The sequence below is a fragment of the Varanus komodoensis genome, unplaced genomic scaffold (assembly GCF_004798865.1).
Source record: "Varanus komodoensis strain SLA01 unplaced genomic scaffold, ASM479886v1 scaffold6_2, whole genome shotgun sequence".
Lineage (NCBI taxonomy): Eukaryota > Metazoa > Chordata > Lepidosauria > Squamata > Varanidae > Varanus > Varanus komodoensis.
In genome coordinates, this window is record NW_025336346.1 from 23,075 (window position 1) to 305,406 (window position 282,332).

A 282,332-nucleotide genomic window follows, 5' to 3' on the forward strand; every position below is an offset into this window, starting at 1 on the left:
GTTATTTCAGTTGCATTCAGACAACATGATACTTTACATTTCTTCTACAACCCAGGTCATATTCAGAGCCTGAGTACGAGTTATTGTGTTGTCTGAACCCAGTTTTTGTGAGATCAGCAGCCCTGATAAAGCAGAGATCGTGGTTGCTGAGTTCCTGCTTGTATTCAATTGTATTGAGTCCCTGCAGTGAGGACCAGCCCTTGGATGCCCAAATCTGGGAGGCCAAAATGACCTCCCAGAGACTGGCAGCTGATGCGCACCGCAGAAGCAAATTCTACTTTACTCCAGCAACCGTGATGCTGTTATGCTCAAGGGCCACTGCACATGCTGAGAGTCTTTTTATTATATCAGGACTGGCAAACACTTTGTTGTTATTGTTTTAACATAGTAGAAATGTAAAGAACAGAATGCTGGTAAGAGAGCACAGAGCAATGTTAATTTGTGTGCTTTGCAGCAGAATTTATCCACAAGACCATGGAAAGAGCCCCCCTTTTAAATGTCCATGTATATTACTCAGAGGTAATACTAGGCTGCTCACCTCTGAGCTGCATCACTGCTTGTGTTCAAGCAAACTCACCATGTGGAGCCTCACGACAGCAGCACACAAGTAACTGGATCTTCTCTCGGCATTTTTGAAGAAGACCCTTGTGTTGCTGGACCTTTTGCCTTCTTCCATTCTGATAACAGAGGATGGTCCAAAAGGTGTATATGAATGTTGAATGATATGCATAATTCAGGTTCAGAGACATAACAGTTAATAACTGCATCAAATAAAAGGATTCGTACAGCAAACCTCCAGGGAGGCTTAGCTCTCAATGAGTGGCAGGTACATTAACTGGAGATGATTGGACTGTATCCAGTCAGTTTATAAATGGAGCAGTCAGTACTAGAAGCACATTGCAAGAATGTAAGCACAAGATTTATCACAGGCACATTTAATTAGAGTGGAGAGGTAATGGAAGATACACGGTGTCGCTCTTCCGTTTCAGGGAGCGCTGCACAGGGCTGGACAAGTAACTGCAAGGGAGGAACAACTCGTGCTTGTCAAGTGCACTGTTAACATGCAGTGGGCAGACTGCACATCATGCCAAATCACCCTGCAAATAAGCAATGGCAGGTTGGTTGCTCACTGAACAACCTCCTGTGTACCCAGCAGACAATCAGGTTTACCTTGGATTGTTCTGTCTTTGCTTTCCCCTCAGTCCTCAAGCTGGCACTGACATACATCCCAGTGTCCTTTGCAACAGAAGTCATCTTAAAAACCAGGCTAAACTGAGGGGCCCAGGCTAAAAAAACCCCAGCCACCACCACCACCAAAACAAATCTTGCATAGATTAATGAAAGGACTGAGTGATCAATAAGATCTTTGCCTGCTGCAAAAAGACCATAGAGATGAAGCCAGGTGAGCTTGTCCAGGTGGGGCCTGTTCCATAACTAGGGTGCCAGCACCAAAGAAGGAGCAAGGCTTACCACCCAGAGCAGGGTTTCTAAAGAAGATCTTAAAGTTCAGGTTGATTCATAGATACAAAAATGCTATTTCAGGTAAGTGGTCCTAAGCCATTTAGGGTTTTAAAGATTAAGGTTAAAAAAAAATAAAACTGGAAAGACCAGGAAGCAGAGCAGCTGACAAAACACATTTAATCTTCTTGTATCCTTAAGTCAACCAGGTGGATAAATTCCCAATGAATGCTACCAGTGTCTTGTCTGATCAGAGTCTTCATTTGTTTGCTGTTATTCAGTCCATTACCGCACCCAAGCACTGATCCTGTACACAGGTACTGAAGACCCAAGTAGATAAGTGCATTTATTTACTGTATCTTATTCTCAATGTAAACCACGTCCAGGACTGCCAAACAAAAACTCAGGGTATAAATGAAGGAAGGCTGCAGCCTTTCTTGTAGGCCTTTTTTCTGACTAAGGCATAAAGACTGTGCCTTAAAAGAGGCATTTTCAGCAGGTTGAGGTTTTCTCATGAGCCACGTTTGTCAAAATTCCCATTTCAGCACAATTAAATATAAGAGCTGCAGGGCAGTCCTTAGCGTCTTGTCTCCACTCCAGTATCTGTCAGTTGAGACTGCATAGCACAATATGGCATAATTAGTCCTTGAACTATGACAAAGAAAGTATTCACAAAATGAGCTCAGTGGTTTTGCTGACTGGTGGGAGATTCGGGAAAGATAAAAAGAAGCACTTCCTCACACCATGCACAGTTCAACTGCATTCCCTTCCTCAAGATGCAGGGATGGCCAACGGTACTGAGAGTTTTGAAGGGAGACTGGTCCTGGTCCTACGGGGCGACTCCCTGGAAGAGAAGGCGACTGGTCCAGTGGCAAAATGCCACCTCCAGTGGCAGAGGCAGGAGGCCAGTGGCTAGAGAGCATGAGCAGGAAACCTGTCCTGCTCGTGGGACCTGTGGGCAGCCAGTCGGCCACAGTGCAGACAGAGTGTGGGAGCGCATGGACTTCTGGAGTCACGCTTCTAACGTCCTTAGAGCACGTGGGCAGGGGGGCTCCAGAGCAACCGCTGAGTGTTCCAATGAAAGGGTCTCAGAAATGGCACACATTTTGGCCATGCAGGTGCATGTGTCTGGGGGGCTTTGGAACCGATACCTTTAGCTTGGTGAAACAGCAAGACGGCAGTCAGGCATCAGATAATTCACACATAAGGCTTAATTTAAATCACTCAGCGTGGTGATCCTATGCATATTTAGAGAATAAAAGGCAGCCCTGCAACTTCTAGCCTGGCTGGTTGGGGAATCCTGGGAATTAAGGGACTTTTTTCTGTCTAAGCATACATAAAAATTCACATTTGCTGATTGCTTCATTTTTACTGGAAGAGAAAATGCAAAAATGACCCCCACTTACAGCAGTTTTAATAAAGTTAGTGGAAAGGGATGGTGTGATTTGTGTGACCAGCACTCTTCCAGATGCAATTGAAGGTACAGGACAAATTTAGCATGTGATTAGATATTTGTGTTGTTAAGAGTACAATCCTAATCATGTTTAGACACAAAAAAGGCTCAAAACTTTCAGGATTCTACAGACATCCTCATGCTGGGAATGGGGCATATGGGCAGTATTAGGCCTTTTTTCTATCTAAATTCACATAAGATTGTGCCTAAAATGAATCTCATGACCTTGCAACCTTTCAGTTACAGGTTAATTCAGCCATTCTACAATTTTTTTGTGAGGTATTTCAGGAAGTGTTGATAGTTTTGAACAGGTGTAATTTGCAAATGGACAAATACATAGACATCTGGACTGCCTTTCTTTGTATAATTATCTTTTAAAGTTAGTAGTATATTTTACTATACCCAAAATGTGTAGGAGCACATTGTATATGTGCACTGTCCCAAAACCTCAGTAGTGGATGGGATATAAAAGTTATAAATAAATAAATGTTTGTATTTATTGCAGATTCACTCAAATGTCATCTAAAAAAATTGTAATACTTAATTTTATTTCAATTCTTTTTATTTCTTGGTGTTTTGATTTAGTTTTAGGTTTCATTTTGATTTTTGAAACTCACAGTACACTTGTAGGTTTGGCCAATAGGATGAGCTAACTCCAGCAGTTAAATAACATTACACACCTGTCTGCTACAAAATCATAATTGTGCTCTGCCTTAGGGCCAAAATATTCATTCTGTGCACATCTTTTTGTAGTCAAACTTCCTGAAATGGTTAACCAATTAATTAATTGATAGCATTTGCCAAGATGGTACAGTTCTGAATGGAGTATCCATAGAAGGGAAGGGAACACGCAAGTCTTTTCCTACTTGCTATTTTCCCACTCAAAAACAATCCTTCCTGTTTTTCCACCCAACAGGGAGAATATAATGTTATACATGTTAAAGTGCCAAAGCATTTATGCATCTACTTGGTAGAGCAACTGCCAGCTGGAGTAATAGGCAGCTTAATTGCCAATGGCCTTACTCAGTATGGCCAGGATTGCAGGCTCACTTACTTATAACTGCAATGAGGTGAATCCTCTGTAGATACTGCGACTGGGGAAGGCAGCAGTGCCGGCTTTGGGAGAAGGGGCAACGCTCCAGTGAGGTTCATGGCCACACGCCTGGCAGATGTTCAGTTGCATCTGTGTCTTGGGAGAAGCTTCCTTTTGTGGGTGAATGATCTGGAGTGACCCAAAATGTATTTTTCCTTATCAGAAACTCATGTGGAGTCATCATGCATTAATGAACATTGCACAGGAGAGGTTTAATTGGAAATAATTATTAGGAAGGTAGGAACAGGCTTTAGACTGAGTCAGACCCTCAGTCCATCTAGCCAGGTATCATTGACACTGAATGGCAGAGGCTCTCCAGGTTTTCAAGCAGTTGTTTTTCCCCAGTCCTACCTTAGGTTGCCAGAGATCATATCTAGATCATTTCTGTTACCTTCTGCATGCAAGGCAGGCTTACATTCCAGAGCCAAGGCCTTGATCCTATAACGAATAGTCCCTCAGACATGAGATGTGATGTAGCAGTAGTCCAAAGCTTATTCTGGGGTGCAGGCCCTTATCAGATGTTGTTCCCTATTAACTTTACTGGCTGGGCTCTCTTTCAAATCCACATAAGGATTTGGGACCAGTAACCAAGCTCAGCATCAGCTTAACATCCAATTGTTAATACAATTATCAGAAAAATCTGGTAGCCTTTGCCCTGAGCAAGTACATAATATGGTCAGGGTCAACATAACAAAATGCAAAAAGGAACAGAGTCCTATACATGCGGTTTTGCTCACTCCTACATGACAAAGTACACCTGCTAGAAGTCCATCTTCTACATATTTTTTCAAGGTACCAGGCCCTTACCCTTTGAACCTGGGCAAAGTAAATCAAGTAACTTGGATAAATAGATATTTACAATAGGGAGACTATAATTTGAACACAAACCTACTCAGTGTTTGGTTTTCCAGGCCCATGGCAAATGCATTTGGAGTAGCTGCTCTTTCTCTTGCGATTTCCAAGGGTGTAAGTTTAGAGGCACGAACAATGCAGCCAGGGGTTAATCGAGCAATATCTTCTCACACGCTCTGCAATAAATCCCCTCTGTGTGCTAAGTAAATGCCAGCTTATTTCAGGACTATGCTGTAATGTGTTCGCTATGCAATTATCTTTTTCTGCAGAAATAATACTGCATAGACAGGCACAGAGTCGCTATGCTGGGCACTACCCACACCAGGAAAAAACTTTCCCCCACCTGTTCACAAACCTGAGTTTTTCTACCAAATGGTGTTCAAAGACTAGGGCTGATGGGAGTTGGGGGCTGAAACACCTGGAGGGCCAAAAGCAGCCCACCCCAGAGATGGGGAAATTCACTGCAAGTTACATGTATCAATCATCTGATAAAGGTATCTCCTTTTTCAGGTTGCTGTATTTCAAATCCTGAGAGTTTTGTAGATGAAGCTGTTAATTCTCTCTATCTACTATTGATTTCATCACAGGAATGAGGTCAGAGATGTTTCCTTTCTTGCTTTTCTGCCACATAACTTCTACGTAGCACTGTAGTACTGCAGAGCAGCAAAACTAGATACATGAACAAATATTATCTGCTGCTTTTTCAAGTAAATGCCCAATTTCTCTGCTCAAAAACATTTCCCCCAAAAGTGTTCTTTAAACAGAGCAGCAAAACGAAACACTCACAACATCACCTAAAGAACTCATGAACAATCATGAGAAGGGAATAATGAGTGCATGGTAAATGTCTCATGTAGAAAACCCCCAAGACTAGGCAATGTGTGACCCCTCTAGACTAATGTTCCCATCATCCCCAGCCAGCAAAATCACTGATGAGGAATCATGTAGCCCAAAACTTCTGGAAGGTTACAGTTTGCCCACCTCTGTCAAGAGCGAAAAAGAAATAATTCTGCCAGTGGTGCTTTCCCCACATCCTAGTGTGAGAAAAATCATACCCGATAGAACTTTTTTTTCTCGGCACAGAAAGCACAGCAGTCCTTTAAAGATTTGGACCTTCAAAATTCTTTTGTCCTGTTCTGTTAAGCTAGCCGCCTCCCAGCCCATTTTGTATTGGCCTGCACATGGTGACCTGCCAGGCACATATGGCTCCTCCTCCTGGTTTTGATGTCTGCCTTAGAATGCAAAAGAAAGACCCCCATCCAGCCCCTGGCAAGCCACAATATGTAAGCAGATGGGCTTATGTTTGACTCAAGAGGCTGGTCAGAAATGCAACAGGCTCTTTAGCTTGTCTTACTGCACAAGAACAGGTGAGAGTTCCCTAAACAAATCCCAGAAAAAGCCATGGGCAGGTAGACTGCAATATGGGAGATCCTGCTTCTATCTCCCACTCAGGTGACTTTGGATCAGTCACTAGCTCTTAGCCTAACGTGCCTCACAGAGTTATTGTGAGCATGAAGCAAAGGAGAGGAAGATCATGCAAGCTACTTTGGGTTGCTTGCAGGAAAAAATGGGCTATGAATGTAATCAAGAAACAAATCCAAAATGGCTTTTCTTGTTTTTTTTCTGCTCTCATTATTGGGCTTTCTTTTTATCTTCTGATGTTTCTTTGGAAGTGTCTGTCCTTTTACTTTCCTTTATCAGGACCTTAATAAGAAGTTGTCTCTTGCATCTTGTAAAGAAAGAATGAAAGAAAGAGAAAAAGGGAGAGAAAGAAAAAGGGAAAGGGAAAGAATAAGAAACACAAGGGTTTAGCAAAAGCAAGTTCTGCTGCTGCCTTTGATCCTTCGGAACGAGGCATCGTGCAGGCCCTGTGGCTTCTGCAGAGCTTCAGGCATGTCTGTCAGAATCACTTAGCAGGCCAGGCTTATGAAGTCCAGGTCCCATCAAGGCTGCTGAGTGGAGTGGGGGATGCAGACACTGTTCAAATTGGTAGCTTTATTTAGCAGTATTCTGCATGCAAAGCTAGTCCCACCTGTTGAAGATGCTTGGGATTTTAGACCTACACTAATGGTTCATTCAAGAAATGAATTGCCCCATTCCTCACTGTCTAAGCAGAACTGTGAAGTGAAGCAGACTTATCTCATCGATTCTCCCTCTCCCCCTCTCTCTTTCTCTCTCTCTTTCTCTTTCTATATATATATTTCTCCCTGTCATTGTTTTCCAAGTTACTAAGTTAATTTCCTTTTCTGAACTTCTGTGACTGCACATCACCTCCAAGTCTACTCAGAAAACAGAGGCCTGAATGAAGCAGTTCAAGAAGTCCCATGCTGTGTTCCCTCAGATCTTGTTCTGTGGGTAGGTTAGAGATGCAAACTGAAGGTAGACATCTTGGTCCATGCAAGACAAAAATAGAAGCTCCAGTTAGCAATACCTGGACCAACACAAATGCCACAAAAGATCATACAAGCTTTGACATTCTTCAGAACTCATTGTCACAGTCCAGAGTGTGCAAAAATGGGATAGCAGAAGAATAGAGAAGCACCAAATTAGGTTGGATGTTGTAGCCATGAGGTCTGCGGTAGTCCCAAAAAAAGAGCTTGCAGACTGAATGAATAGCTCACTGGTAGGTGTTGTGGGCCTCAGATTACAGCTAGCATTCTGTGACAGAGAAGGAAGGACTGGTCTCCATTTCTGAAAACAGAAAGGCTGGCTGTCACCTAGGTCTGTGCCTTGTCCTGGAGAACTCAAAAGTCTGTACAGCCTTTTGTGGCAGTTTACTTGGTTCTAATAAAGTGTGGAGGTTAGGAATGGACAACTGTGAACCTTGTTCCAGCATCATCCCCCCCAACCGCATGGCTTCTTTCCTCACACATTCCCCTTCAAGAGCAAAGGACCTGCTTGCAGAGCAAATCTGCCAGCAGCAACTCACTGCCTTCTTCAGAATTGCCCCTAAGACACACCTTTACCACAGTGCCTACTGGAATTGCTAAATGTTCATGGCCAGGAAGAGGGATGATATATTCTGTCAAAGTGTCTCATTTACTTAATTGGTTAGACAAAGCTAAAATGTCTCAAAACCACAAAGCCATGCCCCTTGCAAATCTGTGCTGATCTGTGGTCTCACAGTGGTATGATAGAGTGCTTTCATCACTGTTATTTTCATCTTTGCACTCCTTTGGTTATTGTATCTCTAATTTAAAATAGCAAATTACTGGTGTGGGCCCATGGAATAAGTGCTACTGTGTATAGCATATATTAAAGAACACCATTGAGCCAGTTAATTTTGTACAGTATGACTGTTCTCCAATTTTTAAGTTCTGGCAGGGTGAGGAACGTTTCAAGAGCCACAATTCTCTCTGTCAGGCTATAGGTAAAGGCACTGGGGCTGCTGGACAGGCCTTTGAGACCGGCGTCAAGGACACCGCCCAGGAGTCTAAGTAGGAGGGTCCCCGACTGCAGCAGGACTGGCTTGCTGCAGTTTGAAGAAAGCGAAGCAATACCCATTGCCTTCTAAAGGAAGGGGCCTCTGAAATATTACGCTGAAAGTGTTGGCAACCCCAGGTTGGCCATCGGTCATGGCAAAACAGAGCCAATGAATGAGTATTTCATACAGTTCACAGTAGCCCCATTGTATCCCCTTATATCTTATTTGTCTATAAACCGTAGGCACCAACTTCCTTATCAGCAAAAATACAAGATTGCCAACATTTGACTCAGAGCCTGGAATTTTTCTCCTGTGTAATATTGGTGGTACAAACTTTTTGGATGATACAAAGAGAAAATGGGTGTGCAGCAAACTAATTTCATTTAAACTGTGCTAACCCATAATGTCACAAAGCAGTTGCTGCTAGATCTGCTGAAACATTTCTATCTATCGAGTAGCTGTCACCAAAAACCAGTTCCCAGAGTACAGCCACACGTGAAATTTTTAGCGCCACATACTCAGTCTCTTCCAGCCACCCTTCAGATGCACGGAGCCTCTCTGGCCTCCTGCAACACTAGCATAGGATTAGTTACTTCAGGGTGCAGGGCAGAAAGCAAACTTAGCTAAGCCTCTGCAAGGCACTCCTATGCTGGATAAACATGATGGAAAGCATTTTAGAGAAAGCTTTGTGTTATAGCACAATTTGTACGGCCTCATGTAATATTGCAATGTCCGATATCGGCCAGTCATAGATGTTATTGATTTGGCATTTTCTGCTTATTGACTTGCGATCTGAAGCAGGTTCTACAGTCTGATTTGTGTTCTTATCAGAACATAAATTCAGGATAAAAGGTTAGCAGTCAGACTTGATTTCTGGTGGCTTATCTGTTCAGAAGAGATCTAGGTCTGGGAAGAGGGGTTGATCGTGATTTTAGCAGGAAAGGTGGAAGAACTGGCCACCACGAGGGGTTTTGGGTGCCTCCCCTCTTTTGCCAAGCACACCTGTCAGACCACGAAAGGTGATGCAATGCAGCGGGGCTCTCTTAATATGCATCAGAAAGGAATGATATAGCTTTCCAGACTCTGGGTTGTCCATCATATATGGAAGCGATTCTGCTTACAGCTGACGTCTTGTGTAGCATTGATAATTCTAGAAAGAGTCCAATTAAAGTATGTCAAGAAGACATCCCAGTGCATCTCTATATTGATTGCCTTGCTAATGTATATTGAGTTTTAGCTAAATACGGCCCCGGGTGCTGTACTGGAAAGCGCAGGAGCTTGCCGTCCAAAGCTCTTAATCTTTTCTGTATTGATTTGGCCACTAACGATATAACCTTCTCCTCTAATTAACTGACATCTGCATTAGGCAGAAGAGCTCCGCTCTTTACCAGAGTTTTCCCACCTGTTTCCCACCTCAAGTTTTAATGCTGAGAAATGTTTTCTTTCCCTTCTGATGGCGATTCTGCCCAAACCTTATACCCCCATGATGACAGTCACATTACAAACATGGTTCTTCCTCATTTTTCCCTTCCTAATTTTGCTGCTGATGCCTCTCCTGCTCAGGAGAGATTCAGCTTTGAAGGCTACTACAAGTTTGCACATCATGCTTTCCGGGGTGTTTGGGTGTTAAGAGGGTAATTGGTGCTATTTCAGATTGTATCACAGAATCAAGACAAGTCCTGGCAGCTTAGAATCAAAGAATCATAGAATCGTAGAGTGGGAAGGGGCCAGAGGGCCATCAGGTCAAACCCCTGCTCAGTGCAGGACTCCAAGGCAAGCCATCCCTCTGAGATGACTGTCCAGGTACATCTTGAGTGCCTCCAGCATGGAGAGCCCACGGCCTGCCTAGGCAATTTTTCTAACAGTCAAGAAGTTCTTCCTTATTTTCACCTGGTACCTGGTACCTGGGTTCCTGTAACTTGAGCCTGTCCTGTATTCTGGGATGAGTGAGAAGAGATCCTGTCCTTTCACTTCGTGACAACTTTAAAGTACTTGAAGAGCGCTATCCTGTCTTCCCTTAGTCTTTCCTTCTCAAGGCTAATCATGCCCAATTTTAATCTCTCTTCATAGGGCTTTGTTTCCAGTCCCTTGATTGTCCTTGTTGCCCTCCTCTGGACCCTTTCCAGTTTGTCTGCGTCTTTCTTAAACTGTGATGCTCAGAACTGGTCACAGTACTTCAGATGAGGCCAAGCCAGGGCTGAGCAGAGGGAACTAATATTTTGCTTAATTTGGAAGTGCAGCCCAAAATGGCATTTGCCTTTTTTTCAGCTACATCGCATTGCTGACTCATGTTCAGTTTGTGATCGACAATGATTCCAAGATCCTTCTCATTTGTACTATTGTTGAGCTAAGGATCCTCCATCTGGTAACAATGCATTAGGTTTCTTTTTCCTAGTACAGAACTTGGCATCTGTCCCTATTGAATTTCATTCTGTTGTTTTCAGCCCAGAGTTCCAACTTATCAAGATCACCTTGAATCTTGTTTCTATTTTCCAGGAAATTAGCTCCTCCACCTCATTTTGGGTAAATCTGATAAGTGTTCCCTGCACTTCCTCATCCAAATCATTAACAAAAAGGTTGAAGAGCAGGACCAAGCCCTGTGGTGCCCCACTTATTCCTTCTCCTCAGTTTGAGAAGGGACCACTGATGAGCATTCTTTCAGTGCAACTCTTGTTGTGAGCTGTGGACTGTGGAGGACACATTTGGCATAATCACCACCCAGGCATAGCTTGTCATGTTGAGCAACCCTCAAATAACCCATGGGCTGTTGTAGGGTTACTTAAGGATTCTTGAAGGGTTGTCATGCTGCCTGTCTGATTGGCTCAGGAAACTGCACCCTAGTGGTGATTCTGCAAATTGCACCTGCATGTGCCATGACTCATGACAAGCCACCCTGCCTTATTCTGATTATGTGAACTGGCCCTATGTGGTGTATCCAGGATATCCAGGCTGGATATCTTGGATACTCCTAAGGGTTTGCAGGACAGAGTTGGCAGGGGTACTCTTGCACATTTTGGCCTCCATTTTTGAGGCCACGTGGAGAGCAGGGAAGGTTCCAGAGGACTGGAGGGTAGCATCAGTGGTCCCAATTTTCAAAAAGGGTAGTAGAGGGGATATGGGAATTACAGGCTGGTTAGCCTTACTTCCATTCTAGGAAAGATAATGGAAAGGCTCGTAATAGCAAGAGATCTGGTAACCCTAGATAGGGAAGGGAGGCTGGTGGCCATGCAGCATGACTTCCGCAGAAACAGGTCCTTCCAGATGAACCTTGCGGAATTCTATGACAAGGTTTCAAGATGGCTAGATGGAGGGGATGTGGTGGATATGGTTTACCTTCAGCAAAGCCTTTGACAAAGTGCCCCATGCTATCCTGGTTGAGAAATTGACGAGTTTTGAGATAGACTGATGCACTGTCAAATCGTTTAGAGCATGGTTGATGGAACAGAAGCAGAGGGTAACTATTAGTGGGAAAACATTGGGATGGTGGCCAGTGATGAGTGGGGCCCCCAGAGCTCTGTCCTGGGACTGATCCTGTTCAATCTTTTCATCAATGACCTGGAAGAGGAGATGACCAGTCTGCTGATCAAATTCGCAGATGATACTAAAATGGGGGCAGTGACCACAACTGAGATGCTGGTACTCCAGATCCAGAAGGATCTGGACAGACTGTGGAGGCAGGCAGGGGACAACAGGATGGCGTTCAATGTGGATCAGTGCAAGGTCTTGCACTTGGGGCATACGAATGGGTGTCATAAGTACAGGTTGGGGGACAAGTGGCTGAAGAGCAGCACTTGTGAAAGGGACCTCGGGGTACTGGTTGACTGCAGGATAACATGAGTCAGCAGTGTGATGCGGTGGTCAAGAGGGCAAACGCCACCCTTGGTTGCATAGCCAGAAGTGTGGCTTTTATATCAAGAGAGGTATTACTACCACTCTGCACAACTCTGATGCGCCTGCCACTGGAGTATTGTGTTCAGTTCTGGGCTCTACATTACAGGAAGGATATAGCCAGGTTGGAAGTGATGCAGCATAGGGCCACAAGAATGGTGGCCGGATTGCAGGGAAAGCTGTATACAGAGAGACTGATGGAGCTGGGTCTTTTCAGCCTGGAGAAGAGGAAACTCTGAGGGGATCTGTTGGTGACATTTAGGTACATGAGGAGGTGTCACACGGAGGTGAGTAGAGACCTGATCTCCCCTGCAGAGGAGGGGACATGTTCCAATGGAGCAAAGCTCAGGGAGCCAAGGTTCAATTTGGATGCCAGGAAGCACTTCCTGATGGTTAGGACCCCAAGAGTATGGAATGGGCTTCCACAGGAGATGGTTGAAGCTCCATTGTTAAGGGTGTTCGAGGATATGCTGGACATGCACATGGTTGGCATGTCGTGAGCGGAGCCACCTGGAGCCGGGGGTCGGACTAGATGGCCCAGGAGACCCCTTTTGACTTGCTCTTTTTCTGAGTTTCTATGTTATAAACACAATAGGTTGTCAAGTCATCCCAAAACGGATAACTGTTCTCATCGTTGGTATGAGACCAACTAGCAAGAGCCATGGAACAGCAGCAACCACCCAGCTTTTCCCTCTTCCCTGGGGGGATACTGGACAAGCTCCAGTGCCACCCACCTGAAACGTGCTCAAAGAACACTTGGGAGCAGCTGACACTCATTCCCCCCTTCCCTGCCACTACAATGAGCTGTTTCAGGTTCTTTACAGCTTTTCCCATTTTCTTCTGGAAGATCACAAGTTGGCCTGTGTAATCTCCATTTTGACAGCTACAGGCAGTCCCTTCCAAGTGCTCTAGTGGTTGCCAAGCAGTTTTTAATGTGCAAAACAGCATGCAATTTTATTTATTTATTTATCTAGTCACTACAGTTCCGCTCCTGTGACATTTCACGTTCTGCTGTTCTGGGAATTTAGAGCTTAGTCAAGGCAAAGTCCAGGTGGGTACCTACTGCCAAGGGGACTTTGCCCAGAGGAGACTCCAACTACATTTCTCTCTTCAGTTTTTCTTGACCGTTGTTAGAAGGGGAAGCTTTTACTGTGCAATCACATGCTTGGGATTCTACAAGAAGGCTAGCTGTTGTCATATTCCATTGGTAGGCCTTCTGTGCTTGCCCACCACTTCTTCCAGCTTTTTTCTTACTGGAATAAACTGTCAAGGGGGAAAAAGGTGGAACAGATGAATGACACCCCACAAGCGGTAGCACTAAGAGCTCTCCTGGAAGTTCCCTCAGAGTTCAACATATGCCAAGCTTATTTCTCCAGTGACAACAAACTATAAACCCTCTGAGGATGAGCTAGGAATGTAGGAGGATTCTGTTTTGCTTAATTTTGAACTTGAATTTGCCCTGTTCACAACCCTGAATGTAAATCAGATTGAGAATACAGTTTCAGGGGAGAGTTTGCCCAGTCTGAAGCTTGTGGTTGCCGTCACAAAATGCAATGTTGAGAAAAATGTGCATTTTTAAAATGTACATTTTCAAGGAAAAGTACAAAATACACTTGAGTCTGTAGGCGAGTGTGAATGTTTTTGTGTGCATGCCAACATGCATGCCTTTATCATTCAAACAAAAAGGGGAAAAAACAGGTCTCAAAAGAAAAGAGGCGCTTCAAAGTGGAGACCACAGCATCTTGTGGAGCTCAAGGATGGCTGATTGTTCCATCTTGAGAACAGATAAGGGTGCGTACCTATGCATGTTTAGACAGAAAAAGTCCTACAATTCCCAGCAATCCCCAACCAGCATAGTGGTCAAACTCTTATTGCATCAGGTTAATTGCTGAAGGAAAAAAAAATGTATCACAAGTACCTTTCATTGACAACTATTTCAGAAAAGAAAGACTCATCCAAGATGGCCATCACCCACAATTTCGATAAATACTGGATGATGCATTGAAAAGGATGGTTCAATTTTTGTCGTTTCCTGTTGTACACACCCTTTCAAGGGATGGCACAAATGTTCAAGCAAACTTTCCACTGAAGGAAGGGAGCAATTATTATTTGCAAGTATACAGCTGGATGTGCTCGCCTCTGTTCCGAAGTGGTTTTTCAGGTGTGCAGGATGAATGCCGTGGGTTCATGGCTGGGCCTGAGCAGCAGAAAGTGGCCATGCAGCTAATGGAACTGCTCCAGTCCTGAGCCTGCAGGGTCACTGTGGGACACAGATCCTGCATCCATCAAGCTTATATGTAGTTGTTCTCCATGAGACCGGTAATGCAGTGTGTTTATCTTCAGTTTCATCATAGCACTGAAATCCAAGCTTTGCACAGAGCTTTTCCTTTTCTGCTTTTCCACTGCATAACCTCTAGGGCACTGTAGCAGAAGTATGCAAGCATGAAAATACATTTTCTTTCACTTGCACAAATAATACTTCATTTTCCCCAGTCTAAAAATAAAATCTTTAAAAAACAGATATGAAACTGAAGGGCCACTAAATCTTTTAAAGAATCCATGAGCAATAGGGAGTAAGGAATGACAAACACACAATAAATGCTTGCACAGAAAAGTTCACAGGCAGGAAACTTTACCATGCAATTTTCCCACCAACTGCAATAATAATATGGGCTAAACAAATTGTATTTTTGTTCTGTTCTAAATAAGCACTAAAGTCATAGGAGTTTTATTATGCCGTGCATATCTGTATATTATGTGAGAAAAACAAGTACAGGTTTCATGGATACATAATACATTTTCCAGGGTGAAATTGGTGTGAAGTTGCTCGAGCACGTGTATGCCAATGGAGCACTGATGGCTACGTGTATCCTTTTAAGATGCCGCGCTTACCTAGACACAGGTTTGGAACCTGCCAGAGATGACTGATCACTGTTTAGGGCATGCTTCTGATTTGCAATGTGCTTAATAGCTTTTTGCATTTATGACAGCATCATGGGAAAAAGCACCATGACTAAAGGCATCTCGATGAAATCATTCCTCTCATTCATCAAGGGCTGCTTTGATGATAGGCAGAAGGAGAAGCCCAACTTCTTGTGGCGTTTGCCCTTTTCATCGAGCACAGAGGGCAATCGTCAGAGATCACCATATATCCTCTGCATGCCGCTGTGTGCTGTGCTGTGTGTCTCCGTCCTGCACGACTTGCCTCTATTTGCCAATTGCTCCCTAATTACATGAGCAGCCAAAAATTAAAAAACCCACAATTTTCCCTTGGTCCTGATAAAGGTTGCAGCCAACCATGGGTCTGGCAAAAATAAAAGTGTCTGTAGAACTACATTAATAGGAAAGTCAGACATACACATGCATGGAGCATTTATAAAATGATGGCACAGAGCCAGTACAAAAACGGAAAGTGCATTTGCCACTGTTCTTCCTGTGTAACCTTGAGGGGACTTGCATAGGTCTGTAGGAATGCCAAAGGAGAGAACTCTTCCCCAAATAATGTGCAGATATCAAAGCAGTACAACCTTGATAGTGATGGTTTGTGTGTGTGTTATACTGTATATAAGCTTGTATTCCTCTAAAATGGAACAATACTTTGTGAATTGACCCTTCATTTCCTTAATTCCAAAGTAAGGTACCTCCTGACTAGTGTTAACCTTCAAAAAGCTCCATAATAAGTCCCTGCTGAACGACATCTAGTGAACTAGATTCCAAATAAGTAGCTTCCAACTTTCTGCTCTCTAGACAACAAAACCATAACCTATTTATAGGAGAAAAACTCTAAACACCATTTGGCAGGAAAAACCCCAGATATGCATGACTGCATTATAGAAATAATAATAGCACAGTAACCTCTTTAAGTGGCCATGCGTTTATTTCCTCCAACTCAACATGTGAAGTTTCGGTCATTTCCCCACTCCCACTGTTCCCTTTGAACAATTGCTAGGTGACTAATAGCATCTGTAATAAAAGAGAACACAGAAAAGAAGTGCCAAAATGCTTATTGAAAAGAAAGAACATTTGTCAACCTTCCAGTGAGGCAAAAATAGGCGCGTAATTGTGCAATTCTTACAAGAACTGCTTTTCAGAAGGATAGGATGTAGGAGTGTGAGGATGAGCCAACCGACACACATGCTCTCCCTCGGCAGTTCAGGGTCCCCAGAAGAACCAAAGCACAGACACAATGGATGTGCTTCAGCTGGAATAAGAGTTCCTGGTCACATATATTCTGAAAGCAAAGAGCAGTCATTGACTTGGAAACAAGGTAGCTTGGCAGGCAGGCATGTGCCAGAATCTGACACTGTTGCGTGTCCTCCTGCACTTAATATCAGCAAAGATGCACATGATTCCACTCAAGCGGTTTAATTCAGACGAATCAACTCGGCAGCTAATATATAGCACGTTGTGTTCCCAGAGGCTGACATGGCTGTGTTGCACGTGCCCTGGGCTTCTGGCCAGCACCTCAGTCTGAGAAGGACGATTGCTGGTATAGAATTGGGTACATTCCCTCTTTTAAGATGACATGCCAAGGTTTTCCAGTGTGGTATTTATTTTTGTAAGTCTGTGGGTGAATATGCTGCTAGACTATTTTGTCCATTACTTTAGAGGGAAGAAATATCATTTAGGGTGCAAGAAATATTGTTTCTCCTCTGCCCTGGATGCACAGATGTCCATGAACTAGGAGGCTTGTGGACCCAATGGCAGGAGCAACATGCCTCTCCTCAAGCATCCTAGCCAGACGGGTTTTCTCGGCCATTAAGATGAAGGGCCAGGGAGGGAGAGGGAAGAAGCTGAGGATACAGAGAGGAGCTGGCATCCGGAGACAGCCCCAGCATCCTCACCTCTCCACCCGCTGGGATGCTCACTTTCCCCTCTCTGGGAGGGGCTGCAGTGTGCTTTTTCCACATCAGCTGCAAGGGGCCAGGGCAGGGGCTCAGCCATTGGAGTCTGAGCACTGGGTCAGGAGCCCTTGGTCCTGGGACACCAAAGAATGCTCTGGCTTCCAGTTATGCTGGCAGGCTGGGGGACGGTGCCCATCGCTGATTGTCTGAAAATGACAACTCCCCTTCCTTATGCAGCCACTAAGAAAATAAAACCACTCAAAACCAGCTAACAAACAAACGTTCCTCATCTTCTGTGTGCACTGTGCTGCCTGCACTCTGGTGTGGCCGAGAGGTGAGTGAGGCTCTGATGATGGGCAGGGGTAGCAGATTCCCCTCTGACGCCTGCTGCCAGCTCTCTTCTCTAGCCTTTCTGCACTGGCAGGGTGAGCTGTCTCGGGAAGGTGCTTTGTCCCCGTGTGCCTCCCTTCCCCCAGCCACACCACTGGCCAAAGGAGCTCTTGACAGTGAAGCCAGCAGCAGCAGCATGCTGGGCAGGTGAACAAGGACCGTGGGTTTCCTCCTGGTCCCACATCTCTGCCTTTTATGAGACCTTTTCCTTCTCAATCAGTGTCAGCACATCTGGCGGTGCAGAAGCTCAGCTATGTGCCATCTCCCATTTCCTGGGGCTTCACCGTCACCACAGCCCATCATGGCTTATGAAAGAAAGCTGGAGAGAGCCATGGAGAGTTGTTGTGTGTGGTCTGTTATTTGAGGGTTGTTTCCCTCTGCAAGAAGACCCGCTATCCATGTTCAGGTGACACGGCAAACCTTGGCAACCCACTTTTGGGTTTGGAAAGACCCTTTCGAAACGGAATCAGAAGAAAGTGCTAGGAGATGTATTTTTCATCATTGAGGAAAGAACTTCAGCCATGTGGCCCTAAATCATATCAATACTTGCTAGCAGAGCTTGATCCTGCCCTGCAGGCTAATTGGAAGGTCTCCTGCCCTAAGCATTCCTTCTCTTTCCCTTTTTGCTTAATTTCGTCTCATTATTTCCCTAGTTATACTCCTTGGAACACACCAACTAGCAGCACTTGAAGCAAAGCGACTAGGGTTGATTTAATTTCTGATCCATCACTCCCTCCTCTTTGAAGAGCTGCATGTGCATAATGAGCCCTGTCACTCTGAGTTAATAGTGACCCAGAGTCTAGCTGCATGCCTCAGTGGCAGTAATGACACACTCCATTAGGCCATGGCATGATGCTCCCAGAAGCTGGTTTCTTTCCAGGCCTCAGGCCCAATAAACAGAAAGTGACCAGGGGGAGGGGAGATCCCATAGAGAAGAGCCCAGTGGTCAGTGATTCAGAACCATGGAAGCAGGTGAAAGCCAATGTGGGGGAATGTAAGAAATACGAATAAAATTGGTGGTGGAGGGGGATTACAGAGTTTCATGGAAAGAACTCAGTAAAAAAAACTCCAATATTAGCCATAGGTATGAGAGCACAACCACATCTGCACAAGGTGTCATTAAACAGAATGGAGAAATAAGAGAAAAGTCAAAGGAAGTCGTCAAACTATGACCTACCAGAAGTGAAATATACTTAACATAAGGCCCCCTGTCCTCAGTGCACACAGCCATCTCAGCTTCATTAACAGATGGTATTTGATTGCTCCTATTTTTTCTGCACAGGTCACAAGGGTGCTTGCATAGTCTTCCTCTCCATTAAATCCGCACAGCAACCCTGTGAAGTAGGCTAGGCTGATAGTGAGTGACTGGCCCAAAGTCACCCAGAGAGTTCCATGGCTGAGTGGGGGACTTGAACCAGCATCTCCTGCGTCCCAGGCCAGTCCTCTCACCACTGGGCTGCACTGGCTGTGCACACCCTGTGTCCCAAAGCAGGTACAGCCACAGTGACAACTGCAGCTCACACCATGATTTTGGTCTAGAGAGCGGTTCCAGGTATATCAGTGAAGTATGAGGGAGGGGAGGGGAAGACACTGGAGTTCTGGCAGGAAGCCTCAGCCCAGCCTCTGCCTTTCTCCCCTCCAGATCACGTTGGCTCCCTAAGAGGCCAGCTGCAAGCAGAGTGGGGCCAGTCTTTTGAGTCCTGCCTCCAAGGGCCCCTGTGCCCCACTGAGAACTCCAGGAGGCCATGGGATTATGCCCATAAGTACAACCAGGAATTATTTCAGAGGGATTATATAAAACCGTAATATCAGCAAGAAAGTGCCTGAAAAGCAATCAATTATAGTTCTAGCGATTTCCTAGCCTGCCCTGGAAAACGTCAACATTTACTAGTCTTTGATGGAAACAAGAGTGAATGGGAACCTTTTATTGAAGACAGCAATGTAACAATGAATGTCTGAAATGATTGTGTTATGACTTAAGGTTTCTTTGTTTTTTCTGTATTTTAAACCTTGGCCATGGTAAATGTAATCCCTGAATGGTAAAACAAATGAAGATGACATTTAGTCATTTCCCAAAGGCATTCACTCGGTCTTGAGGTTAACTGTAAATGTCAGGATAATTTCTGGCTTTTATCGTAACAACCGTGCCTGCAGATTTCCATTGGTTGCTGGACGCTTTTCTATGAGTTGCTGTCCTCCACATTTGTTTCTGTCCCAGGCCCAGACGGCATGACACAACAACCCATTGTGGGCAGCTTAGCATAGTTTGTTGCTGTTTTGTTAGCACTCAGACCACTTCTTGCAGGGCGGTTTATTTTTCAGCGGCGAGCCACCTGACGACCCATTGGGTGATCCATGTTGGGTCATCATGTCATCTGAGCCAAGCTCAGCAGTGTCAGTGGGGAAGCCAGTAGCCGCCCACTCGGTCAGTGGCCTCTTTGCAGCCCTGCCCTTGCCGTTTGCAGAGACAGCCTGTAATGATCCCAAGTGTTAAGGGACTGTGTTCCTTTAAATGTTGGCAAGCTTCAGAAGGGCAAGGGGGGTAAAGGAGGGGGATGAGTGAGGGAGTGAGTGTGGTGATTGGTTGTGACTGAGAGTGTGTGGAGGGAGCTTGGAAGTAGATGAGGAAAGAGAAATAGATAAGTCAACTGACTGCAGAATCTGAAGAGGCAGCTGCCTCCTTAGAATCCCATAGAGTGCTGTGAAAGGCACTTAAGCAGGCATTCCCAACTTGGGGTGCCTGTACCCCCAGGGGGTGTGAGATGGCATTTCAGGGGGTGTGTCAAAGAGGAGGACTGTGTTGTGCTTTGCCAAAATTGACTATTTGCAATGTTTTTCACAAAAATTATCCCAATAATAAAATTATTTATTATTATTTAGTTTGCATTTGGACTCAGTTCTCTTTTGTCAATCAAGACAAAATCTCCGAATCACCTGAATCCACAGGCAGACTTACAGATCACAATCAGCAAGAAAGATGCATGTTTGACAAAAGCATGAATGAGCGGCAGGAACAAACAAGTAATTGAATTCTATGTTCTCAGTTGGGATTGATTTTACTATTTACAATTGTTACTAATTGCTCAATTTATATCTGCATTTTATGCACTGACTTCAAAGCTTTTTTTTAGTTCAATTTGTTCACCCACTGTACTGTATGTGGTTGAATTTGTGGGTCAAAAATTATAAATTTGACTTCATCTTCAAATGAGATATTAGTTTTGTAGGAAGTTCAAACCTAAATAAAACATTTTCTAGGGGTGGAGGGCATAGAAACAGTTGGAAACCACTGCAGTTGGAGGATGAAAGGAAAGAGAAGGAAGTAGAAGACTTGGAGGACATACTAGTAACTAGGGAGAGTCAAAACCTAAAATTGCCAAGTTTTATGAGGGTGTGATAGAAGCAGAGGATGTGAGACCTGAGAGCAGAAGGGAAAGATTAAATTGAGATAAATAAAATAAGGACTGGTCAAAGTACATTCAGAAGAAAAAGGAGGATCTGTGAGTGAGGAGTGTTTGTGAAGGCAAAGAGTGAAATAACCTCAGTAAGAAGTTATTATACACTGTTTTATTCCTAGGGAAATAAGCTACTGAGGATCTTGAAACCAATCCGCTTATTGTACAAATAAAGTTTTAGTTTGCTTATTGTTGATTCAGAGTCATAGGCTGTTTGAATACCTCATCCCACATAGTCCAACAAAGGAGCCTTATAGCTTTGGGCACAATATTGAAGGAGAGGTTAAGGAGGGGATATGTTGGTGACATACAGGTATGTGAGGGGATGTCACACGGAGATGGGTAGAGACCTGTTCTCCCCTGCAGAGGAAGGCAGGACGCGCTCCAACGGAGCAAAGCTCAGGGAGCCAAGCTTCCGGTTGGATGCCAGGAAGCACTTCCTGACAGTCAGGACCCCGAGGGTGTGGAAGGGGCTTCCACGAGAGGTCGTTGAGGCCCCATCGGTGTGGGTGTTCAAGAATAGGCTGGACGTCCACATGGTGGGCATGTCGTGAGTGAAGCCAGGGGTCAGACTAGATGGCCTGGGAGGCCCCTTCTGAGTCGCTCTGTTTCTATGTTTGTATATTAATTAATAAGATTGGAGTTAAATTCCTGGTGGCAGCATTATATACTGAGAGAAAGAGAGGGAAATATCAAGAAAATTAAGGACACCATATCTGCAGAAATTACAAGAGAGTACTCATGGCAGAGCACTTCCATCTGTGCCCAGGAAGCACTTTGGAGCAACCTTCACTGGTTCATGGACCTGTTTTTTTTTTTTTTTCCAGCTCTTGCGAATTGTGCAATTGTACCAGTGGTACTATTAGGAGAATTATTATTCGACTTTCACAAGTGCACCTCTGCACTCTTATAGTTACCTGATATGTGTAGTTTTTCCTGGTCAATTTCTTCATCTGTTTCAGCTGTCAAAAGCAGCAGCAAAGAGGAGCAGGTAACACTTTGGCAAGATAACACTATATAGAGGTAATTTTGCACACAGTTGTCTAGCTGTCAATTGAAAAGTGATGATAAAGGGGAAAAGGTGGGAGGACATTATTACCCCCTCACATACATTAAGGGATGGAAAGTAAATGGAGAGAAAATTCATACATGTACAGCAATTGAGCAGTTAGTGCAGGTGTGCAAATTTCCCCTTTATTTATTTCCCACATATTTACATTTCTGTATATTTCTGCACATTTTTAGGACTGTCAATGAATCACAGTAACCAGAACAAAAAGTGTTTCAAAATGGAGTCACAGAAGGGCAGGGGAGTTAATTTTCCCTTTCTGGAGCAGCTGGAGACTCGGGAAAGTGTTGAAAAAGTGGAGGGCATCCAGAAGCTTGAACAGCCAAACCTACAGGAATTACACTGTTAATTGCAGGATAGGTTCCCCTTCCCTTTCAGTGCATCTACTTTTGCCACTTTCCCCCTTTACTGATGGTTTCAACTGACATGAGGCAATTTGCAACTCTACCTCACCTTGTCAGTTTCCGTGTGTGCCCCTACTCCACCTTGCTGCTTCATTTGACAGCTAAAACAGGTAAGAAAATTGACCAGGAAAGACTGCCCATGTTGGACAAGTACATTCCTGTGCACTTGTGAAAGACCTGTAAATAACAATAATGAACAGAATTACACACTTTTCTGGACTCAAAGTTCACCTGCCCCCAAATTGTGGTTTCTTTCTCAAAAGGTAAACAAGTCAAAACAAAACCCAATTAAAGCATGCTCAGGCCCACAGGATGTTACATTACAAAGGCGCCAGGCCCTGACAGGTTACACCCGAGAGTACTTAGAGAGTTGGCAGGGGTTCTCTCACGCCCGCTGGCCTCCATTTGTGAGACCTCGTGGAGAATAGGTGAAGTTCCAGAGGACTGGAGGGTGGCATCAGTGGTCCCAATTTTCAAAAAGGGTAGTACAAAGGACATGGGAAATTATAGACCGGTTAGCCTTATGTCCATTGTAGGAAAAACAATGGAAAGGCTCATAATAGTGAGAGATCTAGTGATGCTAGATAGGGAAAGGAGGCTGACAGCCACACAACACAGCTTCCGCAAAAACAGGTCCTGCCAGACAAACCTTGTGGAATTCTTTGACAAGGTTTTGAGATGGCTGGATGGAGGGGATGCAGTGGATGTGGTACACCTGGATTTCATCAAGGCCTTTGACAAAGTGCCCCATGATATCCTGGTGGAGAAACTGAGGAGTTTTGGGATACACCAAAGCACTGTCCAGTGGATTTGGATATGGTTGACTGACCGAAAGCAGAAGGTAACCATTAGCGGGGAATCATCGGGATGGCGGCCAGTGACAAGCGGGGTCCCCCAGGGCTCTGTCCTGGGGCCGATCCTGTTTAATCTTTTCATTAATGACATGAAAGAAGGGGTGAACAGTCTGCTGATCAAATTTGCAGACGACACTAAAACTGGAGCAGTGGCCATAACTGAGGAGCAGGTACTCCAGATCCAAAAGGATCTGGACAGACTATGGAAGTGGGCAGGAGACAACAGGATAGCGTTAAATGTGGATCAGTGCAAGGTCTTGCACTTGGGGCATAGGAATAGCTGTCATATGTACAGGTTAGGGGACAAGTGGCTGGAGAGCAGCACTTGTGAAAGGGTCCTTGGGGTACTGGTTGACTGCAGGCTAAACATGAGTCAGCAGTGTGATGTGGTGGTCAAGAGGGCGAACACCACCCTTGGTTGCATAGCCATAAGTGTGGCTTCTAGATCAAGAGAGGTATTACTACCACTCTACATGACTCTGGTGCGCCTGCAACTGGAGTATTGTGTTCAGTTTTGGGCCCCTCATTACAGAAAGGATATAGCCAGGTTGGAGTCAGTGCAGTGTAGGGCCAGAAGGTTGGTGGCCGGTTTGCAGGGGATTGGGTACGAGGCCAGACTGAGGGAACTGGGTCTCTTCAACCTGGAGAAGAGGAGACTCAGAGGGGATATGTTGGCGACATACAGGTATGTGAGGGGATGTCACATGGAGATGGGTAGAGACCTGTTCTCCCCTGCAGAGGAAGGCAGGACACGCTCCAATGGAGCAAAGCTGAGGGAGCCAAGCTTTCGTTTGGATGCCAGGAAGCACTGCCTGATTGTTAGGACCCCGAGGGTGTGGAATGGGCTTCCATGAGAGGTCGTTGAGGCCCCATCGGTGCGGGTGTTCAAGGATAGGCTGGACGTCCACATGGTGGGCATGTTGTGAGCGGAGCCGTCTGGTGCCAGAGGTCAGACTAGATGGCCTGGGAGGCCCCTTCTGACTTGCTCTGTTTCTATGTTTCTATGTGTCCTGCTGCAAAGGACTCTGGGATATCAGCTGGATGACTGACCAGAAAGAAGGGGGCAAGTAGGCCGTGGTGGAGGAACATGGCACCCCCGGAACCTTTGTTGGGGGTGCCATGGATAGTTTTAGAACAAACCACAGTGACTGAGTTTGCACAACATGTTATACCTTCAGGGGAGTGGCTCGGCAGCTCATCTGAAGTTCCTCTGCTTTCTGGGAGGTGATTGATAACTCACCTCAGGTGGTTTATACAACACCCCAACTAGGAAGCCCCCTGCGACTTAGCATGTCCTCTAAACCCACATGACATGCTAAGCCATGGTCAAGCCAAACGACTAGCGTGTCTCTTGCACAGAGCAGTAAAAAGAGTTGCCGCTCTGGCCAAAGGGCTCTAGATGAGGACAGTTAGCCAAGTGCCCAAGCGGCACTTTGCATGGCTGTCATCAGTTTCCTAGCTCTGCCGATGTGGGGAGGCAGGGCAGAATTGCCAAAGAGCAGTTGCATTCTTCCTGTGCCCTCAGCAGGTGTGTGGGGGAAGCAGCCAGAGTCTGCCGCATGGTGCCCACTCCCAAGCCCTTTTCAGGCCTGGAGACGCTCAGATCCCTCCCACCACCGTAGCAGTGGCAGCCAGTGGCAATGTTTCACGAGGAGAAGGGATGAGCAGGAGAGAGGCCCTTCCTCCTGTCAGCACTGTGGTGGCCCAGAGAAGCACCCCCTCCACTTAGTGAGGAAGCTGCCAAGCGAGAGGGCTTTCCCACTCTTCAGCTGAGTGGCACTGCGGCCAAGCAGCAGCCGGGGCTGGCTCAGGACAAGGAGTCTTGTGGCCCCTCACTCTGGGCTGCCCGCGTTCCCACAGAGGCTGGCAGGAACACAGGGCCAGGAGGTGGATGAGAGGTGCCAAAAAGCACCCCCTTTTGGCAGATGGAACCCCTAGTCTCCATGCTGTTCCCTAGGATGTTAGTCAGGCACAACGAAAGCTCGTCTGTGAATGAGGCAGGGCAGTGACACAACAAAAGCGCCTCTGGAAATGACACGGAGGTGACAAAGCATGTAATTTCTGTGAGGTAAGTGGAATGACTCTTAGCAAAGGGCAGTCATGGTGGCAAGGAGAAGCAGGGGCAGGAATTGCTGGCGAGCAGGGAAGGAGGCATGAAGAGCAGTGGAGGGAGCCCAGGAAAAATGGCAGACAGGTGGCCCAGAAGGCCAAGTGGCAGAAGGCATGTTAGCCAAGTCACGGCAAACCGAGTAACACTTCTGGAGTGGATGTGCAGAGGTGGTGATGAAGGCAGACAAGTGAGTGGAGCTGGGGAGAAGAAGGGCCCTAGGAGAAGGGAGGCTGAGGGCAGCACACCAGCATGTGCTTGTGTGTGGGAAGGGCCAGCTATTCAATAGGTTAAGGACTGGGAAAGCTAGAAGGGTTTGCCTGCAGAGCTAAGGGGCCAAGATGGGGGTTTGCATATTGGTCTGAAAGAGCTAACCAAGGTGTCTTGACTTCCATCCCACTGTCAGGCAAACCTACTTTGGAAACTGTCTTGGGCAGTGCTTGGTAAGGAACCAGCAAAGTGCTGGATCTGACAGTGCTTTCTGGGTTGTCTGGTCGATGGTTTGCTTTGCAAGGCTAAAGCAAGCAAGCTTTGTGGAAGCCAGCCAGGAGGCAAGTGTTGCCAGCTGGGAAGGTTGCCCACCAATCAAGAGGAAGGCTGGCGGGGGAAATCGTTTCAGGGTAACATAGGACTGAGGAGGAATGATCCAGGGTAGGGGGTGCTGGTAGAAGGAGGGCAAATGGAGCTAGGGTGAAGGCCAAGGCAAACAGCATGAAGGTCAGGCCAAAAAGGAGGAGCAATTAACATCCACTTGGACAGTAGTCTGGAAGAAGTGCCATCATGGTGCCTAAGGAACAAAATGTCACAGGTAATTACATGTGAGAATCACACTGGTTCTAAACTAAGATGTGAGTGCTTGAGGCAAAGAGGTCAAGTCAACCTCCGCAGCTACTGGACCCTGAGTTTGGAGATGAAAGTATTCAGTGCTCTTATTTGGAATAAAATCTATCTCCAAAGATGTAAAGATCTGATCCGGAAGAGCTATAGTTTGGAGAGAGGGGGAGAGAGAGAGAATGGGGGAGTAGCATCTATAATTCCCCATTTCTGAAAAAGGAAAGGAAAGAAAACCCTCAAGCAATTCTTTCTTTATTGCCTTGAATACATAATGGATCCCTTGGGATTTCTGACAGAACCAGTTTCTCAGAGTCACTAGCACTTAACAAAATTGACTTCAGTTAATCAAAAGATTATTTCAAAATCCCCTGGTCTCAGGCTTTTGCTGGCTGCTAGTCTGGGAGGCTGCAAAATAAACTGTTATCTCAGCCATTTCAAATTCAAGGAAACTCTGCCCCCCAGTCTACATCTTTTTAGCCTGCACTGGAATGCTTAGGGGGTGTCAGAGGAGAAGCAAAGGTAAGAGGGGCTATATTGCAGCTGGCGTTTGGTTCCATACTTCACAGGTGAGCACTCTTCCCAGAGTTAAGAAGGCACTCCTCTGCTTCTCATCACTGGGGAGGCACAGGCAACTGAACCTGTGCAGCATCCTGCAAGAGAACTCAGGGTACAGGAAAGCCCTCTGTATTAGGGTCGCCACTGAGGAAATATCAAAGCAGAGGACAAAAGAAGGCACACATTTAAATGCAACTTTCACAAGTTAAGCTGTATGTATAGAGGCAACTTTAGAAATAATTATTATACTGTAAATAGAAATGCAGTCGGTTTCAAGTCTGCAAGCAGGCTTGCCGGCCTAGTCAAGCTGCTAAATAGGTGCTAACTGTTCAAAGGCAACTTCTCTTCTGGTTCTTTATCTTTAAACCAAAACTGGATTGCACAAATCTTCAAATCCTATACATCCGATAAATGAGCACCTTTTTTCCCCAGAAAATGGTTCTTTTTAGTCTTACTAGTACAGAGGAGGCAACCTGGTTTCCTTCATTTGGTTTGTCCTAATCCCATCAGCCCCAGCCAGTATGGGTAAAGGTCAGGGGTTATTGGAGTTGTAGGCCAAAACATCTGGCGTGCACCAGGTTGCCCACTAGTGTTTTCATACACTAGTGAAGAGAATCAAGAAGTGCCATTTAGTGCTGAGCCTTACAGTGGTGCCACCTTGAAGACGTCCAATGTAATTTTATGAAAAAGCCTTTCCAGTGCTTTCTAAGAAAACAGCTGTCACTTGGAGCAAAGTCCAGGTGCTGACATAATGCATTATCAGGTTTCCCATAGTAGACATGGTCTGTTGCCTTCACTCAGGTCTGCATCTCAAAACTACAGTGAAACCATGACTTTGCTTACTAAGTCTTATCATCAGAGGATGTCCACAGGGAGAATCAGTGAGACTGTGTTGTCACAAGCAGAAGGAAAGGGAAACTGCCATCACATTGTTTGATTTGTGCAGATATATAGCCTGCCCTGGTTTACACAAACCATGTTTTGCAAACCCACTTTTAAATCAAAGGGTTTACATCTTGGTTTGTGAGCATATGACCATGGTCAGTATTTGAATGGTGTACCGATAATGCAATCCTTCACATCTCTACACAGAAGTAAGTCCCACTGGTGACCAGGAACTTGCTCCCAGATAACACTGTTTAGGATGCTTTTCTTTGTGGCTCTGAGGATATTATCACTACAGAATCAGTCTCTTTTTTGCAGTAGGTTGCTTCTGGGTAGCAAAAATGTTTTTCTGTGTTGTTGCTCCGAGGAGACCATTATCAACATCATGTTCTGTGATCGTGGATGCCCTTTTCTATCAATGTTCCTTGTTTTGTGCTCATACCATAAAGGACAGTTGCTTCTCTGTGCAATGGGAGTTGTTTGTGGAACACAAGAATGTGTGTCCAAACAACTCTGCATGTTTCTAACCATGTAAACAGTGAGAATTTGAAAGTGGGTCTCGAGTTGCAGGCTGAAATTTGAGATGGATCTTTCTGGGTCTTGGTGGATTGAAAACCACTGGTTTGAATGATACATATACTATGTTCCAACCAAATGTTGGAAACCACAGTGCAGTGAAACAGAAAGATGTGTACGTGTTAAAGGAAGAAACTAAAAGCAGAAGACATCACATCCCAAGGAATGGCTCCCCCATGAAACCATTTTGTGCAATTCAGCAACTAATAGTGCTGGCACTGGGTGGTCTGTGAGTGCCAACATTGTACGGCACTTGGGACATCCAAATAAAGACGTCTCCGGATGCAACCCAGGTTGAGTTAGAAGTGCTTCAGTCCCCCAAAGCCGCGAGTACAAACGAAGGCTGAGACTCCGCCTACACACAACAGAATGAGTGGCTCAAGTTCAGAGGTGGCAGAATGGGCCACATCTCTTCAGACTATGGGTGAATGCTCCACTCCATACAAAACTAAAGAAAGCTAGCAAAGCTGGCAGCAGAGCAGGCCAGACTTTTTGGTCCTAGAGCCTGGAGGAATCACTAAAAAAGTGGCATCTGTCCACTGAGGTCCAAAAGAGCCAACCCATTCTATTGCATCGTTCAGCTTGGTGTAATGGTTAGCGTGTTGGAGCCGGAGTTTGGGAGGCCTTTGGTCTGGTCTCACTCAGCCAGGAAGGTCACTGAGTGGTTTGGGGTGAGGGAATGGCTCTCACTTTAACTTACCTCACGGAGTGGGTGTGACAATACAATCGATAGGGGGAGGACTGTATAAACCCCTTTGAGTTCTTTACAAGAAAACAACAACATATCTAAACCCTGCCACATGTACAGGCGGACTTTAAGTGGCCACTGGGTATTTCACCAGTGCTATGATCCTGTCTTTGCAACTTACCATGTGCATGCACACTCACACACACACACACATATATATATATCACCAAGACAGGTGCTGGATCAGCTGTTTGTCTTGTCCTTAAAATGCAATTGTTTTAAGGGTTACAGGCATGCTTGTTAATTTATACTGCCATTATTCACCTTCTTTTTAAACTTTGGAAATAGTCGAAACAGCATGAATCCTTCTGGCACTGCTCTCGGGTGAGAAAAACTTGATTACAAGTCCAACAGAAGAGTGGTTATGCAAGATCTGTAGCCATGCTGATGACTAGTCCCATTATAAATGTTTCCTTGTTTCTGGGAAATGACAAATCAAGCTGGAGTTCCATTGTCCAATTTTACTGAATACTAGATGATCATTAGACAAAAAATGTTGGATAAGAAGTTTTGTCCACGGTGAATTATGTGTGTGGGAAAGTTTTGTTGGATAATGTTCCAATAATATATTTTAAACAAAATGTGAATAAAATAATGGTGAAAGGTATAATTAGCATTAGGATAATTCGTCACCAAAATAAAAAAGTAGTGAGCTTTTCAGGGTACAAAATGTTTACAAGTCTTCTTTCCTATACATCCTGGCAACAACAGAGTAGCTGCAGCCAAGATAGCTACTTGCTCAAGGACCACCCAGTGAGCTTCAAAACAAGGAAGAAGGGAGTTGGCTTTGGATGAATGTAAGAAAGAATATGGTCAGTACGGCAACAAAAGCAAATTATTGCAAACCACAGTTCTGGTGATAGCTCAACCCATTAAAACTAAAACAGATGTACAGCTTGGACTTCAATTGCTGTCAGAAACATTGAGAGCTTAGAAAAGATACCTTTCATATTGTCTGGGCAATCTCCATTTATCATAATTTACTGGAAATAATTTCAAAAGAGAAGATCCGGATATGAAATCTCATATTCAGAATATGTGCTCCTGAGCTATGTGAAAGGCATGATGTTTATGGTGGATTTGGAACTAACAGCAGTAATTAACAGGTCTTACAGGCTGCAGCAGCTTTTCTAGCCATGGTCTCTCTTACAGTGCTGTAAAAATCTACTGGTGAATGTTCTGCTTATGCAACTGGCTTACTAGAAAAGAGATGGTAAATCATTAGGCCAATGTGTGAAATGATGGGATTTAGTTTTAAATAATTGGCAGGCACATTTTCAGGGTGATACACAGCCCTGTGTGAATGTATTTGTGCATGTTTCTCTAAAAGAAGAAGAGGAGGAGGAAGGGCAAGATCTCTTCTTGCTGATGCCAGAGTGTAGGACATGGAATAATCAGTTCAAGTTGCAACAACCCAGATTCAGGCTGGACATCAGGAAAAGCTTCCTCACTGTCAGAGCAATACAACAGAGGAACCAGCTGCCTAGAGAGATGGTGGGCTCTCCCACACTAGAGACACTAAAAAAGAAACTGGACAGCCATCTGGGTGAGATGGTGTAACGTGATGTCCTGCAACAGCAGGAGGTTAGACCTGTTGGCCTTCATGGCCCCTTCCAACTCTACTATTCTATGATTCTACGCAGCAGCAGCAGCAACAGCAGCAGCAACGGGATAACAGGAAAATTGACCTTGGATCTTTGCATACCTACCAGGCATCTCCTTGATTGCTTGGTAATGTGGTATTAAGAAAAGAATTTCCCACTGGTTATGTCAGCAAACAATGATGACAGTTACAGTCAAACACATCTGGAGGCTTCTGCAGTCCCCCCAGTTTCTGCCAATTACTCTAGAATAGGACCTGTGTGCTTCTAGAGCTGCTGGCTGAAGGCAATGGGAATGTGCTGGCACCAACCCTAACTGCCCCAGAAAAACCGGAGCTCTCTGCAGGAACAGCTGTCTCTATTTCTCCCTGCTAGGCTGCTGCAAAAGATACAGGAGCCAGGCAACTGCAGAAAAGTTGGTGGGGGGGGTGGGACGATTTTAGGAAAGGATTACAAAGGGACTAAATAGGTGGGTAGTGTGAAGATCCCAGTTCCCGCTGCACTCAAGGCCTGGGTTCTTCGGCCAGGTGTGTGCTTGGATCTACTGGCTTGCCTAGATGCTGCCTTTGGATGGTCCCTTAGTCTTAACCTGAGGTTGTGCTTTTTGGGGCACAATGTTTCTGCTCTCTGCAAGGCCAAAGAGACCGGTGTTTCTTCGCACTCATCGCCTCTTTTCGGAGCATCACTCCCTGCCATCCAGTAGGTACAGCTATATCTAGATCCACATTTGCCTTTAATACACCACCTTTACCAGTGCGCATTCAAAACCTGTTGGAAGAAGGCTACAGTCTCAGATTCTCCTGCATGGACACCAGGGGGGGTTTCAGCTTGCGCCAGTTCTTCTGCCCTCAGGTAAGGGCCTAGTTATCTTTCTCATTGATCAGGTACATCATTTTAGTACAATTGTTTAAAAGTAGGACAGAGGCCCTTCTCTGCCTTAATTAGACAATAACTCATTGTCTCCAAGTGAGGCTTCATCTTCTAATTATTTAGTACACAATTTAATGTCATTAAACATCTTTTGAGTGGATGGAATTGCTCTAAAAGCCTTCACTCCAGAGCTCTAATATTAGGCTCTTGGCAACCATCCCTGTGTGCAAAAAGCAGCCAGTTTGTTTACCAGGAATTCAGACTCACATTACAGGGCAAATTAGCAGCCAGCTATTAGTCTGATTCAAGCACTTAACAATTACTGATCATCTCCTCTTGGTCTGTGGATAATGGCAGAGATCAGCTGCAAATGGAAAGGACTGCCAGGCTGTTTGCTCATGGGCACTGGGGAGAGGGCCCAGTGAAGAGGAACCTCTCTTGACCCCAGGGCTGGCTCACACATGCATGTGTGTGTGCACATTCACATCCACCCCTCAAAAGGGAGGGGATTGTGAAGGAGGCGCATCTCCCTTGGGGATTAGACCAAGCCCTCCCTCAACCGACTCTTCTTTACCAGAGCAAAAGTTAAGCTTCCGCATTCCTGGGGCAGCGGCCCCTTCCATGGACCTATTTCCCTGGACAGAGTTATAGGGAAAGAGTGACCACATGTTGCCTTGGTTGACCTCCTGAAGCCCAGCTACACACTGGTTGGGTTCAGACAACTTGATGACCTGTACTCAGGGGTTGAACATGGGGCTGTGTGCAGGCTGTTGTTGAATTGTGGATTGTTGCTGAACCTTGGGTTGTCCTATTCTCTGAGTCAGCTTGTTAATTATGGACTCATGAAGGTTTGTTGTTGGCTGTGAACTGTGGGTTGTTAGCTCGTTACAAATGTCAGTTTAACAACAACCCCTCCTCAATCCTTCAGTGTGTGTTATCATACTATCTGAACCCAGGACCCTATTGAATAATTCTGTAAGATCCACTTCACACAGCCAGAATTTCCTGTAATGCATGTGTGCTTTATAAAACGATGCAAAAGAAATTATCAATATGAAGGCAACTGCCACTTCAGTATCAGCTGATCAAGATCAATATCTGAAAAGCTGTCGTTGTTACTCTAACATCTGCTTCAGACCCCAGGTGGGACACCCACCTGTGGGAAGCAAGAGGAGAACTCAGACTAAGCCTGGCAACTCTCCATTGTCAGTTATGGAGAACTTCCTTACATCCACTTAGGCCAACCTTCTCTGGCTGGAATCCTTCAGGTATGAGATGTGGGGGACTACAATTCCCATAATTCTCCAGCCAGCATGGAAGGTTCAGAGCATATAGGAGTGGTAGTCTGGCACATCTGGAGGGTGCCAGCTTGGGATATGCAGATTTAGACAAATTATTTCAAAATACCTAATTTAAAAATGGGTTCATATGCATAAAATACTAGCTCTATTCCCTTAAGTTTGCAATTTGGACTTACTTCTGAGTAGAGATTTATAGGTTTGCATTGTAAGAAAACTGCTGCAGAGTAGGTGGGTTTAAATTATTGAGGGCTTTCACATTTCATAATAAAACTGCTTTGGGAAGTCAGCAAGTCACTCTATAATTGCTTATAGATTAAGAGGTCACCTACTCAGTCCAAAGTCTCATCTCTGGCTGTTATTGATAAAGCATACTTTTAAAAGGAGCATTAAGAAAACAAAGTGGGATAATATATTTGTTTAAAGCTTCCGGAAGAGGTTTAGACCCTATGACCTGCTTGTCACTGACAGACTTCTCTTTTGTGAATCAAGGTACTCGAAGATAAAGTTTTTGCTTCTGACCTTCAAAGTATTCCCGGACATGGATGGTGAAGTTACACATTGCTCACCAGCAAGCCATCGTGTGCCTAAAGTGGCTCGTGGGTGAGTGATCTTGCATTAGGAAACCTGTATTCGCAAATAGGTTTGTATTAGGTTTTGTAAATATGCTCATGCACATATTAATATCCCAACTTTTGAGTAAAACCTTCGGCAGCCATTCTTAATCAATTATTTAATAGTGATAAATTATTATTTAATAGTAATAAATTACCATCAAGGAAGCAGTCAAATACTTGTTTTGGAGTGTTTTTGAAATACGAGTGTTTAAAATACACCTGTAAAGCATCTTGTTTGCATAGAGTAATATGTGAAGTGCAACAGACAATGGCTTTTCCAACTTGGCAGCCAGACCGTTTTGTCACTGACCTCTACTGCACACATTCATTTTGGGTGTACCATCTCCACTTTCTGCCAAACTGGTTTTACAGACTTTTGCTAGGCTTCCGGTTGTCCTCTGGGAAAGCTAAAATACGCCCTCAGCAATTTGACCAGCAATGTTGCAAGTTGAGTGTTTGGTTTTGGTATGAATTAAGTGGGTGTCTATAAGGAGAAACTTCCATGCTTGCATTCCGTCTGCATGGAAAAAGTTTTGAAATAGGAATAAGTACCAATGTATTTTCGTCAGCTTTTAAGGTATGCTTAGGCAACATAGTGTTCATGGGCACCAATGTGCCCCCAGACACACGTGTCGGTGCTCACCAAGGTGCCCTGCTCCCCCACTGCAACCCATCCCTGTTTTCTAACCCTTGACTGGGATTGTTGAGAAAAAGGTTTCTGCTGGTGTGGAAAACTGTGGCTTCAGAGTAAATGTTTACAGTTTGATGTTGTGGAGTTCAGACCCCACCTTCATGTTGGATTGAGTCTTTTGCCAAGTCACTTGTCCTTTACCATGACTCTCAGAACAGCCATTTTGTGTTGGTGCTCCAGTTAGTTTCTCAAATGTCCTGATGTACCCAAAGCCCTAAACAGTTGCTTTGATCTATCCTAACATAATGAGTATGTATGTTTAAGAATAAAAACAAAGACACTGAAAGCTATGTATAATTCATTCTGGTTAGCTTAACAGCTCCACTGACTCATACAGAAGTAAGGGAAATAAATTAGGCATTGTGGAAAAAAAAGTTTGGGCTTGTAGTTCCCTCTCCTTTAGTAACCCCCCTCTTCTTTATTCCCTCTCTCACATTTGATAACTGAGTTGGTGCTTGGTAAACCCTTAACCTCAGACAAAAGTAAAAGCAGAGACTCTAGTATTGTCCTTAAAGAACATGCAAGTTTATAAGAAAGAAGATGGCCTTCCAGAGCTCTTGGTCCATGGCTGTTTAGGGCTTTGTAAGATAAAACTAACTCATCCAGTTGCATCTCCAAAGAAACTGGAAATGAACATCTTTTACCATCAGTAAAATAGGCTGAGTCCAGTGGGTTTCAGTAAGCAATCTCATTATTGGATTCTGACCAATTGCATTTCCCAAATACTTTTCAGATGTAGCTTCATGTGCAGCTGATAAAGATCGGGCCATGAGATGCAGTGGTAGTGGAGACCACCTTGTTCAGGGCATAGAATGCACATAAGCCAGTGTGGTGTAGAGGTTAGAGCATTAGATCGGGACTTGGGAGCGCTGGATTCTAGTTCCCACTCATCCATGAGGTTTGTGTATTCAGGAAGGGTATTTGGAAATAGTAGTGACAAATGATGAAATTCTCAACTTCACTAACTAAAAGTTAACAGATCACTGGGCCCAGATAGTATCTCTCACAGAATTCTTTAAAAACTCAAATATGAAATTGAATATGAAATGTTATTACCACAATATCTAATATGTCCTTCAGAACAGACTGGAGAATGGCCAATCTAACACCAATTTTTAAAATGGGATCCAGGGTGGATCTGGGAAGTTACAGGTCCATTAGCTTAACGTCTGTTCTGGATAAGTTAGTTGAAAGTCCATAGTAATGCAGAGAGTGACAAACCCTGCTGGAAAAGGATCCTCACGGCTTTTGCAAAGGTAAATCTTGTCTCACTCACCTATGATTTCTATGAACACATCAATAAGAATATGGACGGGGCAATCTAGTAGGCACCATTTACTTGGATTTACAAAAGGCTTTTGACAAAGTCCCCCACTAAAGGCTCCTGAGCCAGCATAGCAGTCACAGAATGTGTGTGTGCGCATCCTCTTAAAGATCAGCAAATGCTTAAAGAACAGAAGAGAGTGGGAATAAATATGCCAATTTCCCCTAATGAAGGGATGTTGCCAGTGGTGTCCTACAGGGCACTGGTACTAGAGCCACAGTTTTTCAATCTATTCAGAAATGATCTGGAATTAGAAGTGAGCAGTGAACTGGCTAAGTTTGCTGATGACACCAAAATATTTGGAACTGTTAAAACCAGAAGGGACTGTGAGGAGCTTCCAAAGGGAATTCTCCAAGATGGGAGAATGAGCACCAAATGCAGATGCAGTTCAGTGTAAAGTAACGCGTGTTGGGGCAAAAAGATCCCAATTTCAAGTATAGGTTGATGGGTCCTGAGCTAACAGTGATTGGTCAAGAAAAGGATCCTGCGGATGCAATGGCCGGCTCAATGAAAATCTCAACCTAGCATGCAGCTGCTGTGAAAAAGGCAAATGCCATTAGGCATAATTAGGAATGGAATAGAAAATAAAACTGCTGAGATCATACTCCCCTTGTACAAATCTTTGGGGTGACTGCACTTAGAATATTGTATACAGTTCAGGTTGCTGCACCCGAAAAAGGACATTGCTGAGTTTGGAAATTGCAGACAATGGCACTGAAATGATGAAAGGGTTGGAGCAACTCCTCAGTGGGGAATAATTACATCAGCTGGGATTTTTTTTAGCTTAGAAAAAGGGTAAGGGGAGGCCTGATAGAAGTATTTGAAATTATGCAAGGTATTGAGAAAGTTGAGACGGGTGTTTTTCTCCCTCTTCCATAACAACAGTACTTGAGGTCATCCCATGAAGCTGATTGGTGGAAGTACTTCTTCACATGGCACATGAACCATGGAATTCACTGCGGAGAATCTGAATTATTGCACAAGTCCTTTTAAAACTTCTGTTGCTGCGCACCATCAAAGTCTGCATGCTATCATCAGTTAAGAAAAAAAACTACTACTTTTCTTGCAACTGCAGTTGTGACGCTTGTCTGCATTGTAAACACAGCAGATACTGTACTATGTGCCTTCAAGGCAATGATTCTATTTTGCAGAAATATTGGCGTAACAAAGCCTAGAATATGTAGTTCCACTTTAGCCTAATGCTAATTCTTGCATTGCAAGAACAGCATTCCATTTACTACATGGACTACGGCAAGTTACTGTCTGATCCCTCAGCAGTGCAGTCACAGCAATCAGCGCAGGTGAAGGACTGTTCAAGCACAACTGAATTCTAGTAAAGTAGGCTGCCAGGAGAGAGCAAGACCAATCTTTCTCCCTTTGTTCCATTCTCACATTGTCATAATCACTGGGTGGAATTTGAAAGTCAGTGCACCTCTTGCTGAATGCAAAGAAAAGAGACTCCCAGAGTTATAACATAAACTTTATTTTGGATATTATGGGCTGAATCACATTGGTAAGATACTGGAATTTACATTACAGCCGCTCGGAATGTTCCCACTTCCTCTGTTTGCTAAGAGACTTAGATTGTGCATCGAAGACACTTGATAACATTTTAAGGATTTCTATTTGGTTTGCACTTTCCCTTTTGAATAGAGGTGTGGGAGTTGCTGACGTACTCAATATAGATGAAATACAACAGTAATAACCATGTAAGTACTATAAAATAGTGCCACAAACACTGAAACATCAACAGAGACTCAACACTTCAGGTACAGAAGATCCCAGCTATCAGAAAGGCAACCCCCAGTGGAATAGGCTAGGAACAGAGACAGTTTGGGACTAGCTCCAGCCTGCTGCACATGCAAGGAAAACCGTTTTTCCCTACCTGCGTAGGTAAACATGCAATGCAAGAGGCCACTGGAGTAACGTGTGCATGTCTCTCTAGCTGCATCCAATGTCCCCTCTCCAGCTTTGTGCAAGGAACCTGTGCTACAGCAACACAAGTCATTTGTATTGAGGTGAGACAGATAGGCATAGATGCGGGTGCAGAAGTGTGCGTGGATTTAAGGAGACTCCTATCTAGCCGAACTGGGGAAGGGCAGAGGGAACAAACTATAAGGCCTCCCCTTCCATACATGGGTGCTGCCCCTGCCATGAAACCGAGGATGCCCTTGAAATCTTAGTAACTGTCTATGTGCATTCATTACAACTGTTGAATTTTAATTTTGTAATCTGATTTAGTTGCTGTGTTGTTTTATATATCTGCTGTGAATCTACTTTGAGTGCAGTGGTTGCATAAAAAGGGTATATAAAAGGCCTGATTTGAAAACTGAGCCATGATGAAAATCAAGAGTGAAGAAAGTAAGCAAAAAATGTTTTGACAATCTACATAGTGACAGAATTTAAGTTTAGGACTTTTCATAGTTTTTCCATTCTGGACTTGCCTACCCTACTGGGGGTAACATTTCTCGTTAAGAAAAGTATTTACGCTACTAGATTTTAGGCCTCTTCAAAAAAGTCTGGATTCCCACAACACTTTAAATGCCAGGAGCTAATACATAACCTGTGCTGGTATTGTATTGCCAAGTTCAACTGTAAAAAATTCCTTTAATATTTGAAATGCTTTTAATATTCCTTGTCTTCTGTTTTTTAAGAAGCCATGCTTCCACACTTACTCATATAGTCACAACAACTACAGACATTTAAAGGTTGGAAGTAAATTACTTTATAATTGCCTTCATTAAGGAGGTGGAATAATAATAAACAGAATGGATTGGCAGGTCTCCACAAACTGTATCTTCCTGGCTGATACCAAGGCTACAGTAAACCCACATAGAAATGAGACCAGTGTGCCAGTTGGTGGTATGAAGCTCCCCTTCACTGAGCAGGAGTAAAAGGACACCTATTCCTAGATGAAAAAAATGCAAAGCATGCTAGATTTCATAAAGGGATTACTGTCACTACTGAATGTGATAGAGCCCTGGATCATGAATACATGACAGTCAACTCTGGCAACCACCGCACTGCATCTCTGAGGGAGAATGGGGAAGAAACAGGGTGTTTGGTGGCTCTTTCACAGGAAAGTTATTGGGATTAGTGTTCTATCCCTTCCAAAGCCAGCCAACAAGGTAGGTGTGACATGTAGCGGGTTTGAATTGCTCTTCCATACCTAGAGATGTAAATGTGTCTGTGTGGGTGGGTGGGTGGGTGGAGGAAGGGAGGGAACCCACAGACCAAAGGGGAGAGATGAACCAGAAAAATTCAGGAAAAACATTTCCCGAAGGATTTTTGGAGAATTTGGAAACATTTTTCCCCTTCAGAATTTCCCCCGCAAGCCTTAATTTCCCCCTAGGTCTTCACATCTCTGCCTGTACCTCAGTTACCACACAAACCTTTACATCCAGAGTTATTAGCTCATCGACACCACAGAATGTACAGAGACATGTGAAAGGACACTAGATTATTCCATACAGAGGTCGTTGTGCTGTGACTTGGGGCATACAAGGTCAGTGGCCCAGGCATTTGTAGTGCCCAGCAAGCCTGCAGGCTGATTCTTCTGAAGGCCTAGAAGGGTCATACAATACTGAACAAGGAAGATTTATGTCACAGAAGCATCTAGCTCAAGTGCTTTACATTTCTGAGGAGCAGTAACAGATGCAGAAATGTGGGACAGAAAGAGACCAAGCACAGAGGCTACAGTTCAGTTACCATGGTCCTTAACTTCAGTTTTGTTTTGTGTGTTAAAGAACTGGACAAATATACAGCAGGGACCACTGGAAAGTATATCATCCAGATTTTGTGGCAACCCGAAGCCAAAAAAGCATTTCACTTGCTAGATCAGAGATGCATCAGACTCCTCTACCTGATTGCTTTGATTTCAGTTTTTTAAAACAGTTCCCTAAAATCTCACATCTGCCTGCTTTTTCCCCTTTGGGGGCACTGGAAAGAGAACCAGTCCCCAGGGCTACATTGCATAGAAAAGTGTGTGAAACAGTCAAGAGTTCTTGGCAGAAGGGTGCAGGTTGTGAAGAGGCTTGCAGTGATCGGTGTGTCCTCTTTAGCATGAAAAAATCCAGTTTCCTTTCTCCTGGAAATGCATGACAGTCACATGCATGAGCAATGCCAGTCACATTAGGCTACGGTGGACTGAGTAATAGAAGGAGCAGCGTCAAGGTCAAAAGCGAGGAAAGCTGAGCTCCAGTATATACAGAATTTGAGAACGATTTTTGATTATGTACAGGAACTTCTGGCTGTATCTTCTCTTCAGGTTCCTAGACACACACACAGAGGGGGGGGAGGTTACTTAATTATCAGATAAACCTAATTTTAATACCTACCCCAGCTCAGCCCCTCCTCCTCAAAGGAGGGGGTTCAAAGGTGACAGACTCCTTGCCCAACCTTTTCTCACAATACTAGAGACTTAGCTGACAACCTTGTTATGCAAACCATATTTTAAACGACAACCTCCTTCTGCCTAGGCCCTGAACTGGCAGGGCTGTTCATACCCAATACACTTTTGCAGTGAGAACTGTGCTGGTGCCATCTCCTTGGATGTTCACAGAAGAAGAGTACCGCAGTTGCTCCCGACCCTCTGTAGGCATCTGCTGTAGGCTCATCTGTGACTGGATTGCACTTTCTGCAATGCAGAGAAGAGACTGTGTCAGGATTTGAGCCTGCACAAGCAGGCATGGGCCATGGAGAGAGTGCTCTGGGCTGCAACTGTGCTTGACTAGATAAATAAATTTAAGCCATTCCAGCACCAGTCCTTGACAATGCTCTGACAAGAGACCAGCAAACCTTTTCCGCCCTGCTATGGCTGTGCAAACATCTACAGTGTGTTTGATCTTTGTGAAGTGCTCTGTTGCTGGAACATATTGGCAATTAATTCACTGGAGAGAAACAAGGTAGTAGCATCCTATTTCAGTTCATGTTTTGGACGTCAGGATTTACTCAAGCAGGATTTTTTCCCATGCAGTGGCAGAATGTGCAACAGAGGCTGGCAAAAAGTGTGCAAGGCCAAGGAAAGCCGCAAGGGAAGAGACTGTTTGGTTACCTAATCTCAGACTATACACTCTCCTTTCCAAAGAGAAGAAGCATGTTTAGTCATAGCAGTAATTAAATCTTAACTGCAGAGGCATGAAAAACTTCTCCATAAATAAAACTGAGGAAATGAAAAGGTGAAATACTGAACATTTAAATCAGGAAGTTTGGTTCTTGATTTGATGTCACCTAGAAACAGTAGAGAAGCTCTACTGTGTTGGACCAGTTAGAACAATTAAAGCTATGAATGCTGAAGACATAAATTAATAACATAAAAACATAATGAACAACCCAATGTTGCCTAATAAAAGGTCCACCTAGTACAGCATTATGTTTCTTAAAGAGGCCAGCTACATGTCTCTGGAACACATAAAAGCAGGGCAAGAAGGCAACGGCTAAATGCTTCTTTTGTTTGTTCCTCTAACGTTTGGTAAACAGACTTGTAAACCTGTAGATTCCATGACAGATTTGCCCTCTACAAGTTTCTCTGTTACTCTGAAAAACCCATAATCAGAAGCTGTGCTGACCTTCCTGGAGAAAAGATGTAGCACATAAAGTTTAGTAGATGCAGTTAGTGAAGCAAAAAACCAAAAAAAGGTCCAGCAATGTATTTTATAAGATAGTTACACATGGTGCAGAGAAAGTCTTCCTGCTGTCTGTGTTGACAGTAACACCAATCAGTTTCACGAAACAACAAAGTTCTAGCGTTATGGCCGAGGGAGAAGAAAGGGCTAGATCTGCTTTCGCCAACCCTCTAAAGGCTTTGAACTGCAATTCCCATCAGCCCAGGCACAATGACAGATGGACCGAGGGGGCCCTCTGCACTCACTGAGGCATCTGTTGCTGGCAAAGGCGCTGAGGATTCGTTCACAGTCCTCTTCCCGGTTGCCGCTGTTCTTGCAGGTGCACCACAGCGTGACCTCAGCACTGGAATTACTGACGTAATTGGGCGTCATGGGGGTACCTGTGTCGAGTTCCAAGAAGGCAAAGTCAGGAATGTGTGTACACAGAGTTCTGACAAATCCATGCTGACTAGAGACAGAACAATGCCTGAATCCGCGAGATGGCATCCTGGCAATCTCAATCTTCTTTTAAAACTTAGCAAAGTGTATGCTTCTATTTCTCATGTTTAATCAAGAACACCATGAAAAGCCTTCCTTGAATTCTTTTTCAGTGAATCACATGTTAAAATATTCATAATGATTTGAAAACCTGAGTACCAGAAGCAGTATAAGTTGCATACACATGCTTAATTTTAAATAAATATAATTAGTTATTTATTTGTTCACAAGTAGTTTTGCACAGAATGAATGTGCAGAATCTAAGTATAACTGCATTCATCACATTGTGCTATCAGTCCAAACTCCATCCCTATGCCTCTGCAAAGTCTTTTGTCAGGCCTCAAGAATGCAGCTCATTCTATGCATAAGCAGACAGTGTGCAACTAAATGCTTTGCTCTGAAAGCTTCTTGAATATTCCTGGGAAGAAAAGTGCCTAAGCTTATCAGTATGTTCAGACAATTCCACTTATGAATTCTCCTCAGACATAATGTAGGTCCAGGCACAACTTAGGTTTGTAATACCAACTGGTAAGGAAGCAAAATTCTACACATTCAAAATTAAGGCTACAATCCTATTCACAGTAGTTTGGGGTAAGCCTATGAAAATAGGTGAACTTACTTTGAAACAAACACCAGCAATTTTGTGCTTTTCCTTTAGCTGTCTTTAGTAACCTTTTCCTCAGATAAATTTCAGTCCAGATAGTGTGATGGTGGTAGTATAGCCAATAGTAACCCCTGCATGGGGAATCCTGTATCTAGGCAGTTGTTGTTGCTGTTAGTCGCGAAGTCGTGTCCGACCCATTGCGACCCCATGAACAACATTCCTCCAGGCCCTCCTGTCCTCCACCATCCCCCAGAGTCCACCCAAGCCCACACCAACTGCTTCAGTGGCGCCATCCAGCCACCTCATCCTCTGCCGTCCCCTTCTTCTTTTGCCATCTATTGTTCCCAGCATTATCTAGGCAGTAGGGAAAACTAATTCATGTACCTAAAAGTTGCCTTTAGCCAGCATCCTCTCACTAGACCTAGCCAGATGCTCATAATCCAGTGATGGCAGTGATCCTGCTTTGGTCCCTGGCACCTGATAATCAAAGATACACTGCCTCGAGACATGCAGGTAATCATGGTGAATAATTATCCAAAACAGGGAACTAATGCTAACACTGCTATTGCAACACCAGAACAAAAGCAACAATATTAATCTGCTACACACTTGGACACAGATCGGGGTAAACACCATGTTGCCTATGGCACATGTGCAGTCCCCTGGGCTTTTTTGTGACCCCTTTCCACCTCCACTGAATTCCTCACTGAAATCAGAGATGGGACAGCCAAGAAGGGCCCATTTTTCCTTGAGGCAGCATGCTTGTCTCCTGCACTGCCAAATTCTGGAGGCAGAAGTGCGGCACCTGGTGAGTTCCAGATTTTTTTTTGGGGGGGGGGGGGACTGGCCTCCAGGCATCACCTACCCCTGAAGTAAATGGACCAAGTCTTTAGAAGGGGACTTGGTCCGTAAGAAGTTTCTTACAATATGTCTGAAGGTTGCAATCAGAGTAGCTCACACCCCCTTATCTTTCTTTATTCCATACAGCTTATTTAAAAGGACTAACAGCTTTTCCTCTACCCACCATAGACAGGGCTAATGGTATACCCACATCAAACCTCCCAGGGTGTTCCTTCGGGTCCAACACATACCAACCATCCCCATGTAAGCCTCCAGGCATGCAGCATGATTGTGCTGGGAGCAGCCATCTGTGGACGCTCCTGAAGGCTTGCACTGTTCTTGGAAGTCAGCCAGCTGGGATCTGGTGGAAGACAACTGCTATCAGAATGTGGGCCTCCTTTTCTCATTCCAGAATATGTTTTACTCATTTGCCTGTATTTACTAGGCTAAGCCAAAGCCACTCTTTACACAGAGCCAAAGAAAAGATCATAGAATTGTATTCATGTTGGGAATGGGCAACTGTGGCCCTTGTGATCCTACCAAAACCACACATGCAAATATACATGCTGAGTGCATGCACTCCGTCACTGCAAAGCCCTTCTTGCTGGGCAGTGCCCAACTTCATTATGGAGCTGACCATCCCCGCTCACAGAAAACCGGAGGATAAAGTAGCTCCCAAGCAGGCGGGAGTTGACAACGTCTGATTTAGGTGACGTGTAGCCCAGCACACATACATGGTTAGTCACTCCTCCACACAGCGTTATGCTTTATTTACGCCTTCCCTCACTTCATCAAGTACATAAAAGGCTCCAGCTGCCCAGGGGCCATGAAATTCACGGTACCAGTCATCCCCAGGCCCTCGGTGCCAGACCTACTTGCAGATATTGTCCTTCAGGCACGCGTCCAACAGGACGAGGCAGTTTGGTTTGCTGCCGCTCTGGAAAGAGCACTCTGGGACAATGGTGTTCCAGCGCCGCTCGCCACAAACCTCATCTTGACAAGGGCAGAAAAGAAGCCTCTTGGTGAAATCCAAATCGACCCTCTCAAAAAAGAGCCTCAGTCCTTGGTGACACTTGCGCTGATCGCAGGGGTGGCCTGCGCTGCAGATCTTGGCATAGCGTGAGCGCAGGCGCAGGCACCTGTGGTCCAAGTGGCAAATGTTTGTGGCCTGCAGGCAGGGATTTGCGCTGTCTCCAGCCATATGCGCGCCTACAAAGCCACAGAAACACAAGGAGAACATAGATAGTTCCAGAGACGGTTTTCCAAGGGAGGATCATACTATTATTATTATTATTAGAACATTTTTATGCTCAGATCAAGCCATCTCTAGCATCACTTCACAACTCAGAGATTCATCCTCCCTCACATTTCCTTTCCCTTCCTTTGTCCTTTATTTTGTATCCAACTTTAGATGGACAGAGCTCTTTGTGACAGAGGCTTCTCCTTGTACTCTGTAAAACACTAAGCGCACTGATAGTGCTAGCTAATAAATAACAAAAGCAAGAAAAACAGAATAGTAGGGAATATTTGAAATAATTTCCCCCCAAACTGGCTTTTTTTTCGGGGGGGGGGGAGAGTATTTGGAAAAAGCAAGTTTGGCAAGGTATTTCTTAATTCTTAGCAGCACTGACAATAAGCTAAGTGCTGACAGTAAGCATGAAATAATGGGTACAATCTCTACATTGCCTCACAACGCACTTTTGTAACTACTATCTTGCTTTAATTTTAGTGCTAAAGTAAGAACATATATTGGATCCTAGTAACTAAAAGCTGCCAGATTTTCACTAAAAATGGGTTAGCTTTGTGCTAGATAGTAGCCTACTACTCCATTTGATCTATCATTTTCACATTACTTGGTGGTCTGCTAAAGTCCTGGTCATTACTGGGAACAAGGAGCTACCAATAGGATTGTTCCCAGACATCCCTGATCTAGTCACAGAATTGCATCAGTTCCTTGGCATTCCAGAGAGCTGAAGGCAATGACATGGTTGTGCCAACGATTAGAGCACAAATGGCGGAAAGCGTGAAACAAATACAAATGAACACAAGTAACAATCCATTTGCAATCTTAGGAGGTGGTGATGGCAGCAAAGAAGTCTTAGGTCTATGCTGCCACTGAGCCTTCTGTTGGCCCCTTCGATTCAGTAATCTGGTCCCTTCACCTTCTGCATGAGCAGTGGAGATCACTGCATTGTTCTGCCCCCTCTCATGCTGACACAGACATTCCTTCTGGGATACCACACATTTGTTTCTCACCTTCTAGCATTAGTGTGGTTTAGGCTACTCAGACATTTAATTACAATAAACATATTCTCACCACTAAAATTCCTCCTAAAAGGCAAGTCCTAAAGAAAAGGGAAGACACCAAATATACAGTAACTTGGTATCACCAGGGATGGGAAACATGTGGCCCTCCAAATGTTAGACTGTATCTCCCATAATCCCTTACCATTGAGAATGCTGGGTAAATCTGTTGAGAGCTGTACTCTAACATCTAAGGGCCACACATTCCTCACCCCCGGCATTAACTCTACCTGAGATTTGGGTTGCCAGCTTGTCATACTTTGCTGTTAAAGACTCTTCATTTTCTACATCTTCATAGGGAGACATCTCCAAAGAAAACTCATCTGTGCAAGATAAAATAATATATTATTGTCTGCTGTGTGTATCTAAGTGTTCTGAAGAGCTCAAGTCAGAGGTCAACTTTAAGACCTTAACTGCTTTCTTTCATTCCAGTAAAGTATCTCATTCAGTGCTGTACAGCTGATGGTGAGAGGATTTCTCTGACATTGGCTCCCTTCTCCTCAAATCTCTTCCTACACTTGCTAACTCTACTTCTTGAAAGAAGGCAGACTGGGGTTTAGGGACAGCTTCTTTCTTCTTGTAGCTGATCCCTCCTCAGATGAACATTAACTGAGCTTTCCTTAACTATGGTATGCTCAAAGGTAGGTTTCCAGAAGTGGGGCTCTGCAGCTCATACTGGGAGGAATGATATGACATGTTACCCACTCTGGGAATTTTACTTGAGTACTGAAGTGCTCAGTACAGGCACAGTTCTCTCCCTCACCCCCTTTGTTCTCCTGCAGTATCCTGGGGAGAGGGAGTAGGATGCAAATGGCTGACAGTTCACATTTGGGAAGACTTGGATCTGGAAGGGTGGCGTGGGCAGGCACCCGTGTTGCTTGTCCTGCACACCTCCACCTTGGAAAGGAGAAGACACACGGGGCAGGAAACAGGAAGGGATGTTGAGGGAGAGCAGGATTGTTTTCAAGTGATCCTGCTCTCACTTCTGTATCAGCAGAGGCCCAAAGCAAATGGATGATGACCACACTTTGTCAGCTGTCATCACTCAAAGCTCCTTGGCCAGGGCAGCCATGCAACTCTTTTCCATTTTGGCTTGACCATAGCATAGCATGTTGCCTGGATTCAGACTACATGTTAAGCTACAATGAGTTATTTAAACCCTACAAGCTATGGGTAACTGGCGTGGTTTAAGAAGCCACCCCAGGGTTGCTTACAAAGTACCCTGAGGGGCAGTGCCTGGTTTTGATGACACATTAAACCACCAAGGTTTAGCATGGTTGCATTATTGTGTCATCCAAACCCAGTCATTGAAGTGTTTGCAAGAATGCACACTTCTATGGCAAACTTTACTACAGCTTAGCTGGTTTGCAAAGCAATCAGGAAACTTTGGCAAAGTGGAGTAATATAGCTGTCCACTTTGAAAAGACTTTCTTAAGCTTCTTAGCGTCTTCTTCAATCTTAGGGAGGGGGTGCTGGAAGCTACAAAGGAGATGCTTAGATAATAATTTACAAAGACCACATGTTGTTGTTGTTAGTCGCGAAGTCGTGTCCGACCCATCGCGACCTCATGGACAACATTCCTTCCTGTCCTCCACCATCCCCCGGAGTCCACTTAAGCTCACACCAACTGCTTCAGTGACTCCATCTAGCCACCTCATCCTCTGCCATCCCCTTCTTCTTTTGCCATCTATTGTTCCCAGCATTAGGCTCTTCTCCAGGGAGTCCTTCCTTCTGATTAGGTGGCCAAAGTATTTGAGTTTCATCTTCAGGATCTGGCCTTCTAAAAAGCAGTCAGGGTTGATCTCCTCCAGGACTGACCAGTTTGATCGCTTTGCGGTCCAAGGGGACTCGCAGGAGTCTCCTCCAGCACCACAATTCAAAGGCCTCAATCCTTTGGCGCTCAGCCTTCCTTGTGGTCCAGCTTTCACAGCCATACAGTGCAAATGAGAAAACCATAGCCTTGACTGTATGCACTTTTGTTGACAGGGTGATGTCTCTGCTTTTTAGTATGCTGTTCAGATTTGCCATAGCTTTCCTCCCCAGGAGCAAGCGTCTTTTAATTTCTTGGCTGCAGTCCCCGTCTGCGGTGATCTTGGAGCCCAGGAAAATAAAATCTGTCACTACCTCCATTCTTCCCCATCTATTTGCCAGGAAGTGAGAGGACCGGATGCCATGATCTTAGTTTTCTTAATGTTGAGTTTCAAGCCAACTTTTGCACTCTTCTCCTCCACCCGCATCAAGAGGTTCTTCACTTTCTGCCATTAGAGTGGTATCATCTGCATATCTGAGGTTGTTATTTCTCCCAGCAATCTTAATTCCAACTTGCAATTCATCTAGCCCCGCCTTTCTCATGACGTGCTCTGCATGTAAGTTAAATAGGCAGGGCGACAGTATACAGCCTTGCCGAACTCCTTTCTCAATTTTGAACCAATCAGTGTTTCCGTGTCCAGTTCTCACTGTTGCTTCTTGACCCGCATATAGGTTTTTCAAAAGACAAATAGGATGGTCTGGTACTCCCATCTCTTTAAGAACTTGCCACAATTTGTTGTGATCCACACAATCAAAGGCTTTAGCATAGTCAATGAAGCAGAAGTAGATGTTTTTCTGGAACTCCCTGGCTTTCTCTATGATCCAGCGTATGTTGGCAATTTGATCTCTAGTTCCTCTCCCTCTACAAAATCCTGCCTGTACTTCTGGTAGTTCTCGGTCCACATACTGCTGGAGCCCAGCTTGTGGGATTTTGAGCATCACTTTGCTAGCATGTGAAGTGAGTGCAATGGTGCGGTAGTTTGAACATTCTTTGGCATTACCCTTCTTTGGGATTGGAATGTAAACTGACCTTTTCCAATCCTGTGGCCACTGTTGAGTTTTCCAAATTTGCTGGCATATTGGATGTAGCACTTTTACTGCATTGGTTTTTAAGATTTTGAATAGTTCAGCTGGAATACTGTCACCTCCACTAGCTTTGTTGTTGCTCAGTCTTCCTAAGGTCCATTTGACTTCACATTCCAGGATGCCTGGCTCGAAGTCAGTGACCACCCCATCATGGTTATCAGGAACGTTAAGCTCTTTCTTGTATAGTTCTTCTGTGTAATCTTGCTAACTCTTCTTAACCTATTCTGCCTCTGTTAGGTCCCTGCCATTTTGGTCCTTTATCATGCCCATCTTTGCATGAAACTTTCCCTTCATATCTCCAATTTCCTTGAAGAGATCTCTGGTCCTCCCTATTCTATTGTTTGCTTCTATTTCTTTGCACTGTTCATTTAAGAAGGCATTCTTATCTCTTCTAGCTATTCTCTGGAATTCTGCATTCAGTTGGGTGTATCTTTCTCTTTCTCCCTTGCCTTTCACTTCCCTTCTTTCCTCAGCTATTTGTAAAGCTTCCTCAGACAGCCATTTTGCTTTCTTGCATTTCTTTTTCTTTGGGATGGCTTTAGTTGCTACCTCTTGTACAATGTTGCGAACCTCCGTCCATAGTTCTTCAGGCACTGTCTATCAGATCTAATTCCTTAAATCTATTTGTCACACAAAGAACACATAATTGTTCTTAAATCTACTGTTCTAACATCAAACTATGTGCAGCATCTTGGTTATTATCTGTCATAAGCACACAATCTGAAATAATATCAGTCTACATATGTAAATATAGATCTCGGTTTTCCATACTTTTCTGCAGCTATGGATCAGTGCAGTAAACGCAGAATATGAGGGTGTGATGTTTAGGCGAGAGGCCTGCACCTCCATTTCCTGACATTTCAAAACCTGCTAAAAATCTTCATGACTCCATCTGGGCAGGTCTGTTTAGCATTCTTTTTGGCTGCATGCTTGTGGCATTGCATAGAATTTGGCATGGGCTCTGGAATCTTAAGGATTTCAGATTTTTCTTTTTTGAAAAACAACTGCACATTTCTTACTGTCATGGTTGTAGAGACATTTTTGTACACAAGTTGGGACAAGTAAAACATTGGGATTATGGATGCCAGGTGGCAACCATGTGAAAGTGCCTGTGTCTTTCAAAGCTCCTCATCTCAATGCAAGTTTGCATAGAAACCCTCACACAGCTCTATCCAGCAGCCTGCACAGATGCAAATGCCATTTCTTGGAGCCTGCCTGAGTTACTGAAACATGTCTGTGCATAGGTGCAAGACACAGACAGGAAAAACGGTAGCCTGCTTCTTCTCCCTCTTGATTGCTACTTAAGCAGAGGAAGAAATACAATAAATACTCCACAGAGACAACAAATTGGATTTCAAAGTTAAGGGACCTTCTCCAGCTACCAGTTGACCAAGCCTCACCATGATGGAAAACAACCAGGGTGGGAGGACAGACATCTTTCCTCTCTTCCACCAGTGTCCCTTGAGAAGAATGACTGGAGAGGCAAGAGGAAGCGGTCCTGTGCCTGCCGCCCCCCATCCTCAGATGGTGTGGCCTCCACTGGTGCCTCACCCCTCAGGACCTGGGCATGGAGCTGGTGTCTACTGCAGGGCAGCGGCCAACCCAATGCCTGCTGCATGTCTCCTCCCACCACCCAACTGGGGCAGGCACCAGCACCACTCGCCCTGCATAGCGACTCCTTGGAAATGGAGTGGACAAGAGGAGGGGAAGCCTCTCACCCCATTTCCCCACTGGGAAGAAGAGGCACAGGTGAGTTGAAGTACACTGCTGGCCTTCCCCTTAAGGTAGGACGGTGTCTCCACCTTACTCACTACTGTTCCAGCATGTACCTGTTGCCAAGTCCTGACTAGGGCATGGGAAGGCAGCACAGGCAGGCAGTGGCGTTGCTGCAGCTTGCCCTACATAGCTTCTCTTTGAAAGGAAGAGGGGAGTGAGGCAGGCAATGGGAAGAGACACCTCCTGCCCTGTTTCCTTCCTTCCCTGCTGGTTCTTTCACATCCACCACAAGGGTTGCTCAGCACAAAGCTGAGCAACTACCCATACCAATCTTGGGTGGGGGTTGTCAAGTTGCCTGAACCTAGTCAGTGTTTCTTCAGAGCAGGGGCAGCTACCATACTGCCCAGAGGCTCCATGCAGCCCCTGCTGCCCCCCCCCACCAGATTTGGTGGCATCAAGAGTGACAAATCTCACCTTGTGCTAAAGTGGAATGAACAGTCCAGTAGATATGTAGGCATCGCTTCTGCTTTCGGCTGCGTCGGTGGCACTTGCATTCTCCAAAATAACTGTTTCTAATCATTGTTTCTGCCTCTTGGCATCTGTTTCTGGCCTCATGGTGCAGAAGGAAGGAATTGCTCTTAGCAAGGGATGGAGAACAGTTTTGCAGGGTCTGATAAGCGGCATTGCAGGCAGGGTCAGCCACACAAAGATTTTCAGCTGTTATGCAGTTGTTTGGCTGTTCAAGGGACGAAACAAGGAAGCCTCCTGTTCAAGTAAAGGAAGTGTGTTAGCATTTCACACTTTTGTACTGCAAGCACTGCCTCTTCTCACAATGCAGACTTCCAAAGAAGCACTCACAAACTCATACTCTCAGGGCGTTTCTAGACAGAGGGCTCCCATTGCTGCTAAGGAAAAAAAGCATTGCACAGCTATTCCAGCTGTTTATCCTTAATGCAATTTCTGTAGTAAGAGGGAAGACAGAAGCAGTAGGAAAACATGGGAGGGTTATGAGTGTTAAGATGAAGGCATCTAGAACACACTCCTCACAAAATTTTGTAAACTGGATGGGGCAATGACGCAGTAAAAGACTCATCTAGAAAGAGCCATATAAATTAATCTGGAATACTGACAGTGCCTTGATATTGGGCCAGTTCACACAACAGGTGAGGCTATGGTGTATGAAGCCACCATTTTGCATATCTTATCTCTGGGTGTTGTCACTCTGTGCAAATGCAATGAGTGTGGGTTAGGACAGACCATGGGTTCTGCGAAGGCTGCTCAGCCCACACTTGTCAGTTTGCATGACATGGAAACTCCTGAATGGAGGTTGGATATGCAACAGCTCATCATGGTTGAAAGAACCCATAACTTGTCCTGTACAAACCAGGTCATTGCCACTCAACTAACATGAATTAGAAGCATCATTCACCAGTTCAAAAGCATTCTGAAAACTATTTAATATGAATTGGTTTACAGACACACTATATGTATCCTTTTGTTCATATGTTCAGAGTGATAAAATTGAATTTCATTTTAGTATCACAATGTTTATAGGAGAGTTTTATAACTCTACATTTATCTAATTCTTGCAGTCATAATTGCTAGCAAGTCAGATCACCATTCACCGCTCCTTGCATTAAATGCTTTTTGGAACAGAGGAAAATGCTTGCACTTTTAACTACTTTGCTGTCATAAGTGAGTGTCTGAAGCATTTTTTTTAAAGCAGTAGCTTCTAATTGAGGGAGATTGATTGCTGTTGTATTCAGGTGGAATCAACTTCTTGTTAAAAAATCTAGCCCTTGACAGAAGTGTGGTGTGGAATAGGAGACTTCAATCCATTTGTGTGTTGTCAGTCTGTTCCAAAGTCATGTCCTTCTGCTGTGCCTGAGATGAGGACAGCAGACAGAATTTCTGCTATCATATTGGGAACGTGACAATAGACACCAAAGCGTGAACTTATATTAGGTAAAGCCTGAAGTTACTATAGCAGTCTCTGTATTTAAATGTGAGGCAAAGTGAGGAGGGGAACAAATTGAACCATCTTTGAAGGGCAATCATTCTTAACTTGTTCTTGGGAAATGGCCATTGCAGAGATAAAACTCATGAATTTCTATCACATACAACCTTGGCCCCATTCTTGGGTGTACATATTCCTGCCTATCATCTTCTTTCACTGTGCTCTTGATTTACATTTAGAGCTTTCCTTTGCATATTGATTCTCAGCCTTTATTGTGTCTTAGTTAAAAACCATCAAATCCAAAACATACCTAACCTTAAACCTGAAAGAGCTGCTCCAACATTTAGACATCCTAAGGGGGCAACCTTATTCTTTACACTTGGTTGCAATGCTGCAAAATACGGCAGATGCTCTCCTGAGGAACACAAAATCCACTACCTCCACAAAAGATACAGAGACAGAACTTGTTGGCTGCATGGGGGCAGCACATTTGAAATAACCTTTCCACCAGCGGCATGATCTCCCATCAGCTGTTGTGAATTGCCCAGGGAGCTTTGGCTGTTGGGCGATATCGGAAATAAATAAGTATCTGAAACAGAGCAGAGATTGGGAGGGGTAACACCTATGCTCCTTCTGACCTCGACTGTGACACCCATGGAGCTGGTTCAAGGAAATTCTCTCCAACAGAATTCAACTGGGAACAATAGATGGCAAAAGAAGAAAGGGACGGCAGAGGATGAGGTGGCTGGATGGAGTCACTGAGGCAGTTGGTGTGAGCTTAGGTGGACTCCAGGGGATGGTGGAAGACAGGAAGGCCTGGAGGAATGTTGTCCATGGGGTCGGGATGGGTCGGACACGACTTTGCGACTAACAACAACAGAATTCAACAAAGGGAGGAAGACAAACCACAAATCACTGACTCTGTACTGCCAGCTGCCCCGCTCACATCACAACCGAGTATCAGCTATGGTGAAATCCAGTGCCCAAACAAGCACTTGTATCTAAACCCCAGACATGGAACTCATAACTCAGATCAAAAGGCACACCGCATGGGCTACACACCTCTAGTCTTATGCTCTGCACACCTAAAGTGCTCCACCATTGCTGCTCTCGCCCTTCCAGGGACAAGCAGCACCCACCGCCATTCTTGCTCCCCACCCCCCGAAAGCCAAAAATCCTGGATTGTCCAAGTAAAGTCACAAGCAAAGCACAGGCTGAATAAAGAAAATACAGGCATGGAATATGGTTGAACACTCGTCAATCACATATTAAAGAGGAAATAAAAAGCTAGGGAGTGGCTGATAGATGACAGGGCGGACAGGGGAAACGGAAATATCAAATATAATGTTGTAACATTTCCCTTCTAGCAACCCTCTTATGGAAACCATGAGACCTGAGTTCATACAGCAGTGGTTGAGGGAAAAAGATGTTGACCCCAAACTAGTGTGTAGTGCCTCCAGTCCACCAGCCCATCTGTTCCCTGAAAGGGGACAGGGAGAAAAACAGTGTGCAAGTTAGATATGAAAAGCAAGTTCTATGATTTCTTTAACCAGGAAAGCAGGAAAGAGGGAGGAAGCAAAACAAACATTCAGATGAATAAATGATGCAAAGTAAGCCTTGAAACCATAAAATGGAGTCCAATAGAAAAAGGGTCCACAAATATAGGGTTTTTTTTAAGGCTGGCCTGAAGCAACGCAGCCTAAGATTGCAGCAGCTGTACTGGGCTTCTGCTACCAGCAGCAGGTTGTTGGGCTGTTGCTGACAGATAACTGATTGAAAGGCAGAAGACTGCTCTTTCCCGTTTTCCCCCTCAGCCTCCTCAGGACTGTTCTTCCTTCCTCTGCATCTGCCCCTTCAGTTTCATCGGAACCTTTCTTTGCAATCTCTCTCCTCAGAGTCTCCCCAGGATCTCTCCTCACAATCTTTATCTCCTTTTATACTGTCCTCTTGGAATCTCTGTGCAGTGGCCCGACAGGACTGAAGTGGGAAGGGGGTGGGTAAGGTGAATGTGACCAGCGCACCCACACACTCTCTGTAATGGGAGGCCAACATGGATCAGCCCTCTATTGTTGCCCAGCTGTGGCTATGTTATGAGGATGAGAGCCTGGATAGAAGGCCAGGTCCATCCATACTACCCTTTCATTGGGAAGACCACCAGCCCAATGGGCAGTATCAGAATGGCTAAGAGATGTGTGAGGTCTTTGAAGGGGGCCACCTTCCTGTCAGTGGCCAGGACCTTCCCACATTTGGCAAACATCGCATCCTTTCTTTCCAAGGCCAACTTGCAGAAAACTTCCAGCCCTTACTCTTCTGAGAGAAGCAAAGGGAAGTTGCTGTTCTCCCTGCGTTGCTTTAGGTAATAGTGGGAACAAGTTGCTTGCACCTTCCCTCATAGCCTGGAATGAGGGTAAACAGCCTTGCATGCCCCTGGATCCAGAGAAAGGAGGAGCAAGTGATAACACGAGTGATGGGCTGGGCAAGTTAGCTAAGCCAGAACATGCTGAGCCCAGGAAGGGGAGCAATTCTGCCTGTCCAGCCTAAGGGGGAGGAATTGAGGGAAATGAGGTACGGGTGCACTTGCGGGGAGAAGCAATAGAAGCCTACTGGAAATAAACACAGCATTCCCTGGAAGGGCCACAGAGGGACAGTGGAGTTCAGGATTCTGCATGTTGAGGAAGCAATCGGGGAACAGAAAGTCTCTTTTTGGAGACTTCATAAGGGACAGTGGAATTAGCTGCATGTTGCATTTGGAGCTGTCAGCACTCCAATGTAAAGACTTGCAGGACAATCCAAGGGTCTTATGATAATGCCAGGCACCTCCACTGAAACCCCTCCAACAGAAGCCTAACATGGTGCCTTTGCAAATCTCATGCTGCCCAGGGAAGAGGGACTAACTTAACTGTCAGCACCCTCATCTCATTCCAGGAGGGGTATCACTGCCACTGTTCGTGTGGCTGGCGTGGCGGTTGTGAGGTGGGCTGCTGCTCCAGCCACTGCTTTGCCTCCTGCCCACTCCTGTTTTGGATGTTCCCAGCGAAAACGCAGTCCGAGGGTGGACAGGGATGATGATGTGCAGCACCTAGCAAGGCTTCCAGCTGCTTGAGCCATGCACAGCCTTGCTTCTTTTGAGGGGCTGCTGTGATAGCCTTTCCAGCCATCTGTGTGGGAAAGGAACGGGAAGAGGAGGAAAGAGATGCCCGAGGTGTTTCTCTGTGCCTGTGTGAATGCTATTCCGGCTGTGCCGCAAGACTCTGTTGGCTGGGGCTCTGTGTCGAACATCATCTTCCACCTGCATTCGGGGCATGTGCCTCTGCATCAGCCTGCACAGATTTGGTTCTTCTATGTCTGAACAGCATGGAGGTGTTGTTGCCATTCCAGTCTTTGCTTGCCAGCACTGCTGTTTTTGCCATAATGGATACTGAGCAGGAATCTGCCAATTTGCCTCAGGTGTGCATATTTTAGAGTTGTGCTCCCCCTTCTGGGTTGGGCAGGTATAGGATTTGGTAAACGTTGCACCAGCATAGCCAAGGAATGGAGTAACTCCTGGTGTACAGCACTGCACAGTTAAAGCGTATTTAAACACAGTTCAGAAAATGGACTGCAATTTCTTTCTACAGGGGTATTTTAATTTTGGATTAACTGTGTGGGAGGCTCTCAGCATAAACTATCACCCATAGCTTCCCCAAATATGCCTGACAGAATTCACTCAGTTTGAGCTTAACGTTTTATGGCTTAAAACTGCTAATCTGTTGCCTCTGTATGTCTCATGTCACAGACATTTTTTACCTTGACCAGTTATGGCCACAAGCTATTCCACTGAGCTATATATTTATTTACAACCTACCACATGGCATAACAGCCCCAGGGTGGCTGTGTTTAATGGTTTTTAAACACAGGCCGTTTGAACCATGGACTACAACCATGAAAAACAGCATGGGAATACTTTAGGGATTCTCTGAAGATAATAGCACTCTCCCTCTGTAAGTACAACACATGGAAATTAAAATGTTACATGCCACCCTGTTGCTCCTTACTTGTAAGAAGCAGAACAGAGGAGGAAGGGATAACAGGGTCAGGCCAGTGACTTACTGCATAATACCAATGTGGGCATGAAAGGTCTTTACATCCAATGCTATTTAATACTGTTGGGGAACCTGCCCCCCAAATCATGAACAATGCCTCCACCCAATTTTCAGGGAGTCTACCCCTTACTTCCCAGCACCACAGCCTGCCCCTCCCAGCAGCAATCCCCCGTCCATGGTGCAGCATTTTCAGGGGACTGGAGGGGCTGCAGTGGTGAGGAGGAGGAGGCAGGGAAGTCTGCTTCCACGTGTTCTGTGGGGCACAGTGCCAAGAAAGTATGCATAGGGTTGCAACCTTACCTTTGCATTTTTCCTTTCCTCAAATTTGAGGCTCAATATACCCTCCAAAGAAATCCATATTATACTTCCCCGCTGCCCACTCCATATATAGTGGAAGTTCTTATAGCTTTAGTCTGGAATGAGTCACTTCCGAATGTTAATGCACAATAGGAAACAGGATGGTGTTTTTATACTTGCTGAAGTACTTTGACCTTTTATACCATCTGTGCATGTGTCAATGTTGGTAATGCAAAAATAATAATAAATAAACAAAAATAAAAGTCAGCTGAAAATAGTTATTCTCGCCAATCTATGTTTTATATTTGTGATACACATAGAGAAAACTCAAAAATCACCTTTATTATATTTTCATCCATAATTCATAATAGAATTTTATAACATTTTATGATAGCATTTTGTTAGTATATAATCTTATTATATTATATTAATAATGCAATAATAGCAATTAATATTGTGTATTATTTTAATATTAATGCATTGTTATAAGATTTCATAATAATATTCATAATAGAATCTTTGCTATTTCCTTGGTTTATAAAAGCCATATTAGATACAATGTGCATATAATTTTAAAATGGTCCTCTTGCACTTCCTGATTTGCATGAGCAATTTAAGTACCACCTATGTTAGATCACACCAAGGGGCCGCTTGATATCCATCACATTTCCCTAGAGAAGTTCACAAACAGAACAAGATAGAGATAGCTACCTCTCTGATGCTTGCACTGCATTCATGTGTGAAATCACAGGAAAGAAGCAATTTTAAATCAAATACACAGTTTGTCAATGGTGGACAGATTACAAGCAGATGTAAAACAAACAAATGAAAACATAGAAGCCGCATGTGAAGAATATTTGACACTAAAATTTAATTTAGCATCTCTTGTGAAGTATTTTACTAATGAAACAAGCAAATTGCCTGTTGCAGCTACATCTACAACATACAAGTGACTAATTCTTTGACTGGAGTGTGGATCAGTGTCTTTTGCTTGCCTGGAAATCACTCAGCAAGCACCTGCTGAAAGTTTAGCTGTTGGAAGATCACTGCCTGCCACTTGGAACCGAAATCTGCTAATACCAGTTCTTTAGACCTAAACCTCGGTACCAAAAATGAGATGGGCAGAACCCATAAGGGAAGCCACAGCCTTGAACTTGGAAGACCAGAATGGAACTGTCATGAACAGTCCATTTTAGAGGAGTTTTTTTCATAGGGTCGCCACAGATGGAGACGACACGTAACAACAGCCCTCGAGTTGCAACCACTTTCCACTTCCGTTAACAAGCCACCGGGGGGGGGGGGGTGCACTGTCCGCTCGCGTATTTCTCTGTGCGTCCCGTATTTCCCTTTCCCTTCCTCTACAGCGCCCATCAAAAAAGCCACCAGGCCGGAACACACCCAAAGTGACTAGCAAAAGAGAAAAAGATCAGACAGTCTTTCGCGTCGCCGCCTGCAGATCTGAGACACCAAGCGCACTCTGGAAAATTGATAGGGACGACTCCTACAATCACCGCCCCACAGATAGGGGAAGACTTGGCAGCCCGATCCTAAGCATGCTCCCAGTGAAAGTCATCCCCTTGCAAGATGCGAAGAAGCTTGCAGCCAAAAAGTCCCTCTTGCCTTGGGGAAAGGCAAACAAGGACGGCTGTGGACTGGACTACAGACTCTTTCCACGCTCCAGTCGGGAAAAGCAAAGGCCCGCAAAAAATAAGAATAAAAAAAAATCCCTAAGTTCACAGGACATTTTGCCTAGTTCAGCTAGGGGAGCGCGCAGCTCGCAAAGCCAAAAGCCGCGGCCGGACACACAACATGTTCCCGGGAGCCGCACCAAGCGGCAGTTACAGGGCGGCACTTGGGGCGGGCACCAAGGGCGCCAAATTCACTCCGTTCACAGCGGAGAGCCGCCCGCAATACCGTTGCAAAACCGTTAGCGCCGTCGTGTAAGCAAAGCCCGTCCAGGAAAGAGGGGTCAGCCAGGCAGCCATGCACACCGGAGCCCCCTCCCCATTACCGGCTCGGGAGAGCAGCAGCCCCAGCAGCAGAGGCAGTCCCATGGTGGAGGGAGACCGAGTCGGCGTCGCTCGGGTCGCTCCGTTGCAAGGTGGTCTCCGAACTCGGCAGGCTCACTCCGTCCAGCCAGCCTCGCTTGCCCACCTGCTCGCAACCACCGTCCTTCGTCCCGCCTTGGCAGGGACTCGCCTCCCGAGCACAGGCTGGGCATATGCGCGCACGCAGAGCGAGCAGGAGGCGGGAACTCGCGCCCAGCACGCGAGGGCGGGAGCGGAGCGGAGCGGAGCGAAGGGAGGGACGGGCGGCGGCGCCCCTGCTGAGCGCGGCCGCAATTGCCGCCCGCGGGAGGCTTGTGCGCAGCCGAGCGCGCTGTTTTCTTGTGCATGCGGCAGCGGCGCTGCCCGCGACGATGTCGGCCTGGGCTGGCCTCGTGGTGGGCGTGGGGCCTCTTTTGCGCCCGGACGCGTCGCCGTAGCGGCGTCTCTCTCCTCTTGCCTTTAGAGAGGGAGCTGTCGAGCTTAAGGAACTGGGCGGTCTTCGCCAGGACGAGGCTCGGTAGCAGCGCCTGGGCTGAAGAAACGGGCGGGCTGGCGTGGGCTCTGTCGGGGCTCGGGCGGCGTTTCTTACATCTCCAGGGGACACACGCGCCGCGTTGTGCACACGTTTCCTTTTTGAGACCATGCAGGATGCAGACAAAGGGATTTAATATCGAAACCGGACTTTCCAAATATTGCTTCTAGGGAGAGTCCTGTGCATTTTAAGAGCAAACAGGAATGACAGCTTCTTTCATTCACCTCTGTGCTCCCCAGTAGCTGAAGCTCTCTTAGCTGTTAACAGCAACTCATAAAAAACAAGGATCGTAAAAACAATAAAAGCATTTTTCCAAAATCCAAAATTTGAAACAACAGCTTAAATCAATTTTAGTACAAATTAAATCTGTTAAAATAGCTAACATAAATGCCCCATTCATTAATCATATTTATATCACCTTTTTTCCTTCCAAGGAACTCGGCGTATTTCTCCTCCTCTTGTCAATCTTACCCTCACAACAGCCCTGTGAGGTAGGTTGGACTGAGTGTCTGGGGCTGGCCCAGAATCACCCAGTGAGTTCCATGGCTGAGTGGGGACTAGAACCCAGATCTCCTGAGTCCCTCTCCCACACTCTCAACAACTACACCACACTGGCTCCTAGTGAAATGTCATGAAAAGCCTGGGAAAAGAGCACGGTCATTTTACCTGGCACCAAAAAGTTGATAGTTGGCAGCAAACAGGCCTCAGTGGGGATATGATTCCATGATCCGGGAAACTGCTGGAAAGGCCCTCTTCTTTGTTGCTACCCTCTTCAAAGGAAACTTCGAGGAAAGTCTCAGATGCAGATTCTATTGATTCATGCTAGACATTTCATCAGGTGCCAAAACCAACACTTTGAATTGAGCTTGGGAGCATAAAGCAACCAGTGCAAGTGGGCCACAACTTCAGAACTTCTAGCCCAAGTTATTACTCTGGCTGCTGCATTTTGCACAAGCTGCAGCTTATGAACAGGGGCAGATCCACCTAGAATACATTGCAGTGATCTAACTTGAATGAGAAGGAAGGACTCCCTGGAGAAGAGCCTAATGCTGGGAATAATAGATGGCAAAAGAAGAGGGGGATGGCAGAGAATGAGGTGGCTGGATGGAGTCACTGAAGCAGTTGGTGTGAGCTTAGGTGGACTCCGGGGGATGGTGGAGGACAGGAAGGCCTGGAGGAATGCTGTCCATGGGGTCACAATGGGTCGGACACGACTTTGCAACTAACAACAACAACAACTTGGATGTTGCCAGCACATAGATTATTGAAACCAGGATTTTCTTGGCCAGACAGAGGGATAGCTGGGCCAATGCTGGTAGAAGGCACTCCCTGCCATTAAGACCAGCTGAGGTTCAGACAACAAACATGGATTAAGGAGGACCCCTGAACAATGAACCGTCTTTCAAAGGGAGGGCAACCTCATCCAGAATGGCATGAGCACCCTACATTTGATCAGAATAACCACCCCCTAACAGCATTTCAGTCTCATCTGGACTCAGTACCAGGCTATTAGCCCTCATCCGGTGCATTCTTGGAGCAAGCAATGATTTGCACATCCACATCTTTATCTAATGGAGATGAAAAGGAGAAATAGAACTGTGTGTCATCAGCATATTGATGGCAATGCACTCCAAAATTCCAGATGAACCCATTGAGCAATTTAATGTAAATGCTGAATAGCTTGGAGGACAAAACTGCCACCCTGGGATCCCCATGCTAGAAAATCCTAGGCAACAGTCTCCCAAGCATCACCTTCTGGAGTTGGTCATCCAATCCAGTAGAACCACTGCAGTGCAGTTCAGACAATTGTCCCAGAAGGATCTCATGGTTGATGGCATCAAAAGCCATGGAGAGGCTATGAACAGAACACACTGCTCATCTATCTCTCTTGACATAGGCCATCGTACAGGGTTCAAAGCTGTTTCCATATAGAAACCTGGCATAAACTCCAGCTGAAATGGAGCCACATAATTCTGATCAAAGAGTTCCTGGAGATGGGCGGGCACCACTCACTCAAGGAACTTGCCACAAAAAGGAATATTGCCACTGGCCTAAATTGGTTAATATTTTCTGGGCCCAGAGAGGATTTCTTCTTGAGTGCTTTTATTGCTGCTGCTTTCAAACAGCAAGGAGGAACACTCCCTCTTACAAAGAGGCATTAATCACTTTCCTGGCTGAGCCAGTTCTCTCTACTGCTACTTTCTATAAACCAAGAGGGGCAAGGATTCAGTACCAAAGGGGGTGTACCAACTTGTCCATCACTTTGCCTGTGTCCTCAAGCTATATCAACCAAAACTCTTGTGCAAAGTGAATAAAGTTGTTCTTTGAAAGCACCACCTGTTTCACCTGTTGTAACACTGGAGTCTAAGTCTCTCAGAAATCTAGTCATCCTCTTTCAGTTCACTGTCCCAAATTTAAATCTGAAAGGATTGATTAGTACTCTGTGCCAAAAGTGGGCCCCTTCGCATCATCCCCTCCCATTTAATGTGCTGTAGCCCAGTATCATCTTGAAATCTCAAGCAAGGAAAGTCTGGGCCTGCTGACAGGAAGTGGCTGTCTGAAGTTTAGACAGGGTTCTCAGCCAGCTCTGCCTGGGACCTTTTGCATGCCAAGCATGTGTTCTGCTACCACAGAGTTACTGTCCTCCTCTACCAAAGCCTGAGAGCTGCCACCTTCTGTCAGTCATTGGCAGAGGAAGGTGGTAATTCCTGTCAGTTTGGCTCCTTATTTTGAGCTTTACATGAAGTTGCATGGTCTTCCATGCTGATGAACCTAGTTTGGAAATGGTCTTCAGAACTATGGATAGCATTTATACAGCTCCAAGTAAGTGCTGCAGTGGACAAGGAGCCCCACTAATATAAGTTATTGGCCTCCATGTCATTGGTCTCACTTTGTGCTGATGAAGAAGAAGGCCTAAGACATTTGGCAACAAAGTGAATTATCAGCAAATTATTGGGTCATACTCTGTTCTGAACATATTTTTGTTGCTACAATGTGGACAAACTTGGTGGACACCCTATCTTTTACTGAAATTTTCAGAACATATGGGCAGTCTTTCTCAAAAAGGCTCTTTGGGTTTATAATTGTTTAAGAAATGGCTGTGTGAGAAGCAAACACTTTTCCCTAGGGAGAAAAATAAGTAGTAAAATTCTCCAACTCTTTGTATCTGGCAGATGTCACTTGTATCGGTATGCAACAAAGCCCAATATAGGATATGAAATCTCAAGTAAACTAAAGAGAATCAGCAAAAGGGTAGCTCAGAATTGCCTCTCTGAGCAGATGAAGTCACAGGAAATCCTGAAAACAGGTCTGCTACATATTCATACTGCATTATAATAAGCTTAATTTTTAGCAGTCACAAATCTATTATAGTCACACCTTTGTAATTCCAAACTTTGTATTACCAACTATATTGTGAATATTTTAGGTGACCAAAACTCCTCAGAAGTGACCTTCTCTATCTAAAGAATTTGTCCTACTCCTTTGTTGGGATCTAGCCTTCGATTTTTATTTCCAGCATCATGCAGGTGGTATGTCAAAAAGTGTCTTCTTGGAAATGTTATGGGTTAAAATTTGTCATAAATGATCTTGCTCCATTATGATGTACAGTGCCTTGGGGATTTATTTTTTCCAAGTCTTTAACAAGTTTAGTTCATTTTGACTAATCCAAACAATGTAAGAAATGTTGGGTACTCTCAAATACCTGAACTGTCATGCTGGTGAAAGCTTAAAAAACTATAAGAGATCAGATTCCCAGAACCTGCTTCTGGTGTCAAGGGCCAAACTCTGCCTTAGAACACAGACAGCTTGGCTTTGTTTAAATTCTGCCATCTTCTTCCCTGAAATAGCTAAGAGAGAGAGACTTAAGATTGTAATCCTTCATACCTTCTTTGGGAGCAAGTCACATTTAATTTAATGGAACGCTCTTCTGAATAAACATCTTTCAATTGCTCTTTATGCCCAAAGCTTGAGTATCCCATGTCACTGGTTGTCATAGCAAGGGCTGAGATTACCTAAAAAAACTGTCCATAGCTGAAGACACAGCACATGCTTCGATGCCTTTTTTATATCCTAATTGCCCTAAGCCTGGGGCAAACAAGTAATAGCAGAGATCCCCCACACAGTGCCCATGCGCATCTGCAGTGGTGCTGGCAAAGGGGTCCCCTACTTGGGGCCCATGAACCGCTTCTGTTTAAAAAACACCTCATCTCTGTTTTGTCCATTTTATTATATGTAAATTTATGTATAAGAAATATATATAATTCTCTGGCAATTAGGCTTCAACAAAAGTAGATAAAATATCCAAATAAGCATCCATTTGAGGGTGGTGACAGTATGCCACCAGTTCAAATACCAGAAACATTGTAAGGTCTGCGGTCCTTTATGTCATAAGAGTTGAGTGTTTATCCCTCCAATATTGCAATATCAGTCTTTCAGTGGTCAAAAAGGCACATAGAATCCATTTTGCTGACCATTTCTTAATTTTTCAGAAGTAGGCAAATAATTTTAAAAGTGTATACATCAGTGAATATTAAAGATGGTTGCAATGCAAATTTTATCTCTGCAATAACTTCCCCCCAGTTACTGGACATACAACAACTAGTGGACATTGTCAAAACATGTCTAAAGGAAAGTATCTTTTCAAAGTATCCTTGTCAAATTCAACAATTCCTTATTCAGGAGGTATTGTGGTGTCTAACAGATACAAAACCAAAGTTTCTGCTAAATAAGACACTGCATAATATCCAGAGATAGGGCAGGGAGAGGTCACAGTGACAGCCACTAATTAGGCATTTTCTGGTGGTTCCCATGTTCTCAAATGTGTCCATGGATCCAAAAAGGTTGGGGACGCCTGAGTAGTAGGAACCTGTTTTTCACAATTAAATAAAATAATTGCTTTGTTAAATAATTGCTATGTTAATTATTTACATATGTTTTACAGTTTTGTACAATAAGTTATATAGGACAATTTAATGTGGTTCATATTTTATAATGGATTTTATGTGCTGTTGTAAACCACCCGAAGAGCTTCAGTTATCGGGCAGTATAAAACTCAAATGAATAAATAAATGCAGTTTTGTATTCTGGCACTCAAATTTATTTATTTATTTATTTATTAAAATATTTTAATGCTATTTTTATGCAAATTGTGTTAAAAAGGTTTAACATGCAGTGCAGGAATGGGGGGACCTGTGGTGCTCCCCATATTGTTGTCTGCTCCCATCACCTCTGACCATTGGCTGGGGCTGACAGACATTCGAGTCCAACAATATCTGGAGGGCCACGGGTTCCCTATTCCTACTGCAGAGCAAATTTTTAGCTTAACAAGAGCTAATTTGGTAATCTGTTCTCCACCAACTGTGGTGTGACCCAGGCAGGTTACACACACACTTGCAAAATAGTTGAATGGATCTGCCCTCCTCCGTCATTTGCACACTTGCCCTGAATTGTTCATGAATAACCTGCCTTTGGTTCCTTCCTGGAACAAAATTATCTGCATGTAGGATAGTCCCGGCCCTATTTTTCCTATTCTGACTATTTCCTATTCCTATTCCTATTTCCTATACATTTTAATGTATCAGCAATGCTAAATACTAGTAATAGCAAAACATTGCCAGTCAGGTTAATAAACTCTTTTTTTCAGAGGTCAACTTGAAATACACTAAATTGGTGCTATTGCTTCTGGGATATGAAGAGTGACTTTGAACACAATTATCTGTGAGGAAAGCATATATAAATAAATCAACATTGAATTTTATCTGTACAAATGCCAATTAGTAAATGGTCCCTGCTTAAATAAGAAACTGCTTCTTTAAAAAAAAATGTGCCAAAACCTCAGCTGATGGACAGTCAGAACAAATGAACTGTTAACTAAAGTTAAATTACAATCTGTAGGCCATATGCAGTAGTGCTGTTGTCTTACTTGAGGAAGAAGAACCATATCATCTGGTGAATCAATTATCCTCTGATGTTTGCTTTTCTGGCTTTCCTTTTACAAGAACCCTCCTCCCTCCCCTGTTCATAATGAGCATCTATTCAGCTTCAAAATTCACAAGCAAGGTGAATTGCTAGCATGCTCCATATGTAACTCTTACTACGTTGAAGCAAGCCATTCCTTCATAATAGGGCAGCATGCACTTTCCGTTTACTTGGAATGAAAATAAAAATGATTGCTCAGTCACGGCTGTGGAAGGTTGCTTTGCATTACTAAGCATCACAAGTTCATAATCATGAGCAAAGTCACCAGTTTATAGAACCTATACCCACCCAATTCCTTTGCCCTCCCAAGCAATGTGTAACCATACAAAAGAAAGAAAGAAAGAAAGAAGGAAAGAAGGAAAGAAAGAAAGAAGGAAAGTTCTCCCCCACTTCTCTTACTAAGTGCTTGAATTTACCTCCCAAGTTAAGGCTCGAACATGTCTGTTTCCTACAGAAGACACTAACACCCCCTCACACTACCCCAAGGATCATGAAAGACTAAGCCCCATAAGCTCAACATTTCTTCCAAACATGGGTTTCTTGTCAGTTAAAACAAAGAACAACTGCAACTCCTAGGTAATAATGATTAAAGCTATTTATCAGTTTGTTCAATGTCCAAGGTATGACTGGAGTTTTCAGGTTCCCAGTTTTTATTGTCAACTCTCTTCTAAGCTATTCCCCATTAGTAGTGTGTTAGTTTTGTAGGGAGAAGTGCTGCTTTAGGCTGCAGTCCCATACCCAGTCACCGTAAGTCCCCTTGAAAGTAATGGGACTTCTTCTGAGTAGACATATATAGGATTGCAGTTAGTCTTCTTTCTTTTCTGTTTGTATTTTTCCATTGGCCATAGCAAACAAGACATTGCTGTTATAATGCACCATTAACTTGAATGGGAAATTCCATTAATACTTTCCATCTGCTACACAGAGAGTTGGTATCCATCAATACAAGTGTCTGTTTCCATTGCTATGCCTTGATAAAATTGAATGTTATTGCCCTGAAATTCCATCAAGTGCTGCTCTTATCAGTGAGAGAACCTTTTCCATTAATCTTAATGCAAGAATGGAATAACCTGCACTCAAATGCAGTACACATCTATTCAGATGCAAGTCCTATTGAATTCACAGCATAGATCACAGCCTACATTTCTAGGCCTGTCTGCTGGACTTGGAAGTCTCTCCAATGCTGTATGTATTGTCTATAACTAATTTATCTATTTTTAGATCACTCCATGTCTACATTAGCCAGTTAACAAAGCCTCAACTCACTCTCTTAATAGATTCTGGGAACCCACAAAACCAGAAGTATGATCAACAGGGTCTAATTCTCAGGTCCTTAATTTAATTCTGGAGGGTGGGATTCTTTTGGCTCAAGTGTTTCACTCTTTTGTATAGGCTGATGCCTATCATACACCTCTCCACTTTGCAATGGTATTCAAGCTGATAGTCCTTTCAGTTCTGTCTGCAACTCCTCTGTAAGTTCAGGTTGAAGTGAATTTATCTGATCCATACTTTCTGAAAGTTAGTCATAGTACAGGTTTGTCCATGGTTGCAACCCTCCACCCTGCTCATGGTCAGCTCATGAGATTCCATTTTTTTCTGGTGACAAAATTTAGTTTTCCACATCGCTATCTGTATTTACCTCAATCAGAAGATTCAATAAGATTTTCTAACCAGAGGGAGTTGAATCTTCATACTGTTTATTGTTACTTCCCTCCTGTCTTTTAAAAATCAGTGTAAGAGGGCAGGCTGCAATTCATCTTGTGGAAAAGCAACAGAGTTTTGTGGCTTATTAAAGACTAAAAATTGCTGTGTGAAATTACTGCATTAACTGGAATCCACATATATATGTTAGTCTGCAGAGGACACAAAAGACATTCATGTTTTTGCTGCACCTTAGATTTAATGCAGGTGCTCCACAGGTGCTCTTTTTGCAATAGTGAGGCAAAGGCTAGCAGACACCCTTCTTTGTCAATACTTTGCACATTGTAGGACCCAGCCCATGACTGATAATGGATCCTGGGACTGGGCTCTGGTACAAGTTACACTCTGGAAGAAAGTGTCGCAAAGAAAAGCAAGCGCTCTTTAGTGCCTATACAAGCAACATTGCAGCTCCACTAGTCTTATGAAGTGACCTAAAAGCTGTTGAAGGAGACTTGGAACTCTGTTGAGCTACTCCCAGCCCCCCCCCCCCAATGCACAGTCTGTTGTCTCAATTATTAATGAATCTGGATATTTATATTTTGGTGACTCAAATAATAAGGCAATAGTTTGAGAAAGAACTTACTTTCAGCTAGGCACGTGCAGTTTACTAATTCTGTTTTGCAAGTTGCTTTGCCTAAAGGGACCATACGGAACAGAATATTCTCATCCTTTCTACTCACTGTTTGGCCAACAGCTTGTGGAAAAGCTGATCCACCATCTGGCACAAATTCTTTCTTGGATCAGCTGAAGAAACTTCCAGAGCAGAATCTGAGCAACTCCCCACGCTGCATGTACTCCACATTATCTTTAAGGAGGCAAGGAGAAAACAGAATATCTTGGTGAGAGTAGACTTGGAGAGACTAACGGCCTGGTTGGCTGATAAGGCTTGTGAGGACACACTTTGAGAATCCTTCAGACATTTTGCAAGAGGTCTTGCAAAAGACCTTGCCATCATACTGCAGGTTTGGTTGCTTCTTCCAAGCTTGCTGAACAGGAGTGCAGTCAAATAATTGCATGCAGTACATAATAATAATAATATTGGATGAGATACACTGGGAGAATATAGAATTCCCAGGATCATCTGCTAGTAAACATGAGCTCAGCTGCATATGGACTCTGATTCTAGGACAAGCTAAAACTGGCATCAGCAGCATGGCAGCCGTGGGTGCAAGTGTGTCCCCAGACTCCTTTCATGGTGCCCACTGATCTGTTCCATCCATCTCACTGTAGGAAAAATACTAATGGCTGGGATCATTTCAAGGCAAAGTGAAGGCCTCCAGCTGCTGCCATCTTAATCTCCCTTTAATGCCTCTGGACCATGCATAGAGCTCGCTGTGGGAAACAGAGCGAGAAAGGACTTAGGGGGATTTTGAGTGAAACCTAAGAGGAGTGAATGTGGAGTTCTGTATGTTTGCAGTGAGGCAGAGAAGGGAAGGATATGCTTGTGCATGAGGGATGAATACATGGTGTGTGTGAAAAGAAGTGAGCAAGAAGGAGGGAGCGAGGGTGATTGGGTGGTGATCCTGAGACAGAAAGAAAAAGAGATTGGCTGGCAGTGGTGTGGAAAGAGAAAAATTTGGCTTCTATGAAATACGTTTTGGTTCGCACTGGAAACTGGGTTCAAAGGATTGCTTTAGTGCTTTCTGCCTCAGGCCCCACTGCTATCTTTTGGCCATTTCTGTACCTCAAATGGCAACATTTTGGTGGTGGTTCCCAGGGCAGTTTCTCAAATTTTTAGACGTTCCTATGGGCCCCTGAGTTGGAATATATGAAATTTTATTAGGTTTTTATACTAGGACTGTCCATTGACTACAGGAGCTTTTAGATGGTAAGTTAGTAAACTTCGGGAGAGGGGAGTTCTTTAGACAGTTCTTACATCTTAATTTTACATCTTAATTTTTTTACAACACACACACCATTTCCATTAATAGTTACCGAATTCTAAAGGCTCCACAACTAATACTGGGAGAGATAATGTTCAGGGCTGATGCTGAAGACAAATCGAGATCCCACACTGGTAGATATAACTACCCACATGGCATTCCCTAAACTTTATGCGCTACTTTATGGAGCCTCTGAGCTCCATCCCATTTTGCATAAGTTGTTGGTGTTTGGAGACCACATGGTGAAAAATACAGAAGGAGGGAACTCTGTGACTGTGGAGCTTGGCCCACTTAGGACAAAAACACCAAAGTCCAGGCTGCAAGAAGCTATGCAAACATATCTTGGCTTAGGTTAATATTTAGACCACACAGTACTTTCATTACAGGGGCAGTGGCAATGCAGCTAGAGCATATATTTTATTTTTGTATTTTATTGTATTTTATTCTGTGCTGTGAGCCGCCCCGAGGCTTCGGCAAGGGGCGGCATAGAAATGTTTTAATAAATAAATAAATAAATAAATAAATAAATAAATAAATAAATAAAATATATTAGCACCTGTGCCATACGGAATTATTAATCACCATCAAATAGCCCAGCAAAAGCAAATGTCAACATTCGAAGGGCACCAATACAAGCAGTGTTGTTTTTTAACATCTGTTCATTATATGCCTCATAAAGCGCACTGTAGAATTTGATGCAACATGTTGAGAGCGACTGTCTGCACATGTGCCTTAAAATCCTTTTGCTTTTGTTCCCAGATGGAAAACTGGAAGGATATTCTCCAAGGATATTCCATCCCAGAGGCACTGTATTTCCGGGACTGACATAGAGAGCTTTTGACTGTGATGTTTAACAGTCAATTTGGTCCTTTCTCCAAAAAATGGTCACTCTCATATATGTTAATAAGACTGAGAGAGAGGCAGCTGCATGTAGAAAATGAATATTTCGGTGCTGCTACTGTGTATCCTGACAACCATTTTTTTAAACTGCATAGAGACAAAAACAATGGAGAGTTATCATCTTCTGGCCAGGTTAAGGGTTAATCACTGTTTTTTCTGTAGACCAAGGGAACTCTGGAGAAACTGTTCAGCTTATTGCTACTCTGGACAAGCCTTTCCTAACCTGATGCTCTCCTGGCTGTGGATTTCAAGCCCAGCCAGCTTGGACAATGGTCTTGGGAAGTGTAGTTCAAAACATTTGGGGAGTATCAAGTTAGAACATAACAGAAGAAAAGCCATGCTGGAGCAGAATAATGGTCCATCCAGTCCAGCACTCCATACACTCAAGCGGGATGGGTGCAAAGCCTCCACCTGCCAAGCTGCTCAGCACCTGGTTTATTTATTTATTTATTTTAAACATTTCTATGCCACCCCATTTGCCAAAGCCTTGGGGCGGTTCACAACATAAATTAAAATATAATACATTAAAAATATATAACAAATTAACAATATAAAATAAGTCGCCCTGGCCAGATAAAATAAGCAAATAATATTAACAATTAAAATGACATTTAAATAAAAAGGTCTTCACCTGGCACTGAAAAACAAATAACGACGGCGCCAGGCAGACCTCTCTGGGGAGCGCATTCCATAGATTGGGCGCCACCGCAGTGAAAGCCCTCCTCCGAGTACCTACCCTCCTAATTTCTTTCATGGAGGGTTCCCGGAGAAGGGCCTCTCCCGCAGATCTCAAGGGGCGGGCGGGCGTATATGGATGTAAGTGCTCCTTCAGGTAACCAGGACCCAAGCCGTTTAGGGCTTTTTAGGTCATCACCAACACCTTGAATTGGGCCCGGACTTCAATGGGAAGCCAGTGAAGCTGATGGAGGACTGGAGTCATGTGAACATAACGCCCAGTCCCCGTCAGCAGCCTGGCAGCTCTATTTTGAACCAATTGAAGTATCTGGACCGTCTTCAAGGGCAGCCCCACGTAGAGCGCGTTACAGAAGTCAAGGCGGGAAGTCACCAGCACATGTGTCACTGTCGCCAGGCAGTCATACTCCAGGTAGGGGCGCAGCTGATGGATGGATCCGAAGCTGGAGGAAAGCGCTCCTCGCCACTGCTGTCACCTGAGCTTCCAGTGAAAGCTCTGGGTCGAGGAGCACTCCCAGGCTGCAGACCTTGTCCCTAAGAGGGAGTGCAACCCCATTCAGGACTAAGTTCAATTCACCCTCTCCGAAGCCCGATCCGCCAATCAACAGGACCTCCGTCTTGTCTGGATTGAGCTTCAGTTTATGCAGGCAATGCCTCCTCTGGTAAGGGAGGTAGCACACAGCCAAGGCTAGTAGCCACTGACAGCCTCCCCCTCATGAATCTGTCCAGTCCCTTTTTAAAGCCATCCAAATGGGTGGCCATCACCACTTCCCATGGCAGCAAATTCTGCAGTTTAACTATATGCTGTGTGAAGAAGTACATCCTTTTATCTGTCCTAAAACTCCCACCAATCAGCTTCATGGGATAACCTCAGGTTTGAGTGATTTAGGAGAGGAATCAAAATGTCTTCCTCTCTACTTTCTCCGCATCATGCATTATTTTAAACACCACTATCATGTATCTCTTTACTAGCTTTTTTCCCCTAAACTGAACAGTCTCAGTTGTAACCACCCCTCACAGGGAGCTGCTTGTGTGCCCTGATCATTTTTGTTTCCTTGAGGAAATTGAGGAAGGCTGCTATGGATAATCCATATTCTGTCTTTTCTTTTAGACACTGGCACTGCAAGCCTTAAGCCTGGCCTTCCTTTAAATGATGAACCAAGCAACAAGATGTCTTCCTAAGAGGGTAGATGCAGCAGCCTCTTAGGATCCAAAGTCCATACACACTCAAAAAGCTGCTTCTTTTAAAATAAAAAATAAGCATCATTACAGCATGCATGTATTGCATATGTGAAACACACAGACACCGCCTCCCTTGCCCCAGCCTCTGCCATATGTCCAGCCTGGGAAATAGCAGGCAAGACTTCTGAAATAGCAGGTGACCCAATTTGGTCGCTAGGAACCCGCCCAGCCACTCTGAGTTATGTAATAGGATACAGGCCCATATTTGAATAATCAAAGGAAATGTTAGAATAATTATTAATTTGAATTTCCCTGAAGCAAAACAACTGTTAATGTCAGGGTCAAGAGGCATCAGTAATTAATTCCTGGATAACCTGGAGATAGCCAGATTGTAGATAGTGAGAGCAAACAGGCAGGACAAACAATCTGCACTGAAAAGAAACACTACTCTGTTTGAGTCAAAGAGCCAATCTTTGGGTCTGCACCTGAAGGTTCAGGTGTTTGTCCCCATGAAATGCGAGGAAACACTGTAAAAAGTGGCAGAGTTTCTTTCTGTTTTGTCAACAGAAGACCTTTTATATAAGACCACACAGCTAGCCCAGTCTTCACAGAGAACTGCCCTGCCCCCTTATTGAGCTATGAGAGCTAAACACCAGGACCGACAGTAGCAATTAATAATGGCAAATGGAATAATCAATTACATTTTTGTGTACATATTGCAATTGCAGAACTGCATTGCAAAATTCGGGTAAGTGTGAATACTGAAGGGTAACTGCATTTTGATTTGCATATTGCTTTGAGAAATGCATATTAGATAGGTTTGTGTTAGAATGCAAACCTACCTCATTTCTTCTCCAAGCCTAACAGAGGCATCCTTTCATATTGCAGCATTAGAGGGCAGTGATTAGAACAACAAGAATGCCCTTCCCATACCAGGGTCATATTGTTTCCCCTGTCATTATCTCCCCTCACTTTACTTTTACCCTCCTTATCTCTCTGATTGCAGATGTGCTGTAGCTTTAGTGGCTCTCTTCGCTCAGAGCAATCCCGAATGAGTGTGCAGAGCTAGAGAGATGGGCTAGTGCCTGGAGGTTGCAGCTGCTCAGAGGACTTGCCTATCGATGATAATGAACAGAAAGCTTAGAACAGAAAGCATGTTTTCAGAGCCAATGACATTTTCTAAGTATTATAGAACAGAGTGCCAAAATGTCTTCTCTAGCTCTATTTAGACGTAATCTGGCATCTGTTAGCAAATAGGATCACTGTTGCATGCAAACACAGGGAGAAATGAGAGGAGCAAACTGACCTTCTGCTATACTCATAGATGTATACGTGCACACATATACACACTTGATGACTTTGGTCCTGCTTTTGGTTGGCCATAGGAGGAGCCCATCCTTGCCTACCCATTTTACTTGAATCTGCATGAGCTCCTAGGTAGGCAGCAGCTCGGGGCGGGTGTGTGCCGGCTTCTTTATCAAACCAATTGGGTGCTGTGGTGCCTTTGCCAGTAGAGGAGAGGGCCACAGGCCTTCCTGTGCAGCAGAACTTCAAACCCCAACAGAGAAACTACTGGGCAGACAAGGTTGTCATTACCCTGGACCTGAGCACTCCCATCCTTCACCAACAGTAGCCACAGCCGGGAGCTTCTGTTTTGTTCCTTTAATAAAGCACTGGACATTTGCCCAGGAGGATGCTATATTCCAAAGACAGTTGAGTACCAGACAACTGTGCCAAAACAGTGGGGCAGCACAGCTACCACTTGCAAATAATTCGGAGACAGATACAAGTAGAAACCTTGGGAGGTTAGTGTAAGAAGTGTCCCTTCACTTTGTGGCTTGGGCTAAGAGAATTGAAGAGAAGAGCTGGTTATTTCTTAGTGCCAGAGGAGAGTGTGTGCCACGATTAAAACTCGTCTTGGGAAATGGGCAGAACGGAAAATGAGGAAAGCTGCAGAAGGACAGCTGGTGAGCCTGCAAGAAACAACACTTGCGAGGCACAGCCCTGAGGAAAAAGGAGCAGGCAACATGCTGTTCTTCAGGAGTTGGACATGCAAGTTGAAGCTGATGGGATCTGTAGTCCAAAACATCTGGAGGGCACCCAGCTGTCCATTTCTGTAAGATGAGAAATAATGGGGGTAGGGGTTGTAAGGCCAGTCCTTCCTAAATGGTTTTTAAGAGGTGTCTACTGGTAATATTGCAAAATATACACAGCAGCAATGACCTTTGCTCTTCTTGTGTGGCCACAACACAGTGATATCCCCAGTGGAAGCCCAAGCCATTTTGCTGTTTTAAGGGGAGCCTGCGTTTCCCCAGCCCAACTGTGGCCAACAATTCAGAAGTCTTGCTGCACCAGGCTAACAGATTTCTGCCTTCATCTCCTCACCCTGGGGTTGTGCAGAGCAAATTGCTTCACGGTACTCCATTATGAATGGACAAACTGCTGCCTCATCAGATGGTTTGCATCAAGAGACACCTCTTAGAACTCTCTTTGGAAACAGTTTGCAAGAAATTCTTTAGCATTTTAACACGTGTGCAGGTAAAGGCAAATAAGGATGACTGCAAGTAAAAACACTTTAGGCAACTGCCAAAAAACAAATGTCTGCCTTTTAATGTTTACCTCTTCCTTTGCTCATTTGGCACTGTCTTCCACTCTCCCCCACTTCACCCCAATCCACAGGCCTTCCAAGGGTTGTGCAAGCAGGTTCAGCAGCTGCAATGCACAGATGGATTCCAGCTGCTGACAATGTGCTGGACATGCTATTTGATATTAATATTATTATATTGGGAGAATGGACAGTTTCTGGGCTCAGAGCTCTTTGTATTCTCTTCCTCCCTTTCCAAAATACTCTGCCTCTGTGTATGAGGGCAGGAAAAAGAACATTAGTGCACATGCTACAAAGGATGAGCCCTGATGGACCAACCTGAAGGTCTGTCTGGCTCAGGAACTCATTTCCCATAGTGATCATAAGCAGGGTACAAAGGCAATCACCCACCATCCATCACTGTCTCCATACCCAGCAATGGGTATTCAGGCTCATGCTGCTTCTGAATATGAAGTCTCCAGGCAGTTATCATGCCTTAGCCATGGGTAGACACCCTTCCCTTCCTCCTCCTGTCTATCCTCCCTTTCCAGCTTGTAGCTGTAACATCTTCTGGCAGTAAATTGTTTGCATTAATTCTGTGTTGTGTGAAAAATCCCTCTTATCTCTCCTTGATTGAACTGTTAAATTGTTTAATTAGATAATCCCAAGTTAGAGTATTATGAGGAGAAAAATTCCAATAGTGTGGCAAAAATTTCTATATAACTATAACATCCTTGAAAAATCCTGAAGTATCTGTTTAGGGTTTTTCTGCACTATCATTTCGAAGAGCCCTTGGGGACTTGTTTTTTATTTGAATACATGCAAGTTGCTCTCAGGTGATGGAGGAGATATTTTGCCCCATAATAATTTGGCAGTGATTATGTGAACTGATGAGCTTCTGTTTGAATAGCTTATCCATATGTTCTTTAACCTCATATGAGAAAAAGTAGGACAGCTAATGGAAGATAATTAGTATCTGTGGCACCATCTGATTATGATTTCAGTTTTGTGTTTGGTATTCCTTTAGTGTCACACTTACACATTAAAGATCCTATCGCTGTACAAATGTCTGGCCAAAATGACTGAGGAAAGGCAAAATACATCTTTCTGCTCCAAGAAGAAAGAGTCTTGTGGCACCATAAAAACCAACAAATGTATTGTAGCACAACTTTCATAAACTAGAGTCCATGTCATCAGATGCTGATGAGGTAGGCTCTAGCCCACAAAAATATTTATGTTAATAGTCTGTTAAGGTGATAGGAGACTCTTTGGTTGGGTTTGCTGCTACAGACCAACGCTGGTCCTCTTCTGTAAGTGCCTTCTGTTTCAGACTGAGAGATCGTGGACTTGTCCAAGAAGGTGCCTGTAACCACAATGCATGGCCAAAAGAGAAAGACGTCCTCATCCAGCAGAATTCCCTTGGATGGTTCAGACTTGTCTACATTCTCCTTTCATTGTTTTCAGCTAAGAACACTGACCTGAAATTAACACACACAATGGCACTGGAAAAGCCACTATTTCCTCTACAGAGCTGCACTGTTACCTGGACGGTGTATTTTGGCAGTCCTCTGAGCTGACAGAAAGCAAAAGGGTTCCCTCAGTATACTTGGGCTTGAGTGTTGCAGTTGTGCCATCTCGTGGCAAACTGCTTGTCTAGCAGATAATTTTTATTTTGCACCAGCAGCTTTACAGTGCCTACAGCCTCCCACAAGAAGTCTGTAATGAAGATCTCACTGCTTATTTCAGTTGTTTATTTCCCCACCACCTTGGACGCCTCTAGTTAAGAACTTTCTTCTTTGAACTCACTATGTTTTCCCTTTCAACAAAAATGCCTCTATCTTAAATCCAATCTTCCATCTACAAGGTTTCTGTGGAAATATATCAGCTGTGGGAGAGGTGTGCCTCAAAACGTAGTATTTGCTGGATCCAAGCCTCCCTCCACATTGCTCTCAAACACGGATGCCCCTGCTGTTACCACATGATACCAAGAGCACTCCAGTGCAGTGTCAACAGATACAAAGCTGGACTTTTGACTGTGGGCCAGTCTTAGTTCTCACTGAGCTGTTGTGAGGCTAAATATATCCAATACATATTTCTGCTTCCTATTCAGGAAAACAGCTAGGGAGGCAGTTGAAACCATGGATGATAATGGTACTAAAGAAGGATGAGTTTGCAGAGAAGCTGAATGAATTCTTTTAACTGTCTTTGCTGTTGAACATATAGGACAGATACCTCTGCCTGATGTTTTTAGGGATTCTGTGGATCTGACATAAACAGTAGTGACTAAAGATGAAGTTCTCAATCTTATTGACAAAGTTAAATCACATGTATCCACCCTAGAGTTTTTAAAGAACTCAGATATGAAATTGCTAACTTCCTAACAAAAATATACAATAGGTACCCAAGGTCAGCCTCTGTAGCAGAGAACTGGCGAATGGCCAATGCAACACCAATATTTAAAATGGGATCTGGGGGGATCTTGGGAAATTACAGGCCAGTTAGCTCAACAACTGTTCTGGGTAAAACATTTGAAACCATTATTAAAGATAAAATTAATAGGGCAAGCTATTGCCTCAGAAGGGGAAGCTGCTGAGAAAACCAACATGACTTCCACAAGGTAAGTACCACCTCATTAAACTTTTATGGTTCTTTGAGAGTGAAGGTAAACATGTGGACAGGGTGACCCAGAAGACTACTGTTTACTTGGGCTTATAAAAGACTTTTGCCAAAATCCATCAGCAAAGACTACTGAGCAAATTTAACAGTCATGAGGTAATAGAGAGATCCTTCAATCCATAACTAATTAAAAACAGAAAGCAGAGTGTCGGAATAAATTGTGAATTCTTCCCATGAAGGGATGCAAACAGCTGGGTTTCAGGGGGATCTGACTGGGACCAAAGTTTTTCAACTTATTCATAAATAAATTCATAAATGGAATGAGGTAAAGTAGCCAGGTTTTCTGATGACACCAACTTGTTTAGAATGATTAAAACAAAAAGGGATCAGAAAGAATTTTGAAAGGAACCCTTTAAATGAGTGTAAAGTGATATACACTGAGGCAAAAAACAAAACAAAACAAAAAACCCATATTCAAATATAAGCTGATGAGATCTGAGCTACTGGTAACTAACCAAAAAGGGGATCATAGAGTTGTGGTGCTCAACTTGATGAAAATGTCAACAGCTGCTGTGAAAAAGATATTTGGGATAATGTTGGGCATAACTGGGATAATAATTGGGAAAGGAATAAAAAATGAAACTACCAATTGCATATTGCCCTTTTAGAAATCTGTGGTGTGACCACCCTTGGAATACTGTATATTTGGGGCCGAATTCAAGGTGCTGACAATAACATATAAAGCCCTAAACCGCTTGGGGCCAGGGTTTCCAAGGGAATGCCGATCCCCATACATGCAAACCCGATTGCTGAGGTCATCATCAGATGCCTTTCTCCGTATTCCTCCCTTCAGTGAAGCAAGGGGGGAATCTGGTGAGGAGGACGGCCTTCTCCGTAATAGCACCGTTTGTGGAGAACAGTCCCATCCGAGATTTGGCTGGCACCAACTTTGTATTTTTTTTAGGTGCCAGTTAAAAACATCTTTTTTTATTATTTTGGTGAGTGAACGGTTTTGTTTTGCTTTGTTTAATGGGTTTAAGATTTTAATGGGTTATGCTGTTGCTGCTGCCACTTGATTTTAATGCCAAATTTCTAGTATGTACATTTTTACCTTGTTTGGCTATTTTTACACACACACACACACACACACACACTTTACTTATTGACTGAGTTTACACTGAAGTTATTTTAATGAATTGTATTGTTTTTAATTGCTGTTAAATGTTGTTTATTATGTTGTGGGCTGCCCAGAGAGCCCATGACTAATGCGCACCATACAAATAAATAAATAAATATTCTTCTGGTCACAAGACCAAAAAAAAAAAGTAGTGCTGGAAAGTTCAGAAAAGGGCAACTAAAGAAAAAAAATCAAAGTTTGAAACAACTATCCTATGAGGTTGCAACAGCTGAGATTGTTTAGCTTAGAAAATAGGCAAGCAAGAGGAAGATTGTATAGAATTGTGCAAAGTGTGCAAAAACTGGACAGGGAAAGATTTTTTCCTCCCTTGCTCATAACAAATGGCCATTTCCATGAAAGTGATTGGTGGGAGATTCAGGACCGATAGAAGGAAGGACTTATTTACATGATGCACAGCAAAACTATAGTGTTCACTCCCACAAGATATAGCAACGACTTTAAAATGAGATTGCAGATTCATGGAGGATAAGGCTAACAATGGCTGCTAGTCCTGATGGCTAGAAGCTACCTCCCATATAAAAGGCAGCATGCCAGCGTACACCAGTTGCTGGGGAACATGGGCAAAAGGCGCTGCGGATTTTGTGTGGGTATCAGGTTGGCCACTGTGTGAATGGACCCCTGGCCTGATCCAGCATGGTGCTAATGTTCTCACAGGGAAGGCAGAGAACTCCACATGCCATCCTGAATTTACTGAAAGAAGATTGGGATAAAAAGTGCGCCAAATTAAAAATTAGACGGGGTCCAGAAGGCAACAAAAATGATCCGGGGCTTTGAAGCACTACTGTATGAGGAGAGACCAGGAGAACTATGTATGTTCAGCCTTGAGAAGAAAAGGCTGAGGGCAGACATAACAACACTTTTTAAGTACCTCAAAGGCTGTCACGAAGAGGAAGGTCAAGATCTCTTCTCGCTGATACCAGAATGTAGGACATGGAATAATCAGCTCAAGTTTCGACAACCCAGATTCAGGCTAGATATCAGGAAAAGTTTCCTCAGAGTCAGAGCAATACAACAGTGGAACCAGTTGCCTAGAGAAGTCGTGGGCTTTCCCATACTAGAGGCATTCAAAAAGAAACTGGATTGTCATCTGAGTGGGATGGTCCAACAGCTGGATCAGATGGCCTTCTTGGTTCCCTCCCACTCTACTATTCTATGATTTTATGAAATAAAATACTGGGATAGCAATTGCTAGAGGATGTTTGGCAGTTTAACTTTTCTGAGGGTGCATGGAGAGAAGCACTCTGCCTAGCTTAATTCCACTTTTGCTGAAGGTTATGTTCCTCATACATATACTTTAATAATTACTGAGCATGTGCAACTGCACATGTGCCCTGTTGTTTAAAAAGGCAGACTGTTTCAATAATCTAAACAGAAGCGGTTCATTAGCAGTGAGATTACAGTGGCTTGTTTTGGGACTTACTGTGGCAAAGCATATCCCAATGTCCCAGTGTTTCTATTTCCTCCACATCTGAGCACCAAAAGATTTTGTCTTCTATGATTATGTATTCCATTTCTATATCACCCCACAGCCAAAGCTCTCTGGGAGTGACACATTTTGATCCGGGTTATATTGGTATATTAGGGGACTCACATATGAGGTCAATTTTGGGTCGTTTCTCTGGTGTTTGTCACATGTTGGACATATTAGACAACCTTCAATTTTTGCTTTGCTATTTTTGGTTTCAAGTGTCATCTTGCACACTGATATACACAGTAATAAGGTGTGGAACAAGCAACCAGGAAGTATTTTTCAGAAAGATACTGTATATATGCATATAAGGGGACTCATGTATAAGGCAAGGTCAATATTTTGAGCTGTTTTTCTGGTGTCAGGTATAAAAGATGACCCCCAATTTTTGCTTTGTTATTTTAGGTTGCAAGGCTCATCTTACAGGCTGATATACAAAGTAACAGTACTTTCCTAAAACTAATATACTGGGTGCTACATTGCATAAAAACAAATGTGTATACAAAAGAACGAGTCATTATTTTCCATAACATTTATTCTTCCTTTAAAATTGAACACTTTAAATGCAAAAACTTTGAGTAATATTATTAAGTAATAAAGTCTCCTACAGGTGACTAATTTAGGATTTGAAGTGCAAAACCACTCAGCCTGCTGCCTTTAAACACACAGGAGGCAGTAAGTGTGCCAACCCGTGCTCCTGAGCAAGGCCCTGTTTTTCACTGGTAGGACCACCAGCTCCCTTCTACTGTGAAACTTTGCACTTGAACATAACTTCCCCCACCTGAAGCTTACAAGAGCAAGGGGCTTAACATTTCTGAGCTCCCCGCCCTGTAACAATGGGCAGGTCCACTTGGTCCTGGGCATGCTCAATATTCCTAGCTTGTGTGCAGCAGCATCTACTACAGAGGCTTTCCCCTTGGCCAGAGAAGAGTCCTCTTCATGCAGAATTCCTCTTGGCACATGCCTCTAGACCTCATAGCTTCATAGGATGAGCAATTTGATCCCTCCGCCTCCGTCCCCCTGCCCATGCCTTGCTTTTGACACGGAACTTGAGCATCTCTGCCTTGAAGTCCTGGTGATGCATGGGGCAGTAGCTTTGAGGCTCACACAGCTCCTGAAGGAAGATGAAGCAGAATAGATAGGCTGGTTTGTTTGTTTTTTAGCACAGAGTCTAGTGAACGCATCACAAAATTATTGAAATGCAACTTTTTGAAAAGCATGTTTCTGGACCATTTCTGTTTAAGGCTCAGAAAACAGTGGACTGTGGGTGGGATTTGAAGAATTCTGCATCCTGAACATCAGGGATGGGGACTGTGTGGCCCCCCCAGGCATTGTTGGATGATCTCCATACTGACTATGGCTGATGCTTTTCTGCAGTGGCACTCTGACCGTGGAATATCCACCTGCCAACAAATGGTTTGGCTGGTGCCTCTGTGAATGAATTTTAGGTGCCCAACTAATTTGCCCAAGCTTCTGCATTATCAGTAATTGATTCTTGATAGCTTTATGGGGCTTTGATACATTTTCTAACAATGTTTTATTATTTGTTTTTAGTAATTATTGTAAAATCCTTGTAAAGTTTTTGAGACAAGGCAAAACTACTCTGCACTCAAAACATGTTCAGTACCATCTTTTTATGAGCTAGTAGCACCCACATCTTAGGATTATTTGACATCTTCCAATGTGGTAATATTCCCTGCCCTTAAGTCAGAGGCAGCAACTTCTGGGTCAAAACATCTGTAGGACCACAACTCCCAACAGCCCTAGCCAACATAGCCAATGTGAGGGATGATGAAGACTGTAGTCCAAACGATCTGGAGAGCTACAAGACACCCAAGCCAACACCACCACCATGCTATTACCTTGTATGTCAGGAAGAAGTGCTTGTAGCCACCCCGAAGGACATACAGTTCTGGGTAGTGCAGTGCCGGATACTCGTTCATGGCTCGGTCTTCCTTCCTCAGATAGCGACACCTTCGAACACCAGCAACAAGTAAGCAAAGCAAGCAAAAAGAGGGCATTCAATATGGCAAGGAGCCTCCAAAAACAGCCTGGCTGCTGTCCCCAAAAGTCATTTCACCCCCACCCCCTGCCTCTCCTGACCCACACTCACATCTTGGGGGCTCTTTCAGAGGAATATTCACAGTGGAATACAAGGATGAGGCGCTTCTGTGGTGCTGACAGGAGAAGGGGCTTCCTCAGAAAGAATTCAAAGAGATCCTCCTGCCTGTGGATATTCAAAGCCCCCTTGTGGGAAACAAAGAGAAGCAATGGGGAACATGTACAGCCCAGAGCCTCATGCAAACAGGGTCACACAGCGGCATGAATCACTCACCTTGATGTGTCCTCCATGATACTCATAGGGGTAGCGACAGTCAATGATGCAGAATTTTTCTATGAGGTTCTGGAATTGATCATGAAGCAGGGAAGCCATCTAGAACAGCACGAGACAACTCAAGCTCAAGGTGGCACCACTTTCAGCTTTACCTACCTTACAGGGTTATTGTGAGCATAGGGAAATGCAATGTTGCCTCCTGCTGAGCCAGACCCCTGGTCCAACGAGCCCAGCATTGTCCACACTGTCTGGCAGAGGCTCTCCAGCAGGAGCCTTTCTAGCCCTCCTGGGGATGCCAGGGACCAGGCCCAGGACGTCCTGTGTGCAAAGCAAGTGCCCTGCCATGGAGCTATGGTCACTCTGAGATCTGGAGAAAATGTGCACATAGCTGGGCGGAGAGTAGGAGAACCATGGCCGTCCCCCTGAGCCCCTCATGGAGGAGGGATGGTGAAATGAAAATGGGACAGGTGGAACCACAGACAAACAGAAGGTGCCTCCCTTCTCCATCAGTTAGGCCGACTGAAGCAGAGGGCAGATCTCGCTGATACCCTTAAAAAGGTGGACTGTGATACAACTGGGATAATTTAGATGGTGCACAAAAGCATGTGAAAGACAGATAGCTGGGCCTCCAGAGTAGGCCCAGAGACTTTACAGAATCAATGGTGAGTAATGGAAAGGGCATGTGCAGAACCAGAGTTCAGCTAATGTGAAAAGGGTAGGGCAAATATATATGGATAAGGATGGACATGGATGCACGCCCAGCAGGGGTCATTGCTTACAGTCTCCGAAGTGATGTATCTCAGCTCCTGCTGCCGTCCTGCTACTGTTGGCAGAGAATACACCTGAAGAGACACAACCACATTCCATTGCTGCCCCAGCTCGATGCATTCTAAACCCAAGACTGTCTCCTTGGGTATGTGCCCCACTGATCTTAGCGGGGCATATTTCTGAGTAACCATGCACAAGTTTGGACTGCAGGTGGCAATACTGACTTTATTAGTTGATTCTCTGTTCAAAAACACGTTTCTGTGCTTTGAAAAACACCAACAACCTATCAGGATGTTAGCTTGGATTTAGTTTATGCAAGATTAAAAGACAAAGTGTGGAATGTTAGAGAATCCTCTAATTTGAGAACTCATAAGAGTTCTGTAAATTGGGGAAGGACACGTATACCTCATTTTATTGATCTTCACAGTCATTGCACTTCCTGGAGATGGTGAGCACGTGCATCTATCAGCACCATTTTTCTGACAGGGGTCACCCACTTTCTCACTCACATTTTGCTAATGTAATCCTCTCAATTCCGTACTGTATTTTCAAACTTTTTCATTATTGTACTGTATGTGTGTTATGATTATCTGTGATCTTTGATGTTACCATGACCTTTGCCATTATCTGGGGGAGTTTTGACCGTTCCTCTTCCTCCATGTCTCTCCCTTTCCTCTGGCCTCCCTATTCCTTGAGACACAACAATTCATATGCAGATTGGGCCAATTACTGCAATAACTCTACAGTGGCCCCTAGAGTTCAAGTGAGGGGAAGCTAGAAATGATTAAGCATAGTGAGGAAGGCATGTCAATACAGAGATAGGCCAGACAGACAGTCAACACTATAACCAGGGCTTTTTTTGTCATAGAACGCACCCGAACGGTGTTCCAGCACCTTTTTTTGACGGATTTTTCCAAGTGATTGTGAATCGCCCTGTTGGGCGTAACAGATCAGCAGCAAAAATCATTAACATAGCGCCTGCGGGCTGCTTGTCTGTCGTGAAGGCGCTGCTCGGCTTGGGACACTGCTCAGCTTGGGATCGGTCGTGTGGTCGCGCACTGAGTGCTTACTGCCGGCAGCGACCATTGTATAAAAGTGTGACCCCAAGACATGAGTTCCGGCACTTTTTTTTTTTTTTTTTTACAAAAAAAGCACTGACTATAACTATATGTGACCAGAGTTATTGCTATACTTGATTTATTGTAGGGGTCTGGAACCAAATTCTCAATATTTCTTAAGTATGCCTGTACATAATTTATTAAAACAGTCAGTAGCAGATTAACACAGAAGAGGAGGCAAACTACAAAACTGTAATAAAATGGAGGGGTGAGGAGACAGCATGGAACACAATGGCTCTACTCACATGGAAAGTGAGACCTGATGAGAACATTCACGGTGGCTGAAGGAATATTATCAGTGGTCTTCTTGCTTCTCAGTTTGTAATGAGTATAATTACCTGGCATTTTATACAGCTCCTAACTCTGAAAGTTTAAGTCTAGCACATTGCTCTTTAACCTTGAGTATTAGAACAGTTGCTCTGCTTAAATCCAAAGTGAGAAATGCTTTGGTTAAAGAAATAGTACATGGCACCCCCTACTGGTTTTGGTTGCTTCCCTCTGTAAATCAAATTCACATTAAGATATCTGGATGATATAGTAGAAGGGGAATAAGGTAACATATTTTGGGATTAAGAGACACTTCCTACATATTTAAACTTTTCTGCCAAAACAAGAATTTCTGAGAAGCAAATGCTTGATTTTGGATTCTGTGAAAAAAATTTTTTAGTACTACTACAGGTGAAACATGGCTTTGTGATGGTGGCTAAGGGGTAAAGAAGTGGCTAAGCCATCCTGTGCCAGTTAAAAAAACTCAGCATCCATTAATTAGCACAGCAAAGTTATAACCAGAACTGTGTTTAATGCATTTCCCAACAAACTGAACCACATCCATGGACTGCAGAGCAGGTGACACAGTGCGTAGAAAAAAAATGCATGAAAATTCAAGTGAAACATGCTTAAGTGCTGAACATTGTGTGGTCTCTTGTTTCAGTGATGTTTAGCACCAAAGACTAAATAAATAGGGTTACAGTTTTAAGAAAACCACCCAGGTGCAACTTCCCAGTCTCCAACTATTAAGGGAGCAGCTCCCCATTCAATTTCAATGTATTTGAATCATACCAGTTTGAACACGAAAGAGGGCTGAGTGTGCTAATTATGTGGGGGCTGCTCATACAAACCAATTAATAGCTGGAGCTCCATCCACACAGTTGCTTTGCAAGCAGTCTCCCAAACAGGTCAAGGAAGCAGCCATTGTAAAGATTGTCTAGCAAGATACATCCAGTTTCTGTACTGGATGGTGCCTGTCCACTCACTTCAGCACTGGAGGCAACACACTGGCCCAAGATTGGAGGCATTGTAAAGAGAGGGTGCTTAAATATGCAGGATGCTCACATCTCCCAGTATATTTAACAATTCAGAGGAGCAGTTCTGTGTAGGGTCCCATCTGATTGTGTACTGTTCTACAGCAATAGAGCAAAAAACCCACATTCTCTCCCCTCCCCACAGCCCCCAACAAAGGAGAGGGTATCCAGAAGAAACCTACACTGGACAAATCTCCAATCAGCTGCCTGAAGCCATGGTCTTGATCAAGTGCTCTGACAATCTCAATGTCAGAAAGGGAGGCTGTTTTCTTCAAAAGCACAATCTAAAAACAAGCAGGCAGAGTCATCGGCAGTGTGTAAGTCAAAAAGTTGCTGGTCAGTAACCTTGTTTCTGTCTCTGTGGAGGCGCAACTGTGGGATTGACTGCCAGCTCTCATGTTCCGCTGGCTGCCTCCCAACAGCTCTCAGCACAGCATTACTGTTAAGATGAGGGTTCAGGCAACAGGCCATGGAGATCAGGTCCTGGAGCCAAGCAGAATCTTACCCCATCAGGCTCCTCCTGGATTGGGGTGTGCCTCCATTTCTCCTTGGTGGGAGTTCCATTCTCTTGACCCTTCACTGCCTTCTTCAACATAGGCCTGTTCAGTTTTTCTGGCAGCGATGGACAGCGGAAGAGGTGGCTTTTGTTCAGAGAGACCTGCTCAGAGCAGTATGCAAGCAGGAAAGGAAAGGAGTGAGGGCAGCAAAAGGAAAGGGGAGGGAAACAGTGCAGTAAAGAAAGCAGGTGGGAAAACTCTCCTGGGTCCTATACCTCAGAAGCCCCTATCATTGGATGGCAGGCAGCGCCAACCGCATTGTTAGGATTTTAGTTTTGGGTCATTCTTCAACAAATGTTTCCTGGGCTGAGTTGATCAAATTCTTTCATCTCAGAGGGCCTTGGCAGCCCTACCACCTCCTCAGCACTTATTCACATTGATTTATGCTAGCCATTTCTAATGTACAACGATTATTTTTGTGGGGTGAGGGGTGGGTTCTAAAGAGTCATTTCCTTACCAGGTATACGAGAGGAAAAATTTTACCTGCCACAGGCAGGAAGCCAAAAGCCTGAGGTTGCTATACAGTAAATGGAAGTTCATACTCACCTCACTGACATTGATGTCCTGCGTCAGGAGCGGTCCTGACAGGAAAGTAACCATGCTGGAGACATGCCCAGCAAACGGCTTCTAAGGAAGAAGCATAGAAAAACAAACAAATACAGAACCCAAGGAGAGGGCAGAAGGGTCCTAAATCTCTAATAGCTGTATAACAGACCGCATTTCAACAGATACATGACGAACACCACCTTCTGAAATTGCCATTTTTATACAAGTATTAAAGGTGCAAGAGCCCTGTCATTGTGGGCACACAGCCACCATAGATGGAAGCCAACTTGCATTGTCCTGAGCAGGAAGACTGGGAAACCTAGCATGCTTCTGCTTGTAAGAACACACCAGTCTCCCTTTTAATCCCAGTGACACATGGGAAACGTAGGCTATAACCCTGAGGCTGCCCAGCCAGTGTCCAGCAACTGCTCAGCTGTTTCCCTTTCATAGAAAGTTGCAGACTGCTACTCCAGGGCTCCTGGTAGGCCGGCTGAAAGCTACAGCAAGACAAGTATACTGCCGGTGGCGTCACACTGAACCACGTGAAGGGACGTGGTTAGCGCCATTTTATTACTATGATGTAGTAATAGGCTTTAAAATGTTCTTTATGTTTTCAGTTGTTTATTCTTTTAACTTGTTCCTATAATTTTATGTTGTATTTTAATAGCAATCACCTTGGGACTTTAAGTATTATAATCAAACCAAACTATACGCTACTGTATCAAGATGCCATTGCCTTTTAATTAAAAAAGTATGAACAGAAACATGAGAATTTACTCCATGGGAATTGGGGAAAGTAGGAACTGCAAGCATTACAGAGCATATCAAAGTGTTGCAAAGATCTCCCACACCCAGTTTTGCACACTGGGCTGCCTTTGCAAAATAGTCCTCAGCACCTGCTATCCATACATCAGTATTCCTGGGCTAATGCTTTGTACATATTCTATCTAAATACACTTTAAAACGGTATGGTGGTTAAGAGGAAAAATGGCAATAACTTGTAGGATCCCACACCATCCAGGGCTGGCAGGACCTTCTGTTCTGCTTCTTAGATTTTCCGTGCAGTGCAGGCACACTTGGGAGTTGATCTTCTCACCTCAGTCTCTTCCTGCTCACAGGGGCAAGGTTCTGGAAAGCCATCCAATGCCTCTGGAATTCTTGGAGATGCCACTGCAGCAATGGGGCTGCCAAGATCTTTCATCTCATAATCCTCCGGATCCCCTGCATCCTGTCAAGAAAAGAGGCTCATAGGTGTCATCCGCCACTTCTCAAGCATGAAAACACTCATAGTTCAGGAACATACACACTGACCTTCATTTAACTTATCCTAGAATTGTTTATGTCTGCAACTATGTGAATAATTAGCCTCCCCTATTGGCTTTCTGCACTCTGAGATTTGACTGGGTTGTTCTAAACAATTCATAAATACCCACTTGTTTTTATCTTGATTTCTTATCCATGTAAGTGCACCTGCCATTTTCTTAGTTAAAACCATCCAAAAGGGATCCATATGCCACTGTATGTAAACGTACTCCCTCTGTGACCCAGACCTCTCCAGTAACCAAAGACAGATTAAGGTCCTCAAAATGATGGCTGGCATCTAAACCTAACAAAGCATGGAGGCCCCATTCACCGCCATTACCAGCATCTCTGCGGGAATGTTAAGCTTAGCATACAAATCCTATTGAGAGCTTTAACCAGACGCATCATTTCCATTCATCATGCCTACAGAGAAGCACCTGCATCAATACTTACCTGAAGACAAGGGCTGTTCTATGATTCTATAGGGCTGCTTTAACTTGGAGTCCAGCATTAAGCAGGGGGTTGGCCTTGATAGCCTTTCAGGTTCTTTCCAACTCTACCAGGATTCTTAGGAAAGGTTCTTTTTAGAAGTGGGTAGATCTGAGTCACAGATTCTCCTGTATCAGTGCAGATCAGCTTTCCTCAACCCGAGACTCTCCAGCTGTTTTGAATCACAGCTCCTAGCATTCCTGACCAATTCCATGCTGGTAGGATTAATGGGAGCTGGAGAGCACTAGGTTGGGGAAGGCTGGTGTGTAGTTGGTACTGGACACGCAGGATGACACTGGGTAAATCAGCTAAGTGTAATAAATCTGTGACTATATGAGTAATTAGCCTACAGTTATTTATATGTAGTAAAATGCAAGCCTGGGCACTATTTGCAAACCATTTTAATTAAATTAGATAGCCATCAGTATTAACTCACCAGCACCGCAGTATAGCAGGTCAGCTGTGAGGCTGGCAGCCACTTCTGAAACAAGAGAGATCCGGGCATATGCCATCCAGGGTACTTGAACAGGCTTCCCTCCTGTAAGCAGATAAGGAAAGGAGGCCCAATCTCTGTAGGAGTTTCAGAAAAGTCAGGGAACTTCACCACTATGATATGCAAAGGAAGTGTCCAGTCTATGAACCCTTTGGCTCTATAGAGCAGTCTGCCTCCTGCCTGCCTGCCATTCTGGCCCTCAGGTTACAAATCCTAAAGAGGAACACCCACCTGCTGCAAGAGGTACTCACATTCTCCTTATTCATGGAAGGACTCCTGATCTCATTGATAACTTGGTGCATGGAGCTTGGGGTTCCTGGTGTACTGCACCGTACCTGGGGCTGAAATGCCAAGAGAGGAAGGGGGAAACCCAAATATTTTCTGCAAATCATACTGAGCGGGAGTTTTAGAATAGCAGCAGCTCATACCTCCAAGTCTTCCAATTCATCTCACAGCCTCTGTGCACATCCCAGTAGTGACAGAACGCCATCTCCAGGAGAAATACTTACCTGGAGTGATTGCACACACAGCTTCCTTGAGCCCCTGCTGAGAGAAAGAAACGGCTAGCGAGGGAACCTGGCACAGCCTGTTTTGCCTTGCCAACACCTCCACGGGTTTTATTAAGATGACCACAATTTGCAGAGTTCGCGACATTCTTCTCCCTCACTTTTACAGAAAACGGATGGAAATAAAGTCTCCTATCCTTTCCCGTGGCTCACTCAATAAGCTGGAAATCACTTTACTGTCCACCTCTCAGCTTATTAAAAGGGCAGGTCATCTGCTGAGAATGAGCTGTAAAGTGAAGTGGCTAACTCCTCCTTCATATTCCCAATGCCTGAAAGCAATTTGAAAACCTAATCCAATACCATTTTTCTTCTCACGTTGCCTAGCAAAGACCGAATCCTTAACATTCTGGCATTGCATGCATCTTGATAAGGAAAGAAGAAACAGAAGATCATCAATCAGGGTGGCATCTGTGGAATCAGCACTGACTCAGGGACAACAGTTTAGTGGATTTGACAATGGGCCAGCACTCCCACCACCGCACACAACATTCACATGCAGCGAGCCAGAAGTCCTTTCCCTGTATGACTACTTCCACCAATGTATCATGAGCATGATTCAATGGGCTGTTAAGGCTGAGCAGCCTGCTCTATATTTCATTACACTTGGAATCAAAGTCATGGATCTGAACCTCTAGGACTGGCTTTGTGTTACTCAATTTGCCTGGAAGATCTACAGGGTGAGAAGGGTGTGAATGTGTCTGCCCTGCCAGGTATGCAAGCTTGGCTGTGTACAACTCTACCATGCTAGCTGGTACACACAGTCGTTCAGCTTATTTCCAAAGCATCCCTCAGTGCTGAACGAATTAGTTGTCACTGGGTTAAGAACAAGTATAAAAGAATTGTTCAAGTACAAGAAGTGTAACTGGAAAAAGATCAATCCCATCATAACTGATGAATGGATAAATAGGATGTGGGACATAATCCATATTATTAAGTTGACAAATGGAATACATATTGCAAAACAAAGACAGCAGGAAAATAACTTTACAGGAAAGTGGAGTCTTTTTACAAGATTCTAAAATAATGTTCAAAACATAAATCCAAATATATTGTTGGATATAATTTAGAGCATAATCCTATGGCCCTCAGGCAGCATTAAGGCGGTTGCAGGACACTTCAGAGCCTCATAACTAAGGTCAGAAGTAGAGCCCCACCTTTGCAGCTGGGGATCCATGTCCTGATCCTCCCTCCAATCCACCTCTCAGGCAGTGTGGAAAGAGCCCTGCTAGCTGCTTCTCTGAGGTTGGGAAAATGACCTTGGGAGCAAAATGGGTGGACTGGAGAGAAGACTGAAACTGCTTGGATGGTGCTGCCGCCTCTTTCCTCCTTCTCTGAAGCACTGCAGAAAACAGCTGCCTGGCTAAACTGCAGAATGGGAGGAGCAGCGGAGATGGAGGTGGCACACTTAATCCATTAAGTAAAGGGATCATAGGAAAGTTTGCATGTATTTATTGGAAAATGTTGAACTTGTTGATATTATCCCACTGCAATTTATATTTATAGTTATATGCCTATGGAAGGGTTTATATATGGCTGTATTATAATATTTTATTTAAATACATTATTAACACAAGCCCCCACCACTGCCTTCCCTTTGAAAGCCTATAGCAACAAAGACAATTTCAACAAAGGAAAGAAGGCATTTTTATTATTTGTAAAATCATTATAATGCTTAAAAGCCATGTATTCTACTCATTTTAGGTTTTAGGTCACAAGATTTTTCCAACAAGCTGTTCTTTAAACCATAGAAGAGGTCAACAGCAGAGGAAACTCTAGCAAGTTATAGCATGCTCTCTCTGCTAAAGAGTTGAAATTTCCTAGAAGCCCACATCATTTACACTCAAAAAAGGAAGCCAATGGAGAAATTCTCCTCTGTTGATCCTGTGTTAGTCTCAGCTTTGAAAGCATATCAACACTGAAAAGCTCAACAAATAAATCCAAATATGGTTAAGCTATAAAAATATATAGGCAGAACTTACAGTTGATCTTGGAGTTCTGTGAAGCCTTTCTGCTCTGCAACAGGACAGGGAAAGAAGTCAGCAAGATTTTAATACAGAAACGGATCTTACCACCTGTAAAAATCCCTAAGATGACAGATGAACCAGGAAAAAAGTCAAGATGGCTGAACATCAAGAACTCTTACTGATAGTATACAAGTCCAAGTCCAATCTTTACCACATGATTTACCGATTATTATTATTAATTTCTTTTCTAAACTTCCCCACAGTTGAAGCTCTCTAGGCGGTTTACATTATCTATAAAAACAAATCAGAAAAATCAGAAAAAAACATAAAGTTAACAGCTAAAAACAGATTATAAAAACAGACAATACAAGGAAAGACAAAGGAATCACTCTGTGAAACATCCTGGTGATTACCCTGAGGCCTTTGGGTGACCGATTTAATTTTTAAAAGCCTCTGGAAAGAGGGCAGCCTTAACCTGTTCCTGGAAAGAATATAGATTTGGCACGAGCTGGATCACAGTGGGGAGGTTATTCCATAGATGGGGAGTCACCACCAGGAAAGACCTTCCCGTTGTTGCCACCCTCCACACTTGCCTCACAGTTGGCACTAGGAGGAAGACCTCAGAGTGCAGCGCAGAGCATGTTGAAATAACCTAATTCAAAGACTACCAGAGCATAGACTACTGAAGCCAGGCTGTCCCTTTCCCGACAGGGGCATAGCTGGACCACTGGCTGGAGCTGGTACAAAGCATTCTGAGTCACTGATGGCACCTGAACCTCAAGTGAATAAGACGGATCGAGGATCCCCAATGGCAACCCCCTCTAGAACAGGTTGGGTACCCACCCCCAAAGGAACCACCCACCAACAGCATCTCAGTCTTGCATGGACTGAGCTTCGGTTTACTAGCCCTCATCCAGTCTACTGTTGTAGCCAGACACCAGTGTGGCACACCCACAGCCTCACCTGCTGATGATGAAAAGGAGAAACAGAGCTGTGTGTCATCACAGTATTGATGGCAACACACTCCAAAACTCCAGATGACCCCATTCAGCAGTTTCACATAGATGTTAAATAGCATGAGGGACAGAACAGGCCCCCGATGAACTGCATGCTGGAAATCCACAGGGCTGAACAATATTCCCCAAGCACCACCTTCTGGAGACTGCCCTCCACGTAGGGGCAGAACCGCTGCAATGCAGTGCTTCCCAATCCCAGCTGAGGCAGTCACCCAGAAAGATACCGTGACTGATGGTATCGAAAGCCTCTAACCAAGCCAGGAGAACCAACAGGGTTGTGCTCCCCGTCTCTCGCCTAGCATAGGTCATTACATAGGGTGACCAAGGCTATTTCCATGCCAAAACCAGGCCTGAACCCCAATTGAAATGGATCCAGATAATCAGTCTCATCCAAAAGTGCCTGGAGCTGGTTGGCTACCGCCCTTTCAGAAACCTTGCTCAGGAAAGGAATATTTGCTTCTGGCCTGAAGCTGTTCAGATCTTCCAGCTCAAGGGAGTATTTCTTCAGCAGTGGTCTCACCACTGTCCCTTCAAGGCAGCATGGAACCACTCCTTCTCACAAAGAGGTATTAATGACCTTGCTAGCCTAGCCAGTCATTCCTTCCTTGCTGGCTTTTATGAGACAGGACGGGCAAGGATTCAGTACAGAGGTAGTAGAGCAAACCTGTCCACGCATGTTGTCCACATCTTCAAGCTGTGCTGATGGATGTGTTATGTTTCAAAATGTATCCAGTTGCTGTTTAAGTTTATGACAGACACAACACACAGCGAGCTAAGCTTGTCATGGCTCTGATGGAGTGGAAAAACCACATCACCAAGGATGGATAGGACATAAAGATAAATGAACCTGTATATTGAAGGTCTGCCTGCACTGGAGCTATTGCTTTGGCACATTAAACCTTAAGCACAAGGAATATAAGGTGCAGGTACCCCTTTTTCTTGTAAGCAGCTCAGTCAACCCCACAATCCAGTTTGTACAACTCATGTTGATCTTGGAATCACTGCTCACTGCATAAGCAGCATAGAACCTCTTTCAGCTCAAGAGCTGAATATAATTTTTGAGAATTCTTGAGGGCCATGTTCCAATGGTGGGTAGAACAGAGCTAAAATACTAGCTTAATCTAAAGCTAGATTTTAATCTAAAATCTTAATCTTACTGTCACTAAGTAAGGTTTGGAAGAGGTATTTTGGTTTTCTTGGAATGGGAAAAAGCTGTACAAAAGTCTGGAAAATGCCAAATGATCAGTGGTTGAGGAAGAGGAGGGAGTAAAGGAAGCAGTCTTCCAGAGGCTCTTAGGTCTAAGGTTCTCCACCCCTGCAGAGCATCTACCATATAGATGAGTAGGTAACCAATAGTGTTTGGGGACCAGGGCAAACTGTGGGGATCAGATGCATTTAATTAGCATATCAGCTTCCTTATAAAAGTGGGAACATGGAGACAGTACCTGGAACAATATGTGATAGGTTCTGAATAAAAAGCTTTGGAACATGTTCAAGATGGGCAAGAGCCTTTCCTGGCCCGGATGAACTGTGACACCTGAAGTTTCATTTTTTGTGGGGGAGGTCTTACCTGGCACCCCTATACCTAGAGACTGGCAGTGAGAGACTTGGCAGCAGTATGAGGAAAACAAGTTCTTGGAATACAGAAATGAGGAAATTTTGAAGGCAAACCTACTTAAGGCTGTGAAAGCTGGAGAGTAAAGAAAGCTGAGAGGAAGGAAATCGATGTGTTTAGAACATGATTCTGGAGAACTTCGTGAATGTCCTGGACTGACAGAAAGACAAACAAATTGGTCCTAGATCAAATCAAGCTAGAACTTCCTTAGGAAGCAAAGATGACAAACTGAAGCTATCATATTTGGGCACATCATCAGAAGGAAAGACTCACTGGGAAAGACAATAAAGTCTTATTGCCAAAGGCAGAAGAAGCCCAAATATGAGATGGCACAACTTCATAAAGGAAGTCACAGCCCTGAATTTACAAATGCTGATCAGGGCTGCCAAGGACAGGACACTCTGCATTGTTTCCATTCATAGACGGAGCAACATGACAGCACGTAGCAGGAGCAGAGGACCATCATCAAGGGTCAGGTGCTGCATGTCAGCAAGGAGGGAGGCTGCTGGCCAAAGTGAGTGGAGTCAATGCCCAGCGTTTGCACAGCCACTGCTAGCATTTGCCTGCATCACATTTTATCACACAAACGCAGATGCTTCCTAGACACATCATCTTAGTTGGCCCATGTAGATCAGAAGGGGGCATTTTTTTCTGCCACATCTTGGAGAGATCAGAAACATGCCTCTTCCTCAGCCCCAGTGCTGACAGAGGACAAAAAGCTTATTCCTGAGCTGCTGTACACTGGAAATGAGTCTTGCCCATCTCAGTGCTGGGGAGGGAGAAAGGATTGCGGGCCGGGGAAGAAGCTTGGTGGGTCATATTCGGCACTTGGGCCAGAGGTTCCCCATTTCTGCTGGTCTATGCCATATGCTATTCCTTAGCTGTTCACCTCATAATCCAAAACTAGAAGGCCATTAAGGAAGGACAAGGACCACATGGCACCTATAACAGCATGAAGCACTAGCCACATTTCCAGTCAAGTTTGTAGATACAAACATAATTCAGAAAGGCTGTTCTATAAAACAGATAACAATAATTGTAATAATAATGACATTGCATTTACATCCCACCTTTTTAACTCTTGTGAGGAACCCAAGGCAGTCTACCTAGCTCCATTTTTATTACCCTGTGAGGTAGGTTAGACTGAGAGGGAGTGACCGGACCAAAATCACCCAATGAGCTTCATAGCCAAATGAGGACTAGAACCCAGATCTAGTCAAGATAAAACAAATCAAACAGATTTAATTTAATTAATCCCATTTATTAATTATATTTATACCCCACCTTTTTTCTTTCCAAGGAACTCAAGGCAGCTTACATAATTCTCCCTTTTGTGGCAATCTTATCCTCACAACAACCCTGTGAGGTAGGTTGAGCTGAGAGTCTGACTGTCCCAAAGTCACCCAGCAAACTCCATGGCTGAGTGGGGACTAGAACCCAGATCTCCCGAGTCCCAGTTCCACACTTGTAACTGCTACTCTGTACAGGTTCCCAGACAGAGTGAAACACAAATGGGATCCAAATTAGCTTCAGCCCAATTACCCTAGTTTAACTGCCCATAACACTGGCATTAAGATAACAGGGAAAGGATGAGCAAGCTGACAGACCTGATGATAACAAAGGGCATTCTTGTAGATTTGTTGTTCATATTTATTTATTTTTCAATTTATATCCTGCCTTTTTCCTACAAAGGGCTCAAGGCAGCTTACACCATTCTCCTCCTCCTCCATCTGATCTCCACAACAACAACCCTGTGAGGTATGTTGGGCTGAGAGTCTGTGACTGGCCAAAGTCACCCAGTTGGCTCCATGGCTGAGCGGGGACTAGAACCCAGATCATCTGAGTCCCAGTCCCATGCTCTTAACCACTACACCGCACTGGCTTAAGAACAGCAGCAGAGAACAATCCAAGTTGTACTGCTAAGCAGTTATTACCAGTTTCCACTGTTTCTGGGGCTGGGCTGAAGTTGAAGGCAGTTTCTTCTTCTCCATTACTGAGATTGGACAGATCTAGGCGGCGTCTTGGGGTATCCCTGCAGTAGGACAGTGACAGGGATGCATGGGGAAAGCAGACAGACACACTTTATACAAATTAATACATGAGGGCAAAATAAAAGACTGAGTTGCACTGATTACATCTTCCAGATGCCTATTTCTAAAAGTTTCCTTGCCCTGCACACCTACAGGAGAGACAGACATCCTAGCCAGTGACCCGACTGTATTTGGCAGCCATTTTGCCAGCTTCTAGTAGCACTCACTAGAACAGGGGTGGGCAACCCACAGCTCCAGAGCCGCACGTGGCTCTTGAACCCCTCTGCTGCGGCTCCCTCGCTCAAAACATGCACCCGCACAGCTGCTGATCTGCTAGAAGCTCCACTCAGGAACTGCACTAGCTAGTTAAGTAAATCGCTACATTCCTCTGCTAAACAAGCTTCCTGCAGGCTCTCATGTTACACAAAATGCTGCTGAAAGGATTTTCTTTGTCCCAATGTAATCTCCTTCATCTGAATGTTAAAAGCTGGACTTAGGACCTGTCACAATTCACAGCACTTGACTGTTTATCTGCTAATCAGTCACTAAACACACCTATCATCTCACATGGATTAACTGAGCCCCCCCCCCCCACCAGGCCAACCATGGATAAATCGAAGAAGTTTCTGAAGAAAACCGAACTTTAATGGTAACGGTACATGGGTAGATTCATTTGCTTTTACTGCTGACGAACTTATGGGGTTTGCTGTTTAATGCATGCAGCCCTTTAGCACTGACTTCGACTCTGCAGGAAGCTGTTCTCCTATTCAAAATGTATGAAAGGAGTCCTACTAGTTCATAATGTAAGATTAAAAATAACAGTTTTTAGTGACTGAACAAGAGGTGCAGCTAAATCATAATGAAGATATACATAGCATTAAGGTAATAAACGATATGTGCAGTGTTATCTTCATTTTAGATGTAAAAAGGGTTTTGTGTCTCCCAGTGTTTTCTTTTGTGTGGGCAACGGGTCCAAATGGCTCTTTGAGTGTTGAAGGTTGCAGACCCTGCGCTAGAAGATGCCTAGAATGCTGCACAAACAAGACTATCCCTGTGGAGTGGATCAAGACTAAATTAGGCACATTTGGATCCCACTGAAACCAGTCTGGAAAGTCAACCATCCCACTGGCTGGGCTTACATAATGTGAGAGCTGGTACTCACAATATTTTGTTGAGTCATACAAACCCAGACCAATTTCCCCAGGGCTGGACAACAAGCCACCTCAAACAAGCCATCAACTGCTATAGGGGTTTTGCTGGCCGCAATGCTTACGATGTCATCGGAGCCCATACAATTGATCCCACCATGGACAGGGGAAATTGACTAGCAAGCCCACCGCAACACTGATCTTGCTATGGAGTTACCAAGTAAGCACCAGCTGCACTTGGAGGCAGCCAGCCCTGGCTTTCCCTCTTCTCCAGCCACAGCTTCCCCACCCCACCCCCCCCTTCGGGGCAGACTGCAAACACTGGCTGTCAGGCTGGATTTCACAACCCCGTTTTGATAGTAATCATAGAACTGGAAGGAACCATAAAGGCCTTTTGGTCCAACCCCCTGCTGTTGCAGGGCACCAATTTACATCATCCCAACTCAGATGTCTGAGCAGTCTCTCCAAACTGCCCAAGCAAGCATGCTGAAGGGGATGCCAAAGTCTTAAAAAAATGTACAAACTGCATGATTTCCCCCACACCTTCAGAAATTAACTGCAGTTGTGCAACTGTGAACTGTCACAGCTGCACTATTTGGGGATTTGAAACCTTGGCTTGGGGCAACATCAAGCTAGGATATCTACAACTAAAAGTTGGATACCTATGTTGGACATTGCTTAGAAGAGGGTCTAAATACATTTTCTCCTCCTTTAGGTTTTCTTAACAGCTGTCAAGCATTTATTAAAAGCTGTCAAGAAACACTGAAGTCATGAGCATTCTTTAGCTACAGAAAAGTTTTTTGTAAGAAATTTAATTCCCCTTTGCAGCAAGATCCTTAAATTCTTCCTTGCTTGGTTCCCACTGGGGTGCACATTTTGCATGTTGTCCTGAGCTTTTGGACACTTTGCTTGGAAAGGGCAACTGTGCGCCCCCCCTCCCCACTTTTAAGGAAAATGTCCCTTAAAAGGTGGGTTGACTAGGAACAGGAAGCTTTATCTGTCTATGCTCCAGTCCACCCTCCCAACTTGGGAGGTAACATCAGGATTAATAGCCACTGATAGATTTATCCTTTATGAATTCATCTACTTTGACCCCCCCCCACACCTTATCTTCCTGGGCCTTGTTACTTACTTTAGCAAAGTGTCAGCACCCACCTGGCTCATACATCCCTGCATACATCCCTGTGATAATCAACTGAAAACCATCCACTAGAACTTTGACACTGCCTAATCTGAATGGTACTGTATACACATATTCTATTCCTAATTTTATGATTAACCCATTTTGAAAAGAAACATTAGTCCCATAACACTATTAGGAACGGAGATTTACACGGCTAATGTGCTGAGGTTCCTGAAATCTTGAGTTAGGCACAAGACTGGGGTAAGTAGTGGCTCTGGAGTAACAGGTAGTGAGACCTCAGCATCCTGTAATAGATTAACCACCATCCTGCAGTTAGATCGGAACTGAAGATGCAAACGAGGAGTATCAGCTTCTGCGAGGAAGTTCTCAGACATGGTGGTTTACAGTCCCCACTGAGCCAACTGTGGACAAAACAGCAACTTATTATTTATAATCTGTTTTTCTGCTATTTCAATCAGAACAGCTTACAGTACCAACACAAAGCAATGCAAGATGATCATGAAAATACAGCCAACAATGAAATGACTAAAAATAGCTGTATTTCAAATAGCAAAATTACATTCTGGTAACAGCAGGGCTAAAATCAGAAGCTTAGCCTCCTTGCTAAAACTTTACATTCTAACCACAGTCAGACCGAAATATATCTTGCACATTAAAACTCGGCTCATCTGTAGCCCAGTAAGACAAATCCTTCGCCAGCTCGGATACCGTCCGAGGCAGCCTCAAGAGGCGACCGTCCACCGGCCCGCCCTACCGCTTGCTTCCACTCCCCACGCGCCGCCGGACGAAGACGGACTCAAAAGCACACAGGATTCCAAGAAGTTAAACCAATCCCAAAGGCCGCTCTCTTCATCAGCCAACCAAAACGAAAAAGGCCCGGTTGCGGCTTTAATAGCGGCCTTTTAATTGGTAAGCATGTGCGCTTACGCGACCGGGGCCGCGGAGCGTCCATTGGGAGAGGGGGCGGTGGGCGGGGCTTGTTGAACGATACTTGTTATTGTTCGGCGACCGTTCGGGAAATCTCCGCCCTCCTTTGTGCTCCCGGCTCGGCCAATCGCTTGCCAAAGTTCCTCCTTCTTTCTTATCCTCGGCACGCGATAGGTCGGAGACCTGCTACGAACCCCGCCCTTCTTGCCTATTGGAGGGAGATTTAAACCACGGGAAGAAGATGTGGTTTTGCTGCCCACGTTATCGTGGTTGTAGAGTAAGTGATGTCGTTCGGGAGTTCTCTGCTAGATGGCTGCGTTCCTGCGGCCAGCAGGTATCAGCCCGGGGATTTCGGGGACTGGGTGGAATTTAAACTGATCAGAGACGAAGTTGCTGCTTCTGGTTATTCGATTTTGTTCTGTCCTCTTTCCACTGGAACCTTGGTCTCTAACGCTGGTCGGATAGTGGTATGGAAGCACAGAATAAAATGGGTTGCAGAACATTGTTGTAGCGCTCTAAAGCTTGTATAGATATCAGCTAAAGTTGGCCGGGCGTTTCGTGTCCTATATGCTGGGGGTGGTGGGAGTTGTAGTCCAAGACATCCGAAAGACGCCCCGTTGGGGAGGGATGGTTTTTAGGCACAAGCTCTATTTTGAACGGGGTTTAATTAGAGTTACGCTAAGTTCTGTTTTTTGAAGGCTGGGTGTGAAGAGCATCTTCTGTATTTGGGGGCTGGAACTTCTTTCAATTGGTTTAGAAGCATGATTTTGTGCTGTGTTTTCCTAATTCCGTGTTTTGAATGGGAGCAGTGGAAACCATTTTAGTTGGTTCTCATTATCTAGAATTATAGCATTGCTTAAATTTGCTTTTGAACTCTAAAATGCCGTTTGGATAATAGCCAAAGTTCTTGTGAGTTGTCTGTTGTTCTAGCATACATTTCTGTATTTCAATTTGTTTTCTGCTCTATGGCTCTTTGAGTTTCAGCCATGGAATACTTGCTCCTGGGAGTCACCTGTGCTTGAAAGACATGAGCTAAGCACAAAACAAAACCAAAAACAACGGGTAGGATGGGATGAGTTACATGAATGTGGTAGGACTCTAAAATGAGGAATTCTCTTTTGAGTATCCAGAAAAGCGAGCTTCTCAGCTTCAGTACTATATAGGCAACTAAATAAGTCGGCCAGGGCGACTTATTTTATAGTATTAATGTGTTTTATATTTTTAGTGTTTTATATTTTAACTGATGTTTTGTAAGCCGCCCCGAGGCTTCAGTGAATGAGGCGGCACAGAAATTTTTAAATAAATAAATAAATAAAATAATTTGAAATAGTCTTGTAAAGAAGTAAGGTGCACTAGAAACAAATATCCTTGCTGAATATTTAATTTTAAGTAGCATTTGATGCTCGGGAACTGTAAATTTGATAAGGATGTTGAATGTAGCCTTGAACAAGAATGAATCAAAAGTGATTTTCCGCATAACTCTATCTGTTCATTTTGAATACATTGCCAGATATATAAGATATTTACTGCCATCACATTAGATTTCACAGTGAGGTACAACACAATTCATACAAAGAAATGCAGTAGCCAAGACCAAAGCAGCAGACTACAACTTTGAAGCGAACTAAGACTTTTTAAATTTAAATGAGTTAATCTGTTAAATGTAAGGGGAAATAAAAAATGTTTGTTATGTGTCTAAAGTATGATGTTGGTACCATGTGAGGCAATTAGCCTTGTGCTGACTGGGTATTGTGAAAATTGTCATCAAACACATCTGAAGGGTGCCATGCTGGGGAACTTTGCTGTAAATGAAGACCTCCATGAGTGGCAGCTAGTACTTAATACAGAGTAAGACAACGGACACTCCTCAAGCCACTGAAAACTGTTTGAGCTAGTCTGATGGTACTTTCGACACTCGTGGCTATAAATTACCTTGTTACAATTCAGACTACATTTCTTTTGGGAGTAATTTATTACCACTGAGCACAAGTATAACACACCTTGAAAATATCCTGGGATAGTATGTGGGGATGGCAAAATTTTTTATGTAAACAGTAGACTAATTGAAGAATAAAATTATAAATGGAAATTCTATTATGTGCAGTTTAATACAGAACAAGAGGAAGCTCATAAAATATTGTTGATTTATGGTTGATTCAAAGGGACTGGAAAATTTTTTGGTTTAGAGAACTATGTATAATTATCTTGGGAGCTTCAACAAAGTGCTAATTGACAAAGATATAAATGTTGGGGTTTGGGGGGAATTTGCAGGTTATGTCTAAGATCCCTAGGCATTCTTATTTTTCTTTTACTTTTTACTTTCTGTACTTTACATTTTTATTGTCTTAAAAGAAATGTGTCCTGGGATATGAAGGTGGGAGCAGCTTTTACCCCTTCTGTCAACTATTGTCACTTGAGCTAACCACTGTCTGTTGATGGAATCTATTTTTAAGGGCTATCAGACAGTTGAAAAGGGTGTGTGAAAATCATGCAAGTTACACTGAGCTTGCTCAAGTGAGTACAGGGCAAAAATGAAATAAACAAATTTACAGTGTTTCCATAGAAGTTAATAACCTTCATTGTTTTTATCAACTAAAGGGGCTATAATTGGAAATATGGATAAGATGCAGACAAAACTTCCATGTACTCCTATATGGAAGATGGTGGCTCTGTCTTTGGCATGAGTTAAGTTCTTATCTCCATGCCAACATTGTTCTAAAATACAGCTTTATCTGGTTGAACCTGCAGTGAAGTATGTGTCTTTTACAGAAGAGAAAGGCACTGTGTGCTAGATTTCTCAAGGTGCAATTCTGTGCAAGTTTAGACAAAGTCTAGAACTCCCAACATGTCTCAGTATAGCTGGCTAGGGCTTGCTGGGTGTTCTAGCCTTTTTCTTGTCTCTACTTGCATAGGATTATGTCTTAGAGGGGCTAGGGAATGCAGGTGGAATACGTATTTGAATGTTTTGAATACGTATTACAGGGAGTGTCAATGATGCATCTGGGAGAAAAATAGGATGGGTATACAAAGCTGTTTCTGCCGCAGCAAGCTATTTCTGCCAAAGTAAGCATCTTCCTAGCATCTCCATTTGAAAAAACTTAGCTGAGAAAAATAAAAGTACCTTGCCACCACACTGAATGTGTTATTTTTACATGTGTTAAGCATAGTTTTTGAAATTTGGTTTACTCCTCAGTACATGATGGCAATAGAACAGATTATCGATTCAGGCAATCTACTAAACTTTGTATTGAAAAATGTTCTGCAAATTAGATGTATTTGTATAGGAATCTTCTCAATTGCAGTGGAAAATGTTCTGAAGTCCCAGAGCAAGGATCAGTAAAATTGTGGCCTCATAGTTTTGTCTGCGACTTTCCCCACCGCTTAGTATTGGCTATGCTGGCTATACACCAACTCATCTAGAGGGCTGGAACTTGCCCTAGATCAGCCTTTCCCAATTTGGTATAGTCCAAAGGATCTCAAGGGCATCTCCCATCAGCATGGCCACCATAGCCAATGGAGAAGAACTATGGAAGTTTTAGTCTAAAACATCTGTAGAAATCAGGATGGAGAAAACTTAGCTCTAGAGTGCTTAACAAGCATTTATTTTACTTATTAAAGCCAAACTTTTTTTAAACATTCCAATATACAAGTTTTTCATCTGAAATATTTGAGGAAAATTATGAGAGCATACTTAATATGATTTAAATATTTCATTATGTAAATCTTTATTAGAATACTTGTAAAATTGTAAAGACAATAACATGGATATTAATAACATTGTTTAAATTCACAGGGGAAAAAAGGGAACTGAAATGCTAATTTTAGCAATCCAACGAATTGCATATGATATGCTGAGAATAACTCATCCATTTCCACAGAGTACACCTCCCTTCCTCTACAGTAGTCAGGCCACCTTTGATTTTGCTGTCATTGCTAAGTTCTTTTCCACTCTGAAATGTATGTTTGCTTCAGTGGCACACACATTCTCTCACATAGTTGCTAGGGATAATTACCTATATAATTATAACTTTGAAGCTGCCCAACTTGTTGAATATTGTATTTGTTTTTGGCATCCATTCATTGTTACCAATGAACTTATGAATCAAAGTTTTCTGGAAAAAATCCTGTTGATGCACTGAGGGAAAAAATCTATTTTGGAAAATTTCTCACTGCGGATCACTGGGATAGATTAGGGCTACATTAGAGGATGCATTCAAAATGAAGTGTGGCCTTAAGGTATAGATGAGCCATATTATTAAAATTCTTCTCCTTCTCTCCTTACCCAAAGTCACTATATTTTTCTAACCTACAGCATGCTGTAGAAATCTGCAGCACCTTGATCCTTCATAGTATAGCATGTGTATAGTCTGTGGTGGTAATCCATTGTTGCATGACCGGGGCAACCATATACAAGGTCTTTGTCTGTCCTCAGGATAGTAGCCCAAAGTGATTGCTCAGTTACTTGGTAATTGTTAGAATTAACTGATTGTGTGGAAGCTCAAAAGACCATATGTTGATCTGAATGAGATGTCTGAAACTGGAGAAGTCCACTTTGGCATGAAGAATGTCAGCGAATCTGTCAGTCAATGGATATTGTTAGGCAATTAATGCAAGCTTACACACTGCACTTGCAATGTGACTTAAAGAACAATACAAATACTGACCTTTCAATTTTACCTACTGTTTCTTTGTCCTTGATGATTAAAGTCCACAGGAGTTTTGTGCTGATCTCAAATAGCATGCAATCAGATTCTTAAAGTTTTGGGCTGTCTCCATGGTTCCAAGAAAAGCAGGTTTGGTTATTGAACTAGGTTTGAACTGAGAATAGCTGCCTTGATGCTGAGTTTCAACTATTAGTCCCTAAAAAGATCTTTTGATTTATTAAAAGAATATTAGAACTTTAGATTTTTTTTCCTTGCAAAGAAGAAATGATATTTGAATATTGAGACATCCTGTTGCTCAACTTTTGGAAAAACTTTTCTTGCTTCTTTAGCTTTAGATTTCAGAAATTACTTATTATTCAGCAATATGTTTTACCATTTTTATTTTTTTTGTATCCCACCCTTTACTGTGTCTCAGGCTGGCAGAGTATTTACTTGATGGAATATAAGCCTCTCCTGATTTCAGGGGCTTGTCCTAACCTAGCAATACCTTAAAATAGTGACTGCACTAGAGTAGGGATTGTAATATAGTGTCATAGCTGTGACTGCTTTAACCAGTAATGCAATATTCAAAACCTTATTTTTTAGGGACAGGCCTTCATCCCAAGTTTTCTCTTCTGCAGTCAAGATGGTGAGTGTGGGTGTGGGCACAAGGCCAAGCTGGCCAAGACAATCCAACCCAGGATTCAGGTGAGTTTTATTAAGGCTGCTGCTATGGCTAATCAGGAACTGGAACTGTCTGTACTGTTGCCTCTCTATCTTCTGCAGGTCTGGTATGGAGACAGATGAGACTGTCTTGCGAAGGAGACAGAAGCAGATAGACTATGGGAAAAACACCATTGGTTACCAGTATTTTGTCCAGCAAGTTCCTAAGTAAGCAATGTTGGTTGTTCTCCAAGTTACTATCTTCATGTCACAGAAGCTTAAACAATACAGCTTTCCAAACTCTCCCATCCCTAGTCCTTGGCATCTGGTGTGCTCATTTTGGGATATTCTCATGAACTTCTGGAAAGGTTCTGTCAGTCCTGCTCATCAGCACTAGTTCCAGGTTGAGGGGGGATTGGAGCAAGTGGTTCTTAATGCCCCCCATCCCTTAGTGGATCTACCTCTTCACCAACATTATCACCAGCTCCTCTTCCTTTATCTTTTCATTGCTATCATCCATGTACTTGCTAGACCAGTACACATGTAATATAAGCAGTAGCATCTATGGATCCTTATTACTCCAATTGTCTGGGTCAGAGTCAGCCAGGTAACCAGGCAGGTTGTAACAGTGAAGACGCTCTTACTTGTGGACCCGCTGGTTGAGTCGAGCCCCACAACGAGTGCTACCTGGTGCTGAACCTGTCTCCTGTGGTCTTGCTTTGGGAGGCCTTCATGTGGCCAATAGTGGGAGAAGCTGATGACCATTCATGACTCATTTCAGGGCTGCTCGGCAGTCTGGTATTCACCCGCGTACTCCAAATAAATATAAGAAGTACAGTCGCCGCTCATGGGACATGCAGATCAAGCTGTGGCGAAGGGCCTTGCATGGTTGGGATCCACCTGAACTGAATGCACATGGACTTGAGAGGGAAGTACTTGCTAGGTTTTTTGTTGTTCTTTTTACAAATTGGAAGGAAAGTATTTTGAGGAAATGAGAATCTCATGTATGCCCAGTATCCCCACCCAGACACTTTATTACAGAGAACTTACCAATGGAATTTCATATCTGATGGACTCTTGATTCCTTATTAGGAAGCAGCTACCTTTATTGTGCAGCACTCATTGCAAGCAGCCTGGTGACCCATTTATAAAGTAATCCTCACACACTGTTCAGGAATCGCAGGCCTAGTCTATATATGTACTCTCCCTGGTATTCCTTATCACCATGGAGACAGAGTTAATTGTCAACAGAGCTGTCGTGCTTCTCAATGAGAGCAAATGGTTCTTGTGCCTGTCAGAGCCTGGGAGTTTTTTGTACTGTGTTCACGTGGATATTGGAGGTGAGGTAGTCACATGGAAATGGGAAAAAAGAGAAATTAATGTGCCACAGAAGTGAAGAAAATAAACCTATTCATGAAATTTGAATTGTTGCTTATATTTTGGCAGCTACTCATCTCCTTAAAGGGGGTGGGGGCAAGCATTTAGCAATTGCTGTTCAGCTACTGTCAGTGGTCAAAAAGAAGACTTGTACTTTTCCAATATGGGTATGCTGGGGTGAAGGATTTGCTTGGTTTCAGGGGTGAGAACTTGGATCAAGGCTCACATTCTCTCAGAGATAATCTTAAATGGCTGAATATCAGTGGTAGATGGGGAGGGCCCCAAAGTGGGCAGGCCACACCCTTTTGTTGGGTCTCCCCCTCTCCCCCGGGGGCTCCCCCTTTTCTGCCTACTCAGCAAACCACCAAGGGGAGCAGATCACTTTGTCAGAGGTTTGAAGAAATTGCTTGCAGAAGACTTTTGAACCTAGGCCACTAATACAGCAGATTGTCCACCTCTGGTCTAGGATTAGGGTCTAATACTTTCAGCTGCCTGGTTCAATTGAATGAAGCTACTGTTTCGTTTGTAAGGCAGGAGCTGCTGATCAAAATGGGTCCTCTGGCTGATCTCTCAAATGACTGGATTGATGCCCAAGGGATCCTGGAAGGTATCTACCAAAGAGTCCCTGGAGGACAGGTACTATACCCTCTGTGGCTATATTTTTGGAATAGTTCTATAATCGGAGGATTTTGGCCTATATAAGTAAAGCCATTGGTGAGTGTGTGTGGATTTCTTCATTTTGCTGAACTGTGGAATTTTAGATTTTTGAGACATAAGATCCTAAGCACAGATTTGCTTTTGTGAAGGAAATGGGAATAACACGTCTTTTCCTTGCAGTCACTAAAGCCATTTATTTAAATTACTATTTTCATTCAATTTCTTTTGTACACTTAGTTTGCTGGGTTGTCATGTTGTGCTAACTTTTCTCCTCAGCTGCCTCAGAATGCTGCATCCAACTGGGAGAATTTTGTGGAAGATGTACAAGACTATCCATTCTGCTCCTGGCTGACAATTTGTTCCCCTGAGATCCCAAAGCAGCTGATGCCCTGGAAGAGTGTCTTAAATGGGGAAGCTTGAGCTATCCTCACTACTTTTACCTCATGATTCACTTGTGCCTTTAGCTTCCTATGATATCCACAATTTTGTAATGAATTACAACATTGTAATTCAGTTTTGTATTGAATTGCCTCTACTGTCTCCATTATCAATTGCTTTAAACAGTTTTCATATGGAACACTTGCTGTTAAATAATGTTGAAGTACCTGAGAAAGTACTTTTTGTCATATTTCTATGGCTGAAACGTGTATGGTGGTTGTTAGTCACGAAGTTGCATCTGACCCATTTCAGCCCCATGGACAACATTCCTCCAGGCCTTCCTGTCCTCCACCATCCCCCGGAGTCCACTCAAGCTCACACCAACTGCTTCAGTGACTCCATCCAGCCACCTCATTCTGTGCCTCCCTTTCTTTTGCCGTCAATAGTTCCCATCGGTAGGCTCTTCTCCAGTGAGTCCTTCTCATTACGTGGCCAAAGTATTTGAGTTTCATCTTCAGGATCTGGCCTTCTAAAGAGCAGTCAGGGTTGTACTACTTGCCTGCATTTTCTTGCATCATGGCATTGGCTGAGGGGAATAAGCAGGAGTTGAGAGCCACAACTGCCATGGACATTGGAAGGTGAGCTCCACATTGCCTTGCCTAGTTTAGTTCTGCTTGACACAAGTACAGTGGTGTGTTAAGTGTGTTTTTAATATTTGTTCCTCAGTCAAGATACTTCAGTTGCTTGACTGAGAATGTCATCTTTAGAATTCTAGGGTGAGGTAGAGAATTCACAAACATAGCTTACTGTAGGGATGAAGCTTGTATCTCTTCTATCTAAAGCTTTGGACCCTTTCCATTAAAAGTAAAGCTGAAGAAAGGTACATTGTGTGTGAGTTCCTAGAATCATATAAAGAAGGGGTGGGAAACTTGACCGTAGACAATTTGGCTTAAAACTCCCCTAATGAACCAAAAGGCTGGGAGTAAAATTCTAGTCTCCAGAGCTTCCCATTGAACTACACTTCCCGTCATGCTCTGCTACGTGGTACGGTCCATGGAGGGGGAGAGAAAAAAGATTTCTGTTGAGGTGTGAATAGCAGGAAACGGGAGTCCAAGCGTTGCAGAGAGAGCAGAAGGGAGGAATTGTGGTGGATACGCCAGTTCCTTTCCGAAATTACCTTGTAGATCGCTTAGGCGAGATGTGACTTCCCCTTTGTTTTGCCGAGGAGTGGTTCGGCCCAAGCAGGTCGACCCACTCCCGACCAAAGGGGGAACGGAGGCTCCTAGCGGGGGCTGGGAGCCCGGGCCGCCGGGTGGGGGCGGCACTTGGACGGTGGAGGGTCGATCGGTGGGTGCTGGTGCTCTGGGAGTCCGGGAGCGAGAACCTCCCCTGGGCGGATGGTTGGTTCCAGTGTTGTTTAGTATTGGGGGGCGCGCAAGACTATTGGGGGCGCACAACTGCTCTGGCGGAGGCCCCGCGAGGAGGTGTTGGAGGAGCCGCCGCCACCGCCTCCAGCTGGCGCGGTGGGTACCAGGGAAGGCGGTGCGCGGTGATGAGGGCTGCGGAGCTGGGGGTGCGCGCGTATAATGTTGAAATATGTGGGGGTGTATTCGGAATTGTGGTTCCAGGTGTGAGCGCGCGTATCTGTATTGGGGCGGGGGACATCCTGGGATCTCCGGCGGGATCGTCTTTGTGAAATATCTGCTTTATACACATCTGCTGTTGTCATAAAGGAAACTGAGGCTGAGGTGGTTTTGTTTTGTTTTTATGAGGGGTTGATTGTATGTGGGGGTTATATTGGGGGTTTCGGGAGAGGATGTGGGTTTTGGTGCTGCTTCTGAGCGTGTATGGGAATTTGGGGTGGAACAGAGGGCCTTGGTAGAGAAGTGAGGAGGGGGGAAGTGGCTTCCTCAGAGGAGGGTGGGATGGTTCTGCTTTGTTAGGCATTGCGTCCCCTGTGGATGCATTTCTAAAACTAGGTTGACGGGACCCATTCTTAAAAAGCACAGTTTAATCACACTGCCTGGTACAATCCTGTCATGGAGTCTCATCCAGGGGCTTCCCATCACAGAGGCTGGAGGTCGCTGAAGGCCTGCCAGTGTTTTGGATCTTAATAAGCGGGTAACTATACAGATGGAAGGATCTGAGTGTTGGTGAAATCTTGTAGGACAGGGTGAGAAATTAACTGCAACAAGGGGAAAGAAGAAGATACTTTGCTAAGCAATTAAAATTCTCTGAACAAAATTTAAAGGTATCAGGTAAACTGGCTTAATGTAGCTAGGCTTTCTAGAGGCTTGTGGCCTGAAGCTAATCAAATAAAAAGAGGAAGATCTGGTATAATTAATTGTCAAAGGGCAGGAAATGGAGGACAAGAATGATTTTAGCAAATCCTTAACAGTTTTAAAAAACACTACAGTATGCTTGGCATATTGTACACGGCATGGTGTTAATTTTTCTTGCAAATTTCTTTCCCACTCTATCCTTGAGGCCCAGGGTGGGTTACAGTACATTTTTATCTCACTTTATTCTCACAATAGTCCTGTTAGGAAGGTTGTTGTGAAGAGATACTGACTTATCCAAGGCCACCCAGTAGGCTCCATGACTGAGCAGGGGTTTGAACTTTTGTCTTTCAGATGCAAATGTACTTGCTATCAGTTGCTAAATTAACCAGGATTAAGGCTCTTGGTAAATTGCTGATGGCAGAAGCACTCTAGACCAGAGTCTAGCCAATATTTAGTCCAAGGAAATTTATGAAGGATTTTAGACATGTACTGTGTGCCAGACAAGTGACTGATTGTTGTATAGACTGATTGTCTATATATGTAAAACTCGAAGTAAGTCCTATTACTGTCTAGAAGGTAGCCATAGGGTTGCAGCTTTTCTCAATTTCTTATAGAGATTTAGGGAAGTGCATTCTTGTGGGTATCTATATAATGGGTTATTGAGTAAAAAGTTTTTAAAACTTGGATTTAATTAAAAATAGAATGGCTAAGAGTGAAGAATATTTCTTCAGTTCACTTACATAGCATCTCCAGTATATACGTACTTTGCTAAGTTCCAAAGCAGAGAGGTCTCTGATCCTGAGGAATGTACAGTCTCATATAGACCATGGGAACAGACTAAAATGATTAAGAGCTGCAGTGTGATTAATGTGAGCAAATCTACATAGGTTTTATTAAGAATCTTGTAATAAACTTTTGTACTTTATTACTGTTTTTGGAATTGTAGTTGCCATTCATTACTAAAATATTTCAGTAACTTTTACTTTAATACTAGTGGTTAATTTATGGAGCCTAGCCTTTGCCCCACTTTCAAAGATATTAAATAGTGTTTTTATAGCTCTGGTATGATTTTTTAAAAGGCTCTTATTGAAGCCAAATTAAACATGCAACAAAGGAGACCTAGGGAACACAAGGAATATGCAGACTAAAAAGCCCTCATATTTTAAGATAATGAAGAAGGGATGTAACATTTAAAAAACCTGGCATGTAGCAATGGTTTCAAGGAAGCAAACAACTGACCTTTCCCACCTTACTACTTATTTCTTGATCCAGCTAGGACTTGAATGCACAACCTGGGTCTTTGTGAATGCACAACCTGGGTCGTCACCTTCCCTTAACCCATTTCACTCTTTTGAATTAACAGTTTTCACAGGCATCTCTTGAACCTTCTTTCCCCATGGATTTGGGATCAGGTCTCTTGCCACATCCTCCAAAATGTGAAAGTTATTCCTATGCTAACAAATATTTAAATATGCACAGAAATTTTAATTTTGTACCCACTTGAAAGCAAGCCTCACTGAAATAAGTGGAATTTATTTCTAAGGAGACATGCCTAAGACTGCATTACATGGATTGTAAATTAATCACAATGTAATCCAATGCATATAAACTATGAAGTAAGTGCTACTGAATTCAGTGGGGCTTACTTCTTAGTGAGTGAGTATAGGATTGTAGTATTAGCACACTCAAAAGTAGTATATAAATTAATATACATTAATTTGCTTGAGTGTGAACACAATTAGAAGCTTGCTTTTACTTTGCATTTTCTCATTCTGGTATGGCCTTAAGTAGGGAGAATCTCTTTCTGCTGGGGTGCCAAATTCCATTTTGTAGAAACTGAGGGTTGCATTGGGTGGGTGGGGCTAGAAGTAAAAGGGGTGACAGCAAAAATACCAGCATATGTTAGCTTACAGCTTACTGCCAGAAACTAAGCATCAACATTTTAGCATGCGGAATAACTGTAGAAGTGCTAGGAAGTCACTAAACAATCAGTGATTCAAGGAAAGGGGCAGAGCCAGGGGAAAGGAGTGTGATACATTTTTTGAAGATCCTAAGTTAGACAGTCATTCAGGTCAGACTATAAAAGGGATCTTGGTTAGCAAAGCTGTGGAGGAAAGAGTGTGCTGTTGTGTATGGAAGCTGAGAAGTCTTATCTGCCCTACTGGCTTAAATTTATTTTACTCAGGTCTGCATGCATGTACCCTGGGAATTTTAGGGGGAGAGAAAGAACATAGTTTATTTCAATTTGCTTCTCAGACTTTGCCTACACCCTGCATATTGCATATGTTGGTAATAATAGAAGGGGAAAAGCATTATAAGTAATCTGGAGGGTGTAGCCATAGTTGGTTTATTTGTATATCACATTTTCTAGAATATATTTTGCTCAGAGTGGTTCACCAAACAAATATTATAGCTGCAATGATAGTACATTACCATCCTACATAAAATCTATTATAGTTTACTTAAAACATCCACATGTAAATAAAAAGGTGACATACCAGGTGGTCAGTTAACAATACTGGTTGTACGCTTATGCCGCATATTAATATGCCTGTCTCTTGCAGGCCCCCGAGGATGACATGGAGTATGGCTAGCTTATGATGAAGACAACAACTTAGCAGGTGTGGTAGCTGCTGCTGATATGATTGAGCACGGCTGGACTTGCTGAGGAAGGTAGAAGGGTGGCAGGAGCAGGAGTCTCTCGAGGGTTCTGATGCCAGGCCTCCACAAGAAGCCATGATCACCCTGATAACCGAGCAGCTACAGAAACAAAGCTTGGAGGAACTGAAATGCACATCCTTCAGCATCAGCCTGGTAAGATTTGACCTGTTTTGCCTTGCTCCTGGAAAGTGGAGTCAGGGTTAGAGAGATCCTTTGCTCTTACCTTAGGCATAGTTTCATTTTGGTTGAGGAAAGGGTGGAAAGACTGCAAGGGTACTGCTGATGAGGGCTAGAACCATGAAGATCGAGAGCCTTCAGACATTTTTTTATTGGATAGCCTGCAGCTCAGGTTGCATGGTAACTGCTTTTGAATTGGAAGGGAGGTTCAAAAAAGGCATAGGGATGTACTGTTCAAAACCAAGACTTCTTTTCAAAGTTCACTTGTATGGGCCCAAGCAGTTCTTTGGATTCCAACCCCTTGTTTTATGCTAACTGAGAATCTACTGCATGCTAGGATCTGTAGGAAGGAAGGGAAGTAATGTGGAGCCAGGACTGCATGTAGTACATGTGTTTTGTGTCCCACTTGATCACTTTTACAGATTTTTCTGTGCTTCAGTCCTGGAAAAGTGAAACTAGCCCTCAGAAACAAGGCTAGCACCTCTGCAATTATAGATATGAGTAGAACTTCTGGTTGGTGATGGGCGAGTGTTGCCCATGAAATAGCTTGCACTTGTCTCCCTTGCTTCCCTATAGCCAGAGGAGATTTTGGAAAGTTTTTTAGGACATGCAAGGATGGGTGAGTACCTATGCACTTAGGGAACTTGTTAAAAGGGATGGGTGTGTATGAGGGTTAAATGACAGACAACCTAAAGTGAGGTTATTGGTCTCAGTCAGTAGTGCTCTGCCACTCAAGGGCATTTTATTTTTCTCAAGAGTGAAACTGAGTAGACCAAAAGCTGTTTCTGATTTGCAAGTCAATTTCAGCATATTTATATCTTGGGATTACAGAAATGGGGAAAGTTAAAAGTTGGGGAAATGGTGCAAATAAGCATCATTGCTCCCTCCCCTTACATTTGTACAGTTACCAAGCTCCTGATTTGAGGCTAGAGGAGGAGGTCCTTGTTCTCTATAAATTATTATTTGTGGTGTGGTATAGCACTTAAAAAGAGAAATGCCACTCTACACAATACATGCAGTTAACCTATGAAAGGCATTGCCATGTGATAATATCTACCAGGATAGATAAGTAGGGTTATAGCTGTCTAATAGTCTCAATAGGCAGAATTGACATGTCTATAATGAGAGCTGATATGGTATCTGGCCACCAGATGCTAAAGTCCTACAGGGAAATGATATTGCCTTGCCATTAAGTCCTGAAGTTCCTTGCTTTCAAAAGAAAAGTTCTGAATCAGATTAACATGGCTATTCTTACATTGCAGTAGTGGAGGAAGCAGTCTGAATTCAGGAAAACAACAGCAAGTGAGAAGGAGTGTTGATAGCTGAAACAGCTATCAGTGCTTGAGCCTATGGTGTTTGCACAAGGAAACTTTCTGATAAGTAGAAATGAGCCTTGGTTTACTTGGATCACATAAACAGCCTCTGATGTTAGCAGGTGTTTAGCCTGAGGCAGCAGCTTGGATTATCCTGTTCTGCTACCAGAAAACTGAGACTTCATGATAGGAATAAATTAGTCAATTTTTTAAAACCTGCATATGTTGACCTTGGTTATGTAAATCATTACTCTGGGGAGACTGATCACCTTTTGCTCTGTTCCAATATCCTGTTGCTGCATCAGCCCTCCTCTTTCTTATGGTGCTGCTGCTGCCTTTCTTCTTCCAGTGTTGTTTTGTATAAGAAAATAAGTGTCCCAGATGTGTAGTTTCCATAGTTTGATAATCTGTTTAGCACAAAGCTATGCTGTGGCAGCTGAACATCTGTGTCACTCTTCTAGCCAGTAGCCTTTAAAGGCTAATATGTACATCCTTTATAATAGAGTTAGAGATTGCATACATGTCCCTCTTTAATGGTGAAAAACTAATGCTAGAAGAGCAAGAAATATGCCAACTCTATGTATGACTCAGTGTTAGATATACCCAGTGATTTGGTAGCTGTACAGCATCCATATCATTGCAAAAGAGCCAGTTTACTATTTATTTATTTAAAGTGTTGTTACTCTGCTCTTCAGCTAAAAGGGTTCTCAGAGGAGTTAACAAAAGGTAATGACAGTTCCTGTCCACAGACTTACAATCTAAATGACATGACATAAAAGTGAAAGATTGATGGTGCGGGCAGCACTTGGTAAGCTTGCACCTTGGGTACTTACCTGGAGACTATTGCTGCTTCCTGCAAGTGAGTGACAAATTATTTGGCAAATGCTTTAAATATGCAGCATTGTTCATCTTTCAATGTTTTAAGGAATTTTAGGGAAGAATTTGGTAAACATCGTTGGGGTAGGAGAATTTGCAATTTGGGATATGTAGAAAAATGAAGCAGTAATCTAGGGATGATAGAACCGATTTAGAGCAGTAGGGAAGAACTAGGGTCTTTATTGGCTGAAATTGTCTTGTCCTAAAAATTCCTACCTGGATAGGTACCCAATACTATTACATTTTTTCAAGGTGTTTATCAAGGATTGCCCATAAACTCCACTATTTTTGCCCATATGAAAAGAAGTAACGCATTCTTCCTCTCTTTAGTATGCTGGTCCTGTCTGCAGTGTGGATAAGCAAAGACAAGTGAGGGACAAATATGGTTTGAAATTATTCCTAATGGTTGACTACAGTTATAGCCTATTAGCATTACACCTGTTTCTACTCTGCCCAGGCAAAAGTCAAAGTAACTTTTGCCCTTGAATTACTGAAATTCAAAGGAGTAGCCTGCCTAGACAAGTTGAATGTAAGTGTTTGTGGGGAGGGGAATGAAAGTGCTGATGTGTTTCTTTGTTTTGTAGAACATTATTTAAGCTTTCTGATGCAGGAGAAATGGGCATGCTGCAGTGGAAAGCTTCAATTGCCTGTCTGTTGCTTCCATTCCCAGATACTTTTCCTTGTTGTATTATGATGTTCCTTGTGTGAGGACTTTGGAGCACCCTTCACAAAGGAAATCGGCCTGCCTTTTTCCAGTTCTCCTACCAATTTCTAGTTTGTGTGCATGCATTTTATCTGCCTTGTTTCCTAATCAACCCAATCCTATATTACTTTAAAGCATTTCTGGATCTGTACTTTCTCCATATTTTTTCTTAATAGGGACAGAATCAGCTGTACAGAGAAATCCCCTCTACAAACTATCACTCTAACCTAAGGAGAGGTGGCCTGACTTGGAAAACCAAAGACAATGTGCTCCTATGTCAAAATTTAATTAAAAAGGGAGTGATGCAGTGGAATATGAAGCATGTGCTTCCTGATTCTTTTTAGGTCTGGAGTCCATGGTGAACGTGCCTGGAAATTAATAAGTTAAAACAGCACAAAGTCACTGCAGGTGCAGCCAGGAACAGAACTCATCTTTTCCATACAGAAGTTTGAACACTGAGGTGTAGACTTCCAAGAATGGGATGTGGCCTAATGAAGCTTTTGCAGGGAAGGTACAATCAACAGCATGATGTTGTTTGAGCAAATGAAGCTCTGCAGCAGGGAGCTAATGATTTGGAGTAGAAAAGGGTTGAAAACCCTTCAACCTCATGAATTTTAACCCCCTGGATAATGCACAGAAACATGTCATTCTGTCAGCATTTGGAAACAAAGCCTTGTTACCAGGGGTGGTGGGGTAAGATGAAGGTGGCAAAAACAAACCCTTCCCAAAACTCTTTGTATGGCCTTAAGATTTCAGTTAGGTGTGTTTTTATCTGTTACTATTAACAGACTTGGGGATGATTGGAATTTTAGCTCATTGCATGGATATTAGAGGTGGGTCTTAGGCTGTGTTTTAACTGTATTCATGTTTGGCTTTCCTGTCTATTAAGAAAGCTGGCAGGTAGACAAACGAATAATACATGGTCCTTGCTCCAATTAGCTCCCTATCAGAAAAGAACAGTGGAGTACAATGAAAGAAAAATGGGTGGTCAATAAAAATTTAGGTTGGTTCCATGGCCATAATCTAGAATTTTAATCTATTGGTCTACTTTTTCACATTTTTGGTGTTTAATCTACTATGGGCATGGCACTTAGGGGGTGGTTTAAAGATGCATAGAACCCCCATAGAGAATTGCTAGTGGATGGGTGGTCAGCACAATGGAAAGGACTGGTAGTCCAGTTTGAGCAAACCAGAGTTTCTGTCTGATTGTTTTGCCCTTTTCATCTGTGGTCCAATGTTAAAATAAAGCTTTGAAACTTTTTCTTTGAGCAAAGCTTGAAGGCTTGCCACTGTGACAGGGTAGGGGGTGTTGGAGAAACTGGGGAATTCAGCTAGGGCATGACACCTGAATATTGATTGAATTTTGTAGCTAATATTGGCATACCATGATACACCATGCTTGATACTGGCATACCATATGGTGGGAATTACAGAACCGGAGGTGCTTATGAGATGCTGGTCCTTGCTGTGATGTGGTGACTCCTTTTGTTTCCCTCCCTAGCCTTTGCCTGATCATGCTGATGTGGCCAGCTGTGGCAGCCCCTTCCAGATAGCGCCTGGTAAGAGCATCTGGCTGGACTTCCACCTTTTGTGCCTACATCCATTTCTCTCTTAATTGTTCTTTTTATCTTATGTAGTTATGAAGCACAATGCTAATTAAGATCAGGCAGCTTTCAGGGTTTCCTTAGGTAGGTCAAGCATTTTGTTACATGATCTCCAAGCTAAAGCAAAAGTCAGTGCAAATATAGGGCCTGCTTTGAGTTCATTTTAATAACAGGCATTCTCCAGAGGTACACATAGGAGGGCGGCTTAATAAACAGTGTGAGTAGCTATTTACATTAAATAAACTTTATACTTCTGAGGAATGGAGGAAAAGTTGCCTGTAAAAGATAGAAGTGTTCTGTTTTAGTTTTTCAGATGAGTCCTGCTGATATTCTATTTTGACTGTGTCCGCTCTTAAATCAGCAATCATCACTCTTTTATCTAAGGCTGTCTAATGTGAGTGTATACAGCAGTTATTGCCCATATTAAAACGTTACATATATGCCTAATTACCTCCACCGATATTCTGGTCATGTAAACACTCTGACTAGCTACTTCTCATACCTAGCTCTTGGTAAAAACTGGGCTGTCACAAGAAAAGATACATTGATGGAATACCACTGTGATAAATAACTAATATTGGCACTTGAATTATGGATATATTTGATTATGCATGGAGACAGAATGGAAGCCAGGGAGATAAGCAAATGGGTATAATCTTAATTTAAAATTAGTAGTTGCCTTCCTTAACAGTGCTATTACTGTTATAGGCTTAAATAGAATATTGGAACATAATTAATTTAAACTATGTTCCATAAAACCTTAAGCTATCAAACTGTGTTCCTGGAATCCTTAACAACTCTTAAAGAAATAATGCAATTGAGAGTGTTCCTGAGCCTGAAGCATAATAGTTTCTGTTCATGCCTTTTAAAGTCACACCTTCATTTGCAGCACATTCTCTTCTTGAGGCATAGTTTTGGAAAAAGAGAAAAAGAAAACTCATGTTCTCCCCCAAAGTGAGTCATTCCTGTAACTGTTCTGGTCACTTTGTGTAAGAAACATAGGTTGTACACTAACCTATGACTCCTTTGTAGGTTTAGCATTAAAATGCTTTCCACTCACTAGCTTTAAAGTGCATGGGGGTGGGAGTGGAAAGTGTGTTTTTGGTTAAACGACATCCCATAGCAAGATGGATCATCTTATGTATTGGTGCTTTGTTTTACCCTCCCCTTATGGAAAACCCCAGGATGGCTTGTTATCCCCCTTGGCTTTAACCTTATTCACTATTTGGTATGGGAGAGTATTAGCCTTTTTTGGTATGAACTGGAAAGCTTGAGTTCAAGCAGCTTTTTCTTCTGCACAATACTGCTCCAGTAGAATAACCAAAGAAGATATATAGTCTTTCAGGTTTCATACAAATTGTGTTGTGGCATAAAGTGATATGATCAGATGCATAAAGCGGACACTGAAGGGCTATAGAGGGATCAGTGCTGACATGGTAAAACTAAAAGCTAAAGGAACACATTAATTCAGCAGGTCTTGGCCTATGGAAAAGTATGTCACAATACATTTGTGAGACTTTAAGGGCCTACAGATAATTTTTGCTGTTCTAGACTAATACTGCTGTGATTCTAGAACTCAGATTGGCTGTGTGGGTCTTGTCCTGTGAGATTTGCAGAATGATGGCATTATTCCCTTCTGTCTTGTCCGATGGCATGGTTTTGTGCTTCATGAGGTTACTGCCCTGTGTGTGCTCCTTTCCCTTTTGGTGCAATATGCTTGTTTCTAGCTTTTGCATTGGCCCTCTTATTTCTCTATGCAGGTGTGACATTGATCATCTAGTCTTTTGGTATATTTTTGGATGAAATTATCCAAATTAGGGTTAAGCACAGAAAACTTTTGAATCATGTTCAGAACTGCTTCTTTGGATTTAGGTCAGGGCTGCAAATATTTTGGCATATATTTCTTTGGTTCATTCATTTGTTGATAGTCACCAGTAGGTTTGACTGCCTCTGCAGCTGTGCTGAGTGATAGGCAAAGGTGTCTTAGAAGAACATTGCCATTAAATGTCCCTTTGGAAGAATAGTGATGCCAATGCACAAGAATTGCTTCTTATATTACTCTTCAGATATTTTATTATTTATTTATTTTTTATTTATTAAAACATTTTTATGCCGCCCCATTCGCCGAAGCCTCGGGGCGGCTCACATCATATTTGAAAGGGAAATAGCTGAAGGCCTTACTGTTTTCTGTTTATAGAGATGAGACATAGGGTAGACCCTCTGCTGACAAAACTGTTTCTATCAGTAGAACAGAGAGGGGAGGCATTCCTCGTGCAGCCCTTCATACATCATCCAAATCTTCCAGTAGGGCAGGGGACCCTCTGGAACAGATCTTGAGGGCTTGTAGGAAGAGAACAGAAGAGGAGAAAGTTACATCATGCAAGTAGATCTCTGCTTACCTAATGAAATTTGCCTGTACATTTTCCAGAGATTTCATTATCTCTTAGTAGTTGAATCTTTGTAGTTGAATAAAAATACACATAAAAGTAGCCATAAATCTTGGTGCTACTTAATGTGTGGAAACACTTGAAAAATCAGGAAGTGTCAATACTTAAATTTTTCTTCAGTTTCATCTGCCTGTCTCTCTAACTTGTGCTCTGAGTTGTTGTGTCAGTTGTTCCCATTGTTAGTTCCTCCAGTTGAAGGAAATCTTTTGGATTATGACTTAATCTTCTTCCCCTCCATCTCCAACTTGTCCCAACTAGAAACGAGATCTAATTAAAAAATAAAATGTGTTTGTCACCACAATGTTTATATCCCTTTTCTGATCCATAGATGACTTCTTTCTAGCCTGTTAATGTAGCTACTTTTTGAATACAGAGATGTCTTCTGTATCATGGGAAGAAATAGGATGGTTATCATAATTAGGGGGACTAAATGGAGCAAATGGTGAATATTGTCCTGGAGAACATTTCCTAGCTCTTGTCATTGTAGTTTTTGATGCAGAATCATTGGACCATAAATCCTAATGGGCAGTTAGAAAAAAGTGTAATAATTAGGACCATTTCTGCACTAATGAACTAGATAAAGCCATTGTCTGGAAGGGCTCTTTGTACTTCAACTGCAGTTGTAGAAGGTACTGGAAAAAAGGGAAAGGGATATAATGGTTCCAAACTGATGCTATTAGATAAAAAGAAAGCAGCTAGGAGTGCTGATTTTTCACATACCAAAGCATGTGATTGGGTGATAGATTGAGGTGGTAACTGGAGCCCTCAGCTTATTTTTTTGGTCTTGTGATATATATTGCAGAGGGAGCTTCATGGAGGGACCTGGCTCCCTGTCCAAAGATCCATCTTCAGGACAACACAGATCTTTACCGACACTCCAGCTTGAGCCTTCCTGTGCCCTCCTGCAACCCAGACAGCAGCCCCCAGAACACCCTTGCAGCCCAAACACTGGCCACCAACTCACTAGTTTCAGAAAAGGCTTCTGTGCCCCCCACCAAAAGACACTGCCGTTCACTCTCAGTGCCCGAAGACCTCTCCCGCTGGCAAGCTGTCTGGAGGCCCCTGGGCTCCAAAGTGTGGACACATATCAAACGTCGGGACAACAGTGGAGGGGACACTTTGGCAGTTCAGCCCCAGAATCTGGCCCAGGGAGCCAACAGACTTTGCTTCAACCCTGCCCCCAGTGCCTCTCATCAGTGCGTTCAGGATGGTGCTGGTGGTGGCAGGAGCCCACCTTTCTTCAGTCTGGCCCTCTCCCGAGAATCGCCAGCAAGTGTTCCATGGGAGACTGGAGAGACTTTGCAGCCCTACCCTCTGCAACGACGTTTCTCCCTCTCACCTGTCAGATTCCTGCCCTCCCCACGAAGCTCTACCACCTCCACACCAGAGTTGCTTCGTCACCAACACAGCCTTCCTCGCAGCCGCTCACAACCCTGTGACTTGGACACCAGGAAATGTGGGCTCAAGCGGCGCCATGATGAGGATGTGAGGTGGCATAGGCCCTCCCTTGACTTCTACAAGATGAATCAGGTAGGGAAGGAAGCAGGCACTATCCATATCTGTTTAGCTTCTTGTCTGAGTTCTAGGTCGTATGAAATGGAAAACAGCCACTTCAAATGCAGTGGGGAAATCAAAGATGTCAGTGACTGAAATATACCAAAGGATTTAACCTATGTAGCAAAAAACCTGGTTCTCTTTACCTTCACTACTGCAAGTAACATATTCTTATGAGTTGGCTCAAGAGCATTGACATACACTGAAGGGAAATTGGGAGCCATGAGGATTTTTCTGTATGATAGCAGCAAAACATGTTGCTCCTCATTTATTTATTGGAAACACTGGACCAGGTGCTGCACAAAACATAGAGGTGGTGCAGTGTCCACCCCATCGACTTGAATGCTTATATTACTAGTTTACATTCTTACTGGTATATATACTCTTAGTAACTGTAGGCTTCTTGCTAAATATTTTCTGAAAGATCCAGTAGTCATTTCAAGTCTCTTAGATGCACACTGGAGCAAATTAGGACAGAAATCGTTGGGTGGAACATCTCCATGCTCAGTGGAAGATGTTCAGCTATTGTTCCCATTTTTCTTCTCTACATGGGGCAAAGCAAAAAAGACTAGGAAGATTGTTTAGTTCTTCCTAAAATGCTGTGGGAACAGTACAGAGTACAGAAATACTCAAGTTACTGAGGCTAAACTACTGCTGAGTATGAAGGCTGATGTGAATGAAGGATCAGAGAGGCCATGGATTAAAATTGTACAAAAAGGATAGGAAAAGTGAAGTGGCATTGGAACAGCAGTTTACATGTACCTAGTTATTCAGGGAGGGCATTGCTGAAATAACTTACAGTGCTGCCAGCCCTACACCTGGCAGTTTAGGGCTGTTTCAAACAGTTTTTGAAAATACAGCTGTGTCCCAACTGCCCCTCTCCACAGCCAAAAGTACCCTTACAGAAATTGTTCCATCTTTAGAAACTGCAATCAGTTTTTTCCAGGAGAGCAGATGAGCTAGTCGTGATACCAAGCTACACCTGAAAGTACTATAGTACAAGCACTTGTGAATATGGTTATAAACTCTCAATAGAACAAAACAATAAAGATAGCAGATGCTGGCATTTACATGTTTTCTGTCTATACTTTTTGCAGAAACCATTTGCAGGAGGTGGCTGCCAGTTGGACAAATCTGAGGAAGGTGGTTATCCATCATGGCTCTTGGCCTGCAGTCCACAGGCACCCTCAGCTCCATGCAGTCCCATCAGCAATTGTATCCAGGTGCTTAGTGAAAGTGAAGAGGAGGAGGAAGAAGCAGCAGAACAAGCAGCAAGGCGATTAAATTGGAATTTAGCAAGCAAAAGGACACTCTTCCAACCAGACTTTAGTGATCTGGATCTAACTTTGATTGAGGAGAACTAGGAGTAGGCTATCTCCTTGAAAAACTGACTGTGGTCAGCAGCAGGGAGAGGCTGCACACCTGGGTGAGAGCAGGGGGAGTGGGGTGGGTGCTGAGGGTATGTGACAATAGGACCAATGGGGTTTTGTCTGCTTGTTTCTTTTATATTAAAAAAAAGAAAACTGTTAAGTGAAAGTTGTACGTCTCTGGGATGGGGTGACACAACCCTACAAGGAGGTAGAGAAATGAGACCTTTCCTATCCAGCTTGCTCTTTGGACTCCCAAACTCCAAAATTCAAACCTTTTTTGTGTAAGAAAGGTAAGAGTTCTAGAAAGACCTAACTTCACATTCCCGTTAGAAACCTATGTGTGGAGGCAAGAAACATCTTGTGAGGTAACACATTTCTAATTAAACAAAAACGGGGGGGGGGGGTGCAAGTTTTCATTGCAGTGCTTTGAAATCATTGAACCCATCTGCTACATTTTTTTTTGCGCACTGAATGACCTGCTTCCTCATGAGGTGTTAGAATTGAACTGTAGCCTACAGCTGACTGTGGGAAGGAAGAAAGCTTAAACCCCCAAGTGTTTACAAGTGTTTAGTTTTCCTTTATAAATAAGAAGTTAATGAGATCTGGCATCTTGATTGCATCTCAATTCAAGTAAAGTAATCTGGCAGAATAGAAAACTTCATTTTCAGGGAAAAAAAAAACCTATATTTTGCTGAAGAGATAGAAAAGAGGTTCTGGAGGGAAAACCTCCAATGCATAAGGCTGCATAAGAAGCAGAAATCCAACAAGTGCAATCCCTTCACATTTATCTTCATGACAAGACTGTTCAATAGCTTGGTCACACATGGCTGCTATATGCCTTGGAATCTTCCTGTTAATGTCTCTGAACAGTATATATAACCTGTTAGCAGAAGAATAGAAAAATGTAATGAGCTGTTTAAAAGGGAGACTAAACTAGCTGTGTGCATTTAAACCAGAAACAGGTAAGCGGCTCCTGTTCGATTTTTCTCCTGTTGCTCTATTGGACTTTGTGCTGTCGTGAGTGCAGAACAGGAAAAAAGCCATTGTCGCACTGCGAGGGGGTGGCGGGTGGAGAGGTAATTATTAGAAAGCACTGCGCACTGCAGCAAGCGGTAGCTTCCACTTGCGTCTTGATTGCTTTTAAATGCTTTAAGAATATAGACCTATATATGCCTCATTCTTTAAGCGCATCAGGAAACCGCCAGTGCTGCTGGAGAAGCTCTGAGCGTACAGCATGGCGAGCGGTCGGCGGGTGCAGGCCGGGGGCGCTCTATAGTGGCTCTATGGTTGAGCGTCCCGTTGCGCTCCGGCTTTGACGGGAACCTCGTCCTCGCGGACTCAGACCAGCCTTTCCGCTTCCTTTTGGAGGCCGGTGGCGGCGGGGAGGGCCGCGACTGGGAAGAGACAGCGGGAGGACGGGTTTTGTAGTGCATCAGCCAAGCCGGCCAAGCCTCCTTCCTGCAGCCCCACCTGCCGCCCCGTCCTTCCTGCCGAGGGACTAGGCCGCCGCCGTGCTGCTCCGAGCCTTGCTCGGCCGCTGCCGCGAGTCCTTGGGCGGGGGCGAGCCCGCCTGTTCCGTTTGCCGACCGGAGTTGTGCCTTCGTCGCGCCCTCCTTTTCCCCCGCCGCCGCCGCCTCTTCTTTCCCTCCGCCCCGCTCAGAGCTTCGCAGGCCCCTCGGTGTGTCTCATGGACAGGCACAAAGTGAAGCGCCAGAGGTTGGACCGCATTTGCGAAGGTAACGCCCTGGGGGGTAGGGAGGGATCGCTGAGCGGAGGCGAGGTCTCTTTCATGGAAGGCTGCGCTAGGATCCGGACCTCGTGCGGAGAGTTTCCCTCCACGCGGCTCTGCCTTGACAGACGGCTGCGGGTGAAAGGTGTCGCCCCCGCCCCTCTGTTACAAGAAAGGCCGGAGCTGCGCCTTCCCTTGAACGCCGGCATCCTGGAACTTGCCGCCAGCCGTCCAAAAACTACCGCCTGGCCTGCTACGGTACCAGTCCCGCGCTCCCTTCTAAAGCCTAAGAGCTGCCCCTTGCTTCTAGTCGTGTCGAGCGGCGTAAGTGCCCAGAGGACTTTGCGTGCGCTATCTTGATCATTCTCTTAACAACCCGTTAATGTCCGACAGTATTGTCATACCCTGTTCCGGTTGGGGGAGAGGAGCTAAGACCAAATGTCTTTATTAAGGCCTCCAAATGTGTTCAGTTTGTATAGACTGATTCTAATAATAACTCTTCCCCAAGGCTCCATCATATGTGGATCTAGAGATAAAATAAATTGAAAGGGGTGTGTGTATCACTCTCTGTTAAATATTGCAAGGTGGACAGGAGAAGTTGACATCTTGGCAGAGTCAGAATGTGTACAAAAACTGTTGGGGGGTGGTTAGTGAGCACACTAGGGACCTTTGTAGTTGTCTTGTGCTGTGAAAGTCTTATTTTATACTTTCAGAACTGTGGCCTTGGATCCTTTCAGAGAACGTTATTAATGGCTCTGGCAGGTGCTTCCTGGGTCTTCATGAATTGTGTAGGAAACAAAGCAGTCTTTTCAAAAAGTACAGATTGGCACCTGCAGGGCCTTCTTAAGACTCCAAGAGGCCTGTGTAGTTGAAGGTTAGTTTGAAGAGGCAGCCTTTCTTCTCAGCTTTGGTCTATATGTTTTTCTCAGTAGGAAAACATTGCCAATGTTGATGAGACCCCTGGGGCAACCCCCTTTCACAAATTTTTTAGGTCTCTTCTACAAATTATCATCTTGACTGCCTGAAGTGACACAGTGGGATTTGACTGGTAGATCTGGCACATTAGTCATCTGAAAGACACTGCTCCTTTCCGTGGGCTAAGTGGCTGTTTGCCAGACATTTTTTAAGTAACAGTGGAAAAGAGAAGAATCATTAAGTGTTGAAGAGCCAATATGTGGTTAGCTGCAAGTGGAAAGTATTGGAAAGGAAAAGGCTATGCAGTTAAGTCAGCTATTCTTTGGCATTAGGTATTCTTAATTCTCACAGACTAGTTTCCTAATGTGACAAATTCCTTTAACTGCCTGACAGTGGCATGTTTCTTATCAGGATGCTCAAATGTGTGATGTGGGCTTTTAGGGAGGTACCATGAGTATGCTGCCATGTGGCCTAATGCACAACTGCACAAATAATCCCAGACCTAATTGCCATCTGATGGAAACATAGGAAATTGCTGATGGAGGTGCATGTGCCCCTTTTTTCTCCTTTCTAGTGTGTTATAACTGATCTAAGAATTCACTCCCACCCACTATATTGACTGGTGTATCTAAAGAGGGGCAGTTTTGCAGAAGCTTTTTGTCTCTCTGGCATTTTCATTCAAAAAACATTATCCTTTCATTTAGTTGCACCTATGCTGAGAGATGGTTAATTGGCTTTGGTGTTAATTGCTATTATACAAATTGTAGCATGATCCTGCATATACTTGTTTGGCAATAAGTATGTTGAGTTCAATGGGATTCACTTTCATGCAGGGGTTGATAATCTTGCCTTCTTTGCCCTGCAGAGGAAAGCCAGGCTTTGGTGAAGAAATAAGCCCAAGGCTTCTTCCACCCATGTAGTGAGCTGACATGCCTCTACCTATTCTCTCCAGCTCCAAGCCAGAGCCAAGATGGAAGAAGCAGGTGGACTTGTCTTTGTGCTGGCGGGTGCTCAAAGATCAAAGTACCTGTCTGGTACAGAGACAAAACAGGCCAAAGCACTTTCACATTTCCCATCTCTAGCTAGGTCGCAGGTACAGGCACATGGGCTTGCTTCTCATCTTTCTCCAGTTTGGAGATGGGTACCTGTTTTCTCCCTGCAACACCACCCTGACAGCTCTAAGCTTAGAGCTATGGAGATGAGCAGATTTTCCCCTGGCTTCATACTGCAGACAAGTTGAGTGAAGCGAGTCTTAAAGCAACACATTTTGGTTGGTTCCAAGGCCAGTAATTTTTTTTGCTCTTGCTCATCTGTAACTGAACTTAGACGTGCAGCATTTATTGATCGTTTGGGTTTTTTTCTTGATTTAGGGAGGCTTATAATAGCAAGGTTTAAGAATCCTTGCACTGTGTATTTTCACAATGATATTGGGATGTTTGCTGTACCCATCTCTCCTTTTCCATATTAGTATCATGATGTTTCATCATTACTTTTTGAGTCAGGAGAAGGTAATGTGTACTTACATTTTCCTTTGCTGTAGCAACCATTTTTCAGGTTCTTTTTCTCTGGAAGTAGACCATTTCCTGTTATCTTTGCTTACCAGTGTAGGCCCAACAAGTGATGAGATGCTGATAAAGAAGACATTTTCATGGGTTGTCATGACTATCCTGCCCCCTAGGGATTAGGGAATTAATGGCTCTACTGCAGATTACTTTTTTCCCTCTTTTCTCTCTTTCTCCCAAATTGCTTTTAGACCGGCTTCATTTATCTAAGGACAATTTAGTCAACAGAGTGCTCATTCTAATGTTATTTTCCCACACATAACTCTTGAACAGCATGCTTGTGTGAATAGGTTGTTGGTTTCTAATATATGATGCTTTATGAAAGATCTTAAGAAAGAACTGCCAGACCTCAGAACCATTTATGTAGTTTGCACAAATCATTAATTTAGACAAAGTTTCTCTGCAAGTATAGACAAGCAGTTCACGGAATTGTGTATATGAAAAACGTAATTTTAAAAGCTTTGTACAAAATCAGACCACTGGCATACTACCTTACTACACTGATCTATAGCAACTCTTGAAGGTTACAGACAGGGTGTTTACACTGTGTTTGAAAAAATTTGTAAACTAACTGGACTGCTTAGTATAATTGAATCCCAAAGTGACTCTTTTCTATAAAGTTGGCAATGAAAATAAACATCAACTACACAAAGAACCACTTGATGTTATGATGGTAGGAGCATGACTGAAAACTGCAGAATGCTGGAAAATCACAAGAGATATATCTGCAGAGCATTGCACTCTGGGAAATTGATGAAACAAATATGGAAAGACCATGCAAACTCAGATAATTTCTTTGACATATTGTAAAAATGTAATAAATATTATTCATTTATTTATTTTCTGTATGGAACAACAGCCAAAGCTCTCTGAGCTGTTCACAAAATATATTAAAAAGCCATAAAAGATACATTATAAAAATTAAAACATCATTAAGACATAATACAAAATATAAAACCACATATTAAACAGGTTAAAATATATATAAAATAATAACTTATAAATAAGGAAAATTTTCAGAGTTGGCTCCAAATGCTGCTTCAATGCCCTGCAGTAGAGGATGGTCTTTACCTGGCACTGAAAATATAGTAAGGTTGGGGCCAGGTGGACCACAGTGGGGAGCTCATTCCATAACTGTGGGACTACCTCTGAAAACGCCCATCTGCTTGTTCCCACCAACCAAGCCTCCCTTGGAGGCGGCAGTCAGAGATAGGCCCCAGAACGTGAAGACATTTAGGAGAGGTGTTCCATCATGACCCAAGCTGTTTAGGGCTTTATAGTTTAAATTACCACCTTCAATTGAGCGCAGAAGGATATAGGCAGCCAGTGCAAGTGGTCAGAATTGATGTTATATGATCAGAACATCTGATCCCTGTTATTAATCTGGCTGCCACAATTTGTACAAGCTGCAGCTTCCAAATAGTCTTCAAAGGCAGCCCCACACAGAGTACATTGCAGTAATCTAGAGATTACCAAAACATAGATCACTCTTAGCAGCCTATCTTTGTCCAGGTAGGGTTATAGCTGAGCCAGCAACTGAAGCTGGAGGAAGCTGGCTCTGAGCCACTGAAGCCACCTAGGCCTCAAGTGACAAAGATGGCTCAAGGAGCACCCCTAGACTATGAGCTGGTTCCTTCAGGGGGAGTGCAACCCCGCCTAGGAGAGGTTGAACTCCTTCCATCTGATCAGAAGAAGCAGCACTCATAACAATTCAATTTGTCTGGATTGAGTTTCCGTTTCATAGCCTTTATCCAGTCCATTGTCGCAGTCAGGCACTGCTTCAGCCCATCCACAGCCTCACCTGCTGAAGATGAAAAGGAGAGATAGAGCTGTGTATCATCAGCATAATGGTGACAACATGCTCCAAAACTCTGGATGACCTCATTTAGCAGTTTCATGTACAGTGGTACCTCGGCGCATGAACACCCTGGTTCACGAACAAATTGGGTCACGAACAAAAATTTCATAAAAATTTTGACATGGGTCGTGAACTCCACACTGGGTGGTGACCATGATCGCAGCCATCTCTGCACTCCACTCTGAGAGGAGAGATGCCCGCGATCGCAGTTGCTTTTGTGCAGGGAAGGCGTGCGTGATCAGAGGCGCGTTCCTGCAGGAAAGATGGGTGCAATCTCTGCCATTCCCCCCCCCACTCAACCAGCACGATCGCGGCCATCTCCCCACCCCACCCCCAAGTGGGGAGATGGCCGCGATTGTGCCCATCTCTTCCTCCCCCAGTGCACCTGCAATCACCCCTGTCTCTCCCCCCACCCCCCAGTGCTCTGGGATGATGGGCGCCTGCAGGGATGACGGGTGTGATCGTGTTCGTGCTGGGGGTGGGGCGGGGAGATGGCTGCACTTGTGCTCGGGGTGGGGTGGGGAGATGGCTGTGATCTTTGTTGTCACTTTGCTTCACATTTTTCTGATTTAAAAAATGGTTTCAGAACAGATTAACCTTATTTGCATTGAACCTTATGGGGAAATTTAACTTGGCTCACAACCAATTTGGGTCACAACCAGAGTCCTGGAATGGATTAAGTTTGTGAGCCAAGGTACCACTGTAGATGTTAAACAGCATGGGGAACAAGAAGGATCCCCAAGGAATCCCGCACAGGAGAATCCAAGGCACAGAGCTTTTCCTCCCAAGTACCATCTTCTGGAGCCTACTGTCCAACTAGGAGTGAAACCACTGCAATGTGCCCCTCATTCCCAGCTCAGACAGTCCCTTATTCTCAGCCCAGAAGGATACCATGGTTGATGGTATCAAAAGTTGCTGAGAGGTCCAGGAGAACCAACAGCATCACACTCTCCTTGTCTCCTGGCGTAGGTCATCATACAGGGTGACCAAAACTGTTTCTGTGCCATACCCTGGCCTAAACCCCAACTGAAATGATCCAGATAATCAGTCTTATCTAAGAGTGTCTGGCTCTGGTTGGCTGCCCACTCAGGAACCATGCCCAGGTAGGGAATATTTGCCACCAGTCTAAAATTATTGTGTTCTTCTGGGTCCAGGGAGGATTTCTTTAGGAGTGGTCTCACCACCGCTTATCTCCGGTGGCCTGGGACCTCTCCTTTTCATAGAGGAGCATTAATAATCTCCCTGGCCCAGCCAGCAGTTCCCTCCCTACTGCTTTTATTAGCCAGGAGGAGCAAGGATCCAGTACAGATGAGGCTGAACAAACCTGTCCAAGCAGCTAGAGCTGTACTAACTGGACCTCATCCGTCATGACTAGATCAGACTGTTATGTTGTAACACTGCTGTAGCGTTAGAGTCCAAGTCCTGGTGAATACCAGAAATTTTGACCTGCAAGTGCCTAGTGAATATATTAACGTGGATTTCAGACAGCCCCACACTGTTCTTTTACACCAAGCATGTAATAAGAACCTGGATAGCTCTGCTGGGCAACAAATAATATTGAATGGAGGCAATCAGATATTGTTTCTTTGCTGCTTTCACTGCCTCCACATATATTGTACTGAAACCACAGACAATGGCTTGATTGTATTCACTAGGAGTTTTCTTCCATTTGCACTCAAGCTGTCTCCTAAATTGTTTCATATCTCTCAGCAATAGGGTGTACCACTGAGCCATATGAACTCTACTACAGAGAGGATGTTCAGGAATGATTGTCTTATCCACCCGGGTCATCTCTGTATTCCAGAGCTCAACCAAGAATTTGACAAGACCACCTGCCATCTCAGCTGAAAAATTCCCCAGAGTCCTCTGGAAATTATCCAGAGCCATCTACTTCTGGGGGCAGACCATTTTAATGAGTTCCCCACCCCTGCAGAGGGGAAAAGTCACACTCTAAATCTTAACAGGCAGTGATTTGACCATGATAAGGGGATTGATTCAAGCTTTCTCTTCAGATCACTATACCCTTGCCCTGCTGAAAAAATAAATCTAGAATGCATCCTGCTACATGCATTGAGCCAAAAAGATTTTGGGATAGCCACATGGTTGCCATGGAGTCCATGAAAGCCTGAGTTGCCCCACAAAGTTATACCCTTAGCATGGATGTTGAGATCCCCCATGACCACCAACCTGGGGGATCTCAACATTGCAGCTGAGACAACCTCTGTCAGCTCACAGAGGGAGACTGTTGAGTCATCGGGTGGGCAATACATATTCATTCATTCATTCATTCATTCATTCATTCATTAAAAGCTTTTTGTATACCATCCTATCACTAAAGTCTCAGGACAGTACTACAATAAGAAGCACAGCATCATCAATCCTCAGATAAAACCCAGATAAAACAATTAAAACTTAAAGTCTTCTTTCCTATATGCCCTCCCCGCCACCCCTTAAGATTAGAGACAGAGGCTCTCCTCCAGGAACCCTCCTTGAACAAGGTTAGGAAAGCAACACCTGGAGGAGGGCCTTTTTTGCAGTGGTACCCCATCTGTGGAACGTGCTCCCCAGAAAGGTTCACCTGGCGCCAACACTATATTCTTTTTGGCGCCAGGTAAAAACCTTTTTATTTGCCCAACATTTTAATATTTAATTTTTAACTGCTTTTATTGTCATGCTTAGTCACATTCTACTTTATTTTATTGCATTCTACTTTATTTTATTGTATTAAGTTGGTTGTACCTTTTCTGTCTGTTTATTGGTTGTTCAGTTTTGTTGTAAGCTGTTCTGAGATGCTGTTAAGGACAGGATAGAAATGCTGTAAGTAAATAAATACATAAATGTTGGGAAAATAAAAAGGTTTTGGCCTGGTGCTGAAAGGAATAAAGTGTTGGTGCCAGGCACACATATCTTTCATATAGAGAACAGTACATATCTAAGCCCACTAAAAATATGCAGAACAGGAAAGAAAGGCATTTTGAGTTAAAAGACAAACTCATAAGATGTTGGCAATTAGATTTTTCTGAGGGCAATAGGGCCCCAAAGTACTTGATTGCATAGTGTATAATGTGTTACTATACTGTATTACTTTATTAACAAATTTAAAAAGTTTTTCCCAGATCTACCTGGACCTACAAAGAATTGCATCTGAGACTTTTATGTAGCACATGTGTTTTGTCACTGAGCTATGACCCTTTCCTGCATTTCTCCTGACTTTTACAATGTTCTCATTATCTGATCTTAGTGGTAGTGGCTTAGGACTGAGACAAACATGTTTTGTTGCTCATATTTGCCACTTATTTAAGATTTTTCTCCTTGTGTAGGTATAAGGCCGCCTATTGGCAATGGTCCAATGCCAGCCCGTCCACTGGTTGCCCTCCTTGATGGCAGGGATTGCACTGTAGAGATGCCTATCTTGAAGGATGTGGCCACAGTGGCTTTCTGTGATGCACAGTCAACTCAGGAAATTCATGAGAAGGTAAACGCACAAACAAATGGGGATCTCTCTTTTCCAGTTTAGAACTGGGGATCTTATTTGCCAATTTTATTTTTGCTTTAATAACAAGCCATGATTTATAGTTGCTTCCAACCCTCCTCCAAATCCTATGTAACCTGGTTTGAACTACAGGAAATTTCAAGGAAGGGGTGGTCTTTTCTTGGATGCACTGGTCTTTTGCAGAAGACACATGCTAAACTGCAGCATTTGTCCTTACTGTAACAGCCTGGGAGGAAGGGATAGAGATGTCTTTTGTCTTTTTGGGTCACCCTGAATAATGCAAGAGAGAACTTGGAGGAAAGAATGATTTCATTGCTTTTGTAGAAATAGTGAGGTGTTCTTTGCAAAAAAGCACTTTTCTTCAAAAGCCTTGATAGAGGGAAGAAGAAATCATTCCTCCCCTCCACTTCTGAGTTCTCTGCAGTTCACAGAGAACTCAAGGGAGGGATCTTTATGTCGGGTACACGGCATGGGACAGGGTTGCTTATCAGAAGAGTGATATGTTTTTGCTGCTGGCAAGCGAGCAAGCAAGGAGCTTTGCAGAATCCTGATCTGACTAGTTCTAATGTAAACATTATATTGTTGTTTTCTGTTCCAACAGGTGCTAAATGAAGCTGTTGGGGCTCTGATGTATCACACCATTACTTTGTCACGCCAGGACCTGGAGAAGTTCAAAGCTCTCCGGGTCATTGTGCGAATTGGCAGTGGCTATGACAATGTGGATATCAAGTCAGCTGCAGAATTAGGTATAGTGATCCCAGTACATTTTTTAAAAAAACAGTGTATACATAGAGTAAACCCCCTGTGCACATGCACACCCTCTGCTTTTTGTGTTCAGTTTGCTGGAGCTTAGTTAAAAACAAGTGGAAAGCATGTGGAATGCATATATTATTAAGAGAGGCAAATTTGCAAAACATCACTTTTTAACAAAGTTGATATTCTCATAAAACCTGTTTTTATTATAGAAATAAATAATTGAAGCTGAGAAATAGTCATTTGTCCAAGACCAGATGGGACAAAGGGCTTATAACTCATTCAGTTACCACAAGTAATAATAAACAAAACACCTTTGTCCTCTATAAATAGTTTTTACAGACCATTATTATTTATTGTTGTGTTGGCTTACAAAATGACGGTATGATTCTCTGGACCTAAGTGTTCTTATTTTGAAGTAATTCTTACTGATTTCATTAAGACGTATTTTCACACAAGCATGTTTTGGCTCAAGTAGGTAGGACTAACTAAGTGTACATAGTAACCAAGCAAAGTACACATAATTAAGTAAACATAAGCATAGAATACATATTTATATACAATTCAAAAGTAGTAAGCATTTGATCCGATTGTCCAACTGTCTGTGAGTGATTAGATTCTGCAACCCTAGTGAGCACACTTGTATAATGAATTAGCTCAGTTCTTTTTGATTTTTATTGTGCACTAACTTTGCACCCTGGCTGAAGAATTGAATAGTTAATTACAAAACGCATATTGTTCCACTCTGGTAGAGCACAGGCTTTGCATGTAGAAGGTCCTCCTGGGTTATTTCATGCTTTAGTAGCAGGACTGAGAAGACAACTAGCTCAGCCTTTGCCAATATTTGCGTAGACTAATCACCCAGATCTGTGCAATATACCTTTAAAAGCCCTCTACAAGCGATCAGTTCAGAAATCGGGTAAGACCAATATGCCTCTTCTCCAGGCAGGTTGATGGGGCATGGGGAGAAAGATACAGGGTTGTCCAAATGAAAACATAAAAGAGATGGCAAAAGGAAAAAGTAAACAGCTGGCCTCATCAACTTTGGACTTGGACCCCCATTGGCATGTGGCCCTCAGAAGTTGGCATAACGGTTAGAGTGTTGGACTGGGACATTGGAGTTCTAGGTTCAGTCACCATTCAGCTATGAAGTATCCTGGATGACTTTGGCCCAGTCACCGACTCGTACCCTAAGCTACTTAATGGCTGTTGTGAGAATAATATAGAATAATATGAAAACAGCCTTGTGCTACTTGCAGGAAAAAAGGTGGAATATAAATACAATGATAACAGCAACAATGGATTACCTTCAAGGAAATGTGGCTATCAACAGAATAGGGTTTCCTATTCTGGGTTGAGCCGGTATAAAAATGCCAGATAATGTGTAGGGGCCAGCTCAATGTTGGCTTGCATTTTTTGCTCTGAAGCAAAGAATTTTTTTTTTTTAATTAAAAAAATTACTATCCTCTTTCCCCTTTCTCCCTAGGAATAGCAGTGTGCAACATCCCTTCTTCTTCTGTGGAAGAGACAGCAGATTCTACCCTCTGCCACATCCTCAACCTTTATCGTCGGGTTACTTGGCTGCACCAGGCCATGAGGGAAGGAAACAGAGCCTCCAGTATGGAGCAGATCAGAGAGGTGGCTGGAGGTGCTGTGCGTATCCGTGGTGAGACTCTGGGCATCATTGGTCTTGGTAAGAAAAGGCTGTTTCTAGAGCTGCCATGTTAATTCATGCTTAACTGCTCAGCACTATGTGGGCAGGCAGTCAAAGGGCTTTGCAGTCTCTCTCTCCACTTGACGTATGGTTATTTCCTCCTTCCTGTCATTGTCTGAGGCAAATCATTTCATCTGAAGTCACAAGCTGGGGCTTGTTCTTTCCCTGGAAACCATGACTGGAGAGGCTATCACAGCACAAGAGGCTATCACAGCACCCAGGCTTTCCTAAGTGCTCATGTTACATCAAATCTTCACCATATCAGAGGATTTTAGACTTAAAAAAAAGCTTAGGACAAGATCGGGATCAAAGCTCCTGACAGTTTCTCTGATACTGGTTTGGCTTTGGCTTACTGATTGTTATTGACAAGGCCGGGTCTGTTTTAAATAGCTGCTCTAGATTGAGGCAGCCCAGTGGGCTTTTTTGTAAATTGGGAAGTTTAATTGGTCATGGTTCTTTGAGTCTCAGGCTGAAGCTCTAACCTGCTGAAATCCTTTAGCTGAACATACAAGGGATTTTCTTCATGCAGACTCCTCCCACAACACATTTGCAGGTACTCCATGATCAGCCCCCTTCCAAAAGAATGAGCTCAAGCAAGCAGCTTGTGAGTTCCCAGAGACAGTTTTGTATGCTGCCTTGGGGGCTTCAGATAGACGGTCCCATCTTCCTATTCCTAAAAGAAAGGGTACGAGGTTTATATAGGCTGTGCTTCTTGGATACTTCAAACTGGGCATGTTCAGCCTTGAGAAGAGAAGACTGAAGGTGGGGCCATGATATCCCTCTATAAGTACCTCAAAGGCTGTGACAAATGGGAAGGTCAAAATCTCTTCTTGCTAATGGCAGAATGTAGGACATGGAATAATCAATTCAAGTTGTGACAACCCTGATTCAGGCTGGACATCAGGAAAAGCTTCCTCATTGTCAGAGCAATACAACAGTGGAACCAGCTGCCCAGAGAGATGGCGGGCTCTCCCACACTAGAGACATTCAAAAAGAAACTGGACAGCCATCTGAGTGGGATGGTGTAACATGGTGTCCTGCAACAGCAGGGGCTTGGACTTGATGGCCTTCATGGCCCCTTCCAGCTCTTCTATTCTATGAAGTCTCCTGCAGTAATTAGCTTCCTGTTAAGAAAGTGATATATTAAGATGAGCACATTTTCTTTCTTTAAGGTCGTGTTGGGCAAGCAGTTGCCCTGCGTGCAAAACCCTTTGGCTTCAATGTGATTTTCTATGATCCATATCTGCCTGATGGAGTGGAGCGTTCTCTGGGATTGCAGCGGATGACCACCTTGCAAGATCTCCTGATGCACAGTGACTGCATCACGTTGCACTGCAGTCTAAACGAGCATAACCATCACCTCATCAATGACTTCACCATTAAACAGGTGCAGCTTTGCATTGTGCTGAGAGTACAAGTTGCGTCTGTGAGAGTTTCAGGAAAGCACAGATGGTGTGGATCTGGTGCTTGCACTTCTCTCCCTGCTTGCTGAAGAAAAGCTGCAGGAAGCTGCACCTTTTGCATGAATAGTATTGTGGTACAGCTTGATCTCTCCTCCCAGATTCATAAGGAGAAAGAGCTGCTTCCTACCCTAGTCCTAATCACTCAGGGAGAAAGCATGGCACTGTCTCAATTTTAGGAGAGCCCTCTCCGCAGTCCTCTCTCTAAGACATCTGGCAGACCACCATGTAAGTAAGATCCTAACTGCCTTAGCGGAGCAGGCAACTTGCAGTTCTCCAGAAGTTTTGGCCTATAATTCTGATGATCACTTATATTGGCTTTGGTGCCAAGGGATGATTAATATTGTAGACCAAATCATCCAAAGAGCCACACGTTGCTCACTCTTGCTGTCTTAGAGGATTCTGAGGGAAGAGCAATGAGCTCCTACCCTCTACACTTTCAGCGGGTGTTTACAACTGAGTTGGCAACTTGTGTTTTTCCAGATGTTCCAGACTATGTTAACTTAGTCTGATGGGAGTTGTAGGCCAAAACATCTGGAGATCCATAAATTGCCCACCCCAGCCCTATAGAATCAATGTTGTTGCTTTAGCTGATGCAGTCTTTGAAAGAAAATGCTTCAGATATTAATGTTGAGTTTAAGTGACATTTCTCTGCCTTGTGCTCAGTGTCCAGACCACATGGAGGTCAAAAGTATGACAGATTATTTATCTACAAACTTTTCTTCTGCTTGTTTGTGATTCAGATGTTCTGACTTTACTCTAAGCCTTGCTTGACAGTGTAAGATAAAGTTTTTAAAGGGTGGGTTGTGTGTAAACTGCCCTATATGGATTTATATTGATTGCTTGTTGAATGACAGATTATACATGAGATTGTTCAGAGCCTGAATGGTATCAGCCCTGGCCATTGTCCTGTTTTTGGAGATCATCTATAACTGAGCTCAACCTAAAACTTGAGAAAATGGGTACTGGGATTTGTTATAGCAGGTCTCTTCCCAGATTTTATCTCCTCTCAATGCTCCTGTGTTCTAGCTGTCCTTTTCTGTTGGCCCTCCATTCTGGATTATAGCATTTTTATCCTTGCCTTCCCTTGACTTTCTCTGTCATTGGCATTGTTGTACTTTTTCCCAAATTGAGAGTGTCACAAGGCAAGGACATATCTGGTGCTTGAAGCCAGGAGATAGGATTATGTTTCTAGTCCCTAAGACCCTGGAGAGAGAGCTTAGAAGAGTACTGCTTTGTTCTTCCTTGACTGGCATAATCACCATTAAACTGTGCAGCACATTAAGTTTCCAAACAGTCATTTCCAGAGTGCTATTTAGACTCAAGCAAATTACTAAAGCTCAGTAGTCCCTGCTACGTTTCGCTACAGATGCGTCAAGGCTGCTTCCTAGTGAATACAGCTCGCGGAGGTCTGGTGGAAGAGAAAGCCCTAGCTCAAGCCCTAAAGGAGGGAAGGATTAGAGGAGCAGCACTGGATGTGCATGAGTCAGAGCCTTTCAGGTAATTATTTCAGTATCTTACGCCCCATCTAGTAGCATGTTTCAGTAGGACTCTCTCTTGGTCTTGGGGCTGCTGGAGTTCATAATAATACTTTAAAAAATGTGTTTCTCTACAGTTTTGCAAATGGGCCCCTGAAAGATGCTCCCAATGTGATCTGTACTCCTCACACAGCCTGGTATAGTGAACAGGCTTCCATTGAGTCCAGAGAGGATGCAGCTAAGGAGATCCGAAGAGCCATCACAGGTAATTGAAAAAGCAATTGTTAGTTGCTTCCAAGGTGGCCCTACTTGGAAAAAAGGGATGGGTCTGTATGTCAGGAATTCATTTTAATTGTTTTGGCATGAAGGGCAGTGGTAATGGAGTTCTCCCTGTAATTGAAGCCACTGGATTACTTCTTCAATGTTTAGCCCATTTAGAGTAGACTAAGATTAGGGACCCTTTCTCAGTCAGACCTACATTCCCAGTGGCTAATTTGTTTGGGACAACATGCCAATGGTGTGTAGATCCAAAGTAAAAAGTAGGAAGGGCACTCCTCACATGCATGTATCCTCCCTCTCTCCCTCCCTCCGCCCCTCTTTCCCTCCGCCCTCTCTCGTGCACCTAGAGAATGCAATTGAAGGAATTCCTTCATGAACCTCATGTCGGTGAGGAAATGAGCAATAATTGTTTGTACTGAACAATTTAGTGTCAATATGAATTTCTGCTGTTTGGATTTTTCTTGCATCCTTCAGGCCTGTCTTAAAAGTAGAGAGGCAATTCGGGCCCTTCCTTGTGCCTTTTAGGGATGTAAGTGTTGGCACTGGTATCATCTATCTCTGTATTTCTTTATTTTGCCATAGGTCACATACCTGATAATTTGAGGAACTGTGTTAATAAGGAGTACTTGCTTTTAGCAGCTCAGTGGTCCAGTATTGATCCCGCAGCTGTACATCCAGAACTTAATGGAGCTACAGCTTACAGGTGAAACATGTGCATTTTCCCCATAATTCTTTTTTCTAAATTCTTTCTTTAAACACCATAAAAATAACTACATATATTTGAATATATCACTTTTAGTCCATGCATGTGAAGTATGTGTGTGTATCAAGCCTTACTGAATCAGACCAAAGGTCCATCTAGCCCAGCACTTGGTATATACCGTGGCCAACCAGCTGCCCATGGGTTCCCTCAAGGATGGGTACAAGACCATGGCCTACCCAAGCTCCTCAGCAACTAGTGAATGCAGGAATGCCACCTCTGCTAAAGGAGATATCACATAACCAACAAGCCACTGATAACATTCTCTCTCATTTATCTGCCGAATCCCCTTTTGAAGCCATCCAGTTTGGTGGCCATCACCGCTTCCCACTGCAGCAAATTCCATACTTTAAGTTTACGTTGTATGCAGAAGTACTTCTTTTTATCTGTCCTAAACCTCCCACCAATTAGATTCATAGGATGACCTTGGGCTCAAATGTTATGGGAAGTTGTTGTAGTGACTTCTTATAGGGGATCTGCTCCAGTCCCCTGATACTTTTCATTGCCCTTCTCTGTAGGACTCAAGGATATCCTTTTTTAGGTTGGGTGACCAGAACATTCTTTGGCATCACCCTTCTTTGGGATTGAAATGTAAACTGACCTTTTCCAACCCTGTGGCCACTGTTGAGTTTTCCAAATTTGCTGGCATAAAACAAATTTTATGTAAACATTTATGTACCAATTTATAAATCTGGATTTCCACATAAAATGAGAAAATGGGCAAAAATTATTTATTTATTGCATTTATAGACCATGCCAACGGTCTTAAATAATTGATGTTATACACCACATGTCTGTAACAGCCATTACTGTGTGAGCAACCCTATCCATGTACTGAGAATCTAATGCCATCTACTTGGGGAAAGGTACCACACCAAAATTTAATGCAGGTTAAGAAAACAGACGCAATGATAATAAGTAAGATCCAGAAAACTGAACCCATCTTCTTCAACTGAAACTTGTATTTTTTCAAAGGATATTTGTGGCAGGAAGGACCCCTCCCTAAAATTTATGAAACAAAGCATTGTGTTTTTGCAAAGGATAGGTAGAGCAATCCCATGGATACCATAAAAAAATCTGAGATACAATATTCATCTTAAATGCATTTACTGTATCCCACAAACTCAACTTTAAAGATGCCCATTTATCTATATTGCATGAGATCTCATTAAGCAATTTATTCACGTATAGCTTGATCGTTTGGGATATATTTTTGAAAATAGAATTTGAGCACCATCAAAATGGCCAGTTACTTAATACACTGTGAAATACAGTATTTCCAATCATCATCAGTTCAGACCTTGACCAGTTAGCTGAACAGCAAAACAAATCACCAAAAAGATTGATCATCTGCATTAAAGCTGGAACAGATCGCAGGAATTTTGAGAAAAATAATAAAAAGTGTTTGGTATAATGATTTTTAAATTAATAGTTTATAATAATATCATTAAATTTAATAATCCATATTAAATATAAATAGAAAAAGTGGGCATCCCTGTCTGGTACCAAACAAAGCAGAAAGGAGATCACTAGTGATAACTCTAGCTGCCGGGATTATAAAAATCTAGCCAGCTTCAAAAATTCTATGGGAAAGGTGTTTTGTCAATATTTAAAGCTATCAAACCAACAAATAATCTAAGGTTATTAGTTCCCTGTCTATGTTTAAAATGTTGCACTTGATTTACTCAAATCAGTTTTGTAATAACTGTTACTATTTTAATATCCATATTAATGAAATAGAACAATAGCACATTAAATGTGTTATGGTGTAGTGGTTAAGAGTGCAGAATTGGGACTCAGGCATCCTGGGTTCTATTCCCCACTTGACCATGAAGCCAACTGGGTGACTGGCCCGGTCACAAACTCTCAGCCCAAGCTACCTCACAGGGTTGTTGTGGGGATAATATTGAGAGTGGCAAGAGAAAAATGATGTAAGTTGCTTTGAGTTCATAAGAAAAAGGTGAAATATAAATAACATCATCATCATCCAATCATTATCTAATAATAAATCTTTGTCAGGCTTGCAGCAGTGGGGATGTGAAAGGAGTCCTCTCTGGTCAGGTTTTAGTTCCTTTTGGAACCTTCAAAGCTGTTTGCTAGGCTTCTGAAGCCTTCACTATGGTCTTGCAGCTGCTTAGCCCTTAGATCAACACCACCAGCTGTCACCCAAGCGTCTGTAATTTCTTCTGAAGTCTGTTCCAGGAGTCTTCTCACTTCCAGACCTTCTCCAGTTTCTGCCTCACATGTTGCCAGGATCACTTCCTAGCTGATGTCTTATACCAGCTTCTCAGCCTCTCATATTGATGCATCTTGACAACTTTTCCTCAGGCAAATCCGCATGCCAGACAGCTCCTTGTATTTGTTCCACTCAGAATGCTTCAGCCAGTCAGCTTTGTACGGACAACCATTCTGTCACCCCACCTCTTTTCAAACTTTGAACCAATGGCATCTTTGGAATGCTCAAGTTATTCCCCAATCATATGGTACCAATTTCAATCCTGCCTTCTCATATAAATAGACAAAAAGCTACTTTACTTTCAGCTAGTGGCAAAGTATCTGCCAGTTTGCCAGCACACCATATTTACAGTGTAATCCTCCTCAGGCACAAGCATGCAGTAAAGGTGTACATTTTTCTTTTTTGTTAGCCCCTTTGGGCCCTCAGTGTTTGAAACAAAACAGTTAAACACTTATCTCCATTTCTGAACAACCTGTATTCTCTTTTTTTGTGACAGGTTTCCTCCTGGAGTTGTGGGAGTAGCAACCTCTGGGCTACCAGAGCCACCAGTAGAGGGGATTGTAGCTCACGGCATTCCTTCTGTGTCTCATTCTGCACCACATACCCCTTCTCCAGGAGAGTCAAGCAAACTGGAGCCAGACAGAGAAATCTCCACTGACCAGTAGCATCTTTGTTGTCCTTTTCATCCCTCACAAGAAAGCAGGGGATATCTCCTGTTTTAGGACATAATTACGACCCCCATGGACTGTTTCCTGTTCACACAGGACAGGAGAATGCATTTCATTGTTGGCAAATTCTATCTCTTGCCTTTAAACAGGTATTTTATAACAGATTTAGTTTAAATCTCTTGGTGAATTTCTTTCCTTGTCTGGGGTAATGAAGCAGTGATTTTTTTTCATCCTCTTGGTAATGTTTAGCTTTAACATGCAAGTCCTCATGCACCTGTGTGATATGCAGGAGAACAGTACCTGGCTGAACACTGAAAACTCCAGTGATTCCAAGGCTGGTGTGGATTTTTAAGGTGGTTTCTTAGGTTAAAGATCAACTAAGTCTCAGGTACAATTGACAACATTGTAATGGGGAGCACGGGAGGCTGTGCATGTGAATTGCTTGGTAGGAAGATGGGGTGCCCTTCCTCAGTTGTGGGCGCTTACTACTTTGATCCTGCCTGCATGCCATTATCTGATGTGATTGGTGGGTGATTTGCTCCCAGGGGACTGAGGGTAAATAATTACACAAGTCAGAGTGAATTTGAAATTCCGCCTGGAATCTGTTTTGTGTTCAAAACATGTGCATAGAAACAGTTGAATTGTTTTGACAGCAGAGATGCTTGTGAAGTTGCAGGAAGAAAGGTTCAACTGAGATTTGGTCCCAGCTCAGGGAATGAGGACTCAGCTCCACATAGGGAGATAGGAGAATTTCAGAATGCAAGGCTTCAGGTTATTGTAAATGCCTGTTCTTTGCACACTAGTAGTGCAACTGCTACAAGAAGATGATTATGCTGAAATCCTAGAATTTAATTTAGGACCTAAGTCTCTTTGACCTGTCTTTTAACACACATCAAAGGCCAAGCTAGGATTGTTCCCTCAGATTTTGTCTAGTGTGAAATGTCCCAGGTGTGTGCTGAATCATTCTTTACTTCAACTCTTTTCTCTGAATTGAGTCCTTGTTCTGCAAGAAACAAAAACCAACAAAATCCATTCTCAGAGCCTGCAGATAGCTACGCAGATTGTTTCTGAAAAACTAAGTCATATATTGAAAGTTTCTAACTTGGATATGTTTTAAAGGAGGCATTTAAACCCTTTTAGAGACAGATCTAGGGTTGTAAATTGTCTTTTATGGGTGGGTGGGTGTTTATTGCTTATTCCCTGGCACATTGTGCAAAGAGCACATACTCCATCATGTAACAAAATATTTATTATTGTTAGAAGGTAGCCTTGTCATTTTGCTTGGACTTCACAGTACTTTTTGACCATGGAGAAGTTATGGCTTTTAACTAACCTATCTAAGCAGCAGAGAACGGAATGTTGGGAAGAAAGAATGAGAATTCTTTGTCCTGATTAGAATCCATCTTTCCCTTTTCCAAACAAAAATGCCTTCTAGGCAAGGTGGAAATTGCATAGAGTAGAAACCCCAACTTTAGATCTTGCCTGACAACTGAAAATTGTAATAGGTTAGGCTGTTCCCAAGCTTCCTATTGTTGTCCAGACTGTCTTGCATGTGTTGCGGCAGGGGTTTTCCCAATGCCAAGTGCTAACAGAAAGGTATGTAGTAGTCCCTTTAAAATGAGGGAGGAGCTGAGAAAGATGGAAATCTAATTTTTGTATTGTTCAGATTTGGTTCTTTCCTTGAGATGGTATATGGTTCCCTGATAGTATGTGCTCTGTTAGAATGTGAGTTGGAAGTGCTTGTAGTGTAGGCTCTGATAGTGGGGGAGGCACAATAGCTTTATAATCTCTTGGAATCTCTTGGATGATTATGACTACATGTTTAAAATTCACATACCTCTTGGGTTGCTCAGGGTTTTTAGCACTATATGCATGGGGGGATGCATACTAACAGATGTCAGTGCTAAATGTGTGACAGTGTGGGGAGCCTTTGAGTAAAGCCTTCAGCTCCGAAGAGCTTTAATTTGGAGCAAAAGCAACAGCTTCAGCTTTTTTGTATAATCTGTGTACTAATATGCTCTAACCAACGCAAAAACTGGAAGTAGGTATCATTTGTGCTATTGCAGGCATAACATAATGCTGCCTCTTTACTAGGGTTACAGGATTGGGAGTAGGCTGTGAGACAGCACATTCCCTCAGTCTCATCCCTTTTCTTTTTCTTTGAATTTCCTATATCTTCCTATCTCAGTTTAGGGTGCCCCCAGGTCTTTGTTAACATTGGCCAGAACACACTGAACCAGAGTAAAGAGGGCAAAAGGAATGTGTTTGTGAAAGGAGATACAACCTATTGATCCCATTGCCTGTTTCTGATCTGTTAACCCTAGCCAAGGGCCTGCATTGCTTTGTCTGCACTAGCAATTGAAAAGTTGTACTCCCTAGTGGGTAAACTAGCCACTGTAAGTGGGCTGCCTGTATTACCCTTCTGAATCCCCTTCTGGGGGAAAAATCTCTAATCTACTAATGCTAGCACATTTTAATGCACTTCAGCCATAATACCAGGTGCTACTCCAGAGGGTAATTCAGGGCTGTGTGTATTCTCCACTAACTCCCCATCCCACTAAACCCCAAATCCTGATACATAATGAATAGTTTTCAGAGGGATAGCCATGTTAATTTGCTGCAGTAAAAGCAACAGACTCTTGTGGCAACTTAAAGACTAACAAATCTACTAGCATATGCTTTTGTGAACATAAGGAGCATGAAAGGTCATCCTACATTGATTTCTGTGTGTATATGCATGTCCACTTAGGATTCATGAATTTAATAAAGTGGAATGTTGTCCATGACAACTTACACCATTAAAATGTTAAACTTTCTTAGGTGCCACATAAAAATAAACATTTCTCCTTCCAATAAACTTCCGTATTTGAAATGTTTTGCTGTGGCTAACATGGGAAAGAAATGTATGGTGACAAGGGCATGGAGATCAGGGTTAGGAAATAGTCACCATAAGCAGAGAACTCTGGAGGTCCCTGAGGCCGCAGCACATGACCTTTTAGTTTCTTGAACTTGATTAGATATTGATCATACATTAGAAGCTGTTGAATACAACCAAAAAAGCCAGTATATTATTTTTTTAAAATGAAAGCTGAGATTCTCAGGATATCATGTTTGAATACAGAGCCTATACTTGCATGGTGCTGAATACACACCCTGGGTATGAGGAAGTAAGCTTCTCTACTAACCATGGTTCTTACCCTACTAGGAGATACTGATGTATTTCACAGGCCTGTTGCAACCCAGAAAATATTACTGTGGTTTTATTACTGCCACAAGTTCTGGCATCCCATGGGCTGAGCATTCCTATTGTAGAGAACCAGGAAACCAATTGCCCCAGTGTCATATTTTATTATAAATGGAGTAAATCAGCAGTTTCCCCCCTCAACTTGCTGCTGGCAATTCCTATCTTGTTTATAATATTTCTGATCAAAGTTCCCAGCTGTGAGATTGCACGGATTCTGTTCATCTTGCCTATTTCAGGGAGTAGTGCAAGATACATTTAATTAAAGGTGACAGCCGTATATTAGTAAGCAAGATATTTTTTACACATGAATACCTCTAAAGATTTATCAGGTAAAACCTCCATAAGGAGAGAATTTGGGAAGATCCCAGCTGGCTAGCACTGAGCCTCTTGTTTAATTTAGAAATCATGCTGGTTGGCATAATAGAAATACATTCTTAACAATGGTAGGGTTGCATCTGTCTCTGAATGCTGGTGGAACATGGTTTAAGCCTTAATTCCTCAAAAATAACCAGTATTACTTAGACCTACATTTGGGAATTAAAATAACTTTGAAATTACCAGAGTGGCATTACTTGAGGGTCCAGATCAGGTTTGAGACTCTGTAGTTGATCAAGCTTCTGTTTCAGAATGCAAGATTGGCCAGGTGTTGATGAAAGTGCTCCAGTGGCACATCATGGTATATTGTTGGTTAGAACTAGCAGTTGCCACAAGAACAGGATAGATCTTGGGTATAAATGCTAAAAGCAGAGTTTCTTGCCTGACACCAAACACTGGTTCAGTGACCCCTTTCTCACATGTAAAGATGAGCAACTCCTTGCTCCAAGTTTTATGCATGCTGGGGGAAGAACAAAATGAGAGAACTAAAAACTCATGTTTAAATTGCCTTCCTTTAGAATTAAAGTGGAGCTTAATCCCAAAGAACGTCTTTTCCTAACGTTGAGGCAGGAGTGCCCTGGGTCATGCCAAGCTTATCTGCAGGAGGAGCTCACTCTGTCCTAAGGTATATTCTGCTTGTCAGGTTTGCTGTTGCTGACCAGCTTTTTTATAGAGGACTCAGAGTTTCAGAAATATATTTTTGTAGACAATAACTAAACTGTGAAACTTAAACAATAAAGCATGTAAAAGCATTTCCAACAATGTTTCCTGTACAGATGTTTCTCCCTTCAACTCTCTCCTTGCTTTTGTTAGAAGTTTGACAGTTTCTTGAATATATTTTAATAAATATTTCCTTTATGGTCACATGAGTCTTGTTTCATTATGTTGGTGTATTTGGCTATTACTATAGAGTAACATGTTGTCAAGTTTTCTCTTAACTGTTTGCCTATCTGTGTAGTTGGTACACTTGATGTGAAACCTGGTAAGCCTTGGGTAGGGGCAAGCTGAATCTAGGTAATGCTCTTAAGGCATGCCTTAGATAGAAGTATGTTCTTACTTAGGTTGTCTGAAAATCTAAATGTTATGTCAATGACCGCAAGGGAATTGTATAGTCTGTAACTACTGTCTTGATGCTGCAGTCCAATGGCCTCCATAGTAGATAGGTGCAAGTCTCCAAACATGGACAGTGGTCAGAGCAAGGTGCAGCAGCAGCTGTCCCCATCACTACCATGCGTTGTTTTGTGCCTTTTAGCTAGATGGCCATTTTCAGCCACTAGACAAAATGCCGCCTTTCTCCCCTCTCTAAGATATCTATGTGCTCTTGGAAAATCAGCCAATACTATTGTTTCCATTCTGGCAGTGAGGGGATCAGGGCAGGGGGTTCAACTTTGCTCAAATGCCTTGTCAAAAATGGAGTGAGGGAGCTCTTTAACAAGAATAGCTTTTATAGTGCGGTAATTGTATATTGAGTTGCAATTTGCAATTTGAAATAGCAGAAAGTTCCTCAGTTATATTTATAGTTGTAGCCTGTTCTGCAGCCTTGTTAACAAAGCTACCTGTGAAAGCAGAGCTTAACTTTCATTCAGTGAAATAACTTAAGTGAATGCTCATTAAACGAAATGGAAAATAGCTCAACCAAGAAAAGGTGAATTCAACCGAACTTTGCCCACAGATGAGAAAAGTATTCCTATCTGCCCGAAATGGGCCTTCTGAGGAGACTCTTGCACTATGGGCAGGCACTTCATGGAGCCTAAGGCTAAGTTGTGACGGCTTAGCCATATATTACCGCCGGGAGCTGCCTCAACGCCAGTTGTCCGGAACCCTGAGCAGGAGTTCGTGACCCTGCCTGTCGGGCTTTCCGTAAGTATTTGGTTGGCCACCGTGGGAACAGGCCGCTGGCCAAGGCAGGCCTTTGGCCTTGTCCAGCACTGTCGCTCTTGTGTTCTTGTTCTTCGAGGCGTGAAACGCAGCGGATGACAGGAGCCTCCGCACTGCCCCCTACAGAAAAAGCTGGGGATGGATGTGCGGGGCAAGAGCGTAATAGCCGCAGTGCACCCCGGGAGCGCAGAAGTAAATAAATAAAAGCTCGTACAGTGCATGCCGGGAACCCGAAACGGGCGGGGCTGGCAGGCGCGGGGCACGCCGGGATCGGAGAGCAGGCAGGCGCGGGGAACGCCGGGATCAGGGCGGGCTGTGTTCGGGGGGCCCAACGTAGGGCTGTCGCTGGCTTGCTCGGGGTCCGTGGCGGCTGTTGCGTTCGAGGACGCGGCGGAGACGGCTCCTTCCCAGCGGGGATGGCGGACGCGACGGCCTCCCCGGTGGGGAAGCGGCTCCTGCTGTTGTTGGTAGCGGGGACGGGCGAGAGTGAGACTGCGGGGACGGAGCCTGGGCCTGCACTACCCTCCCGGGCCTGGAGAAGCGGAACCGTGCGGGCCATGAGTGGGGCTGTACCCCAAGATTTAGCGGTGAGCACTCCTGGTCGCCGGGTGGCTGTGTGACTGGGCGTCCTTGTGACCCGTGTGTGCGTGCATATCTTAAACAGGGATGGGGGTTGCCGAGTTGCTTCTGCTTGGACTCTGGAGGGAGAGGAGGGGGGTTTATCCGCTTTCCTCTTCTGGCCGAGATAACTTGGGCTTTCTCCCTGCTTCTTATCTGGTGCGGACGGCCGCGCCTACAGGATCTCTCGCTGCGGGTGATCTCGGATTTCAGGTGCCGCATTTATGGCGGCCCTTGTTTTTCCTGTTGTGAAACACCGTGTCGGGTTCCCGAGCCTATTTACCTCGCAGGATATTGGGGTGGCTTTACTGACGGGTGCGGGGGGAAACTGTTCAGTTTTGTTAAAGAATATTGATGCCAGTTGGGTTGATAGGGCTGCAAATCTTTTTTACAGTAGTGACACCTTTGTAGGTGCAGTACACTTGGAATGTGGGATCGTTAAACGATATTTCATTTTCTATTTTAGAATCGTGTTCTTAAATCGTTGCTTTGTAGCTAGATGTATTTTGCCTTAATGAAGCAGTCTCCATCAGAGTCATGCAAACACAGCTTTGTAAGCTGAGTTGCTGTGCTGTGTAAAAGGGAGGATTTGAACTTCCCAAATGTTTCAGTAAAGTACCTGGCCTAGAACTGTCAGGTGTTTAACCATAATCATGGGACAGGGTGTGCATTTGTTTCCTGACTACATGCAGTTTTTTAAAATATGTACTACATTTGATTTCCAACTGAAACTAATGAACATCCTGTATGCTAGTTCAGTGCTGTCACTATGGTAATAATGACAATATTGTCTGCACAGAACTACAGTGTTTTTATGAAACCCCTGTACCCACACCCCTCAGTTCCTGATTGTTAAATTTTCTGCATGGTGCAGTACATATAGACGAATGCATACATTGATATATATATATATATATATATATAGTATGAAAACATACATTCATGCTTGAGAAGAATTTTGTGGGTGCCAACACAAAATGTCTGCCGCAAGGGCCTTGCTAGTTATTTACATTCCCAGGAAATTGAGTACAAGGGAAAAATTGAATTTCTGCATCAAATGCCAGATCATGTGACACAACCAAATTTACCAGGGGGAAAAAAGCAGCAGCAAACTGAAGAGGTTGAGTCCAAGAAACTGAGTATAAGCTGAAGCTGATTCTAATCCCAATAGCTATTTTTTTGCAAATGAAATCTGGTGATATGTAGAGAAACATCCTGAGTGTGCACATCCAAGTAGTAATCTCCTCAAGCCATGCAAATACACCCTGACAACACATCTTCACCTGAAATCCTCAGGCAAAATACCCATATATCCCCAAACCTTAGAAATGCTAACAGCCATGTACACCCCAGCACTTCTTGTCATCCCTTTAGCCTCCCTCAGGGTACTCCAGGCTGCTTTCCTCAGTGGTGGTAGGCCCATTCTCCCTCCCCTTGACACACAGTTTAGGCAGTTGGGATTATCACCACAAACCTTAAAATCATGCAGAATTACTCTGCTTCATTGCCCTGATTTTAAAGGGCTAGCAGAGTCAGTTGAGCTTTTTGATGGGAGAAATGCACAGGTGTTACATATGTGAGGATAACTGTTGGTTCAAATGAGTTGGTAAATCATATCTCTAGAACAAGGAACTAAACTTCTCACAAATTACAAGCTTCCAGGAAACAGAGAACACAAATAAAGCTAATCATTGTCATATTCCAAAGAACAATTGGAATAACATAGTTTGCTTAGGCTGGTGCTTTCTAACTGATAAGCAATTGGGTATGTTTTCTAATTTGTCCATAAAATCTGATGATGTATATATTTATGGTAGACAAATTAGGTGACACTGTTCAAAACTGTAAAAAAAATGAACTGAAGAAGGATCTTCCCAAACAGTGATAGAACAACAGAATTTCATATCTGATTCTATCTTAATAAGAGGGTATACTATGCTGTGGAATAAATTATTCTGATAATAAATAAAAATAAAAATACTGAATTCATCAAAAATAACTGCACAAGAAAGTTCTCAAGAGTTTATGAAAAGTTTTTTTTAAATGCTGGCTTGAAGGTTTTTGGCATGTATGTAGATTAGTTAGTTAGGTATGAGAGTCAGTGTGGTATAGTGGTTAAGAGCCCAGGACTGAGTCTTAGGTGACCTGGATTCTAGTCCCCATTCAGCCATGGAGCCAACTGGACGACTTTGACCTTGTCACAAATTCTCAGCCAAACCTATCTCACAGTGGTGGTGTTGTGAGGATAAAACTGAGAGCAGGAGGAGGAGAATGATGTTAGGCCCTTTAAAATTTTTTTACAGAAAAAGATGGGGTATATATCTAATATTTAAATAAATTGATTTTTTTCTGAAATGAGGAAGCCATGTAGGGATTGTGCCCATTTGCATGTTGATGGTTACTAGTAATAAAGAGTGACTATCTCCGGTGAGAGCTGGTACTTCTTACTTCAGAGTACCCCACCTCTTCTCCTTTCAGCCTATAAAACTATTTGACTATGGAAGTCACAACCATTTGAACACTTTTTGGTGTGCTATAATTATGGAAAATGCAAACACAAATGTTTAGGAATCTTAGAAATATCTGGTATATCTTTTTAAAATGTGGAATGACAGGAACATAATATTGTAGAAAGGTTGTAGTAGAGCTAGAAAATATGGATTTAAAGACTTATAAAAAGATGGGGTGGGTTGAGATGTCTTTTTAGTGTTGGCATGTGTAATTTGAAGAAAGTGTTCATGAATCAGTGGAAATTCTGCTGAACTAGTATGGGAAAAACAAGTGCTTTGGTAGAACATGCCAATAATCATCTATTTAAGTAGCCTATAGGAGGTCTTCATGGATGAGAGTATTGAACCATAATGGAGAAATTAGTTTTCTTGACTATAAATACATGGAGGTTCAAACTTTTTAGGCTGGAAAAATTATTGTTGAAGGAGACATGATAGACTTTCATAAAATTATGTTCAATGTGGAGAAACCAATTAATGAAAATAACTTTGTTTAATATAGAAAACAGAGGAACTCGGGTTGTTCACTGAAATTGATAGATAACAATTTAGGGAAAATACAACTTTTTCCCCAAAAATGAATTAACCTTTAGGATTTGATCTGCTGTTGGAAGACAATTGCAGAACTAGAATAATTTTTTTTTGTCTGAGTGCACTTATGGTAACAAATACAGACAAAACCACTTGGCATGCCTGCAATTGGTTTTCTAACCCACTTTGTGTTTTGTTATGAATCAAAACAGCATCTCTTGCCTGGAGAGAATCTGGCAAATTTGTAGCTGTTTGCAGTGGAGACACAATGTCTTCTGTCACTTGATCATAGGTAGCCAGATTGGAAGCATTCTTTTTTGTGGATTCTTTTTAGCATTGACATGTATATTTGGAGAAGGACTTCAAGAACCAGTGGAAATTATAATATTTCAGTGGAGTAGTATAATTTTTTTGGAAAAAAATGACCAATGGCTCTTTACTCCAATAGTCTGCAGGAGGTCTTCAGGAGATGGAAATAGTGAACAATAATGGAAACTTAGTTTTCTGTAAATTGAAAGATATCTATTGACAATAAAGACATATTCCTTTAATTTAGTTAATTATCTCATTTGTCTAATCCATTTAGTACTGTTTTATTAGAATTCCAACCCAATCTTATGTTGCCTTCTGGAGTGTACATTAGCCTCTTTTAATTTTTGCATTGTGTAGAGTTTTAAAAAAGCCTGTTGTCTACTCATTTTTCCAAAAGATTCTAGGGAATTCTTGTATAGTTTTATCTTTTCTGTCCTAAAACATTCTAAATATTAGAATTAAAGTTTATTTTCTCAGACTTCATTTTTGTACTTCAGTAATAGTTTTCACTTTTGTGAATTCCCTGTGTGGGTTATGGCAGTCCGGTACTTTCTAGGTGTCATGATTCTGCTTTTTGTAAAAGCCTCTAGGTGTGGTATTTTGGGGGCTTATTCTTATCTACAAGTGTTAGTAACCTTAAAATAACAATTCTGATCAAGGGATTTCTTCCACTGTAGAAGAAACAGCTTGCTGTATTTCTAATCTTCTGATATTTTTTTTTTTTTTTACTAATAACATAGTTTCATGGTAGTTTTTTGTTGTTTCTGGGTGGCTATCTTAAAATTTGTACTATCAAACATTATGTAAATATGTTGTTTTTAAATATGATTATATGCCAGTTACCAATACAAGCTGTTTAATATTTAAACCTAGTAATTACCAAAGAATTTATTTTCTCCTTACTTAAGGTCTAAAACTCTTAAGTAAATCTCTTGCTTTAAGATACTATGAGAAGTGGTAGAGAATGGTACATATAGAAATGATCCATGTTAATTATGAATGCATCAGGAACAGAAAACGTATCCTACCAGTTTTAACCAAACTCTTGCAAGAATTTTGCATAACTTTCCATATTTCTTTTTCTTTTCCAAAAAGCTAGCTTTGAGCATATCATCTTGACTATTAATAGATCTTGTAGCTATCTGTCTTTACCTGATCTACTTTGCATAGCAGATGTTGCTATCAACTCTACCAAAGTATCATATAAGTTTCCAAAGTCCTATATGAATATATATGTATTTAAGATATTTCAGCTTATCACTTCAGCCAAAGATGCTTTTTCCTAGTGAGAATTTAACTTATTCCAATTCTGAACATATTTTTTTTGCTTGATTGGGAAATGAAGTTTTCTCTTCACCATTTTCTTTAAGACTGCTTCTAGGAGCAATTTGAAGATGTTTGGTCTGCATCTTGAACCTTTATACTTCCTGGGTTTCAATAAATAAAAACAATCTTTTATGAAGTAATTTTATGCAAACATTTTGACAGGATGGTTTAGAATACTTGTGTAAGCTGACTTTATTCAGTTATCTTTCAAAACTTTACCATACTTCTTGTTGGTCATTTTTTGAAAGAGGAAGGGGGAGGGAAAGAGGGACAGCAGAAAAATTCCATGGAGGTATTTAGAAAATGTTGGTATAATAACAGAAGTTCCATTAAAAATATTTGATTGCACTGACTGAAATTACTGCTCTTGTATTTCCATCTGCATAATTACTGAAATATAAAACCTAAGTGCCATCCCTACAATTAAATTATATATTGGTTGAACAAAGTGGGACCTTTGACAGGACACTTTTTGTGTGTAATTTGGTAAGGCAGGAACTTAGTTGAACATTGAGAGATTGGCATAGTTGTGATTAGCATCACAACATCCAGGTTTTGTGAGTTGTTACCAGCCAGCATGTGACGGCATGCTCCCTGTTTGTTTCTACTGCAAATGGAAGTGGATGAACAATCCAGAGACACTCTGTCCTTGAGTTATTTAGTATGGTTTGTGAGAAGGCATTAGTGTGGTTTGTGAACAAGGAACTCTGGCTTGTTAGAGGAGAGACAATTTATAGTTGGAAGCCAGAGTTGTCCTCCCACCCTCAGTCCTTGATTTGCACACAGTGCTAAACTACTGCTCCAGCTTTTCATGTGAGTGATTGGGCAGCAGGTACCAGCACTCTCTTCTCATTCATGGCAATCCAGGGCTTAAAAAATGTTGGGTTTGTCATGTTACCAAACCAAGCCACTAGAATGAAGTGTCATGTGTGCATTCATAGCCCAACCTTTCATTTCAAGTTCAGTTGCAACTCAACAGTCGTACCAGTTTTCATGATCGGCAATGGAAGGTGGATAGCACAGTGCATTCAAGGAAACCCCAGCTCAACCCCCAAACTCACTTAAGATGGTTAAGGCATAGTCAAGTAATTTGAAGGTTACTATTTTCATTGGTCTTTACTATTAGATATGCAGTCTAACATCAGAGGTACATTTAAATATCTGATTATCAGTGCCACTTGTAATCAGATGACACTGAATTCTTTCCTTCAATTTGCCCACACTTCAAGCCTTTCTTATGTTTCTGTTTGGCTGCATTATCATAGTCTTAAACAGTTTGTCCAGGCTGAACTTTTAATCTCCTTATTCAAGCTGTCCTTTTCTCACAAACTTCCCTAATTTGCTTATATGCTACTACTTGGAATATAGCCGTAGCTTCATCATTGCTCCTTTCTCCCCCTTACTCAGTTCATTGTCAAGTTGTGTTACTTTTCCAACCTTCCTCTTAGCAGAAATTTTGGTTCATGCCCTTGGCATCTGTCACTTAAGTTACTGATTTTTTTTCCTTTCCTGCCGTCAATTTTCTCACTACGATCCCCTTTTAGCTACCTAGCTCTTTATTGCCAAAATCATTCATGTGATACCTCTCCTTAAATTCCTACACTGACTTCCTGTTTTCTTCAGGATCCAGCACAACCTCCACCCTCTCATTGGGGGGGGAAAGAGCTTAAAGTCCAGCAGCATAGAACAAGTAAAGATTTCTCTCCTACACTACTTTCTACAAAATTACACAAAAAGCAGAAACACAGATAAAAAAGAGTAGACTCACACACAATCTTCATCAGAAGTAGAGAAACAGTAAGTAAATAAAGCTGTGGTTTGCACATTACTAAATTGCAAGGAAATTGCACAGATGAAGCTTTGGTTTTGGTTCATTTTGGAATGGTGTTTTTTGGATGTTATCTGTAGACTCTGTTCTGCAAAAGGTATCATTCAGAACCAGGCATCAACAGTGGCAGTTGTTTTCCAGGGATGAGCATCCCTAACCTCTTGGCAAAAAATAGCAACTCTTACTGGAGGAGCTAAAACTGTCTATACCAGGCATTTCTCCTATTGTTTCAAAACTTCTTCAAAGCTTCCTGCAAGAGAAGACCTCAGGAAAAGATGAAGTCTTCTTTTGTGGAACATTTTAGAGAAGGACCACAACAGCAAAAGAAGCAAACTTCTTGTTCTGATATTTCCCCAAAGCATTTTTCAGAAGACCTCACCTCTCCCTGTAGCTCTCTGCTTGCTTGAGGGAATAAGGGAAAGTCACCATGTTTTCAGACTTGCAGGAAGCTTGGGGGAATGACAGAAACAGCAGCTATTGCTTCTGATTTTTTCCTGTTCTTCTACACTTCCCTACTTGTTAGGAAGGTCTTAACTTCATTCTCTGGCAATCACTGAGGGCGTGGAAGAAAGAAGGATTTTTCTTACACTGAGATTTGTTTGCTAAGAAAAACTGCAGGCATTTCCCTAGCAGTTTCTTATCTTATCCAAACCCCTTTATAGAAAGGACTGCCCCTTTCCCAAGCCCTGTGTGAAAACTTGAGGGAGACACAGAGTATTGTCACTCCCATGGCTGTGAAAAAGCTTAGAAAAAGATTAAATAGGGAAGGAGCAGCAAGACCTCTGTTTTTCTTATCTTTTCCACACCATAGTCCAAGCTAAGGAAATTGTGGCCTCTTCTGGAAGTCTTCTACATGCCAGAGCGATGGGCACACAACTTGTAGGGAAGACAGATAAGAGACTTAGTGGGTAAGCGAAGCTGATATTTGTAGACTCCTGTTTAGAGTATCATTTAATTGTTATGACTTTGTTCCTATTTATGTTTAAAAAGCTCATTCTGGAATCTTCTGCAGATATTTGTGGAATTTGATCGGTGCAATTGGAAGCAGCACGCTTGGGTGAAAGTTCACGCAGAAGAAGTGATAGTTTTGATGTTGGAAGGGTCTCTGGTTTGGGTCCCTCGAAATGAAACAATTTTGCTTCAAGGAACTAGAGTGTCAGTTGAGCATTGGCCAGGACTGGTGAGTATCTTCACTGGGTTTGTTATTCCTACTCAGAAGCAAGCTACATTGTTCTAGATAATTATTACAGTGTGGTGAGAAGGCTTAAAGGCTATTTGTCCAAGATTCCTCATTAATTAAAGTCTGGATTTAAGCTATTGTAGAATATTCTGTAAAAGTATTCAAACTTAATAAAATCACAGGGCAGGGTATTTATTTAATTGCTTAACATGCTACCAAGCACTTTTTGACTTCAAGAATTCCTTGGAATGCAGCTGTATCTAGATTGACCCTCAGGTTCCAGAATAAGCACAGATCAGTTTGGGTAAGACAGATGCTTGCACATTGGATCATGTCTGAACTGAACTGTGTTACTTTGATTTTCCCAGAAAGTTGCTTTGTTCCCTTCAGCAGATGATTGAGGATATCTGCTACTTTATTGCTTATTTTCCAAAAACCTTATAGGGAGGTAAAATGGAGGAAATATTTATGATACCATTCACTTTTAAAAGGTAGATTAATTTGGAGAACATCTCAATCCAAATACATGTCTATCATTTTCAAGTCTTCATTTTTATTCTGTTCTCATTCACAGACGTTCACTCCTTTAGTAGATAAGCTGGGTTTAGGCTCTGTGGTTCCAGTAGAGTCTCTTGTAGACCGAGACTTGAGGTTCCTTTCCGATGCCAGTGGATTACGTCTTTTCCAGGTAAGTAATTATTATTTACTGTATTTATTCAGTACTAATTAAGAAATCAGTATTTGAATATGCTTTTCAGTTAGCCTCCCACTTCCACACCATCTTTATTTGCAATATGGAAAGCAAGGCATTAAGTGAGCAAAACACTTCCTGGCCAGCATCCGCAGAACTATAGAACAGGTTCTATATACACAAGAGGCTTGCAGGCATATGTTTCTTAAATAACAGTCACCATGCCTCATTACAAACTACTTTTGCAACTGGGAGACATTTCAGAAGTAGCTTATAACGTGGCATGGAGATCTGCAAAGGAAAGTTTTGGCTTGGGTATGCTAAACCTGGCCACTAAATCTAATTTAAAGAGTTTTAACTATTGTAGTCAGATAATAAGCACTTAAACTGTGTGGGGGCTTCATATGTGAAGTTCAGGTAACTGACACATGGACTACTTCTCACATTCTGTATCATTGAAAAAGCTGTTCACTGTCACATGAATTAGAACAAGTAACCTTTCACTGTGGAAGTCAGACTCCTTCAGAAGTAAGTCTGACTGGTTTTAAAATCTTGTATTATGGAGCACAGTTGTTTTGGCTTCTGGGTGCAAGATTTTACACAAAAATAGAGTGGTATATGCTACGGAAAAAGAGCTTGGTGCATTTTGTTATCTGGTAAACTAATCCTTGGATGAAGATGTAAATAGTGTGTAGTAAATACCAGAGAGGACTTGTTTGTTTCTTTCTCACAGCTGTGTTTGGCAGAAAATACATATGAAGCTTTTGGATATGCATGAGTGAAATAGTACCGGAGTGACATTGCTGTAAAACTTTTGTCATTATGCAGAAGGAATGTCAAGAAATAATAATCTAGACAATATAATATTCTAGACAATTAGTCACGTGTTGTCTATTTCATAAACAGTTTTTTCCATAGTCAAAACCTTTTTTAATTTTATTTATATATTGCAGATGGCAACAGAGAGTCAAAACCAAATGCTCCAACAGCAGCCTATATTAAGGGAAGCAGTCAATGCATTGATTGGTGATCAGAAGCTTCAGGAGATATTTAGCAGAGGTAAAACTAGCTAACTTTAATTTTAAAATACTTTTTTGTTTCTCATTCTTCTTGTAGCTACTGCTTGAGACCCTATTCCTGCTCTTTCAGAGCTGTGCTTCATTTGTTTCAAACGTCTCAAAAGAAAAGCATGGGCTGATAGAGCCTTGTAATGGGTTCCAGGGAACAGGCTGCTGCTGTTTACCAAATGAGTTGCAACTATTGTTTTATTGTAGCATCTGTACCCCTAGTTTATTTGTCTGATGTTGGCAGTGGACTGAATGAGAATGGGGGGGGGGGGGAGAAGCTTAATCTTGATTTGACAAAGGTGGTCTTAGAGAGCAGAATGGCAAGATTAGGGATTGGGACTTTGGCCTGCCCTGTACCTGCAACAACTTTCCCTTCAAGACTCAGGTTTATAGTTTGGGAGTGCTCCTAGAGCTAGGTTTGAGCCTGGATGTTGGAGAATTGAAGTGCTTTCACTAGCTAAAACTGCTAGTTGCACCTATTCCTTGAAAGATCAGACCTGATCATGCTGATACATGTCCTAGGTACATTTTCTTGGGTTACTGTGATGTGCTGTATGTAGGGTTCCCTTTGAAAACTATTTGGAAGCTTTTTTTGGTTCAGAAGGCTGTGGCCCAGAGCTTGTTATTGTGAGCACATGGTTAGCTTTTTGCAACAGCACTACTGGTTTCCAGGTTGTTTCTCTTTACAACACAAACTACTGATCATGGATTTTAAAGCCCTTAAATGACTTGGTGCCAGGTTACCTAAAGGACTATCTTTTTAACTACCTAAACATTAACAACTTTTTAATGTCTCAGCAATAGAACATTAGCTGGGGACCCAAGAGAAGGTGTCCTCAGTGGTTGGACTCAAGATCTTAAATTCCCTTCTTGAGGAGACTTTTCTAGCCTCCACTTTGATGGTCTTTTGCTTACTAGTGGAAACCTTATTCAGAGCTGTTTCAGCCTATGGCTTACTTGATGCTGATGGTTATAATGTTTAGTTTAGCTGGCTGTTTATAATCGTATCTGTCTCCATCTGCTATTTTATATGTTTTGAATATGCTGTTGTAATTGTTCCATTGTTAGCTAGCTACCTTGGACACTTAGTGTAGGAAGAAATCAGTCAACTTAATTACAATATAATACAGGGTGAGGCAGGGAAATGGGGAATTTTGGAACTAGGAGTTGACGACCCTGCGGCTTTGGCAATTTTTTGTAACCAATGCGACCTCGCTTAGAACCCCTTGCCATTAGTTATAATGGAGCAGTGGAGTGGTCCACAATGAGCATTTGCTGTAAAAGCCTTTTATAAGAATGGGGATAGTGTGACTGCTGCGCAAGGGGAATTTCAGCATCATTACCAGTTAGGACATCATGATCATGACCCGTCTGCTCATACGATTACAACATGGGTGCATAATTTTGAAGAAATGGGTTCAGCCTTAAAAAAAAGTCCCCAGGTGGTGTTCAACAGTGACATTCCATGACCTCCAAGATCTCCAGTTCTCACTGTCTGTCAGCTTTTTCTGTGGGGACATTTTAAAAGCCAAGTGCACTGCACACGTCCTGCAACCAATGCTGAACTAAAAAGGAGGATTGAAGAGGAAATCGCTGGCATTCCATGTCATACTGAGCGATACAGTATTTCCATAACAGGCTGTCAGGCTCCACGTGTATGGAGAAATGGACAACACCTTCATGATGTTGTCTTCAAGACATAAAATGAACATTGAATATTATTACCTTGATTAATTGAATATCCAGTACAGTATATTTCATCATAAAATCTATTTTGTAATGTGTTTATTCATGCATTGAATGTCAGTTGAAAATTTCCTGTTTCCCTGCACCACCCTGTACTTCTATAAGGAATTTGAAAGTGGAATATTAATATGCATCAATATCTTAATGTTTTCACTAATTATTTATCCTCTCCCTTTAGAAAATTTAGAGAGCCAGTGTGGCGTAGTGGTTAAGAGCGTGGGACGGGGACTCAGAGGATCTGGGTTCTAGTCCCCGCTCAGCCATGGAGTCAACTGGGTGACTTTGGGCCAGTCACAGCCTCTCAGCCCAACGTACCTCACAGGGTTGTTGTGGGGATAAGATGGAGGAGGAGAATGATGTAAGCTGCCTTGAGCCCTTTGTAGGAAAAAGGCAGCATATAAATCGGAAAATAAAAAATAAAAAAAATTGATTAAGAAATTAGAGCTTATATTTTCTGCATGAGTAGCAAATTCTAAATAAAAAACCTGTTCTCTTTGTTTTACTAGATATCTCACAAACTGATATAATTAAGAACACAAAACCACACTTGAATATGATGCCTACTTAAAACCATTCAAACTATATTCTACTTGTTCTTACATCCCACAAAAAATGCTAATCAAATCTGGATTTTTGGTAGTGCGTTCAAGAGATGGAGGGAGCAATCCTGTGGTCTCTAAACAGTGTCAGAGGGGTCATAGGATAGTTGGGGCACAGTCTGATCTTAGAACTGGGAAGTACAATACTGACCTCTCCTTTCCATAGCAAGTGTGGAAAGAGGTGTACCAACTGCTTTCCAAGGTCAGGAAAGCAATCTTGCAGAAGGGTAGTGGGGGGTCATTTTAGAGGGAGAACTGTAGAGAGGCCAGAGTAAGAGGATAATGCTATTGGTTATCCTCCTTTTTTCAGGATTCTCCAGGTAAACAGACAAAAAAGGCCATCTACTGAAAATGCATAGCTGGAGATGGCAAAGCAAAGATTGCTTGTGCTATTCTCCTGCTCTGCACAGGATGCCCATAATCCTTTGAGTGCAGGGATTTATGGGCATCCTGATAAGATTGCATCCTAATACTTCAGCCCATATTCTTTTGTTCATTAAAGAATCCTTGCTTTCATTTCAAAGATTTGACTGATGGCATTCTCATATGCAACTCTTTTCTAGGTCCATACAGCATCCAGGGTCAAAGAGTGAAGGTGTATCAGCCAGAGGAGGAAAATAGTTGGGTCTCTGCTGTTGTGAGCTGTCAAGATCCTATTACTCGTCTGATGGAGGTGGTTTTGACAGAGGTATGAAGCTTTTTGTGTGAGGTTCTAATGTCTTGATTTCCTCACCTCTGCATGGAATCACAGAATTTTAGAGTTAGAAGAAGTAATGGAGGCTACCTACCCCAAACCTCCACTTAGTGCAAAATCTACAAAATCTGCAATAGGAGTGGGGAACATGCAGGGTGATAAAAATCAATGATTTTTAAAATTTAAATCAGATTTTTTGATCTACATCAGATTTTTTAATTTTAAAGATTGGATTTTTAAAAAATACAATGCTTTTTGAGGAAAAGCCTTTCGAAAGATAATTTTCTGATTAAGATACATTATAATCCAAAGGTTATTCATCATGAAATAAGGATCAGTTTTTAATTTTTGGCATGAGACTGTATATATTCATGCAATAGTTAATTTTTTTGATAAACAAATTCCATTAATCTATTCACGATATCATACTCTTCCAGAGGTTTCTGGAAAATTATTGGGCAGTTTTTCTATCTAGAAGATATTATCACAGATGCTTGGTTTTACAGTTCTCAAAACTGATAACTGTGTCTGCAGAGATCACATGCCTCTTCTTCACAGCTAAAATGTTATAAAGAGTTGAGAAAAAGACTTAATTCCATTGTTCCTGCACATCTGTATACACAGAATCAACCCATTACCTCCTAAGTGCTAAGTTTTAAAGTCAATAGAAGAAAATAGTTGGCAGAAGAATAGGTCTGCAAAAGAAGCTGTGTCTGGAGGAGGGGCAAGCAGCTACACTAAAAGCAGTTAAAATGACAGTGAAACTTCCTGAGCAGAATACTCCACAAGTCCTTCTATCTTTTTGTGTATAGCCTGAGGTTTATCATTATTCCTTCCCTCAAGGAGAAAACCCATAATGGCAGCAGGCCATAAAAGAGACCCAGTTGGGAATATTTTAATGAAGGTCCTCTACCTATGGGTAATACAGGCATGCATGCAAATTAGGTAGAAAACTATGATTTAAATCTAGTCTTACTAATGATTTAAATTGTGATTTAAATCAAATCAGTTCTGGGAATATGTTGTTCCTTCACCATTGGCTGTGCTAGCTATGGCTTATGGGAATTGCCACTCTTTGACCCATGCTGCTTACCTATGATTCGCAGTGGAGGATGAACCACTGTACACCCTCAACTTAAATACCGCCGGTAGAGGCAAGTCCACTACCTCTTGAGGCATAATGTTGCACTGTCATATAGCTTGTATCATTAGGAAGTTTATCCTAATATTTAAATGAAATCTTCCCTGCACTTTCCCTCTGCTGGTTCGATTCCTGCTGTTTGTGGCAGGAGAGAATAAATCTGTCCCTTCTTCTGCATAACAGTCCCACAGTTGTTTGAAGATGGCTATAATTTCTCTTCAGGCTTAACATATGAAACTTTGTATTTATTTGAAAATTGTTTTTAAACTGCTCTTCATTCTTGCAAATATCAGGGCAATGTACAAGAAAAATTATGCTGAAAAGGCTGTGCGATATACTATAGAAACAACAAAACATTAAACAATATAAAACCAAGAAAGGACAGAAGAGTCCACCAGCCAGTTAAACTATCTGGCTCTTTCTACCATTCCTCATAGGTCTAGGAGGCTGTCATTTACAGACCTGAGTTGTGTGCACTGTAGTATTCAGTACACACATGCTCAGCCAACCTGACAGTTTCAGCAATTTTATGAAGCTTACATAATTTCAGTTATAAATAAAGCTGTAGAATATTTGAATTCTACATTTTCTTACTGTTTTCCTGTCCGTTATAGCTGAATTATGGTGGCTTGTAAGTTATGTATCCATAGAGGCACAGGCTTGGTTCTAGAGTAGTCTTTCCATGGAGGAACTCCTTCAATGAACAGAGAAGGGGTTGGAGGTGCCCACTAACAAAAGAGTGAGTCAGAATGATTTTCACCAATACTGCCTTCTTCCTGCATTATCTCCTAGGATCCTCAGATGTTCAAGATTAGATTTTCAGATGCTATAGGAGAATCAGCAAAAATCACCCTTCCCCCATACAACACAATCACTCCTTGAGCATAAGGAGAGCATAACTGGAACTCCGTTCATGGAGTTTCTGAATCCATGCCAACAGTGCAGTTCTATATTTGTATATTCAGAAGCATGGGGCTTGCTTTCAAGTAAGTGTGAATACTAAATTAAGCTATTAAATTCAGTAGCATGAATTTCAAATTGTAATTGCACATGTACTGCTTATTATAGGGAAGACAGTAAGCTTGTAAAGTAGCAGTAGACAACTTGTAACCATCCAGTAGCTTTGGCCTACATCTGCCAATAGCCCTAGCTAGCATAGCCAATAGTAAGAGTCCATGAGAATTAAAATATGTGAAATTACAATCCAAAGAAATCCTGGCAGGTCACACTCTGGCAAGTCACATATTGCCCATCTGTTATAGAGAGTTGCTTGATCAGAGTTAGATGACAAACATGCAAAATAGTTAACTTTACTAGTCCATTATATAACAGGTCTATAAGAAAATACCTTTGATACCTTAAGAAATGTAGCATTGTTCATAAGTTGGATGCTCCAAGATGGATGTTCTGGAAAGAAGATAGCCAAAATGTATCAGTATAGTGTTCACTATGGTGCACAGAACTTGGCTTTCCTAACGCTCCACATCCAGCATTTAGAAAATAAGCTTCTGTACTAAGAACTTCCTTGGTAAAATCTGAAAAATGGGCTTGAAGTCATAGGAACCTTGAACACGATAGCAAGTGGTCAAAGTGGGCATGTGAACTTCTGTAAGTATATTTTCTTCTGTAAGGTATCATTCCTCAGATTTATGTCCCATATTCACTAACTTGGTGAAATTACCACTGTCTGAATCCAGAAGTCCTACTTTGTATGCACAAGTATCTCCTACTTACGAAAGGACTGTTTTACACCTTACATTGCATGAGAAAATGAAACTAAATCAAAATATGATTATTTATGCAAGAATGAGAAGTGCTGTAGAACCTACCTATTATAGTATCCCATCAGCTTACCCTATAGTTTGAGGAACACCATTAGAGGCTGTTTTTCTGCTGCCTCTGTTCTTTGGATTCACTTCACAGCATGGTCAACTCAAAGGAAAGATAATGAAACATTTTTATTTATTTAACACTTTTTTAGACCATCCCTTACCATGGTCTTGGGATGGTTCAACAATAAGACAAAATAGTATAAAATACAGTATCCTTGTCAAATTCTTAACCAATGAACAGTAAACCCTATATTAAAACAGTCAAACCTTAAAACATTGGGAAAATAAAAAGATTTTAGCCTGGTGCCAAAAAGAATAAAGTGACATCTCTTGGCTGCTTTCTGATTTGAGGTCTATTGCTAAGGATGTGCAGGAAACTAATGGGTATGAAAAAAGTATATTTTCTTCTGTAAGGTATCATTCCTCAAATTTATGTCCCATATTCACTAACTTGGTGAAATCCTTGTGATTTCTGGCATTTACCTGTATGCCCTGGTTTTCCAAAAGCTAATTTTCATTCTCAGAATAGACTAGTTCAAGCACAGTGCTAAATTTTAGTTGAACGTTGTGTACATGGGCCACGATGGGCCTGGGCTTCTGCACTTGCCCATCATCTTCTTTTGCCTACAAGAAGAGGAGTGTAAAGGCTTCCACTTTACACCAAGTGCTTTAAACCAAGCAGTGTTCACCATTAAGTCCAAACTCTGAATTTTGGTTTGTTTAAACTCTAGTTATTTCAAGCAAGCCAGGATCAAACTGGTTCATGATCCTGGTGTGCTATTTAGGTAGAGTTGAATGTTACCTAACCTGAGTTACAAAGGGGCATTCTGGTTAATCTAAAACTGGAGGAGGTTTTCTTTGAACATATCAAAGGGAGAGCAAGGAGTGCACAACCCTAAGCTTCACTACCACTCATGCACATAATGCTAAACCATGAGTTAACATTATGTCCAGATTGGTTCAGTGTATCAGCTTCTGTGGAATCTCAGGTGGCAAGAGTGATAGAGTTCTGAGAAAAAGCAAGTGAAGAGGGGAATTGGAGGAGCTAAAAGTACTTTATGATCAATATGTCACCACTCTAATAATGACTTTTTCTTTTCTCTCACTTCCCCTCCTGTTGTTCACCACATTAAAAATCAGACTGGTGAAATCAAGTCAGTGGATCCCCGACTAATTCATGTAGTGATGGACACTTCTGCTCTGAATGAGGTACCATGCTTTGCTGAGTCATGATTTAAATACTTACATTGGTTTAAAAGAGCTGATCTCAAAGGTAGTATTTATTATGATAGGTGACATGAGCCTCTGTGTATTTTAAAATATTGAATAGTTTCACTTGCTGATTAAGGCTATAATCCTGTATGCACACACAGCACTGATAGACTTCAGTATATATGCTTGTGCTTTAAGTGAATGTATCTGGATTAGTTTTGAACAAGCAGTTATTCTGCTGAATTATGACATTTAAATGTGGTGTTTAGAGCAGCATACTATTAGTTGGAAGTCTAAGTTTCTTAACATGTTTGTGGTGATATCTGATTTTTCTTTGTTAAAGGGAGGATCTCTAAAGGGAGCTAAATCCTCAAAAGGGAAAAAGAAGAGAGAAAGTGTGGAAGTGAAAGATGGACGAAGGAGAAAAAATGCTTCTGATGCTGGATGTGATCATGCTACAAAGAAATTAAAGGAGAGGGGTGAAGTGGATAGTAATGGAAGTGATGGAAGTGAGGCAAACAGGGGAGCTTGGAAAGGAAACATCAGCAGTGAAGTGGCTCCAGATCCAAAGGCCAAGCAGCCGCCCCCATTTGTTCCTCAAATTAATCGTAATATTCGCTTTGCCACATACACAAAGGAGAATGGCCGAACTCTTGTAGTCCAAGATGAACCAGTGGGTAGTGGCACACCTATGCCCTTTACTTCCTTTTCTTCAGCTACTGCTCAAACACTGCTAAGTGGACCTGGAAATCAAGAGATGGCAAAATCCTTGGAACAGGCCAGTCAAAACCTAGTGACTACCCCTGTTGTAATTACTACAGCTGGGCCAACTCCAACCACTGTGCGGATCTCTGATACTGGCCTTTCAGCAGTTTCTGGACAAGAAAAACAGAAAGTGTGCTGTTCACAACCCCAAGGAGATGTAAGTTGTTTATAGCATTGTAGAAGTAATAGTTAGCATTTATATAGCTTAGTATAGCCAAAATGCTTTGCATGAATTATTTTGTTGCTGTCTTATTGGAATGGTTTCAGCAGGTGTAAGGTTGGGATAAACCCTATTGGAATTCATTTCTCCAAGTATTCACAGGCTTCCTCTTGTACTCAGCCTGGCCTTCCAAAGCAAGCTGAACTGAAAGAAAGTCCACAAACACTTGTGGAGTCCTGGTTACACAACCGACAACCTTCTGCTACGGCTGCAGTGCCTAACAGGTCACAGGCAGGCCGCTTTCCTGGCGAGCCCCTTTCACATCAACCTTTCTTTGGCACCAGTTGTAGCTGTTGATACTTCAGCTGTTCCTGGCACTGGAGAGGGGCATGGCTATGGGACGCTGCTCTTCTGGCTAGCCCCTCTTCAGTGCCACTTGCACCTGCTTGCAGAACAGCTATTCTTCATGTAAGACACAGGTGCTGCTACAGAGGCTGCTTTCCTGATAAGTCCCTAGCAGGTAGGCCTTTCTGTGGTACCAATTGCAGCTGCTCACACCAGCAGCTGTTCCTGGCATGGGAGAAGGGAGCTGCTTGCACAACACATGGGGCGCAGTTCCTGGCAATTGCCCCATGAATGTTGGGCATACTTGTAAGGGGCTTGGACCTTGGGCCAGTGCAAAGTAGACCTGAGTCCAGGGGGCTGAGTCCAGGGGATCCAATGGATTCTCCCCCCTCCAGACAAATTCCTCACGCATCCCTAAGCAGGTGGTTCTGTTAGCTTGTGGCATGCCACCATCTGATCCTTCAGTAGGAGAGGGTGGGGGGTTTCATCCTACTGGGGAAAATGCATTTAGACTGAAGTGTCATCCATATATTGGCAATACACAGCTCTACCTCTTGTTTCCATTTACACATCCCAGGGAGGCTGTAAAACTCTTGAATCAGCATCTGGAAGCTCTTTTGGAGTGGATGAAGATGAACAAGCAAAGCCTAATGTAAACTGTGGTATTCACGGTCACAAGAAGTACCTGTGGCCACCAGTTTGGATGGTTTTAAAAAGGATTAGGCAAATTCACGGAGGAGAAGTCCATCAATGACTATTAGTCTTGATGGCTACATGCTACCTCCAGTATCAGAGGCATTATGCCTGTGTACAACAGTTGCTAGGGAACATGGATACGAGGGAGCTGTTGTACTCGCATCCTGTGTGAGGGATTCTGTAGACAGCTGGTTTGCCTCTGTGAACAGTGTGTTGGACTAGATGGTCTGATCCAGCATGGCTTATGTTCTAAGGTATGGTGAATTGGGAAACCAGCAACTCTAAATAGAGGTTTATAAAGGGCCTTAGATGGAATTGTACTCCCTGCTAAAAGGGCAAATGTATTGCCTGAGAGTCTGTGCTAACTGGGGAAATTGGTGGGCTCTAGTCTCTGGGAGTTTTATCAAGTTGTCTCAGATCCCTGCCTTAGGAGAAGGATGTTAGCCTGCACAGTCAATAAAGTTACAGCTGAAAACTAGCAGTTTGGTGTATTTTGATTCTTTTTAATATTCGCCCCCACAAAAAAGTGCTTTATGCAGAGGGGACATGGGCAATATGTACTTTCAAGAGAGATCTGATATGTTATAAAGGAAACAAGCAGTGATTTTGGAATGGCTACTTCAAGGTAGATGTTGCCAGAGTATCATTTCGGAAATGGAGTTCTGAAATTCACTAACGTAAGGGTTTGTATCCAATATTAGTCTAACCTAAGTTCTATCCTTTTCAGTGGATTTGTTCATAATTAGGACTAACATTGGAGGCAACCCAGTATGTTTTTCCTCATTCTTTGTAGCTTCTTAAAAGACACTGCAAAAATGCAAGAACTCATCTACATATTTAAATATGTAAGACTAGTTAGCCCAACTGAATTTAGGCAGCCCAGCTGTGCTTGCTGTTCAATATATTATATTTCTGATAGGCAGTAAACTGCTAAGAGCTGTTAAAAAGTATATTGAGGGAAACAGGCATGGTAAAAATGATTTTGAATTTTTGACTTAAGACATCAGCCAATTATACTCTTATTTTATTTCAGAATTCCCAAAATTCATTGTTGGCTTCTCCGGGATTTGGAACAGCACACTCGAGTGCCTCCCAGCCTGTGGTGTTTGATAGTGGGCGAAGCCAATCCAACGGCATATTAGCGCCAGAGAAGAAACCTGTTGGATTTTCATTTGGTAGCAACACTGGTCAGGAGGTCCAGAAAGATGCTGATTTATCAAAGAACTTGTTTTTTCAGTGCATGTCCCAGAATCTTCCTACCAGCAACTACTTCACAGGCTTGTCAGAGAATCTGGGTGAAGAGCCTACGAATCAAGACTCATTAAAAAAAAGTACAGAGACCCTGAGTTTGAGCATTTGCAAGGGTAAAAGTCATCCAGGAGAAGCTAAACCTGCAACTCAGTTGGGCAGTTCTGTGGACCGGAAGCTGCCAGTGGAGTCTATGCCCACCCTTACTCCAGCTTTCCCACGAAACCTCTTGAGTACTCGACCTCCAGATAATCATGAGAATCTCTTTTTGCAACCCCCAAAACTCTCACGAGAGGAGCCCTCAAACCCTTTTCTGGCATTTGCAGAAAAATCAGAACTCAGTCCTTTTAGTAGCTTTGCATCCTCATCTCAGCCAGGGGTATCTGCTACTCCCTCTTCAGTTCTTGGTTCCAAGACAGCTTCTGGCTGGTCAGATTTGCACACCTCAACTGACTCTTTAGCAAAAAAGAAAAGTTTGTTTATAACAACGGATTCGTCCAAGATGTTATCCAGTACACCTAGTTCAACTCTCTTCGCTGGTGTTCAAAGCTCATCTAATTTGGGGAATGGCCGTTCCAGCTCGCCTATTGGCAGCCTGACACAGCCTATTGAAATGCCCACACTGTCTTCCAGTCCAACAGAAGAAAAGCCATCTGTTGGGCCTGGGCAACAGGACAATCCACTTATGAAAACTTTTTCTAACGTGTTTGGCAGACATCCGGCCGGCTTCTTCTCTTCACAGGCAGAACTAGTGTTGGAGAACAAAGTTCCCTTTGAAACTGTGAAAAGGTTCTCTCTAGATGAGCGGAGCATGCCATCTAAGCAGGATTCTGATTCTAGTACCAATAGCGACCTCTCTGACATGAGTGATTCTGAGGAGCAGCTGCACACCAAAGCTTGCCTGAAGGGAATCCCAGAGCATCTGATTGGGAAACTGGGTCCCAATGGCGAGCGGAATGCTGAACTACTAATGGGCAAGGGAAAAGGGAAACAAACGCCGAAGGGCAGGCCTCGCACAGCCCCCCTGAAAGGTGAAGGCTTTAAAGGCAGGATTTAGTTATTTGGGGAAGGCTGCAGGTGGCTGTACCTTCATGTTCTCTGTATGGTCCACTGTGTGATGTGATCACCCTTCTGTTAATCTGTCTTCTGTAAGTTGCTCTAGGAGTCTTTGGGGTGTGAAGAGCAGGGTAAAAATGTTTTTAATATTATGGCCAGAGCATGGCAGGAAAAAATAGGATTCTCAAAGTATGTTCTTAAGATACTAAGTATTATCTGTAAAGAAGATAAGTTGTACAGAGGTATAAACTTACGATACAAGATTAATGAAGATTGCAGGCAAGTAGATTTTTCTTTGGAAAAGGGATTATGCCATCTATTGCTGACCAGGTGTGTGAGATTTGTATCCATGCTAGTCTGTGTTCTCTAGTTAAGAAAGCCAGAAGAAATGATGACTGTTTCTAGTGCCTGAATTATTGTTCTGATTTATCCCAGTTTTATAACTGTGGCTTATTTGACAGGATTAGCAAAAGAGGAAACACGAACTAAAGGACATCACTGGGGAGTGAAAGGCAAAGGTAGCCTGAGAATCAATATAAAAAGGACGAGATTGGCAAAGCACAGAAAGAAATAACTAGTTCTAGGAAGGTCTACGGACATTTTCTAACTATGGAGACTTACAGCATAGTTGAGGATGGTGTTATTGAGCTGAGACTAGAATTTATCCAATAAGAGATCTTTATATGGCTCATTTCATTTACCAAGAACAAGTCAGAAGTGGGGTCTATGTTTCTAAATACAAAAGCACTCTCTTGAACCCACAGTTTTCTGTTCCAACTCCCATTTCACGGAAGGCAAAATGATAAGCCTCAGAGACAAGTAATTTGGACAAGAAACTAGACACAACAAAGGTCAGATCCTAGCTCCAAATGCTAAATCACATATTTGCCTCCATAAAGCACAAAAAATACTAATATTGCAGAAGGAAAATTGGTCATGTTCAGAGAAACACATGTGTGTGTACATAAATACGAAATACACTGCACACATATACACATTCACACGCAGTATTCCAGGCAGAACACACAAACTGATATGCTAGCTAGCTCACATGCACCACATTTTGAAAAACAGGCAAAATACAAAGAAGGCATAGGCAAAGCACCCTCCACTTCTGTCACTCCTGCAGTATACCTTTTTTAGTCATAATTATAAAGAGAGCACTGAGTTTCACCCACTTAGCTTTTTTCACTATCTCTGAATGCTTCTGGAACCATGAGCATTCTTGGAAATACAGATAAGGCTGCAGGTGTATGCATTCTAGCCTTCCAATTAAGAATAAAAAATCAAGGGCAGTGAGCCTGGCAGGTGATAAGGGAAGTGCCAAGTTAGGCACCCTGGATATATGTAAGTGTTAATTTGATAGAGTTCAAGCAATATGAATGCTTAAGGTCATAACCTACTACCACATTTGCCTGATGATTGCATCTTGGACATTAGGTTTTCTGAGGAGTCTGTGCATTTTTATTATATTTTGTACCAGCTTTCTGTGACCAGCAAAGGCAATTTACAAAAAGTTAAATTGAAATCAAATCAAAATGTAGTAAAACTTGTTCTTGAAGCATATCATCTAGCCTTACTCAAATCAGGCATACGCGCCTTGGCCCTTGCAATTGGTGTGCACATGTCAGGTAACAACAAGAATAGTGCTGCTCCCTAGCAAGCATAACCTCCATGTAGGGCTTTTCTTTTAGTGGAGTCAGAAGTATGTAATCTACTACTTGGAATCTGGCATACTTTGCCTCATAGTTAGTGAAGAACTCTTAACCGATTCTTTGTTTTGTAGTTGGCCAGTCTGTACTGAAAGACATGAGTAAGGTGAGGAAGTTGAAGCAGTCAGGGGAACCATTCCTCCAGGATGGTTCCTGCATCAACGTAGCCCCTCATCTGCACAAATGCCGGGAGTGCCGGTTAGAACGCTACCGCAAGTTCAAGGAACAAGAGCAAGATGACTCTACTGTGGCCTGCCGCTTCTTTCACTTCCGCAGGTAATGAAGTTCTCTGAGCGTGTCTCAGTCTACCATTTGCTGGTATCTAAAATCTAGCTTGCCCATTTACATTTTGACAGCAACATAATTTTGAAAATAATTTCAGATCTTTAGAGTTTAATATGCTTTCTGTAATGACTACTGCATTTCCTGGTATAGCTTCTGCGATTTTCTTCACTCATCCTGGTGAAGCTGACCTGTGAACTTGCAGCTGAATAATAAGATGGATAAAAAGTTTTAAAAGCCAAAATGAAATTTAATTTAAATGGGATGTTTAATTTTTAAAAAAATGTTCAGGTAAGCGTTGCATATTTGAAAATAACTTGACTTCATAATGAGATCTGAATGTGGTATATATATTTTTGCATTCTATACTTCAAACTCAATTAGTGAGTCTCTGCCAAACATACTGGCCTAGTTTGCATGTAATCACGAACTGTGACTTGTTTAATCCATAGTTAATTGTGGCCATGTGGCAGCATGTGTACTGTTTTCAACACACTTATTCCTTCTGTTTTCTTAACAATCCAGAGTTTCCAGGTTTGGATGTAACAGTAACAGCCCAAGAATAGATAGGGATGTTTAGGAAAGCAAAAGTAGATGAAACAACCATGCTTACTCTCATGTGCTCACAACCAACCTAATTGATTTATATCAGATTTTCCACTTTGTTGTTCATTAATTTCCTAAATATGACTGCTACCAATTGTTAAATCAACTTGGTGGTCTTCAACTAAAACAAAGGTAGGAGGATAACCAAAGCTTCTGGTCATGCAGCCTATATATCTTTAGTACAATAAATTTTATATAATTTTAAAACAATATGATCTGTAAGCCACCTCCACCCCCCACATCTGAGGAACCATTGAAAATGTCATATTTTTTCACCAGACAGAATGGTGTATGAATCTTCTGTGGAGGACCAGATACTATTTTGGTTTTTGTTCTTTATTCCCCTCCAATCCCAGCACTTATGGGAGTTTGATTCCCAGTAGGCAAAATTGACTTATTGAGCTCCTTGAGTCAAATGACTTGATTCACCCCTGGTTTAAAGATGGCAGGGGTGGGGTGGGAATAAAGAAGGGAATTAATGTGAAGTAATTACAAATTCTTAGTTAATTTATCTTTGATTTTTTGCTCAGATTGATAAGGTAGTTTACTGAGCATAAGCAACACATTCCAGTAAAGTTAGGTGTGCTGGACTTTGGGGCAGTTCTCCAGAATTTTCTGGAAACAAGATTTGTCACTTCTAAGGGAATGGTGTTTCTTGATAATGTAGATGTTGATGACATCAAATAGGGTTCATCATTGTAGCAGTAATAAATGCACCACCATCATTTTGGCAATTCTTGCCTCAGAAATCAAACACTTAAGTCTCACCTTGTTCTTGGTGATTTAAAATACTGATTAAAAATCATTGTGATTTAAATCAACCCATCCTGCGAAATTGATACATGCTTCACAGGAGGATCCTTGTATTCTAGCATTTTTGAAACTTAGTGTCCTTTTTTACTGTAGAAAGCATCAATGTATGAATTTTTTTCTAAACATTACATCTTAATATACTTTTATGAAATATGTGAAGAGTCTTGAAATGCTAATACATACAAAAGGGTAGATTGTTCCGCAGGAAATGAAGGAGAAAATCTGGTCAAACTGGCTTAGAACCGGTTAGAGTGACGAAGATCATGTGTTCATAAAAGCGTTAGTAATACTTTCCCATCTCATACACTTTCCCGCATGTGAGTGCGTGTTTTGCTGTTGGCTATCTGTTTTTTTCCTAGAGAAATGAAGAAAAGCCATGTGAATAAAGCATGTGTTTCATGTGTGTCCATCCTAAGTGATCCTGCTTGTTTTTTTAAATGAACCCCATGTGGGGAGGGGAGGAGGTAATACAATTTTCATTTATAGTACATGTATAAGGTCTCAGGTTCGAAACACAGGTCTCAGCAAGATAAAAATTAGTAGCCAAGCAGAAATTGAACTTCTGGAAAAGAGGGCAATGCTTTTTATGCCAATCACTTCCTCTATGCAAGTTAGTTATGTTGTATTGCTCTTTAAAACCTAGATAATGGAAGCTTACTCCTGAAGATGAAAATGGGAAACAGTTCACAAAAGCCTCTAAAAAATAGCACTGGGTTGACCATCTTGCCTAATTAGAAATGGTTTTTATTATTGCTATTAAAAGTAGTTTTTAACAAAATTCCATTTTCTGTTAGTTTCTGCCATAGTATGTCTTCAGGAATCAATCATGCTAATTTTAGAGGATATGCATAATGGAAGACATTCTTTTAGCTTTGCTCTTTGCTCTAACCCATTCATTCCATACTATTTCAGACTGATATTTACTCGGAAGGGCATACTACGAGTAGAGGGATTCTTGAACCCCCAACAGAGTGACTCTGATGCTATGAGCTTGTGGATCCCGTCGTCATCTCCTGCAGAGGGGATTGATTTGGAGACCTCTAAATACATCCTGGCCAATGTTGGGGACCAGTTCTGTCAGTTGGTTATGTCTGAAAAGGAGGCAATGATGATGGTGGAACCACACCGTAAGTACCTCTTTTCTTTTTAACTTGTGTGTGTAGTGCACTGAAACTTGAATTACTATAGGAAAGGTAATCAAATCACTATCTTAATTGTTTATTCAGATTTCTTCAGTCATGTTGAATAGCTTAAAGATTATGCCCTTTTGAGGTTCGGAGGAAAGAATTTCCTCTTTCAAATTAGTTCTGAACAACATATAAACAGAGAATAAATTTGCACATCATTGTTCACATATCACTGCATTGCAACTACAATTTCTGAAAGTCATTTAAAATCTAGTTCTTATTTACCACAGTGAAATACTTTATCTGATAACAAATCTCAGCCCACAAATGTAATAGAACACAGATTTTCCTAAGTGCCATGTTACCATCACATAGTGCTGTGTAATTGGCTGGTTGTTGGTATGTGCTAGGTCTTAATCTAGTGATTCTAATTATGTGAACTATTAAAAATTGGCAGTAAAACAAAAACATTGTATGGATTAACCTGAATCCATCATGGGAAGATTTATGCATGAAAAAGGGCCTTTTCCTGAGTTTCTCAAACTCCACCATTCCTTTTCTCAGAAAGGGAGAGACATGCATTTAAATGTGTGTTGAACAGCTTTGAATGTCTCCTGTACAGCTCCCAGGTTTTCAAAAAAAAAAAAATTATAATCTGTTCACCCACACATCATTGCTCTGCTCTGCTCTGCTCTGCTCTGCTCTGCTCTGCTCTGCTCTGCTCTTCTCTTCTCTTCTCTTCTCTTCTCTTCTCTTCTCTTCTCTTCTCTTCTCTTATCTTATCTTATCTTATCTTGTTTTATTTTTTGGTAGAAAAAGTGGCCTGGAAGAGAGCTGTACGGGGTGTGAGAGAAATGTGTGACGTATGTGAAACAACACTGTTCAATATTCATTGGGTTTGTCGTAAATGTGGCTTTGGGGTTTGTTTGGATTGTTACCGCCTCCGGAAAAACCGTCCACGCAGTGGTGAGTACTTTGCATTTGTTTTCAAAAAACGCTGTAAAGGTTGAATGGCTATACTGCTTCAGGTGGTTGTCTTGTGAAAAGGTTAGAATGTAATGACACAGAATGATTGCCTTAAGTAACCCACCAAGGATTTCTGATGCCTACTTGTTTAACTACAGCAGCAACAGACGCTTTCTCCCCATCCCCACATCTAAATTAAACTGTTGAAATGGGGCAAGTTGAGCAACTAGAAGAAGATTTCTGTGTGCCTGGACTTTGAACTCAGTTATTAAACAGAAAATAATTCCTGGACTGAAGTCAGCCCACCTCTGAATAAACTGGTTGCTTTGGTATGTTATTGACAAAGCAGTGCTGCAGGTTGGGCGTGCTACTTTGATTTACTCTCTTCACTTATTCTGAGCTATCAAAACAACACTGAGAGCAGAGCACTTAATTTTGGGTGTGTATGAACCTCAATCTCTTGTTCCCACTGTTTCTCTGTGGATAGTCCTGAAGGAAAGTAACCTCTGAGCAGGGGTGACTTTTACCTTAGTGGGAGTAAGACCCTCCAGCATAGGGAAGATAAAATAGAATTGTATGCTGTCCTAAGTGGGAAATGGGACTTTTATTGGCTGGTTTTATTTTGTCCCTTGAACATTCTAAATGAAAATCTTGTATAGAAATAACTTAATATACTGCTTGGGGCAGGACATGCAGTTGGTAAGTAATAGGAAAGCAAGCTAAGGTGCAGGTATGTGGATATACGTTACTGAAAATAGTGGACTATAATGAGGCAGAAACTGAATAATGCAAAATACATCATGAAAAGTTTCATTTCAAGTTTGATAATGCATTTTCCAGTTTAAAAAAAAAAGTGAAATGTTCGTATTGGGTATCCAAGGCATTTTTCAGTGCTGCATTAAAGATTCCAATTATCTCTTAAGATATTTAATTCGTAAAAACGCTGCAAGGTTTTCTGTTACTCTGAAAAGACTGCCTAGTAAAACTGAAGCTTGGCACTTTTGAATTTTTTTACTTTGTGGAACTGTACATACAAGCAAGGATTTGGAAAGTTAAAAGATGTGACTGTCCTATTTCAGAAACAGAGGAGATTGGTGATGAAGAGGTTTTTTCATGGCTAAAGTGTGCAAAAGGACAGTCACATGAACCAGAAAACCTCATGCCAACACAGATCATCCCTGGAACAGGTAATACTTCACCAATAACTCTTATTTTTCTATGTCTTTTCTGGTCTCTTGCACAGAGAGCTCTCTCAAATGGTTTAAAAGCCAGTTCTTTATCAACACTATCGGCTCTCTGAGGACAGGTTTCTTGTTTGTCAAGTCCTAGTACCCTTACTGGTCATGCTGTAAGAAGAAATATACCGATGCTTGCATTTTGAGACTTTTAAGATTTTGATATGGAGCTTGATACCCACATTTCTAACTTTCCAGCACTATATAATATTGGAGATATGGTTCATGCAGCACGTGGCAAATGGGGAATTAAAGCTAACTGTCCATGTATTAACCGGCAGAACAAATCTGTGTTGCGGCCTGCTGTAACCAATGGAATTTCACAGGTATGTAAAGTTTTAATCTGCTTCAGATTTGAAATGGCATGATCTTGATAGGATTTATCCACTTACTGCATGCACCCTAACTATGGCTGCTGTCTTTCAAGAATCATTACATATGTTGGAGTAATAGTTTGTAATTGCTTCAAGCAACTTGAGTTGTATAGCATATTAATGGAAAAGCAGAATATAAATGAATAGCTTGACTAATTGGATGATAAATATGCAATCCAGTATACTTGCTTAATTCTTTTTAGAAGGTTTCTGCCAGTAGCAGATTGAACAGATTTTTCTGAGGTCTGAATATATACAGCCCAATTGTTATTTTTTAAAGAATTAGATCTGATAGACAGAGTGCCTGAACAACTATGGATGGAGGTTCGCAACATTGTACAAGAGGTAGCAACTAAAACCATCCCAAAGAAAAAGGAATGCAAGAAAGCAAAATGGCAGTCTGAGGAAGCTTTACAAATAGCAGAGAAAAGAAGGGAAGTGAAAGGCAAGGGAGAAGGAGAAAGATACACCCAACTAAATGCAGAATTCCAGAGAATAGCTAGAAGAGATAAAAATGCCTTCTTAAATGAACAGCGCAAAGAAATAGAAGAAAACAATAGAACAGGGAGGACCAGAGATCTCTTCAAGAAAATTGGAGATATGAAGGGAACATTTCATGCAAAGATGGGCATGATAAAGGACCAAAATGGCAGGGACCTAACAGAGGTAGAAGAGATTAAGAAGAGGTGGCAAGATTACACAGAAGAACTATACAAGAAAGAGCTTAACGATGGGGTGGTCATTGACCATGATGGGATGGTCATTGACCTCGAGCCAGACATCCTGGATGTGAAGTCAAATGGGCCTTAGGAAGTCTGAGCAACAACAAAGCTAGTGGAGGTGGCAGTATTTCAGCTGAGCTATTCAAAATTCTAAAAGATGATGCAGTAAAAGTGCTGCACACAATATGCCAGCAAATTTGGAAAACTCAACAGTAGTGACCACAGGATTGGAAAAGGTCAGTTTACATTCTGATCCCAAAGAAGGGCAATGCCAAAGAATGTCCAAATACCGCACCATTGCACTCACTTCACATGCTAGCAAAGTTATGCTCAAAATCCTACAAGCTTGGCTCCAGCAGTATGTGGACTGAGAACTACCACAAGTACAGGCAGGATTTCGAAGAGGCAGAGGAACTAAAGATCAAATAGCCAACATATGCTGGATCATGGAGAAAGCTAGGGTGTTCCAGAAAAACATCTACTTCTGCTTCATTGACTATGCTAAAGCCTTTGATTGTGTGGATCACAACAAATTGTGGCAAGTTCTTAAAGAGATGGGAGTACCAGACCATCTTATTTGTCTCTTGAGAAACCTATATGCGGGTCAAGAAGCAACAGGAGAACTGGACACGGAACCACTGATTGATTCAAAATTGAGAAAGGAGTTTGGCAAGGCTGTATACTGTCGCCCTGCCTATTTAACTTATATGCAGAGCACATCATGAGAAAGGCGGGGCTAGATGAATCACAAGTTGGAATTAAGATTGCCTGGAGAAATATCAACAACCTCAGATATGCAGATGATATCACTCTAATGGCAGAAAGTGAAGAGGAACTATAAAGAGCCTCTTGATGCGGGTGGAGGGGGAGAGTGCAAAAGTTGGCTTGAAACTTAACATTAAGAAAACTAACATCATGGCATCAGGTCCTATCACTTCCTGGCCAATAGATGGGGGGAAAATGGAGGTAGTGAGAAATTTTATTTTCCTGGGCTCCAAGATCACCGCAGACGGTGACTGCAGCCAAGAAATTAAAAGATGCTTGCTCCCTGGGAGGAAAGCTATGGCAAATCTAGACAGCATACTAAAAAGCAGAGACATCACCCTGCCAACAAAAGTGTGTATAGTCAAGGCTATGTCACATCACGTCGCTTCTTAGAGGCTATAGAGGGAGGGTTTTTCACACAGAGGGTCCGAGAGGCGATGAGGGGGAGAAACATCCTTGGCTTGGTCTTGACCAATAGAGGGGAGCTGATAGATGAAGTACAGATTAGGGGAGCTCTGGATGCGAGTGATCACTCCATCCTTTGCTTTGAGATCAGGGGACTAGGGATGTGCAGCAGGTCGAGCACTAGAAGCTGGGACTTCAAGAGGGCCAACTTTGGCTAACTGAAGGCCAGACTGGGGAAAGTCTCCTGGGATAGGTTATTGGAAGGTAAGCGAGTTGAGAAGGGATGGATGGAACTCAAAAGGGAAGTTTTGGAGGCACAAGCCTTGACAATACTTCTAGTTAGGTGGGGAGGTGGAGGAGAGTGCTGCCATGGATGCAAAAGGCGGTGGTTAGAGGGATTAGACGAAAGGAACCTCCGTAGGAAATGGGTACTGGGGCAAATAGACAAAAGGGTATACCGGGAGGAGGAGGCCCGTTGCAGAAGGATTCTTCGCAAGGCTAAGGCTGATTACAAGCTGAGACTTGCCAAGAATATCAAGAGCAACAAAAAGGGCTTCCTTCAGCATGTAAATAGGAAGAGGAAGGGGAGACAAGTGGTGGGACCACTAAATAAGGAGGAAGGAGATCCAGTGACTGATGCGAGGGAACAGGCACAGATGCTAAATGACTATTTTGCCTCTGTGTTCTCTCCAAAGCTGGACGGGGGAGATATGCATAGGAGATTAGATGAGGCTGTGGACTTAGGGGCACAGATTAGAGTCACCCCCCTTGAAGTCGAGGGGCTCCTCAGGGCACTGGACATTACAAAGGTGCCAGGCCCTGACTGGTTACACCTGAGAGTACTTAAAGAGTTGGCAGGGGTTCTCTCATGCCCGCTGGCCTCCATTTTTGAGGCCTCGTGGAGAACAGGTGAAGTTCCAGAGGACTGGAGGGTGGCATCAGTGGTCCCAATTTTCAAAAAGGGTAGTAGAAGGGATATGGGGAATTACAGACCTGTTAGCCTTACATCCATTGTAGGAAAAACAATGGAAAGGCTCACAATAGACAGAGATCTAGTGATGCTAGATAGGGAAGGGAGGCTGGCAGCCACACAACACAGCTTCCGCAAAAACAGGTCCTGCCAGACAAACCTTGTGGAATTCTTTGACAAGGTTTTGAGATGGCTGGATGGAGGGGATGCAGTGGATGTGGTTTACCTGGATTTCAGCAAGGCCTTTGACAGAGTGCCCCATAATATCCTGGTGGAGAAACTGAGGGGCTTTGGGATACACCAAAGCACTGTCTGGTGGATTAGGGCATGGTTGACTGACCGAAAGCAGAGGGTAACCATTAGTGGGGAATTGTCAGGATGGCGGCCAAGGGCCGATCCTGTTTAATCTTTTCATAAATGACATGGAAGAAGGGGTGAACAGTCTGCTGATCAAATTTGCAGACACTAAAACTGGAGCAGTGGCCACAACTGAGGAGCAGATACTCCAGATCCAAAAGGATCTTGACAGATTATGGAAGTGGGCAGGAGACAACAGGATGGCGTTCAATGTGCATAAGTGCAAGGTCTTGCACTTGGGGCATAGGAATAGGTGACATAAGTACAGGTTAAGTGACAAGTGGCTGGAGAGAGGTCATTGAGGCCCCATCGGTGAGGGTGTTCAAAGATAGGCTGGACATGCCCATGGTAGGCATGTCGTGAGCGGATCCGGCTGGAGCCAGGAGTCAGACTAGATGGCCCCGGAGGTCCCTTCTGAGTCGCTCTGTTTCTATGTTTCTATGGTTTTCCAGTTGCAATGTATGGCTGTGAAAGCTGGACCATAAGGAAGGCTGAGCGCCGAAGAATTGAGGCCTTTGAATTGTGGTGCTGGAGGAGACTCCTGCGAGTCCCTTGGACTGCAAGGTGATCAAACCCCAGTCAGTCCTAGAGGAGATCAACCCTGACTGCTCTTTAGAAGGCCAGATCCTGAAGATGAAACTCAAATACTTTGGCCACCTAATCAGAAGGAAGGACTCCCTGGAGAAGAGCCTAATGCTGGGAACAATAGATGGCAAAAGAAGAGGGGGATGGCAGAGAATGAGGTGGCTGGATGGAGTCACTGAAGCAGTTGGTGTGAGCTTAAGTGGAGTCCGCGGGATGGTGGAGAACAGGAAGGCCTGGAGAAATGTTGTCCATGGGGTCGTGACTTCGCAACTAACAACAACATTGTTATTTTTCAAAAGATGAAGAGCATAATACTGTCTTCTTCACAGAAGTACCCAAGTCTTATCCATCTTCCTCATCAAGCACCACTTGTCTTCCATGCAATACTTGTAGCATCCTATACCATGTTGGAGCCCAGGCAGGGGAAACCTCTTGTCTCCTGTTCACAATCAAGGACATATGGTGTAAGCTCTGAATGCAAGGGAAGGCCTGGGAATTATTTCAGTGGATGGGGCTTAAGATTTTATTCTGCTCCCATGCCTTTTCTTCTTGTCTTTCTCAGTTTGTTCTCTCTTAGAACTTTCTTGCTCCTGTACCAGTTCCATTTTTGTATTTTTCATCATGGTTTCTCCAAAACCAGTAATCCTTTGAACATTCTCATTTATTAACTGTATTGAAATAGAGATCTGTCTGGCTAGTGTTCTAGGTATACATTGTTAGGCTGGTTCAAAGATCTTTGTAAACATTGTGTTGATGGAACGATTGTAGCTATTATATTTGCCAGTATTTGGAATTCTCCTCACAGACAATCTTAGTATTGTACTGTTGCTAGTTAAAAGAAACAACAGCAAAAACATTTAAGTTAATTAAAAGTGTTTCAAATACCACATTTTCACTGTGTTGTATATGATCCTCTCTTTCAGCAGTTGCCCAGTATGAATCCTGGTACATCCATTTCTGGAAATGAGAATTCATTTTCTGGTGGCACAGGAACAACAGAAGGTGGACAGCTAGACACAAATGCTGCACCTAAGTCTGAAACTACGGAAAGCAAAATTGAAGAGCCTGTAAAAACAGAAGTTCCAGCAACCAGCAACAGTGGTGGTGAGACAAAACCTAACAAGTCGCTATGTCCAGAAACAAGCCCCTCATCAGCACTGCACTGGCTTGCAGATTTAGCAACACAAAAAGCAAAAGAAGAAACAAAAGGTATGTTATTGGAGCTGCTGATTTCTTGACTAGAGAGCTGCGGAGGTAAAGAGACAGAGAAAAGGGACATTTTCAAGGATAAGGATGTTGAAGGCAAAATGAATGAAGGCTCCTTGAGATGATTGCTTTCTGAATGTCAAGGGACATTGATTTAGTATTCTCAGTGTTTGTAATCCATATAGAGAATCTGCAGATCTCATCTAAATGGCAAATGGAGAAATAGCAGAATAGTCACAAGCAGTGATGTTGTCTAAAAGAGCATCTGTAGTCTTAAACATTTTGTTTTAGTTGGGGTTTTCTCTTTAACATGGCAGCAGTGCTACATCACACGTGGAGAACTCAGCCCAGTTTGCTCTGGAGGGAATAAATGGTGCTGAATCTGAACCATTTCACTCATCTTATTTTATTTCTTTTTAAAGCAGTCTAATCATAAACTGAATAAGTTTGCATAAAAGATTTTGCATTAATTAAAAAAAGCACAGATGTCGTTCAGACATACAATGTCTAAACTAGAGCTTGTTGAGGCTACATGAGAACAAGCATGCAACCTTCTGTCTGCTTTCCACTTCCACTTCACACCCTATTTCTCAATCAACTCATGATAGCTCCTTTCCTAAGAGGTTTGATGTATCATCTGAACTTGGAACTCTGCGTTGTTGAGGGATGAACAACCTAGCATTTTAATCCAACAGCAAAACATGGATTCAAATTCTGAGTTGTTTGCCTTCAACAATCCAGAGATCCAGATACAGCCATACCATCAAACCTCCCAGGAAAGGGGCATTCCTGAATTGGAGAAACAACATGCAAAGTGACAGGCATGCATCCAAGGTCTCTCACTCATACAAGCCATGGGTTAATAGTTTGACTTTATATGCACCTTGAATGTGAATGGAAGTGTAGTTACCTTTTTCTACATTTTTATTCATAATTCACAACTGTTAATATATCCTTTTCTCCCCCAAAGGTCATTGCCCCCTCCACTCTTCTCACAGCTGACATTGTGAACTGTTCTGACTGCCCCCCCTCACCAGAGAGTACAAAAAGGTGCATGTCAGGGGGATGGGAGGGCCAAGGTGGGGTCAAGGTCTTACGCTGATTCCTGTCAGTGCCCCAATCTTATCTCTCCTTCGCACTAGAGAGCTGGAACCAGCCATCTAGATGAAGATACATGCGGCACGTTGCAGCAGTAGTAGAGACTCCTGCTGCAGCTATGCCATGTTCCATGCCTAGGATGCACATGTGCCTCCAAGTGCAGAGGCTTATGTGCAGCAAGGGTGCACAGGGCATTGGATTATATCCTTAGATGCATTAAAGTGGCTTAATGCTTGTGTGAAATGAGTTTTGTTTTAAGAAAATAGCTCGGGTTGCAGTCTTCCTCCCTCCAGTCTTCCTCCTCCTCTTTATTATATATTCAGTAATCAAATGTGGGTGTAACTCATTCCTGGGTAGGTGCTGGAAATACCCTATGAATTCTGGAAGATTTGTGTCCAGACCAATTTAAACCACCTCTTGTATAGCTAAGCTTTTGAGGGTCAGATGGAGGACTATCCCTTTGACATTCTGGCATTCCATTGCAAGCTGATGTGAAGAATTTTCATATGTTTTCTATGACTGCAAGAATTTTATCTACAACTGAATAATGTTCTAAGATACATATTAATGATCCTTCTTCATGACATACTGTTGTCTTAAATTAGAACTGGTCATTTGGCTTGTTTATACTTTTAAGTATCTTGTAGCAATAATTCTTTTCTCATAGGTGCTTAGCTTATGAATGGTTTTGTTACAATTATTGCTTTAAAGCCCTCCTGTATAACTACGAAAGTACTACATCCAGTTTTTAAAAATACGTCTTTCCTTCTGTGGTCCCTATCTTCTTGTTTTACAGAAGCAGGTTCACTAAGGTCAGTGCTCAGTAAAGAATCACAGTCACCTTTTGGGTTGGATTCCTTCAACTCTGGTGCAAAGACCTCTCCTTTAACTCCAAAGCTTTTTAATAGTCTTCTGTTGGGCCCAGTTGCCTCAAGCAACAAGACAGAAGGTTCCAGTCTTCGTGATTTGCTTAACTCTGGACCTGGAAAATTGCCTCAGGCATCACCTGATACTGGGATCCCTTTTCCTCCTGTTTTTTCTGGAGCTTCCACTGTAAGTAATATTCCTTTCTTTGATATGATGAGATGATTGGCTATATCTCCTTTTGAAAAAAAAATGGTGGTGCAAATGGCTTTCATTTTCATACAAGTAGTACATTTTTCAGGAAGTAATTTGGTTTCTGAAAGTGTTAGGAATATCTTCCCTATCGCCTCTCTCATTTGCACGTGTTGACAATGCTTATACAAGTTCATGTATTACAGTCTAGTTAGGACAGCATGACAAACCTCAGTTACAGATGGAATATTCAAAATGGTTGCCCACACTGCAGTCTACCATGGCTTAAATAAACCATGGTGGCCAATTTGATTTTGCAAACTGGCCCACTTATTGTATACAACATTACACAGGCAGAAGGCAGTTCACATGTTATCTTTTCCTTCCTTAAGCTCCTTGTACCACTTGAAACATCTCACTGAAGAGGAAGATCTCCTGAATATTGGGAGCTCTGCCTTTGGGGACTGCAGCAAGAGCAGGAGGCCCATTGGGTTAGGGTAGAGAAATCTTGAGCCCTGCTCAGGCAGTTTTGAGTAGCCCTGAAGATCTTCAATCCCAGTAAATAAAAAAATAAAACAGTGAAGCTTTTTTCTTCCTATCAGTAGTCAGAAACCATTGAGGCAGGAGAAGGAAATAGAAAACCTGTTTCTTTAGAAGCAGTGAAGATAGTTCCTGAAGTATCAGGCATATGTAAACTAATGGATGATTATTTCTTTAATTTAGAATTACAAAACCTTTTCTTTCACACATGGAAAGAATGTCATCCTTACCATTCTGCCCTGTCCTTTAGAGCACTACTGTAGAACCAATGGGCAACATATGGCCCACAGCATCCAGTGCATGCTCTTACCCTATATGCATAGGGCCAACTGGTAGGAGTGTTTTGTGCCCCTGCTTGATGGCAGTATATGTTCCTTTTTGGTTGGATGTGGTGACCATCAAGCACAGGCTTCCCTCCACCCGCTCTTTCCCTCAGGAAGGCTAAGTGAGAGAAAGCCTTGGGTGTTGCTTCGCAAAACCCTTTGTGCTTGTATGCCTACTGGGCAGTTGGTGTTTCAGCTGTCCAGAAAGAGCAGAGATAACCTCCATGATCTGGAGTGCAGTGCTGGAGAGGTGGAGGTTTATTGATGTACCTGCCAGGCAGGCAGGAGTTCCAAACATATGGCATGCGCAGAGAGAGAGAGAGAGCGCAAGCAAACGAGCAGGCGAGCAAGAATAGGTGGCTGTCTGCAGTGTATCTGTCCAGTATCAACAGCAACCCCAAACTTAATTTTCCCATGGGTGAATTTTCTCCCCACCTGTGCTACAGACCTCTTTGAACCCAAACATATGTACATCTAATAAAAAGAGTCATTTTTATTTGAGGTGGCTGTCAGTATTTTGATTTAATTGGTTTTAATCTCATTGAAGTTAATTGGCATTATTGACATGTTTCCCCCTCCCCCAAATAAGCAGCTGCTTTCCTCTGGCTATCAGATTAATTTCTGGTAATAAACTACAGGATATGGATATCTGTCAGTATAAAACAGGGGCAGAGAAAAATGCCATAAAAGAAAGAAATATCAGGCATAAGAGGAAAAGAGCAGCAATAAATCAAAATGTACTTTAGTACCATGAAAGAAAGGCGTTATGTTAAAGCCAGGCTACCCGATATATGGGAAATATCAGCGAAAACTGCTGAGAGAAAAGAAATTAGAAAAACATCCACAGTGCCCCTGGCTTCCTTCAGATGGGAACCTTTGCTTTCTCTCAGTCCCTACAATGAATAGAAAGGCATGTCTATTCCATGAATAGAAAGGCAATACTGGATTTAAATACTCATCTTTAAAGATTAACATGCCAGTTTCATGAGCAGCATATTATACCTAATAAGCACTGAATCTGTTTCTAAACACTTGGATCAAGTAGTAACCATTGTGAATACGGTCTGTTGCTTACCGTAGTACAGGGTTGTTTAAGAATGGAAGCTTCCTGAATCTTGTCACCTCTTTTTCGCTACCTTTGCACATTCATTTTTCTAGCAAGTGTCTACTTAGTTGAAAGATCAGTGTCTCTGGTAAAGGCAAGACTTAGGTTGCTGTGTGGATTTCTATATTCTAGGGGGCCAAGAGCAAAGCCAGTTTGCCCAACTTCCTCGATCATATTATTGCTTCTGTGGTGGAAAATAAGAAGATGTCTGATGCTACCAAGCGAACAAGCAATTTGCCTGACACACATAAAGAAGTGAAAGAAATGGTAATGGGATTAAATGTCCTGGATCCACACACTTCCCATTCTTGGCTCTGTGATGGAAGGCTGCTGTGTCTGCATGACCCCAGCAACAAAAACAACTGGAAGATCTTCAGGGAGTGTTGGAAGCAGGGTCAGGTAAATCAAAAAGTCAGCCCAGTCATCTCTTGTTTCTGTAATAATATTTATGTTGTCCTGGAAGCAAACTAGCTGCTGTGGTGCAGTGTTTGTACTTAGTTCAATACATGAAGCAAAACAAAAACACAGGTGGCTGCATGTTGGTTTCTGTGTGATATAAGCACAGTAATTCATATCAGGAGCAGAACTCCATATCCCAGAATTCAGTTAAACAGTGGGAGATTGGACTAGGTGGCATATGGGCTGTGCCTAGTGAACTTTGGGAATTCAACACAAGGTAAGCAGGATTTCTTGTAGTCAGGAAGCCAGCAGATGGGAATCTCCTTACTTTCTCTGTTATTAGGAGAATAAATTATATAAAATAAATACATATATGCATGTTTAATTAGTATAAGTGTGCAGCTGCTGAAGTTAAGAGCTTGTTGCATAGTGGAGGGTATATTCTACCACACTATTACAATGTTCTGAAGGAAAAGAAAGCATGCTACAAGCCGTTACACACATAATTGTCTGGATAAATTAAACTCTTATACTTGAGACTATGAAGAGAAATAAGCTGCAGTTCTGCTAACCAAATCTAATCTTAACAGACCAGCCCTTTTATGTTTTCATTTTTTTTTGGTCTTACTCAATTTAGATGACTTGGGACCTGAATTCATCTGATAATGTCTTCTGAGAATTATCATAGAGAAATAATCTCATATTCATGTTTCCACAGCCTGTTTTAGTTTCTGGGGTTCATAAGAAATTGAAGCCTGAACTCTGGAAACCAGAGGCATTTAGCCTGGAATTTGGAGATCAAGATGTAGATCTGGTCAATTGTAGAAACTGTGCCATAATCTCAGATGTCAAAGTTCGTGACTTCTGGGATGGCTTCGAAGTCATTTCTAGTAAGTACAATCTTATAGTGGTATATCAGATCCTTTCTTCCCTTCTGTGAATTCTCTTAATACTGATTGTGAGTAATATGATACTGATTGTTATCAGTGTTACTGTTTAAGAAGCCATACTTTAATTGCATTGAAGAACATTACTCATTGTAATGTTAATAGACCAGTATAGTTGGCTGCCTTGCTAAAAGCAATGAGGAGTAGCTCTTTATAGCTTCTAACCTGCTTCTTCATGTTAATTCTTTCCTCCTCTGTCCATGGTTTAGCTCAGTTTCTGGTTCAATTCATGGCAGATAACTCCTTGGTTGCTTACCCCTGCCTGCAGAGGGAGTAATTGGACAGCATGCACAAAACCTCTGCTGAGACCACAACAATTCAGGGTTTCAGAAATTAAACCCCTAGTGAACTAGGCCACTAAGTTGAAGAAATTCATGGTAATGTTAGGACTCATTGTTTTGGGGAACCCAAATTCCACTTTTCTGACTATCCTGCCCTAGGGTGGGTTCACATGTCACACTAAGCCATCCTGCATATTGTTCTCCTTCGCTTTTCACCTTATTCCTCTTGTTGGGTCCAGGATGTATCCCAGATGTCTTTCAGGCAGAACCAGTCTTGTCATCCTGATACCCTCCCCAGTGCAGTCTCTTTTCATTCACCACCTTTTAAGATTATTTTTGGTGCTTCAGGGTTGTGCAAATAGAATTGTATTTTTAATTATTATCTTCACGAGTCTACTTTTTAATTATTATCTTCATGAGTCAGTTCTGGTCACCTACCTCTCTCACTCATTGGACAGCTGAAACATAGAAGGAAATTGGCATTGTAAAGGCTACACATAAAGGACAAGAGAAGAATGGGGGATATGCCCTCTCTCTCAGCAGGAGTGGGAATGCTGGCTTAATACCTTGCCAGCCCTCTCTTCTACGTGGCTTTACTACCTTGCCAGCCTTTCCACCAACCCCCTTGTCGTCTTGTCAGCCTTTCTCTCCTGGCTGCCATTAGGTCTGGGTGGATTGAGGTACTACTGAGAGAAGCGCCAGTCCTGCTAAGAGACCTGCCTGCAAGACTGCCTGCTGGGGACTAGATTCTGCTTCCACCTGGCCTGAAACACAGCAGGACTATTTCTGCCAGCCTGACAGAGGACTCACACCAGACTTGATGTCTGCAGCCTTGACCAACAGGTCATGGGTGCACTGTCTGGAGCTGGTCAGAATTTCATGTCCCAGCATTTTATTGGTTCAACGCATGTAGCAGGACACACACTGGATTTCAGCTGGGTGGGGGGGGATAGTGACCTGAAGTAGGGAGATTTTGAATAGGTCCTCTTATCATGCTCAGAGCACTGTCTGCTGAGATTTAGACTACAGTGACTTTTCCCCTCTGCAGGGGTGGGAGACCCTTTAACACTGGTAATTATTCTAAATGAAACTGAACCACAAGGATATATTCCTGTTAAAAAAAACAAACACAAATTCAGTGCAAACCATTCTTCATATCTATCTTTCTCCTTTTTGTGCATTGTACAAAGGAGGGGAGGGGGTAGAGAGAGATCGATCTCCCCTACCTGAAGTCCTGTGAAATAGTTTAGCATGCTCTAAGATCATCCTCTGAACATATGAGTTCTTTAAATTTGAGAGGCAGTGCAGTATAGTGGTTAAAAATATGATTCTAGGACTTGGGTAATCTGGCTTCTGGTAACAGCTCAGCTATGGAGCTAACTGGGTGATTGTGGATCAATCAGACTCTCAGCGCCACCTACCTCACAGAGTTGTTGTGGAGGTAAAATTGAGAGCAGGAGGAAAATGATGTAAGCCACTTCAAGTTTTTTTTTTTAAAGGGGGGATATAAATCTAATAAATTACACTTGAGCAGGCAATTTAAACTCAGATCTACCTAGTTTGCAATGCATTACTAGCATTTTAGACTTCATTTTCTCATCTATCCTCCCCAACAAGAAAGAGATTCCTATAGATTTAGGAGAGTTGATAGAGAACAACATAAAGCCAAATGAAACTACTTTACAGAGCGTCTGAGAGCAGATGATGGACAGCCTATGGTACTGAAGTTAAAAGACTGGCCTCCGGGAGAGGATTTTAGAGACATGATGCCTACAAGGTAAGCTTCCTTGTTGTACTGAGCTTGTGAGTTAACAAGAATTGTTAGTGTGTTGGCACTGTACTGTTGTTCAGATCTAGTATCTTAATGTGGTACATGCATTTTTCAGGTTTGAGGATCTAATGGAAAACCTTCCTCTCCCAGAGTACACTAAGAGGGATGGAAGACTGAATCTGGCATCAAGATTGCCAAGCTACTTTGTGCGACCTGATCTGGGTCCCAAAATGTACAATGCTTATGGTATGTAGGCTCAGTAGCATGATTTTGTTCTTTCTTATTGTTTCTCTTAGCAAGAATGTGTTTAGTGTGAGAGGTGATGTGCTGAAGTGGATTATTACCTATATTAGTCTAACAAGAAGTCCTCTATGGATCTGACCATTTGGAATAGTATGGCTCCATTTCAGTTTAGTCTTTTTGGACAAGATGATTGAGTGAGCAGTGTTTGAGCTAGTCCAGGAATTACTGATGAATTTTCTGAACTCTTGGCTCACAGCAGGCCTTGCCTGTATTGGTTGCCCTGGTCAATAGTCTTGATCTAGAGAGGACAGTGGGAATATAATTGCTTATTCTTTTGGGTCTCAGCAGATTTTGATCCAACTAACCATCAGATCATTTTGAACCACTTGAGAAGGACAGGACCATGAAGCATTGGTTCTTAATGGATGCCAGAAAGAAGCACTTGATGGGGCTGTACTACTGTCTAGATTCTGGGATATTGTAAGATCCCATCTTGTACCTAGTTCTTATTAAGATCTATTAACTGCTATTGTGAGGATTGTTCGTCAGTTTGATATTGTATGTCAGTGACACCCTGTTCAATTCCTGCAAGAATGTCAGGTGGATTGGGCAGAATGAAAGCTAACGGTTTGATACTTAATCTAGACAGAAGTTATGGTGGGCTAGCCTATGTTTGAAGGATTATTGAGTTGGGTATATACTTTTCCTCCAGAATGTTACCCCATGCTTCTTGACAAAGATGGGCTATAAGGAGTAGAACAAGTTGAATGTGCTTTGGAACCCAAGGTGACCAGTGATGAATCTTTAAAGGCTTTTGTGGTCTAGGACCAACATACCCTTGGGATTATCACCCCCTAGATATTCTTCACCATGTTCTCCACACTTTGAGTTGAGGTGGCACTCATTTTGGTTCCCTACAGTAAAGGAAGACAACTTGTTGTTCTCATGGTGCTTTGGCCTACATTTCTCATAATTTTAACTATTAGCTATATTACCTGCAGCTGATGGCAGTTGTAGGCCCAAACATCTGGAAACTGCCAAGTTGCCTGCCCCATACTAAAGCAACTGAGCTCCTGTTTAGCTTATTAGACTTACTGTTTAGATAACAAAGCTTTACAAGTCCACTCTATTAATTTTACTTGTGTATAAATGTTTCTACAGTAGTCAAAATATTTGAACTGAAGTACTTCACCAAGAAAAAGAAATATCTAGTCTATGCACTAACTTCTTCTTGGAAATTATATTTATTGGAAAACAGTAATACTTAAAAGCATGCACTTCCTTCGCAATGCAAAAATTCACTAAAAGCTGTTGACGTATTTCAATGCACCCAAGGAGCTGGCTGCTTGGGGCAAGATTTATTGTTCCTAGTAATTTTTAGGGTACCTGTTAGAACTGAGCCTTCTAAGATTTCATGTTCATATTTAGAAAACACACATGGGTCTGGATTGACCCTGGACTCAGTCAGTCTTCAGTTAAAATATGTGACAGACCAATAATTTTCAGTCTACCTACTTTTCTCCATGCATGTGTGTACAAAACATGTCTTCTGCTTTAGATTTGGTACTGAATGTGATATAAAGATGCAATAAGCTGCTTTTGCTGATTTGAAGCAGAAAGAGATATTTATTATGAAGTAGTTTTGAAGAAATGTGGAACTATTTCTCTATGTCTTGCTCTTTTTTAAAGTTAAGAACATATAGGTCAAGCAAATCAGGTTTGAAAAACTGTAGAAAAGATAAAAATTTCCTTTCTTTGACTTGTAAGAATAATATCTAGAGCAGAGCATTTTATCTGAATATTCTGCTTAATTTGATTTTCCCCTGAGTCAGTTTTTCTTGCAGTTTGCGCTTAAAAGAATGTGTTTTTCATGGTTTTGTTCCTGTTTTTTTTTTTTCTTTTTGGCATTATTTTTAAAGGGTGAGCATGCCAGACACGATGATAGACCTTTGAAAGCACATATCAGTGGGGTCAGGTTTGATGTGATTGCCTCTTTACTGCTCTTTTGTAGGGCTGATAACTGCAGAAGACAGAAGAGTTGGTACAACCAATCTACACCTGGATGTGTCAGATGCTGTTAACGTTATGGTATACGTTGGAATCCCCATTGGGGAAGGTGCGCATGATGATGGTGAGCTTTTTACTAAGATTATACTTCTGGGGAGAACTTGCATCCCCGGTAACCATGTTCGGGATCACTTAGCTTAGGCCTGCACCATTTCATTTCGTTTTGATTTGTTCTTTGTTCCTGTGTTGCTCTTTCCACTTGTAGTACACATGAACAAAAACCATCAGAGGAGCATTGAGAGGGACAAATGAGCCAGTTCAAGCTGCAAGCTGGAATGCCTAGTCACAAGTGAATTTACTCATGGGTAGGTGTATCAGCTTGTCTTGACACAATGTCCCTTATGAAACCTGTACAGGCATCGTGAGGAACATTATGAAAAGCAAAGAACTCCTTTGCAGCTCTGTCCCAGATCAAATCTTGGATATAGAGTCCTAAGTGCAGTTGTGCCAAGTGCAAACTGCACCAGTTTTCTGAATTGTTTCCTGGGATATATGCTTGTGAGAGACAGGTGGTGCAGACATACGCTTTGACCTTAGGCATAAACAAGTCACCTTGTACATTTGTACCATCCGTAATACATGCTGTGTTGTCAACAAGGGAATGCATCCAGTTATTGCTTTTTCCAGAATATTACTCAAGATGATGTGGTTACATAGACCACTGTTTGTTGTTTCTTGTACCTTATGCTAAAAAGTATGCAATATATTCCTGTAAATTTCAGAGGTGCTGAAAACTATTGATGAGGGAGATGCTGATGATGTCACAAAACAGCGAATCCATGAAGCCAAGGAAAAGCCAGGGGCGCTGTGGCATATTTATGCTGCTAAGGATGCTGAGAAGATCAGGGAGCTTCTTCGGAAGGTATGATGATGGGATGTTTCAGCAATGAAAACTTGTTAGGACTTTTCATTGTATTCTCCACGTCTGATTTTCTTATGACTTGCACATCCCATTATTTAAATTAGATTGGCCTGGTCACTGTGCTGCTATGGGGATATAAATAACCTAAATTAAAAAGAATAAATATTTGGGCAGTGGCGTTCACCAGTGTATCATATTTAGTAATGCTAGCTGTGAGGGTTGTCTTTTTCTCTCCTAATCTGCTGTCACCACAAAACCTACTTTAGCAAAGGTAAAACTCTCATACTGAAATAACTTGAGATGGGGCTTGTTCGCTGAACACAGATTGAGAAGAAATCTACTAGAGGTAGATAGATCTAAACTCTTATAACTTCACATTAGGTTGGTGAAGAACAAGGGCAAGAAAATCCTCCGGATCATGACCCTATCCATGACCAAAGCTGGTACTTGGACCAGACCCTACGTAAACGTCTGTATGAGGAGTATGGAGTGCAAGGCTGGGCAATAGTGCAGTTCCTGGGAGATGCTGTATTTATTCCTGCAGGAGCCCCGCACCAGGTGAGTGTGGAGAGGCTGGGCCTCAAGGGGTAGTGTAAAAATGTATGGGCATTGTAGGAAACAGATTAGTAACATAACATATCCAAAAGAGCAGCCCTGTAGACTGCGACTGCTTGTTTTTTTTCCAGAATAAATAATAGTTATCTAGGATTTTATGTACAATATTGAAAAAGAGAGTTAAAACACAAAGTCATATGGAAAGTGCTCAGCAAAATTTCAAAAGCTAACATAAGGATTGAGAGAGCTGTCTCCATGCTGATATGTATATTTATTTATTGTTAGTGTATAATTATTGGTGAATTGTGTGTTACCCCTGACAGAACTTAAGTTACAGCCGTATGGATGACTTTAGTAGGTATTATTAAGAGTCTTACTATACATTTTACTTAACCATGTAATTTTTAGGGAAAATTGGATTTTCATGCTCTTTCAGAATTTCTTGAATGATTTAGCACATTTTCTTTCTTTGTAATCCTTCAGTTTGTGCCTTCATTTTCTCTTACATTCAGCACGATTAGGCTTTGACATTCTTGTTCTTCCCACCCTCAAATTATCTTACCAGATCTAATGCAGTTTGGATTATCTTTGTGCTCTTGGTGAAACTTTTTTCTCCACCTAACTTATTGCCTAGTTTTTCTGGATCTTCATTGTGATGCTCATTTTGGCCTTCCTTTAAATTGGTGTGGGAAGCTTCTTTGGACTGGAAAGGTATCCCTCCATTGACTGAAAAGCATCAGTAGGTGGGCCCCTGGCATCATTTAGCCTATAGGCTGAGCACTGACTGGAGATCCATCAGCCAGCACTTAGGATACTGAGTTGACTTTGCTATGCAATGGGCTGCCTCAGTTCTTTCTGGTCCTCTCAGAGTTGGTCCAGCTTTACTTTGCCCATTCTTTCCCCATGCTGGGAAAGCCTGCATGGAGCGAAGCAGTCTCCTTCGCATCTGGCATAGTGATAAAGCAAGAATTCTTCTCCCTGACCCTCTGCATGCCTCCAGAGGGTGTGGGGCTCAGGACTCACAGCGGAAATTATTTTATCCCACCATAGCTTGGTCTCATTAAGGGAATTTCATGGTGGAGTTCAGATGACATCTTCTATTCATATCCCTGCGTTTTCTGACTGCATATGTAATCTATTTTCTTACCCATGGAAAACCAGTTATGGAGAAAAGGACTGAATAGCTGCACAATGTCTTCCAGTTAGGAGGATTGGGTATCATCTGTTTCCAAGCACCCTTTGGGAAATGTCCTTGGAGTACCTGATATCTGTATGTCAAATTTTGGCCACACTTTGTAGTAGCATTTACACATCTTATGTATACTTTAAAAAGCAACAAATATTATTTTGAGTTGTTCAGTTTTGTAGCTCACTTACCACCCAGTTCTTCTGCTTATTGTTACAGGTTCATAATTTGTATAGCTGCATTAAAGTAGCAGAAGATTTTGTATCTCCAGAACATGTTAAACACTGCTTCCGACTGACCCAGGAGTTCAGGCACTTGTCCAACACTCACACAAACCATGAGGATAAGCTGCAGGTAAGCCTTTATTAGTTTTGTGGGATAATAGTGAAGGCATTATCGGATTAGGGAAAAAGGAAACACTGTATTTTTAAAAACACTTATGGTTGAATTTTTATTAAAAGGGGTCGTGTTAGCTAAATAAATTCTTAGGCATTCTTACAACCTTTCTTTCTAACTTCTTGTAGAATAGTTTACTAGTGGGTTTGACACAAAGAAACATGGTAATGGTAACTCCATGGGCATAACAGGACTTTCTTGTCTCCTCTCTCTTGTGCCTCCAAAAAGCTCTTAAGCACCCTCTGGAAAGGTGTGGTAAGGGATACAACAAAATTTCCAGGATTCAAGGAAGTTGTTCTGTGCAAACAGAAGCTTGTTTCTGCTGGCAAGATCCAAGCCGATTGTATTTAAGGCTTAACCTGTAGTTAATAAACTTTAGTTAAAGCAAAACCAGTTATCATATTATAAAGATTGCTGTAATGTCAGATATTTAGAGTACTTATAGATTTTACAAAATTGGATTGTTCACCTGACAAGTTTGAGCATAGCATAGATCAGTATGCACATACAAACTACAAAAGTATTATATACTTTTATAAGAAAAAAGAGTCATCAGTATATAAACTTTAAAAAGTATCAGTGGCTTGGACACCTTCCCATATTCTTCTCTGTATGTGTCTAACCTCAAGTACCATGACTTAATATTTAAGAAACTCTAACATGTAACAGTATAGCAGATGGAGACCATTGTTCAGAATTTAATTATTCATTTTCTTTTGTTTACAGGTGAAGAATATTATCTACCATGCAGTCAAAGATGCCGTTGGCACACTGAAAGCTCATGAATCCAAACTGGCTAGGTCCTAGGAATTGGTGATTCCACACCCCCCTCTGGAGTCATTTTTTTGCTCACGGTATAGAAGGAGAGTGCACATGCCTGCCTTTGTAGGAGGCAGAGGTCTCTCGATAAGAGATGCCACGGCATTCATTACACTCTCCAGCTACTGTCTTCTATGCTGCCTCAACACTGAACATCTGAACGAAGGTCACTATAACATACAGAATTCCTAATTAATGAGAGGTGCTGTGTCATTTTCCTGTGGCCTTTTGCTAATTGAAATTGTATGGAAACCATGTGGTGTTCCTGCATATTATGAATAGAAAGTGTGAACCTTTTTCATGCCTAGTTAGTCTTTCCAAGAAGTTAGGAAGAATGATGTGAAGATGGACATTCTATTGCAGACTTGAGTAGCTAGCGCTGAATGAGTGTGACCACCACCAGGAGCCAGCTACAGGAACATGGACATGAGTCCTCAAGAGTCTGCCACAGGCCAAGGAAAAAAGATCTTGTTCTTCATGCTCCCTTTTAACAGTTCTCTATACACTGTAGAAATGCAGAAACACAGAGAAACCACTGTTTTTCTCAGATGGCTCCAGGATTAAAAATTGTGTATTTAGTGAAAAACTAGGTTTGTAGTGAAACAGTATTTCATGAAAGTAGATATTTTTAGAATTTGAAATACCACAACTGTTCCTGGATTACAAGGAAAGGCACATCACATTTAGTCTTCCTTTCAATAATACCTTTCAAGAAGTTATTCTTACAAATAAATCCAGAATAGCACAATTGGCCCAGAGGAGAGCTAAAAGAAATTGACTTCCAACACCAGTTCCCAGAAAGATAGAAGTAACGGGGGGGAAAGAACTTTTATGTTTTGGAGATGTTGTACATCTCTCCCTAAACTGGTAAACGAAGCAATGGTTCACCAGTTTTCAGTTTTAGATTGGGACTACTACTTCCCAGAACTAATTTTCAATATCAGCTTTGTCCAGAAATATTTTCAGTAAAATGTTCCTGCTTGATAAGAGTTGTATTCAGAGTTGTCACCATTGAACTGATGGATTCCATTGTTTGACTGTTCATTGGGGCTATATCTACCTTCTATTCAGCTGTACTGTAGTGCCACCTGCAGGCCTGTTAATATGTTCACGGTTATTTCATTTTTTAAAAAATAAAAGTCATTTACTGTAGAATCTTCTTAAATCTACATTGTATCTGTCCAAGAATATTGTGTGGAGAGAAGTGGGGCAGCTGAGGAAGAAGGGAAAGGACATCCATCCATTCATTCCTCCATTCATCCATCCATTCACCTTCTGAACTCCTGCTTCTCCCCCTTTTTCCATCACCTCAAAACTCTTGAAAGCTGCATTCACACACATTCTTCCAATGTTTGCAGTTACCATTTTCTTTTGATATCTGATAACATTATTTAGAAGGGGACAAAAGGGCAAAATAAAAGCCAACCATGGTGGCTTTGTAAAATCAGGAATATTTATTTCTGTTCCTGCATAGATGACCTTGTCAAACTTGACCAGTGAAACACTGAGATACCACAGACTTAACCCCAGCTTCACAGCATGATAGAAGAGCTACTATGTGAGAAAGCAGAGATTCCCCCCATCCCCAGCTGTAGTGTACTAGAATTGGGGATGCAACAAAAGATTTTCCGTCCATACATGCCACTAAACCTTGTATACCTTGTGTGCTTTCTCTGCACAATATCTAACAGTCCTTTTAAAATCACTTTCATTTTATTGAGAACTACATGCAAAATATGTAGCTGTAATTCATTTAACAATCTTTCTTGTACACATGGAACCTAGTAACTCACAATTCCCCTCTCTTTGTGCCCTAAGTATTTCTAAGGAGACTTGAACGAGAGTTGCTACTTTGAGTCTACTTCAGGTAGTTTCAGAGTAATTTATTTCTGAAAGAAAGAACTTTAAAATCCGGGGAACCTAAAGTATCACTAATTAGTCTGAGCATGATGTTTGCACATTAGTTGTCATTAATTCGAAGAACTGCTGGATGATAATTTTCTCCAAAGTTTCTGGCATAATTCTTTAATTGCTTTATTTTGAGATTTAAAAGCCCAAGGAGTGACTCATCTACTGTTTCTAGGTTTGGCCATGCAGAGCCGATAAATCACTGGTTCCCTTACTGGTGGAACTGGGTTGGAATAAGGTCTGAACCATGGCCAGGCATAATGGCACACAAGCTTCAGTTCTATCTTTCCACACCCATAAGGTTGAGGCTTGAAAAGTAAAATAGCTATGTTGAGAGCTGTGCTGCTGCATCTTCACATAAATGCCCTTTTTACAACAATTCTGGCTTTTCTTCAGCACTGGCGGATTATATCACAATGTGATTTTCAGATTTTGCCACATGGTTTTGTTTTAAATTCATTTGTCAAATATAGCCATGTGTGTTTTGGTGGACATTCTCTTGGCATTTCTTTTCTGTTGTCCCTTTTTGTAGCAGGATAAACTCGAATAGTAGTTCCACTGCATAGTAAATTTACGTTTTCCTCAGAATAACCCAAGGCCTACATATCTAATGTTCTTCATTGTTTTTGTGTAGACCTGCCCATTTGGAAACCTCCTGCATCTAAGGAATGTATGATGCAAACCCCACCAGCCTAATGGCATGTCCAGGTGGGTTTTTTCAACTGTGGTTGTGCCATTCCTCGTTCTCATTTGCTTTGTCCTGAAGAAAATTAGAACAATGCAATGCCAAACAATAGAAGTGTTTACTCTCTCTGGCAAACTTTACAAATGTGAATTTTGCATTAAAATTCTTCTGCAAAGATGCCACTTTCTTGCAAATAAAAGTAAACTGCATGGTTATACTTGGAAGAAGACCATGTTCCTCATGAAGGTTGGTGTGTAATCACTACAGATTTTTTGACAGTTGCTTCAGACATGGTGTACGTGGGTAAGACAGTGATGCACACTGGCAAAGGGTACTGGAATTGTAGCCCATATTTAACCTGGTGTTCTCATTACCACCACAAGTATTGGTAATGATGTCAGGTGATTTTTTAAAAGATTAGAAAAAGATGAGGTGGTGGTATAGAACATTAGGTCTGTGTGCCAGGTCTGGCTTGCCTGTGGTCTTGAATCTAGCCCTCCAGGCTTTTCCAGATGTCTATAACCCTTTTCCTTTGATGATCACTTGGGAGTTTTGTGGGATTTGCAGGTTCCCACACTATCAGTCTTGTTCTAAAAGGTTAAAAGGACTTGCCTAAGGCTTAGGTAGCAGTACTGAGAGCTACAGCAGGCTGGAAGAAGGATTGTGTTTTAGCCTGGAATCTGGCCTGTGAGAGATCTTGCCCTAAGGTATAAGTGACTATTATTCATTATATGTCCATTTACCAGAAGTAAGCACTATTTACCTCTGAGTAAACATATATGTGAATTGTTTTGATCATTTGTTTAAGCATTTAAAGCAACTTGGCTGCACTTCAGTTTAAGAAAATTCCAGGTTCACAGTACACAAAAACTTTTTCACCAGAACCAAGACACTTGCTAAAGCAAGAGGGATCAAGAAGACCCTCCCCACTCAACCAAAATAAATAAAAACCTGGAAGCAAATAAAAAGACCAACACCTGAAGGCCATTAGATTTAACAGGAGGCAAACAAGGGCAATGCCAAAGAATGTTCAAACTACCGCACCATTGCACTCATTTCACATGCTAGCAAAGTTAAGCTCAAAATCCTACAAGCTAGGCTCCAGCAGTATGTGGACCAAGAACTACCAGAGGTACAGGCAGGTTTTGAAGAGGCAGAGGAACTAGGGATCAAATAGCCAACATACGCTGGATCGAGGAGAAAGCTAGGGAGTTCCAGAAAAACATCTACTTCTGCTTCATTGGCTATGCTAAAGCCTTTGTGTGGATCACCAGACCATCTTATTTGACTCTTGAGAAACTTGTGTGTGGGTCAAGAAGCAACAGTGAGAACTGGACATGGAACCACTAATTGGTTCAAAATTGAGAAAGGAGTTTGGCAAGGCTGTATACTGTCGCCCTGCCTATTTAACTTATATGCAGAGCACATCATGAGAAAGGCCAGGCTAGACGAATCACAAGTTGAAATTAAGATTGCTGGGAGAATTACCAACAACCTCAATATGTAGATGATACCACTCTAGTGGCAGAAAGTAAAGAGGAACTGAAGAGCCTCTTGATGTGGGTGAAGGAGGAGAGCACAAAAGTCAGTTTGAAACTTAACATTTAAGAAAAGATCATGGCATCGGGTCCTCTCACTTCCTGGCAAATAGATGGGGAAGAAATGGAGGAAGTGACAGATTTTATTTTCCTGGGCTCCAAGATTGGGGCGCAGATGAGAACTGCAGCCAAGAAATTAAAAGACGCTCCTGGGGAGAAAAGTGATGGCAAATCTAGACAGCATACTAAAAAGTAGAAACATCACCCTGCCAACAAAAGTGTGTATAGTCAAGGCTATGGTTTTCCCAGTTGCAATGTATGGCTATGAAAGCTGGACCATAAGGAAGGCTGAGTGCCAAAGAATTGAGGCCTTTGGACTGTGGTGCTGGAGGAGACTCCTGCGAGTTCCTTGGACAGCAAGGCGATCAAACTGGTCAGTCCTAGAGGAGATCAACCCTGACTACTCTTTAGAAGGCCAGATCCTGAAGATGAAACTCAAATACTTTGGCCACCTAATGAGAAGGAAGGACTCCCTGGAGAAGAGCCTAATGCTGGGAACAATTGGCGGCAAAAGAAGAGGGGGATGGCAGAGGATTAGGTGGAGTCACTGAAGCAGTTGGTATGAGCTTAAGTGGACTCCGGGGGATGGTGGAAGACAGGAGAGCCTGGAGGAATGTTGTTCATGGGGTCGCGATGGGTTGGACATGACTTCAGACTTCGCAACTAACAACAACAAACATCCCAGAGGAATGCATTACAAATCCAAGTGACAGCCCTCTCTGGTGACCACCTGCTTCATGTAAGAAAGGAGTCATATGTAGCCCTCTTGAGATAGGCAGCCTCATTTAGGAAAATGGAGGTTCCATGTTCAGGAGTGGTACGTCTCTGAATGCCAGGCTCTTGAGGAAAATTAGATACTGCTTTTATGCCAGGCTCAGGAATGAATGCTGACCATTGTAGGCACACATGGTGTAAAGAATGTAAGAACACTGATCAAAATTCCAGGGACAGAGGACTCAAGCATGTCCTTCCTGCCCCAGTAGCTGAGACTTTGAGTGGGTTGAATTTTCCCTGCTGGAGGGGGGGACAGTGGAAGAGTGCCCTCATTCCCACTTTGCCCTAGCATCGAAAACCAATTTAGAAGGAAGCTCAAGAAGAGTAACTGTTTTGTTGCAGTGATAGTTTCCCATGTGTTGTTTGAGGATGGAAGCAGAGGTGCTACAGTGCAAATATGAACATTTCCTTATTTCTTTCATATTTTTTTCTGCTAGTATCCCCATCTTTTTCATTCAATTGGCATTAGATTAACATCCTCATCTGCACGTCTTTGTGGCGTGATGATGTGTGGAACAGCTTTGGTCAAATTGGAGGAGGCACCACAATGAGACCCAACACTGACTTTAATTCAAATTAAATTAAGAACATGGCTACTTCTGCAAGAGCTGAATAGCACTCTTGTTACCTGGCATGTTGGTCATAGTTACAGTAGACTGTTAACTATGCACCACAGGGACCAAGTAAGTCTTAAAGGGAAGAGGTACTGCAAGGTGTTGCAGCCACTTGTGGCTCCCCAGGCTATATTGGCTCATGTCTGGAGATGTACAAAGAAGATGATGGGCAAGGGCAGCCATTGGAGCACTAAGTGACCCACAGCAAACCAATCTGATATGCAGACATCCTGAGAGTCCTGCCACATAGTTTTTGAGGGGTTTCACTGGCAATTTTTAAACCTTTCCAGCATATCCTTAGTAGCCTTCATCCTGCATTGTGTGGTGACGTTAATACCCAAGCATACATTCTGTACTATATTTTACACATGAGTAGTCTCATCAACTCATTTTTAACCATTTTTGACACAAAGTGCCTGATCCAAGATATCCCCAAATTCCAGCATCCTAACTTTTACTCATTTTTTATAAAAGCAAAATGCCTTTGGTAACAAAGTCACCTGAGAAACCCCATAGGGATAGCTGGGTAGTTGTTCAGATCATCTCTCATTGTGAAGATTCTAATCCAGAAGGAAAGGTAGTAGGTCAAATCATTGTTGGGCAATGAAAAATGAATAAGCCTGTTATTGTTATGCATATTTTCTTGGTTTTCATAGCCTCAGAAATTTACCTATACTTGATGATAGCTGAAAGCATTTCTTCTGATGAATTAACTTTCTTGAGGGGAAATTTGGCCAGAACAAAATATTTTATGATGTTGCATTTTTGTAGCCTCAGGCATGTTCTCCTGGGCTTACTCAGTCACACCAACAACATCTGTTAGGCTGCATCTATTAGGCTTTTTAACACAAAGGAGTTAAAAGATTTGACTTCACTTATACTACAAGTCTTTAATAATTTTGTGAGTTTGGGGGGTGGGGGCCATTCTGGGCTGCAGCTGTGCCAGCTTGGGCAAGTTATGGATGATTCAGCAGTTGACTTGATTGAGAATATGTTTTAACACAAAATGTGTCCCTTTCCCTTCTCCCTAATTTTCTTCTCTGAAGTGATTTTCTTTCTGACTTGGAATTTCTGAATTTTCTTTCAACTCCTCCCATCCCCCAATACCTTCCTTGTTTTGTTCTCTTGAATCTCCTGCGCTGTCTCTTCTAGTAAATGATTTAAGCAAGACCTGTCAAGCATATAAGCTTTGTGGCAAAAAAATCACGCTAGTGGAAATCACAGTGGTGGCAGCGGCATGAATTGCAAGTCATATTTTATTTGTGGTGGTTTCAAGCTGTCCTGGATCTCAGCCTTCCTCAATCAGTGCCTCAACAATGAAGTACTCAAAGTGTTGCTATGTGTGTTGTCAATTCAGGCTTCCCTGGGCTGGTGCCCTCCAGATGTGATGTACTGCAGTTCCCATCATTACTAGCCAGCAGGGCCATTATGGTACCTTGAGTGGCTGCTTAGAATTTTTCAAGGGGAAATTGGCTATTGCTATGATTTTGAGTAATTGGAGAAGCATTAATCTCAAAGTGCATAGCTGGGGTAAGCAGCTCAGTGCCCTCCAGATGTTTGGGACCACAGCTTCCATCATCTCCAGTCACTATGACCATTGGTCAAAGATTGTGAGACTTATAGCACAAGATACCTGGAGCAGCCAAGCTACCAACTCCGTACTGGATGTTCAACATGCTGACACATACAGGGTTGTAGCTGATGTTAGTCTCATCCATTTCAATAGGTCTACTGTATGTAGAACTAACACCAAATGCAAACTTTATACAGTGTTGCTGCTGGAGAGAGCCCTCTCATGTGAAAAGCTAAACCTTAGTTGGAAAGGTAAGAAAACAAACATCTTTGAGTATCAATCTTTAGAGTTTGAACTGTGCACCAGGCAGAACATGTAATTGTTCAAATCTGGTTTTTTTTTTAAATTCATACCTTTTTTATTGAACGGTAAGAACACTCTTCACTCTTGATCTCAATGCATACTCTGAGTTTTATAGTTAGCAAAGCATCCATATATGCTGGGAACCTGTTGTGCTGGCCTCCACTCCCTACCACAGCCCCATGCAGTGTACTATAGCAGCAAGTTGTACCACTGCAAACTCAAGAATTCTCCCCAACATTCAAAATAGAGGGAAAGTGTTCCTACATATATGAAACTAGCATGTCATCGATAAGATTCAAGTCTAGATTTCTCTCGGTGATATGAATATTGAATTATTTCCATGGGGACAGCAATCAAGCATTCACATCCTGTGGTTCTGCAGCAGATATACAATGTAAGGCTGCTGGCTGTTTCAGTCTTTGGGTGTGTAGATGGAGAACCATAATATACCACTAAGTTGTAATCAACTGATCGTGCTTTTAATGTTGGTAGGAATTACTCAAAATTCGGAAAAGTTCTATATCCAACCATTCACAGAAGTTTTGGAGGGTGAAATGAGTTCCATCTATTACAATACATGCAAAATTGGGTCTAGAATCCTTACTCAGTCTTAAGCTGAACAGAGTTCTTCCTCTGAGCAAAGTACACAGACAGATGGATGTTTCCTAGGTTTTTCTGTTATTGAAAGTCATAGCAATCTTCTTAGCTTTTCCAGGAAATGAGGAAAATCAGAGGTTACAAGATTTGCCAAAGGGATTCTTTCAAACTGGACAAAGGTGAATGCCTCCAGCAGGTGGGCTGCCTTCTCATGTTACTCAATTAAACATTAGTTGATGAAGTTGTCTTTAAAGCTATGCTGGCTGTATCATGCTGGAGGTTGTAGGCATTTCTCTGTCTAAATAATCCTAAAATTGCCCCATAGATATTACTTCATTAGTGAGACCCTAGTTTAACATGCCCTTGCATTTTCCATGAGGCTGAGATTTATAGCAAAAGAGTAATTTTTAAAATTTTGTTTTCAAAGGTTTACCAATTAACAAAAACAGCTCACAAATAAAAGGACAATATTTCATTCATTCATTCATTCATTCATTCATTCATTCACATATATTTATAGGCTGCCTATAATTGCCAAGGCAATTTTATAACATCCCCCTTTGATTAAATTTACCAGTAAAAGAGAAAACCAATCATGTGAGTCCTAATGATGCTTATTGTCATGAAGCACAGTCCTCCTGCTGCTCCAGTTTCTTTTCACAAGGCTTTATCGCTGCACATCCCTATTGTTGCATATCTGAGTTCAGCCAGAGCGAAGTGCTGAGCCTTCTCTACCCCCTCTCAGTCTCCGCCCTGCTTATAGCCCTTTCTCCTGTGCTGACCCAAAGTGAGGCACTGTCTGCTGTCATATTTTCAGATATTAAAGGCAAGAGTGGGTATCTATTCATAAAATTCCTATCTATATCAGGATAATCTGCACTATACCCTTGGAAGTAAAGATAAGATACATTTTCAGTGAATAATTGGCAAGCATCACTAGCTTGCAAAGAACTAACTAACTCCCAATTTCTGCCCTCCACAAATTGCTTTTAATTCAAATGAACAAATTAGTGTTGGGACAGTATCACATGATGGAACCTCTAGTTAGCCCTTCCGATCTTCTGCTCATTATCCAGTTACTATGGCAATTCTGCTGCTCAGCTTCTTAGCACAGCTAGCTTTCCAGTTTGACTCCTGTTCTACCCCTGGACCCAATATGATGATCTAGTCCTAGACAAAGTTATTGCTTTCTTCCCTCCAATGAGATGGCCTGTGGCAATACTATGCTGCCTGTTTTAATTTTCTCATCATTTCTTATGTTCCACTCCAATATGACAACAGCTCAGACAAGAACAAATACTTCACCACCCACTGCCACAAAATCCCTTAGAAAAATGGAAAGGTTGTAGCTGTCTCTTAAAAACAAAGCTATGTGATCTAATAATCCCCCCCAAAAAACCTTTTTGTGCTCATCACAGACCCTGCATTCACACCTGGTTTCATATAATGGCCACTGTAAATTAACCCACAAATTGCCAGCTGTAGCAGGAGGACACACATGGACTTGGACAGGTTTGTCACTTCTAGATTCAGTTGACAACCTACAGTGACCTTGTTGATAGGTCATCAGCAAAACATTCAAATTTGGACATTCTGAGTAGTTCAGCACACTTGCTCATTCCTACTAGATTTTGGCAATTTTGGGATTATGTACTTGTATGTATCAGGATTGTTATGTGCTTTCTGTTCTCCACAAATATTATGAATTTTGGCATGTTGCTGATCCTCATTTCTTCCTGTCACTGAAACATGTACATTTGAAGCAGTAGAGAGGGGAGATCTTGCAATGGAAAGTATTGTCCACTGATCTCCCCCGACCCAGCTTCCTTTGTTTAGTCTTTTTTCTAGAATAAAAAGTTGCAAGGAATTTCTTAACCAAATACTCAACATCATATTGGTAGCAATAGGGTTAGGGTTCTGTAGTACAGAATTATTCCTAAGTATTTATTTAAACAAGCATTAAGCAGGTTCAAATGTGCACATTAGATGTGGTCCCCTCCATCTGTGAAGAGTGAAGCAATTGCCCCATCTTCCAAAAAGGGTCTGCTCCAGAGAAGAAAATAACTTTTCTCTAAGAGGTGAGCATTTAAATTTAATTTTCTGATCCAGGTCTTCTGTGTAGGTAAGAATACAGAAACTTGTGTGGAAGTTTCTGACTAACTTAAATAATAGGCATAAAGCATAACTTTTTATAACTAAAACTTGCCAAACACTTTCCTCAAACCCTGTTAAGCCTTTGTCCTCTTCCATTGTTCTTCCTAGATTCACTAAGTTGCTGTCATTCCATAGCTCAGTCTGCCTGCAATTACATTTTTTGCTGAATAATCCATTCAGGGCACTGAGCTGGCCAGCAATGGAGTTAATTGCTCAGTGATGGGAGCACATCAAAAAAACATAGCCTTCAATGCTCCTTTCTTTTCCACTGGAGCATTTTAAGACAGCCAGCTGGCTGCTTGCGCTGCAAGGGGTCTAGCCTTTTGAAATGCTTTGAAGATTCTGGCAAACTGTATTTCTTCACCAACTGGTAGATGCTTTCCAGATCATTTTTCCCTTCCAGTGGCTCATTTGGCAACTGAAGCATACTTATTGATTGGTGGTATTTAAAAGTTTTCAGATTTCTAGAAATATCTGGTAAAACTTTAAATCTGTAGTGCTAAAAAAAATTTGGGAATTATAATATACTACACAGCCTTTCCCCTTTGTTTTGTTTTATAGTGAGTAAACATTAAATCTAAAATACTCAAGACACTAAAATAAAAAACAATAAAAACAATCAGGCTGATAACAGTATGTATACATTTGAAGTTTATTATCTTTAATTTCAGAAGACAGAATTCCGTAATTCATCATCATGGCTAATAAATTCCTGAATTTGTTGTTGTTACATGCTGCCAACTGATGGCGACCCCATGACTGCAGGCCTCCAAAATGTCCTTCTCAGCTTCTGTAAATTCCAGGCTGTAGTTTCCTCTGTGGTATTGATTCATCTCATATTTGGTGGTGGTCTTCTGCCTACAAATTTCCATAGCATTATCATCTTCACTGTCCAGCTGTCATGCTAATATACAGTGATCAAGAATACAAGAGTGTAGATTACCTTGGCCTTAGTCTCCAATGGAAACTTCCTTAAACTTGATTATCTTTTCTAGTACCTTCATTATTGCCCTTCTAAGTGTTTTCTTCTAATCTCTTGGCTGTACTCTCCATTTGAACTGGTGACTGAGCCAAGATACACAACTTCAACTTCTTCATTTTGACTTAAAGCTGTATAATTTTTTGTAGCCATGATTTTTGTCTTTTAATGTTCAGCTGCTGCCCTGTTTTGCACTTTCTTCTTTCACTTTCACCAGGAGTCATTTCAGTTTATTGCTGCTTTATGCCAGTAATAAGGTACCATCAGCATATCTTAAAATACTGATGCATCTTCCTCCAATTTTCTTCTGAATCTAATCCAGCTTTCCTTATGTTCTGTATACAGATTGAACACAGAAGTAGATAAAATGCACCATTATCTGATTCCTTTGCCTATGGGAAACCATTCTGTTTCTCCATATTCTGTCCTTACAGTAGCTTCTTGTCCATGAGAACAACACAAATGAGAACAATCAAATGCTAAGGCACACCAATTTATTTCAGAACTATAGGTTCTCATGAAATCTTCTTCTGAAATTCTTTGCGGTGCTCCAATAGCCAACACTTATTTGCAGTATGAGCTTAAATACCTCTTTGGAATCTAGCTTGAATATCAGTCTTCTCTGACTCCATACAGAGTAACATTCTATGCTGCAACACTGTAAGCATCACTTTGCTTGCATGGGAAGTTACTGCAATTACTACAGTTGCTGCACTCCTTATCAATTAGTATATTGGTATATTGAACATTTCCAGTATGTTTTTAAAATGGTACATTGGTAAAAGAATGCAAAGCTGGGCAGTCGGTAAAATACATTATTTTGTTGAACCTCATCAGGTGCTAATATAGGCCTCCTTTTCATTGCCTATGAATCTAGGTCTTTTTAAATGCCTTCTCAGATATTAATTTTCATCAATAACTGTTAACAGCCCCTTGTGATTTCACTTTGTTGCCTTGATTCCTTTTGTAATGTCTATTGTCCAGCTAAGATGTTTAAAATTTTTGGATTTTGTACAACAATCTTAACTACTGATCCATTTTACTCTGTCTTTTAAAAAATAGTTTTCTTTTACATATCGAATAGCTAGGTCATACTAGAGCAGGGCAGAGAGCAACCTACCCTGTGTGTATATATCAATCCCTAAGTCAACTAAAGCTACAAGCTGCCTTATTTCTTTGCACATCTACTGGTATGGCAGCACAGTAATAGTTTTTGGCATGGCTAGGTGGGTCCTCAGCAAGAGTGTGAGCAGGTTAGAGGGAGGGCTTCCCCCCCCCCCCCCCCCCCCCCCCACTCTACTGCTGTTGCTGCCCCAACCAAGGTGAGCTGTAGATAATTCTGATCTTGAATATCCTTCTGCTCCTAGCAGCAACATAAAGGCAACCCTGCCCATGCGGAGAAGCTCTTCCCCCCTTAGTGTGTTCAACTGAATGATGGGCTGTTGCTGCTGGAGGAATGGAAGGGAAAGGGCTGAGGCTTCGGTTTTTGTTTCTGTAAGCGCAGGGAAGGGGGAAACCTCACACCATAATGCTACCATAATCTGAAAGGTTGTTCATAAACCTCAAACATAAGCCGTTTGAGAGAAAGAAGAAATATGCAGGAAGAAGCTAAGACTAGGGTTTCTCTCCCACGCGCGTGACTCGAGTAGGCGATAAACAAACCCTAGAAGCGGGGAGGGGGCCTAACCTGGAAAGACTAACAGTGCCTAAACGAGAGTGACTGTGTGTTGTGTGTCCCTGCTTATAAACAGTACTGAGTACCGCTCCCCAAGATGGTGCCCTCCTGATGTGTCAACCTACAATGCCTGTAACTGGCCGCGCTAGCAGGGAACTGGGCGTTGTAGTCCGACGCATCTGCAGCGCCTCAGGTTAGGCAAGGCTGCTACTGGGTGCATACCCTCCCTGTAAAGTCTCCAGAGAAGGAGGTCTTTCGGCTCCTTCACCCTTCCTGGCCTTGCCCGGTTCCTACGCACCACTGCTGGGATCATAACGCTGGAGGCTTCTCCTGCGTAGACCACCAGAGAGATGCACTGGACTCAGCGTGGCTCCACGGGGCCTTCCCATCGTGAGACAGGTTGACGCCCGCCGATACCAGCAACGTTGCTGCCCCTAAGGGCTCCTAAGCCTTCTCGCTCCTCCCTCCAGGCTAGGCGAAGCTCGCTCTGCTCTAGCGACGGACCCCCGTTGCTCGACGCGCCGCCGGGCAGAGGGTCTGTCCGAGGAGGAACCGAGGCGTGTGCCGATGCAAATTCCCAACGTCCACACTGGCAAGTTCGTTGTGATGCGGTTGGCTGCCCTTCTCCCTCCGACTTGCCGCCGGCTCCTCCCCTTTAAGAGACCGGGGCGGGGCCGGGCTTGCTGCAGCAACCTGCCCTTTAAGAGCGCTTTCCCTTTTCTCGCTGCGGACGGTGCTGAAAGCCAGCTCCCCAGTCCCCGCCGGCTCCCCGGAGGAGCCTCGGCCTCGCCATGGTGTCCTGGATCATCTCGCGGCTGGTGGTGTAAGCGCGCGCGGCGGCGGCGGCAGGCCGGCCAGCAGGGAGGGAGGGAGAGGCCTTTTTCCTTGCCGTTGCTAGGCAACGGGACGGGGACGGGGGATTTTGGTCGGGCGGCGCTCCCTCTCCCAAAGAGTCCTATCATCCCCGAGGTGTCCGCCGCGCTCAGTCGTCTCCCCGGCTTCAGCGGCCTCCGAGGGCTCGGTCCCTTCGCCTTGGTGGTTTCTAGGCTGGAGGCGAAGACTCCTCGTCCCCTCGCTCCCCTGTCCATCTCGGTGCTGGACCTGAGGGATGGCCGCCAGAGCAGCCCAGGGGCGTTGCCTGACCGCTGGGATTCCCTCGCCCCCTTATCTGCTCTGCGCCAGCCTGAGGGCGAGGAAGAGAATTGTGACTGTCGCGGGCAGCGAGCAAAGTGCCTGCGATGCTGGCAGGAAAAGGGACAGACTGGGAGGGCTAGATGTTGCCAGGACTGGGCGCGTGTGTATAAATCTTGTATAAATGGGACGGCGGGGGGAATCTAATAGGGATTCTTTCTTTCTAAAATGTTCTGTTGCAGGCTGGTTTTTGGCACCCTGTATCCTGCATACTCTTCTTACAAAGCTGTGAAGACGAAAAATGTGAAGGAATACGTAAGTGCAAGGGTGTTACCATATCCTTGCTTTAAAGACCGTCATGTTGCCTTCAATTATAGCTTCCCTCACCCCACTCCTGCCACCCCATTTTGTATATAAAGGAAGAAAATTAGGATTCTTCTCCAAAATAGTGCTGTGGTTTATTACCTCTTTTACATTATGGTAAAAACTGCACAGTATTTGAGTATAATGTGGGATAGCACTAAAATGCATTATCTAGTCAATTATGATTTAAAGGTGTGTTTTAGGCTTATTTAGGCATTAATTAATCTAAGTTTTTAAATATAAACATTTATGAAGTGTTCCTTAGGCTGTTTTCATGAAAAGTATTTCTATATCTTTCATGATTTCAGTTTGCCACTGCTCTAGATGATTTATCTCTTGCTTTTTTCTGCTGTAAAGATGACAGGGCAGCCTACTTACCTAGTTTACAATATAAGTAGTTTGTTCCTGCTTGATTGTATCAGTCACAAGGACACTCTCCCTGCACAGCCTTCAGTCAATTTAGAAAGTGTATTTTCACAGAATAAAAATTGCATTTGTGTCACTCACTTGTCTGCATGAGCTGAATGGTATTTTGTAGGATTTGTAAAAGTATTAGTGATTCTGGTTACTTTAGTGTTGTCATCTAGAGTACTTGGATATTTTCACAAGTGGTACTAAGAATGGCTCTTGTTATCAGATATACCACTTCTGAAACTTATTATGAAATGGAAAATAGCAGAGAGCCATTTAAAAATCCAGTACATCTTCTTTCTTTGACTTTAAAATGTGGCAAATGCAGAGACCACTCTTAATCATCACTTGTGAAAATAGAAGCAGAATGCATTTAGAATACAATACAGTTCAAGCAAAACAGTTTGTATATGTGTGATGGCTGATTGAGAGAGCCATATGAAGAACTGGAACCAAAAGGTATGTAAGAAGGTGTGAATCTAGCTTAAGGAGAAATGCTTCTTCATTTACTTCATGGTTCTTATTTTGTTCCTCTGTGCTTCATTATAAAAAAAATGAAGCATGTGTCTTCTATGAAGAGGCTAACCTCTTCTAAGCTTCTGTAACTGCAACTTCTGTAAATGTTCACAAAGTCCAATTGTTGGGAAATGTACATACTGGTGGTATTTAAAATGTTGCTCAATAATGTTTTTGAAGCAGTTTCAGGAGTTATGCCTTGTAGAATTGTGTTCCAATTGGCAAAACAATGGAGGCAACTCTCTGGGGTTATTTTATGTACTCCTTAAGCAAATCTGATCCCCAGTTAATCGGCTAGACTCTCAATTCTTGTTAGTTCTTCATGAATAGCAGATGGGAAATTATTCTAGGCCTGGTATGGATTGTATTCTTTATGTGATCCCCAAAACTATAATGGTGCTGAGATCTTGTAAATTAAGGACTTAGTTTAGTGCTGGAGTTAAGATCATGGGAAACCCCAAAGCAGATGTCCATTATTACTATGTTTGTTTCCTTGGAAACCATGTACCTCAAATTCTTCATGTGTCTCAATTCTTGTAGTGTTTGCTTTGAGAGAAAACCTGGAAGAGTAAACAGGAATATATGTTTGCCTTTAAACACTCACTTCTGAGCTGTGCAGTAATTAGATGAGTGTTGTTTGATACTTGCATTTATTTATTTCCCATATTTCAGTGTAAAGGCCTTAAGGTGCCTCGGTAAATGCAATAGTGTAAAAAAAGCAAATAAACAAAGCATCACCATTAAGATAAAATCGACAGGAGGAGATATTTTGCAACATTATCCCACAGAGTAGAACACCAAGGCTTACTGAACAGTTGTGTTTTAGTCCTTTCAGAAGGGCAACTGATAACATGGTTCTGACATATCCCCTTCAGAATGGAGTTTCACAGTTAAAGTGCTGCCACTGTAACAACATTCACCTCATTAATGAACAACTTTGCCTCAGAAGGTGCGAGCACGTGAGGTAACTCCTCTTTTTCTGATTTTGATCTGAGCAGGGGGAAGTTATGGGGATGGGAGATACTTCCTCAGATATTCTAGCCTTAGGTTGTATTAGAGTTTACATTTATCCATGTGTATAGAGGTTTTTATTCTACTCTTTTACTGCCAATGAAATCTTCACAGTGTCTTCTAACACTTAAAAGCATTATGTCATAATACAATAAAATACAACTAAGATATAAGCATTATTTATATAGAGTAATAGGCTAGTAATAACTTATTAATGAAGAGTAGTATCATAATGCATTCAGTTAAACTTGGAAGCTAACAATTAACAACTTGCTTCAACAGTCCAATACCTGAAGTTTTTATGTTTCAGTTCAGAATTCCCCTCCCAGACCCTAGCCATTCCTAGAATGTGGAAAGGTATAAAGGGATGGGCCTCTGGGTTGGAGGCAAGCACTCCTCCAAGATCTCATTGCTGGATCCTGTGCCAGAGTTGGTGCACAAGCTTCATTCATTTTTGAAGCTCTTGGTTTGTTAAAGTGAGACTCAGGGGGTACAGTTGTTGGTCTAGGCTTGGAGTTCTCTAGCAGCTCTGCCTTGGAAGTTTCTTGTTTCCACAGTGGTTATTGGGCCTGATGCTTCCTTTCTTAGCACCACTATCTTCTCAGCCACTGAATCCATGTCCAAGTCACTGTTGGACTTCAGGATCACAGCACCTGTGTTCCTAGTAACCTAACTTCTTTTAGTTGTGGAATGTAAAGCAGGTCCTCAGATTAAGATCTGAGATGCATGAAGAATCATGTAGGCAGACACAGTCAATCAGATTTCCTGACCCAAGCTGTTTAGATAAAAACCATGAATATAGATTGACAATACAACAGCTGTAGGACTGATATAATATGGTCTGTAAAATGTATACCAGACAATTGTTTGGTTGCAGCATTTTTCTCTAGCTGAAATTTTGAAACACTCCTCAAAGGCATCCTCTCATAAAATGCAGGACAGCAGCCTAAGCAGGAAGGGGACTTGGCTTGTATCATTGTGGCCAGGAAAGGGCGCAACTAGCATACCAGCTAAAACTGGGAAAAGGCATGCCTGGTCATTAGTGCTACCTGAGTTTCCAGGGCAATGGTGGATGTAGAAGTATTCCCAGGCTGGGTACCTAAGCCTTCAGAAGGAAGTACAAGCCCATCCTGTACTGACCAGAGTCTGACAAAAAAGACTGTCTGGTAAGGAATGAGTCTCAGCTTTTCTGCCTACATCCAATCTAGACGCTGATCCAAGTTTTCTCTAGACTCCACTTGGAAATGCATCTCTTCCATTATTTTCATTTCAAGATTAAAGCATAAAAGGGATAAAATAGACTCTTGAGGCACTCCATGGGCCAATGGGCTGAGTTATTTTCTTCCAGCACCATCTTTTGGGAATATTCTGGCAAATAGGATTGGACCCAGCACACTGGCTGGGTCTGGTTGTTGTTATAACTTGGGCTTACCATGGGTTCTTTTCCCCTTTGGTCAGCCAGCCAGCATCCCAATGGACTTTGCAGCTCACATTGCTTTCCTACTACAATCAGGAACCAATTTTGCTCACTACAGCTTTTTTCTGCTCTTTTACATTCCCCTCCCCACTTCAAAGATTGCTTTTCACACTTTCTGCTTTGACAGTCCCTCAACAGTGCCCAAGTAGCCCATTGGCAGGGTTATGGTTTGTCACAGCTTTTTAAGTTGTTCTATTTTTGCACCCCAAATGTGCAGAAATGTGTTCATTTGTTTATTTAACTGAAATTGTACTGTTCCAAAGATGAAGGAAGTTAAGCACCTTTTAATTTTTCTTTCTTTGGTGCTCCCCATGTTTTTTTTCCACTGGAACATATACAGACATGAATGCATATATCCCTGTGAAAACAACCATGGGGAATTCTATCAAACCCCAACCCCTTTTATAAGGAACTAGAGGTTTTACTGGTGGCTTGTCAAATGTACATACTCTGGTCAAAAGAGGTGGGCTACAATTTTTCGTTTTCCGAAAATACCTTAGACTCTCAGGAATATGTGGAAAGGTTGGGGGAACTGAGACCCAACAGAGGAATGCCAAAAAGCCTGAGGGTCCTAGAATAAATCTCTCCATCCTCTTTTCATAAGCAAAGATCACCTATTTGCTTTGAACTGACAGTTTGCCTTTCAACAACTTTCAAAACAAAGCAATTGCAAAAACATCAAATACATTGGTAGTCTCTTTGAGTAAATAGCCACAGCTAGTACCTGCTCTCTTTTGATAGACATTGCCCAAGTGAGGATTCCCAATTTTTGCACAAGCAGAAATGTGCACACTTGTACCTCCAGAATTTTGCAATTCTAGATAACACTAGGTTTTAAAAATATATTAATAAAACGGTGTTCATTTGGGGCACCAAAAATGGGGGGATGCAGTCATTGGGCACTTAGGAGAAGCTGTCAGTAGATGTCAAAACAGAGTTCATGAAAAATAATCTTGGGGTGGGCAGGAAGCCATGGGGAGCCAAATAGCTCCCAGTAGTGATGGGGAGGAAATTAACATGTTGCCAGTTGAGCATTGGTGGAGCAGCTGGGATATGTAGGATTTTAAAAAGTTTTAAGCCAAGATGCACCGGGTTTTAATATTTTTAGTGTATAACTTTGTTTTCGTATAATTTTGTATGTTTTTGTTTTTGTTGTGAGCCGCCCCGAGGCTTTGTTGCAATAGGGGCAGCATAGAAATGTTTTAAATAAATAAATAATAAATAATTGACTGTGGCTTGTGTGAGTCCAGCAAGAGTGACAAAATATTATATGTCACACTGCTTACTTTCCATTATCCTCAACTCATGGTGGGACAGTCATCCAGGGTCACAACCTGTAATATAGTCCATGGGTTCTCAGGGTGGCTTGCTGGGGAAAAGAAACCAACCTGAAGAAAATTATCTGGATTCAAACAACACAACAACCAACCATGGCTCATTTCCCATGGTGCGTTGTCATGTCATGCTAACCATGTCAGTGTAGTTCTTCCAACTCCCAAACTAATTAACTGTCCAGGAAGGGTATCATGGTTGATAGGACTGAATGCTATTGAGAAGACTAGCAGAACCAACAGGAATACTCCTCCAGTTTCTGCTGGAGATCATCTACTAGTGTATCAAAACCACAAAAAGGCCCAAAAAGGATCCAGATAATTAGTTTTCTCCAAGAAAATGCAGATTTGTGTTGTCAACTTCAAATACACATATACATACAAAAAAGAAAACATGGAAAGACTTGCCAGTAATGATCTAAAATAATGGGATCTAATGAGGACTGCTTCAATATGGATCTTTGAACTTCTTCCTTTAGGTTAATAATATATTCAAGGAAGCATTCACCACTACTTCTACCAAAACTTAATTGACAATTCCATCTCTGGCAGCTTTAATTTGTCAGGATGGACAAGGATGCACAAGTAGGTAGTAGATTTCACCACTCTAAATAACTTGTCCACATTCTCAGGTTGAACAAATGGGAATTCATTCATTGAAGTTGAACTGCAGATGTCTGAATCACTTCCATAGTGTCTTTTCTCAAAGGAAAGTACAAATAAGAGTGAATATGAGTAATTTTTAAAAGTAAGGTGTTTTACAGAATCATCACTGTGAGCTGTTTAGAATTCCCTTTAACTGCTCAATACAGGAATTATATATTTATTTATTTTATATGCTACCCAGTAGTCTGAAGGGCACCCTAGGTAACGTACAATAAAAAACCAGAATACAACCATTTAAATTTACAAAACATTACAATGGATATAATCATGATGATTCATCAATTAAAATATACATAATAATTTAACAAACATCATTATAAATCATATCCAGGTGAGAGGACAGCCACTAAAAATGTATTAAACCCCTTAAAGTTAATAAATAAATAAAATTATTAAAATGAGTGGAGAAGAGAAATGTTTTTGCCTAGTGCCAAAATGAGAGCAGAGGTGGTGCCAGGTGAGCTTCTCTGGGGAGTCTGTTCCATAGGTGGGGAGTAGCCACTGAAAAGGCCCTTCTATTCACCATCCCTCTCATCTCCTTGAGGAACGGCTCTTTTCAGAAGTTCCTCTTGCCTAGATCTTAATGAGGGGGTAGGTATATACAGGAGAAGATGGTCCTTCTTCTTTTGAAACAACTCACAGTGTACTGATGCAATAGTGACAGAAATACAATCTGTGTGCTGCCACCATTACCACAGAATGGGCCTTAAGCTCTAACCAGTGTCTGAGTTGATCCATTCTTTTTTCCTTACCATTATTCCAGCAATCTCCCTAAGTGTTTTCTTCACCTTTGCTTCTGAAAAAACTGGGAAACCTGAGGTCACTGCAATGACAGAGGCTGCCTGGGAGTGATCATTTTATATTAGGTCTTTCCTTTTCAATAGGATCATCATCTCTAGTGACAGGAAAATCATCCAAAGCTTTTAGGAATTCTTTTGAATCCAGTGAATAGCAACTGGGACAAGCCCTTGGTTGCCAAGGGAAGTAATTAAATCCTAAAATGCTCTAGATTAGGAAGCTTAAACATGAACACTGAAACCCTGCAACATAATTTATTTGAGGGAGACCAGTGCCACTTCTGAGACCTGCTCAGGCAGTTGGATAGCAGGGTATGAGGTATACCAATAGAACCCAAATACTGTGCAACATACCCTACTACCAGGTACACATGCTCAAATCCAAGAGATTGGTAGATAGCATACTTTAATAGGGGAGTGAACTTCGGATGGATCACTGTGACTGTACTTCCCCACTCATTCAATTATTCCTACTACTGAACTTGGAAACCTGGTGGGCATAGTTGGGTCATTTTTAAAAACCTGGTTGGTCACCAATACAGCAGTGAGGAATCTATCAGCTGGATGGTAAACCAGAAGGGCAAACAGCCAGAAGGGCAAAGTGCCTTCTCTTTCAGTGACCTGTTCACATGTGCTCCTGTGGCTTAGTCCGACTGTTTGGAAGCTTGTAGAAACCATAGAGATTTTTGTGATCTGGTAAGAGAATGCCTACCAAGTATTGATAGCTTTATTCTTCATGAATGTATCTAATCCAAATTGGTGGCCATCAGTACATCTTGTGGTAGCAAATTTCATTGTTTATGCATTGTATGAATAAGTACTTTTCATCTATTGTGAAGCATTTACCATTTTCATTGGATGATCTGGAATTATTCCAAACCATCCAAACTTTTATACAGCTCTCAGTTATATTCTACTCTTTCTCTAAACATTCTCCTCTTTTCTCTAAACATCCCCAAGCAGTTTACCTTCTCTCCCAGAGGAGTTGCTCCAGCCCCTTAAAACATTGCATTATTGTCAGTTTTATTTTGATTCTTTTCCTAATGATTCCCAACATGGAATTTGCCTCTCACGCATCAGCTGCACACTGGGTAGATGTTTCCATCAAGCTATCCTGTATAACCTCAAGTTCCCTTTCCTGGTCATTTGCTACCAGCTCAGACCCCAGCAGAGAATATGGGAAGTTCGGATTTGATTGCTCCAGTGTGCATTGCTTTACAATTGCTTTACACTGAAATGCTTTTGCTCCTTTAATGCTCATTCCACTTTGGAGAGATCCTTCTGGACTCTTCACTGTCCCATTTTCTTTTCTCTATCCCAAATAATTTGGTAGTGTCAGTTCTTTGAGATGTGTAGATTGAGAAGTGGACCCAAAGAGAGAAAAAGTCCAGACAGGTATATAATCCACCTTTCCCAAATCTCATTGTGCTATTCCCCCATAATTATCAGTTTCTCTTCTTCTGTATAATGGAGATAATCTTATATCATTTATATTCCATCTTTCCAAAATTTCAAGTAAACTAAAAAGGAGAGGATAGATAAGTACAATGAGTGCCTAACCTAATTGGGATGCCTGTAACCTTCTGAACTCAGAGGACTGTGGGCACTTGACATAGACAAAAGGACATGCAAGCAAAAGTCATCTCTGCATGTCTTTCACCCTGCAAAACCCTTCAGTGGCCAATTCCAGTCAAGTGGGGCATTTTGGAGCAGGAGGTAACAGGACTGAAGCATTGCCAGGTTACAGCATATCTGTCAGGGTCCAGGGCTGGGATATACATGGCCAGAGACAAGACCAGAGCAACAGGGGATCAGAGCAACAGAACTTGAGGCAAGACAGGGTTGACATGTAAGGCTTAATGGCAAGTCTAATAGAAAAGTCTCAAGTTTCGTAACCAAACAGGCCAGGATCAGGAATGAGATGTACATATCAAAGCAGAACAAGGAAGTGGTTAGGAACAAACCAAGGATCAAAAACTACGAGGATAAACAGGTGCAGGCACATGGGACAGGATAACAGAGCAGGGGACATGGCAAAGCAGGAGGCAGGCAACTGAGGCAAAGTAACTGGGCAGGATATACAGCAAAGCAAGATATGTGGTGTCATGCAGGAGACATTGCAAGATGCAGGGAACAACAGAAACCAAATGCAACAAAGGTCAGGCAAGAGGCAGGAGCTGAATCACAGCTAATGGACAAACCTGCATTGCTGAGGCAACATGACAAGGCAGGATGCACAGCATGGCAGGATGCAGATCATACAAGAGGCAGGCACAACCGCAAGACAACATGGCAAGGTAGGATACATAGGAACAGTCAGGCAAGGTTCAGGCACTACAATTCACAGGAGGACCTGTGTCGCTGAGGCAGTTCTGAAGGGAAGAGCTTGCTCTTATGCAGCTTTTCTGCCAGGGCTCCTAGCTGACACTCCTCAGTAGAGCTGACGCTGGCCCTGAGAATATGGTGTTCTAGTTCTGGCCACCAGAGCAGCCCAGATCTTGACAGTACACCCACCCCCACTCATGGTCTGGGTTATCAGGGTGGGTTGTATGAAGGCTTGGACCTTGGCAGCCACAGTTGGACCAGGGTCTGGCAGGAGCTGGCAGTGGTACAGGAGGCCTTGACACTTCTAGTGAGGAGCCCTAGCTTTAGAAGATGTGTTGCAGGACTTGATATATCTCCCGATGTCTTCCCAGAGGGTTGTCCACCAGAAGGCCTCACAATCACTAAATCAGTTAAAATCACTAACAACTGAAGGCCTTTTGAGAAAAGAAGGTCTCACACTGTGGTGGAAAGCCATGGGATGTGATAGATAACTGGGCAGACTCCTTTCTTCTCCTTAATATTTGTGTAGGCTCATATTGGAGAAGCCAGTCATTCAGATATCCTGATCCCAACCATTATAGAGTTTTACAGGTCATATAGGTCATTATAGAGCTTTACAGACCCAAGAACTAATTGGAAATGCAGCTGCTCCAGAAATAGTGTAATTTACTCCTGATAATTAGTTCTAATTAATAACCTATCCACTTGATTCTGAAGTTGAGGTTTCCAGGCATTTTTCAAAGGTAGTTCGATGTAGCAGACATCGCAGTAGTCTAGACATGACGTAACTAAGGCATGTGTCACCATGGCCAGATCTTAGTCAGGGTGTCAGAGTAAATTGAGCAAAAGCACTGGTCATTGCTGTCAGCTGAGTGTCCAGGAGCAAGGCTGAGTCCAAAAGCACTCCCAGCCTACAAACCTGTGAGTTTGGGGTGGGGTGGGGATACTGCCAGAGGGAACTCGGGTTAAATACCTGCTCCTGGATTAGCTGTTCCACTGACCAGGACAAGACATGCACTTGATATTTAAAATAAATGTGAGTGAGAGACTGTTAAGGCCCACCTTCCTGCATAATTCCTACAGAATGCTATATGCTTATATTCATGTGAATATAGTGCTGGACATCTGACTATATAAATGTTAATGGATGGAATAGAGCTTTTGATTCAGTTTTCCCTTGAATCAGCATAAAGCTTGTAATACAATGTGTGAAACTCCCTTAACAGTCAATTATTTAATTAAAACAGCTGAATAAATACTAGGCTTGCTGAGATTTTTTTTTTAAAAAAGAAAGTAACATTAAATCCTGAGGCAGTCCAAAATCCAGACTCACAAGACAATTCCCCTGAGACTACACATTCCAGAAGAGCAGCTGTATTAGTCTATAGTAAAAATTTGGCTCTAATGCTGAATAATGGTTCACCAGGCATATCCTCTCAATGGAGTTCCACTCATGGGATGTCTCTCCTGAGTTTTCTCCACCAATTTCCCCCTCTTCCCTGCAATTTCTTGATGCATAGAATCTGCTCAGAGGATCAGGGAATCTTCTGGAAGAATCCAGAAGTGATGCAAGAAGGGAACGACCGAAAATTGTTTCCCTCTTCTATTCCTCCAGTGAAAGTTTCCACTGGATCAGAATCCTTTATGTGGACAGAATGAGATCTTCCATGCAGTATTCTGTGGGTCTTGTGGCACCTTAGCATATTTATTGTTGTATAGGCTTTTGTGAACAAGAGCTCTTCCATGGACTACTGGAGTATCTATCACAAAATGTAGGTCTAGTTTTATGCCACAGTAAATCAATTTGAAATGCAATATCCCTGTTCCTTGTGTAGACTATAACATTCTTTTGCTGCCTTCTGTTTTTAGTCAAATGCTTTTCCTTGTTGCTGCTGTAAAGAATAGTTCAGTGGACACAGACTGCTGAGAAACTCTTTGAGAAATGGAATGGAGTGGTTGGAACTCCAAACAGGGACTACTGTACCCTTTATTTTGTTGCAGCTTATTTTCTTGATATTTCTGAAAAAGTTAGTAAAAGGTATACCGTATGAAAGCAGATATGTTCTTAATGGAAGTGGCTGAAAACTGTCACTTTTTGATTAATCATATTATAAGAATTGAAGGTGTGAAGTGGTTGTTCAGCAAGAAACTGGTTTCCAACAGTTTCTTGGCATAAGTATTCTTGCCATATTCTCAACATAAAAAAATGTCATTCAAAAGACAACACTCTTTTCCATATTGTTAGGCACTTACCAGACAGCAGAGGGAGCTACTTTCTCTTTTTTGAGCACAACAGTTTTGCCAAATTATACAGAAAAGGAAATAAAAGGAGAACATAGCCTCACAAAAATATTTGCATTTTACTAAAGCAAGATAACATGAGATGATAACAGTGCCCTTCTTTTTGGTGTGCTGTTGAATCACGTTGCTTTTGGTGCATTTTTATCAGGTGATCTCTTAATATTAGTAGCACATTCTATATCTACTTGTGTTAAATTGTTATAGAGAAGCTGGGCAGTCTTTGGGGAAGTATGGACATGGTTTGATGAGAGTCATCCCTGGAATGTTCATGTTGAGAACTGTGGATTTTGGGTCAGCAACCATATATATTTATGAATTACTTACCTTTATTTCTTGTGCCTTTCATCATGGAAGCTATTGGGCATCCTATTAGATACTACGTTTATGCACAAGCATAATGAAGGCAGGAAAACCCTTCAAACAACCTTTTGAAGCAAGAAAAGTCTGAGGAATGTAAAAAAGAGTAACAGGAAAAATAGGCATCACAAACTCTGTTTGCACAAGTATCAGTTGTAAAATAGTAAGTGTACGCATCACATGGGATGTTAATGTAATCTGGTAAAGAGAGACAGTTGCAACTGCCCAGGTAGCTTAATACTGTCATTACAGAAGTAACAAGTAAAATGTGCATTCTAGTGTAAAGAAAGCAGTTGAGATATGCATTACATGCCCTACATCTATACAAGTTGTTTACTAAGGATCAACAAGCATTCCACTTCGTCTGAATTAATAAAAGCTATGGATGTGGCTAATAATAAAACTCAAGTAAGGCACCATTATTTGTGGGAAGACTCTCAAGAGAGAATTTCTGCTTTGGGGACTTTTCTCTAACTCTTCACTACCAGGTATCTAGAATTTGTTTTAAGGTTATTTCCACTGTTAACTGAATTCTAATGGGACTGACTGTCTTACAGGTCAAGTGGATGATGTATTGGATTGTGTTTGCCTTCTTCACCACAGCAGAGACACTGACAGACATTATTCTCTCTTGGTAAGTTCCTTGTTGGTATTAGGAACTAAGCAGGAAAGTTTCTAGATACTTCAGTCCTTTTTCAGGCATCATGTAGAATTGACTGCCTTGAGAGGATTCAGTAAGATACTCAAAAGCTGTGGACATTGTTTCATTTGAAGGTGTGTTGTTTGGAAATACTGCAGATAATATTCAGATGCTATAACTCATTGACAGAAATGCATGTATGGTCTTATTTTCCTCACAACCAAATAAAAAACACAAGTAAAAGTTGTAATTGTAGTATCAAGAATCTGAGTTTTTGAAAAAAGCTGAAACATAATAGAAACTGGAGGGTTAGCTTTGGAAGCTGGTTTTCTAAGAGTAATCTGTGAATATTAGGATTCTAACTTTGAATAAAATTGTAGCTTCTAGCCCTGTTGGCTGTCTTTCAAATGTCTTGCTTTGTGAAGCAGTATCCCAAAATTGTTCTCAACAGCATGTATCTTCTTTAGGAGAATATTGATCTGTATTGTATAGACATATTTATCCTGATCAGGGTTGAAGAAGGAAAGATCTGGAAGTGATCACTGTATGAAATGGCCAGTACCTAGCTCACAACTTGTCCAGAAGACTTAAGTGGACCGAGGGTTGAGGACATCAGTGATTCTCAAGTGGAGGACCTTTATAACATCCTCAGAGCTATGGTAGTTTATGGCTCTCCAACAAATTATTAAATAGTGCTCGAAATAAACTCTGTGTTTACAGGGTTGAGAAATAACCTTGAATATGGATTTATCAAGACTATGGAGGAGACTTAAAATGAGACTTCAGGAAGGTACATCCCAGAAAGGGTATGTGTGGCCTCTTCTACAGCTGGCCTTGTCATGCTGATTCCGTTGCATCTGTAGTTCTCTCTTTCTTCCTTTGCTTATCTCATCTGTGCTGCTGCCTTGACTGTCAGTCTTTGTCTCTAACCTGAGCTTGATTCCAGCTTTTCCATTTCTCTCAGGTTTCCCTTTTATTTCGAACTGAAAATCGCATTTGTGATCTGGCTGCTCTCTCCTTACACCAAGGGTTCCAGTGTCCTCTACAGGAAGTTTGTTCACCCAACGCTCTCCAATAAGGAGAAGGTACTTCCTTCAGCTTGCCATGTTTATCATTGCTGAAAGTTGAGTGACATCAGATCCAGCTAGGTTGCAGAAAAGGTCTTGCATTTAGTCCTGCCTGTGCCGCCTCATAATGGGTATATGGCAGTAGCTGCTTTTATAGAGCAAGGGTGAATCCCTAATTTGCAGTCTGATTAAAATGCATTAGCTTTAACGCAAATAATGGTGATCTGGAGCACACAGCTCTTAGCTGTGATCCAAAGACCATGCATGCTGTTCCATGTGTATAGCAGGACTTTCTCTCCTTTCCTCTTGCTATTCCTTGTGTCCCCTAAATAGTCATACTTGAGGGCTGAGGGACTTTCTGGAGCAGCAATTGTTGTACAGGGAGCCACAAACAGAAAGAAAACCGCACACTGTTTCTCTTTGTGCATACAGAGGTGTTTTCCACTCATGCATGGTACAGTTTGGATGCTGGCCAGGGACCAGCATTAGTTATTTAATTAATTGATTTTTATTCACTGTACTTGAGGACAATTATCCCCCATTACCTTGTGCTGTTCTAGTACATAGCAAACTATTGGCACACAGGCCCAGTTAGTGTGAGCCTGTGGACAGAAGGAAAAGGATGATAGCCGTAATCAGATGGCAGAAATTCCATGGTGAAAGCCATTCCCTGCTGCTTTTAAGTGGTTAATGCATCTTTATGCTAGAATAGAGCAGCTTTCAGAGCCTCTGAAGCGTAGCATCCACTAGAATATGGAGTCTCCATCTTTAAACTGCTATAAGTCGGTGTTAGACAAGAGGCTGAGATCACTTGACTTTGAAAGATCCATTGTGCTGTGCCATCCAATCTATTTTGATTTCTTGGGTTTCTCAGCTTTCAACAGTGTAATTTGCATGGCATCATAGCTCAAGCAAGGGTTAGGATTTCATGCAGAAAGCGTCTGGTATATTATCATAGTGCTAGAAAATGGAAATGTGCTAGACTATAAAATGCACTCAATAGGCAGCTTTAAAGCTTATGATAGTCTTAATGTTTTCTCTGGTGATACTTTGGGATTCAGAAAAGAGTGTGGTCAACTGCATGAGTTCACAGGCAAAAGGTTGTTCACTTATGTTCGAGGACTGCTGCTTACTGGTTTGTTTTGGGTGGAGTTTGTTTTTAGGAGAGAGTTTTTTGTACTTGGATGCAACTTACTGTTTCGTACCTGTGCCATCCCTTTACCATAAATCAGTTGTGGGTGGCACAAATATGTTTAAACCATAACTTTTCTTGACAAAATACACAGATCAGACCTTTATAGAATTTTTTATCTGCTACTTGTCTGTGTATTTGATAGGGATCATGCTGAATTACATTTTTCAGCATGAATTAAATTTAATTTTACATGAATTAAATTTTACAGAAGGGGGTTGGACTTGATGGCCTTCATGGCCCCTTCCAACTCTAAATACCTTCATGTAATACAGGGTAATACAGCCATTTTCTGTCTCTAAATTTGATTGAGCAAGCACTGGACAATCCTTTTTCTGGTGCACATGAGCTGATAATTTCTAAGAACACTGTTTTCACTGCATGGGTCCATTTAAATGCTGTCAAACATTTAGTGGCTTCCCTGACTGATGTTCTTTTCTTATGCTGCATAAAAATCTTTGCAGATATTTAGATTTCTGTAGATATTTAGATTTCTGGAGAGATCTATGGCATGAACTCAGTATGCCTTTTGTGATTTTCAAGTTTTTTTTATTACATGATAGTTCTGTGCTGAACAGGGGAACTCACTAAGACAGTCACTAGAATAAATGGATATGGTAGATTTTCCATTAACAATATATAGTTGTTCTGGCCCTGCTGGGGTCAAGAATTACTTTGACAATGGTCTTGGTAGATCATGTCAGTTGTGTTACACAAGGTCATTGAAGGGATCAGTTGCACAATGTGGAATATCACAAAGTTTTTTTGCCACATGTGTCTAAGTGTGAGGGGTCTTAAAACAGAAGGGGGTTAAGAAAACCATCTCTAGGAATTGCTTTTATTTTCTGTGGCAAAGTTTTGGTATATGTGTTCTTTTTGTTCTCTTTGAAGCTGTTAATGCTGAAGAAGATTGAATTGGGCACAGCAAATATAATAACCCTACTATTTGCATGAGCCAGGTGAATTTGGTATTCATTTTTTATTCAAGCCTCAAAGGTACTTACGTGACATTTTTTTCTTCGGGATCCAATTTTCTCATCATTATCTATTTATGAGCTGCTCTCCCATCATATTGTGCCCAGTGCAGCTCACAGAATTTCAGATGAACAGCTGCAAATAATTAAAAAACATAATAAAACAATTAGAAAACCATTGTGTCAAGGAGACATAACAAGCTGGGTTCAGAGTTGACTCAGCTGGATTGACACAATATGACCACCTACACTCAGGGCTGAATATGAGTTGACAGCGTGCCGTCTTTGAAATGTGGGTTGTTTAAACATGTTTCAGGGTGTGAATCCAGCTGCACTAACAACCAAGATTTGTTAACCACAGGTAACTAACAAAAGAGAACCTCTGATTTATTGTTAGGTTGTAAACAGTGGGTTGTTCATAGTTAAAAAAAACCATGGCTTGTTATCATGGCTGGGCTCACACAACTTAACTCACATTTCAAAGATAATTCTTGGTTCACTACCAACCCACACTCAAACTTTACTCACCCTTGGGTGTGAGTTTTTGTATTAGTGTGGAGGTTGCCTCATTGAACAGAAAGAACCAGGATCCAGTGGAAGCTCTGCCCTGGATGAAAGCTATAGGATGGTGATTTTTTTCCTATCCCTTCACCCTATAGCCCTTAGTGCCATCACACATGTGGGGACCCACCCTGTCAGAGCAAATTTGTATGAGCTGCAGAGGGGAATGAACATTTCTTGTATCCCCTTTTATCTGCAGAATCAGCCAGTTCACAGAATTATGCTACACACAGCTCTGGATCTAGCCCACTAAAAAGTATTCATTTATACTACTTTGTTATACCATAACTAAGCAAATTGCCTAATCCAGTAGCTTGGAACTAAAGAACCCAGCCCATAAGGTTGCACGTTGTACATGACCAAATAAATCTCTTTAGCAGCTAACTTTCCTACTCATGTAGCCTTCTTCCCAGCTTTCACCTGCATCACCTCTCTGTCCCTTCTGCACCTCTCACCTGGAGAGGTAAAGAGTATCAGTCCTCTTCCAAGCCTCACATGCACGGATAGTTTTGATATTTTCATTTCTCTCAGCCAAGTATCTTTTCCAATGTGTTCTTTAAGGTAGAAGGCACTTTCAGGCTCCAGGGTGGTAGGTGAGGCAAGTAAGCATGCTCTGCCCTTTAATGTCTTTTCTCCTTGCCTCACACCCCACCGCAACTGCCTAACTGAAGTTTTTGCTACAAAGATCCTGTGTCTCTTCAGCTGATAGAATAGCTGACCACTTAGGTTCCCAATGGTTGTATCTCTATTATTTCAGTCTTATGAAGTAAAATCTGTTTTCAACTGTTAGAAATGCTAAAATTCCTTCTATCTTGGAATCAAAACTTTGAACCCATCAAATTATGTATATCGCATTAGTTTCCTGTGAATAAATTGGTGAAAAACACAAGAGGATGGGTTCCATACTATGCCTGTATCCTCAATATTTGAAGCAAGGTCTCTGTGCTCATGTGTGCATTAGACTTCTCCTAAGTAGGAGAGGTCACTGTCTCTGTACCATGTCACCAGTTTACCTCTTTGAAGCATTGAGAACAAGACATAATAAAATAATTGCTAATAACTCTTTGTCCTTTATGGAAGGCACAGCCATGCTTAGTCATAAATTTACTTAGTCTTGGAAGAGAGTATAATCTTTGTTAGTCATAGTCATTGCTGAGGATATTAGTCCTGAAGTTATTCTAGCAATTAATAGGTTAATCTTTCATTTAAAAAATTGATTCAAGGGCAAACTAGACATGACTAGGGCAGCCATGCTTGTTTATTGACTTGCCCGTTCTATTATGTATAATGTAAGAGCAGGAATGGGATGTGTGTGTCTGATCTTACACTGAAAAGGACATGCACCTGGCCTTCTTGCACTCTTGTTAGTGACCCCAGGCACTCCTTTCCTTGCTCACTTTCAATATCAGAGGCAAGCAGAAAGAAGAGTGCCAGGAATGACACTAGATGGCTGTAAGATCCATGCTGGATCAGATTGAGGATCCATTTAGTCTTGCATGCTCTTCACACAGTGGCTAACTAGCTCCTCACAGGAGACCCACAAGCAGAGCAGCGAGACTTCGGCTTTCCGAACCTGTGATGTGAAAGTTGGATCTCTGCCATCCCCACCCCTACCATACTTGATCCATTAATGGGGCTGTGGTGTGGAAAACATGCATAGGTGTCTGTAGTGCATCTTGCCTGGTCCTTAGTCTTTCATTTGCTATGGACCAAATGCCAACAATTTAATTTTATGTCCCTGTACAAGGCTACTTGTGTCCTGTAACTAACTGAAAATCATTTCAGTGTGAAAGCCAAATGATGAGTTCCACAGTTCATACGGATAGCCAAGTGACCACTAAACAGTACTAATGTTGAGCAATAGCTGGCTGATATATGTGGGCTTTATCAGGGTGTCAATCCTTACTGGTTGAGATAGACCAGAAAGCACATCAAGTGGGGACACCATCTTCACCAGATGTTTAATCCAGATGGTTTTTTAGCCCAGACTCTGAGGCCAACATCGTAGTTATTTGAAATTGGCCTTCAGTATTGTACTTACTGGGGCCAGAAATGGTCTGTGAAATCCCTGTTGTTCTTCATTGTGGTCTCTGTGCATCACACATATGAGTGCTGTTCCTGCACAGTGCCTGTGTTTGAGAAGATTCTCCCAGCATTAATTGTTTTAGAAGGAAAGAAAAGGAGGCTTCTCCATCACTACTTCTTGCTGAATTCTTACCTTGACAAGGATAGGAGGATATATAATTGTTAATTAATGTGTTTTACATTGTTTCACATATATATTGATACTCCATCAGATATTCTTTCCCCCTTTGTAGCAACTGAACAGGAAGGATTTAATCAGGCATTTGAGAATGTTTGAATGTGTTTATTTTTGACACACGGTGGCTTACTATGACAAATCTGAGAACTTCTATTTTATTGTTCAAACTCTATAGACTTGGTGCACTCTGGAAAGCTTAAAAGCTTTTATGTAAATGTATCACCTATTAAAAGGGCTATAGTTTTACATTTTTACTCTTTAAATGTGGCCTCCCCCCAATTAAATCCTAGGAAATTGACGAGTATATCAGCCAGGCCCGTGACAGGAGTTATGAAACTATGATGCGAGTTGGCAAGCGAGGATTAAATTTGGCAGCAAATGCAGCAGTTACTGCAGCTGCAAAGGTAACTCCTTATACCTGTGTGCAACATGCTCCCCTCTGCTGGACTGTTATGCTTTCATACCTCCATTCCATTCCATTTGTCCCATTCCTCTGTGTTGGTTACCTAGTGCTTATGTTATTCCTTCTTGTTTACTTGAAAGACTCATCGACTATTCACACATAGCCACAAGCCATGGCAGGAATGTCTTGTCATTATATGTGAATATTGGAAGTAAGGTAAAACAGCATATTTGATTACTGTGAATCATCTCAGAGAACCAAGTTTGCTCTAAGGTTTCCATGTTTCATGCTTCAGCATTGCTTCTAATTATGTATGAAGCGAGTTGCAATGTTTTTCTGTAGTTTTGTGTTACCAGCCAGCGAGTTCAGTGGCAGGAGCCACTGCAACTCCTCCACCTGCTGGCAGATGGGGCACTGATTGGTTGCCCCCACACTCCCTGTCCTCCACCCCAGCATGTACTCCCCAATGCCCATCCATCCCACAGCTGCTATGTCAGCTGTCTGGCTGATTACTCATCTCATGTGCCGCTTGGCCTATAAACCGCCTATCTGCTGATCACCGGCCTGCCCACTGCTACCTGGATGGTTTGTCTGCCTACCCACCTCCTGGCCAGGTTGCCCACCTACCCACCTCCTGGCCCAATCACTTGCCTCACATGTTGCTTGGCCAATCACCAAGATGTTTCAGTTGCATGGCAGTGGCTCACTATCGCTTTGTGAGCACTTGCCCTTTGTGCAGATTCTTTCATGGTGTCCCCAGCTCCTGTGTGAACTCACACACTGTCCTATGTGAGAGGTGGGGACATGGGAACAGCATGTGAGACTTTGTGCAAAGGGTGGGCACTTACAAAGTGATAACACACTGCTGCCTCGCAAGCCAGACATCTCAGCAATTGGCCAGGTGGCATCTCAGGCAGGCTACCTGGCCAGGAGGTGGATAAGCAGTCAGTGAGCCAGGTGGCACACAAAATGAGCAATCAGCCTGGCAGTGGACATGGCAGCAGCAGCGTGGCCAGGCATCAGGGAGTACTTGCTGGGCAGGAGGACAGGGAGCACCTCCAGCAGCAGTGGCTGCAGGGGCAGCCATGTGTGGTGCTCCTGTCAGTTCATTGCTCTGCTGTGGCTGTGGCCTCACCTTGCTACTCTGAGGAGTAGACCTGGCCTCTGTGGAGCAGGAGGTGGAGGGAAACGGGCTGGATGAGAACTTGTCCAGGGAGTGTGCAGGCCAATGGGGGAGAGGTGGGTGACATAGGCAGGAGCAGTGCATGCTGGGATTGTTTCCCACCTGCAGGGGCTGATGGAATATATGCCACTATTTGGAGGGAAGATGGAGGCACATGGAGGACACAAGGTAACTGCACAGTAACCATTCGTGGCATGTATGAACAGCCCCATTGAGTTGGTTCACACAACTATGGCTTAATTTACCCATGTAGGCTATTGCATTGTGCCAGGGTTGGCATGATACGCAATCCCAGGCAGCAAGGATTGTTTGAGGATTAGACAACCCTTAGCCCTAAAATAAGTGATGGGTACTTTGAGGGTTGTCTCACTCACAAACATTCCTTGTCACCTGGGTTCACACACATGACAGCCCACAGCAAGGCAGGCAGTAATGGTTCTCACAGGCATCCATCACATCACAATAGCTGCTGTCAGTAAATTGACTCACAATCAGCTGTCATGTCATGTAAAACAGGTAATTCTCTTATCTGGCTATTCTGTTTTCCTATTGTGCCTTCTTCCTGTTCCCATACCGTTTTTCCATCAGACCCTTCCAATGCTTTCTGAATGATACAAAGTATATGAATATTTATAACTAGCCTTTGTATCTTAAAGGGCCAGGGAGTTTTGTCTGAAAAACTACGGAGTTTCAGCATGCAGGACTTGACTTTGATTCGAGATGATGACACCGTGCACTTGCGGAGCCCTGAGCCACATATGCGTACCTCTGCTGCTGGCCTTCTTGAAACTATTGATGATTCAGGTAACAGTGTTCATTTTATTGTTCCATGAGGGCAGATATCTAAGAGTTGAGACCTTCAGGTAAAAGTGTAAGGCTGCTTCCAGATGGAGGATTCCTGTACTAACTGTTAAAGGCACTGCACAACTATTCCACCTTTTCCACCTTAGCATTTTTTTGCCTGGGGGAGGAGAAAAAAAGATGGAGGAAGCTTTGGGGGAAAATGAAAGGGCTAAAATGGAAAGCAGCAGTGACTGGATTTTCCATAAAAATCTTGAATGGGACAGGACATTTTCACAATTTTATTATTTATTTAAAACATTTCTATATTGTGCTAGCCAGTCATCTCTCTGGATGGTTTGCAAACATTTAAAATACAAAGCAAAACCCAGCATCACAATAAGATAAAACCAAGAACAATTTACAGTCATCATCCATAAAAACAAAACATATAACCAATAACAGTAAAGAACAGAATTAATCCACAGTGCCATAAAAATATAATATAATATTTCATCAACTAAAATACTGAGAAAAGAAAGGTGTAAAGTGGCACCAGGTGTAAAGTGTCAGTGCCAGACACACCTTTCTGAAAAGCTGGTTCTACAAATGGGGAGCCTCAGCCAAAAGGCTCTTCTCTTAGTAGCCTCCTTCCCTATATCCTTTACAGGTGGCTCCTGGAGAAGGACCTCTGATGATGACCTTAGGGTCCAGGCAGGCATGTATGGGAGGAGATGTTCCATCAGATATCCAGGTCCTATACTTTTCAGGGCTTTATAGGTTAAGGTAAACACCTTAAAGTGGGCCCAGAGTTCAACTGGCGATCGGCAAAGTAAATATAAGATTGCTGTAATGTGCTCATGCCTCACAGTTCTTTTTACGAGGCAAGCTGTACTATTTTGAACGAATTGCGGTTTCTGACAGTTTTAAGGGCAGCCCCATGTACAGCACTTTATGGGAGTCCAAACAAGAAGTTACCAGTGTGTGGATCATTGTTGCCAGGTTCTGCCTGTCCAGATAGGCATGAAGTTGATAAATCAGCTGAAGATGATAAAAGGCCATGTAGCTCACCTGGTATTCCAGGGACAGCCCTCGGTTCAGAAGCTCCAAACTCTATCCCTTAGGTTGAGTGCAACCCTGTCCAGGGCAGGGCTGATGTCTTCCATCTGGACAGAGGACCCACCATAAAAGCTTTGCTTGAAAACAACCTAAATAGGTAGTATTAGTGGGGTATAACAATGTTGCTGCTTCTCAGTAAGTATGTGTATGTCTTTTTTCCCCAAAGCGGTACCATTGAGGAAGGATTTGTCTTTATTGTTGGAAATATTGCATTTGTTGAGCTAATGAGTGGCTCTTACCATCATGATCACATTCCACATAGTACTTAGAATTATGATGGGCATGCTGCTTAGATGAAAAATTATATTTTCCCATATTTGTGGAGGGTTTGGCCTCCCTCTTGCTTAAGTTCATCTTTTCCAATGCACTTGCATCCCAGCACCAAAAATGGTGGTGGCAAATGTGCTCTGGTCCCAATATAGATTGGGGACAGGTGGGTTGTTGCAGAGGAAAATCTCAAGCACGGGGTTCAAAGAAGTGTTTAACTTCATACGAGTATCTTGTTTGACTCTAAGAGGTGAACTTCGCACTTGTGTAGGGAAGGGCTCTCTTTCCTCTCCTCCTTGTCACCCAAAGCCTCATAATCAGGGAAAGATAAAAACCTTCTGCTGCTCCTCTGTATAAGAAAAGAGGCAGCCCTGCTTTGGGTTTTCTTCTCAGGTGCATCATGTTATTCTTCATCAGAGGAGATGACACTAACACAGAGACAAAATGGAGCCCAGTCTGATGCCAGAACGGACCCATCAGATGATGATACAGGAGACAAAGTTCCCAAGAGGACCCAGAGCCTTAAAGCTCCAAAGAAAGTGACAAAGACTGAGGTAAGCTTCAGTGTAATTGTTTGCAAGGCTAGCATTTGCATCTGGTGGGAGGAGCTTGCCACTCCTTAAAATAAAAGGGAGGAAATGCTGCAGTTCTTACGAAGCCTCTTACGCTACCTGTGTTCTTCAACCGGGCACACACAATCCTTTTTCATAGCTGTTTCCCTCCACCACCTACTACCAGTGTGTGTGCCTGCAAGTCAGCCTAAGTTTGTCTTTTGCTGTGCTGAAGCATGGTTTTACATTGCCCAAGTCACTCAATCCACAGTTAAAGGCACATGCATGCCATCTGGCATAGAAGCCTTCATGATTTCTGCTTTAGCGAGACTATTATGCTGTGCAAGAAGTGGTATTACTGAAGGAGTGAAAGTGATGTGATGGCAGCAACCACTGGATTGTTCATGCATCGAGCACGGCGGGAGTGGGGGTCGAGTGTAAGGCTCACATCAAGGAGGCAGCTGATGAAGGGGGCCAGAGCTGCTGCTCATCCCCTGCCCAACCACCCCATGCGTCATTGTCCGAACCCTCCAGACCAGCTTTGATACCCAGAGTGAGTTGGACTATGGGAAAAGTATCTTGGATGGTGGGCCATGTGATAGACCAGCAAAGAAAAAAGATTCGGCTCCCCACCCGGTGTGCATTTTTTTTTGCTAGAATTGCACTCCTCTGCTTCAGACTGGCAGTTTCTGCATGGTCTCCTTCCAGTGCTTGTATAAGGAGGGGGCATGGCCTGCAGACATCCCCTCAGTTGTCAGTGTTTGAGCTCCTCTTCCTTACTTTTCTGGTGCAAAAGTTATTACCTTGTTAAAAAAGAACACAGTTTCTCATAATTGGCATGGTGGTCTCCTTGGTGGCCCCATTCACAGGGCTGGTGCTACCATTAGACCGACTAGGTGGCCATTTAGGGTGTAGACCTCAGAGGGGTGCAGAACTGACCTGAGGGGCACAGTTTTATACAGATTAGTTTCTTGAAAAAATGCAACTGACAATTTATATCTTTTATTTTAAGATAAATACCACAACAGTGCTGTGGAATATAATTAATCATAAAATTTTATATAATTAATTAATATAGATGCTTTGTATGTCCTGTACGCCCTATCACTTGCAAAAGTCCCCCCCCCCCCCGGGACAGCTGCTGCAGCCTGCCTCCTGGGGTTATAAGTCCGCAAGCAGGGCTGAAGGGCAGGCAGCAGTGAGGGAGAAAACCTGTTGGGTACCTCCCAACAAGGTAGGAGGAATGGTCTTCTCAACAGACAATCAAGCAGCTCAAAAACTCGCCCTAACATTTTTAACATTTCCCAATAGGTAAAACAAATACCAGAAAACCTCCATAAATGGACTAGTTGGCGTAATTTTTAAGGTAGAAAAGATGCTAGTGATTTGTATATACTGTATTGTTCTTTGAATAACATCAGTATGGTATGGTTTGGGATAGACAATTATATGTTACCATTAACTCTCAAAGAAGGCAAACCTTATGAATTATATCATCCTGCTTTGAGACAATGTTGCCAGTCATTGCTGCATCTCAAAATAGTCCTTTGAGTCTCAAAATAGGAGACTCAAAGTTATCCCAGAAGATTCAATCGAAAGGAACAAGCCTCAGTGAATATACTCCTTTTTAGCTCTCCAGAGAGCCAGCTAAAAAAAAAGAAACCAAATAAAATAAGTAACTGCAGAGAAATTTCTCCTTATCAAGTGCAAGATAATTCTCCCTCCCATTATCTCACAATGAGTGTGAGAAGAGTGGCAGGGGGACACACTCTGTTGTGTCAGCCAGGAAAAAAGGCAAGGAAATAGCTTCCAATGGTTTCAGCAACTTGAGGAAACAAAGCAAGAAGAGAGAAGGAAAACAAAGGGAAAAGGGCAAGAAACTGCCTCTCAAGCTAAGAAAAGAAACCACTTCATACAACAAACTGTACACCCCAGCAACACCAAGAAGAGAGACAGAGTGGAAAACACTATAATCTCAACAGCTATTCTGGAAAGAAATGGGCAGAAAGACAGCTTCATGGCTGCAAGAAAGGGGAGGAAAGTAGGGAAATTCTTCTGTAGCAACATTTAGAGCATACTTGCTGCAGAGGAACCAGTGCAGGGAAAAATACCTCTGCACTAAGAACTTTCCCACACCTTTCCCTAAAGCTGTGTGAATACCCTACTTATAAGTCAGCAATAACAACCCCTGGGACTCAGCAACTATGGCTGGCAATAGATGATCTCAGCCATGGGTGGCTGAGAGATGGCAAGCTGCATCAGTAAACAGGGAAGGACTAACACTCAGGATGCAATTGTGGTAAAGTTTGGGCTAACTACAGTCCTGGCTTGTTCCTGGACTGATCTGAAACTTATTTAGAAAATACAGCCATTTTTCTAAAACACCAACCATCTGGAGCTCATAAACCACAGGCAGAAGGAGCTAAAGAACAAGCAAAGCAAGATAACTTTGTACACAGAAAGCAATGAAAGAAGAAGAATATGACTGTACCCTTGTTGAATACCATTGAAGAAGTTGTACATGGTGCTCCTCCTACAAATGATATAAAAGGAAGTTTCACAATTTGGAGATACTTCAGTAAAACACATTGAGGGAAACGAGGATTTCAAGGAAAGTGAGAGTACTGCTGCAAAGACTGCAAAAGAAGTTGGTATTGTGCCCAGCTTGAATTACAGTGACTGCTAACTGGCCTTAACTATTGCAATAAAAATTTTCAACAACTTATAGTACAACATGGATCACAGCAGATTGCATCTGATTTTCCCAAAGACTCAGAAAACAGAAGGTTTTCTCCTATTGGTGATATTAACCAGCACAAAATCAGGCAAAAAGTACAATATTGGCAACAAATCTTGGAATTCTTGATTGCTTTGGTCAGAATTCTTGGCATGCAAAGAACTTATTTATTGCAAGCCGCCCAAGACGTTCTGTAAAGGACAGGATAGAAAAGCTTTTAATTAATAAATAAATAAAATGTGGCATTCCATGGTACATGTGAAAAGTTGTACAGTTCTAGCAATGGAAATATTTTGACGTTTGTAGAATATGTAGCCCTTTGTGATCCTATCATGAATGAACTTTTGTGCAGAGTTAAAGATGAAGAAACAATAGTTCACTATGTAGAAAACTATATCCAAATTGAGTTTATACTGCTTCTAGCAGGTGCTATAAAGCAGGAAATTTTAGCACATATAAACAGCCAAATACTACTCAGTTATTCTGGACTGTACACCAGATGTTAGTTATATAGAACAAATGACAATGATTGGATGTTATGTCAATGTAATCAAACCATCAAGTACTGAGATGCCTGAGCCAGAGATTGTGATAAAAGAACATTTCGTGGAATTTGTTCCACTAAAGGAGACTACAGGTGCCTTTATAACAGAAACGCTTCTTGGATGGCTTGAGCAAATGAGATTACCGCTTGAGAATCTGTGTGGTCAAGGTTATGATAATAGGAATAACATGAAAGGCAAAGAAAATGGCATACAAAAGAGAGTCCTACACACGTGCCTTTTTCGTGCCGTGCAATGCACACTCTTTAAACTTGGTAGTCATTGATGCTGCTAAATGTTGTCTAGAAGTAAAAAGTTTCTTCAGTTTGGTTCAACAGATCTATAATTAGTTCTCTGTATTGACTCAGTGTTGACAAATTCTAACTAGCCATGTATCAGGCATAACTGTTAAGCCATTGAGTCAAACAAGATATGATAGTTGGATTGATGCTTTGAAATCATTGAGATATCATCTTGGTAGTATATATGATGCTTTAATGAAGATATTTGATGATATGAGCCTAAAAAATTCTATCTGGAAATATTTCTTCAGTTGAAGTTAAGGTCCTTGCTGATGCAATTTATAAGTTCAAGTTTGTGATATCCCTTGTTACATAGTACAACATCTTTTTTGAAATTAATCTTACAAGCAAGCTATTACAAAATAAGGCTGAAGCTGATTTAAACTCAGCTATAAACCAATTGCAAGTGACTTACCTTGTGGGCTATAGGTGTGATGAGGATTTTCAACAAGTTTTGATAGATGCTACTGAGATTGCAAAGAAACTAGGAATACAAGCAAACTTTGCAACAGAACAAGTTAGAAAAAATTTGGAGAAAGAAACAGCAGTTTGCGTATGGGGCCCAAGAAGAGGCACCGCAAGATCCAAAGCAGAAATTTGAAGTAGCTTTCCACTATGCCGTCTCAGATTGACCATACAATCTGTTGAAGAAAGATTCTAACAGCTACAACAGTGTAATTCCCGATTTGGCTTTCTGTATGATATATACAGTATCAACAATTACTGAAGATTTCAGTAATTACTTAAGGCCTGCAACAACTGGGAAAAATAACTGGAAACAAAGATATTGATGCTGAAGAAATATGCTGTGCACTTACTGCAATAGCTCGAAGACTGCCAGAGTCTATGCCTCCACAAGGAGTACTTTTCATACTGCAACAAAAACTGCTGGATGGTGTGCCTAATGTTCCTGTTGCTCTAAGGATCCTTCTCACATTTTCAGTGTTGGTGGCAAGTGGTGAATGCAGTTTCTCAACACTCAAACTTATAAAATTATATGTACACTCAACAACGCTCCAAAAGAGACTAGTTGGGTTGGCAACTATGTCAACTGAACATGCTCATATATCAGCACTTGACCTGAGGGAATTGGTGACTAAATTTGCAAATGGCATGCAAAATGAGATTTTGATATGCCTGAAATGGAAACATTCAAGAGACTTAAATTTTAACATCACAATTCACAGGATTATTCAAAATCATTTGTGATTTGTGTGTTAAAACTGTTTTTGTATTTGAGAAAGAAAATCAATTGTGTTACTTATTCTTGCATTTTTTAAAGCAATTTCAAGTTTTGTGCTTTTCATTTTTCCTGCCATTCATCTGCATTTGGAAATTGGCTAGCAGTGTGTGTGTGGAGGGTGCAAGTAGTTAGTCTTGTCTAAGGCACAAAAAGGCCCGGAACTGTCCCTTCCCTGTCAGCACATCTTGCTGGTTTGTGCAGGGTGCTTTTGCTGTTCTGCTCCCCTGCTGGGCCACAGCTAATAATGCATATCATTGGGCAACAAAAATGTGCTGTGGCTGGCTTCCTGGGAGCATCCACAGGCCAGAGTCACCCATTTCCTACACATGGGGCATTTCTAACATGTAGACATACTCTCAAGAGGAGCTGAAATTGTAACTTTTATTCGGTTTGGTGGTTTTAAAATAGTTTTGTGCATTCAAGATTCCCTACAGTCTGTTTCTGGAAAAAAAATACACTTGAAGAAGATGGTAAAAAAAGGAAAAAGGGAAAATTGATTGGAAACCTCAATTTTATATGTTCTCTGAGTGAAGGCTCCTTTATTGTTATGTTTTTATTGTATTGGCAGTTTTCTGTTCCTGCTACTATATAGATTTGCTCAGCCTCAGCTCATTAATGCAATTGATGCAGTAATTGTATTAATAGAATTAAGAGGGTTTAAGAGTCAGGTAGCAATTGATCAACATTTTCAGCAGGTACTCCCATAGTTTCAGGAGCAGTAGTTCAGCAAAGATGGCATTTTGGGGGAAATTTGTTCTTGTTCTGCAACTAATTTAATGTCCCTGCTTTCTCTTGTTTTGCAGCCCCCACAAAAAACTGTGAAAGCCCGCCCTAAGAAGAAAGTTGTACCCTCTAACACTGCTGGCGAGTCAGCCTAAGGAAAACCCAGTCTGTCTGTCCCAGGGCAATTCTGTCATTTCAAGGGGCACTCTCCAAGGAAAGGGAGCTGAGATCATGTACATAACAGCTACTGCTTTGTAGAGCTTATTCCAAGGCAAGAGGGTGACTGAAATTTGGCACCAGGATCAGAGGATGGCCATCCTCGGGAATTATTTACTCTTCATCTCTGTGGTGGAGAGAATGCTAATCTGTTTGTACATAGCCTGTTGCTTTGGGATTCCCTCTCTGTGTGTAACTCTAATAGGGAAATTTCTTGCTGGAAAAACTCTAATTAGGGTTACAGCCATCTTTGACAGAGAGACTGTGGAAACAAATCAAGACTGGTGCCACTGAAATTCTAATTGGAAGTGGGGAGCTTCCCATAATATTTCAGCATTTCACTGGATGTCATGCTGTAGCTGCTGTGGGGAATTGTTAGGAAGTGCCTGAAGTGAAGTGACTGGTACTGAAAACTGTATCATCCAAGCTTGTTTTGGCAGGAGAAAGAGGCAGAAGGAATAGTTTGCATGGTGCTTTGCAATGGGTCATTTGTGATGACAGTGGGATTGGGGTTTTTTTTCTGGGGGACTGCTGATGTTTTGCAGAGGGGCTGAAAGTAAGAAAGCGAGTGGCTAGCTTCTTTACCAGTATCTGGTGCCTATTTCTAAGCAGCCTCTTTTGCTTGGGTGGAAGTGTTGTATCTCTGCTTGTGGTAGGTGCTGGGAAGGTAGAACTGTTTGCATGTGGGGATTTTCCCAGGTAGAATTAAAGTCAGGGAGGAAGATGCTCTTGGATGGCTAGGAAAGCCATAGGTGGGGCTGGGGATGTGCACATATCAGTATCTTCCCAAAGAGTTGGATTCCTGAATAGTCACTCTTTAGCAACCAAGCCTTTTGGCCCCCACTTCAGAGTTGCCTTTATATTTTAGATTTTACAGGACAGGTTGTTTTCTGTACGTTTTTTCCCAGAAAGGCATAGGTATGGAGTAAGTTAGAGGGTAGCTAGATGGATAGTACCTAAGTTCCTGCAGTGTACTTAATTATGCTTTATTTGCACTGAGAATATAAAGTTGGAGAGTGGATCAGTGTCGTCTGGTGGGTAGGTAAAAACAACTTTTTTAAAAAAAAATTCTGAGTGGATTCTTCTAAGAAGGGAAGTTATAAGGACATTCATAACGATTCTTCAGGAGGACAGTGGATGAGGTTTCCCAGCTCTCAGGAACTACCCACTGACACCACTGCTGTTTTCCACTGTTTCCTGCAAACTTTGGTTCCTTGTTAGAGGCAAAATCATGTTTTATGAAAATCAGAGCTCAGCTTTTGCGTAATATTCCAATCAAATGGATGAATGAATACTGAAGAAAATTTCTGTTCCAGGCAATCTGACATAGCTAATTATGACTATCCTCATCTGCGATTATAATGCAAGAATATAGAGGCAAATACTATATGCTTCTGTTTTCCAGGCTAGCCTTTATGATGATTTTTCCATTTTCTGAATATGTGCCAAAGCCACCAGCCTTTTTAAAAAGTGGATCTAATATGTGAAATTTCAACAGTACAGAAACCAAGTTTCAGTAGCCCTCACTTATTGTAGGTTTATTCACAAGTCTCTAGATACAGGTGGAATTGTGAGCTGAGTTTGGGTGTGCAACAAGCACTGTCCCTTGCAGGTGTTTCACTGTGTGATATACCTCCATTTTTTCCTGCACAGACTAACATTTCCTGCTTCATAAAGATATTGGCTCCAAAGTAAAGCTCCACTGAGTTCAGTGGGGTTTACCTGCCAGTAAGCATACTTTTAGGATTGTAGCTTCCAGCAAATGCCCTTGTTTTTTTACAGTAACAGAGCAGAGAGGACCTATCATTAAGATCACATAGTCTTTTCTTTTGAAGATGCTGATTTCATTCTCTTACAGATCAGTTACACATTTGCACTTTTGTCTTGCACTTGGACACCTGGCAGTGCAGTCTCTGTAAGAACAAAGAGAATTAACAATTTCCAACATTTTGCCTTTTTTGGCAGCTATTTAATGCAAAAGATTTGGCGGAAGAGAGAAGACATTTTGTAATTTTTCAAGGATGCGGACCCAAAATCTCAGATTAGCCTTTTAGCAGTTGGGGGGAATGATTTTGGTTTGCTTAGTGTTAGAACATGGAAACATAGTGTACTTTTTACATAATTGATCACTCTTTCCTAGTGCTGTGCAATTAGTCTGGAGTGGTTGTGTTTGAACTGGAGTTTACATACAGAACAGCTCCACTTAGATAAAGAAGAGAAGAAAGTGCATTTGGATGCTAGCTAGGCCTTGGTGTTCCTGCAGTATGAGAGCAGAGAGGACATTCTGCTCCTCAGAGAAAGTAGCACTACTTTATCAAATAATTGTTTCGATTTAACAGCATGTTGTGATATTGGTTTGAACATATTGCCTTGTACTTTTCATAGCATATATATTAGAGTCTTCCAAGGATCCTTTGTGACTCATGCACAAGGCAGACACTTTGCATAGCAGTCGCTGGGCTCGGATGATAGTTATCAGTCTTCTCTTAGATGACTATGCAGTGTTTCAGCAGTGGCCATACGCTGCACTCCCTGAGAGGTTGAGGGGCTGAAGAAGGGGTGGTGCTGGATGAGGTCATCACTACCACATGCCCCCCTCGAGGCTGTCCTAAAGAGGCTTAAGTCCTGAGTCAGTGTTTGCTGCACACTTTGAAACTGGCCTATGCTGGAACTGCTTGCCACTTACAAGTGGGTCCATCTTCCCACCCCATCATATTTCATGAGTTCAATAGTACTTGACTAGCATTTTCTATTCTGTTTAATTCTGCCACTTGTTGATATTCATATATTTCTGTCCCTTTACTTTTTAGACGTCTTACATGTATTTTAGAGTATTGGTATATTATGGCAAGGGTACATTCAGCATGGTGGTTGCATATATGCCTATCCATGGGACCCAGTAAATTGCCATTCTTCCCAGTTGGCCCAGTGTGCAAAAATGGGGGTTGAGGTTGTCAAGCACCTTGCAGAACCTAACTCTAGGCTGCTGGGGTGTGTTTGGCTTGGTGGCTCATGTTATCCACATTTGCATTAGGGGATGTCACATCCCCTGGTTTTTACAGTGTCAGTTGCTTTTCATAGTGTTCTGTGACTTATGAGAGAAACTTTAGCAACTTACAAGATAGATCGCATAGCTTTTCTTTTCCCTCTCTGTTTACAAAATTAGTCTAACATGATCCTGTAGAGTAAACAGGATTACCACTGTTCAAACATTGTTAATTCATTCAGGATGGACTTGGATCACAGCACACAAGATACTAAATATGTAGTTTAACTTGGTATGGATTTCTTTCACAGTAAATAGGAATGGATGGATCTGGAAATGCTAATAAAGTTTAGGACTGTGAATTGTGAGGAGGGGTGTTGAACCCTTTCTTTGTACACAGCAAGAGCCATTCAGCACCCAAGACAGCTGTGGGAGCTTAAAGGGGAAGTTTGTAGGGATCAGTGGTGTAATGAACCAAGGCTTAGAGGGTCAAAGCACTAGGACCTTTTGATTAGCAGGGATGATGACACCATCTGCCACCTGCCTCAGATTTTCCTGTTCCAGCAAACAATTCTCACAGTAGTTGAAGGTGAGAGAGAGAGTTTACCTAGCAACAATCATATGTACACACACACATTTGGGTATGTGGTTATAGATTCTCCTCATTGGGGGGATGCTATAGGAACTGCTGTCCACAATGATGTAAGGAACTAGTACACTACTTTTAAGGCAAGGAAGATGGCATGGAGGAAGTGGTGAATCCCTAGTCATACACTAGTATTAATCCCAATCACCTCCTCCCACCACTATCTACACAGGGTGTTAAGCCACATAATTAAGATCACATGTAGTTTGGCCCTCAGATAACCTTTTTAGCAGTTTGTTTGCAGAATGATAAGGTGAAGGGTTTTCTTAACATCGGCTGATACTACTCTTAAGAAACTTGATCATAACCAGGTTTCCATCCTCTACACACTTACTTGGGAATAAGTAGGACTTATGTCTAGTAATATAAGATTATTTCATTAGCCACTTTCTGGTGAAAGCTGCTGACAATGAGATTATCATGGGAAAACAGCACTATATAAGACAACCTGAAGTCATCTATTTTTAACTTCTTTGTTTGCTCTTCTGATTTGCTAGGAAGTTCACTGTGGAAAGAGTCAAACTCGCTTTTAATCAGCTAGTTCCAAATATACCATGGATCATCTTGGATCATTATTGGGTCATCTTGGGCAGCTTCACTGGGGTGCAGGAAACCTCTAATTCCACAAAGCAGGAATGGCAGCCTACTACCTTCCAGGCATTTTGGATCCCAAATTTGTATTCTCTGACCATTGGCCGTGCAGGCTTGGACTTATGGGAGCTGCAGTGCAAAACAGCCGGAGGGCACCATCTTGCTTACCCTGGTCACAAAGAGTGGCAATCATGCACTAGTTTTCCAATATGTGGACCACAGAATTATGCCACTGTTTTGGGCCAGCAGGATTAGAAGGGTCAGTGTAAGAGAACACATGCAAGAGGTGACTGATCTTACAATGGTGTTACAGCCAGGTACACAGTACAGAGATGCAGGCAACTATTTATAAATGTCCCACATGTTTTAAGCCAATGTCCTCCTTCAGGGGCAGAAGATAATCAAAACATTTCATCCTAAAATCTATATTGTCTCCCACTCAAGGCACAAGAGTGGCTTCTAATATTGCTTACAGCACAATCCTATGCAAATTTAGACAGAAGGTCTGCCACTTCCAGCAAGGCTGGCTGGGCATGCTGGCAACTGTGGGCCTTGTTTTCGGTTTAAGTCTGCATAGTTTTGAACCCTTAGGCTGCTAGAGTGAGGCATCTGTTACTATGGAAGGAATAGCCCCTCACATTTCTATCTTTTGCTTTCTTTTTCCTGTTATGACCATGCTGGACATAGCATTGGAAGCCCTTGGGGTACTGCTTTTGCACCAGTGTGACCTTCATATTTAATGGGACAGAAAAAGCATAAGATTTCCTCCCTGGATGAACCAGCTTCTTTCTATATTGAATGCCAACCATTTTTCTTCTTTGTTGGAACAGGCAGAAGTGACAAGTAGTTGTGGAATCGGTGTAAAAGGGTTTCTGTGCCCCAGTGGTGGAAGGATGAGCACTTGGCCACAAGCACAGGCCTTTGGAAGAGAGAATGTGTATGTAAGCATATCCTTCCCTCTCAGCAATGCTGCACCATTCAAGATCATTTTACCATCCTTTAAAAGCAAAATTTTCCCTGGAGTGAAAGGGACTAGACAGCAGTTACTTCTGTTTTGGTCTAGTCAGTTTTACTCCTGCCTTGACCTCTGGGATTATAGGAAGTTGTTGCTATCAGGAGTTAGATTAGGATTTAAATAGAATGTCTCCTTAGCAAGGCCATCCACGTTCTGTTATCAAGAATACAGTTCTCAAGTGACCAGTGTTAGACTGCAACTAGCTCTGCAATAGCATTGAAGGGGAAGTTGCTTGCATTGCTCTGGATAAATAATAATTTGTACACAACAACTGGCTGCATTGGTGGGAAGGGGAAGAATTTCTTAATTTCTGAACAAGACAGGACAAGACAGGGAACTCTGCCTTGCAAAACAAATGACTCTAGGTCCTCCCACAGGACTGATGTGACTAAAGTGAGACAAGGAAAGGGGATTTCCAAAGAGTTGGGATAACAACAAGTTATTCTCAGGATTTGTTTAGATTTGGGGGATGAGTCACCTCCATGAGCTAATAGAAACTGAGAAACAGCAGCTAGCTGGCAGCCTGAGTGAAGCCATTTCCTTGTTGGGACAGACATTCTCAGCCACTTTGCTAACAGCCCAGCTGCTACACACCCAGACTTCTCATGTCTTGCAGCTGAACGGGTGGTGAGAAGCCCCTCCAAGCAAGCTTCTCTACCATATTCCATGGATCAAGTTATTAAGTATGTGTGAACCAGGCTGGCCTTTTCAGAAAACGCATTGCCCTTGATGCTATGCCATTCTTGCACTATCTGCTGCACTGATAGCTGGTGTTTTGCAGCTTGGATCGTGTCCTGTGTCTTTCACCTTGCAGTGAGCTCCTCAGGGCATTGCTGTGTCCAGCAAAACTTGCATTATTATCCCAGGAAAGATGGTCTCAAGACGTCTTTTTCCCCCCAGGAACCCATGCTCTCACTGAAATTTCTCCTGGGACAGGCTTCTCCCTGCCATCTGCAAATGGGGCTGGGAGATGTTCACAACTGTGGGTACTTCCTACGAATGAGTTTTGTACCTCAAACATATGTTCCGTTTCCTTGCAGGAAAAAGTTATTAGTCTCCTTTGGAGAGAACATGCAGTTCTCTTGTATTGCTGTACATGGAGGTGCTGCTTTACAGCAAAGAAATCTTCTATTTCTGTTCAGTCTTAAGATACAATCTGTGTTCCTTGCCATGACTGACTGACTTAGAAAACATGATGTGGATAGCAAGGGGAATTGTAAAAGCATATTGTAGCCACGTGCAAATGCCCAGGAATCTCTGCTTGCACACTGAGAGCGTATATTGGAATCCCAGCGTCTGAGTGTCATTGTCTAGTACCAGTGCAAGTATCCCAGAGGCTCTGTGCACATGCACTGATCAGTATTATTTTTTGAACTTTTTGTAGTGTTTTATCTGGCTTTTGCAGGCTCTTGGTGACTCACAAAACTTTCTGTAGACTAGCTTGTATGATTTAATTCTTCCACAAGAAGTTTTTTTATCATTTTGTTGTTTGCACCTGAGCCCTTTATAAAGCTGTGATCCCATTAGAAAGAAATATCTGGGAACAGTTAGCTCACCTGATTACTTGAGTGCTTTTATACTTTATGTACTAACTGAAATTCTATCCCATGTGTGTTCGGGGGGGGGGAGGGGGACACACCAAATGTTCTATAGATTTGTTGGAAAGCCACCAAATGTACTTCAGTCAATCTATCAATCAGTCTCTAGCACAGCTTCTGCACTGCATTTGGGTAGGCAGATCATGACAAGGTTCTGCCTCTCTTGTTCTATATCCTGAACAGATCTTGAATTCTCTTCATCTAAATATTTGTCACTTAAGAACAATAGTGGCTGTATTTACCCCTTCCCCAACAGAGTATCACAGCTGTGGAGAGTTTTCACTCTGGGACCAAAGTATTGGGACCAGTGGGACCAAATGTGTAATGAGATTCCAGAAGAGGAGAAAAAGTTTACAGCAGCCACCTAAGACTGAAATCAACCTTCCCTGGAAACTCTCCAGACCAGAATGATGAACTTTGATGTTAAAACATTGAGTCTCTGGGGATGACAGTTATTTGAACAAGTGTTTTGTAGCAAAGTCCAGTATCAAAGCTGCTACTGTTCTGTTTGCAATGATAAGTTGGAACCAGAAATAATATGGAATGTAGACAAAATATATATTGGCCTTTGTCTCTTCAATATTGCACATATTGTAACATGCACTTACATTCATGGAAGGCTGATCATAACTTGTATCCTTCCATCAGCTGTATTGCTTACCATTGTGATTTCAGAATATGGGTCTTTTCTTTTTCTTTCCCAAATACACCAACAATAATTTTATTGAAAATAAGTAATGAACCTTGATCTTGGAATCAGGCTGCTCTGAAAGTGGAGATGCATGTTCAGCTAGTCCAGCCCATCTCTCTCTTACTTCCTTTTCCATATAAAGAATAGCCCTGTCAGAAGTTCACCCCTCTGCCCTGTGCAATTCTAACCGCATCGGGGGAGAGTGGGGAAAAGCCCGTCCACTCTGCCCCTCCACCTCAAGGTCTCCTGTCCCTGCGGGCCTTCATGCGCTGGGGGGTCTGCAGTGGGCTCTGTGCCAGGGGAAACTCTGAGCAAGATAGAACCTGGGAACAGCAGGGTCCCGCATGGCAGGGGCGGCCTGCAAAGGTAAGGCGGCTTCCTGGTGCTGAAGTGGATCGTGGAGGGCTGCTGCAGGGCCAAGCCGTGAGTGAGGATTTGGTGCGGTGAAGTGGCCGGAGCAACAGTTGGGTGGAGGATGAGCTTCGGAGGAGCAGAAAGTCAGTCCCAGAGCTGTCTTTGAGATTTCAAGCACATCTCTCTCCTGATGTTGTCTCCATGGAGAAATACTAAAAAGGGAAATTTAAACCCAAACATGAATTTTTAAAGCCTTTGGTCTTCACTGCTTCTGACTACTACTCAGTTCAACATATCATCAAGAAGTAATATGTCCAGTTGTGTTCTTCCTATATTCTGAAAGATGTTTCACGTGCTGCATTGTTACTTTTTACAAACACACGTCCCTTGCTTGGAAACTCAGGATTATTGTGCCTCTGTGATCCAGGTGTTGTTGTTCAGGTATGCAAAAGATTTGCAGCACCCCAATTCCAGAGTGTTACTGGTTTCCCTTGTGTTCTCCATCCTCTCAGTTGGCAGTCAAGGTGTCATTCCGTATGAGGCCAGTGTAATGCAGATAACAAATATTCTGACAAGCAAAGTTCTGCTTAGTCAAATATTCCAGCTACTGTACCAGCTGTGTACCTCAGGTAGCTATAACTCTTCAGAGAAAGATCTGAACACTACTGAAAAAAGCCTCACAAGAAGCTGTGTCTAGGCCAACCCTTAACAACATTCTTGGGACAAGTAGTAAAATTAACATTCAGCAATAATAACAGCAAAAGTAAAAACAGTTTAAACCTAAGCCAGTTGGGAAAATTAAAAGGTCTTGTCTTGGCCTGAACTAACAACATGGTGGAGCTAGGGGAGCCAGTCAGGGGAGGACATTTCATGGGTAGAATTCCATCACTGAAAAGACCGTTTCCTGTCACTGATCACTGCACCTTTCTTGACATAGCACTGGGAGAAAATCCTATAAAGAAGATAACAGGGTCCAGGTAAGTTTAGTCCAAGGACCAAATTCCACTTCACAAAGTTCTCAGCATCTACATTCCATTGGTGGATGGGGCTGAAGGTAAAAGATGGGTGGGGATGCCATCCCATTTTTAGTTTTGAACTTCTGCTTTCCCAAACCTTAGGAGTGACATTTCAACTTTTCAGAATAGGGAAGGAACTACAGAACTGCTGGGGACTCATATGATCCTGTGGTTGTGAGGAAATGGTTGTGGCCATTTGGTGAACCCTGCTAGGCCAGATTTGGCTCATGAGCTTGAAGTTCTGTGCCCTGGTGTAAAGAGAGGGATACTTTCAATACCCTGATCCCAAGTGCTGAGCCTAAAAGGTCAAAGCTAGCACTTGAATCAGACCCAGAAATGACACTTCTACACTATTCCTGAAATGTCAGAGATGGTGTGATGAATTCTGGGCATTATTTCTAAAGTGTTGATTTGTTTAGAGGAATGGGGGAGGGGTGCAATATCAATATTAACCTGGTGATTATCCTCTCTCAAAAATGGATTTAGAAACCAGGACCCAGATAGTATTATATTGCATTAATTGGGAAAATTTTAAATAATTAGGAGCCTAGTACAATGAAATGAGAAGTAGCATTTTAGTCATCATTTATCCTTATGTTTAGTTTTTCACTAAAGTGTAGCAATAATTCTAAAATGGTTGTTAAGACTTCCAAACAAAGCATTATATGACTTCTAGAGCTTCTTTACACAAGGAAGTTATTGTGGATTCATGATTCCTCACAGTACCTTGTGGGTGCTTTACATGACCTCCTCCTCCTCCAGGGCCTCTCCCATTCTTTGCAACCAGCTCCATGGATTTATTTTTAAATTAAGGAGGTTGTGGTACTATTTGGAAATATCTGAAAAACTTGGGTAGTTATGCAATTCCTATCCACCTAGTGGTTATCTGGTGGAATATATAGAAAGGTGGGAAAATGCATAAAAGAGCCAATCTTAACCTTCCAAAAATCTGAAAAGAGAAGCCTTGGTAAAGTGGCAGATTAAAATGTCAGGTAGAAAAACTGGTACTCAGTTGATTTAATCTATATAATTTCCCAAAACACAAAATTGTAAAGAAAACAAATGTATATTTAGATGATGCACTAATGTGTGGCGGCGGCAGATATAAGAAGAAACATTGCCCATTCTCTCATACATAGGAAATATGCTTTAAAAATAGCACTTACAAGCTCCAGTTTTTGTTTACTTACATAATTTATGGAAAAAGTCTATAATCCTCTGAACTCAGAAAGTTTGGGTATCCAATTGAGCATCCCCTGCTTTCAAAAACATTTAGACTAAAGATTTCGACCATCTAAATGCTTTCCCTTCCTTGCAAGAGGAATTTGGCAGAAGTTGATTGTTCCCCACCTTTCCCCTTTCCACTCTGCTCCCTGGACCCCCCCCCCCCATCCTGACCTGACCTGGAAAAGGTCTTCCATCTTCAGGGCCTCAGTGCAGAAAGAGCTGCCCTGTTGAAGGGGGGTTGGAAGGGCCCTCTGAAGGCAGAGCCTCTCTGTAACTTGGGAAGTCTTTCCTAAGGTTACAGCAGGGACTTTCCCTTGGATATGGCTGCCCAGAGAGCATCAACCAGCCAGCCATAGGCCTGTGCCCTTAGATGTCTCCTTCCATGACCACACACACACACAATGAACCAATCCAAGTAGCATAATAAAAGCAGTGATCATATGATCAAACTGAAGGAATGACAATTATGTAACATCCACAAGGCCACATGCAGCATCGAAAGCTATTGGAATAAAGCAAAACGGAAATCATAAACATTAATTTAAAAAAAGAGTTCAAGATGGTAGAGAAAGAAGGTCAAATGGTCTCCTGGGAAAGAGAATTCCTAGGCAGCAAGGAAGCCTTTGTCCCATGTACCCACACATTTAATCTCAGACGGAGGAGAAACACAAAGCAGAGCTTTCCACAAAGATCTCGCAGGCAGGCAGGCAGGCAGGCAGGCAGGCAGGCAGGATCACGTGGGAGCCATTTCGCCAAATGCTTGCATTCAAAATAATTCTTTAACCTTATGATCAATTAAGTGGGGCACTAGTTAGTCACTTACTATGCTTTTAATCACTGTCACTCAATCAACTAAATGCTCCTGCTGTGATGCTTATTGAACACCTCTAGAAATGTGCTGTACAGAGAGCCCTGCCCAAGAGCATACATTCACCCAGTCTTTGTTGATTATTTTTCCTATGGCAGGATCAAATTTATTCCTGATGCTGATGGGTTGAAATCATGGATGATGGTCCTTGTAAAACCTGGCAAGTGCATGACCCAGAGAGAGCTGTTGTCTTCCAGACAATGTTGAAATCCTTACTGCTTGAATATGGGATGCTTGGTGGTCAAATATTTGGTTATTCTTTATAGTTATACTGAGAATTAAGATACTGCAAAACTGTTCGACATACCTCAAAAGGTGGTTTGTTATGTCTTGAACAAAATTCACCTAGAAACCCATGTGAAAACTCAGGATTTTCTTGTCCACCAGAGGGAGCAAGTATCACACCTGCTGAAATTTCCCTCAAGTGTAAAACTGGTAGGAAGTAGATGAGAGTGATTTAGATAATGATACAGGCTGAGAATCTGAAATAGCTATTATGTAAGAACTGTACCTTTATGTGAAAACCACTAATTTTAGAGTCCGTTTAAAGTCACAGAGGGTCCCTCGAATAAAGTTAGTTTTAGTCTTGGTTACAAAAGCCTTTCCAGCTTATTGGTGATGTTAATGAAAGGCCCACCAGTTAAGTGTACTTAAAGCAGTTTTTCACCCCCATTATTCCACATGCATTCCTGCAGCATCCAATCAGCCTTTCGAATGCCATCTCTACAGGGAGGGGCTTCATGCATGGCTTTGTTTGTTTGTAAGCCTCCTGTAACCATTGTTTGTGCTTGTAGCAGTGCTGTCTTTGCTCTCCCCCTACTCTTCTCTGGATGCCATTGAATTGCCCAGTGCGATTCCCTGGGACAGGGTGGGAGGGTGGGCAATGTTTTCAAATGGATCCATCCCCCATGGGGTGGGGAAGAATCAATTGAGAAATCTAAAAATATAGAAGTATTTAACGGTTTCCAGGGTAATAGGTGACCATGGTAACTAAATGCTAGCTTTGTGATCCGATGGAGGACAGTAGAAAGAAGAAAAGATCTAGCCAATTATATGTGCAGATATGTTTCTGGAGAAAATATATTAACCCAGCATGTTCAAGAGATGCAGTCTCATGCAGTCAGGTTGAAAGAGGGTGTTACAACAACTTTAAGCCTTGGTATACAGTGGCAGGGCTTCTTGCTATAATGGTGCATGAAAAGCGATTTCCCTTCTTGGAACAAATGTTTGCTATTGCTTCTGTGTGCGTGCACACACACACATGTGTGTGTTTAACCACATACACAGATTTCAGAGCCTGAATGTTTCATTGCAAGTGCCAAGCAATAGAAAAGGTCCAGCTTAAATTCTCTAGTGAGACTATTACATTGGTGCTGCTTCCCTCTTTGACCTAGATATTTATGGAGAATACAAAAAGCAGATGCAGGAGGTACAAGTAGAACTGTTTTCTACCATTCCCTGTACCACAAGAGACATGGGAAAATATCCAGTGTGGCACAATTCCCCCACCAATTTTTTCACACTGCCAGAACTGTTGCACTACTTGCACAATGTTGAATTAGCGCTTCGGCGAAGCAACAAACATAAGTGAAATTGCTTGATTCTGGAAGGGGAGAGATATGATCAATTCTGGGGAAAGGTCACTTTTGCTGACCTGCCCCTTTCCACAAATGACTATTTCAGCTTGTTTAGGGGTTGCACTAATTTGCAGCTGCGAAACTTGTGGGAACTGCTTGTGCAGCCTAATTGAGACTGGCCCTGTGCAGAAAGTGTGCATGTGTGTGTGTGCAGGTGTGCATGGATGGGCAGGATTAGACACTACCTATGGCTTGAATAAATGGCAGATCGCTTCTAAGGATGGTTGGGTGCGAGGGAGCAAAGGCCAGGGCATGTCTTAAGAATTTGCCTTCTTCTAATGTAGGCAGTATATGATTTCATACTCATGAGATAGGTTATCAAGCATGACTTACTGCAAGCCTCTCATGGGATCTTTGATACGATGTACCTGACAGTTGCTTCTGATGTTACCTTTCCCTTTTAGGTATTGAAAAGCATAATGCAGGCAATAAGCCAAAAAATACTCTGTCCTCAAAAAATGCTCATATGGACTCTATGCCTGCATGAAACTTCCCCATTCAGCAAATTCTATAGCTGGGGAAGTTTTGGGGAAACCCTGCCCCACCATCCCAGTGCATATATCCCCAGCAGGTCCCCATCTATTCCCTCCATTCTTTGTTGAGCACCATTGAAATAGCCTCATAAAGAACCTCTCTCATTGCTCACTGTGGGTAATACAATATTGAACTCTTGTCTTCTATTGCTTTCTCTTTCTGTTTTCCCATTTTTCCTTCCTGTTACTGTTTTAGATTTGCCAGTCTATCTCAGGAAGGTGGGTGCAGCATCAAAGACCCACCTTTTAGTGATGAGGGTCTGTTTCACTAAAAATGGACAAAGTCATGGGCTCCATGAAGAAAGCAAAAAATGCTGTTCATTGTATGGGATTGGAAAACAATCTGTTTCATACAAAACAGCATGAGTGGCATTGCCAACCATCCTCTCAGCAATCACTGTCTCCAGCTGGTCAATGTTCTCCTTGGCCATCAGCCTCGGTACTGAAGCAGCAGTATCTCCCCTTCCCTCCAAGTTCTGCAGCCCTCAAAGGGCGCAGGATGGCAAGGTGAAATGCCTTCTTTGACTACCCCCACTTCCGCCTTCACCCTTCTTTTGGCACCCCACCTTCAAAGCTCAGCTGGCTTCCTTTCTAGCAGCTTGGGCATGACTCTTGTCAGACTCTTGGGTCCTTTTCATAAGGCAGGGTTACAGGACCAGGTTCAATACCCTTGCCCCCGTGGGTTGCAACATTGTCAAAACTCCATTGCCAGCATTGCAGACAGAAGTAGAGATTTGCTTGGCAAACGGCGCTATAGAGCCTGTCCTGACACGTTGGCGTCATGACAGCTTCAATTCCTGCTACTCCACCATTCCAAAAAGAATGGCGGGGTTGAACTAGTACGGTGCATCAGACACATGAACACCTTTATCACCCACAAGTAGTTCCACAGGGACATGCTGCCATCTGTTTTCCTACTCCTAAGGAAAGGGGACTGGTTTGTGTGTATAAATCCGAAGGATGCATATTGCCATCAGTTTATTATTTATTTATTTGGAACACTTATATGCCGCCCCATTCACAAAAGCCTCGGGGTGGCTTCCAATACAAATAAATAACTGTACAAATACATAAAATTTGGAGACATCCCGGCATAAATATAAAATCAATAAATAAGTTCAACAATTAAAATAACATTTAAATAAAAAGGTCATGGCCTGGAGCTGAAAAACAAATAACGACTGTGCCAGGTGGACCTCTCTGGGGAGCGCATTCCACAGGTGGGGCGCCACCACAGAGAAGGCCCTTCTTTGGGTACTCACCCTCCTAATATCTTTCACGGAGGGTTCCCGGAGAAGTGCCTCTGCCGCTGATCTCAAGGGGCGGGAGGGCAAATATGGACGCAAGCACTCCTTTAGATAACCAGGTCCCAAGCCATTAAGAGTTTTATAGGTGATAACCAGTACCTTGAATTGGGCCCGGCTTCAATGGGGAGCCAGTGAAGCTGATGGAGGACCGGGGTTATATGAGAACAACGCCCAGTCCCTATCAGCAACCTGGCAGCTCTGTTTTGCACCAACTGAAGTATCCGGACCGTCTTCAAGGGCAGCCCCACATAGAGCGTGTTACAGAAGTCTAATCGGGAAGTTACCAAAGCATGTGTCACTGTTGCCAGGCAGTCGTTCTCCAGGTAGAGACGCAGCTGATGGATCAGCTGAAACTGAAGGAAAGCGCTCCTCGCCACCGCCGTCACCTGAGCTTCTAATGACAGCTCTGGGTCGAAGAGCACTCCCAAGCTGCGAACCCTGCCCCTAAGAGGGAATGCAACCCCATCCAGGACAAGGTCCAGGTCCCCTACCCCAAAACCTGACCCGCCTACCAACAGGACCTCCGTCTTGTCTGGACTAAGCTTCAGTTTATTGGCCCTCATCCAGCCCATTACCTCAGCCAGGCACCGGTTCAGTACAGCCACTGCCTCACCTGGATTGGTAGAGAACGAGAGGTGGAGCTGGGTATCATCTAGAGCCTGATCCAGTTATTTAACATAACTGAGTACCTACTATGTAGCTTGAAAATCCCCACATACTATCACTTTTTCAGTCATCTTTTTATCTATCATCAATTCTATGACTAGAAAATTGCCTTGCCTTGCCTTGCCTTGCCTTGCCTTGTTCTGTACCTTATGTTCAGATATCCAGATTCCTCAAGGCATGTTGGGAACACATATATATTTTGAAAATTTGCACAATCCTCTCTTTGTGAATTTTTTGGTGTTTCCTAAAAGGGTGTGACACAAAAGGGAGGGTGCCCTTTCGATTTACCCCATTGGGATGCCAGGAAGGTAAGGATGCCTCTTAATTTCTCCCCTTGCCCCATCTTCCCCCCATTTGTCTGTCTTCTGCTTGTTTCATGTGTTGTTTGTGGAGTGTGCTGTGGGAGGTGTGACTAGGGTTTATACACTAATGTTCTTTTCACACTAGGTGAGCGACAGGAGCTAACAGCTAAGTGTGCTAGAGTTGCTCCCTCTGCCCAGGGTGGGGGCCTGTGCTGGCTAGAAGTAGGGCTCCCCCTGGGTGAGAGCCAGAGAGGTGTTTGCAGCATCCCAGGTGAGAGAGAGAGAGAGCATGAACTAGCAGCAGTAGCCTTGAATGGCAAGCAAAGGTGGCTTTCGGTGAGCTCCATGCTGCTCTGGCAGTTTGTAGGCCTGAGCTCCTGCATGTAACTGGGTAGTCACAACCATCAGCTGCAGTTTGTGGTTGTGCTGGGTTGACTGTGTGTGATTGGCTGTGTGAATGAATTGCGTAAAGCTGGAGTGGCTGAGGGTCTGTTTGCACTGCAAGTGCTGGCCGGGAGTGTGTGAGGAGCTTTGGTGTGCTAATGGCACGCTTCCAAAGCCCTGACGCAGGGAGCCATGGAGGTGGCGCCACCGTTCCTGGCAGCTGGGCCAGACCTCAGGGCTTACAGGGGAGGCTTACAGGTGCCCGTATCCTGTTCCCCTCCCCAGTTCTCATGTCCCTACTAGCTCGTCCACTGAGCCCCCTTGCCTTGCAGAACTGCTCTTCATCACTGAGCTGGTCCACAATCAGGCGGCACTCTAAGGATGGACGAGGAGGCCGATGTGGCCTGGATGGCTGGCACTTGGGTGGCTGGGCTGGGTGGGGTGGACCTGACGCCACTCTGCCCACCTGGGTGCTCAGCGCAGCCCCAGCACTGGCTGGGGGGCTGTGTGTGAGGAGCTGCCATTGCTCGCTGACCCAGAAAGCCACTCCAAGTGGGCCATGAGGGGCTGCACCCAGTTTGGGCTGTGGAGACAAACCGGGGATTCTGCTGGTGTGCCTTTCACCCCACTGCCCCGTGGCTTCCCCAGTCTGTGCAAGTGCTCTCCAGTGGAGCAACCTGGACAGGGATTCTGGGTGACTTGCATGTCCATGGTGAAGCTGCTGCTGCAGCCCCGGCTTGGGACTTTGCAGTCTCCATGACAACCATGGGGCTGTCTCAGCTTGACGTGAAGCGGGCCATACTCTTGCCCTGGTCTTTGGTCTGAGCTGTGTATCCTGAAAAAGTGAATAAAAGGTGAAGGAGAGCCAGTGTGGTGTAGTGGTTAAGAGCATGGGGCTGGGACTCAGAGGATCTGGGTTCGAGTCCCCGCTCAGCCATGGAGCCAACTGGGTGACTTTGGGCCAGTCACAGACTCTCAGCCCAACCTACCTCACAGGGTTGTTGTTGTGGGGAAAGATGGAGGAGGAGAGATAATGTAAGCTGCCTTGAGTCCTTTGTAGGAAAAAGGCAGGATATAAATCACAATATAAATAAAAAATAAATAAATATGAACCCAAGCTGCAGGGGTCCCATCTGCAGTCTGGCACATGAGGCTCCAAGGCTGCCCTGAGGCTCATGAGCCATGGTGGACTTTCTTGTGCTGAGGTCAGGTCCAGGTTGTGTCGCTCTGCTGCTCTGGGTTCTGGGGGGAGAGCTTTTTCTGACCCTGAATCAAGGCAAGCCCCTGTGAAGAGTATGGCCTGGGAGGGGGAAAGAACAGATGGTTTGTGATTTATGCACAGCCCCAGGGTTTTCAGTAAAGAGCAGGTGGTGCAGGCTGCAAGTGGTCAGTCACTCTTAGACTGGACTACCAGGGGCCAGTCATCAAGTCACAGGAAGACCCGTGCCCCCTGGCTCAGACCGTTACAGGAAGACCCGTGCCCCCTGGTTCCCCATCCTGTTCCAGTACTGTAAAATATTGAGAGTAAACACCTCTGGAGAGGTTGGAGTGGACCCTCTGGGATAGTAACTCATCAACGTCCAACAGTACAGCCAGAGACGGGGGTGTGCTTCTAACTGCACCGAGAGGTGGGAGGGTGTCGAATGTGATCCTGTAGCCTCTTTCCGCTATGGACAAGACCCACATGTCTGATGTTATCACTTCCCATGGGCAAGGTGCGCATCAAAGTTGGTGTGTGAGGTGGTGGTAGGAGTCACCAGCGGGGGTAGTCAGTGTCAGCACTCATTGTCTCCAGGTGCTTTGGTGCTGGCCTGAAGTTGGCAGGTAGCTCATGCCTCTTTTGTGGAGGGACTGGCTGTAGCTTGTGAGGGCAGCCTGTGTGTGAGCACCTCTGCTGGTGGAAGAAGGAGGTCCCAAGCCACTTACATGGTAGTTGGAACCCCACCCATTTGGCTGCGGACTTAGCTTTCTGGATGGAGACCAGCCTATTGTCTATCTCCACACTGAGAAGGCCCTCCTCACTGAATAGAAAACCCTCAATGAAGACCCACATTTCCTGAATGGAGCCAGGTGTGGCCATGGATGGCCACCGCAGTCCAGATGATGCCTGGCTGTGGCAATTTGGTATTTTGCCAGCTTGGTGGCCTCTGTGTGAAGGAGATGTGAGGCATCCCTGAACTCATCTGGAAGGTGCTCTCACATGGCACTGGTCTTATCCCACAAGAATGGCTGAGAGTGGGACACGGAGGCTTTGTAATTAGATACCTGGAGGCCCAGGGATGGGGCTGCATAGAGGCACCGTGCCAAGCCATCCGGTTGGCGCCCTTCATGATCAACCGGTGCCACGTGCTCCAGTTGCGACATCCCCTGTGCTGACTCCATGAAGACAGAGTTCAGCTTTGGGTGGCAGAAAAGGAATGGGACATTCTTTCCCAGCACCCAGTAAGTTGACCCCACCCTCTACAAGGACTGTTTTACTGTCTAGAACGAGGCTGGCAGAAAGGGAATTACCAGTGTTGTCGATTCCTGACCCCAGGGCCTTGAAAACTGGGTCAGCAATCTGGTCTTGCTGCTGCTCTGTTTCCAGACCTAGGTCAGCAACCATCCTGAACACCAGCTCTGAGAAGCTTCCCCTCTCCTCTGAAGGGGATGCTGGGCCCTGGAAGAGCATGGCCTCATCCAAGGATGACTCTGACAGTGGCAGCAAGATCACCAACTCCTCTGGACTGGAGGACAGAGATGGGCTTTGTGTTCTTCGGTGCTAGGATGTCAGTGGTGCTGGGGAGGGACTGTAGCTCGGTACTGAGGCCCGGTGGCAATCCAGCACAGAAGGCTGGCAATGGCCTGATACCAAGACTCAGTGTTGATCAAACGGTGAGGCCTGGGGGTAGCTCAGTGCTGAGGGCCGGTGGTGGGCTGGCACTGGGTCCTGGTGTCTATCCGTGGCCAAGGGGCAGCATTGGTTGATGTTGAGGCACAGCAGCTGCTGGATGGTTGGTGCTGGCTGGTGCTGCCCCAGGGTCACTGATGCCTTGCCACTGGGGGTCTCGGTACCAATGCTCAGTGTTGACACAGTACCAACGCTCGGTGTCGATTGGTAGACTTTTTTTATGTAAAGAGTGAAAAATGGGGTGTCAAAGAGAGGTGGACAGACGATTGTTTCAGGAAAAAGAGAAGGCGAAAGGGAGAGGAAAGAACACTATATACTTAAGTGGAAGAGAGCGAAGCAATTCTTGATCTAGGCATGATGGCAGTCAAAAAGAAAGAGGAGGGATGGGTGGAAGTGTCTCTCCACCCTTCCTGGGAACAGGAAGATGAGGAGCCCCAGCCTAAAGGAGCACTTGGCTGTAGAAGTTTCCCGGCAATAGGCTCTGTGCAGGAACTTGCACAGAGACCATGAAGAAGAAGCCTAGCTCTGCTCCCATAACCAGGTTGAAGCCTGGATTGGAATGGATCTAAATAATCGGCATTCTCCAGAGCTCCTGCAGGTGGACTACCCCAGCCCTTCCCTAAGAAAGGGGTATTTGCCACTGGACAGCAGTTCTCAAATATTATTCAGTCCAGAGATGCTGGATGGCTACTCTAGGATGCCACGGAGGAAGGAGAGGAAGCTCTCTTTGCTCCCTGCACAGCCGCACAATAGGAAGCGCTATGTGATCTAGTCTGTGTTCCACTTCTCCCCAGTACACCAAGAAACAGAATGGGCTCTGGAGTGCTAGAGGGGGCACTCAGGTGCAATCAAATTGATCCCCCCACCCCTTCTCACCATTCCACAGTGAGAGTGGGCCACAGCTGTACTGCCAGCTCTCTGTCCTGGAAAATCCTCAAGAACATCCTTTTTATGGATAAAATGCTAAAATACATTTTATTGTGTATGGCTCTGGAATCTTAGATATGGAGCAGTATAGAAAAGCTGTAAGTAAAATTAATAAAATGGTAATAAATAAATTCTTCACAAGGCATGAATGTGCAAAATGGCCCGTTGCTGTGCACACCAAGTATTCAACATACATTACATCTAACTCTCACAGGCAAGCAGCCATGCCCAGTCTGGGGTCCTCTAGGAGATGTTTGCAACGACAACTTCTAGATCATTGGCCATGCTGGTTGAGGTGGATTTGGGACTGAGGTTCAAAACATCTGAAGGGCACCAAGTTAGGGAAATCCTATATTCCTACTGGGTGAGACACTGGCTGAGCAAGAAAAGGCCTAGTCCATATCTCCCACATCTCACCTATAGGTTCAAAAAATCCTGATCACTTTGACTAACTGTGAAGGTTCTGAGTATTTTGAAGTGCTTCAGGATTTGGAAGAGCAGGTCATTTGATCTCCTTTTCTTTGGGGTCACCAGCTCTTGGTTGTCTCAGGCTCTCTTGCATGCTGGGCTGATACACTGCGGTCAGCAGGTGGAAGTGACCGTTGATTGCAGTGGGATCTCTTGGCTCTGAGGTTCAGCCCAGACTGTTGCTTATGAGCCCATCTTCTCCCTGAGGCTCATTTAAAGGTGGAAAGCCTGCCTCTTCTCCCTCTTCTCTGCCCCTGACTCTTGCCGAGTGTTATTAGCACTGGCTGTGCCAACCCTCCACCTCACTGTAGAGAGGGAGGCTTACTGCTTCAAGAAATGGAGTGCACAGCCCAGCTGAAAGAGGCAGGATTGAACTGTCTGGGGAGCGTAATCTGTGCCTTGGCGCATTTGTTCTGCAGGAGCGTATGTGCAGTATGCTTGATTCTATGCATAACATCTGTGCATGCGTGCAAGCCAAAGGCATCCCTATTTTGCACATATACAAGTCTGTAGCTTATTGTAACAAAATGTCTGTGTATAAACAAGATACAAGGGCAACGCTCTCAGGAATGTACAGAATAGCCCCTTAGCATAAAAAGCTAGAAAAATGCCATTCCACTCATTCAACATTATAGAATCGACAAGGGATTTCATGTTGCTGCTGCATTAAATTATGCATGCAGAGTTCTGAATCTCTTCTGAAGATTAGCTTTCCTTCTAAAAGTCTGCAGTCAATGGCCAAGCTGGTTGGAGATGATGAAAGTTGTAGTCCAACACACTTGGAAGGCACCAGGGTGGTGAAGGCAGAGCTTGGGGGATGCTGCTTCTCATGTCAAGTTTCCTAGGGAACAGCAGGAGTCCTCACCTGTGACCCATGGGTGCTTCAGGGTCTGTGCGTAAAGCAAGCGCTCTCCAGTTGAACCATTCCAGGGAGGCTTCGTCAGAACATTATGACACACCTCTGTGTTCAAAGAATATTTGCATGAATGTGGGTGGGTGGATGAGTACATTATATAAGCAATTGTGCCTATTGTCACAAGCTTGGTGAGTGCTTTGCTCTAGTTATCCTTTTATATTATCTGATTACAATTTCTCCTGCTTCTAATACAGTCACCACTTATTTTAGAGCTATTGGAATGAGACACTGGTGTTTTCTGTGGCAGGGGTCCCCAGTGCTGCCCATAACACTCTCCACTCACCTTTTGAAAGAAAGTATGTTTAATGCACACCTTAGGAAATGTTAGTGCAGTCCTTTTTCTCTCCTTTTCTAGCCTCCAGCCTGGCTTTTTCTCTGCACCTTTGCCTCCCCGTATCCCCTCCCTCCCAACCTCTAGCCTAATGATTTTTCTGTGTCCCACCACCTCTTTAGCTCCTATTTAACCAGCCAGGCTACATCCTCCATGGAAGCCATTTTGTGGTGGCACCCACAATAGTTTCTTAAGCTTTGAAATGTCTGAAAAGATAAAAACACACCTCCTTTTTCCTGCATTTATTCCTTCTGCTGTTTCTTACATAGTAGGGAAAGGCATCTGATTTTAGCTTTCTCTATTCTCATTTTGCAAATGTTGATGGGACCAGAGCATAGCAAGACTTCCTTCTCCTTATCAAAGTAGTGCAGAATATAAGCTAAGGATACATGTAGAAGCTCATAAATTGAAGGCATAGGATACCCCTGGCTGGCTGGCATTAAAAGTAGTGAGCTCATCACATCTCCAAGCATTATCAGTGAAACTGGAGTACTCCATGCAGACAGGGATCAATAAATCCCTCTCTGGGGATCTGAGCCTAAGCCCTCCGGGTAGTCCAGCCTCCCAGTTATGTGGGAACCACCAGAATTCAAATGTACCAATTTGCACTTGCAACGGGAATTTCAAACCAATGGCCGCCAATCATCATTACCTGGTCAGCAAGGATATAAAAGGAGACTGTGCCATGTGTTCTGGGTTGATGGCTCTTTATTTATTTATTTATTTATTTATTTATTTATTTATTTAAACATTTCTATGCCGCCCCTTGCCGAAGCCTCGGGGCGGCTCACAACATAGAATAAAATACACAATACTCTTCTGCTTGTGGTCAGCCTATTTGCAAGAATGAAAATTGCATCCCTTCATTCTCATTCTTGCCATGCTTAAATGGGCAAAGTACGCCAAGACCAGGCCCCTCGTGGCCAACCAGGCGAGCCCATTATGGAAGCAGAGGCACATGCAGCCTTCTCCCCGACACCAGAGCCTGTTCTTTGGGGTTTCAATGAAAGATGGATTTGCAGGGCGATGATTGGCTGGTCCTTGTGTCAGTCACAAAGGCTCTGCCCTCACCTCCTTAGAGTTGTTAATATGTGTCAAAAAGTGTAAAATAAGATACCTGAATGCTTCACCTGGATGCTTGGTAGCATGAAAGATGACCTGCCTGGAGCTTGTAAAAGGACAGCATTCAATGAGGAAGGAAATCACAGGAAGCGGCTTTTACTCTGCAGCAAAAAAAGCCTGTTTGCTTACAGCTGGACCTCTCTTGGGACAGGGGACAATCACAACATTGATGGCAGGGGAAGGCTGGTGGAAAAAGGAATCAGCAGGCCTATCCCAGCACAACCAGTGCAACTGCTTCTTTCTTCCAAAACTGCTTTTGCTTTATGTTTTAATTGGAGGAGGTTTCCCAGAGGACTGCACTTGACAGCCTTTCAGAGACTGTTGGATAACAGTTAATGTGGCTGCTTTTGCCCGCACACCACAGGATGGCTCTCACCTGTCTTTAAGAGTCACTCCTGAGCAGCTTCCCCCAGACTTTGTTGGACTACGGTTCCCATCATTCCCAGCCAGCATGGCCATGCTGGTCCAGAGGATGTTTGGAAGAAAGCTCTGTCTAACCCAGCCAAAACCAGGTCCCCTCTGTTCTGTGGTTACAGAAATCCCACAGGTCCATAAAAGTGATGGCATCTGGACTTCTTCTTCTTGCTCTCTGAAGGCCACATGTGATCAGCCACATTTTTTAAAGGTTTTGAGAGGGCACAGCAGATGGGCTGTGGAAACCATTTGGAAACCAATCTGTTTGTTCTCACTCTTGCTTGCCTGCCATAGAGGCTCATGCAACCACACAGTCCCGGATTGCTGGGGGACAACCCTTGATGGTGAAGCGAGGATGCTACATAAGGACTGGAGGCACCATCCAGAGGGGAGATAGACTGTGCTGCTCACCTTTGATTCTTCATCCTCAGGTAAATAGGCTGTACAGCTTTCTGCTGAGGGAAAAGCTATTCCTGCACGTCCTTTGGAAGCTGTTATGGAGCCAGTACAAGCCTAAAAAAGACAGGCTGGCCAAATTCCTTAATTAAGTTCCATTTTGTTAGCCACAGAAATCTGTTTAGCAGGCAAGCTAAGTAACTGCAATATTTATAGATTCAATTTCAAATCAATTTCCCTGATAGGCGAGTGCCGGAGCAACGTCACTCCAGAAGGAAAGCAGGCAGCAACCCCACCGTTGCTATGGCGATTCTGCCATCACAGGAGGGGCAGCCTGTGCGCATTGCTTCTTGTGCAGGAAGCTCTCGGTCAAGGCAGCTCCAGGCTTAATTAATCTGAACAGAAAATGCATGTCATAAAGGGGAGCATGGATGATGCTGAGAGGGAAGTAGAGCTGGTGAGGAGAGGCCCTCTTCTGAACTGGCACTGGCCCTGGAACTCAGCTTCTGGCAACACACTTGCCCCCAAAGGCCACTTACCAGGAACAGGGCTGTGCTGAGGGGCAAGACACGGGCTAATCTAAAGCAGTGGCATCCTTCTTTGTACTCTACAGTCAGTGCAGTCTAGAGTAAATCTATTCTGGACTGGGGCCTAATGGAGGGTAGGGGAGACTTTGACTCTTTTCTTCCCATTGTGATCCCAGTCCAGAGAAAGCACCCTTCGCTTTTGATATATATCTCTGAGCAGCACCCCATTTTCTTAAGTGGAAGAACGCGACTTGCTGGGGCACTTGTATGATTTTCCTCGCACCCAGGCCTCAAGTCAACACAAGCTAAGGCTGCTTTAAAGCCAGTGTAGTAGTGAGGAGCATGGCCTAGGAAGGCTGTGGTTCAACCCCACCCCCCAGCCTCCATTAACAATATGGTTGTAACCATGCTTGTCTACCTTGCAGGGTTGTTGTAATGATCACTGCCCCCTTGCCAATGTGTTTGGAAAAGTTGCCAGTTCATGTTCCAGCAAACACATCTATGCTAATCTTTTAAGGCCTAAAAATATCCTGCCTAGAAAAGATTTGTGTCAAAGTCAAGCAAGAGAGTGGTGCTATATAAACCTGAGATTAAAATGATGTGTGTGAAGTGCTTATATAAATACTGGATACTTTAAATATATTTTCATAGGTTAAAAAGTTTATTCAACAATATTGGAATGGGAATTAAGTTTCTTTAAATACAGTATACATTGCTCGTGTTAATCATAGCTGCATGTTTTTTCACAGCATGCATATTCAGTATACACAGCTGAGAAGTAGCACCAACTGCAGGTTTCTGTACAGGCAGTACAGAAAAAGGAGCCTCAGGCAGCTGAGGCACAACTTCCTTGCACCCTTTCCTGCTTGTGTGGTTCTTAAACTGCTCATCCATGTCCCAAGGGAGTTCTCACAGGATCTTGCACTTGTTTGAGTAGTCTCAGGAACTTGGGCAAGCTTTGGTGATAGTTTATCTTGTCCTGCCCAGGGCCTGCCCATGGCTACAGCTTGAGGAAGTGAACTGCCTGCGATGGGAGGGTGCCAATGGGAGGACACGTGGCTGCCCCAAACAGCCGTGGTACCCTCTTTTCACTGCAACAAATGCCCTAGTAGTGGCTGGCTGGTGGATTTCTCCAGAGCATCTGATGGAGGTGGTAGAGCGGCAGCAGGCCCTCCTGGCCGTGGTGGAGGGAATGGAGCAATTCACCATTCCTCTCACTCTACCCACTGATACGGTCACCTCGATCCATATCATGGTACGGTTGGCCTTGGCTCAGGGTGCCTTCAGATGAGTCTTCTTATATACCATCATGTGTGAGGAATCTGTTTTTGAGGTGGAACTCCATCAAATTCCCTGGGCTCGGTTCCCCAGACTCCAATGCACTTTGTCACAGCTGTGAGTTCAAGTTCCTGGAGAGTACACCCAGCATTTACTGGATTGCTCCAACTCTGATCTTTATAGTTGCCCTTTTCTGCACCTTTTCCTGTTTTACAATGCCCTTTTTTAAGTGATCAGAACTCTACAGAGCATTCTAAATTCAGTTGCACAATAGATTGATATATGGGCATTACAATCTTTGGTAGTTTTATTTTCAATTCCTTTCCTAATTATGCCTTAATATAGAATTTCCCTTTTTTCACTGCAGCTGTGCTCTCAGCCAGCCTTTTCATCCACCTGCCCCCTGCACCTCCAAGCCCCCTCACTTGGTCAGTCACTGCTGGCTCAGATCCCATCAGTTTATACTAGAAGTTGGGATTTTTGCCACTTACTTGCACTGAACCCCATTTGCTGTTTTGATGCCCATTCTCGCTGTTCGAGAGATCCTTTGGGAGCTCCTTCCAACAGCTTTTGGGTTTAACCACTCTGAATCATTTGGTGTCCTCAGCAAACCTGGCTATTTAACCACTCACTCCTAATTCCAGATCACTTATGAATAAGTTGAAAAGCATTAGTCATAACACAAGTCCCTGTGAGACCGCACTGTTTACATGTCTCCATTGGAAGCATTTGCCACTTATATTTACTCTTGGCTTTCTGTTCTTTAACCAGTTATTGGTCCATAACAGGTTCTCCCCTCTTATTCCCTGGCTGCTACATTTGCTGAGGAAGGACTTTGTCAAAAGCCTTTTGGAAGTCCAAGCGAACAATGTACACTGGGCATCCTATCCACATGTTTATTGATAGGGACATCTGGAGAGGGGCACTAACTTAGATTCACACATCATGACAAGCCTGAAAAATGGCCATCACAGGCCACTGCAAGCAAATGGTATCTGAGCAGATGCACACTGCCATCTCCAGCAAGGATTCGTCTTTCTCTTGAAAGATGCCTGAAAAGAAAGAAAAGGGCAAGAAATTGGTCAAATCAGAAATGGCAAGTGTTGACACATTTTTGGGCAAGCAATGAAATTGGTAAACTTTGGCACAGTTCACCTCATTTTCCCATTCTCTTTTCTATAGCACACTAGGCAGGGAGAACCTCTGGGCGGCTGAACAGATTTAGCCTGGCAGGCCTTCCTATCCGGTTCTGTGGAGACCTCCAGTGAAATCCTTCCCTAAAGGAAGACGCTGCCCCTTTAGCAAAGAGAAAGGGGGCAGGAGCACAGCTTTCCACAGAGCCACCACTCAAAGAATGCTCCTCAAGGTCATGGCCTAGTCAGTCCAACACACACTTCATACTTGGTTCAAAGTATGTGTGTAAATGGTGTGTCTGAACGTGGTCAAGGCAAGAAAGTGCCCCAGGGGGACACCCACTTTGGGCTTTGACTGTGCTCTAACTTCAGCAGTCTCCATCACATTAGTCTGGACCCAGTTTTGGCCTTGTGCCAACTCTAGCACCAGATGGTTTTTCAGATAGACCATACTTTATTGATTAGTTTGTTGGAATTGTCACATCTCGAGGATTAGGGCAGTAGTGCCAGGATGTTCCCTCAAGTATAGTCCCCACCTGTGCTGCGTTTCTGTGAAGAGGAAAGAAAACAACCGCCATAGAATGTGTTTGCTTCCTCCCTGTTGGTCCCCCCTCTGACTTCTCTGCTTGCTTGCTGATACAATGATAGCCTGACCCAGGGAGGAATGTGCTGTAGTGGCTGGGAGGTTGACTGGTCACATGAGCCATCTGTTCCATGCTCCATGTGGAATGCTGATGCAAAGTTGAATTTGTAAATGGTTTCTATTTTGGTCTCCTGGTCTCTTGACTTCTCCATCTTTTAGCCTTTCCCTTCCTGCATGTGTCACAATGAGATTATTTTGCTAATGCCCCAGATAGCAGCACACTGTTTTCTCTTCTGTTTATTCCCTAGAACTCCCTGATGTATTTTAAGGGCAAATCCTGAAATCAGTCACTGTTTAGAAATTGTTTTGCTTTTCTGTGCTCTCTCTCTCTCTCTCTCAAACACACTTAACAGCATGCCTATCATTAAAAACAAACATACCCTGGTATGCTAATTGAATTCCTAACTGATTTCTGTTCTTTAAATCATTATATCAAAGCAGTCTGAAATATGCATCTACTCTGGGCACAACATATTACTGCATTCACCTTTACTTGGAGTTTTAATTGTCAGAGCCAGAATGTGACTGTGGAAGACATCATATAGGAATTAGATTTGCAGTGAATAATGATGGTTAGCCTAGGATTACAATAGAAGCTGGGGTATGAGCAGAAGCAGGCAGACTCCCAGAAACAGGGGCTGTTGGCATCTTGAGTTCCAGCGAGACCTGAAGAGGACTGTGAGCCCTGAGCATGCAGAATCCTGAGCACCTCACGAAGCTAAAGGGCCTGATTGATGGTTCAAGCCCTGGATTTCCTGGCCCGAAGAGGCTTTTCTCTAACTGACTGTACCTTGCATGAGACTGCCTCTGGATGGAAGGGAGCTACCAGCTAGTCCATCTTCTGTGCCACCATTCCATCTTTCCCTTCTTACTGGAAGTTTGTGAAAGAGAAAAAAATGGAAGATGTGATTGGAAAACATGGGAAGGTTACAAAGGGAGTTGATGTCTGGCCCACCTGTGAAATCATGTGACTGTATTGGGGTGATCAAAAAGCCAATAAAAGTTTCATCTGGAAACACCCCTAGTACATCTGAAGTGAATACAGTTTAACTGAAATGCTGCAAAAATGATTTATTAAATGGATTGTCTTGACTTCTCTCATTCCACACTTGGAGATCTAAAAGAGATCATGAAACCTCTTCCTAGGAATAAGGTGGAATTCATAGATTCATTTGGGATAATCTAGGAGAACACCCCAGAAATACCTTCTGTTACCTTGGGTAGTTATAGGTAATTCATGATTCATCCCCTCTTTGGTGGCATGTTCAGGCTAGTGCCTTGTGCCTGAAGCCCAAACAGAAATGCTACAAAATTTCTTTACGATCACATCAGCAATATCCCTGCTGCCTAAAGGCAGATGCCACCCAGCTGGTCTTCATCTCTGTGCAATCACACTGTTGTGCTTCATTTCACTGTGTTCTGAGAATGATCAGAGCTTTTGTTCCTACGTTAACAAAAGCATTTGTCACAAAGAAAAGAGGTCTTATTTTACCCAATGTATGTATGTATGTATGTATGTATGTATGTATTTGAAACATTTCTATGCCGCCCCCATCGCAACAAAGCCTCGGGGCGGCACACAACATTCATAAAAAATACAATTAATAATTTAAAATACAATTAATAATTGTAAAATACTTCATAGCTCAGCATTTGAACCCAAGTCTCCACAGTCCCAATCCAACACTATTCAGCACGAATATTTTGTTTGGGGGAGATGTCTGCTTTTAGCTGGTGCTTTTGCTCCACTCAGTATATCCTGCTCTGGGATCCCACAATACATCTAAGAGCAAGGCTGAAAACTGCTTCCAACTGCTTACAGGGCACACATACAGTTGTATGTCAATTTTAAGATTTGTTTTTTCAGAGCAAAGGGATATGATATTTGTACTTCAGCCTGATTTAAAACTTAAATTTATTTCTCCCTATTCACATTTGCATCCATTCCTACACCAACATGGCTGTAAAATGTCCAATCTCCCTTTTCGTTGTTATGTCCAAAGGGGCGGGGGGCAATGGTTCTCTCTGACAGGCTGATAAAAGGCAGTGATGATAATGTGGAAGGTTGAGCCTCTGCAGAAATTCCAGGCAGCCTGCACTGAATCATCAAATCCCAGGAGCATAGAGACATTCTATAGAAATGTCACACAGGCCTCCTGGCATATTAATCAGAAAGCAGGAGGAGCTCCCACTTTTTCACTCACATCTCTGCTTAGATGTGTGATCAACTCCCATCTCCTGTTAAAAATGACACCTGTGACATGGCTCAAAGAACTTGCCTCCATCTTTTCGTGCACAATGAATGATTCTTAGTAGGTGGACACTGGCTTGTAGGGCAATTGGTTATTTGACAACTCCCCTGTCCTGGGCAAACTCAGCTCCACTTAAACCTGCTGAAACTGAAGGGCTCGGGTGTACCTTACTGTATGCAGAATCAGATGGACAGCAGCCTGCTTTTCCCCAAAGGCTTCAGACAGGAAAGAAGAAATGGAAACAAGAACATATGAAGAGCCATTCCGGATCAGGCCAAGGGTCCATCTAGTCTAGGATTCTGCTGGTGCAGTGACTAAGCAGCTGATCACGGGATCCTGCAAGCAGGGCATGAATGCAGCAGTCCAAGTTCCCCAGCAATTTGTGTATGTAGGTATACTGCCTCTGATACAGAAGGGAGCACAGAGTCTTTGACAGCCTTCTCCTCCATGAATCTTCCAAACTGGTGGCTACCACTGCCTCTCAAGGAAGTAAATTCAGTAGTTTAACTATGTGATGTGTAGGGTGGATTTGATTTAAATTACCATTAAAATCACTAGTCAGAAGATTTTATTAAAAACATGGTTTTGCACACATGCCTTGTGCATAAGTAGAGGTACTTCATTAAAATATTTTCAAATTGGGTCTCTTTTATGGCCATTATAGGTTTTCTCCTCCAGGGAAAGAATATGTTGAACCTCAGGCTATACACAAAAATATCGAAATATATTCTGCTCAAAAGATTTCACTTTGATTTTTACTGCTTGCCCCTCCCTCCTCACACTTAGTTTCTTGCACAAATCTATTCCACTCTCAACACTATTCATTTATTATTATTATTATTATTATTATTATTATTATTATTATTATTATTATTATTTTAAACTTAGCACTTAAGAGGTAATGGGTTGATTCTGTGTACATAGATTTGCAAAGGAGCAATGGGATTACGGTCTTCTTCTCAACTCTGTATGTTTATTTTATAACTGTTTTGCTGTGAAGAAGAGGCATGTGATCTCTGCAGACACAAATTCACATTTCTGAGAACTGTAAAACCAAGCATCTGTGATAATATCTCCTAGACAGAAAAATTGCCCAATAATCTTATAGAAACCTCTTGAAGAGTATGACATTGTGAATGGATTAATGGAATTCATTTACCAGAAAATTCAAACATTGTGTGAATATACAGCATCATGCTAAAAATTAAAAACTGATCCTTATTTCATGATGAATAACCTTTGGACTATAATGTATCTTAAATGGAAAACTATCTTTCAAAAGAGCATTTCTCCTCAAAAAGCATTTTATTTTTAAAAATCCAATTTAATTTTAAAAATCCATTTTTAAAAAATCATTGATTTTATCTACTCTGGTGCTGTGTGAAGACACCCTTCCTTTATCAGTCCTAAAATCTCCCACCAGCCAGTTTCATGGGAATGACCCCAGGTGACAGTAAGGAGAAACTTACTATTTAGTATATAGTATAGAAGGAGGAAAAGGCCTGCCTCTCCACTTTTTCCACACCATGCATGGAAAATGTATTCTGTATACCTCTGTCATGTTTCCCTTTACTTGCCATTTTTCTAAGCAGAACAATCTCGGTTGTCCTAACAGTTCCCACAGGAGAGTTGTTCCAACCCTTTGAGCATTTTGTACTTGGAGCACTTGCCTTTCTCTGCACTGGTCCCAATTCCACAATACCCTTTTTCAGGTGTGGTGTCCAGAACTGTACACAATATTCTACGTACAGTCTCACTATAGATATGCGTAAGAGCAATTTGCAGTTTTATTCTTAATTCTTTTCCTAATTATGTCTTAACATGAGTTTGCCTTTTTCACAGCAACCACTGTTACACCAGGTAATCTTGGGGGGCAATATACCTCAAAAGGAGGTGCCTTCTAGGTTGTCTTAAAAGGTTTGATATATTTTGCTGGGGGTTAATGCTCATGGCTAGAGAGAACAAGCTCTGTTTTTCTCTCTCTCTCTGACTCTCTCATTCACACATGCACACACACAGACACACAAAGATTGAGAGAGAGATTAACAGAGGTATTGGAGTGGCGGGGGGGGGGGGGGGGGGCGAACATTACCTGTCCTGTAGCAGTAGAGCTTGAGTTCAGTGTTTGTGTGTAGAGCTAGACTGACCAGGGGTTGTGTGTGTACAACATGTGTGTCCACAACATGTCTGTCTCTCTTTTAAGTCCCTGATTTTTATAGTATTTCCCTCTGAAAATGTGTCTATGGAAAAGATGAGTTTCTCAGAATTATGCTAATTGTTGGAAGGGAGTTTGATTGTTTCTTGATGGTTTTAACTAATGCTTCTCTGGGTAAAGAGGTGAGTTCTCTGTGTTTGGTAGGTGCTTTGGATAATTTTGAGGTATCTCAGGACAATGGGTCATCCTCCTTGCAGGGTTATGTTGCCTGATCTCCTTAAGGAGGAAATGTCTGACTTTTCCCCCACAAGAATTCCAGCATTCATCCTTCTCTCAAACTGTCTAGCCCAGGATATTAGGTCCTTCTTTCTGAATTTAAAGCTACCCAACATGACTCATGGCCTAAGACCACATTCAGGCCTGGGAGTTTATGGTTTATTTATTTATTTATAAAATTTGTATGCCATCCAATTACTAACGTCTCTGGATGGTTAACAGCATAAATAAATTGACGACCCACTCTGGCTGCAATTAATAAAATACAATAATGAAAATATTAAAACTTACTAAAATATTAAATAAAAAGGTCTTAACCTGGTGCCGAAAAACATATAATGATGGCACCAGGCGGACCTCTCTGGGGAGCGCATTCCATAGATGGGGCACCACCACAAAGAAGGCCCTCCTCTGGGTACTCTGTCTCCTAACATCTTTCACAGAGGGTTCCTGGAGGAGGGCTTCTGTTGCTGATCTCAGGGGGTGGGAGGGCAAATAGGGAAAAAGGGGTTCCTTTAGGTATCCTGGTCCCAAGCCATTAAGGGCTTTATAGGTAATAACCAGCACCATGAATTGAGCCCGGACTTCTATGGGAAGCCAATAGAGCTGATAGAGGACTGGGGTTATATGAGAATAACACCCAGTCCCCAATAGCATCCTGGCAGTTCTATTTTAAACCATCTGAAGTATCTGGACTGTCTTCAAGGGCAGTCCCACGTAAAGCGCATTACAGAAATGCAACCGGGAAGTAACCAATGCGTGTGTTACTGTTGCTAGGCAATCTTCCTCCAGGTAGGGACGCAGCTGATGGACTAGCTGAAGCTGAAGGAAAGCGCTCCTCGCCACCACTGTCACTTGAGCTTCCAAGGACAGCTCCAGGTCGAGGAGCACTCCAAGCTGCGAACTCTGTCCTTTAGAGGGAGTGCAACCCCATCCAGGACAAGGCCCAAATCACCTACCCAAGAGCTCAAATCACCCACCAACAGAACCTCCATCTTATCTGGTTTGAGCTTCAGTTTATTGGCCCTCATCCAGCCCATTACCTCGGCCAGGCACCAGTTCAGTACAGCCACTGCCTCATCTGGGTTAGTTGAAAAAGAGAGGTAGAGCTGGGTGTCATCAGCATACTGATGACTCCACAGCCCAAACCTCCTGATGACCTCTCCCAGCCATTTCATGTAGATGTTAAATAGCAAGGGGGACAAAATGGAACCCTGCGGTACTCCATGGCAAAGGTGCCGTGACACAGAGTCAAAGTCCCCCAGCACCACCTTCTGGAATCGGCTGTCAAGGTAGGAGCGGAACCACTGCCGATCAGTGCCTCTTACTCCAAATCCTGCCAGCCTATCCAGGAGGATACTATGGTCGATGGTATTGAAAGCTGCTGAGAGGTCCAGGAGAGCCAACAGGGATGCACTCCCCCTGTCTCTCTCCCTTCACAGGTCATCGTACAGGGCAACCAAGGCAGATTCAGTACTGTACCTGGGTCTGAAGCCAGACTGAAATGGGTCCAGATAATCAGTTTCATCCAAGAGTACTTGGAGTTGTCCTGCCACCACCCATTCCAACACCTTGCCCAAAAACCGGATGTTGGCCTCCGGTCTATAATTGACTGCCATCTCTGGATCCAGAGACGCCTTCTTTAGGACAGGCCTGATTACCGCCTCCTTTAAAGGAGCGGGCACCCAGCCATCCCTCAGAGAGGTGTTAATAACCTCCAGGATCCAGGAACCAATCCCAGGTTTGGCTTTGGTCAGCAGCCACGAAGGGCAAGGGTCGAGTAAGCAGGTGGTAGGACGTACTTGTCTAAGCACCTTGTCCACATCATCGGGTCGCATTAACTGGAATTCATCCATTAATACCTGACTAGACAGAGTCATTGGTGTCTCCCCTAAGGGATCTGAATCAATTGTGGAGTCCAGCTCGTGACGAATCTGAGCAATTTTTTCCTTGAAGCGCTGGGCAAAGTCGTCACAGCAGGCCATCGATGGTGGTACAGGATCTTTCTTAGGGTCGGGGTATATCAGCCCAAGTACCACTCGAAAAAGCTCCGCTGGACGGCATTGTGAGGAGGCAATGGAAGGGGAGAAGAATTTCTTCTTCGCCGCCATCACCGCCACAGCATAGGCTCAATAATGAGCACGTAAACGTGTTCGGTCAGATTCATCCCGTGATTTCCTCCACCTACGCTCTAGTCGTCTTCCAACCTGCTTCATCACCCATAATTCAGATGTATACCATGGAGATGAACGGGCTCTGCTTGGCAGGAGAGGATGCTTAGGGGTGATCGTGTCAATTGCTCTGGCCATTTCCCCATTCCACAGTTCAACCAAAGCATCAACAGCAGCGCCAGCTTTATCAACTGAAAAATCCCCCAGAGCCCTCAGGAATCCATCCAGATCCATCCGGCTCCAAGGGTGGACCAATCCATCCGGATCCATCCGGCTCCGAGGGTGGACCATCACAATAGGGTCCACACCCTTACAGAGGGAAAGGCCAGCTCCGAGCTCAAACCTCACGAGGAAGTGATCTGACCATGTCAAGGGAGTCAGATGCAAATTCCTCACCCTCAAATCACCCTCTTCCTGCCCCGTCGAGAAAACCAGGTCCAGCGTGTGACCACGTTCATGGGTTGGGCCTATGACATGTTGAGACAGCCCCATGGCCATCATGGAGGCCATGAAGTCCTGAGCTGCCCCGGTCAGAACCATCTCGGCATGGAGACTGAAGTCCCCCAGGATGCTGGGCTTCAACACCAGGTCTGAGACGATCTACATCAGCTCAGGCAGGGAGTCTGATGGGCAGAAGGGTGCATGGTACATGGTTATGGCACTAAAATTGATATATACACGTGTTTCACCATTCCCTCTGGGTCAACATTTTCTTCTAAATGCCACACAGCCTTCAGTTTTTACCCTAGCTTGACCCAATATGCAGGGCTGCTTCCAGACAGAGGGGTCCTAGTGCTGACAATTAGAAAGCCTTGTGCAGCGATTCCTTCTTTTCTTTCATGAGAGATTATCTACAGTCAGAAAAAAGGATGGTAAAAGTGGTTGGAAAACATGGGTCACTAATGAAAAACAATACCTGAGTTCCGACATTTGGGGAAAGAAAGAAGTCACTGTGGCTATTCCACAACCCATGGCTTGCTCTAGGATTTCAGGGTAGTTTGGAAATCGCTCCTGCTGCCTCCCTCCCTGGGTATGGATGATATGCCAATGGACAAACAGCACAAGGAATTAGGGAAACAAGGCAGTGTGTGACCCACATGCATCATGGGTCAGGGGTGGAAGTCACAGTGGCTTCTTTTCCTGATTCTGTGAATCCACCAATATTATCTGAATCTTCTCTGAACCAAGTGGTGTGATTGCACACTAAAAGCTTCATGTGTATTCATTCTGAGAGGAAAAGTTCTGACCAGAAATTGCTTGCTGGTAATTTCAAAATGCTTTCATCTGACCCTGGAGCACAATGGCAGCCTGCCTGAGGCCAACTGTAATGGAGGCAGGGACACAACATAGGAACTTCTGCAAACAAACACCCCGCACTGGTGATTTCCATGGTGTGAAAACTCACCCGTTATACTTAATTCTTTGAACTGTTTATACTGTATTTTCCAACTATTTTACACATTTTAGTTGTTATCGCAATAACTTTTTCTGCCTAGGTAACATTAATTGATTGGATGGATTAGAAACATAATAAGCAAGCAAGCAAACAAAATAAATAAATAACATTATTTAGTTAATGGGGCATCCATGAAAGTGGTTGGGGTGTTTCTGGACCAGGGATGGACAATTTGTGTTCCTGCAGTTAGTCTGGCCTACAATGCCCATCAGCCCTCAACACTGGCTATGCTAGTATACGACTGATGGGAGCTGTAGGCCACAACATCTGGAGGGCCACAGATTACAGGTTTCTACTACACCTGACTAGAAAAGGGGCTCTTAGCACTAAGAAAGCATTGTTCTTTTCTGTAAGCTACAAATGGAATTGACTTTCTATGTTCCACTTTTCTGTGCAGATCCCACCACATTTTGTCTGTATCATTCCCTTAGCACTATTCTTCTGCCTTTTCAAGACGTGAGGTTTTGACATGGAAAGAGACTTCTTGTGCTGCTGAACCCATTAAAGCACAGCATGGCATCAACATTTCGCAGTGGGCTACATTTCTATCACCTGTTCAATTTTTTAAATCAATCTTTTCGTTTGAGCGAAAACATCCTTCTGGCAAACTGACATGAAATACCTCTTCAATGAAAACAGTGTCATGCTACATCCTTTTAATATACCATATCAGGGTGTGGAGCCTTGGGCCTACAGGTCAAATCTGGCCTACCTCAGTTCCCTGGCTTTCTCCCTTCCCCCACCACTGATCATTTGGTAGTTTCCTTGTTTTTGTGCTCTTGGTGGGTGGTTCTTTTGACAAAATGAAGGGAATTTAACCTTTTCTAGATGGGGTTGCACTCCACTTGGAGGATCAGATTCATAGCTTGGGTGTGCTCCTTCAGCTGTTTTTGTCACTTGAAGCCCAGGTGGCTTCAGTGGCTCAGAGTGCCTTCCACCAGCTTTAGCTGGTAGTCCAGCTTTGTCCTATCTGGACAAAGATAGCCTCCTATCAGTGTTGTAACCTCTGAACTAGATTACCGCAATGCACTCTGCATGAGGCTGCCCTTGAAGACTGTTTGGAAGTTGCAGCTTGTGCAAACATGGCAGCCAGACTAACAAGGACCAGATGGTCTGATCATATAACACCAATTCTGCTCTACTTTCACTGGCTGCCTATATGCTTCTGAGCAAATTCAGGATCCTGGTTTTAACTATAAACCCACATGGCTTGGTACCATGATACCTGCTAGAACACGTCTCCAACCACGATCTACCTGGATACTATGCTCAACCTCTGGGGCCTGCCTCTGATTGCTGCCTCTGAAGGAGGTTCAGTTGGCGGCAACAAGGAGAAGGGCTGTCCCCCAGTTACGGAACAAGCTCCTCACTGAGGCCTGCCTGGCACCAACCTTACTATCTTTTCAGTGCCGGGTCAAGACTTTCCTCTACTGCAGGGCATTTAATTAGTTGAAACTTTGTTAGTGTTTAATTCAGGTTCAGTCAGGTTTTATCTTGCTTACATTATTGGAATTCCATATGTGTTTTAAATGTGGTTTTAAACTTTTTTGTATGGCAGTTTTTTTCCTTTTTTTAATATTGCAGTACTTTTAGACTGCGTTTTAAAGGACTGCTGTAAACTGCCCACACAGCTTTGGCTGCTGGGTGACATAGAAGTTAAGCAAGTAAGCAAACAAAATTTTCTCCACCTTTAAAGAAAAAGGGCCATGGACATTCTTTCAAAGAAAGGGAGAGGCTCTGGAGGGTGATGACATCCTGAAAGCACCTGCAAGCTACCAAGAGGAATCAGAATAAAAGTCTTTTGTCAAGAAGCCTCAGTTACTGGCAGTGAAAACATTATACAAAAAGAAGCTGGTATTTGGGGTATTTCTAGTGTTTTGGCTTCTACCTTTTATTTATTTTTCAGTGTATAGGCTGCTAAATAACTTGACAGGGCTCTCTAAGTGGTGAAAAATAATATTATATGAATAGTAGTCTATTTTGCCTTTGGTCCCCAACCTCCTCTGACAGAACATTAAATTTGTCTTCAAGCTGAAAGCAGTTTGACACCCCCATGCTTATTTTTTGTTTTTTAAGTGATGGAATGGGGGAAGCATTTCTAGACATGCCATTTAATGTACCTCTTTTTAATAGAGGTACATTTAATAATAATAATAATAATAATAATAATAATAATAATATAATGAGGTCCATTTAATGTACACTGCCTCTGTTATGTCCAGTTGATATTGTTGCCTTCAGTCTGATACTGTAATTTTAATCACTGCAAACCACTCTGAGTAATGTACCCCATTAACACCATTGGTGAGGAACATCTAAAAACACCTGCTGGAATAAAATTGTGTTTATTGCCAACTGAAAAGTGAGCAGCAGCAGCCCTCTCTTTGGAAGCTCTTCCAGTTTGTAGGAGTGATAACAGAAAAGGCCTCATCTCTCATATTAACTTGTCTTGCAGTTTTTATGGGGAAAGAGATTTGTAGCCAGACAGCAAATCTTCATTTGCCCATCTGAAACCAAGATCTTAAATTCTTTTCCAGGAAAACAATCAGGTCTAGATTCCAGGGATAGGGGGCAGAATTAGTAATTAAAACAGAAGCAGAACTGCATGTTTTCTGCACTCAACAACTGGACCTCTGCAGCTTTGGCCTGACAATTTCAGCCCTTCCTGTGTCACTGTTTTTATTTTTAGTTTACCAAAATTTTGCTAAGGACAATCAATAAGTGAGAAACATTCACAATTTAGCAAATTAAAAAAACAAACAGGTCTCTGAATGACTAAGAACACTGAAGTCACAAATGACAAACTGAACTTATTTTTCAAAGCGTACAGAACTGTCTTCAATCATTGCTGTTTTGTACTGTATCTTGATCACTGATTTTGCAAGGAAAGACCCCTATCACTTCATCAGGCTGCTATTTCCCAAAAAGGTTCAAATATTTTAAAACAAAATTATTAGTTTCCTCTCAGGCCATCTACTTTACTGTCAGTTACACATGAGCATGGTTAGCTTAAGTGATGTGGATCAAACAGCAAAATATTCAGATTAACCTTGTGCTTTTGGAAATAGCAGTGCAACAATTATGGTAAAATGACCACAGTGTTCATCTCTGAGCAGCTGAGAGATGTTCTGGATCAGCTGTGTGTAATTTTTTTTTGCGATGTGCCGCAATATCAGCTTTCCTTGCCCTAAATCTCTACCATGCCCCAAGGGGCCAGCTTGCTGTTATGCTAACAGTGGCATTTGGTAAACAAAGCAGTATCGACATTAATGATTTTTAAAGGTTGCATTATTAACATGCATGCACACACAGGCGAGATTAGAGCAGAGGTGGGGAACCTTTTTCAACCCAAGGGCTGGATTTAAATTTTGGAGAAACTCTCAGGGGTCATGTTCCCCTGAGGGACAAAAGCAAAGAGGGGAGGTCAGAAGTAACCCAAATAAACAGCATATTTTTGCTTCAAGTTCTTACTGCCAGTAACTAAGCTTAAGGAGAGAGAGGCAACCTGGGGCTTGTAGGCAACCTGGTCTGAGGATGCTAGGACTGGTGCAGTAGCACCATCTGGTATCAAGAGTAGAGGAAACCTGGTCTCCTCCGTTCCCATGCATTCTTGGTCCCTTGGGGATGGCTGGCCAGTGATCTCACTGGGACCCTTTGTGCAGGGTTTCTTTGCAGCCCACCTGTGTCCTTAGGGGAGCACAGCTAGATTACAGGTTTTGCTCAGTATGTAAGTATCAAATCAGTGACAAAAGACAAAGAGGGGAAAATCTAGTCTATCTAGCACAGACATGACAACACATTGTGGGTACAACAACCCCTAGAACAAGTCGTGTGTTGTCAAGAGGGCTTGTTTCCCACAGACAAGCCATCCTGTGAGACGCAGGCCATGTGTGCACGACATGACCTCCTTCTGTTACTTGTTACATACAGTGCGTTGCTGCCTCATGTGAACCCAGTCAATATAGCACCAGAATCGATTAAACAGCCACAAACATCTAGAAACGATGTCTCTAAAATGGCTGGAAGAAAAGAAGATCTCTGCCTGGCACCAAAAGTGCCAGGAAGAAGGCCTAGCTGATCCTCTTTGGGAAGTTAATTCCCTAAGCAGGGTGGCACAACTGAGAAGACCCTCTTGCAGCCATTCAGCTAGGTTCCTTTGGCAGGAGCATGCAGAGCAGGATGCCCAGAGATAACCTGAGGCCCAAGTAGGTAGTTGTGGGAGGAAACATCCCTTCAGAGTTTTGGTCAAGTCTCTCTAATCATTTGTCGAGTGAAGCCCTAGCAATTGAACCCTTCCATCTGAAATACACTGATAGGTCAGTTCAATTACTTTATCTGACTGCATGCAAATCTCATCATCACAAGTGAGCTATCTTCATCTGGATTCTACTATACCGCTTTATACCTGGTTTACACAGATGCTGCACCTGTCCTAAACCAGGGATTTCATTGGTCATTGTCTGAGTAGTTTCCACAAATGGACATAAGATTTCTCTTGTTGCAGTGACTTTTCCTGTGTTCTAAGTTTTAATGAAATGCCCCCTTTAAGGAGAGCTGTGTGAGAACAGCAAATTTACGAGTACTACTTTGACATTGTGCTGCATAGAGTGGAAAACAGAATCTTTTTACCTCAGTGGCTTTTGATGAAGAAGCGCCATGGGGAGGACAGGTTTTTGTGCAGGAAGCAAAAAGCAGTGTCCATCTTTATCAACTCTGCTTTTTTATTTTTTGCGACTCTTCTCCCCTAGTCAGTCTAGCAAACCAAGCACTAGAAAACACTCAGTACTTCAATCTTGCAGAAACAACTTGTGGAACATTGGGGACCTGGAAAATAGGTACTTCAGCAAACAGTCAGCCTCTGCCAAATTGCAAGCAAGTCAGGCACACAGGACTTGGGCCAGGGCAAGATGGCTCAGCTGCTTAGTGGTATTGAGTTAGTTATTCTGTGTTTTTCTTTGATGACCTTGACTGCCAACAACATTGCCAAAGAAGGCAGTGTCCTTGCGGCTATGCTTTAAGGTTGGAACTGTAAGCATACTCACGGTCACATCACACAAAACATTTTGCTAGAGAGAGATCATCCCATGTAAGAAGAATATGTCCCATAAAAGCAGAAGGCCCCTATATACCACAGCAAGGCCCAAGCAGGTGCCTTTTGGAAGCTCCAATGCAGGAATGAAAGGAACAGCCTTTTATGTTTCTCCTGCACAGCTGGTATTTGGAGGCAAGTCACCTCAGAAAATAAAACTTATCAAATTTACCTATTGATAAAACTCTCCTCCTCCTCCTCCTGGTTCAGCTAACCCAGCCTTTGTCAATCAAATGTCTTCTAGATGTAATTGACAGCCATCATGTGAAATTGGTCTAACAGTTAATTTAGTAAAAATTCAGCTGCAAAACTGCACACTTGCTCCCTGACTTAGTGCATTCACAGCTAAGTGAAAGGGAACTGGGTTGTGTCCTGTTTGTCCAACTGAAAGGCTTTCCATATCTTGCTAACTTTACCCAAAGATATGGGACTATATCAAAATAATTAGAGCAGAACAGACAACCTGTCCAAGCTCTCCACGATATCAAGCAGTGAACCCTCCCATCAACTCTTAACTGAAGATTCCAAAGCCTGAACCTAGCAGGATCTTCTGGATGAAAGCCTGTAATCGTGTGATGGTCCCGTTTTTAAGTGCTAAGGAAAAAGTGGGCAAACCCTGCAGATACAAACTTCTAACAGGACTTTACTCCAAGCTGGTGGCATTTCTGTAAACTAGCCTTCCCCAGTCTGATGTTTTGGACTTCAGCTCCCAGCAGCCCCAGCTAGCATGGTCCATGCTCAGGAACTCTGGGAGCTGCCATCCAAAACATTCTAACAATGCTATGCTCGTCAAAGCTGCCTTAGACAACCCACTGTGGCTTATGCACCCAATCTATGAATCTCTCGTGACTCATGCAAAGAACTTCAGAACGTTTTCTTTAAGTCAAACTGAGGAGTCAATGCTACTGCTGCAAATAAAAGTGAGGCTCCCTTTCACTAATGTACAGTGCTCAAAATATTCCTTACACTCCAGCGTGGGAACATAACACTGTTCCAAGGTTTGCTGTTTTTATTAGCATGAATAGGCTTTTATTGCTATAGTTTCAGCTGACAGACCAGTGGGCAGTAGGAGATTTAAGAAAGGAACATTAATGTTCCTTAATGACTGGAGCTATTTTTCTTAATGGCCTGGAAATCTCTCTTATTAAGCCTCCAGAATGTGTCAATAATCGGGACTACCGGAAGGGGAATAGAATCAACTGAGTTTGAGTTCTAACCAGTTTCTCCTACTTAGAGTAGACCCATTTAAATGAATGGGACTTGTTAGCGCAATCTTGGTTGCTACCCCTTCTGTGGAATGGAAGCAGCTGAAGTCCACATTGTTGCTCTGTTTCAGAATCCAATGCAGAGTCATCAAACACTGACTACGCAGAATTTACTTGATTCACCAGATAAAATTGTCAAAAAATTCAGTTGCCAGAAAACAGAGGTCTTGGGTGATCACTTCTGGATGAAAAAAGTGCACTGCAGAGGAGAGCTGCTCCCTCCTGGCTGTTGCTGCTGCTCTTTTATCATCCTTTTCAGGTTATGCTGCAGTTTGAGAATGGAGCACTTCTGTAGAGCTTTGGATGCCGGCTGTGGTGAGCTTCCCCCAGCTGCTCCCAGCCAGTCCAGTATTTTGACCCAAATGTGCCTAGCTAGGACGTCATCGAATCTGCCATTTTTAGACTGAGGCCTTACATTTTAGAAATATAACTGAATTCAGGGAGACATACTTCTGAGTAAATATGCTAATGTCTGTTTTATTCAATTGCTACTTTTCAGTAAATTCTTCAAAAAAGTTTTTGGGAACTAACTGAGGGACACATGGGTGCTTTAGCTAGGGATTATCTAAAGTGTGGTGTTTTGGCTAGATAAAATTTAGTACTTGAGCGATTGCACTTAGTTTTCTCAGCTCTGTGGCTTTTTATATATCCAAGAGTCACAGTGCGGATGTTATAACTCCCACTAGAGAACATTCCTTTCTTCAGCCATAAATTTCTTAGTTATGCATCACCTCAACTTTGCGATCTATTCCTTCCTCTGTTCTGAGAATATTGGAGAAGGTGCTCCTACCTGCTCATAGTTATGAAGGACAGTGCAGTCCTCTTCAGCAGGTGTGCATGGCAAGTTAGCTATGGGGGCATTAAAAATATCAGAACTATTTGGGAAGATACATGAAACCAAGTCATGCAAAAGGACAGCAGACAAGGGATTTTCTGCTTGCAGAAACCTCTAGTCTTCTGCACCTTTAGAAACTATTTTCTACATTTTTCACAAATATGTGCAAGTTTTTCAGATATGTGCTTTCAATATAAAAATTGCAGCTCATCACTAGCTCCGAAACGACAAGCAGAAATCCATAATGATTGTACAGTTAAAATGAAGCTGCTCCCCCCAAAGCAATTAGATAAGCTTTCACTCTCATTCAGATCTTCAGAAGGGACACATAAAATCAACAAACCTGATTAAAATGGGATTTCCAGACTCTGACGTCAGAGAGAAGTCGATGCATCCCAGCTCCCTGACACCCTACCACTCTGGCTGCTTTTAATAACAGCCTCTGCATGGTTTTATTGAACACAGCAGTAAGAACCTGCCGGGGAAAATGTATAAATATGTATGGGGTAGAAATAAATAACGTATGCATGTGTGTGTGTTGAAGATGATGGGGGAGTAAAGTGTGGTCTTGAAACTGCAAGGGCATCTATGTTCTGGGGGTTTTTGCAGTTGACTTGGGACATGCACCTTGACTGTCATTCTTAAATTGCAAACAGGCATTTGAGTCCCTAGAGAAAGCTTCTTCGCCGGGTGGGTGTGTACATACAATGCTGAAGAGGAGGGAAGCTGCAGGGGTTGGGGACAAAGGCCCCCCGTGAATCTGCTAGTGTGCTGCTCTTGGAGAGCGGCTGAAACTGCACAGCAAGCAGATTGATAAGGAAATCCAAACAGCCACCTTATAGCATCGATCTTCTCTGACTAGGCAAAAGCAGACTGCTGCACAAATGGAGTGTGTTTACGCAAAAGATGGTCCACGGAGCTGAATGGGGCTTACATTAGGATGCAGCCCGTGTGCTCCAGACACTGCTGAACAGGCAGCACTGGAGCTTTGCTTGGTCCTTCACAGCAATATAGGGGGGTTCTTCTATTAATCTGCTTTGCACTTTTGTGTGTGGTTGTTTCCCCAGCTTGGTTCTTTTAAGGGAATGGAGGGAATTTATCTTATGCTGGTCCCTTCTCCATGTCCTACAGCTTCTTGTGGCTCTGGCCCAGCAGCTCCTGGATCAGGACCTCAGAAATGGGTCATGGAAAGTTGTTTGAAACTAGATGCATAGCAATAGAATCACCCATACTGATAAATGAGTGCATGTGTCAAATCATGCTTCTTAAAAGGTTGCATCCATAAATGTACCTCTGGTGCTTCAGTAGGTGGGCCTGAGCATCCACACTGGGTTAGCTATCCTTTCATACTCGGTTTTAAATTATTTCTCTCCCATTGCCCTGCCCCACCCATTTCCTGGGTCTTTGAAACAAATCTACCTGTGGGATAAAATGTACATTCAGACTGAAATCAGTTGCTACCACTTTTCCTCCTATATCATAATATATCCCATGTCACAAATGAAAGGCTGAAAACCATTGCAGGCACTGTGCTATAGTACACATGCATTGTGAAGCACATGCTATAACAGAGGAGAGGGAAGTGCAGTTGGGAGAGAAAATTTCCCTGGTCTGAAAAGGAATGATTAAACTACAGTTTGAAAGGGATCACAGGCATTAATGAAATCTGACTCTGCAGTGTAATGGTAGGACCTTTTGCAGATGTCATCATGGAGTTGTCATGGTTACAGAAGAACCAGCTGTTCAGAGTACAGCTCCAGGTATGGAGGAAAATAAAGAGAGAGAAAACAATAGCGAAGCAGAAAAGGGAAGCATGGAATGTCCTTCCTTCAGGAACAAAAATGGGAAGGCATGTGGATTCGTAAGCCTGTTCCATTGAGAAGAGGTTCACGGCACTCTTCACTCAGATGATCTAGAATTACAAATGACAAAAGCCCAGATGCTTTAAGAGTCATTTGCTGGTTATGCTCCTCCCACTACAAATCAGGGAATAAAAGCGCAGGAATGAAAACAATTTTATAAAAAACTGCAGTACTGTAGGATTGTAAAATACATGAGCAATACATCAGAAAGAAGAAAAGAGGACTTGGGTCTGTCCTCTCATCTGCCCATCCATCAGCATCATGACCATGAAACCTAGACACCTGAAACTTGGCATGTATATGAAGGGCACCTTAGGGGTATACATCTTGGAGATAATTTGGGTTTTTTACACATACTGATTAATTCTAAGTAATTTAAAAGTGTTCAAAAGGTTAAAGCCTACAATAACATTGTCATCCACTAGGGGCAGACTTCCCTAACCAGCACAAAGATTTGCAGTCCATATAACTGCAAACCTGTAGGATGATAGACAGACAAGTATGCCTACTCCTTCCCAATCTGTGGGGCAGCCCACCCACCAGAAGAATGAGGTGGACAGTCCCCTCCCACTAAGGGCTGTAGAGGTGCACCATGATAGGGGTTGTGCTTAAGATTCAATGGACATGGCTTTATTCAGGTGGAGTGGGTGCAAAGTGTCCATCTCTGATATATGTGTAGGTTTCCTTCACATGAAAGGCTCTTCCAGTCCATGCAATGCCAGGTTCATCCTCTTGTCTATTATATAGCAGCATGAGGGGAGCTGACTGGAGCTGGAGGTCAGACTAGATGGCCCAGGAGACCCCTTCTGACTCGCTCTGTTTCTGTGTTTCTATACTGATCCCAGCTAGGGTTCCCATGTCTTCACCTTTATATGTTCTGACCTATGGAGAGAGAATGTAGCCTTTTTGTGTCTCTGTGCTGCTCTAGGCTCATCTGCACCCTTTCTTGGTGCCTTGAGGCTTTAAAAGGGTGACTTAATTTATACTCTTAATTTATACTGTTAATTTATATTATTCTATGGAAGTTTATTTATGGATGTGAGCCGCCCCGAGGCTTCGGTGAATGGGGCGGCATAGAAGTCTCCTAAATAAATAAATAAAAGGAATGAGGACCATTTCTGTGGGTGAAATCCTGGCAACTGTGTGTGTGGGATGAAGGGTCAAGGAGCATTACATGTAGGAGAGGCAGCAGGCTGGCCACAGTTGTAGCACAGGAGCAGGAGAATTTAGACAACAATCTTTTGAGCGTGGGTGTAGGAAGAAGCTCTCAGTCCGTCTGAAAACCTGAAGGATGAGGGAAACCCTGTGAGAAGTGGTGGAGGTGAGGTTCTAGTGGAGGAAAGCATGCTGCCTTAAAAATGCACTCATTAAGCAATAAAAACTTTCAAAAAGGCACACTTTTAAACATTTGCCCTTTCATGGTTTAGTCAGTGGAGAGGGGAGTGTGCATTTCTGAAAAATGTGCATTTCCCTAATTCAAACAGGTAATAACTGAGGTCATAAAAGAGGTCATAAATGAGAATGGGAACAAGCTAGACAAAGCTCTCAAGTAAAATTCAGAAATTTCAGTGAACTCAAGCGTCTCTGATTCTCCCCTCCCTAGAATCCCTCTCCTGTTTTCCCATCACTTCTGCTTTTTCCCTCCCTCCCACACACACACACACACACACACACACACACAGAGTCCCTTTCAGAGAGACAGACCGAATAGCTGCACAATTTATCTTGATTAGGAACACTTCCCAATTAAAATGCTTTAACATGTACATTCAATTTTAGCCTAAAACTGAGGCTGGTTGAGATATTAATGATATGTATAGCAAGATAAAAATATGGTTTATATTTCTATGTCTGCATACATCATACATATCTGAAGTTACCATGGGGTGAGAGAAATGATATTGCTGAATGCAGTGTATTGCAGCCCATTTTAAGATATTTCCATGGATTAGATGCTACTTTTTTCCTGAGTGATGTTCAACAGGTGAAACTTTTCTCATCACTGAAACCCCAATATTGAGAAATGTTGTACCTATTGAATTGCAGCTTCTTAGAGTCACAGGAGTCTTGCTGAGAGAAAGGTGGTGGCAACCATAGTGGTATATAAATTGATTTCAGGAAAGATTCTTTGAGCTAGAAAGGTAGAAATTGCCTATTATTTCTAGCAGCAATCTTGGAGATCGGGTTTCCATGGATACCAAACCAGCAAAAGCATTGGCAGCCCTTTGCAATATGCACTAGGGCTGCTTTGTTCATAAAGATTGTTTTAAATACACAATGTCTTCCCTGTTCTTTCAGAAAGGAATAGTCGTGCAACTCTGAAAAGGACTTGCCAAAAATAGAGCAGATTTCTCAACTTGGTGTCCTCTGACTGTTTTGGACTACAAGTCTCATCATCATGTTTTATTGGTACAGCCTCTTGATGGTTTTTATGATAGAAACATTCTACATGCTTATGTTGGCAAGCCTGGGACATATCCAACTTGTTAAACTCTCAGCCTTTTCCCACCACTGCTCAGAAGCTTCCAGTCTACAGAAGGGGTTAGTTGTTCAACTTAAAGTCTGGAAGGAATAGAAATGATTAGTCCATTCATGTGGATGGCGCCATCAGGCTTGGCCACACGGACAATGAGTGTCACCAGTCTGGGAAACTGCAGAGGGGAGAAGTTGCCTTCTTGTTCTGATCTCCCCAGTTCTGTTTCATTCTTCTCTTGGAGGGCTTGTAGAACTGCTCTGGGCTTAAAATATTTGGCTGGCTGCCCACTTGGATATAATTTCCCTCAACTGTGTGGTGTAGTGGTTAAGACCACAGGTGATCTGGGTTCTAGTCCTCACTCAGCCATGGAGCTCACTGGGTGACTTTGGATCAGTCACAGACTCTCAGCCCAACCTACCTCACAGGGTTCTTGTTATGAGAATAAGATGGAGAGACAATTATGTAAGCCACCATGAGTCCCTTAAAAGAAAAAAGGTGGGATATAAATATAATATTTTTAAATGCCTTGTTGTTGTTGTTGTTGTTAGTTGCAAAGTTGTGTCCGAATCATCGCAACCCCATGGACAACATTCCTCCAGGCCCTCCTGTCCTCCACCATCTCCCAGAGTCCACCCAAACTCACACCAACTGCCTCAGTGACTCCATCTAGCCACCTCATCCTCTGCCGTCCCCT

General features: G+C 42.8%; 7 protein-coding genes across 20 annotated transcripts; 5 read left to right on the top strand and 2 right to left on the bottom strand.

Annotated features, from left to right (window-relative positions):
* Nucleotides 1–36,754: 36,754 nt before the first annotated feature.
* Nucleotides 36,755–58,274, bottom strand: LOC123034301 (GDNF family receptor alpha-4-like). The gene is made up of 8 exons (XM_044451550.1): nt 58,098–58,274; nt 50,225–50,515; nt 45,370–45,462; nt 43,711–44,044; nt 43,087–43,196; nt 41,160–41,294; nt 39,796–39,926; nt 36,755–39,561 (listed from the first exon to the last, which is right to left on the bottom strand). Exons 1-8 carry the CDS (start codon nt 58,138–58,140, stop codon nt 39,427–39,429), a joined length of 1,272 nt encoding a protein of 423 aa, XP_044307485.1. The 5' UTR covers nt 58,141–58,274; the 3' UTR covers nt 36,755–39,426.
* A 21,113-nt stretch (nt 58,275–79,387) lies between these two features.
* CDC25C (cell division cycle 25C) lies at nt 79,388–97,745 on the bottom strand. Of its 2 annotated transcripts, XM_044451328.1 has the most exons (15): nt 97,452–97,745; nt 94,875–94,972; nt 90,325–90,358; nt 88,289–88,325; nt 88,031–88,120; nt 87,723–87,824; nt 86,592–86,723; nt 85,496–85,576; nt 84,898–85,050; nt 84,575–84,676; nt 81,985–82,047; nt 81,206–81,304; nt 80,984–81,117; nt 80,733–80,844; nt 79,388–79,984 (listed from the first exon to the last, which is right to left on the bottom strand). In XM_044451328.1, the coding sequence occupies exons 1-15, from the start codon at nt 97,634–97,636 to the stop codon at nt 79,844–79,846; spliced, it is 1,563 nt and encodes a 520-aa protein (XP_044307263.1). In that variant the 5' UTR covers nt 97,637–97,745; the 3' UTR covers nt 79,388–79,843. The 2 variants fall into 2 exon arrangements, with proteins under 2 accessions (XP_044307263.1, XP_044307262.1); XM_044451327.1 differs by lacking the exons at nt 94,875–94,972; nt 97,452–97,745 and having other exon boundaries at nt 88,031–88,322; nt 90,325–90,409.
* Nucleotides 97,746–97,747: 2 nt separating this feature from the next.
* On the top strand, nt 97,748–106,057 carry LOC123034250 (oocyte-specific histone RNA stem-loop-binding protein 2-like). Its single transcript, XM_044451489.1, has 8 exons — nt 97,748–97,827; nt 97,937–98,083; nt 98,431–98,466; nt 103,439–103,540; nt 103,619–103,723; nt 104,277–104,427; nt 105,407–105,508; nt 105,767–106,057. The coding sequence occupies exons 1-8, from the start codon at nt 97,748–97,750 to the stop codon at nt 105,947–105,949; spliced, it is 906 nt and encodes a 301-aa protein (XP_044307424.1). The 3' UTR covers nt 105,950–106,057.
* A 987-nt stretch (nt 106,058–107,044) lies between these two features.
* On the top strand, nt 107,045–121,054 carry FAM53C (family with sequence similarity 53 member C). Of its 6 annotated transcripts, none has more exons than XM_044451436.1 (5): nt 107,045–107,430; nt 110,754–111,003; nt 115,421–115,478; nt 118,773–119,500; nt 120,622–121,054. In XM_044451436.1, exons 2-5 carry the CDS (start codon nt 110,926–110,928, stop codon nt 120,886–120,888), a joined length of 1,131 nt encoding a protein of 376 aa, XP_044307371.1. In that variant the 5' UTR covers nt 107,045–107,430; nt 110,754–110,925; the 3' UTR covers nt 120,889–121,054. The 6 variants fall into 6 exon arrangements, with proteins under 6 accessions (XP_044307371.1, XP_044307373.1, XP_044307372.1 ...); XM_044451438.1 differs by having other exon boundaries at nt 107,045–107,307; XM_044451437.1 differs by having other exon boundaries at nt 107,045–107,254.
* A 1,199-nt stretch (nt 121,055–122,253) lies between these two features.
* LOC123034148 (C-terminal-binding protein 2) lies at nt 122,254–144,282 on the top strand. 3 transcript variants are annotated; one of them, XM_044451302.1, is made up of 9 exons: nt 122,254–122,630; nt 130,279–130,433; nt 131,053–131,197; nt 132,691–132,897; nt 134,091–134,305; nt 135,748–135,878; nt 135,994–136,121; nt 136,718–136,838; nt 139,628–144,282. In XM_044451302.1, the coding sequence occupies exons 1-9, from the start codon at nt 122,582–122,584 to the stop codon at nt 139,794–139,796; spliced, it is 1,320 nt and encodes a 439-aa protein (XP_044307237.1). In that variant the 5' UTR covers nt 122,254–122,581; the 3' UTR covers nt 139,797–144,282. The 3 variants fall into 3 exon arrangements, with proteins under 3 accessions (XP_044307237.1, XP_044307235.1, XP_044307236.1); XM_044451300.1 differs by lacking the exon at nt 122,254–122,630 and adding an exon at nt 122,737–122,881; XM_044451301.1 differs by lacking the exon at nt 122,254–122,630 and adding an exon at nt 122,919–122,947.
* Nucleotides 144,283–145,575: 1,293 nt separating this feature from the next.
* Nucleotides 145,576–193,778, top strand: KDM3B (lysine demethylase 3B). 6 transcript variants are annotated; one of them, XM_044451160.1, is made up of 25 exons: nt 145,578–145,883; nt 153,434–153,601; nt 154,176–154,289; nt 155,246–155,351; nt 158,268–158,392; nt 162,512–162,580; nt 162,927–163,505; nt 164,431–164,505; nt 165,583–166,828; nt 168,640–168,841; nt 171,179–171,393; nt 172,207–172,359; nt 173,439–173,546; nt 173,793–173,920; nt 178,696–178,981; nt 180,873–181,129; nt 183,233–183,499; nt 184,218–184,389; nt 186,414–186,504; nt 186,614–186,744; nt 188,753–188,872; nt 189,531–189,670; nt 190,052–190,228; nt 191,631–191,765; nt 192,534–193,778. In XM_044451160.1, exons 1-25 carry the CDS (start codon nt 145,713–145,715, stop codon nt 192,612–192,614), a joined length of 5,316 nt encoding a protein of 1,771 aa, XP_044307095.1. In that variant the 5' UTR covers nt 145,578–145,712; the 3' UTR covers nt 192,615–193,778. The 6 variants fall into 6 exon arrangements, 5 of the variants coding, with proteins under 5 accessions (XP_044307095.1, XP_044307096.1, XP_044307097.1 ...); XM_044451161.1 differs by having other exon boundaries at nt 178,699–178,981; XM_044451164.1 differs by lacking the exon at nt 145,578–145,883 and adding an exon at nt 153,218–153,329.
* Nucleotides 193,779–206,252: 12,474 nt separating this feature from the next.
* On the top strand, nt 206,253–235,008 carry REEP2 (receptor accessory protein 2). Its single transcript, XM_044451464.1, has 8 exons — nt 206,253–206,309; nt 206,860–206,932; nt 218,730–218,806; nt 219,777–219,897; nt 225,160–225,273; nt 227,112–227,259; nt 229,015–229,175; nt 234,800–235,008. The coding sequence occupies exons 1-8, from the start codon at nt 206,278–206,280 to the stop codon at nt 234,872–234,874; spliced, it is 801 nt and encodes a 266-aa protein (XP_044307399.1). The 5' UTR covers nt 206,253–206,277; the 3' UTR covers nt 234,875–235,008.
* Nucleotides 235,009–282,332: the final 47,324 nt, after the last annotated feature.

Excerpts from the sequence above, each read along its gene's own strand:
- LOC123034301 (XM_044451550.1), bottom strand. The coding sequence starts at position 58,140 with ATGGGACTGCCTCTGCTGCTGGGGCTGCTGCTCTCCCGAGCCG. Across the intron at positions 45,463-50,224 it reads TCATTCCACTTTAGCACAAG|ATGAGTTTTCTTTGGAGATG; the intron begins GTGAGATTTGTC and ends TATCTTGCACAG. Across the intron at positions 39,562-39,795 it reads TCACTGCAAAAGTGTATTGG|GAACCTGAAGAGAAGATACA; the intron begins GTATGAACAGCC and ends GTGTGTGTCTAG.
- CDC25C (XM_044451328.1), bottom strand. The coding sequence starts at position 97,636 with ATGTCTGAGAACTTCCTCGCAGAAGCTGATACTCCTCGTTTGCATCTT. Across the intron at positions 90,359-94,874 it reads CCCAGAAACAGTGGAAACTG|AGCAGAAAGGCTTCACAGAA; the intron begins GTAATAACTGCT and ends GTCCTGTTGCAG. Across the intron at positions 86,724-87,722 it reads CCTGCTATACTGCGGTGCTG|GATGCAGGGGATCCGGAGGA; the intron begins GTGAGTTAATAC and ends TTTTCTTGACAG.
- LOC123034250 (XM_044451489.1), top strand. The coding sequence starts at position 97,748 with ATGCAAGATGATCATGAAAATACAGCCAACAATGAAATGACTAAAAAT. Across the intron at positions 98,084-98,430 it reads AGCACACAGGATTCCAAGAA|ATGTGGTTTTGCTGCCCACG; the intron begins GTTAAACCAATC and ends CACGGGAAGAAG. Across the intron at positions 103,541-103,618 it reads CAATCCAACCCAGGATTCAG|GTCTGGTATGGAGACAGATG; the intron begins GTGAGTTTTATT and ends TATCTTCTGCAG.
- FAM53C (XM_044451436.1), top strand. The coding sequence starts at position 110,926 with ATGATCACCCTGATAACCGAGCAGCTACAGAAACAAAGCTTGGAGGAA. Across the intron at positions 111,004-115,420 it reads CATCCTTCAGCATCAGCCTG|CCTTTGCCTGATCATGCTGA; the intron begins GTAAGATTTGAC and ends TTCCCTCCCTAG. Across the intron at positions 115,479-118,772 it reads CCCCTTCCAGATAGCGCCTG|AGGGAGCTTCATGGAGGGAC; the intron begins GTAAGAGCATCT and ends TATATATTGCAG.
- LOC123034148 (XM_044451302.1), top strand. The coding sequence starts at position 122,582 with ATGGACAGGCACAAAGTGAAGCGCCAGAGGTTGGACCGCATTTGCGAA. Across the intron at positions 122,631-130,278 it reads GTTGGACCGCATTTGCGAAG|GTATAAGGCCGCCTATTGGC; the intron begins GTAACGCCCTGG and ends CTCCTTGTGTAG. Across the intron at positions 136,122-136,717 it reads GATCCGAAGAGCCATCACAG|GTCACATACCTGATAATTTG; the intron begins GTAATTGAAAAA and ends ATTTTGCCATAG.
- KDM3B (XM_044451160.1), top strand. The coding sequence starts at position 145,713 with ATGGCGGACGCGACGGCCTCCCCGGTGGGGAAGCGGCTCCTGCTGTTG. Across the intron at positions 173,921-178,695 it reads TAACCAATGGAATTTCACAG|CAGTTGCCCAGTATGAATCC; the intron begins GTATGTAAAGTT and ends CCTCTCTTTCAG. Across the intron at positions 186,745-188,752 it reads CAAAATGTACAATGCTTATG|GGCTGATAACTGCAGAAGAC; the intron begins GTATGTAGGCTC and ends GCTCTTTTGTAG.
- REEP2 (XM_044451464.1), top strand. The coding sequence starts at position 206,278 with ATGGTGTCCTGGATCATCTCGCGGCTGGTGGT. Across the intron at positions 206,310-206,859 it reads ATCATCTCGCGGCTGGTGGT|GCTGGTTTTTGGCACCCTGT; the intron begins GTAAGCGCGCGC and ends GTTCTGTTGCAG. Across the intron at positions 229,176-234,799 it reads AGAAAGTGACAAAGACTGAG|CCCCCACAAAAAACTGTGAA; the intron begins GTAAGCTTCAGT and ends CTTGTTTTGCAG.